The 288358-nt window shown below is 36.6% G+C and overlaps 3 protein-coding genes and 1 long non-coding RNA gene across 16 annotated transcripts; 2 read left to right on the forward strand and 2 right to left on the reverse strand.

Moving 5' to 3' along the window:
• Positions 1-1659: 1659 nt before the first annotated feature.
• acsl1a (acyl-CoA synthetase long chain family member 1a) lies at positions 1660-26275 on the forward strand. Of its 3 annotated transcripts, none has more exons than XM_051108627.1 (21): positions 1660-1738; positions 11420-11641; positions 13668-13782; positions 13894-13958; positions 14099-14200; positions 14288-14387; positions 15180-15355; positions 15469-15501; positions 15642-15693; positions 17179-17252; positions 17800-17877; positions 18160-18294; positions 18392-18526; positions 21259-21354; positions 21448-21520; positions 21633-21721; positions 21858-21974; positions 23341-23484; positions 23599-23700; positions 23807-23878; positions 25324-26275. In XM_051108627.1, the coding sequence occupies exons 2-21, from the start codon at positions 11447-11449 to the stop codon at positions 25462-25464; spliced, it is 2094 nt and encodes a 697-aa protein (XP_050964584.1). In that variant the 5' UTR covers positions 1660-1738; positions 11420-11446; the 3' UTR covers positions 25465-26275. The 3 variants fall into 3 exon arrangements, with proteins under 3 accessions (XP_050964584.1, XP_050964575.1, XP_050964567.1); XM_051108618.1 differs by lacking the exons at positions 1660-1738; positions 17800-17877 and adding exons at positions 8227-8419; positions 17654-17731; XM_051108610.1 differs by lacking the exon at positions 1660-1738 and adding an exon at positions 8227-8419.
• A 1001-nt stretch (positions 26276-27276) lies between these two features.
• Positions 27277-34255, reverse strand: casp3a (caspase 3, apoptosis-related cysteine peptidase a). The gene is made up of 7 exons (XM_051108637.1): positions 34116-34255; positions 33313-33544; positions 32261-32403; positions 29159-29287; positions 28745-28920; positions 28499-28607; positions 27277-28392 (listed from the first exon to the last, which is right to left on the reverse strand). The coding sequence occupies exons 2-7, from the start codon at positions 33354-33356 to the stop codon at positions 28163-28165; spliced, it is 831 nt and encodes a 276-aa protein (XP_050964594.1). The 5' UTR covers positions 33357-33544; positions 34116-34255; the 3' UTR covers positions 27277-28162.
• Positions 34256-34337: 82 nt separating this feature from the next.
• Positions 34338-42633, forward strand: LOC127164620 (uncharacterized). The gene is made up of 3 exons (XR_007827684.1): positions 34338-34442; positions 42148-42268; positions 42386-42633. It is a non-coding gene; the product is annotated as an uncharacterized LOC127164620 (long non-coding RNA).
• Positions 42634-43600: 967 nt separating this feature from the next.
• On the reverse strand, positions 43601-138228 carry fat1a (FAT atypical cadherin 1a). 11 transcript variants are annotated; one of them, XR_007829067.1, is made up of 31 exons: positions 138002-138228; positions 131693-134976; positions 111970-112284; positions 95781-95842; positions 87440-87769; positions 85542-85752; positions 85106-85174; positions 84172-84311; positions 74685-74960; positions 74353-74563; positions 69695-73765; positions 68862-69058; positions 68254-68407; positions 65662-65895; positions 63069-63458; positions 61500-61714; positions 60982-61119; positions 60748-60891; positions 59176-59373; positions 57524-58346; positions 57306-57437; positions 55663-55820; positions 54426-54882; positions 54179-54332; positions 52911-53021; positions 50982-51628; positions 50727-50864; positions 49970-50012; positions 48038-48097; positions 47563-47598; positions 45201-45291 (listed from the first exon to the last, which is right to left on the reverse strand). XR_007829067.1 is itself a non-coding variant. In XM_051128002.1 (30 exons), the coding sequence occupies exons 2-30, from the start codon at positions 134949-134951 to the stop codon at positions 44618-44620; spliced, it is 14004 nt and encodes a 4667-aa protein (XP_050983959.1). In that variant the 5' UTR covers positions 134952-134976; positions 138002-138228; the 3' UTR covers positions 43601-44617. The 11 variants fall into 11 exon arrangements, 8 of the variants coding, with proteins under 8 accessions (XP_050983959.1, XP_050983262.1, XP_050983348.1 ...); XR_007829074.1 differs by lacking the exon at positions 49970-50012 and adding an exon at positions 50284-50344 and having other exon boundaries at positions 45277-45291; XM_051128002.1 differs by lacking the exon at positions 49970-50012 and having other exon boundaries at positions 43601-45291.
• Between the last annotated feature and the right edge of the window lie 150130 nt (positions 138229-288358).

Here is a 288358-nt window from a genome sequence, read left to right on the forward strand (position 1 = left end):
AGGGGCTACCTGAAAGCTGAACTCTGTCTGTAAGGATCTATCCATGTGAAAGAGAATTAGAGGAGCGCAGTCATGCATGTCACCCTGATTACAGCAGTACAGTTCGCCTTATATCCCAACCAACCTAAGACTTTTTCACAGACACACTAACCAGTCTGGGCTTTTTCGGCCAGGAGGGGATGCTTTCACTTGTGTGAAGGGTTGCTACGGCAAATCTTTTAAAGACTGATTTAAAAGTCCTGCCCATTGCCCTGCGCTACTGATTTTTTTTTTTTTTTTTTTTTTTGTCTGTTCATGAAGAGAATTTTGTCTGTTCTGAAACTTTGAAATTGGCTAATAATTAATATTGTAGATTATTTATATATATATATGCTCACGACCTTCCCAGAAATTTATTAGAATTTACAGTTAAAACAAATCTCTGAAGACTCCTGACGTAGCTGTATAGGTTTATTACTACTTAATCCAAAGCGCCATCGTGTGGAGATTTCAACAAAACGTATAGTCGATTTTTAAGCAAGCTTCTTAAAAATAAGTTTTAATTTAGGCTATAAAAATGTGTATTCATTTATTACTGTTTATTGATTGTTTGGGTCAGACGACAGTTTTAATATTCATTTGTTCATTAGTTTTATTATCTTTTTATTTTAGTCATCAACTAGGCAGTTTTGCATCTGTAAGTACCCCCTATACTACGCATACTATAACTTTTGTCATTTAGTATGTTGCGCACATGTGCTAGATTTGAAATTCCTACGTTGATGGGAAAAAATGTTGATCCTCCAGACGATGTGTTGTCATGCGAGAGTCGGTGACCCGTGGTGACCCAAGGCCAGAGACACACACAATCCTTTAGCTTCGCGCGCCACCGTGAGTCTCCTCTGCATCACTTCACACGAGACATTCAGCATTGTTCGTGCATCACAATAGAACATCCTTAATATTCAAAATCGTCCGAAATCAAATATAAATCTGCTGCTCAGTGAATAAATTTTAAAATGGCGAAACATTTTTCCTTATTTCTCGTTTTCCCCCTAATAAATATATCCTAAAAATGAAAGCGGTGATTTCATGGCGTAGCGTTGCTCACTAGAGGGAGACATATTGTCATATGAAGAAGTAAATTACTCTTGTTGAAATAAAGAAACAAAGAACTTTTAATTAGTTACTAACTTTGTTACACTTACCAGAACACTTATCATATTTCATCCTGTATCACCACAATAATCAGTCATGTTAAGTTCGTAATATGTGAAATGTGATATTTGACCATGGAAGAGTTTACTGTAAATGAAAAATGTTAATATAGCCACCAGGAATAAAGCTGATTAAAAACATAACTCAAAAAGGTTGTTATTAATATTTAGAAATATCGGTTATAGGGTCAACAGAAAAGGCGGAAATTATAAACGTAGGTACACACTAATAGATGGTAAAACGGTCTTCTTATATTTTTATAACTCATATTCATTAGTGTACCTTATGGTGTACAGAAAGAACAGAGCTCATCTTGCTTTATTAACGAACGTCGCAGTTTATTTTTTATCATCACAACAGTGCGTATGCAAATTTGCCTAAAAGAAGACCAATTAAACTCATTCTTTTAATTCACACTGGTAAAGATATGAAACGGGTGTTCTGATTGGTCGAGTGCCCGGTTTCCTATCTGAAGACAGCGCGGAGCGCCATACACGCCTCCAAATAACAGCTGTGTGGACGTTACAGTCACAGCATTCAGGTTTGTGCAATTCTACTTTAATCTTGACTGGATTAATATTACTAATACTGTAGATTGAACTGAATAAGTCTTAAAAACGTCCAAACTGTGGACATTAATAAATATATCACGGAGAAAAGCGTACAAATGCAAATTGTTGCGTCAAAGCATTTGCTCATCCTCATCATGCATGCACAGTTCAACACATAAACGCTGTGATGATGCCGCTTTTGGTGATGTTTTTATTCAGCAAGTCATTTGAGTAGTGGTAGGAATTAAGTCTGACTCATTTGGTTAAATCGGTTCTTTTGAACACGTCATTTCAGCCATAGACTGAAATGGTGTTAACCATTTTCAACGCGTAAATAAGTGCTCACGTGGCTTGTGGCATGCAATCGTTGCATCCATATTTATAAACAAAATACACGTCTGCTGTAAATAATATATAATAATAAATAACATTATGCTGCTTTGATCTGTGTGTGTTTCTCAGACGTTTTCAGTACGCTTTATTTGTGTAATTTCTAATATTAAGCTATTAAAAGTAACTTGCCGTTACAGGTCGAAACAATCGATCAGATCAGTTCACTACTGCCGTTTTTATGTCAGCTAGTAAATTGATTCGTTAGCTTGCGAACACCTTGGAACGATTCCTTCCGATTCTTGATCGAATCGCTCAGGTTGCTTTTTATGGATCGATGCATTGAAAATATCTGACTCGAAAGAAGAAATCAATCGCGAATCGGACGTCGCAAAGCAGAAAAAGAAAATAAGCGCTTTAACATTTTGCGTATTTAGCAGAGAAAAAACCGAGAATGTTAAGGCCCACACAATATATAGGTGTGTATGTGTTAACCCAGCACGCATTTCCATGCTGCTCCTCTGTCAGAGATGGCTGAAGTTCAGCAGGGGATCGTGTGAAGACAAAGAGTGGGGCGGAGATGGAGCGTGTTTGGAGACGCTTGTCGGTGCTTTGCGTGCTCTATTGTTAGTTAATTAGCTAATACAGAACGGAATCGGACATGGAGACAATGTAGCTCTTGTCCACGGCATGCTGTGGCATCCCTTCTTGTCGTGTAACCTTCCATTTGCTTGTCCATATCACTGGTCATCACAAATTAGGTGGAATCCTAAACTAGCCATTTAACTTTTATACTAACATGGGTTAACTTAAACACTTTTTTTTTCATCAGCAAACCTGCAATGCATCACATGCAAAAAGCTGTTTACTTGTTATAATAAAGGTTCACAGAGAACATCCAAATAGAGCATGGTTATGCAACAGGTTTGCAGACAAGAAGACCTCTTAACACAGTTAATTTGGCCTAATTTCGTTGATGCAGGGGCTGAAAGATGGGCTTATTTTTGGATCATAACCACGGCAGGGGAATTATATTTATGTAATTTATTAAAATTTACTTTAGAAGAAGTCACACTTCTTATATCTTCTAAAAAGCATAACAAACCATAATGTAAGAATCAGTGTCAGGTCAAGTTTTGCATGAAAAACTTCAAAGATTTTTTTTTTCCCCAGTATTGTGGTAAGAAATGGTTCTCACAGCTTGTGGTCATGTTTTGAAATGAGATGACTATATCATTCTCATCAAGTCAGTTAAACGCATTATTTGTGTGTGTGTGTGTGAAATTGATAGTACGTGAATATGTTGTGGTTGAGATTTTAAACGGTAGGGTTGTGGTATGTGAGTAGCAGACACGCTCCGGAATGTTCAGAATTTTGGCGGTCTAGAATCTCAAGGGTTGTGCTGTTTGCATTTCCTTCTGTTTTTCTCATATTCATGCAGACAGTTTGTTTGCATCTTTGGGTTTTGTGGTCACGTTAACCTTCTGTCAAGGTTAAGGTTGCATATAAATGTTTTCTTCTTGTTCCTTGTTGATAGTTTGCATATTCCACGGACCATATCAGAATCTGTTATAATTTTGCTGCTAGTATTAAAATAAAAGATGAGCAATCCACTGAGGATAGTTTCCCCTCCCCAAAATAACACTTGTTGCTGTGGTTACCAATCGAAATTTGTTCTCATCTGTTATTTAATATATTTGACATAACACGCTTACAAATAAAAGAGCCTGTCTCAATTTTCAGATCTTCCGTTTCTATTGTAAGTCTTTCTTTTCACAAAAGCCAAAACTGCCCTCTGGCCTTCTATGGAAAATGGTTTGTATTATGTACTGCTCCACTTTTAAACTTGTTATAGAAGGCTTTAGGTGTGGTTCAGTTAGAAAGAGTTCAAACGTGACCAAGCCCATTTTATCTAGCCTGGAACTGCTTTTATTTCTAGATTCTGAAAGACTAACTTCCATTAAATCAGGAGATTATTATGAAAGTCCCGAAGCATTCATAATGACATATACAGTTGTAGTCAAAAGTTTACACACACCTGGCAGAATCTGCAAAATGTTAATTTTTTTTTACCAAAATAAGAGGGATCAAACTAAATGCATGTTATTTTTTTATTTAGTACTGACCTGAATAATATATTTAATTTTAAAGATATTTCCATATAGGGCACAAGAGAAAATAATAGTTGAATTTATAAAAATAACCCCGTTCAAAAGTTTATATACACTTGATTCTTAATACTATGCTTTTATATGAATGATCCACAGTTGTTTTTTGTTTTTGTTTGTTTAGTAATCATTGTTCATGAGTCCCTTGTTTGTCCTGAACAGTTCAACTGCCTGCTGTTCTTCAGAAAAATCCTTCACGTCCCACAAATTATTTGTTTTTCTGCATATTTGCATATTTGAACCCTTTCCAACAATGACTGTGTGAATTTGAAATTTGATATTTTCAAGTGAGGGACTCATTTGCAATGATTACAAAAGGTTCAAATGCTTACTGATGCTCTGACAGCAAAAAGCTGCATAATTATGGCAAAAAAACCCATCAAGACATTTTTAACTTAGTGTTTCAAGTCTTACAGTATATTCATAATGTTACTTTCTCTAGTAGAAAAGTCGTCTCATCTGAATCAGGTGAGAAATATGCAGAGATCAAACATTGTTTACAAAAACATAGAACAGTTGTGAACAATGATGTTGGTGGATTTTGAGGTGAGAATACAGAGGATGGACTTTTTCACTGAAGGAAGCGATATTGAATTATGGACTTGTGTTCTGGCCAGAAGTGAAAGTGGACCTAATTCCTTGCGGAGGATCCATTAAAGTGATGTAATGCAAAGTTTTACCAAACTGTTCCTGGTAAAAGGAAACAAACTCAACTACATATTGGCTGAATAAATTTTCATTAGTTTTTTTCAAATTATTCCTTTAAAGAGTAACGGCATTAGTTCTATGAATAATTTTGAGTCTTCTCCTTGTAATTCTATTAATGTACGGGTTAATGATCTTAACTTGCATGTCAGCCGTTTGTCTTTTGTTTCTCTTTAATAGCATTTTTCTGTAACACCCAAACAAATCATTCTCTGTTCTCGACTGAATTGGGTCAGTGGCTCAGAGACATCATGTCATATAATTATTATTGAATTTATCCATGAACGCTATTAATATATTGTATATAGCCATGAAACTGCTAATCTCTCATACAGTCAAGTCTCTTGGATTGCATTGCTTTTCTCTGATTATCGATACATAGATTTTCACGTCAGTAGCTTAATCTATCTATAGACCAGTGTGCTTTAGCTGTCTTTCCTTCAGGGAGCCCATGAATAGTTCAACAGCTGCTATGATGCCCTGACAGACTTTGGAGAACAGGAAATCTATCTGACAAGATTTTTTTTCCTCAGTCCAAAAAATAATCTCTAAATCTGAATGGGCCGCCGCTGATGGAGTTATGAGGGTTATGCAGATGTTATTGTTATGAGATCCAATTCCTGGAATTACACTACATATTATGAGGGAATACGAAGGGCCAAATGTCTAGTTTGAATTCTCAGGAATGTAAAAAAGCAGAGGTTTGCTGTTTTGATGTAGCTTTTTGCTGTATTAATGCAGAAAAAGTCTTGACAAAACAATAAGTTTGACAAACATGCATGTCATTCCATTGTTGATGTGTTTCCACTTAAAAAATTGGGATGCTTCATGGGAAGATCTTAAAAAAAATAGCTTTTAATTTATGTTGTAGTCTATTTTTTTGACATAGTCAGAGGAAGGTGGTATGAGGGTGGACATTGTCATTCCAAGAGCATGCTATTGTACATAATTTTCATCCACATTTACCTCCATTTTGCATGAAGAGAATAATTGTAAGGTCATTTTGTTTTGTTTTTTAAACCTTTAAGAATACACTATGGACATGGACGAGCGTTTGACATTAAAAAAGTATAGAAATTGTATTATTTTTTATGAAAATAACAGATCATTACGCTAGATAAGACCCTTAGTTCTCGGCTGGGATCGTTTGAAGCCGCATTTAAACTGCATTTTGGAAGTTCAAAATTGGGGCACCATATCGGTCCATTATATGGAGAAAAATGCTGAAATGCTTTCCTCAAAAAACATTTCTTTACGACTGAAGAAAGTAAGACATGAACATCTTGGATGACAAGGGGGTACATTATATGTGAACCTTTGGAAGTGGGCTTCTCCTTAAATGGAGAGAATTTTTATATATACACACATACATATATAAATACAACAAATGTATTTGACAATATATTTGACAAAAAGTAAATTTGCAGCATTAAGTGCACAGTTGACTCTGTGAACCTGCAAGTTATTTACCTTAATTTGTGTTCAAGCTGTTACAGAACTACTTGTTTGTTTGTGTGTGTGTTTGTGCGTATATGTGTGTGTGTCATGAGTTTGGTATCCTGAGTACCATTTGTCAGAACAGCTGTTTGTTCTTGCTGCTCTCTCTCTCTCTCTTTTTCCATTAGGTTCCATTTATGTGACATAATGCTTTACAGAACTTTCTCAGCCTCCAGTATCTCTTTAATATCTCAGTTGTTTCTCTCATTCTGCATTAAGAGTAAATAGACTGCATTGGAGAACCCTTTAGAAGGGTCTTCTTCTGTGGTGGAGTTTTTCTTGAGAAAATTGGTTTCTTGGTTTGTATCTATTTGTAAGTATTCTAAAGAATTTTAGTTGAAACGTCTGAGGTCAAGGTGATATGAACTTTCATTAAGTCCTGTGAGTTATGAAAAGTTCCTCTGGCTTCTATCTCTCTCTCTCTCTCTGTCTGTCTGTCTGTCTCACTTTTACTGTCTTTCTCTCAGTGGGCTGATTGTGAGTGTAGCTCTGTCATTGGTTTATACTGTCAGCAGCCCAAGTATGGAGAGAGGTTAGCTTTCACTTCGAGGACAAGCACTGCCAGACCTGCCATGTGATCAGCATGACGTTTCCCATCTGTGAGCCAGATACACACAGCTGCTGGCACTAACATTTTACACACACACACACACACACACAGTCAATTTCAACCTCTCAGAAACAGCCTCATGTAGACATAAGCATACAGTATCTTTCAGGAATAACTCAACTCATATTTATACTAACACTGTGCAGCAGCACACAGACATTTAAACCATCAATGACACTGAAAAATGCTTTTAAAGAAAAATCAGCATGCACAGTTAAATATCCTATATAAACTGTTCAATCCACACCAGTAAATAAAAGAAAAAAATCACTAAGATCAACTATTATGATGCTGATATATTGTGTATCTTTTTCTTTTGATAATTGAATAAAAACATTATTTTTCCTACATTACAAAAGTGAGTGAAAATGCTTTATGGCAATGAAAATTTGGGGGTAAATGAGCTTAAGCATTATGAAAATAATGTTACAATGCAAAAATAAGAAAAAAATAATAAAATAAGATAATAAGATAATAAAATGTCATGGTCATGCCAGTGTTGATTTGGTATTGTTCATATCCTTTTATAGTATTCATTCATATTATGAATATTTTCATTTTAATTTTAGTTTGTTTTAAAAATAGTCATGTTTTTTTTTTTTTTTTTTAGTTTATTTTTATTTCAGTTTTAGTGATTTAGTGGTTTAATCTAATATTTATATTTCATTTTAGCTTCTTTTCAATTAATAAAAGTAGTTTTTAATAGTTTTAGTTTGTTTCAGTTAGGCAAGGTGTATAATATTTTCCTTTTTTTTTATTTAAAAAAAAAAAGCTGATATTTTCAGGCACATATGGAATGTCTTTTTTTTCGTCTTTATCTTTGTGAATTACTGTATTGTGTTTGAGTAGCAGAGTGCTTGAGCTGCCACAAATCTCTTGTTCTCGAATTACAGAGCAGATTTGCTTCACGACTATCAGCTACTGTGCTGTTCAGCAGGAATTTCACACACAAACATGGCAATGTCGGCTCTCACGTCTTTGGATTGGATTTGTGTGCTTATGTTTCTGAGATAAGAAAAGCAACAGTACGCTTTGTATTGATGTGTGGGATGCCAGAATCTCCATGTGTTTTGATGCATCTCAACAGACCCACTTCATTCACGCACACACGGTTGCATCTGCGAAAACAGACTACAGGGTTTAAATACTGGGAGAGAAAAAGAGAGAGACCCACGTGGTGGTTTTGCTGTCCGTGAGGGTCATTCTGCTATTCATAGCCAGTAGTTTCCTTCAGTGCTGCTTAGGTCAGTTTAACTATATAACAGACACGCTGGAAGCGTCCCTTATTATAATAACATATTATTACGATACAGCTTACTCACCCACACACATAGAAGAAACCCAACAACTAGAGCTGCAGGGTAAGTCCATTGTTGCTTTGATTCCCTTATAAAAGATTCATTATGTCAAAAACTGTGTGTTTTTACCTATGACACTTTAGGTGTAATATTGCCCCCAAAAGTGAGGTAAATCGGGGAAATTTAGTGTCGTCAATTGGAAAATTGATTCAGAAATGAATAACCTTTATGCAATGTTCTTATTTAGATAGCTATGTAAATGTGTGTGAACTAGACTTGGTTTAGTTGAAGGTCAGAGGCATTGGGACTTGTAGAATGGAAACTAGAGAACATTTTCACCTTGCGAAATAGTAAATTAGTGATCTGCCTTCAAATGATATTGATGTTTTGTTTTATTGGATTATTCATGTTTTGTGAAATAAATTAAGTTTTTGGTAGTCATGCTAGAGTGAGTACAATTAAAAGTTAAATTGTCCTGTGTGTTACTGTCATCTTTTATGGTAGACTAAAATACATATTTATGTAGAAACAATTTTCACTCAGAAATTGCTAGTGAGTTTCACAAACCATTACAAAGAAACGCCACGTAACTTATTGAATTAAAGTTTTGAAGTAGAAAATTTTAAATAGTATTTTCTTGTAGAATGTACTCTAGTAAAATAGTAATCTGGTCATTTTATCATCAAAAAACATTTTTTTTACAGTGCAGAGTAAGCATTTCATTCATTGATTAGACATTCATTACAGCTGATTTAAAATGTAGAAGTAATACTATGTGGTCATCATGAGATTGTAGTAAAATAATTCTACATTTGTGAATTTTGAGATTTTTCAAAGTTTCTATTGATTACTATTATGTGATGCAAAATAGAACAGTATTGCTGTATTTGTAGAAATACACAGGTTTGGAATAATTAAGGTTTTTTTTTTTTTTTTTTTTTTTTTTTTAAGGTTCATTTTTTTTATGATGTTGTTAATTTAAATATGCTCACCAAGGCTCGCCTTTTGTTTGATTGTGAATACAGTAAAAACTATAATATTGTGAAAAATTATTACAGTCTAACTGAAGTGTTTTCTGCCTGAAAATATGTAATTTTTTTGTGTGATGATAAAGCTGAATTTTCAGCATCATTACTCCATTCCTCAGTGTCACATGATCCTATAGAAATCATTTTAATATGCCTAATTTGTGCTTAAAGGAGAAGTTCACTTCCAGAATGAAAATTTCCTGATATCCCATGTCATTCAAGATTTTTAAGTCTTAAATTAAGAATTTTAATTTAAGGAAAACATTCTATGAATTTTCTCTGTATAATAAGCTACAACGCTTGACGACAGGTTAAAGGTTAAAACTGCATTCTCATTTCTGCTTCAAAGGGCTCTATATAATCCCAGATGAGGAATAAGGCCTTAGCTAGCAAAATTATCTGTCATTTACAAAAAATAAATAAAAAATGTATACACTTTTTAACCACAAATGCTCATCTTGAACTAGCTCTGTGATGCACATGCATGTCTTCACGCATTTCATAATCATTTGGAAAAGCCATGCACGTTTTTTGTCTGTGTACTTCGATTAAAAGAAGTAATGTAGGTCTAAAAACCCCATCTCATTTTCTCCTTCAATTTCAAAATCATCCAACATCGTTATTTTACCTTTTTTTTCTAAAGGGTGTTTGAACTTCCTCGCACTTTCTTTTGTAAATGCTGGGTCGGTACTTCCGCCTACATTACATGTACATGATTACGTAATGTGTGAGGTCGAGCTAGTGCAAGATTTGTGGTTAAAAAGTATATACAAGTATATACAATGTTTTCTTCAAAAACCTTTATTTCTTTTCGACTGAAGAAAGACGTGAACATCTTGAATGACATGCACTGTAAAAAATAAAAAACACAATTTGTTGAGTCAACTTAAAATAATTTGTTACCCTGCTGCCTTAAAATTTTAAATTCAGTCAACTAAAATAAGTTTAGTCAACTTAAAATGTTAAGTTATACTAAGTAACAACTTAGATATTTGTGTTTGCTAAACTTAACAGATGGGTAAGTAACCCAGCTGCCTTAAAATTTTAAGTTGATTCAACTCAAATATCTAAGTTGTCACTTAGTATAATTTAACATTTCAAGTTGAATAAACTTTTTTTTGAGTTGACTGAACATAAAATTTTAAGGCAGCCAGGTTACAAATTATTTTAAGTTGACTCAACAAATTATTTTTTTTACAGTGTGGGGGTGAGTAAATTATCAGGAAATTTTCATTCTGAAACTGAACTTCTATTAAGAAACATTTTTAGTATGTCAAAAACAGTTTTTGCTGCTTAGTGTTTTTGTGTAAACTGTGATATACCTTTCGAAAAGAGCTAAAAATAAATTGTGATATTTTACTGTGTTTTTTAATTAGATGAATGCAGCCTTGGTGTCTTCATAAGAGATTTATTTTGAAAGCCTGTAGCAATCTTCATTATTCCAAACTAGTAGTGTATATGTGAGAAGTCTGTGGATAAAACAGTGGGCCAATGTCACATAGACCTCTGAGGTGATGGCCCACAATATTATGTACAACACATTAACACAGTGCTGTTCACCGGCTTTAGCACTTCTTTTCACTCTCAGTGTGAAGACAAAGTGGTTTCAGTGATATTATCAGCAAATGCCTCACTGATACTGAGAAGCTGCCACCCTTTAGAAGAGATTTCGGTCTTTATTGTAAGAGCAGTGCAGTCAAGCTGCAGAAGTGTCTGAGGTCCTCTCTTCCTGTCTGTAATTAGTCCACTTTCATGAGGAGAGACTGTACAGCTAAGCACTGCTAGAGGCTATGGGCTGATGCAGCTGAAATATTTATTGCATTTTTTATTATAGCCCCATTTTCTGCTCATATAGAGCTGTCGCATTAAATGAAAGACGATCGTTTGGATATCATGACAGTTTTTTGGTTGGGTTGAGTTTGTGTGTTTAGTATTGTGAACTGGTACAAAACTGGAAAAAGTAACTTAGAATATAGCAGGAATATTATGTTTACTGTATCAAGAAATCTGTGTTCTCTGTGTTTTCTTGTTTCAGACTTCAGCAAGCTGAATCGGCAGAGCCATGCAGGCCCAGGATCTGATCCGGCACCTGCGGATACCTGAGTTGGACGACTTGAGGCAGTATGTGCGCACGTTACCCACCAACACCCTCATGGGCATGGGCGCATTCGCTGCCATCACCACATACTGGTTCGCCACTCGTCCCAAAGCACTTAAACCACCCTGTGACCTCGCCATGCAGTCCGTGGAGGTCCAGGTAGGTGTCAGAATGCTTCCATAAACAGCAGAGTGAAGTGGAATGTTTCAGGGTTAGAGATAAAATGTGTATAAAATGTCTGTAAAACAAAAGGATTTTTCAGGCCACATAAACAGGAAGGACACATGTGACCTGTAGTACATGCAATACAACCAATCACCGTTGAGATGAGGGCTTTTTAATACTCTTGATGTGCAACGTTTTTATTTTGAGATTGTGTACTACTGATTGTGCCGTCATTTGGCAAAGGCAGCAAAATACACAGTTGCACTTGAGGATAACTCGTTCCTTTGTTACTAACTGCCTCAAATTATGCTTTTGAATGTTTTAATGCCATAAATCATAAAACTTTGCAAAACTTTGCCAGAAAACCTTTAGGCAAGCTCATCATGGCCAAAAATTGATTTCCAGAAGATTGATTAAAAAGTAGTGCGTTCTGGTTTCCTACAGTTGCTTAGCAGCAATGGCCAAGGTCATAAGAAGTCCTGCACACCATCGTACCTTGCAAAACTTCATTAAACGCGTTTAAGTTAAAGACCTTTGAAGGCATCTATCTGATGCGACAATGATTATAATCAAACTTCCTCTATAAGCAGTTCTGCAGTGCTGAAGGTGGCACCACAGCATGTGAAAAGGTCTCAAAAAGTCTTTTGCATGCATGTATGAACTCTGTACTGAGTTACCCATCTGTGTCCTCAGGCATACATGCAGTCATGTCTTAGTGCAGAAAACAATTGGTGTGTTTTTTGGGACAGTGCATTGTGATTTTTATAATAACTATGTCTACTCCCTACCTGAAAAAAAAAGCTTTTAAAGGAAAAGTTCACTTCCAGAACAAAAAGACAATTTATATTTTTTTTAACCTCAAATGCTCATCTTGTCTAGCTCTGTGTGAACTCTTGTGTGTTTCGGTTCAGGACAGTTAGGGTGTGTCGAAAAACTCCCATCTCATTTTCTTCTCCAACTTCAAAATCGTCCTATATCGCTGCAGAAGTGACCAAGTGTTTACAAAGTGAACGCGCAAATGCCGTTTACAAAAAAAGGTAAAACAGCGATTTTTGAAGTTGGAGAAGAAAATGAAATGAGAGTTTTTCGACCTACCCTAACTGTCATGAACCGGAATACACGGACTTCACGCAAAGCTAGACAAGAAGCACGTTTGAGGTTGAAAAGTATATCAATTATAATTGTATTTTTTTTTTTTTTTTTTTTTTTTTTTTTTTTTTTTAGAAAATAACCGATCATTTTGCTAGATAAGACCCTTCTTCATCAGTTGGGATCAAATCATAAAAAACTTGACACACTTTTGAACGGTAGTGTATATGCGTTAACACTGGGGCAACTAGGTACAGTTATTTTTAGTCGTCTTTTCATCAAAATTCTGTTTTTTCCTCTACGTCAGGTTCTGTCATCACACGGTTTTTTATGTTTATATCAGTTTTAAGTGTATAAGGGTATGTACGTAGGTGCACAGACTGAAACTTTGCTTTGGATACAAATAATTACAGTGTCTTTCACCCAGACAAGTATAATTGTAGATGTATGTCCTTGATCTCTGTCTCTGTCTTTGCCTGAAAAAGTCTGTGTATTCTCACCATTTCTTGCATGTTTGCTGCTATGGTAACACACTGAAGCATGTTGGCAACAGCTATAAAGCCAGTCAGATCCACTATGCGGCGACCATCTGTAAATTCCTTTAGCATGAAGTCTTCCCTTCCTCTGCTGTTAAGGGCCGTGTTTTTTTTTCTTTTTTAATCAAAACCTAAGCCTAATTCTGCTGTAAGCATTGTTTTAGCATTAATTCTATTAATGTTTAGTTCTTGTCCTCAAATTTGATTGGCGTTACAAGATTTTCTAATGTACAGTTTAAAACACTGCAACGATTCACTTTTTGCAGCTCTGTTCATGCTTTTCCAGATTATCTCTGTAGTATGAATTAAGCAGGGGTGGATTTGCCTGGAGTAAGGAGATGTTATTTGATTGTTCAGTACAGAATATTAGAGATTTTTTTTATTTTTTTTTTCAGGGTAGTGGATATGCTCGTCGCTCTATTCTACAGGACAGTGACACGTACATGGCATACTACTACAAAGACGCTCAGACAATGTATGAGTTTTTCTTACGAGGGCTACGAGTGTCAAGTAAGTCAAGTAGTTATTTAAAAAAAATAAATTAAAAGCACCCAATAGTTCACCCAAAAGGTTTTGTCATTATGTGTGAGATCTTTACATTTTTGCGTTTTATTTTTATAGATAATGGTCCTTGTTTGGGGTCACGTAAACCAGGCAAGCCATATAAATGGCTTTCATATAAAGAGGTAAGATTGCTATAATCTGCTAAATTGATTTGAAAATTTATTTCAGAACTTTTTTCTCTGTACGTGTGTTGATCCCTGTCTCTTTCGTACTTAATAAGATATGGCTTTGCATTTGAGTAAGCTATGTTTTTTGTGTGCAGGTAGCAGACAGAGCGGAGTTTGCAGGTTCTGCATTACTCCACAGAGGTCACAGTCAAACAGGAGACAAATACATTGGCATCTTTGCACAGAACAGGCCAGAGGTAATCACATGCATTCTACATAAGATAATCTTATTTGTGCATACAGTACATTCCACAATTAATTCAACTGTGTGTACATTTATGTAGTGGACGATTTCAGAGCTGGCTTGTTACACATATTCACTGGTGGCAGTGCCGTTGTATGATACACTTGGTACAGAGGCCATCAGCTATATCATTGACAAAAGTGAGTAAACGCACAGCATCTTTTTTTCAATTCTGTGAATTTGTCTTTCTCTTATATTCATTTTTTAATACTGCAAATAAAATGAGGACTTTCAAAATAGTTAATAGCACCATTTTTGCCTTAATCCAGACAAGTGTTTTGTTCACTGAAATAGAATTAATCAGATCATTATTAATCCGACTTTCAATCATGAAAACTCTTGGAATAGTTTTAGCATGATAATTGATATGACAATATTAATGTATTTGGTTTGGTGGCCTAGATCAACTATGCAAGCTGCTATTTCATAGCAAGTATGAACTTTCTGCTGCCAATAGATACACAGATACACTGCTGTGAGAATGTATGATATGCTGCTGCTCCATGAATAGGCATATATCCCATAGCAGATCTAGACAGGTGGAGCTGGGGAGGTGGAGGATTTCAAAGGAGCTCTGATAGCGCCCAGCTTACAGCAAACACTGAACCAGGACATTTACATGTTCAGCAAGCAATCAGAGGCCAATCAAAATTCCGTACAATCATATAGTACTTGATGTGATCGCTCGCCTTTTGCACATAAAAGACCTACTGTATGAGCCTGTGCTGTGACTGAACTTGATATTCAATTGACAATTCAATTTAAAACTAAAGTTAAATTGTTTAAAATATGTCATATTTAATTACATTTAATACTATTTTTCAGATTCACATTCAGAACTATTTTTAATTTCATTTGTAGATTTTAATGAAGATGGAAGTTGTGTTGAAATTGTGAGAAATGTGTTGTGAGTAACAGAGCTTTTGTTCTAGCCACCATCTCCACTGTGATCTGTGACATCGCGGATAAGGCTCGTCTGATTCTGGACTGTGTGTCTGGCCGGAAACACAGTGTCACAACCATAGTGATCATGGAGAAATTTGACAGTGAACTGACTGTACAAGCACAACAGAAAGGCATTGAGGTCCTGAGCCTCAAGGAGCTGGAGGTTTGATTACTCACACACACACACACAAACAAATACACACTTAGACACCCTTGGCAAGCAGTGATCACATTAATCTATTTTTGCTCCACTAAATGAAGTCTTTCTTTTGGCAGGCTATTGGCAAAGCCAACTACAAGACACCCATTGTGAGTAAAACTGAGTGCTGTATTCATTTACAGACTTGTAACTTTATATGAAAATAATTAATTGTTTCATTTGACAGTTTTATTATTTGTTTTCTGCTTCATGGTCATTTAATGAATCCTTGTTTGGATTTTATTTCTAGCCACCTAAACCAGAGGACCTGGCACTGATTTGCTTCACAAGTGGAACTACAGGTAAAAGTGTTTATATGTGTGTTTACTAAGTATTTAATTATTCAATTGTGATTAATCTCAGAATTATCATTTTTTGTAACATGTTAATGGATTCCAATACTTTTGAGAATGAAAGAGAACAACTTAACCTAGCAGTCAAAACTTTTTGAACGGTAAGATTTTTAATGTTTTTTTTAAAGAATTCTCTTCTGCTCACCAAGCCTGCATTTAATTGATCCAAAACTAACCAGTTCTATTATGAAATATTTTTACTTAAAAAAAAAAAAAAAAAAAAAAAAAGCTTTCTATTTAAATATATTAAAATGTAAATTATTCCTGTGATCAAAGCTAAATTTTCAGCATCATTACTCCAGTCTTCAGTGTCACAAGATCCTTCAGAAATCATTCTAATATGCTGATTTTGCTGTTCAAGAAACATATTTATTATTAGTATTATCAATATTTAAAACACTTGAATTTTTTTTTTTAGGATTCTTTGATAAATAGAAATATCAGCACTTATCTGAAATAAAAAGCTTTTGTAACATTATATACTATAATCAGTATAATGTCAGTATAATGTGTTTTTTTTTGTGTGTGTGTGTGTGTTTTTGGGAAAGAAATTATAGATAGCAATACTTTTATTTAGCAAGGATGCTTTAAATTAATCAAAAGTGATGATAACATATTTATAATGTTACAAAAGGTTTCTATTTCAGATAAATGCTGTTCTTCTGCACTTTCTATTCATCAAATAAAGCTGAAAAAATCTACTCAGCTGTTTTCAACATAATAATAAATGTTTTTTGAGCAGAATATTAGATTGATTTCTGAAGGATCGTGTGACTGGAATAATGATGCTAAAAATGCAGCTTTGGAATCTCAGGAATAAATTACATTTTAAAGTATATTCAAATAGGAACAGTTATTTTAAATATTACAAAATGTTACTGTTTTTGCTGTGCTTTGGATCAAATAAATGCAGGCTTGGTGAGCAATAGAGACTTCTTTAAAAAACATAAAAAATCTTACTGTTCAAAAACTTTTGACTGGTAGTGTATGTGCAAATATGGTTGCATTTGTAGTATTTTATTTGTAGTTGAGAAACCGATCATTCAGACTGGTTTTATGAACTGGATCAACTGAATGTCCCAAGAAGAACTAGGGTGAATTTCAAGATTTTCAGTAAATTACTATTCTTTTACAATATTTATCTTTAGAAGAGTCAAATAGAACAACTTTTATGATGTTTTTTTTTTTTGTCATTTTGGAATTTGACAACCATCTGTTAAGATATTCCTGAAAAATTCACAGGAAAAGAAAGAAATTTATACTGGTTTGTAATTATAGATTCTAACCAATTTAACATGTAAATGTTAATTGTGTATGTCTAGTTTCTTTCCTTTTTTATTCTTTTAAACACACAATACATAAAGAACACATCATTCATGCCATATTTGTAGTGCTTCAACTCATGAATGAATGTATAATTTGTTTTCCCAACAGGAAATCCAAAAGGAGCAATGCTCACACATGGAAATGTTGTTTCGAATTGTTCTGCTTTCATTAAAGTTACAGAGGTAATCCAAGAGATTTCTCACTTTTGTATTCTTTAAAATCTATTGTTTAAAAATGTGCTTTTTCATTTGTAAGTCACTTTGGATGAAAGCTAGCTGCTAAATGAATACATGTAAATTGTAGTGGAGTCTTTCTTGGAAAACAAGCACCAGTGAGATTTAAATGACAGATCAGGTCTGTGAAGTTTTTAGGAGCATCCTTCATTCATTTCGTTTGTCAGTTAATTAAGTGAAATGCATTCTTCATGTCAAGTTCCTTCTGTATTCATCGTTTATCTTTTCCTTTGCCTCATTTCCTCATTTAATTGTCTGTTTCCTCTTCCTTCCTCCCTCATGTCCTGTGTGTTGATGTATTTGTATACGTATGTATATGTGTATGTATATGTGTATGTGTGTGTGGTTAGGGGTTGCTAAAAACTAATCCTCAAGATGTTCTCATCTCCTTCTTACCGCTAGCGCATATGTTTGAAAGGGTAGTAGAGGTACGCTGTATTTCACACCGCATGTGTGTGTGTGTGTGTGTGTGTGTGTGTGTGTGTGTGTGTTACAGGTTCACTGCATGCTTAATCAGACGGATATTCACATTTCTTACCTACCACTAGCACACATGTTTGAGAGAGTGGTCGAGGTATGTATTATGCATGCACACAGTCATTAAACAATTGTTTAATATGTTTTCTACACAGTTTGTAACAAAGTTAATTTGTGGTGCACTTAATACTGACTTCTAATTTAATTTTTGAGGGATGTTTTGGTTAAAGGTACAGTTCACCCAAAAATGAACATTTTCTGAAAATGTACTCCCCCAATATATGATATTATGATTTCTTGACTGCATCTGTGGCTACATAATATATAGAAATGTACTGCATTATATTCTTGTTGCCTAATTGTGTTGTTGCACGTGTAGGGTGTGCTTCTGGTCCACGGGGCCAGGATTGGATATTTTCAGGGTGATATTCGCCTGCTGATGGATGATTTGAAGACTCTTAAGCCTACTATATTCCCTGTAGTTCCTAGACTACTCAACCGCATGTTTGATAAGGTACTTCTGTTTTGTTATACACACACAAACTTTGCATTTAATTCTGTGATTACTTAGTGATTGTGCTCATTATAATCTCTTGTGTGTTTGCATTAAGATCTTTGGACAGGCAAACACCCCTCTGAAAAGATGGCTGCTGGATTTTGCCACCAGCAGGAAAGAGGCGGAGCTTAAAAGCGGAGTTGTGAGGAAGGATAGCATGTGGGATAAACTGATCTTCAGCAAAGTACAGGTAAGCAGACAAAACGGAATGTGTTAGAGCCCAAGGACAGAACAGTCAGATGAAAACATAGAGCATCTATAAAGACTCTGTTGCTTAGCAACACACATTCAAAAATACTCAGCATATATAACATTTATAAAGTAAAGAAAAAAAAAACAAATCAAGAGAAATCACATCTCATCTAAAATTCGCCCACACGAAGGACGATAACTGGAACTGTTTTAAAGTTTTTATAGTCATTCTGATTCTATTAGAATATGGAAGTCCACACCACAGCTATAAAAATACTGATGCAAAGGAATTATATTGTTGGAATATTCTATAATATTCTAAAAAATTTTAGATTGAACGATAGAACAAACAAACGACAGTACGATAAATTGAATGAAAGAACAAACAAATGATAGAACCACAGATTGTTAGATCGAATGATAGAACAAACAAATTGTAGATTGAACGATAGAATGAACAAATGATAGAACGAACAAACGACAGTATGATAAATTGAACGATAGAACAAACAAACGATAGAACCATAGATTGTTAGATCGAACTATAGAATGAACAAATGATAGAACAATAGATTGTTAGATTGAACAACAGAACGACTGTACGATAAATTGAACGATAGAACAAGCGATATAACTATAGATTGTTAGATCGAATGATAGAACGAACAAATTATAGATTGAACGATAGAACGAACTGATGATAGAACATTTGATTGAACGACAGAACGAACAAACGACAGTACAATAAATTGAACGATAGAACAAACAAACGATAGAACCATAGAATGACAGTACGATAAACTGAACTATAGAACAAACGATAGAACCATAGATTGTAAGATCGAATGATAGAACAAACAAATTCTAGATTGAACAATAGAACGAACAAATGATAGAACGTTTGAACGATAGAATGAATAAACGACAGTACGATAAATTGAACGATAGAACCATAGACTGATAGATCAAATGACAGCTCGAACAAATGATAAAATGATAGATTGAAAGATAGACAAGCAAACGACAGCCAATAAACTGAACGACAGATAGATAGAAAGATAGAACAATAGATAGAATTTTCAGAATTATTTTTTCTTCAGTCAAAAAGAAATTAAGTCTTTTGAGGAAAACATTCCAGGATTTGTCTTCATATAGTGGGCTTAAATGGGAGCAAAGGGGTCCAAATTGCAGTTTCAGTGCAGCTTCAAAAGGCTCTACATTGATCCCAGCCAAGGAATAAGGGTTTTACATAGGGAAACGATCTGTCATTTTCTTAAAAAAACAAAAAAACCAAAACAAATGTGCAAAAAAAGTCAAATGCCCATAACAAAGAAGGGTAAAACGATGATATCGGATGATTTTAAAGTTGGAGGAGAAAATGAGATGGAGGATTTGACCCTACTAACCACAAATGACCTTTCCACAGGATTACATAATGCGTGCAGTCATAGACATGCATCACAGAGCTAGTGCAAGATGAGCATTTGTGGTTAAAAAGTATAGAATTTTTTTATTCGTTTAGGAAATGACCAATCATTTCACTAGATAAACCTTTAATGATTGACTGGGATTGTGTAGAGCACTTTGAAGCTGCATTAAAATGGCAATTTGGACCTTCAACCCGCTGGCTTCTATTGAAGTCCTATTGGATAAAAATCCTGGAACGTTTTCCTTAAAAACCTAAATTTCTTTTCAGCTGAAGGAATAAACTGGTACATTGCTTTTCAGAATTCTTTAATCAGTAGAAAGTTCAAAACAACAGCATTTATTTGAAAAACTTTTTTTTTTTTTAATTTCACCACAATACCACAGTATTGAGCCATGTTATGACTAGATTATATAAATATTATGGAGTTTACAGAGTTCTTCTGCTTATTTGCTCAGAATTCTGTCACTTTTCTATCACTGGTTTAACTCTATAACCTTTTGTAACTAAACTATGCCTAAACATAAGACTGTATAGCCCTTCAGACAGAAGTGTGACAACCAGTGTTAGGGAAAGTTATCCATTACAAACAGTAATGCAAAAGTAATGCATTACATTATTGCGTTACTCCTAAAAAAAAAAAACTAATTGTGTTATTTAGTTACTTTTTATGGAAAGTAATGCGTTGTGTTACTTTTGCATTACTTTCTCGTCTGGGCTGGGCTTTTTTGTTTGTTTTTTATATAAAAAGTTCTATTTTTGGCAAATGTAAAAGCCCTTTCAAACCAAAAAGTGAAATGAATAAGCATCAGGCTGAAGGAAATGTAAATGCATATTTGTACTGCAGAGGGCACAGCTATACAAACCCTTTAAATGTCAGCATCAAAGACACTGGTTAATAAAATGAGACTAAATACATAAAGGATATTTGTGTTATTTCATATTTAATTATTGCAGGTTTGCATCATATTTTGAGTTTGCATTTCACTGTTTTTATTCATTTTGAGGAAAAACTGAATCTGTTTTTGTACAAGTGAGATGAGTAAATGCATATTCATATTCATATTTGCACAGCAACACACACCTCTGCACTTACTCACGATTTCTCTCAACATTGGGACAGGAGAGCTATCAGTCAACAAATAAGAAAACAAAGTAACCTTTTTTAAAAAAAAGTAACTCAAAGTACTGTTACTAGTTACTTTGAAAAGTAATCTGATTACATAACGTGCATTACCCCCAACACTGGTGACAACTATTTTCTATGTAAACAACCATCCTGACTCCTGTGACTCCCCCTACAGTCCAGTTTGGGTGGACGCGTGAGGCTAATGATCACAGGAGCCGCTCCTGTCTCTCCCACTGTGCTCACATTTCTGCGAGCAGCGCTGGGCTGCCAGGTACACACACACACCTCTGTTCTTTTGCTATCAGTATTCCAACAGCTGATTCAAAGGTTACTGTCTTTTGTTTTTGTGGTTATTATTTTGTAGTTTTATGAGGGTTATGGGCAGACAGAGTGTACTGCAGGCTGCACTATGTCACTTCCTGGAGACTGGACAGCAGGTAAAACGATATCAGTGTACACACATTAAAACATAAAAACAAACAGACACTCCTTGGATGATGTATAAACAGCCTGTGTAGTAACACAAGCTCTCCTGGTCTCTGTAACTAGGTCATGTGGGAGCACCACTGCCCTGTAACTTCGTTAAGCTTGTGGATGTGGCTGAGATGAATTATTTTGCAGCGAATGGAGAGGGAGAGGTGTGTCATGAATTAAAATATATTGAATTTTAAAAGAATATTCTAGGTTGAATACAAGTTAAGCTCTATTGACAGCATTTGTGGCGTAATGCTAATGGTGTGACTCTCAATTGACTGGTGTTTGTGTTTTCCACAGGTGTGTGTGAAAGGACCAAATGTGTTTCAAGGTTACCTGAAGGACCCAGAGCGAACTTCAGAGGCTATAGATAAAGACGGCTGGCTGCACACTGGAGATGTCGGCAAATGGCTTCCAGTAAGTTCCACATCTTCTCTCAGCACTTCTGCTCCTTATTTACACTGATTTGTATCTTTTTTTACTCTCCCAGTTCAGTTCTAATTTAATCAGTGTCCTTATTTCTGTAAACCTTCTACTTGATTCAGTGAATCAGAATAATTTTAAATGGAACTGACATCAACCCAGTTATTGACCCACTAAAAATATTTAATATTCATTTTACCCTTTACAAAATTACAGTTTTTAAAGGAAGTCTCTTATGCACACCAAAATTGTAATAATTTGGTCATAAAAGATGGTAAAAACAGCAATATTGGGAAAACTTTTTACTAATTTTACTAATGCATTATTAAAGTTGTTTGTTAACATTTCTGAATGCACTTTGAACTAACTATGAACAACTGTAATTTATTAACTAACTAAATAGTGTAATAAATTTATTGTTTATTATTCATTCATGGTAGTTAATACATTAGCCAGTGTTAACAAATGACACCTTATTGTAAAGTGTTTCCGACAACATATAATTGCAGCATGCACTTACAGGTAATAGATGCTAATATAGTTATCATTATAGTTATCTTCATGGTTATCATTCTTTGTGTGAAAGGGCCTTAACTAATGAGCAAACCTCTTATCTCTTATGCTTACCATGCATTCTAAAAAATAATGTGTTTAACAAAAAAAAAGCATGTAAATTAAATTAACAAATAAGTTATGTCAAACATAACTGCATTAAACACTGACAGGTCTTTCACTTCACAAAAAAACAAACAAACAAACAAAAAAAAAACACAAAATAACATTTCAGCATTTACTCTCCAAAGAATGCTGGGAACTAGCAATCTGCTGCCCAGTTTCCAAAGTTATTAAGAAAATTGTATTAAATTACCACAATTTAATAATATTAATTAAAACAAAATCAACTAATGCATGAGTTTAAATTACACACAATATTATGTTAATGTGATCAACATTATCTCATCAAAATAATGATTGCAACTTAAAAGGTAAATAAATACATTTTCATTTTTAACTTGCAACCATGCATTTACCCAAGTTGTGATCACAGGTCCCCTGAATTACTTTTTAGAGCTGTATTTATTTGGTCAAAAATAGAGTAAAAAGTGATATTGTCAAATATTATTGTAGTTTTGAATATTGTTTTTCATTTTAATTGTGTATTCCTGTGTTGGCAAAGCTGAATGTCACATTTCTTATTATTAGTGTTGAAAACAGTCATGCTGCTTAATACATTTTTTCAGGATTCTTGAAAGACATGGAAAGTTCAAAAGATCAGAGATCAGTTATTGTGAACCAGATATTTACACATTGGAACTCACACTGAATTTTAATTAGTGAAGTTAAATATGTATTGTTTTAGAATGGGACTCTGAAGATTATAGACAGGAAGAAACACATCTTTAAGCTGGCTCAGGGTGAATACATCGCTCCAGAGAAGATTGAGAACATCTACATCCGCAGTGACCCTGTGGCTCAGGTCTTTGTACATGGAGACAGTCTGCAGGTGAGAAACGGGACTGGATGAGTGTTGCTTCCGCAAAACAGTGAATCGGAGTGTGTGGATGTGCTTTGGTATATGCTAGAAATGAGAGTAAACCCATCCTGTGTCTTTTTGTAGGCTTGTTTAGTGGGCATTGTGGTTCCTGATCCAGACTTTCTGCCAGGATGGGCAAAGAAAAGAGGCATTGAGGGCTCCTATACTGAAATGTGCAAAAACAAGGTAAAACACTCATACAGAAAATAAGAAATTTGAACGCTTTGGATTCATAGTTGATGACAATGTTTCAGGCCTGTACCATCCCTGATTGATAATTGTGTTTAACCAGGAACTGAAAAATGCCATCCTAGAGGATATCATTCGGCTGGGGAAGGAAGCTGGACTGAAGTCCTTTGAACAGGTTAATATAACAAACACAATTGTTTAACTTCTTGATAACACAATCACATTTTTACGCGATTTATCTGTTAATTTCTTATTTTGTTTTATTTGTTATAAATACTGATCCACATGTCAACATACAGAAGGGTCTATTAACTCACAAATAACACAAAGGATATTTCTTAAAAACAAAGAAAATATTTGATATTTCAAAATGTATTTCTAAATATAGTTGATTTGTCTAATAACCTTTTAAAACAATAATTACAATTTTAAAAATGTTGTTTTGTTGCTTTTATAAATGACAATATTTACTAATATTTTACTTTTTTATATATATTTTTTAAATTAATATTTTACTAATAATAGAATTAACTGTTGACCAGGTTCTACATTTAACTCAATTTTATTAATTACAGAGAGATTAACATTATTTTAATAAATGTCTCTGTTGGACAATAAAATTAAGTTAATTTAGTTAATTTAGATTTATCAGGTCAACACTAATAATATAATAAAGTTGCAATCTAATAAAGTTTGTTAAATCTATTAAATATTGTTTTTACAATTGTATTTTAAAATGATGATGATGATTATTATTATTATTACTACTAAAATAATTAATATAATTGCTATAATTATTATATCTAAATTATTATTAAAAAATCATTTAAAAAATATTAAAATATAATACTAATTATAAGTATATTTAAGCTGTTATGTATTATTAACATACTAATAACAATTGTAAATAATTATAATTAATATATAATATAACAAGCTGTTTTTAGTAATATGATTAATTATAATAAATGTATTCATATTATTTATTATTTTTTATTATTATGTTGTTGTATTTTATATATATATATATATATATATATATATATATATATATATATATATATATATATATATATCATTATATTTAATACTATTATACTACTATTAATTTATTATTATTTGTAATATAATAGTAATATTGTTATAATTATAATTAAAAAATATATTATTGTTATTAAAATTGTATTAAAAAAATGATTGGTAACACTTTAATTAAAGCCTTCATGTATAATGCATTATAGAAGCTTATTAAAAGGTATAATGCGTTATAATTATTCATAATGTGTGTTGTAATACATTATATCTTGTCGTAATTATAACCGAATTTAAATCCCATAGTGTAAAAATGAATTGATAAGTGTTATAATGTATTGACTGTGGTTACAATTATTTATACGATTGTACAATGCATTATAAGGTGCATTACAATGTATAATTAATGCATTAAACCTACTTTTAAATCCATTACACACAAAGACTTTTAGTAAAGTGTTACCAAATTATGTATTTTTGCAGTGGGGTTCTGGGTTGGTTGAGTCTACATGGGATTCCTGGTTCAGGAAAGTTGACCCCTGTAAGAGAATAACTTTGTATTCTTTTATCTAATCTGTGTGTGTGTAGGTGAGAGACATTACCCTGCACATGGAAATGTTCTCTGTTCAGAATGGGCTCCTCACACCAACACTGAAAGCAAAGAGAGCCGAGCTGAGAAACCACTTCAGACAGCAGATTGACCAGCTTTATGCTAAAATCAAAATGTGAACAACTAGAGAAAGAGAGATTGAGAGACTACACTAACAGTGACTGAACTGAAGGAAGTGCTCCAGTTCTGTCATGTTGTTGTATCACTCACACGGTGAGTGGGGAGAGAGAAGAACCACTGTGGCTGGTTCTTTTGTCATTTCTACCACTTGGAGGTGCCACAGTCATCTCTCAAAAGAGATGAAGTATAGTCCTGCCAGCAAAGCACATACCAAACATCTCACAAGCCCTGCTATTCATCTGTGGCGACAATTCAAGAAACTGGAAATAAACCACCCCTATGCCTTAGGCCAGTGAATGCCTTGAATCTACTAACCCAGAAGACACCAACATGATCATATAAAACAAAACAACAGACTGATACAGCTGATATTCATATTCATGTGCCAAAAAGTGCTGACAGGGTTCTAATTTGTAATCCATGTGCAGATATTTTCATCAAAACTAATTTAAAACATAGTGGTTTCCAACTTCTGTAAATGGATATTTATCAGTTTACACTATTTAAATTTATGGTCACAATTGTAAGTCAGAACGCTTGTGTTTGACATATTTGAGGTATTTTCCTTATCTGAAAAAAATGATTTCCACTGAAATAACATCACATATTGGTTGATACTCAAATTCCACTAACAGCACTTTGAAATCTCGGTACATCTCAAATGTGCCTCTCTCCTGGAGATTAAAGCTTGTATATAGGTTATCTATTTATGTTTGTACATCTTTGTTGTATTCTGGTTCATGTAAATTGTGCAAACAGTTATAGCATGTGGGTGTTGAAGAGAAAAATAAACTTATGGCATTCTTTTAATAGTGTTTGGGTTCCTATCCATTAACACTGATAACTATTCCAGTGCCTGTATTTAAAAAAAATCTGAGCATGACACAATGGGAGTTTGATTGACAGGCGATCTGACCAATCATAACGGCGTATCTGCCATTTTTGTCTGACAAACAAAGTAGACCGGACCGTAGATTAACGTTGGTGAAACTGAACCTAAAAATGGTGTGTAATGTCTTTCCATGGTTTAAACCAGCTACCTTTTAATGTTCGTTCGTGTTTATTTTATTTTGTAACTAGTAAAGAGGGTGAGATAATAGATTTAGCAACAGTAATGAAAAGGGGCGGATCTTTGCGATGGGTCAATTGCAGTAACTGGGAATGATGTTAGAATGAGAGCGAACAGCAATATTAAGCATAAAATCAAGTTGAGTTTGCCATGAATCACATTAACACTACAGTTAAAAAGAAAATGTGATTGCTGTAGTACAAAGCTGTATGAAAAAGCAACTCTATTGCTCAATATTTATTTAGTGGTGCCATTTTATATAAAAATAAATAATGTGGGTAAAAAGATTCCGTCATTGCAATATACTATCACAAAGAACTACCCTATGACCTGCATAACACAAAAATGATTTTCCTATACTTGAAAGAATGTAACTAAACAGCATATGGTTGAACGAATAGATGAGAAACTCCTGTCTTGTCTTCTGTTGTTACTCAGCTGTGCCTTAGGCTATTGATACGCCTGAACAAGCCTTCTAAATACAAGTACCCATCTTGAAATTTAAGAAACTAGTTTTACTGGCTAGCTGCAGAGGCCCAAACACTTTACAGACATGGGGAGCAGAATCACTTTCGAACGTGCCTAAATATTAAAGACAGTAACAGGAACCAGCAAACACCTAGATGCAACTGTCCTCTGGAAATACATCATTTGAATAATAAAGCGTATTTTAAAAATACCTGCTCAAAACTAGTCTTAGAAAACCAACTTTCAGAATCTCAGTGAAATATGTATCATCACGCAGGGCACCGCAGAACTGTTTAATTACATACAAAGGACTAGTTTATGCACAAAGCATATATTTATAATACACATGATTGTACAATAAACATTAACAGTAAGGTTTTTTTTTTTCACATGCGTACATGATTCATGCATCACCTCAACTAAAAGAATTCTATGTGAATTTTGTTGGGTGACTGATTCTATCATGCTGTTCATAATCATCTTAAAGTGACTAATTCAAGAGCATTCCAGATTACATTTAAAGTAAGCACCATGGTAGTAATGCAGTCCATTATCACAAAAAGTGTTGTGACTTTCAGTGATTGACTTCAACTTAGATCCAAAGCTATCAAAGCATGTAGATACTTTTGTGCACTTTCACTTAACCCCAAGCATGTCTGTAAAAATGCTTTATTGCATCCTAATAGAAACAAAGTCTATTAACATCAGTTACAGGCACTTGGGATTGTTGTTCTTTGCTTTTTACCTAAAATTAGCACAATGGTTCTTTCATTTAAGATGCTCTAATGCCCAACTTTTATTCCCATTTCAACAGTCAAACTAGTGCAATAGCCTATTAAAGTCCCTGATTACTGTAATTCTAAAAATCCCAATCTGACCTGCCTCTGGTGATTGTTCATTACTAGATTTTAATTAGAAAACCAGAGGAAAAATTCTATAAAGTTGCAAGGTGAACAAAAACCTGAGTGCCTGCTTTCACATACAGTATTTTAAATGCCAATGAAAACTACAAAAACAGTCCTGAGACAGAGGAATCCCTAACTGAGCATATCCAGCTAATGCTTCTGTGAAAAAAGTCTTAAACTTAACCCTAAATCCATATCACACATCTGTGATATTTACAGAAAAGCTGGTGCAGCTCTAATAGTTCCCTTGTCCCTTTAAACAGTGAAGTACATCTCTTTGGTGAGCATTGAGACAATGCAGGGGATTTGTTTCTTGGCGTCAAAGCCGGGCTGGTTGGAGGTCGACTCAAAGTCGAGTGCCACTTTATGGTTGACCCTGGTCATGATCTGCATGAGCTCTAGCTCTTTGCCATACTTTGACATCATTTCACAAAGGGACTGAATGAACCAAGAGCCAGTCATGGTGTTTCTCCAGGAGTAATAACCTGACAGGAAAGAAACCCCATTAGGAAAAATACTCAAATTATCTGTATTAGGATTATATTAGTATATACTGATATGTGCTTTGGTTTGGTTTCTGTGTGTCTGTACCTGGTGCAGTAGAGTATGCATACAGGAAGTCTGCTTCCACAGGAATCCTCATAGAATTATCGGAGCTGTCAGTCTCCACACCAGGATCCAATTCTGTACCTCTACAAGCCTAAATACACATAGCCAGCACAAATATCAAGAGTGAAAACGATAACTCCAAGCCAGCTCATTACAAACATCAACCCAGAAAAAAACCTCACACTCATATTCATATTCATGCACACATGAGAGAAATTCTGGATGTACCTGAATGAAGAAAAGTTTAGGTTTTCCCACTAGTGATGGGCAGCGGTCTCCTCTGAACAGGCTTGTTAAGGACTTGAGCTCCACAGAAGTATCAGTACCGTAAAACACTCCCTCATCTCCATGACTGAGCATCACACACACTAATGAAGCAGAGTGGCTGTGGTCGTCACGGGCCGCTGTGACAGAATAACAAACAGTGTGAATACTTATAATTACTCTTGTTAGAAAAACACAGAGTATAATTATCAATTACCATAACATCTGGGTACAAGCAACTGACGTCTATGGGCCTATTTTATAAATACTTAATGGCCTGATCTCAACAACAGGCAATTTTGGGATTTTAAGATTTATCTATTGATATTAAGGCAAAGAGTTAAGAGACAGAATATAAGACTTTTGAATACACCATACCTGCTGTTAAAACCTGCTTAATCTGTGCAACTGTCTGATCATTGTAGACTTTCACATTGTATCCGAGCTTCCGAAACACATTCATTACGTTTCCTGCATCTACATCAGTGCCATTGCGTTGGTTCATGCCTGAAAGAAGTGAAGAACATGCAACTACATATAACTATGACAAAAAAAAAAATCACATAAAAAGGTTTGTGTGACAAATACTGCTACAGAGTTTAGTTTAGCTTTCTCACAGCAGCAGAATATGGTTGTAAATACCATATTTTGACAACCATACGGTTACGTTCACACACAGCATGGTTATTCGATAACACCGCATTCGATAACCAAACCCACACCTGTAAATTTTCAGGACTCACAAGCGCATTTTCGAACACACGCGCTGTGTGAACAGGACTGGACAACTAATTATCTGCCACGTCATACAGTGCGAGAGAGCTGTTCTGCCGCACAAACGCATCTACCGTGTGTGCATGCTTTAATTTGTGGTTTCGGTAACTTTCAGTGACGGAGAAATGAACTGTCTGTCATCTAAAAGTTTTATATCCAGTCTCCACCAGAGCCGCTCCCATCAGTTTTGTGTTCTGTGCGCGGCTCAAATGCTCCGCTTTCCACTAATATTTAAAAGCGGCTGTCAGTTAATGATGCTTTCATGGATGAAGTCACAGCTCGAGTGGACTCTTGTGTCAGATGGTGATATGGTCTGTTGCTATGGTTACTCGTAAGGAATACGGGCTTGACTCCTGTTGCACGTTCATACAGACAGTATTGGAAAAGCGACTGTAAGCTGCTGTGTGAACAGGACATTTCGAGACTCACACCTGTAAGTAAATACAGTTTTCAATCCCAAAAACTGACAGTGTGAACGTGGCCATACAGAACTGTACAGATTATACAGAGTTTAACTCCAATTAAACACCTCAACAAGCTAATCAAGGTCTTACTAGGCATACTGAATACTTCCAGATGTGTGCTGAGGCAAGTTGGAGCTAAACTTTGTAGGTCAGTGGCCCTCCAGGCCAAGATTGGACACCCCGATACAGTGCTGCTCGAAAGTTTGTGAACTCTTTAAAATTTTCTACATTTCTGCATAAATATAACCCAAAACATCATCAGATTTTCACACAAGTCCTCAAAGTTGACAAAGAGAATCCAATCAAACAAAGGAGACAAAAATATGTACTTTGTCATTTATTTGACCCCCTTTTGCAGCAATAATTGCAGGTAAATGTTTCTTGTAACTGCTGATCAGTCCTGCACAACAGCTTGTTGGAATTTTAGCCCATTCCTCAGTACAGAACTGCTTCAACTTTGTGATTTTGGTGGGTTTCCTTCTATGAACTTGCTTCAGGTCCTTCCACGACATTTCAATTGGATTAAGGTCCGGACTTTTACTTTTTTGCCGTTCCACAACATTAATTTTGCTCTTCTTTAACCATTCAGAATGACTTGTGGGGTCATTGTCTTGCTGCATGACTCACTTTGTCTGAGATATAGTTATCAGACAGATGTCCTGATATTTTCCTTTAGAATTAGCCCCTTTCACACAGTAATACCAATAAATTGCCATTAAATTACCAGATTGACCTTACCAGTAAATACAAAAATGTGCTGTTCACACAGGCAATGATGTTCTATCTTTTTACCGGTCAAGCACTATTCACACCTTGTTTCAAACTACCAGTAAATTCAGTGAAATTTTGCATTTCAGTGGCTCTGGATTGGCCCAGAGTAGGCATCTTATGTCAGCACGTTCTGCGTTCACACAGAGGGGATTACCAACCTCTCATACTGATATATGGCCGGAATGAATTTACCGGTATTTCTGAAAATGTTCTGTTTACACATGGTTTCTTAGCAGGACTTTACTGGTAATTTAAAGTCTGTATGTGTAAAAGGGGCTATCGTTCCATCAATGATGGCAAGCCATCCCGACCCAGATGCAGCAAAACAGACCTAAACCATGTTTAACAGACGGGATAAGGTTCTTTTGCTTAAATGCACTGTTGTTCCCTGTTCTTTTAAATAAAACAGGCCACCCACTGACACAACGGACACCTGTCATCTCACTGATTAAAAACACCTCTGAACAGATGGACTCTAACTTCACCTTCAAACTAATTGCTAATTCACAAGATTCACATACTTTTGCCACTCACAGATATGTAATATTAGATCACTGTCCTGAATAAATAAATGACAAAGTATATATTTTCATCTCATTTGTTTGATTGGGTTCTCTTTGCCAACTTTCAGGACTTGCATGAGAATATGATGATCTTTTTGGTTATATTTATGCAGCAATATCGAAAATACTGAAGGATTTACAAACTGTCAAGCAGCACTATGTACACTACCAGTCAAAAGTTTTTGAACAGTAAGATTTTTAATGTTTTTTAAAGAAGTGTCTTCTGCTCAGCACGCCTGGATTTATTTGATCGAAAGTAAAGCAAAAACAGTAAAATTTTAAAATATTTTTACTATCTGAAATAACTGTTGTCTATTTGAATACATTTTTTAAATATAATTTATTTCTGTGATTTCAAAGCTGAATTTTTAGCATCATTACTCCAGTCACATGATCCTTCAGAAATCATTCTAACATTCCAGTTTGCTTATTTGTGGATCAAATAAATGCACTTGGTGAGACATTTTTAACCTGGCCTGTACTTTCTTTTCCCCCACTAACACAAATATTGCATTGTCTAAAGCCTACTGACTTTGCTCACTCAGGGTATACCAAAAATGTTTTGATAATTTTTGGACTGCTTATGAATTTAAAAAACTGCTTATAAATTTCTCATACCATATTATTAACAAATATTGGATTCAATCCTCAAGATTTAACACTGGTCATTTAACAATTATAAGTAACAATCAAAATAATGATCAACCTCATCTGTGTCTGCAAATTTTTAATACTGGTACATTACTGCTAAAATGTCTATTAAAAATATTTGGCAAATAAAAAAACTTATTAGCTCACTGTTCTGTTCATAAGGTAAATGCATCTAAACAATCATCTGAGTTTGATGAGTATTCGAACAGACAGCTTTCACAAAAACAACACCTTCAACAGCACAAAACAAGTGTTACCTGTCCTGCGATCAAAGTTCTTGTTGTTGATGATAATGCAGTGGCCAATGCTGGGGTAGTTCAGGCTGTATCTGAAGGTATGTGCCTGAGACTTAGCATCAACCTGCATGGGCTGTGATCCTGATGCTCCATCCTTACCAGCACTGGACAAATAGATCACATGAAAGAATATTACACTGTATTAATATAAGAGGTTAAAGACATAGTGCAGTCAAAAATTAAAATTCTGCCATTAATCACGTACCCTAATGGCACCTAGGGTGACGTGGAGGAGAAGAACTGTCATTATTTTGGGGGGTTTCCTGCGCACAAAAAGTATTCTCGCAGCTTCATAAAATTCCGGTTGAATCACTGATGTCACATGGACTATTTTGTCAATGTTCTTGGTACTTTTCTGGGCCTTGAATGTGGTACTAGGACCCTTCCCTGGTGAAAAAAATCAGCATATGCTGGTAGGTATGTTTTGATGCTGGAATGCTGGTTAGGTAGGTTTTGATGCTGGTTTAAGCTGGTTCTTTGCTGGTTTTTGCTGGTCAAGGACCAGCATGAACCAGCTAAGGACCAGCATAAACCAGCAAAGGACCAGCTTAACCCAAGAATCAAAACCTACCTAACCAGCATCCCAGCATCAAAATATACCTACCAGCATATGCTGTTTTTTTTTTTTACCAGGGTTGCTGTCAATGGAGGGTTAGAAAGGTCTCTTATTTCATCAGAAATACCTTAATTTGTGTTCCAAAGATGAACAAAGGTCTTAGGGGTTTGGAACGACACAAGGGTGAGTAATTAATGACGGATTTTTCATTTTTGAGTAAACTATCCCTTTAACCGACATACCAATATGTGTGGGCCTGTTCTTTCTTTCCATTTGCATTCTATTTATTTAGAATTGTAATGTTTATGGAAATTCATTAACTAATAATAATAATAAAAGTTTATATATTTAAATAACATGGTAACAAAAAAAGCAAGCGTTAGTGAAATCAATACTGTTATTGAACTGTCAATCACTTCTAAAAGCTGCATAGCAACAGTCGTCAAGATCATCTTACTCTGTTGTTTCCTTGGGTCGCGCGTCCACGCAGTCTCCGTTCATCTCCAAACGTTAAATAGTCACTCTTAACGAGAAAAAAAAGGTTCTTCTTCTCCAGAAGAAGCTACTGGAGGTGTAACTGGAGATGTGTAAGGCGTTATAACGGACTCTCTGTAGAATAATCACCGCACCCGCATGTCGGGTGGATTTTCTTTGTTATTTGTTGACTCGCACGACCAGCCAATGAGAAGCTGCAAGAGAGAGGAAACATACATACACAAGTGGAAACGTCACAACCACCCTTTAACAGCTGCGCTAAAAAGCAGAAATAAGACTTGGTTGTAGTGTACTTGTATGTGTTACTATAAATAGTTAATAAACGCAAAATGCAGCGTCTACAGTTGTAAGTGAAACCAAGCAAAAACAGCTGTAGATGATTCACATAATGGCTGTGTGTCAAAACTCCGTGAGCTGTCTTTCTAGACAGCGTGTTCCAAATATTCGAGTTGACAAAGCGCCCAACAACGCTAGTTGTGGACTATGGAGGTTTTGAGACACAGCCCATATAACCAAGGTCAAGTTCCGCGTGTCCTGCAAATGCAGGATGAACATAATAACACATTTGAGCACTCTGAATGTCTATTAAATAAACTACTCGTTGCAGCGTGTCTATTTAATATTTGTAAAAATATTATAAGTATGCATCCGCATGTATGGCGTTTCTTTGTCTGCTTTTGAGTGTTCCAACGGACAACAAGTGAAGATTGACAAAACACAACAACTAAAGCCTAAATGTCTGAAAACAATAAAGTAGACGCTTACCAAAAACTTTCAAATGTCCTGATATAGGGAGCTTGTAATGCAGGCTACAGGATTCCGACGACAAAGCGGTTACTCAGCATCCAGGAAGTGTGCTTGAGGCTACACCTCTATTACTATAGGATTGTTACCATTACACTACCTCGAAGTACGCTACAATATCGCCCTCTGCTGGATAGATATCTTCTTTACATAAACATTCTGCCACATGACCAGAAGCTTAGTAAGAGGTAAGAGCCGGCTTAGTTACCCACATTTAGGCCTTGTTAGTTATGTGTCAGTTATGCGCATTGTCTTCTGTCTTCCGGTTTGTATTTTCACAGCGTGAAGGTAAGGTCGTACGAATTTATGAACGGACTGCTTGTATTAAAATCTTCCTGTTTTACTGACATTTGTTAGGACATCTGCTTTGAACATTACAATGCACATGATAACTTTTTTGTTAACTCTACAATAAGTAAATCCACGTCACCAGCTAATTACTCTTCAATAGCGACGCTACAGAGCTACTGCAAAAACAAGTTCAAAGACAAAACTAGATAAGAAAGTTTGTCAAGACAAACTTTAAGTTGGCTTGAGAAAGCCGGACCAGAAAGTTTGAAAAGTTTAAAAAGTTTGAAAAGTTTGAAAAGTTTGAAAAGTTTGAAAAGTTTGAAAAGTTAAGAAGTTTCAAAAGTTTAAATAGTTTAAGAAGTTTTAAGTTTGGATGGTTTTCAGTCTGAAATATTTAGAAGTTTTAAAGTTTGAATGTAGTCTGTCAGATAGATAGATAGATAGATAGATAGATAGATAGATAGATAGATAGATGATTCTAACATTATTACCAAGTTACTAGCATGTTGCTAGTCTGTTTCTAGCATGATTAGCAAGTTGTTAGCATGTTTTTAGCATGATTAGCAAAGTTGCTAACATGTTTCTAACATGATTAGCATGTCGCTAGCATGTTTCTAGCATGATTAGCAAAGTTGCTAACATGTTTCTAACATGATTAGCATGTTGTTAGCATGTTTCTAGCATGATTAGCATGTCGCTAGCATGTTTCTAGCATGATTAGCATGTCGCTAGCATGTTTCTAGCATGACTAGCATGTCGCTAGCATGTTTCTAGCATGATTAGCAAAGTTGCTAGCATGTTTCTAACATGATTAGCATGTCGCTAGCATGTTTCTAGCATGACTAGCATGTCGCTAGCATGTTTCTAGCATGATTAGCATGTTGCTAGCATGTTTCTAGGATGATTAGCATGTCGCTAGCATGTTTCTAGCATGATTAGCAAAGTTGCTAGCATGTTTCTAGCATGACTAGCATGTCGTTAGCATGTTTCTAGCATGATTAGCATGTTGCTAGCATGTTTCTAGCATGACTAGCATGTCGCTAGCATGTTTCTAGGATGATTAGCATGTCACTAGCATGTTTCTAGCATGATTAGCAAAGTTGCTAGCATGTTGCTAGCATGACTAGCATGTCGTTAGCATGTTTCTAGCATGATTAGCAAAGTTGCTAGCATGTTGCTAGCATGACTAGCATGTCGTTAGCATGTTTCTAGCATGATTAGCATTTCGCTAGCATGTTTCTAGCATGATTAGCATTTCGCTAGCATGTTTCTAGCATGATTAGCAAGTTTTTTAGCATGTTTCTAGCGTGATTAGCAAAGTTGCTAGCACGTTTCTAACGTGATAGTAAGGGTTAGATGATAGATAGATAGATAGATAGATAGATAGATAGATAGATAGATAGATAGATAGGGTTAGATGATAGATAGATAGATAGATAGATAGATAGATAGATAGTTAGTAAGGGTTAGAGATAGATAGATAGATAGATAGATAGATAGATAGATAGATAGTAAGGGTTAGATGATAGATAGATAGATAGATAGATAGATAGATAGATAGTAAGGGTTAGATGATAGATAGATAGATAGATAGTATTAGATGATAGATAGATAGATAGATAGATAGATAGATAGATAGATAGATAGATAGATAGGGTTAGATGATAGATAGATAGATAGATAGATAGGGTTAGATGATAGATAGATAGATAGATAGATATAGATAGATAGATAGATAGATAGATAGATGAGTTTGAATGAGTTTAAATGGATTAGAAATACAGTACATAGAAGGGAAGTTTGATTGAGGCTCAAAGGATTCTGGGGATTTTGACAGTTGAAATTTGAAAAGTGCTGGCTCATTTGAACATTCCGTCAATGTAATGTTGATAATTTTAGTCTCAGAAGAATAATAATAACTGGAAGTTTAAATAGCATATCAGTAGGTTGGCTTTCTCAAGCCAACTTAATTATAAAGATAGCTGCACACGTGTCTCTCTAATACATAAGACATAACTGTTTCAATAATATTTATATAACACCAAAGTTAATTTACATATATTGTTTTACACTTTATTTCTTTTTTTATATATATACATATACACAAGGTTTTGTTCCCTTGTTCATTTGATGGTTTTCTTAGGCATCCTGGGGTCCTTTTCCCACGTTTTTTTTTTTTTTTTTTTTTTTTTTTTTTTGCAAAGGCAGGTAAATCACATCTGCATTGTTGAAGGAACAGGCATAATGTAATGCACAGGCAAGTTTAATAAGAGTTCCTTAGACAAAGTCTATCTAAAATTTTAAAAATTAGACACTTTCATACCAAGCAACATAACTATTTGTTCATTTAAACAGCATTTAATGTCTAAAACCTTGTATAAGTTGTATGTGTTTATTTATTTAGCCACTTAGAAAAATAAGCCATTAGAAGCCTTGAAAAGAAGTTTGACCTTTTTAAAGGAGAAGTCCATGAGTACATTATTTGTAAATTGTTGTTTTGAAAGTGGACTTCTCCTTTAAGTGACTTTCTCCTAGTTACATCATTGTGCCAGTAGGTGACGGCTATTGACTGTCTTTACACATGAATCACTTGAATCACTCAACCGATTCGTTCAAAAAATGATTTATTCAGGACCAAAACAAGTTTAAACAAGTGACTCTCTTCATGAATAGTCATTGAATCATTTAGGAAGAATGCATTTTATGCTATTGTATGTTGTTCGGTGTTGCATGCTATTTTGTGTAGGCACAGCAAATATTAATGTTATTTTAATATATTTTGAAATGCAATTCCTGTGATGGCAAAGCTGAATTTTCAGTAGCCATTACTTCTTCAGTGTCACATGATCCTTCAGAAATCACTCTAAAATGCTGATTTGGTGTTTTTGGTTATAATTTGGTTATTATTGGTGCTCAATTATTAATAATTGTTCTTATTATTATGTATGTTGTAGACCGTTCTTGCTGCTTAGTATTTTTGTTTAACTTGTGATAGTTATTTTTTTTTAAAGAACAGCATTCTGACTGAAGTGTTGCTACTGCTAATGTAAAGTTTTCCTTTTTATTTTAAATCTTACTCCAAACCTTTGAATGGTAGAATGGTAGAATGTTTTTAATGTATTTTGATCAGGTAAATGCAGCCTCGGTGTGTACAAACAACTGTAATATAACTTTCATGTCATAATGGAGCTCTTAAAATCCATAGAAAATGAACTAAACTGTGAATAAGGGTCCCTAAAGATGATTGTACTACACTGTAAAAAACAAAAAACACAATTTGTTGAGTCAGCTTAAAATAAATTGTTACCCTGCTGCCTTAAAATTTTAAGTTGAATCAACTCAAATATCTAAGTGGTTACTTAGCATAACTTAACATTTCAAGTTAAATAAACTTTTTTGGAGTTGACTGAACTTAAAATTTAAGGCAGCCAGGTAACAAATTATTTTAATTTGACTGAACAAATTGTTTTTAACAGTGTACAATATCGCCCTCTGTTGGATAGAAGGCTTCTAACACAAACATTCTGCCACATGAACAGAAGCCTATGAGGTAATAGCCAGCTTAGTTACCCACTCAGGCCTTTATGTGCTAAACAACCATGCTTCTTTTTGTTTTTATTTTAAACATACTAATATGTGGTTCAGGAAACATGTGTATACTCTCATAATCGTCACTGTATATTTATAAAATGTGTTAGAAAACACTGCATCTTTTTGGTTTCATTCTAGAAATATTACAAATATTAATATGTGGTTTTGGCTTGACTGTATCCATATTTATAATACTGAAACAGGTTAGAGTTTACTATTTTGGCATAAAATATTTTTACAAAACCAAAAGTAATTCACGTGCATTTTATTGTTTTACATTTCATTTGTTCACATAAACAAGGTGTTGTTCCCTTGTGCATTTGATGGTTTTCTTAAGCATCCTGGGGTCCTTTTCCCACATGTTGTTTCTTTTGCAAAGGCAGGTAAATCACATCTGCATTGTCCTGTTGAAGGAACAGACATAATGTAATGCACAGGCAGGTTTAATAAGAGTTCCTTAGACAAACTCTAAAAACATACAAAAATATATATATATATATATTTTTTTATACATCTAAAAAGTAGAAATGAGAGATAGAAGTGACTTACAGAAGCTTCAGTACTCCATGGGCATGGCCTCTTTAGGGTGCGCCGGGAACTTGGAGAGGTTCTGGGGTTTTCTCTCATAGATTTTTTGTGCGTAGGAACCACATCTAGATTGTCCTGCTTAAAGAACAGACATGTAATGCATGGGCTGGTGTAATGAGAGATAAAATCCAAAGACAGATTTCTTCTACCGAAAAATAATACACAGGATTAAAATAGAGATGTTATATATATATATTTTTTAATGAATCTGCAAAGTAAAAATGAAAGATAGGAAGGACTTACTGAATCTCCAATGCCCCATGGCCATGGCCTCTTTAGGGTGCACTGGAAACTTGGAGAAGTTCTGGGGTCTTCTCTCATACATTTTTTGTGCGGAGGTGGCTTAACCACATCTAGATTGTCCTGCTGAAAGAACAGACATGTAATGCATGGGCTGGTGTACTGAGAGATACAATCCAAAGACAGATTTCTTCTACCGAAAAATAATACAAAGGATTAAAATAGAGATGATATATACTTTTTTTGAATGAATCTGCAAAGTAAAAATGAAAGATAGGAAGGACTTACTGAATTTCCAGTGTTCCATGACCATGGCCTCTTTAGGATGCGCCAGTAACTTGTAGAGGTTCTGGGGTCTTCTCTCATACATTTTTTGTGCGGTGGTGGCTGAACCACATTTAGATTGTCCAGCTGAAAGAACAGACATGTAATGCATGGGCTGGTGTAATGAGAGATAAAATCTAAAGACCGATTTCCTCCACCCGAAAAATAATACAAAGGATTAAAATAGAGATGATATATATATTTTTTGAACGAATCTGCAAAGTAAAAATTAAAGATAGGAAGGACTTACCGAATCTCCAGTGCTCCATGGCCATAGCCTCTTCCGAGTGAACTTGGTTGCTCCCTGTAGAGGCACATAGAGTCCAGGTGATCCCTTGAGGGACTTGGCAGGGATAGCTGCTTCCTTTGAGGATGCAGTTGCCACAGGTGCTCCCTCTTGGGATGAGGCACACACCAGTGCTTTCTCTGGGGACCTGGCAGGGACAGGTACTTCCTCAGAGGAAGTAACAGGCACTGGTGCTTCCTCTTGGGATGAGGAGGACACAGGTGCTTCCCCAGGAGATGAGGCAGGCGCTGGTTCTCCTTTCAAAGTCTTGGCAGACGGTGGTGGTCCCTTTGGGGGCCTTAGGGGCAAGGGAGTCAAGAAGACATCCCTTTTTAGGAAAAGTCTGATATTTTCAGGGACTTTCAGTTTTCCCCTAAGCCGGTGTCTGGCAGGCACATGTGCTGCCTGTGGGGACCCATCTGCCATGAGTGCTTCCTCAAGAGACGAGGTGTGCCCAGGTGCTTCCTCTTGGGACGAGGAGGCCACTGGTGCTTTTTTAAGGGACGAGATGGGCACTAGTGCTTCCACAGGGGGAGAGGCAGACACTGCCACTTCCTCTTGGGCTGAGGCAGGCACAGGAGCTTCCACACTGGACATGGCATGCACAGTTGCTTCCTCTTCGGACCTGGTGGGAACAGGTGCTTCCCCAGGGGATGAGGCAGGCACTGGTTCTCCTTTCGGAGTCTTGGCAGGCGGTGGCGGTCCCTTTGGGGGCTGGTGCCTGCAGGGAGCCGTCTCCCAGCAGTGCTTCCTCAGGGGAGGAGACAGGCACAGGTACTTCCTCTTGGCCCAAGGTGGGCACTAGTGCTGCACCAGGGAATGAACCTGGCATAGGTACTTCTTCTTGGTATGAAGTGCGCACAGGTCCTTCCTCGTGAGCCAAGGTATGCACAGGTGTTTCCTCTGGGGAACTGGTGGAAACAAGTGCTTCCCCAGGGGAAAAGGTGGACATTGGTGCCTCTACTGCAGTCTTGGCAGGCCTTGATGGTCCCTTTGGTGGCCTTAGGGGCAATGGTGTCAAGGTGACATCCCTTGTTAGATGAAGTCTCATATTTTCCGGGATTGTCACTTTTGTCCTCAGTGGGTGCCTGGCTGGCACAGGTGCTCCCTGTGGGGACCCGTCTGGCACGGGTACTTCCTCAGGGGACCTGGCAGGCACAGGCTCTCCCTGTTGGTACTTAGGAGAAACAGGTGCTTCTTGTGAGGCCTCCACTATTCCCCACCACTGGCCTGAAGTGAGGTCCGCACATTTACTGTTAATAGCTGATGAGCGCAAAAGATCTTCCACCTCCATTACTGCCCACCACCGCCCTGCGAGGAGGGCTGTGATGAGCTCATCATGCTCATCAGTTGAGCTGAAACGCATGGTTGACATGCTCAGCATGGTGGATAAGTGTCTTTGGTGGTGGTAAGACAGGTTATCCAAAAAAGGTGTATAACTGTGAAAAGCTGTTCGTTTGCAACAATTAACTGTCTGTGAAATACTGTGAAAGAAAGAGAAGAACTCCGTAAGCCCAAAGAATGGATTTTTTAGTGTTTTAAAATTAACATTATAATTTTTTTTTTTTTTTGAAATATATAGGCCATAGTGTCAATCCATCAGGGGATCAAAAGCGACTGAGAGCTTCCTCCAAAATGTATTTACAATGAGCATGACAAGAAGACTGATGAAGTTAACTCACTTGTTGTATAAAGTTGATTCATTGTAATCAATTTGCTTATTAATGCATTAATGCAGTCCTGTAGCTCAAACAGTAAATGGCGCTAACAATGCCAATGTCCTGGATTTGATTTAATTCAGTGTCACTTTGGATAAAAATTGTCTGACAAATCCATAAATATAAAATATAATGCGCATAACTTTGATGCATCTAATGTAAAAATGCATTACATTTTTAAATACATTTAATTTGTTCTTATTCGTTTGTTTACTGTCATACTTATATTTTTAAATATACAAAAGTAACGTTAAGACTAACGGCATTACAACATTTGCAAGTTCTGTTGTGAACGGAGAAATTAAAACAGGTTGATAATTATCAAGACTATTTAAAGATAACGAAGAATATAATTTTGTGTACGGGAGCATAATTAGCAGCAATGTAAAAAGTCATTCTCAACAATTATTGATTTATATAACAGCCTTCCTCAAAATTCTTAGCGGACAGCCACAAATTTGTTCAAATAGACACATTAGACAAGAACAAGAACAAGAGAGACAAGAACATCAAATTGCTTAAATAGATTTTAAAAAATATTGATTATAAAAACATAACCCAAACCCTAAGTGAAGAGCATACTCACAATCACTCGCCGATTGACTCCCAACAAAATCCAATCTCCTGTGCAGTCAAATTAAGACTCACCGAACGTTCCAAATTAATATGCGCCATAGTGACTTATAGAACTGCATCTTTTAAATTGTACCGCGATGACACATGGCCATTAAATGTGTGCCCTGGCCTGTTTCATACGATTAAACATGTAGATACATTACAAATATAGATCATGTATAAATATGCTTTTCTTTGATGATCATACCTCTCCGTTGTTTAATTTTGTACACTCTGTTGGGTCATTTTATTGGGTTATTATTATTTTTTAATACTTTTACCCATGTGCTAGGTAGTTTTTCTGTAACTAAGTTGCTGGGTCTATTTTTTTTTATCCAAGGGGTTGAGCCTGTTTCCGACGAAATAACCCAGCTGTTGCGTTACAGCCAATGGGCGTTTTTTGTGTCTTCTACTGGAGAGAGCGGTTCAGCGGCACAGTGCACTTCTTCAGCGTAATAAAGGTTTGTATACATTTTATTTCGTTTATGAAGTTTTTACTGTGCTGTAAATGATTTTACACGCTTTATTATTTTATCTGATGTTAAAATATGTTCTTAGTACTGCTTGTTTATGGGCAGGTTAAGGAGTCAGGCACTGCATCTTTCAGCTACAGTGAAACGCGAGGCCGCGGTCTGAGGCTCGTAGTTCCCCGGTGAACAGCAGCCCATCACCGGTTCAGATTTCGGCGACAAACCGGCACGAGAATTAGCACTATTTAATCGAAAAGCGATTACAGAGACTGGTTGAACACATGTAAATTAAAATTCAACTTTTAAATTTTCAATTTTTATTTCTAAACTGATTGTTAAACGAGTTTAATGGTATGTAATATTGTAAACTATGCTGTATTCACCCAGATAAATTAAACTTTTTTTGTCCATGGGTGTTCTTGCTTAACAATAAATGTTCATTTCTTGATATTGCTGTTGCCTCTATAATTCTGTGCATGAGCAATATATCAATATAATAATTTGTAAACAATAGCTGAATAAAACAACCCAGCATGTTGGGTAAAAACATGTAACCCAATCAGCTGGGTCAAAATAATCCAGCATGTGTTCTGTCCAATTTTTACCCAGTGCTGGATTGCCAAAACCCCCAAGTTGGGTTGTTTTTAACCCAGCATTTTTTAGAGTGTACTTAAGTTTATAATAAACCAACGTTTTATCAATAAACATTTGCATCTCAACATTTACATAAGGATCATAGTGGCATAAGCTACTGTTATTATTAAGCACAACAATCTCAACCAAAGGTAGTGAAGTATTTTATTTTAATTTTGCCTTTTCCCTTCTTAATGAATTTTCAGCATCAGTAATGGTGCTGAGAGGTATAAATGAAATTTTAAAATATATTATACATAAGTATGTTTTTAAAAAAAAAAAATGCAATTATTGTTTTTAATGTATTTTGATCAAATAAATGCAGTCTTGGTGAGCATAAGAAACTTCTTTCAAAAATATTAAATAGCTATCAATAACAGCCATTATTTAATTACTTTCATACTATAATGGAGCTGTTAAAATTCACAGAAAATGAAATAAAGTATGACTAGGGTCCCTAAAGATCATTCAGGCTGTTTGTTTCCCTTCTTGTTTCTGACAGTTGCTGTCATTTTCTGGCAGGAATAATTGATCTAAATTGCCATCAACACAGCATGTACTGCTCTAATCACAGATCAACACATTCAAGCATTGATCTCCCTTTATAATTTAATGTTGAACATTTTAATTATTAAGTTACTAAGTGTCTTTGTGTGTATAATGAGTAAATGAATGCATGCAAGACAAACACCCATTTTAGAGAATAATTTATTGCCAGTAGTAAAGCAGTTAAGCTAGTGGCAGTATTTAATAAAAATCATAAAACAAGACCATAGCATTGCTCACACACACGCAGACCCTGAAAAAGTCACATGTCTGTGAATAATCTCGCACTATAAATATATTGGGTCCCATTTTCATGGTCAAAAAAATAAAGATGTTCCAAAGTCACAATTTACAAACAACAAATAAAAAAAAGAAAACATAACACATCACAAAAATATGCAGACGTCCTTTCAGAAATGAACGCGTGTTGTGACGATCACACATTCACATCCTTGACATTTTTTATTTATCTTTTTTTTTTTTTTTTTAAGTTTCTCTTATGCTTTTTTTCTTTGCTTGTGAATGAACATACAGTAAGGCTGATAATGACACACCATTGACTTGGTACACTACTTTTTCCTGTCTTTCTTTTTTTTGGAAAAAAAAAAACAAAAACAAAAAAACAAAACATATCTACAAAACCTAGTAAAACCTCGAAATCAAAACTGTACATTAAAATTTACATTACAAATGAATGAGGATTTGTATAAAAAATCAGTTTGCATGGTTATATCTATACAAATACAGATATCACCTTGATGCCTAAAATTATGGTTTTCTCCCATTATCCATGACAATATATCAGTTACATTTTTTGTGTGTAAATTGTACATCTCAGCATGATCTTGTGCATGATGATCAACGTATTATTTAATGGCACAGCCAAGTCTAATGTTCTCCCAAATACTGTTAAATAATAATATTATTAATAACAGCCCACAAGAGCTACCGAGGAGAACTCGTGTTTAAGCAAGTCTTTTCAAAACCCCTCTCCAGTGAGATACAGATGAATACGATGTGTGCGTTTGGATGTTTGGCATTTACGTTAAGTGTAAGACTACATTTGTGTACCGTGTATGTCGTGTGGTTATGGTTTGAACACACAGTTAGTCTCCTGTAACAGGGTTTCATTTAGGCACTTTTGATATTCTGGATCCAGTGTCAGACTTCAGTATGCTGCTGATGTTGAGAGTCCAGCGGCGGTATGACAAGCCTCTGAAACTGCGCTCCCTCCTCCTCTCCACCGCTCTCGTAATCGCTCATCATCACTTCTGACTCCTCGCAGCAGGCGGACATGTCCGAGCAGGACGCCGTGGATGTGTACAGCGACAGCGACATGTTATCGGCGGCAGGGGGATCGAAGTCGCGGCCGTAGCCCAGCGGGAAGCCTCCGCGCCGGTATCCGCCGGTGGAGGACGAGGTGATGGTGCTGGTGGGGTTGGTCTGGGGTTCGGGGTCTGATGAGTAATGATGGTGGGGTATGAACTGGGTGAGGCTGTAGAGTTGGGGTAAGGGCGGGCGCTGCCGTACTCCAGACCCTCCGGGACTAGAGGGGGCGCTGTCGAGCTCTCGCGTAGCGGACTGTAATGTGTCGTAACGCTCCCTGTACTCCGGCACGGGCGGAGGAGGGGGCAGGTCGTCGTGCGAAGGAAAGTCGTCAGGAGGGGGAGGGAAGTCGCTTTCGATGTCGTATCCGCCGGGATAGTAGTCCGTGTCCAGCAGGGCGGGGTCACTGTAAAGGGTGGGTGGCGCCTCCACTACCTCATACTGAGGAAACTCCTGGATTCCAGGAAGTTGAACGCTCGGCATCCAGTCAGATGTGTCCCAATGATAGCCTGTCGGACAAAAATAATCATAAGTATCACAGTGACAAGCCACAATACGGGAAGAGAAAAATTGTATGATTAGAAGGTTTTACACATTGAAAAATGGCTGGGGTCAATTCAACTCCAGAGAAAATCGATTTTACTTTTAAAAGAAAATAAACCTGAAAATTACATTCATAACCTGTTTTACTTAAAGGGATAGCTCACCCAAAAACAAAAATTCTGTCATTAATTACTCCTTTTCGTCGTTCCAAACCGGTAAGACCTTCGTTCATCTTCGGAACACAACATAAGATATTTTTGATAAAATCCGAGAGCTGACCCAGCAAGGCAACTGACACATTCAAGGCCCAGAAAGGTAGTAAGGACATAGATAAAATATCGACTAACAATAATTGATAAAATAGTCCATGTGACATCAGTGGTTCAGCCTCTAAGAAAACAAAAATATCGACTTTATTCAACAAATTCTTGTCTTTCGAGACGTCAATCTTCGACCACGTCGTGGTACTCATGTGAATGTTCATCAAAGACTGAGAAATTGTTGAATAAATTGTTATTTGTGTCTTTGCACACTAAAGTATTATTGTAGCTCCATAAAATTAAGGCTGAACCACTGATGTCACATGGACTATTTTAAGGATGTCCTTACTACCTTTCTCGGCCTTGAATGTGGTAGTTTTGGTGCTTCGCTTCTATGTAGGGTCAGAAAGCTCTCGGAATTCATCAAAAATATCTTAATTTGTGTTCTGAAGATGAATCAAGGTCTTACAGGTTTGGAACGACATGGTGGTGAGTAATTAACGACAGAAGTTTTATTTTTTGGTGAACTATCCCTATAGGGCTTCTGCCATAACTTTTGTTACACTACTGTTATCTGACATTATGAAGTCATTTTTTTTTTTTTATTTAAAATAATGTGCACTTGTTTCTATATTAAATAATAATAAAAATAATAAATGTGACCCTGGACCACAAAACCAGTCTTAAGTAGCACGGGTATATTTGTAGCAATAGCCAACAATACATTGTATGGGTCAAAATGATCAATTTTTCTTTTATGCCAAAAATCATAAGGATATTAAGAAAAGATCATGTACCATGAAGATATCTTGTAAATTTCCTAATGTAAATATATCAAAACTTAATTTGCTAATTGCTAAGAACTTAATTTGGCAATGAAGTTATTTCAATATTTAGATTTTTTTTTGGACCCTCATACTCCACATTTTCAAATAGTATCTCTGCCAAATATTGTCCAACAAATCCTATCAAACAAATCGACCCTTATGACTGGTTTTGTGGTCTGGGGTCACAAATATATATATAAATAGACTAAAATGTTAATAATGTTGACTTGAATTCAACCTGAAATTCACAGAAAATCTTCCCATGCAAATTTTTTTTATTACAATTTACTCTGTGTAAATAGAAGTTGAATTGACTTCAGGACTTCATAAACCACTCAGTTAATAACATTCAGGTCATTTAAAACCAACAGCATGCAACGTCAGTATCACACCAACACAATGCAGATCATTCACCACTGCACAAATAATACTGGAGTGTACACAAAAACACACATCACACATGTACGTAAACAATAACTCTGAATATGCATATTGTTTGTAGATTTACAAAACAACCTTGACACATGACAATTAGTCAATACTTAAAATATCCATTTGTCCACATTATATTATTAGGGAGAGTGTTTTATGGTTATTATTAAGGAGTTAAGGGGAATTTTTGGGAGACACACACACACACACACACACAGGTCTGGTTTGCTATTCCTGTGGGGACTCTCCATAGGCGTAATGGTTTTTCTACTGTACAAGCCATATCACTAGATCTAAACCAACCCTACACCTAAACCTACCCCTCACAGGAAACTTTTTGCATTTTTACATTATCAAAAATAATAATAATAATAAAATAAATAAAAACTCATTCAGAACTCATTCTGTATGATTTATAAACTTGTTTCCCCATGAGTTGGTGTGTATTCAGGTTTAAGTCCCCACCAGGATAGAAAAACACACACAATTTTTTCTTGTGACAAAGAGCTGTGACAAAAATTGCACAAAATCCATTCATTTCTAAATACCAAAAAGACATGAGCTGATTCCAAGAGTTAATTTGATGCTATTTTTGTCACAGATTTTGTGGACATGCAGACTTGTGTTATATTGAAGGGCGTAACCAAGCCAAAATGAAATAAAAAAATCAAATCGAAAGGCTTCAGGCAAACTGTACAAAATTAAAATAATAAATCACCTCTTGGGTTCTTGTGTTCATGAGCCGAGAATGACTCTTTTAGATAAAAGGCAAACAGAATTGCAGAGGAAGGAGAGAAAGAGAAAATGTCAAATACTACAAGATTGAAAACCACTGTGGAAAAAAAGAGTGCAGAACAAGATGGATACAAATGTAAGAACTACGAAGGTATATGAAGATCTTCATGCCATTTGCTTGCACAGAAACATTGCATATCACAGTATGGTGGGAAAGTGAAATCTTGGTACTGCAAATTAACTGAACAATCATGTACCACTGAAAACAAATGAGGCACCTGACTGGGAAATGAGGCATTTGATAGATTTTTTGTTTTTAAGATTTAGTGATTAAGCCATTTTAAATTTCTTTGTCTTCATAATTTGGGTGAAGAAAATGGCATTTCGGATACCAAATAATCACCCACCAAACATTTAAGACACAGATACCCATCAGCATTGAAGCAGCAAAATAATACCTTCTTTCTCCACCGAGTCAACAACAGAGCTGACAAGGTGGATTACTGTCACTAGGGAGGCTTGCAAGAAGGGCAGATAAGAGAAATCTAACATTAATTTTTCAGAAGTAAACATGACAGGAAACACTGGAAGTCAAGATTGCAAGGGAGAGAGGAAACAGAGACAAAAGCGTTTCTCACAATGACATCTGACAAAACATGGTTTTGGACTGATTGACTGGCACTGTCAGAACAACAGATACTAACTGGTTTTATGGGGTTTTGGCTTTTGACAAGGGTGTGATCTGAAGGATGGGTTAATGGCAGTGGGATTCGGTTGTGTCGGTAAGGCACGTGTCTGGTGGAGGACGGTGGGAGTGACGGCAGACGTTGTGCTTATGATTACACACATTAACAGAGCGATGAAAGGAAGGATCAGGAAAATTCTCAAAGATAAAAGAGAACAAAGACATTCTCTGGCCCCAAACCAAAACCAGCAAATGGAGAAAAATGAAAGAAGCAGGGTTGACACTTCAGAGGAATATACGAAATAGGAAATATGAATAATCCATTTAATATAACGCATTAGTGTTTATCAGAGATTCAGTGGGGGAGTTGTTAGGTCAAGGTCAGGGGTTGAAAAGGTCAAATGAGGGTCAAGAGTCAATGGTTAGACGACTGTAGTCCCTTTCACATGACTCGTGTCAGGGGTGTGTTATTTTAAAAAATAAAATAAAATATAAATATTAGATCAAACACACTGAAATAAGAACTAAAACTGAAATGTAATAATAACTTAATTACAAAAGATTTTGACTAGAGAGTCTGATCCAGTGCAAATCTTTTATCTTATTTTAATTTTTGCACCAACACCGGCTTCATAATGATACATCCTGCACATAGTCCATTAACCCTTTGTTTCAAACAGTCAGTAGCAATGTTGTTTACTGACCTGAATAAGATATTTCACATAAAAGATGTTTACATATAGTCCACCAGAGAAAACAGTAGCTGAATTTATAAAAATGACCCTGTTCAAAAGTTTGCAGTGTTGTTACCTGAATGATCCACAGCTGTTTTTTTAGTGATAGTTGTTCATGAGTCCCTTGTTTGTCATGAACAGTTAAACTGCCTGTTGTTCTACAGAAAAATCCTTCAGGTCTCACAAATTCTTTGGTTTTCCAGTAATTTTGTGAATTTCGATCCTTTCCAACAATGTCTGTATGATTTTGAGATCCATATTTTCACACTGAGGACAACTGAGGGACTCATACGCTACTATTACATAAGGTTCGAATGTTCTCTGATGCACCCGAAGGAAAAAAGGCTACAGAAGAAAGTTACATGTTTCTAGAAGACAAAATGAGTTAAAGTTACCCTGATCTTCAAATTCCAAAAGTTTTCACCCCCGGCTTTTAATGCATTATTTTTCCTTCTGAAACATCAGTGAGCATTTAAACCTTCTGTAATAGTTGCATATGAGTCCCTCAAATACAGAAAAAGGCTGCAATACCAAGGAATTTGTGGGACCTGAAGGATTTTTCTGAAGAAGAGCAGGCAGTTTAATTGTTCAGGACAAATAAATAATGTCTATATGTAAACATCTTTTATATGGAATATCTTATTCAGGTCAGTACTAAATACTATTGTTTATTTAGTACTGACCTGAATAAGATATTCCATATAAATTATATATATATTCCAACATGCATGTTATATTATCCCTCTTATTGTAGTAAAATAACATTTTGCAGATGAAAGGGGGATGTAAACTTCTAAACTCAACTGTACAAGGTTGCATGGGATATGCTAAAGCTTGACAGTTTGTTCCCTGCAGTTCAATGCACTGGGGAACTTTGCCATAAGTCATGTGAAAAGGCCTTCAGATACAGTAATCAGGATCAACATGTTGTGTTGTGTGTGCTGTAGACCCATCATGTGTACTTTTCATACCCTGCTTTTACACTCTGAGCTGATGTCTTCAACCATCCATTGGCTTCATTAAGAAACAAAGAAAGGAAGGGAAAAAAAGAAGAGAACAGATCCAAAATATGAATTTCACACAGAGAACTAATATTGATACTATATAGGTCATTCTCAGATGTTGCCTTGAACTGATGAAAAACTGAGAAGTTGCTGTCTGGGATGGCGAAAGAAAAAGACGAGGGGCCTTAAAGGGAAGACAAGCTTTTTTCTTTTTATGCATTGAGAATTTCGCAGGGCCTTTAGTGATCGCTTCCTTCCACCGTGGGCGAGTGTTCACTTACGAGCAGGCCTCTATTTAAAACCTTGCTCTGTGTCTGTGGTGGGATTTGATCCAAATGGGAGCTGAAGCCCCAGTGCAGCGATAAGGAAGAGAGAGAGAAACGACATAACACATGACCCAAAATCATATCACCCTTTACACTTGGTTACATCAGTAAAAGAAAGACAGACAGGGTTAGCAGATGTTCAAAAAGAAAAAACTGTGAAAACATGATCAGCTGTATAGGGGTCTGTCAACTAAAAGAGCATGCAAGAGATCTAGATTATGTCTGGAATAAAATACTAGTACTGTTTCTACACTGTGTCACAAAGAATCGTACAGTATAATTCATTCTGATATCTGGAAAAAAGGCCTAAGAACATGTCACAGAAGTATATTCTGCAATTTACGATCTATCAGTCATCTGTGATGAGTAAAAGCAAATGCATGGTATTCCATACGTACCATTGTCATCACATGACTCGGACTGGAAGGAGCTGAGAGAGTGGACCTCAGACATGCTGCCTCTGGTGTTGTAAGGATGACATGCACTGTCCTCAACTGGTTTCTTACTTAGACACGGGTCCAAGTCCACTACTTTAGCTGTGAGGAGTGAAAAAAATGAGAAGAACAGTCAATCTCACTTTCTGAGCCCAAGAAATAGATGTCTTACAAGTCACAAGCATAGCATTTGGATTCCGGATGGGTTTCTGTACATACCATCGTAGTCGTAATCCCAGCTGGGCTTCTGTATGGAGTCGCTGTCTGACACAGAGTTGGAGGGTGGAGGAGGAGGCAGGTTGGGTGCTACACTACAAACAGCCACCGTCTTCCTGTGCCCATGCACTGAATCGGGGTTGAAGGTGCTGAATTCTGGGTGCTCGGGTATGGCTGAGCCCTCAAACGAGTTGCGGTCCAGATTGTTGCGGGAGTCACTTGGAATACTGGGAGTGTAGGAGATGGGCCGTACAGGGACCTGCGGCGGGATGTCGGAGTAGATGTTTTTGTTGAGTTTGGAGTCAAAGTATGGCCGATGGAGGAAGGCGTGCGATGCTCCTGTGCCTACGCCGAGCTTGTCGTCATCGTCGGATTTGGATTTTGAGCGCCGGCAGATGCGCTTGCGAACCACGACGAAGAGTAGGACGAGAAGGAAGATGCTGGCAACGAAGACGACGATTCCGATTACTTCCTCCAGGCCAATGTTCCAAGAGGTGGAGACGAATTCGTTGCGGATTTCAGAACGGAGTTCACAATGCCGCCCACTGTAGCCCACAGAGCAGTTACAGTTGAAGGAGCCGTATGTGTTCTGGCAGTGGCCGCCATTGCCACAAGGGTTCTTCAGACACTCATCTACATCACTGAGGCACCTAAACACACACACACACACAAACAAACATGTACTGTAAATACACATTCATATTCAACCTACAGTATCAGTTTGGAATTAATACGATTTTTTAATGTATGATTTCTGCGACTGTTTAACGCGGAACGTCATGGAATTTGGATGAATAAATCAAAAGTAAGTCACAACACTTAAATCAAAATGAGATATGCATTATTGTCTGTGAATATTAAGCCACAAAGTACTATTTAAATCAATGTTCTGCATGTGTTTGTGTGAATGAATGGTGCAGATGCACGGTTTCGTTTATTACGTACATACTGAAATGCACAAGACGCTTGTGGTGTTTTCAGCCTCTGCCGCCACAATATATGAGTACATTAAAACATAGAACTGCTCTGAGAATCACTTTTTTTTTTAAGTTTTTTTTTTGGGCTTTTGTTACTTTATTTTTCATATAGCACAGTGGAGAGATGACAAGAAAGCGGGAGCGGGACAGGCAAAGGACCTTGAAAAGGGAATCAAACTCGGGTCGCCGTGAGCACAGTTGCGCTGTATAACCACAAGGCTATCGGCGCTGACCTCTGAGAGTCACTTCATCAGAATTTTGCCATTTCATTTGAGAAAAACTATTGTCAGCATATACAAACAGAAACTTAAAGGTCTTCATGTCAATCCGTCAAAATAAAAGTTTGGTTTAACTTAAGGACACTGTGACAGAAATAAATTACTTAATGTAAAGATAGTACTACTACTACTAACACATTTATTATTAAAACTAGTGCTGGGCAAAGATTAATCCAAAATAAAAGTTTTTGTGTCCATAATATATGTATGTGTACTGTGTATATTTATTATGTATATATATATAAAGACACATACAGTATATATTTTGAATTTATATTTTGTATTTACATGTATATATTTATATTATATTCATATAATATATATTATATATAAATATATTTAATATATAAACATAACATTTTTTCTTAAATATATATATCCATTATCCCATGAAACTTCAGAAAACCACTTTAATATGCTGATTTGGTTCTCAAGAAACATTTCTTATAATTACCATATTGAAATCTTTTATAATATTATAAATGTCACTTTTAATCAATTTAATGCATCCTTGCTGAATTGAACATATTAATTTCTTTCACTTAAAAAGTCTCATCTAGCCATCATCTCAGGAGAAGTAGCATCTCATAAAGAAGCTCTTCATTATGCCCATTTAATATATTTTTGACTTAATCGATCAAGTCTCACAGGTTCATTAGATGGGTCAAAAGATATACCTGTCTCCTTGGAAACCTGGTTCACACTCACACACGGGACCATCCAGGCTATCAATGCACTTTCCGCTGTTTTTACATGGGTTATCCGTGCAGTATGGACCCAGCTGACACCTGATGGAAAATTACAAAGAGCAAAACGTCATTCAGAAACTTCACACTCGCACAACTTTAGATAAACTTTAAATAAGAAGAACTGTGTTTGGATAGTTTTTAATTGCAGCAGAAATTTCTCAAAGAGAAAATTGATTCTGTCTTACTGAATTAAATCTGATTATCAATCACATCGCCTCCCAAAGCTTCTGATTAAATTTCTAATTTAATAGGAATTACTGAGAATGCCACATGGATTTCTCAAGTATTCTTCTCTAGTTTGACTTACACCATGCATATTAATAAAGTTTAATTTATGAAAATATTGACAGAGCTTAGTTTAATTTGGCTACCCATGGAGTATACAAAGTGTCATTAAAATGGAAAAAGAACTAAATTAATGAAATATCAAACTTTAAAAATAATTACATGAAGAGGAACATGGTGTAATGCTATGTGGTCAAAGTAAAATTTAAATTTTAATTAAAAGTATTATGACCAAATCAGAGATTTAACATTCAGAAAAAGAATGAAAAGTAGACATTTACAACAGTGTCACATAATGGAGATTACTGAATATTTGTGTATTCAGACAAAATAACTGGGCACTTAAGCCATTCTTAAAAATGTATGAATGTTATTGCACAAACTATCAAACTAGATTATCAAAAAATAGTACTATCAAAAAAGATTTTGTTCTTTTTAAAAAAAGATAGCACTAGCACAAGATAAGTGTTTAAGCTATCAAACTTTAAGCCATCAAACAAGATGAAATATTAATGTTCTAAGTTAATAATAAAAAGTACCTGAACATGTTTTTTGATTAATAAAACTGAACTTAACCATTTAAACAAAGTCTAGAAAAATTTAAACATAAAAATATAATTTGGAAAAAAACAGAATTTGGGAAAAAATATATCAGATTTTATAGGGCTTTTATGCTTGACACAGCTGTGTTTATTTGATCCAAAATACAATAAAGTGGCAAAAAAATACCTGAACACCATTTAAAATACAAAAAGTTTTCAGGTCAAACTTGAAGCACATCTACAGATAATTCAATTAATTTGCACCTACGTCTACTAAAAATGACCGGGACGTCACATCATTTGATTGCAGGTACAAGTGTCGCTCAGTGTCAGAATAATTTCTGTGTTCAAATGTGCATGTGTTCTCACCGTTGGCCAGAATACTGTCCTCTGCACTGACAGTAGAAGTCTCCTCCTCGTGGGATACACGTGCCTCCATAGAGGCAGGGATTTGAGGCACAGGGGCTGATAGTGACTTCACAATGAGTGCCCATGAACGCAGCGGTGCACTTACAGAAATATCCTACAACACACAATAGAGCACAGCATATTAGTCACTCCTATTTCTGACTGAACTGCAATTACTAAAAAATGGGCTACAAAAAGTCAAACATACCACCGTTTGGCAATGATGAACATGTGCCTCCATTGGTACAGGGGTTACTGGAGCAGCCCTGCAGTGGAGGAGCCAAGCTGCATCCGGGAGCCGCCTCGACCAGCTCCTCCAAGACTGAGTGAACTCCTCGAACCTGAGATAGTGGCAGCTCCCTTCCATTAAACACTATCCCCTCCAGACAACCCCGCAGCCCATTTACCACAAGTCTTCCTGAGCCGGATGTTGGCCGTGCGTGACCCCCAAAGTACATGCTGGTGTCCAGGTTGAGGGTGCGGAGAGTTCCCGGAGCTTTGCCGGACGCGGCGTGGACCTGATCTAGGACCAGTCTAGCGTAGTTGCCATCCACCTCAAGAGAGACAGTGTGCCACTGTCCGTCGCTGACCTGGGTACTGTGCACAGACACCACTCCGGGACCACTGCCACAGTCAAACTTGTACTGGAGGCGGCCGTTTACAATCTGAAACAAACACAGATAGTTTACTCATGCTGCCCCTATATTAAAATAACAAACATCTGAGATCAATTCAAATAGTATCTCAAATTCACATTTAGCCTATTGACAGCCAAAATATTTTACATTTACATATTTTAAAAACTGATAAATAGCTATTTATTATATTGTGATATTATATTATGCTATTTAAAAATAAAATAACATATCAGCCTATGCAAACATGTCCATTAAGTTGTATTTTGTATGTATAAATATACACAACCTAGTAAGTCACCTAAATAAACAACCAAGGTCATTAAAGCGCAAGCCATGTTTTGGGTATGATATGAATGTTATTTTTTGCACATTTTTGGGCAGCACAGACATATTCTGTGTCAGCACCTTTTTGGACAGAAAACAAGCTTATAACGGCCAAAATGCGCCTATAAAAATTAATGTCTGAGTAGGCAGTTTATTAGTTATTTTTAAACAGCTAAAAAGATGAAGTACTTGAAGTGTGATACTGAATTATTTTGCTAATTACACAGATTAAACAGATGAAATGAGGAATGATGCTTCAGGGATAAGCAGAAACAGATTATTATAATGTAAGAGCAGGGATATGTCACTGCTTGCATTTCAGTCCCAGACTCCTTTGCTCTTTCTGTCAGTTGTGTGGTTTTCTCTCACCAAAGTGGAATGCGTGAGAAAGAGCTCCCCTCTTTTCTCCCAGCTCCAGAATAACTCTTTCTGTTTTCTCTTCTTTTTTTGGAAGGATTGAGGGGGTTAAGAGTACACACTCACCTCCAGTATGCTGTAGTCTGTGCCTTTGGCGTACATGACAGTAGCGTGGGTGGAGAATGTTCTCAGTCTGAGGGACAGCTTCATTTCTTCCTTATTCTCGTTCTCCATTAGCCTGTACCGTGCATATCCATTTCCGCTGAATGTCAACGACTGGCGCTCTAAAACACAGAGCAAACCAAAACAAATTATAAGTGATGTTATCATAATGTCCGCACCCAACATTATATTTCTAACACATGTCCATTTCATGACCAAAATATTAGTGCTTACAATACTGTAAAAAACACAAATTTATAATAAATAATAACACAAATAATAAATCATAATAATTAGCCTTTAACTGCCTACATAGCCTAATAAGTGCTCAAGCACACTGGCAGATATAATTGTGAATGTGTCAGGAAAAAACAGCAAGTATTAAATGTTTTAATAATTTATTGATAAACTAACGCTTTCTTTGTTTTAGCCTTAAGAGGTGAAGTCGGCGACACTGACTCGCCATCTCTGCAGTAGTGATGTGCCTGTATGCATGTTTCATACATGCATGTTTCATATATTACCCCATGATTTACTCACCCTCAAGCCATCCAGATGTATATGACTTTCTTCTTTCGGACGAATAAAATTGGAGTTTTATTAAATAAACGTTCTGTCTCTTCCAAGATTTATAATGGCAGTGGTTGGGTGTTTTAATTTAAGTCCAATAAAGTGCATCCAACCATCACAAAAAGTACTCCACACAGCTCTGTTGGGTTAATAAAGGCCTTCTGAAGCAAATCAATGCATTTGTGTAAGATAAATATCCATTTAAAACTTTATAAACCGTAATATCTAGCTTCTGCTTTTGTACATGCGTACAAGACACTGGAATTCCAGTGAATGACATAGGATGTAGGCGTAGCGTAAGCTCTGGTGAGAAGTGACAAATGTGGAAGCACAGTAGAGAGCAAAACAAAACACTGGTCAAAAATTAAAAGTATAAAATGGGGATTTGTAAAATGTCGGAAGATTTTGATATAAGCCAAGAGGAGACTGGTTTTCCCGTTCTGTAAACAAAACTTGGTTCTTGTGAGACTAGCATATTCTCACTGGAGCTCATGCTATACCTATGTCTTAAGTCATCTGCTGGAACACCACTATCTTGTGTACCAGTTAATGGAAGCTAGAGATTATAGTTTATGAAGTTTTAAATATGGATCATTTACTTACTGTACACAAATGCACAGATTCACTTCAGAAAGCCTTTATTAACCTCCTGGAGCTGTGTGGAGCACTTTTTATGATGGATGGACGCACTTTATTGGACTTCAAAAACTCAACACCCATTCACTGACATTATAAAGCTTAGCAGAGCCAGGACATTTTTTAATATAATCATCTAAATGAAAAAAGTCATATACACCTAGGATTGCTTGAGGGTGAATAAATCATGGGGTAATTTTCATTTTTGGTACTATTCCTTTAACCGTATGTAAATGATACCAAAATAACACTGATCTCTTTACATGGTTTGGTCCTCTTATTTACAAGTTTAACTCAAGCAATATGTATACTTGACTTCGCAAGTACCACCAAAAAAACAATGGAGACTTCTATAAGGTCCTTTAAAAGAGAGTGTGGGTTGCACTAATGTGTGTTCATACCTGAGCACTCTTCTTGTTTTCCCTCAGGACAGATGCATTTGAATTTGTTGTGCGTAGGGTCTTCTACACACTCCATGCCATCAGGACAGGGGCTTCCCTCACAGAGCTTACTCAGAACAAGACACTCAGTTCCTATAATCAGACATACAGTGTTATCATCACTCTAGACTGGAAGTGAAATACATCTTTAAAATATTTATCGTCTGTATAGTCATTACCTTCACAGAGACATTTCGAGGTGCGCATGTGACGTGGCGTAACAAAACTAATCCTAGCCGTGCTGTAGGCCGACACTGCTCCCGTCTCCAAAGAAACAGTCTCTTGACAGTAACTAAGAGGACAGTCCAATCCAGCACAGAGTTTCTTCACAACACGCACAATACGGACTCCAGTCATTTCTTCGATCACCCCAACTGAGGCGTTCAGCTTCCTGTACACTACCTCCTGGGGCTGGAATGGACTTCCTGACCTTTCTAGAGCTAGAAGTACTTCTAGGTCACCGGAGGCATCAGCAGCAGGTTGCAAGCTGACTAACTGCACGTCTCCGCGTCTGACACCGGCGATGTTCCGCAAAGCCCGCAAAAAGTTCCGCCAATAATCTCCGATAAACTCCTCCGGTGCTATTGCAGAGAATCGCACAGCGATGGAGTTATCGAGCGCTTGTGCTGTCGCCTGCCGTACGTGAATATTGACTCGGGCAGCTGCAGTAAAGCGACCATCTGTCACTGTAATGTTAAGGACGTATTGACCAGCGTCCAGATTCCCACGGGCTACAAGTTTCCCATCAGCAGAGGAGACAGAGAAGAGGCCAGAGTTTTCGGAGGTGGAGGAACTATCGGGTACGAGGCTGTAGGTTAGAGTGTCGTAAACATCCTGATCAGTGGCGTGGATTTTACCAAGGACCCCACCTGAATATTCGTCAGTTGCTGTGGTGATAAAAATGTCCAGGGGAAGAATAACAGGAGGGTAGATGCTCTCCTCGATCAAACGTACACTCACAAATGCTGTGGAGACCAATGGTGGCCGACCGCTGTCAGTTACCTAGGGCAAAAGAGTAAAGAGGTTTAGAATTGAGAATTCAGAATTGCATTAGTTTCATACTCAGTTGTCAAATCCACAACACTAATTTTAAACAATAGTAATAGTGATATTCACCTTAGCATGCACTGGTAGGAATTTACAGAAGGAAGAACTCATAAAAGAGTCTAATTTCAAAACACAGCTAATTGTTTTCATACCTCCTATGGTATGTCTCACTTTACAGCACAGAACAGCAGGCATTATAAATGTTGTTAACTAAAACAATAGGTTATTAAGTCTTCGAACATATGGTGCAAAATTATCAAGTCAGCTGTTTGAAGTGTAATTGACTATTAAGGGCAGAATGACTTTGGCACTTATTATCAGTCTCTCCATACAAAATGTGCAGTCACCATCAGTAGAGGGAGCAATTGAGCCTGGATTTACTCTCATAACAATGTATAGCTGGACAAGTTTGAGAATTTCATATAGCTTGAGATGGCATATTATCATATATAAATTTACTATCAAAAGTGGTCCATTTCATAGAGTGACCTACCACTGAAAAAAACAACAACAAAAAAACAGAACACCTAAAAGACTAGGAGACTAGGAATAAGACAGCTGTGATTATTTTCTTATAGGTTCACTCCTCTGCTCAGGTTTTCATAGCTGCTTCTTTATCATACTCCATTGACTATGTCTAGCCTGTGCGGGGAGCAATGAACAAGTTTCGCTTCACCTCAGGTCTATTGCTCATCTATCCCTTCAGACCTCCAGTGAACACTGAACAAGACCCCTACAGCTTTAGTGAGAGTTGGAAAATCAGAGGGAGAGATTGAGGTCTCACCTGGGCCTGTAGGAGGTAGAACTCTTGAGTCTGGCGGCTCAGAGCTGCCGCAGAGACCAGTGCACCCTGAGGAGTGATTTGGAAGGCATCGCCCTCGTTCCCACTGATGATAGAAAATGTAAAAGGAGGTCCATTGTGGGAGGCATCCCGGTCAGACACGGTCAGCTGGAGAACACTTGTACCGACCGGCTGGTTCTCCTATACAACATATGCAGAACGTGTTAAAGGTTTTATAATTTAGACCTACAACACTGACACTTTTGTTTTTAATATCTTGAGGCAAATTTGGCATGTAACACATTTGTAACTTGAATTGAGAAGCTATGATTATATTTTATATGTGCCAGCAAGCACAGGCATATCTGGTGACTAATAATGATTTTTCCTTGGAGCAATGTTTCAAAAGGCAATTGGAAACAGTATTCGAAATGCATTTAAATTCCATAATGATGAATTTCAGCATGAAACACAATATTCTGTGGGGAATAATTCAGGGAGTCATTATTTCCCATTTTCAAAGACATTTATCTATCGATATTTGTTTGCACAATAAAAAGTTGACTAGAGTATTGCTTTACAATTGAGGTCAAAAGTTTACATCCCCTTTTCAGAATCCACAAAATGTTAATTATTTTACCAAAATAAAAGGGATCATACAAAATGCATGTTATTGTTTATTTGGTACTGACCTGAATAAGATATTTCTCATAAAAGACTCAAAAGTTTACATCCCATTAGATTCTTACTACTGTGTTCTTACCTGAATGATCCACAGCTGTCTTTGTTTAGTGATTTTTTTAGTTATTAATGAGTCTCTTGTTTGCCCTGAACAGTTTAACAGTTTCTTCAGAAAAATTTGCATATGTATAAAAGTTGCATATGAGTCCCTCAGTTGTCCTCAGTGTGAAAAGATGGATCTCAAAATTATACAGTCATTGTTGAAAAGGGTTCAAATATACAAAAATACTGAAAAACCAAAGAATTTGTTGGACCTGGAGGATTTTTCTGAAGAACAGCAGGCAGTTTAACTGTTCAGGATAAACAAGGGACTCATTAACAATTATCACTAAACAAAAAAAATTATAAATTCAACTATTGTGGACTATATGTAAACATCTTTTATGTGAAATATCTTATTCAGGTCAGTACTAAATAAACAATAACACTCATTTTGTATGATCCCTCTTATTTTGGTAAAATAATTAACATTTTGCAGATTCTGAAAGGGGGATGTAAACTTTTGACCTCAACTGTATGTTGTTTTTGGTCAGTATAGTTGATTAGTAAGTTTACGTAGACTTTATAACCTTTACCTTTTTTTTTTTTTTACACTTTTTACAACAAATTTTGAATTTTTCACACTCTTTTATACATATTTCAGTATTGTTTTAGTATTATTTATATACTATTACGATATTTAATGATATATTAATTAGTTGCTTTAGCCTTAGTTTCAGTAGTTTTATGTGCTTTTGTAATTTTTTATTATTGTTTTTTTAATAGTATTTTACCTTAAACTAAAAAACTAAAGATTTAAAGATTAAGTGTTTCATTAAATCTGAGGATTCAGACCTGTATAATGATGCTGTAGTTTGCCTGAGAGAAGAGCGGTGGATTATCGTTTATGTCTGAGACATCTATGTTGACCATAGCGCTGCTGGAACGAGCCGGGCTTCCACTGTCAGAAGCCAACACAGTCAGAGTGTAACCTGAAGTCTAAAAAACAAACAAAACAAAATGTCATCATTAGGTTTCAGCAACAGACCGCCAATGCACCTGCTCCTGAGACACCTGAGTGTTTTGTACCTTCTCTCTGTCGAGCTGGCGGGCCACCTTGACCTCACCTCTCATGGGGTCGATGGTGAATGGACTGCCTTGATTGCCATCAATGATGGAGAAGCGCACCTGATTACTGGATGGACCATCTGCATCGTCGGCCATGACCTTCACACACAGAGAAACACACACCTGGTTAAGATAAAGATTACCACAGACTCAGGTATGCAGCACCCCCGCCTTCGTCCTTCTTGCCTTGTGAGTCAGTAACTATTGGCTGAGACTCTCGGGGGAAATCAGAAGGCATGCAAGTGAAACAGAGCTGGGTATCAAAGCCTCACTTTCACACTGACAATTTATATTCAGCATGATAAGACATGAACATCTCTAATAAATGACCAGAGTCAAAGCGAGACTGCAGATTAAAGATTTGTGTGAGTCGCCAAGCTTTCGTTTGACATTGGACTGTTTGTTTAGCGTGTGTGTTCTTTGCTCTGTGTTGATTTTAGAAGATGACGTAACACAGGAAGTGCTTTAGAAAGACTCACAATGAGCACGGTCTTTCCCAGTTCTGCGTCTTCGCTAATCACAGCAGAGTAAATATCTTGGTTAAAGATGGGGCTGTTGTCGTTTACATCAGTCAGGTTGATGTTCACTGTGGCCATGTCGCTGAGCGACGGCGTGCCTCCATCTGTAGCCTCCACTGTGAGATAAAACTCATGCACAGTTTCGTAGTCCAAAGGCTCGATCACAAAGACACCGCCTGGGAAGAAAAGGACAATGAGATGTCAAAATACATGAAAATCTCTATTAATAATAAATCTACAATGAGCAAACTTTAAAAATATTCAAATATTCAAAAATAATGTAAAATTTCCACGTGACTGCGCTTCACAATTTCATCTGAAAGTAGGTTCCACATCTTAGTTGCATATGTAGAAAAATCACTCGTTCAAAAGGATCATGTGACACTGAAGACTCGAGTAATTGATTTAAAATCAAATTAAAATTCAGCTTTGCATCGCATTATTTTAAAGTATATTAACATAAAAAACACTGTTTTAATTCGCAATAATATTTCACAATATTACATTTTTTTTCTGTATTTTTAATTAAATAAATGCAGCCTTGTTGAGCAGAAAACACTATAAAAACACTAAAAATCTTACTGCCGGTTAATTATCCTTGATACTGATAATGTGGTATTTTTTTCAAGATTCTTTAGTCTTTTCTGCTCATCAACACTGTCTTTATTTGGTTAAAAATACAGAAAAAAATGTAATATTGTGAAATATTATTTCAATTTAAAATAGTGGTTTTATATTTTAAAATACTTTAAAATAGAATTTATTCATGTGATGCAAAGCTGAATTTTTAGCATCATTACTTCAGTCTTCAGTGCCACATGATCCATCAGAAATCATTCAAATATGCTGATTTATTATCAATGTAGAAACAGTTGTGTTTTTTTTTTTGAATCTGTGATACTATTTTCCATTTTTCCATTTTTACCATTTGTAACAATATATACTACCATTCAAAGTTTGGGGTCAGTAATTTTTTTTTTTACATCTTTATTTGTTTGAAAGAAATTAATACTTTTATTCAGCAAAGATGTGTTAAATGAATAAACAGTAATAGTAAAAACTAATATTGTTAGAAAAGATATATATTTTGAATAAATGCTGTTCTTTTTAACTTTGTTAAAAACTCCACAGATTCCAAAAATTAAGAAACACAACTGTTACTAACACTGATAATAAATCAGCATATTAGAATGATTTCTGAAGGATCATGTGACTCTGAAGACTGGAGCAATGATACTGAAAATTCAGCTTTGCATCATAGTAATAAACTCTATTCTAAAGCATATTCAAATAGAAAACCACTATTTCAAATTGCAATATTTCACATTATTATATTTTTTTCTGTATTTTTAATCAAATAAATGCAGCCTTGATGAGCTGAAAAGTCCTTAAAAACATTAAAAATTTTACTGATCCCAAACTTTTGAACGGCAGTGTATGTAAGCATAAGAACTTAAAAGATGACTTGAAATTCAACCGCTCCCAGTTCTGCAGGGATTTCAATAGGTTCATCAAAGCTGTTGTGTTTACCTGTATGAGGGTCGACACGGAATGCTCCTCTCTCATTTCCATTGATAATTGTGTATGTAATCTCTGCGCCTGCTTCTGAGTCTCGGCTGGCTGCGTGCACCCGCAACACCTGTGTGCCCACTGGAATGTCTTCAGCGACGGTGGCAGTGTATTCACGCCGCTCAAACACTGGAGGGTTGTCGTTGATGTCCAAGATGGAAACACTGACAGTGGTGAGGGAGGAAAGACGGCGCGGGGTGCCACGGTCGGTGGCACGGGCACGGAGGGTGTAGAGCGACCGCAACTCACGGTCCAGAGGACGATCCAGACGCACAACACCTGTCTCCTCATCGATAGAGAACACACCATCAGCAGAGTCCAGGAATGAATAGAGGACCTCGGCGTTAGAACCTAAACACACACAAAGCACAATCAGATTAATATAGACATTTAAGATATTTGTAAGTGGTCAACCGATTCCTAAAAATCTTATGACCCCAAACTTCTGAACAGTAATGTAACTGCATACCAACACTGGCACTCTCAGTAATATCTCTCAATATCTCTTCACTTTGTAAACACTGGGTCGGTACTTCTGCAGCGATATAGGGTGATTTTGAAGTTGGAGGAGAAAATGAGATGGGAGTTGACGCAGAGCTAGACAAGACAAGCATTTGAGGTGAAAAAGTATATAAATTGTCAATTTTTCCGAAAGTAACCGATCGTTTCGCCTTCTTCCTCGGCTGGGATCGTTTGCTTTTAAACTGCATTTTGAAAGTTCAAACTCAGGGGCACCATTGAAGTCCACTATATGGAGAGGAATCCTGAAATATTTTCCTTAAAAAACATAATTTCTTTACGATTGAAGAAATAAAGATATGAACATCTTGGATGAAAAGGGGGTAAGTAAATGATCTGTAAATTTTTGTTCTGGATGTGAACTTCTCCTTTAAGAAAGGACAACTACTTCATAAAGACTTCCAACAAATCAATAGATTTTGCAGATTAAGAAGCTTTCAAATCAATAGCAAAGCCTCCAGCAGTTATGATGATTTGCAAGAACCTCTAGTGCGACTGTGTCTTCGTCTCATTTGCTTAAATCTAATGACTTATAAATTCATCCTACAAAAGATTCAGCTGTAAAACCTCTGGTCCTGAGCTGCATATTAAGAAGTGTAAGTGAGTGCCACTTATTATATTGGGGAAAGCACATACACACAAACAAACAAGACGAAGATAGAGTACACTAATCCCTCTAATGCATTTTTGAGTAAGCCTCATTTGTGGCTTGCTAGTACAATCCTATCTATCAAGACACACTCTCTCATTATAGCCAGTTAACACAATCTCTTGTGTTTTACAAAGTTTCAGTCAGGCCAAATTATTGTAACACAGCTGCTTCATGACAGTTCAGTATGATGTCAGTCTATTGATCACTTAAACACCTTCTCAGATCATTTCAAGTCTATGATGCAGCTTACAAGTTGTAGGCTGAAGGTTGTGGCATTGATGCTGAGGAATGAGGAAAGAATAAAAGACTGGTTGTGTTTAGGCTACACTTAAAGTAAGTGAAATAGGTCTGGAATGTACACAGAGCACACAATGTGAATGGTTGAGGATAAAGAGTACAAAACAAAGGATGATAAGAGCGGAATCCAAGCAAAAGCAACTAAGAGGAAGAGAAAGACAGAGATGTTTGTGTTCTTCTAGAATAAAGGTGTTGCCCTGATCTGAGAATGTCATATGTTTGTGTTGGTTTTCTCTCTAAAGTGCTAACACAACAGATGGACACCGACAAGCCATACTGTTGCAGTTAATTATAAAGTATATTGGAAAACACACTTACATTCAAACACAATTTATATTTTAATATATTAAGGGGTCATCGGATGCAAAACTCACTTTTACATGTTGTTTGAACATAAAAGTGTGTTGGCAGTGTGTGTACACAACCACCCTATAATGATAAAAATCCACCCAGTGGTATGTTTGTAATCTTTGTAAATCGAGGCCATTCTCTCACTTCGGGGCAGGGGAAGACAACAATGTCTCCGGTTGAGCAATCGAGGTGTTTTGTTGTTGGATGTCATAAGGAACATAGCAGTCATCATTTACTCCTGACATCTGAGCAGCTAAAGATGCAGAGGATTAACGTTACTTTCGATTTAGAAGAAAGTGCGCCCGGCAATCTACATAAATGCCTCTTTGTTCGCGCGAATCATTCGTGATCCAGCTTCACCTACAGAAGAAGTGAGTATAAGGGTTTTTTACGCATCTTTGCATATCGCCTTTCTTAATAATGTGCTACTTAGCAAGTTTTACGGTTAAATGCGACTAAAATAAACAGAACGGCTCGTCACCCCACAGTAGAGAAGGGCAGGGTCAGCAGAGCTCGTTAGCATTTAAAGGCAAATGCAACAGAACGGCTCGCTGTGAACAAACATTGTGTGACAAGGTAAAAAGGGTGTTTTTACACTACCACTGAGAAATTTTAACCGAAGTATGTTATAGACTACTCATTAAGACTCATATCAACTTGAAAAATGGGCATCAATGACCTCTTTAAATGTATAATTTATACAATAATCATTGTTCTGGATAGTGAAGATCTTACCCGTGTCCAGGTCTGTGGCGTACAGGCGAGCTACAGGTGTGTTTATCTCTGTGTTTTCGAACACAGTGAAGGTGTAGGGGTCAGAGGTGAATTGCGGAGCGTTGTCATTGACATCCTCGACTATAATTTCAACTTCTGCTTCACAGAAGCGTCCGCCTCCATCCAGAGCTCGAACCTTCATCTTGTGCACCTCCTCTTCTTCACGGTCCAACGGGAGCAGTGTTTTTAATTCACCTGATGAAACAAAAACACAATTTACACTGTGTCCTAACAAAAATGTCACAAGAGATAACAGCTCTTCCATGTAAATAATGAGTTTTTGTCCTAACCAGCTGCGACCACGGTGTCATGCTGGGTTGCCCTGCCCATTGCAAAATGTCACTGGCACAAAAACTGTCAGAGCATTTTGCATTTAAAGGTAAAATCTTTTTAACTTTTGGAATGTCACTTTCACAAAACTTTGTTTTTTCAAGCATTTCCATCAAACAGTGTTGTTCAAAACCCGTAAGACTTTCACTCATCTTTGAAATGCAAATTAAGACATTTTAAATGAAACCCAAGAGATTTTTATTTCATTTAGGGTTTACCATATTTAATGTGATCTATATATATGCATTGATCAATGTTTCTATGTATAAATAAAATCCTAGTTAAATATTTTCATTACAATGTTTATCTTTATGAACTTTCTGAAGTGTCAAAGTTTTGGTTGCATTGACTTTCAATGGCAGGAGAGAAATCGCTCAGGTTCTATTAAAAAATATCTGGCATGAAACAACACAAGAGTGAATAAATGATTACAGAATTTTGATTTTTGGGTGAACTAACCCATTAAATCATTTGCAATTTCTGTGAATTTGTGTAAACTCCAATTTGAAGGCACCCTGATGCTGCTTGCACATACATAAATAGTTCATTGCTCTCTCATTGTTCATATCTGCAAAGTTACTTTATGTATATTTATTATAGTTGTCGCTTGCTAAAACCCCCAAAATTCACTCGCCATCAATCACTTTGAACATCAGCTGGCACTGCACTAATGAACAAGACACAATCCAATTTCATTTTAAACTATCTCATCTGTCAAGTCAAGTCAAGAGGATACTCTAAAACGCCCTCACAAGAAAAGCAGTGAGAGAAAGAGACAGTCGTCTCTTTTATGAGGAAATGATCTGACCTAATAATTTCAGAAAGCGTAAGTTACGTTCCATTGGAGTGGTCACTGATTTAAAATGGCCCTTTTGTGTGCCAGCTGTTTAGTGTCGACCTTTTAGCTGGAACGCATCTCAAGGAGGAATGAATGCAGGGTGTCCAAAAGTTCTCCCTCGAGGGAAGCTAAAATCATCCTTGCGCTGAGCGGCTTAAAGAAATAGAAAAGATTAAAGAGGAGAAGGATGGTGAGAAATGAGAGAAATAGCAAGGGAGAATAAAGTGCAGTCGGCATGTGGGCTGCTGGGAGAGTGAGCTGAGAAAAGAACCAAAAGGGAAAGTCACCCTCGGCAAAGCAGCCGCCAGCTTTCAGGGGTCTGGTTGGCTCGCACGAGAGCACACTTGGCATTGCTAACTTGCAATAATGCTCCTCTTCTTTTCCACGACGGAACGAAGGGGGAAAAAGCGAAGAAAATTCTCCGTGCACACTAAACCCACACAGAAGAACAGTAGCGCTCCTTCAGTTTGCGAGCCAGCATTCCCTGCCTTCACACTCGGTTTTATCAAAGAGCCAGTGAGTAGCGCCTTTACAATAGCTTTTGTGTTGTAGCAGTGTGACGCTGTCACAAACCCACTGTTGATTTCTGCTCTCTTTCCGCCTGGAACTGATGTTTAATTCACACAGCTGAGAGACAGTTGATTTGAGTTAATAGCTGAAGTGGGGCAACACTTCAAATGTTTTATTAAAATATTTAGTGTGAATATGTTTGCGTGAATTAAACATTCTAGTAAAAAAAATCGCGAATAGAATTCCATGGTGTTCACTGTAAAACAGTAATGAAAGCCCAAGGGTGTACATCCTTCTCTGGATAAGCAATTAAATTAGAAATCATTACGGTTTTAAATGAGATGTGTGTTTGACTGCAGGCAAAAGTAAACGATGTTGAAAATGTTCTGTTTATGAGGCATATATTTGTCTGTCTGTTGAGACAATAGTCTTAGATTGTTTAGATTTTTGGGGTCTGTAAGATTTTTAAGATTTTAGAAAGAATGCTCAGCAAGGTTGCATTTATTTAAATGAGTAAAAACAGTAATATTAATACAAATAAAACAAAATAATATTTTATATTTTGTTTTATATACACTTAATATTTTGTGGAAACACCACTTATTTGAAATAGAAATCAGCTGTAACATTATAAATGTTGTTATTGTCACTTTTGATAAATTTAATGCTTCCATGCTGAATAACAGTATAAATTAATCTTATCGACTGCAAACTTCAACAGTAGTGTGTGTGTATAATATATATATTTATATTAGGGCTGTCAGTTTAACACGTCAGTTTGCATTAACTGCATTAAAATATTTTAATCACATTATTTTTCATAACTAATTAATTAACGTGACACATTTGACACATCCTGAATACCAAATGCGTACCTGTCTCAGAGTCAATGCTAAAGTGTTCGGACCCTTGGCCTAGCAGCTCGTAGGAGATCTGTGCATTGGAACGGATGTCAGCATCTGTGGCGGAGACCTGCAGGATAAGCCTACCAGCAGAGGAGTCCTCCGGGACACTTTCCATATAGAATGACTGCAAATACAGAAAGAGAGGCATGTGAAAAACATTAGTGACTTCCCAAATGGGATGACAGGGCCAAAAAGAAAAGAGAAATGAAAGTAAAGAGAAAGAGTTTGGTCGTAATTGTGAAGCCAAATTGAAAAAGGGGCTAAAAGATTTTCACCGCAGGAGTTCTATTAAATTAACATTATTCAAAAAGGAACACAATACGTAAAAGAAGCACATTAGCCCTTACAAAACCCTCTTGCAGTGCAAAATCGCTCTCTTTGTTTCTTAAATGCTGCATTTCACATAAGGACCTTTTCAAATCCCTCCTGACATTCTCTCTTTCTCTCTAAGTCTCGTCCCATTTAGCATGCACAGCGGGTAGGCTGTGCCCTCCCCTTAACTGACAGAATCAGACTACATGACATTTTGCTGCAATGCACTTCCCACACACACATATACACAAAACCAACATTCATACCTTCTCACAAATTGGGCTGTTGTCATTGGCATCCAAGACCTTGACTTCAACCACAGCCTTGGCTGTGAAGGTCCCGTCAGTGGCTGTAATGTTCAGCAAGTAATTGTCCTTCTCCTCCCTGTCGAGAGGCTTTCGCACCGAGACCTTCCACTCGCCTTGAGTATGCTCAATGCCAAACTGCCCCAAGGGGTCTCCACCTTCAGAGAGCACACATGAGAAACGTCAGTCAAACTAATGAATGTAAACACCAGTTAAAATTATTATGCATTTATGTGGTTTCCTGTTGTATGTGTAGAAGCTACAGTAATGGCTCAATTTATAACTGCTTAGTTACTGTGAGATATCTGTGCGACGGGTACATTCACGACGGGGAAAGCATTCACGAAGCTTCACTACTTGTTTGCCTGGACTTCACAATATTAACACAAAGCGTCTATGTAAATAAGTAGCAGTGTGACTTGTTATGCCAATTTCTGTCATCACTCTACAATCAGGCGAAGACGAGTGGATGTAATGAGACCGTTTTCTCTGCCAGAAAGTGCTCATCTCATCTCACGGTTGGCATCGATGTTCGCGTTAATTAATTATCACCAGAGCTGAAACATTCCCGCTTTGTTTCAAAAGCGTCATTGTGAAAATTATCATTTTTTCTGTTTATAATCTCTCGATGATCTAAGTATTCTTTACACAGAAATCCTTCAGAACGTGACAATTTGATAGCACATCGTAGGATATTTTGCTTTAGCCGTAAATGGTTTCCCACAGATAATTAATTGCTCATACTATAAATTACTCCATTATAAACTACTACTAGAAGTACAAATCAGACCCACCTGTGATAAAGTAGTTGATTTGCTTGTTACTCTCCTCGGTGTCCAGGTCTGTAGTACTAAGAATGGCAATGACTCCACCAGGTGGGTCATCTTCGCTTACTGTGCCTTTATAGATCTCTGCTGTGAACCTTGGTGGGTTGTCATTCACATCTACCACTGTGACATCCACCTTGGTACTGGACATCAGCTGGGCTTTGTCTCCACGGTCAGTGGCTAAGACTGAAACGGTGTACTTGTTTTTCTTCTCACGGTCAAGTTCCTTTAATGTGGTAATCCATCCAGTTTCACTGTTGATGGCAAACAATTCTGCAATGTCCCTTGTCTCTTGGCTGGAATCTAGATTGTAAACCACATGGCCATTAGTGCCCGAGTCCAGGTCTGTGGCCTTTACCTGTATAACAGAGGTGCCACCTGGGAGATTCTCCACAACGAAAGCTTCATAAGGGTTTGACTCAAAGAGTGGTCGATTATCATTGACATCCTTGACCTGGATATTGATGTCCGCAGCTGAGATGACTTTGTTACCATCATATTCGATTTGTGCTTGTAGGGTTAGCTGATACCATTTGGTGCTCTCGTGGTCAAGCTTCTTCTCCAGCTTCAAAGATCCTGAGGTGGGGTCAACTACAAATACCTCATCCTGGTTGCTCTCAGGAGTATTCCCTTTCACCAGGCTGTAAAAGACTGGCTGATCACTTTCGGCCTGAATGACATCTATTTCTGAACCAAGAGGAAGATCTTCATCTATGGCAAACCTGTAGTGGGACTCTATGAACTTTGGCACTGGGACTTCTGGAGCAAGAATCCTGACATAAACAGGAACAACTGAGGACTTGGTGGGATTTCCACCATCTTTTGCTCGAACAAGAAACGTGTAGAGTTGGTTCTCCAATCCAATAAGGCTTTCCTTTGTTACAATGACACCACTAAACTGGTGGATCTCAAAATTCTCCTCAACATTGTCTGCGTCCCCTTCAATAGAATAGGTGATGTCTGCATTACTACCTTCATCCATGTCGGATGCTGCAATCTTGAGTATGGTTGTTCCTCTTGGCATGTCGGAAGCAACGTTAACTCTGTAATCAGCAGCTCTGAACTGCGGGGCGTTGTCATTGATATCCGTTAAGATCACATTTACAGTGCAGAAGCCAACTTTGCCGCCACCGTCTTTAGCGATTAAAGAAATTGGAATTACTTTCTCCAATGCGTTCTCTCGGTCAAGACTCTCCAAAGTGAAGATCTCTCCATTTTCAGAGATTGAGAACTTGTCTTTTGCAATGTCATTGACTATATGATAGGTGAGTCTTCCATATGTACCTGAGTCATCATCTGTCGCTTGGGCCTCAACTACCAATGTTCCAACTGGTGAGTTCTCCAGAAGCTCAACCACATAATCCACCTGGTTGAACGTAGGATTGTGGAAGTTAGCACTGATAACATTGACCTTCACAATGGCTGAACTTCTGAAAACACCATCTGATACAGATACATTGATGTTGTAGAGACGCTCCATATGGGGTTTCCGGTGGTTTGATATTGTTATAGCCCCAGTGTTTGGATCCATGGCAAAGTTCTGCCCTTCATTTCCTGATATAATTGAGAATTCAAGTTTACCACTATCTGAATTGTCAGCATCAGAAGCCTGAACCTGGGTGACAAAGTGGCCACGAGGTGCCAATTCACTGATTGTAGCTTCATAGACATTCTGTGAGAACACTGGAGTGTTGTCGTTCAGGTCCACTACATCAATTAACACAGTGACCTCACTGGAAAGGGCAGGCACTCCACCATCAACTGCTCTAATTATCAGCTTATGTGACGGTTTTTCCTCATGGTCAAGCATCTGAGTTGTCCAGATTGTGCCCGTGTCACGATCGATGCTGAAGTAATCAGAGCTCTTGTCTTTATCTTCAAGGATCTGATAAAAAAGCACTTGGTTGTTACCAGTATCAGCATCTGTAGCTGATACTTGTAATACGGACGTCCCGATCACTGATGCTTCTGAAAGACTTGCATTGTACAGTTTAGTATGAAACACTGGTGGGTTGTCATTAACATCTTCCAAGATTATGTCCACAAAGACTTCAGCTTTTGCACCAGTTAGCGAGTCAGTGGCTCTTACGCTGAGTTTATAGGCTGGGTGGGTCTCAAAATCCAAAGGCTTTACAACCTGAATGACGCCAGTATTGAAGTTGATGGAGAACTGATTGAGAGGGTCCCCTTCTGTGATTGTGTACACTATTCTAGGGCCTTCAGAGTCATTAGCCTGAATGTGTACGACAGGCGTTAGTAATGGTATGTTCTCTGGGATTTCCAGACTGTAGAAGGCTTTCTCAAACACAGGCATTGCTTTGTTTACAACCATTATTGGCACTTCAACAGATGAAGAAAGTGCTGGTTCCCCTCCATCTCTGGCTACAACAGTGATTACAAATTCAGCGTTAAGAGAGTCTTTCTCAAGCTTCTTTGTTAGTGAGATTCCACCATCCATGCTGATCTGAACAAACTCATTCAGCTCCTGAAGATGGTAGCTGATCTCAGCATTTCTGTTGATATCTGCATCAACCGCCGTCACTTTTGTGATGATGTGACCTGCTTCTGTGTCAACCTGCACCAGTGCCTGATAGGGCAAATTGACAAACACAGGTGGGTTGTCATTGACATCCTCGATTGTCACTGTGACAAGGACATGGGCTATGTCAGATGACTTGTCTTCTCTGGTCACCTCCACCACGATATCAAATATGCCTTGCTCTTCTCGATCAAAGGGTATGCCTGTAGAGGAGAGTACTCCCGAAGTACGGCTTATTGTGAATCTCTTATCAGGGTTCAGAATGGTATAAAACAAAGGCTCATTGACTTGGTTTCCCACCGCAACTATTACAGCTAACGTCTTCTTCTCTAAGGAATTTTCTGGTACAGAGGCTTTGTATGATTCTTGGGTGAACCTGAGGCTGCTCTCCTTATTCTCTCTGACATTTATTTTCACCAAAGCTGTTTTAGAAAACCTGCCATCAGACACCCTTACTTTGAGCTCATACCTGCTTCTAAGCTGAGTGACATTTTGAATAGTGATAACCCCTGTGACCGGGTCCATTTTAAACTTCTCTCCAATATTGCCTTCGACAATAGAGTAAAATAGCCTTGAATTTGGACCTGAGTCTGCATCCGTGGCATTAACTGTGATCACTTCGACTCCTTTGTAAGTTGGCACCAAGACTGTGGTTTCATACAGATCTTGGCTAAATTGAGGCGGGCAGTCATTGACGTCCAAGATCTCAATAGTCACGTTAGCAGCCTTCTCTGCAAAATGACGGGGGACTCCCATGTCATGAACTTGTACAGTAAAGCGAAACACGGATCTTTGCTCATAATCCAATTCGCTGATGGTTCTGATTGCACCAGTACTCGAGTCAATAGCAAAGTAATTATGGGCAAATGGCTCAACAATCTGATAGACCAGTCTAGAGTTTGCATCATGGTCAATATCTAAAGCACGGATGACAAGCGGTGTGTTGTCTTTGGTGAGGACTACACTGTTGACCGGAGAAGACTCACTGATCATTCCAGTGAACTCATTTTGAATAAATACAGGTGCATTATCATTCTCATCCTTCAAGTGAATCAGTAGAGTAGTGTTACTAGCCAGACCGGCCATGTTGGTTCCCTGAATGATTAGTTTGTATGACGGAATTGTCTCGTAATCCAAAACTGAATGGGTCACAACTACTCCAGAGTTGGGGTTGATGTCAAACGCTCCATTCACATTTCCGTCTTTGATCTGATAGAACACTGATGATTGGCTGTTGGCGCTAACTAGACTCACAAAGGCTCCAAGAAGAGCCGTTTCGCTGACTTCAGCAGAAAACTCCTTCTCCGCAAATTTAGGGATGGCATTGTCAGAAATAGTGACAGTTATGTCAACAGCAGCAGTAGCACTAAGTGGTGGTGTGCCTTTGTCAGAGGCTTTCACGGTTAGCTCAAATCGGTTCTTGCTGCTACGGTCCAGCTCCTTTGCCACAGTGATAGTGCCCAGGATAGGATCAATAGCAAATGAATTGGCCACGTTTCCTAGGAAGGAATATGACAAAGATGTATCAAACATTTGCCAAAAGGTTTAAATTTCTCAGAACTCTTTAGAACTCATTAATTTAAACTTGGATGCATTGATTTAAAGTTAAAAATGACATACTGTTGTATGTATAAGTCTGTTTAGCTTTATCTTTAATGAATATTTGAGTTTGCCAAAGAAAAGAAGCATCTGTATTGTCTTAGACTAATCAGCTGCCTGAGCGTCAGTCATTCAGTATGTGATCTGAACAATGTTTGCTGTCTCATGCACACACATACAGTACATTTCAATTAGCTTCTGTAATCTCAGACATTTCAAATATGTGCATTCTCAAAAGGCCACTTGGCATCATATCTGTGCTATGCTCTGCTTTCAAAACTCTCACAGTTTGGTGGACCGCAGGACCCTTGGCTGCCATATTCAATATCTCCCACATTTTTAGCTCTAGTGGCCGCTTCTGTGGTCTGTTTCTAATTACTTGCCTTTACCGTTTTCAGGCATTTCATACATCATATTTATACAATATGTAGTTTCCAGGACAAATTGGATAAAACTCAAGAGCAATCAGATCAATCAGATGGAATACCTGACTCAATGCTATAGATGATCTCAGCATTCTGTCCTTTGTCTTTGTCAAGAGCAGAGACCTGAAGCACTGCAGAGCCAATTGCAGCAGATTCAAACACACGGCCCACATATGGCGAACCAGAGAACCAAGGTGCATTGTCATTGGTGTCCTGCACATTTACAATCACACGCACCAGGTTCCGCTTCACAGGAATGTCCTGATCTCGTACCTGCAGTGTGGAGGGTGGAGGAAGGTATATATAAAGAACAATTCTCTAGTAATTTCAACACTTTAATTGGAAGCTTATGTGAAACACATCAAGCACTAGGTAGCAGACCACATGATCTTACCATGACAGTTAGTGTATGTTGGTGCATGGTTTCATGGTCTAGTCTCTCTGCGGTGTACAACACCCCGGTTCCAGGATCTAGTCTGAACTTGCGTAGACTGAATGGGTCAGTGCTGCTGAGGAGGGTGTAGGTTAGCTTGTTCTTCTCATCCTGGTCTGTAGCTGTAATCCGTAGCACCTCCGTATCAGGTGGGGTATCTTCAGGGACATTCACTTCATACTTAGGCTTAGAGAACTGGGGACGATGATTGTTGGTGTCGATAACTTTAATAAGAACCTGTAAAAACAAACAATAAGTAAATCATTTAAAAAAAGTAAGGCCTTGTTTAATGATCTAGTTACAATGTGGCAATTTCTTTTAATGAATAATAATAGAGAAACTGAGTGAGAGACTAAAAGTGTCCTAAATGTATCAATGCTCTTAAAATGTCCATTAAAACACCCATATACAAATTCACCAAGGCATGTCAAAACTCTGGAACATAATCGTTAATTTACAAAATAGAGAGGAAGATCAGCGAGACGGTAAGGACAGGCCAGTCTAACAACCATCTAGTTGTTTAATGAGGCTGACTAGTGAGTTTATCTATATTTTGTTACGTTTTACTGCAAATGATTTCAAAAGGATGAATTAAAAGACAAAACTCCACATCTCTGTGCCTGTCAGCTAAGGTAAACTCTCACAGGTAAGCCATGTGTCTAAATTCATTCTCTTTAAAGCACCGCCGCCACAGCCATCAAAGCGGCGCTTTTGTAACAAATGAATTGCTTTCAACAATATATTTCTAGACAATTACTACTAGACTTCAAAAAACCCTGCTGTGAGCAAGGTTATGCATAAACTGTAGGTCTGTTTGTTTGTGAGGAATGCGATAGTTGAATGAAGTGTTATAGTTGTCTGAATATCTGTCAGTTACCACATTAAATATAATGCTGTGCTGTCTGATCAGTGTTAAGTTGATTTATTAGCCTAATTATATAGTGCAGATTAGTCAACTACTAGTTGTTCAGACCACACAGAGTAGTGTTTTTCTTTTTCTTTTTTTTTTTTTTTAAATGCACATCATGAAACTGAACTTCATTTATGTTTGCCGGCTCATACCTTAGGGGTTTAGAACTCTTATCACAGCTGCTTTGATATTAACCAGATCAATATTTGTAATAACTCGGGGAATAATTTAAATGCCTGGTTACTTATGACTTACATTCAACAATAAATGTTGGAAAACCAACATGAATTCAAATGAGTTGTGGCTGGTTTTGATAACACTGCATGTTGACATTTTCTTTGGTTAGAAATGATTGTATCGTGAATGCACAAGGATGTGTTTCATTAACAGTTTAAAGTCCTACAGCGAGTGAAATGCCACGGTTATTCCACTGCATACTTATGAGTGTTTTGACTTTTTAGCAATTCTCAGTACATACACTTGTTGTACATAGGCTAATGCATTAATATCATGTATGAGATGTCATTTTGAGAGACAAAAACACATACACATCAACTATTGTCATTTTTTTTTTTTTAAATCAAAGCCAACTATTTGTCTATTTGCCTTCTGGATGAACATTAGTAAGTGGACAGGAAGCTCCACAATGAATGCAACCAGAGTGGCTAGAATAGATGTGTAAAATGAGTGTGTGGTTAAATAATCTGTGTTCATACAATCGCACATACTTTTATAAGGATGGGGAACAAAGAAGGTGAGATGCATTGGATTATTAGAGTTAGAAATGCATGCCAGCCATCAGGGGGCGGTGTTTTACATAAAACAACCAACCGTGGGTCCACTGATTTAAACCAGAATCCTCACAAATGGATTGGCCACATATGCGTCCCACTAGTCACATATGTTTTCAAGTGACAGTTGGGAGTGAAAGTTGAAATATCTGAGAGAGTTCTGGTATATCACAGAGTTATAACTGAATGAATTACCTAGCAGCAACCATAAAAAACTGCAACATCTAGAAAGCCTTACGATTAATTTCAAGCATTGTATTTGTATCATATCTACAAATGTCTGAGATTCTCATATACCTTAAACTTGGGATGAGCCACTAATACAGTCATATATCAATATATATATATCGATACATTAGAACCTTATCAATATTTGATTCATGTGCACATAATCCTAAATCATAAAATAGTTCAATACATTTCTGAGAGCTCAATTACAGAAGAGCAGGTCATCTAAATAAGCATTTCTCAGCGAAGTCACACTGAGAATTACACAGTGTGTATGTGTTTTAATATATTTTAAAATGTCTTTGATAATAAAACTGAATTTTCAGCAGCCATTACTCAAGTCTTCAATGTCACCTGATCCTTCAGAAATCATTCTAATATGATGATTTGGTGCTAAAGAATAATTTCTTATTAACATCACAACTGAGAGTTTTGAAATAATTTTTTTTTAAACACCGTAGACGTCTTGACTGTCACTTTTGATTTAATGCATTCTTGTGGAATAAAAGGATTAATTTCTTTTTTAAAAAAACATACTGACCCCAAATTTAAATATATAAAATATAATTCAGAATACAATACGAAAAATGTCTTAGAATGCTGATACACTATAATCTTCTGTCATGGTTTTGAATACTTCATAAGGCATAATTGCAGTCAAATCATTATTTCTTTTTGGAACATACATTTCTCAACCATGTTTGACAAATTCATCCAAAAATAAAATTAAAAAAAACAAACCCTTAGCTGTTAGCTGCCACTTGCTCTCAGCTTAAGATTAGCCCATGTGGGTGTGAGTGTGGGCAACACTCACACTTGTCCTGACAGCATCAGTACGTCTCTTGTCCCAGAAGAACATGTTTGGTTTTATCGAATGCCAAAGGTCGGGGAAGAGAAATCTTTGCCTTTTTCTCTCTTCTCTTGCCTTCTTTCTCACACCTTACCCTGGAGATGTGCCGCCTGGGCCTGGCAGCCTGGCTTTTTTTTGTAATTCATGCCAGCACAGTCAACTGAAAGCACTGGTGTACACAGATGAAACAAGTAGCTTGTATTTGTTTATATTCTGCCTGCTTTCCATGATGCTTTAGAAGCAGCACGACAGGCTTCACGACTGTGATGTAAATGTATGGGAAAAAACTCAAAGGAGCTCCACTAATGTCTAACACACACAGAGAAAGAAGGACAGATGGAGGGATTCGAAAGGAAGTGGTGATTGAGGGAGTGATTAAAGGAAAAGATCAGAGAGTGTGAATGACAGATGAAGAAGGATGCGCGTGTGAAAGACAGAAAAGGAGAAAGATGAGGAACAGAAGTGAGGCACAATAAGTAAGAGCAAGACAGCGAGAAAAGCAGGACTGTAACAGTATATGAAAATGAGCTCAGTATGTGTGAAAGCGATATATATACACATACATCAGATGATTCCTAAGGGGGGCTATTCCAGAAGCTAGCAGCCTATTATTGAAGAGAAATTCCTGTTATAAACTCCTACCACTTAGACTATGCATGCAAACGCATTACCTCCCACACATGGACATCTGATAGACTGGGTTAAAGCATCTCAGATGCAATAATATATATATGGGCGGAAACAACAACATGGAACATACCATTGCTACTTTTAGCAAGAGGTGTAATTTTAGACTTCAGACTAAATTGCATTTTAAAATTGGTCACATTTTAGGCCTTCTGTTTCATTTTGCAGCTGTAATCCAATTTGCTTGACCGACCTTCGTGGTCAATGCCTTGTTTGTCTCAAGCAGTGTGTTACTAAATCACAAGCATGCACATACCTAGAAAACTCTCTTATGTAGTTATATGCATGCTATTTATTGGATTTAACCTCTTTATTGTGCCAGGTACAGAGGTATTATGGTGTACACAGTTATTATATTACTCTATTGTTCAAAAGTTTTGGTAAAGTCACAGTAAACACATTTATAATGTTACACAAGATTTCTATTCAACAACAACACAAAAAAAAAATGATTAGGTTTCATGTCACTTGGTGCCAAAAAAGAAAGTTCACATTCGCACAGTAATTTCCACTAGCAAATGTGAGTAGAGCCTTGAGTTATCATGTCATTTTCGTCAGAGGAAAAAAGTCAATGATGGATATTGTTCTTAAGAGTAAGAAATCACAGACAGAAATGGGCACTGTTCAGCCAGATCCCCATATTTCTTTGTATGTGACATGTCTTAGGGAAAATGACTTTGGCACAGTCGCAAACACACAGAGTTGCCACACATTCTCTCAGAAGGCCTAAAATAGGATTACACCCAGCATACATTTTCCTCCCCCTCTGCATTCTTTTCTTCCCTTCCAAAATAATCATAATCCCTCATTGCCTGTCTGAAATGTGGTGCTTTTGTTGAGATTGGGGTGAAAGAGAGATAAAAAAGTGTGGAGATAAATGGCAAAAACAATGAAAATAGAGCATGGAGAAGGTCTGGCAAGCCCATGTGGAATACACATGACTTTGATTTAAACAAAGATATGCGGCTTCACGAGGAGGAGAGAGCTAATCGCTCCAGGAGAGGGTCACTAGACATACAACGGCAAAAGCAGAGCCTGAATGCAGATTTGTGATTAAAAACGTATGTTAGTCGGCTTGCAGGGGTAAACAAATTCATACAAATAAATCAAACTAATAAATAAAACCCCTCCTCGTCAGCTGTAATCTGTTTAAGATTGTGTTTTCTTTCAAACACAACTGGCGCGTGATAAAGTTGCAGATATACTCGCTGGGTCGCACGCTTAAATTAAACAGTTGCATCCAAATGCAACAAGGTTCCAAACTCATTAGTTGGTCAATGAAAAAATCAAAGACGAAACAAGCTTCAAATGGATTATAATACCCATCCATCTTTCTCTTGCTTTGTAAGGCGAGATGAAAGCCTGCAGGCATGCACTTAATATCACCTCTTTAATGTTTTAAGGGCAAATATTTGCCTGATTTGTTCGTTTGGCCTTGTTTCTTTCCAGCACCTGTCTGGGCGTTTACAGAGGTATTTGAAGGTGTTGAGTATAAACTGACTTTTGTCATTACTAATTAGCAAGTGAACTGAAACCTCCTGTCATGGTGGTTTAATGTACCGAGAATGTCTGCAAAGGAAAAACAAACTGTCTTCCCTAGTCAAGTACAGTTGAACCAGGACTGAGACACCTGGAAAATGTTAAAACAAGCCAGAGATTCTAAAATTTAATAGGGGTTTTATTTATAATATCACTTAAAAGAATATGTCCAGGTCATATTTCATAAATAAATGTAATATAAAATATAATAAAATTATTCAAATAATGTGATATATATATAAAATTCACTTTACTCTTGTTACAAAAAATCTGAATCTTGCAAAACAAAATCTCTTATATATTATGAACTATGAAGATTAAAAAAAATAAAAAATAAAAATAAATAAATATATATTATATATTATAAATATAAATATATATTTATTCTTGTCAAAAATCTGAATTATTAAAAAAAATCTCTCACAAATATCATGAACTATGAATTAAGATTAAAAAAGAATATAATATTATATTATTATTATTATAATTATATTTAATATTTTGCACCCTATTGTTATGACAACTGTCTTTGCTCTTGTCAAAAAATCTGAATTGTGCAAAGAAAAATCTTTCTCAGAAATCGACTATGATTTATTATGTTTAAAAAAGGAACTAATATATATATACATATTTATATTTGTATTATTATAATTACATTTAATATTTTGCACATTATTTTAATGAAAATCTCTTTACTCTTGTGTCAAAAAAAATGAATCATGCAAAAAAATCCTCATGTTTATGAACTATGAATTATTAAGATTTAAAAAAGCCTAAAAACATTATAGGAATGCAAATTTAGAAATAAAAGAGTTAATTTACATATTAATAATGGCAATATATCAATCAATATGTCTAACAAATACACTATTAATTAGTTGCTTATTAGCATGAATATTACTAGCATATTGGCTATTTATCAGTACTTACAAAGCACACATTAATGCCTTATTCTGTATGTCCATATTTTAGATCCCTTATTCCTACCTAAACTTAACAACTACCTTATTGACTATTAACAAGAAGCAAATTAGGAGTTTATTAAGGCAAAGGTGGTAGTTAATTAATAGTGAGAACTGGTCCCCAAACTAAAGTGTGCGCCCAGATTTTCTTCATTTTCTTTATGCAAAATATAAATTATTATGATTATGGCATGAAATAAGAACCATATTTGTTTTGAGACTCACCCCAAAGCTATTGTCTGTTGTTGATTTTCATATAAAAATTTTAATATCAGTTTGTTACAGGGGACCAAGAGTAGATCAGCTGACAAAGCTAACATCAGACGTGATCACTGATCTAGAGCTAGTTTAACGTTTGCCAACAAAGCCTCAATCTTCATAGGTCAACAAATTTTTCTGACCCTTAAGCAGTTATGATTTTTACCACATCAACATGATAAACCCAACAAAAATGTGTGCACAAGCAGGTCCAGCCAAAGCCAGATGCAGGGCACTGAAATCTGCACTCTGTGCCCTGTGAATGTGACAACTGTAACTGATTCAACTTGAAAGCTCTTAGGGCCCAACAATGGCTTCAGATTAAGCTGGGCCGATGGAGAGCTATTTGAAGAGCTACAGTGCAAAGACTCACAGTGTCATGTCACGGCCTTTGTGTTTGGAAATTTCGTCAATAAGAGTAATAGAGAGTTGGATGGCGGGGGCTTCGGTTCAGGATATTCGTGGCGGTTAATTTTGCGTGCAGGAATGTATGTGTGCGGTGGTATCATTGGCCACAGTGGTCTGCTTGATCACAAGAGAGTTCCGACAGTGTTGCCTAAACATATCCTGGGAGGGGGGTTGGGGCCGATCACAATGGAGGCTCTGTTCGAGAGAGTGAGGGCACAAACACGGCCCTCAACCAGAGAGCCGTGCTCTTCAGTGACCTCTTTAGGACCATATGCAAAGATTTACTTACGATCCAACAGGAAATCAGCACATAAACTGTGTAGCCTGTTTGGAGATGATATAAATGATGTAGGGAAGACAAGTGGCAACGTGTTTTACACGTTATCAGGAGCGTTTCTTCTGAGGAGGCAAGGGAGGCAGTGGCTCCTCAAAATATTGGATGAGAAAAAATTGTAGTACAAAAATAAAACAATGCCAATATTAAACAATATAATACTAATGACAGCTGCAAGGGGTGTTGAAAGGGCCCCTGCACTTGCGCTCACTGCTACCCGGAGGATTAAGGTAAACAGGGAACGGTGAGCAACATGCATTTAAAGTGGTAAATATAGGAGGAATATGTCAATTATATGTGCCAAATTTCCTGCTGCCAACTGGTGGCGCTATGACTATTACTGAATATTGGCATGTAGGTGTCTTCAGGCCAGGACTTTTATCAAACATATGAAGTTTGGTGCAGATTGAACATTGCATGTTTAAATTAGTGTAAAACAAGTCATTTCATGTTGGCAGCAGGCACTATGATTCTAACATAATATTGGCATTTGAATGTGTCCAGGCCAGCAAACATGTGAAGTTTGGTGCAGATCGGACACTGTACGGCTGTGTTACAACAACTGCTTTTTCCATGGCGAAACATTGAAGTTTGTCAGGCCGCCATAGACACTCCCTTCAATGAAAACCCAAGATCTTCGCAATTTAACGTCACAAACGGCTTTAGATTACACTGACCAAATTTGGTGTTTAAACTTGCGGAGAAAATTCAAAATAACCGACTTCCTGTCGGGTTTCGGACTTCATACTGTGGGACTTTTTTTTATAAGTATTGGTGTGTTACATCTGTCTACCGAATTTCGTACATGTATGTAAAACATAGCTTGAGGGGTTTTTCCTTAAATTTTTTGTGTGGCGCTATCGAGCCATTTTGCCACACCCACTTCTGAAACCCATATCAGATGTAAATTCTCCCCACTTTTGGCTTGTGTGCAAAGTTTAATGAGTTTTCGAGCATGTTTAGGCCCTCAAAAATGGGATTCATTTTGGAGAAGAAGAAACTGAGCAATTCCAATAGGGTCCTAGCACCACCGGTGCTTAGGCCCTATAAATTATATGAATCACTCAAAACACTGTACAACAGTGACACCAGCAGTTAAAGTTACAGCGGGAGTCTGCATCTCTCTCATCACCCCTGAGCTCATTGAGTTTTAACAGACCCCCTAAAGTGTGCAGTGAGTTTGGTGGGGGGTAATTGAGAATAAATGGGGAAAAGTGACATGAGAGGAGGCAATGCCTCAATAGCGATATGATTGGATATGACCGGATGTGTTCAACTGTGATTGGTTCATGCGATAAATCTTGCCTCTTGTGTTTGTGCTTGTTCCACGTTCACGGAATGAACAATATAATGGCGTTAATGGGAAGACTAATTTAAAAAAAAACCAAAAACAAATAAACAACTCCCGTAGATATAACCACTTTGTTATGTCTAAATAAGACTCAAAACAACATGAAAACATGATCTGTGGGAGTTTTTAGTGAGTAGTCAGCTTGGTGAAATTTAAAGTAAATCTCTGTGTCTGTGACTAATATTTACCAAGCTCCAAAAATTCAAAAATAGTTAAAATTAACTAATATAAAGAAGAGCTAAACATAAGTTCACAAGTTAAATATACTGTTTAAATTGTTACAGCTAGAATTATGCCATATGCTGAGTTAAACAAATGCAAAGGTCCAAGTGAATTGACAAGTTTAAAAAACCTTGCAGAATTAACTTACGATACACATGATTGAAAGGTGTAGTTAATGTTCTCATAGGATAATATGATAAATATATAACTGAATTAGAGATAGACAGTCAGACTTTCAGAGAAAGCAAGATGAAAATGCAAGGAGCCAGACAGCTTCATCCTCACACGCTCCAGGAATGAGACAATGGAAGATTCCAGGAACCCTGGCCAAAAACTCTCCGTCCGGCAGGACGAGGAATGTCTGCCAGCATGTTGTGACGTGAGGTATTTGAAGAACATTTAGGAAACCTGCAGACATCAAAAAATGTCTACAATAGCTAACCTGAAAAACTGTCTAAAGCTTGCTAATTCAAGCTTTTTCTTAGAATATTTTATAATCTAGCACAGGTGGAGAAAGTATCTATAAATATACCTCAAAAAATCCTTGCAAAACATGTTTTTTGGATCAGGTTTAAAGACTCTGCTTTTGTGCTTTCGCTGGACTCATCTACATCCGCATCAATAGCAAGATGTTGTGCTGCTTTTTTAATCCTGAAGGCTGATATGAGCTTATTTAGGGAAGACCTTAGGGACCTACAGTGCCAGTGCAGCCAAAGAAAGAAACTCAATTTGGAAAGTTGGAAATGCTTGGGTTGCTTTTCCTTCCCTGCCACCAGTGAAATATACTTGTACAAAAAAATCCAAGCCGTTTTTTGCCTCTCGCATTGATCTTAAAAAAGAAGCCCAAGCCTCTATTGTGAGCACACAATGCTCTGCTTCCATAAACACTTCATTAGCAATTCAATTACCTGCGTGCTGACAGATCTGGTGCCATCTGTTGCGTCCACCGTCAGGTTGTAATGGGATTTCTGCTCTGCGTCCAGCGCTTGGGCCACGATCACCGTCCCACTCGCCTTCCCCACCTCAAATCGACTGTCAGAATTACCACCTGTTGAGAGGAGGTTTTCACCACAACCAAAATGGACAGGAAATTAGACGGCCATCATCACAAGTTAGGCAGTTGAAGACAGGAGCGAGAGAAAAAGAGAACTGCGCAGGTGGCAAAAGTCACAGTGTCACGTTTGTGGTTTCGCAGCAACTGTTTCACACTTTTTGTGTATGCCACAATAATAGCTGACTGACATACATTCTGCCATATTGCTGCCTTAGTGTGTGAAAACCCGCAAGACAATGCATATTATTAGAAACATGAATCAATGACAAATAAGGTCCACAATAAAAAATGAGGAAAAATATGGTAAAAATTTTGTTTTAAAAATTATTTGACTGATATAATTTTGATTTTGTTTGTTAAAATATATGTAATTAATTTCAGCAACCTAATACGCAGTTCATTAATTTATACTATACAAATGTATAAGATCTCATCAGCAGTATGTATCTTTTTCTGATTATATGACCAAACACATATATAACAATAATACAAAACACCATACATGAAAGAACGTGAGCACTGGGCCTTCAAAGTCAACAACATTAAGTGCATAGGCTGGCAAGGAAAACAAGCTACTCTTTATGCATCTCAAAGAGTCGACAGAGATAAATAATTCTGATTTAATGATTTAACTTTTTCATTGCCAGCTTATAAGCACTTGAAGAAAAAACAACACTTGGGACCTGGTGCAACCAATATGAAACACTCACAACAGTACGAGTACAAAAGCACATGACAGATCTCATAATGGCCACGCACAGTAGAATTAGGAGATCTGCGGCAGATACCTTCTGCAGTGCAGTTCAGGTCGCAAGCCATCTGAACGATGTAAAACAGCTCTTTAGCCGCCATGTCCTCTTCCAAAGCCAAGAAGAGGAACAAGGAGACAAACAGAAGGAGGAAAGCAGGAAGAGAGAAGCAGAAGAAACCAAACCATTCCAAAATAAGGAAGCAGGAAAGAGAGAGAAAGTAAAAGCTGTCAGTAAAAGATTGGTTAAAAGATAAAGGGACAGGAAGAGGATGCAAACTATTAAGTCATATTATGACAGTTCTATTGAGAAGATAAACACAAAGATAGAGGTTATTTCATGCGAAGAATCTTCCTCTACTCATTAGAAGATTTCATCATCTTAGTTTGTTACTTATTAGAATCCAAGCTTTAGAATGTAATCGTCAAACAGGTCAAACCGACACAGAACAAACTTTCAAAATCTTCCACCGTACCTGTTATTTCAAACCAGACAGGTGTATCCACTGGTTCCATAGCGATGACCCCGACCATGTGTGCCACGGGGTCGCTCTCCATGACAGAAAAGGAGTAAAATGGCTCGTCAAATGCCAGAGGGACTTCGCTCGGCTCCGGCTTGGGGATCCATTCGATGTGTAGACGGCAGGTGGACGATTTCTGGGGTCGACCATTATCCACCGCTTTAATCTGGTGGATAAATATTGAACAGAATATGTAAAATCAAATAATGCAACTGCAATGTGAATTAGAGTACATAACAGTAATGTTTAAAATATATGGAAGCCAACAGAGGCCATAAAACAGTAAGAATAATGGCTTTGCGATTCATATGTTTAGGGAAAATAATACTTTTTAATAAATAAGTCTGTTAGTCATACTAAAAAGACACGCAAGGGCCCATTAAATCTGTTTTATTTTTTTCCAAATTCTCTTTTTCCATTTTAATTTTTCTGGATTACGTTTTTTTTCCATTTTAATTTTTCTAGCCTTTCTAGAAAATATCAATAAAAAAACGAGTCTAATTAATTGAAATGATTAAACAATTTAACAGCAATTTATTGAAAGTTTAACAAAAATTACACGTTTAAAGGCCTTTGTTTTATTTTATTTATTTATTTATTTTCAAATTCTGTGATTTCCATTAAATTAAATTTTCATTTTATTAAATGAAGAGTTTATTTGCGAAAACAGATAACACTTTTTAATTTTCAAAAATGTTTTTTTCTTTGTGGATTCCAGTTAATCTCAGTCAAACTGCAGTTGGGTTATTTTGATATAAATTAAAAATAACTACAAAATATAGCTAACTAACACAATAAAACACAATAAAAAACATGATAGCATAATAAAAAACATGATTTTGGAAAATTTGAAAAAACTGATGTATCTGTTTTTGCAAATAAACTCTTCAATTTGTAATTTTTCATTAAAAGCATCTCTAATTAGTTGATTTTATTTAAAAAAATATTTATTATTATGTTATTTTTTGTTAAACCAAACTTTTATTTTGACGGGTTGCTGTAAAGAAGTCTAAGTTTCTGTTTGTATATGATATGACGATAGTTTTTTTTCAAAAGAAAAGGTAAAATCCTCATGAAGTGACTCTCAGAGCAATTCTAAAGATTCTGTTTATGTGTTTATGTACTCATATATGGAGGCAGCACAGGCTGAAATCACTATGAGCATCACGAGCGCTTCAGTGCGTAAAGAAAAACTGCGCGTCTGCACCATTCATTCACACAGAGACATGCAGAACATCCAGAATTCGTACTTAATTAGCATTTTTGTGGCTTAATCCTCACAGACACTTTAAGTGTACTGACCTACTTTTGATTTACCTATCCCAAATTTGGCAAATTCTGCAACATTCCATGTGATACAGTAAATTCCATTTTTATGACTGGATTCCATGATACTGTCTGCATTTTCCACATCGTGGAAATCATAGGGCCCACTTTAAGCTCAATCAATCTGAATACTGCTAAATGTGGGAAAGACAGAATGCTACCAGAACACCTGTCACTGCGACTTTGGAAAGCGACAGATGTTAGGTAATGAAACAATGGGAGGTCTGGCAAAAAAAAATGTCACTGGCCACATGGGTAGGCAGGAAGTTCACTTTACACTCGTAAAACTTCAATCAAAGGGACATTCCGTAAAAATGTAGTGTGTGTCAAATCTGAGAGCTCGGGTTTCTACATTCCGAATCATAATAACGGCCTCCTCAAACGCTGTAACTCAAGCTAGTAAGCAAATACACTCGCAATAAAAAGGATCCAGTTTTCATATCTTGGTATTTGCACATTTCTAATCTTTCCAAGAGTGCAAATACAAAATGACAGAATGTGTGCTACAGAAAGGTGAACGTTCTTACCGTTAAGATGTCATAATCTCCAGCAGCAGAGAACTTCTTGAAGGAAACCATGCCAGTTTTGGGCTCAATGAAGAACTTTCCCTGTTCGTCTCCATCCTCGATGCTGTAGGAAATCTCAGCGTTTGGACCTTCATCTCGATCGGATGCGATAACACGATACACGGGATCTCTCCTGAGCGCACGTTCTTTCTCTGGCTTTTCGCGCTCGGGAAGTTTGATTTTGTAGACTTTCTCCATAAATTGGGGTTTGTTGTCATTCTCATCCAGGACTTTGACGATGACACGGACCGTAGTGGACTTCACAGGAACGCCTTGATCAGATACAGTGATCTGTAACATAAGAATGCAGAATGAAAATTATTTAAAAGATTTTTTACTTCAAAATGTTGTCCAATTTTCACTCAGAAAAGTATATCCTACACCAAACAATGGTTTGATAATGGATAAACAGATTATACAGTGTATTCTTCAGACCAATTAGTTGACTAGCTGTTCAGGCAAGTCAGCATAGTTAGTTTTGAAAATATGTACTTTTGCACATCCCTTCTTTAAAGTTTGATTTGTTTAGATAGAAAGCTTTGGGGGGCTGATAAAAAAAGCCTGCAATTGAGGGGGCGGAAAGGCTCATTCATTCAGTTCTACTTTTCTTCTTTCCTTTCATGTCGAATAACCCCAAAACCCAAGAGAGCCGGTGTCATAATGAACATTTTCAATTAGAGTGACAAAACGAGCGGTACTAAGAGAGGTGCACAGGACAATAATAGAACACGCTCAAGAATATCTGACACAAGTGATTGAAAACCTTCATTATAGCGAGAGCTTCAATCAATCGCCGTTCAGAGGTAAAGAAAAATCTCCTGTTCGGAACACCGGGGCAAGTGTTCCTATCTAAGTCAATTGGCTGACAAAATTGAAGTAATTCCCTGTGCGCTTAGCTGTCAAGCAATCTTTTCAGAGACGTGCGGCAAGGCGGGAAGGGTTTCCAGGGGTGAGAACAGACTGTTATGCATTTTTCGGCATGATTGTGGGATGACGTTTTTTCCTAGATAATTTCTCTTTTATGACATCTGATGAAAAATATCGCCGTGAATGTAATAGCCAGAGAGGTTACATGGCTTTTTGATTTTTTTTTTCAAAGCTAGTCCAATTGTCTAATATGACTGTGTTGTTTGCAGACTTAGAAATTTTACTTCACACATTATTCAAAAAGACAGTAGATCGGTTTAGTTCACTTGTGTTGTAAGCACACTACAGAACCAAAAAAGAACAGATCGAAAGTTCACAAAAATGCCCACCAGTTTTACCAACGAAGCACTTTTGTCAACAATATGAACAGTAATAGGTACAGGACCTGTTCCAAACGAGCAGAGACGGCCGCATTAAGCAGACGCTGGTGGTTTGTTGAGCATATACTCATGCTCAGAACGCCGTGTCCAATCTCAGCTGGTATCCGTTAACCAGCTCATTAATTTCCTCTGGATATCTTCAGTTAATCTCGGAAAATGCCCGTTTGAGGCGGCTTAATGGTACGCTGGTGCATAAGCTGATGAATGCAAACACACACAGAGATGCAGACATACACACTATTTCTCGCTAATGAACTCAGCAGACTTGTGCAGCTTTGAATGCAATATACGAAACGACTGCAGTCTACGGCAGAAGCAGATGAATAACAGGCCAGCACAGGCACTTAAAAGCATCTGTTAGACACTCTGTAAAAGCAGTCCAGCTTTTGGTGTGAACAGCAAGTAGACTTATAATGTGTATTTGTTTTCAAAGCTGTCCAGTGCCATCCAAACTGTTGGCCAAACAGATTTAATTGAACAGGAAGACAAGGGACTCGGTCAGCTCCAACAGTCCACTCTTCTGAGCAAAGCGTGTGTTTGTATGCCTGCAATGCACTGCTTTTTTTTAAACCTCTTCCAGCAGCTGGAAAGAATTCAGACAGTTGAAATTACATTTCCAGTTCAATAAAAAAATACCATGTCTGCTTTGAACATCAATTATATAACTAGATTTTTACATTTTCTGTAGTGCCTGAGTAAAACTGTCCACAGTGTGAAAATCAAGTTTGATTGCTTAAAGTTACACCACACCTCTCCTCAACAAGACGAGTTTTAGCTTTACATCACATTTATGCATTTAGCTTTATCCAAAGTGACTTACATTGCACTGAAGGCAAATTTTCAGCTCCTTGGAAAGCGAACTCTGACTGGTGTTGCTAGCTCCATGCACTACTCTTTGAGCTAACATGATGCTATCAGTCATGTTCATAACAGGATAGGTTACAAATCCTGAGAGTTCGAGCAAAAGTAGTGTTTAATTTATTAACAAATTTTTGCTTTTGAACAAATCTTTTTGATTTCTATGCACTGACTCATTTGTTTAAAAGAATTGAATGAACTTGGTAACCAAACCAACTTTGTTTGTGAAAGATCCCTAGTGAAAAATAAATATACTAAAATGTATTTAAAACACATTTTTTTCATGCTAAGTATACTACAAGTACATTTACATATTATGTACTTAATAAAAATACCCTGCAATTGTACTCTTAGTATATTAACTGGTATATTTAAAGTCCGCTAAATTAGAACAACTAATTTTGCACTTAACGCACTTTAATTGTGCAGAAGTAGTCCAAGTATACTTTAGGTACACTTTAAATATTTTGCATTTAAAGACCGATATTATTTAAAGATCATACAATCCTCATCAATAGTGACATTAAAACATTTTTAGGCTTAATATTAAGAAAACTGCATTGTCCACAAGCAGTACTCCAAATAAAGTACAATTTTTATATCAGTAATTCTCAAGTGATATGTCAGTAAATATATTAATAGACTTGAACTATACTTAGTATAAAATAAAAGCATTTTAAATCTATTACTTTTTTACTATGGACGTTCTGCTGACCGACTGAACAACCAGAAGGAGATGTGTAGTTTATTGTTTGGAGTTATGAAAAGCAAATGGGTTGGTTGAATGATTCAATGACTCTCCACAAAGTGGTGAATCGGTGACCAAATCTAAACAAATCTTTTAGGTGGACAGATTCGAAAGTGTCAGTGGAAGAAATCACCACTAATAGGCACAAGCATCTTGAACATTAGAAAAGTGTTTTGATCTTTTAGTGCCGCCGAAGCAGTAACACATTTCACATGCCTGGAAAACAGGCAAAGCAACGCCATACAGACGCTCTTCAGACGCTCAGAGAGTATTCCCAGAAATAAATTTAATTTCTTTGCAAATCAACTTAAGTGTATCATGGGCATATTTTCCTGTTTGGTATTGGAAGTTTAAAGAGCAACAGGGCAGACTCTTTGACGTGCTGTGCATGCCTCAACATGTTCCACAGCAGCTCTCTCTCTCTGTTCTTTATTTTCTCCAATTTCCCTCCCTTCCCCCTCTAGGAGCATTTGCACCTTACACCTTCCTTCCCAGCTCTTAAGTGTGTGTGAAAGTTTGCAGGGCGCTCTCCCATATATCTCTCACACACACACATACACATACACACACAAATGCCCTCACCCTGGCCCCGTATAACTGTCTCTCCCTCCCCCCAAAGCATGTGCTGCCTCCAACTAACCTCAGCGAGCCCCCGAGCACCAGCTCATTCCCCTGTCTCCTGCGGTGCTGTGCCCAGCAGGATTGCACTGCCCCTGGGAGAGAGACAGCCAGACTCCTGGGCGGGAGGCTGGGTGAGACAAGACCCCTGGAGGGAAGATGTCAATAAAGAACTTCCTGTTGCTGGACCCCTGACTAAACGCCGGCCAAAAACCCAAATTGCCGGGGTTGTCATGACTACTACAGTGGGCCACCGGAGCCTTGCGGGAAAAGAACAAGGAGAAACAGGATCCAGAAGAATGCGTGTGAACAGTGACTGGACCGATGGTCGTTTGTTTATTAGTCTTTCCCTCAGCCGGTCTAAAGCGGCGCGGTAATCAAATTAGGCATGAGATCATAACAGTCCCAGAAGGTGTTTAAACCGAGAAGAAGATAGTTGCTTCAAACAAGTTATGAGAAACGTATCCAAAATTCACACTATGATCCTTCTGTTTTCATGGGCTACATACCCAGCCGACTAGTCAGTCTGTTGAGTTTAGTTTATTATATTTTTTTAGTGGCAATGCTGCAAGGATAAATTTCTGGCTGCTGTAATGAACAACTCAGTGTGCCTGTTGAATTTGAACCTCAAAGCGATTTTATTGGCAGATAAAGAATTTTTAATGGGTAGTCTATTCAGTGGCTGATTACAAAATCGTTTCATGCCGTCTAAACTGTTATCATGATTATTAATATTTTTTTGTTTCACAATAGTATATAAGCAAAACTAAACATTTCGTTCATAAATGTTCTTTGTGTTAATAATCTTATGTTTTATAGGCTAACCACTTAACACACTAGAATAGCATATCGCTAACCATTTTTATTAGCCTGCTAACTAAGCCTATCTACTTTAATTTAGGATGGGACTGGGTTTTGACACAAATTTCATGATTCTAATTAACAAGCTTGTGATTTGATTCGATTTCCAATTTAATATTTATTATTTTGGATATATATCAGGTACAGCACATGCCAAATTTCTTCAAGGAAAAAAAACCTCATTAACGAGTTCTTGGTCACCAAACATGTTTTTTATGAGGTAAACGTGACGTTATGTGACATTGTTTTTCCAGCTGTTAAATTGGCGACTTTGTGCAGTTAAAACACTGATTGAGCGATTATATGAGACAGGATACAGATTTCAGTAGGTTGTACTCTTTCTTTTAACATACCTTCAGATGTTCATTCATGTTTATTTTGCGCTGAAACTGATACTAATTTGGAGAAGATGATCAATTCACATGCACTCTGTGCTGCCACTTCTGTTGAACTGTGGCACTACAGCGATCAGTCACTCCACATTAAACAGCACCAAAACAGCATTTATTGTTTGAATACTGAAATAAAATTTACAGAATTTGAAATCTGAGACTGTTTCATTACAAAAGTAAGAGAGCACAAAGCTTATTGCGATTCACTGGATGGGAGTTGAGCTACAATATTTCGTTCATTAACTGAAAATAGGCTACACCAATTGATTCTCGGGATTTAAGAATTTAATATTGTTTCGTAAAAATGGGAATCAATTAAAGTTGAGAAATATTTTTTTTATGGTTTTACAACATGGTTTGGGAATTTGACTGTGAAACTTAGGTCACAACTTCAAAATGTGGTTAGAAGAGCTGGAAAAATAATTGGTACGTCATCCCCACTCTCTCTTCAGGACATTTTTGAGAGGTCTGTTAGGAAGCAGAGTCTTAAAATTATTGGTGACCCAAGCCATATTCTTCACAAGGAGTATGAGCTGATGCCCTCAGGCCGGAGATATAGGGTACCAACTTGTAGGTTGAATAGGTACAAATTTTCTCTAATTCCATTATCTATTAAATCATTAAATAATAAATGACTGGACTGTTGTGTGGGTAAAGGTAATGTGATGGGCAATATGTAATGTCGGTGTATTATTTAGGAATTGGAGTTTTTTTTTTCTCTCTTTGTATTGTGTATTGTTGTATATTAAGAACTGCTCTCAAGACAAATTTCTCCTAAGGGAGACAATAAATAGAAACTTAAAACTTACAAAAATCTATATTTTTTACCCAGTCCTACTGGTTTGTTGCAACAAATAGTTTTATCATTCATGGCACTGTTCATTTTTTTTAGCTATTTAGCTATAGCAGCTAATACATTCTTAGGAAAAAATAGGGTGAAAAATCTATGCAAATGTCAAATTATTATTCTTTTTTTGATTAGCCATTATAAGCTACCTCTTGAGGTCCTAGGCAAACCCAGCAGGTGAGCTGAACTGTTTTCAACACCAAATTTGGAAGTACTCAAGCCAAAACTATAAACATCAAGTGTAAACATCACACAGCATCCAGCAACATAACACTACTGACTGATTTCGTACATGTAAAAGAACTGGAATTTAAGTTACAATGTGCAAGGCGTATAAACCCATGGAGACTATAAATGTGGTTTAAAGTCGGGGCTGGCTACCAATTTATGCAGTTTCGCTTTTCTCTTTAAAAGTGCAATTAAAAGGGTAAAAGACAACGTCAGGTGAAAAGCATTCCTTACAGCTCCTTACACTTAAGACAGCTAATATATGGCATCCAAGTCGAATAAAACTACACGCACCACCAAACTCCAATCTCGACAGTTGGAAAGAAAAAAAAAAGTTAATTAAAAACCAGAGGAACAGATTTAACCTTGAGGGGATCTTGGCACTACTAATATTTAGCTGAATTGTTGGCATTAGCTAATTACAAGCCTACTGTCTATCGGTCAGCAGGCTTTGCTTTGAAGTCAAGAGGAGCTCTTTACATCACTGAGGCATGGAGAGAAAAAGGGAGGACAGACACTGGATGAGAGTACGCTGCAGGGTGTACCATCCTCCCTGGTTTTATTTCCTGTCCGGATCCCTCCTGTCATTTACAATACATTTCGAGTCGCAGAAATGGGCAGGTGCAAATCTGCCAAATAAAACGACATGCCACAGGCTTTAAATTGCACATCTATAATGATAATTAAAAGAGCATCTTTGAATATCAGTAAACTGCGGTTAGGTTTGGGGAAGGAAGGGAGCGGGTGGTAAAGAGTTATTGAGAATGAAAGGGAGAGAGAGAGTGATAGAAGCTTGCAGCTCAATTAAAATCCACAAGTATAAACTTTAGCTGGGCAGGGTGACGCTTCCTGTTCTGGCCTGCCTAATCCCGAGACGGTACACTGAGAGAGAACAAAGGCAAACCCCCACATGCATATACACACACACCTACCCTTCACACACACCGGATATCTAAATCCCCTCAGAAGCACTTTGGAAGGAATGGAGGGGGAAGAATGCAGTTCGCTCACGTGTGCAGTTTAGCTTGGTGGCTTGTGCTTTGGGTCTAAACAGTCAAGGCTAAATGTTTTTTACTTATCTGTTTTCCCCCTTTTTTCCTTTTCTTCCAAGGAGTTGTTTTTAAAATTAAAAGTTCAAACCAGAAAATACAAAAAAGGTTCAGATTACATTATATAACATTTAATTATGCGCTACAGTTTAAAAGTTTGGTTTAGTAAGAATTTTTGGTAGCACTTTATTTTACGGTTTCTTAACTAGTTGCTTATTAACATGCATATTACTAGAATATTAGCTATTTATTAGTACTAATTAAGCACATATAAATGCCTTATTCTACATGAGCTTATTCTACATCCCTAATCCTACCCAATACCTAAACTTAACAGCTACCTTACTAACTATTAATAATAATAAGCAGCAAATTAGGAATTTATTGAGGGAAAAGTTGAAGTTACTAGTGAATAAGTATTCCCTATTCTAAAGTGTTACCGCATTTTTAAAGAAACAATACTTTTATTCAGCAAGAATGCAATAAACTTATTTCTATTCATCAAAGATTCTTAAAAAAAACATATCACTGTTTTCACAAATACTTTCAGCAGCACAACTGTTTTCAACATTGATAATACTGAGAAATGTTTCCTGAGCACCAGTTCAGCATATTATAATGATTTCAGAAGAATCATGTGACACTACATCATGTGACACTTTAAAAAAGATGTTTTAAATTGCAGTACTACTTAACAATATTACTGTTTTAACTGTATTTTTGAGCAAACAAATGCAGCCTTGGTTGTCATAACAGGCTTCTTTTAAAAAAAACTTAAAAAAAAATTATAAGTGGTTGGTTTTGGAAGTTCAAGTGACTCCAAACTTTTGAATGGTAGCATATATTCCTATTTGTAGGTCTAAAAATGTGACCCTAGACCACAACGCCAGTCATAAGTCATACAGGTATATTTGTAGCAATAGCCAACAATACATTGTATACGTCAAAATTATCTATTTTTCTTTTATGCCGAAAAATCATTCGGATATTATTATTATTATTTTTGATTACTATAATGCATTGCTAAGAACTTAATTTGAACAACTTTAAAGGCGATTTTTTTTAATATTTAGTTTTTTTGCACCCTCAGATTCTAGATTTTCAAATAGTTGTATCTTGGCCAAATATTGCCCTATCCTAACAAACCATACTTCAATGGAAAGCTTATTTATTCAGCTTTCAGATGACTGGTTATGACTGGTTATGGTTTTGTGGTATAGGGTCACAAATATAATTTTATATAATACTTATTCATATAGCTTATCTATTTCCCAGAATATTTCTTTAGAAGAACAACAACAAAAGTGAACTTTTAGGACTTCTCTAAATATGAGTTTCTAGGATTGTCTGCCATAAGGAGTGTTGTGATTGGTGAATGTATCCAGGTTTTTTACCTCCAGAATATGTTCATCCTGTTGCTCTCTGTCCAACTTCCGAGATGTGGTGGTGACCAGACCTGCAAACACATGAACAAAATTAACAACCACATTAAAATTCAACAAAACTTTAGCCAAATAAAATCAAATTCAGTTGCAACACTTAAGACTCGGCCAAACTAAAACTTGCAATTTTCATATTAATAATAACAACAATCGTTTAGAATGTACCCAGACAAGAGCTTTTGTCAGATTTATTTAACATCTGGGTGCAATATTGTGACATACGCAACATGTTAAATGCACATACACAAATGTTAAATTCCACAGTTTCAGCTGCACAGAACTGCGAAAAGGGCATTGTGCTTGAGCCAGGACTGTTTTAAAGCTGAACAAACAGCCAGACTTTAAACACATACTCACACTGCCTGAAAACAGACAACACAAACCTCACAAACTAACTAAACACACAACGCTCGTAATAAACAACTTCAAGCACTGGAATGATGAGTGAATATCAATGCACCCATCACTGTGTTTACTTCATATGTAGGTGTGTGTTCTTCTATGGTGGGTCTAAGAAGATTTCTCTCAAGGGCTTTGCATTACAGGAAAATAAGATCTGAGCACACCGGAAATCCAATTGGAAGTGAATTCAAGTGCCGAACCCAGTGAAAAGAGTATAAACAGGCAGCCAGAGATCGAACAACAATGCAAATGAGCACACGCTTCTGTAAAGAGCGTCTCGATTGCAGATAATAAGCAGACTTGTGTTTCTCCGTCAGTATAATTGTACATTAGATGGGGCAGAGAGCGAAGCAGACTTTGCCAGGCCCGGCCACACGAGAGACGCCTGCCGACCGCACTGCGTCTGATTAGTGCAGAAAAAGGATTTCCGAAACCAGAAGCCATCAATGGCGCACATGCAGGCAGCAGAAATAGCCCGGCCGCAACACGCCTCCCGCTCCTGGTCAAAACTGTGTTAGGCTGCAAACCACCTCTCTCTCCTTTGCTCTTGCAGTCATACATGGGAATGAAAATAAACTCTCAATGCGGGCAGTCATCAAAATCTCTGCACTTTAAAATGTTATATTAAAGGCAAAGCTACATTTATAGACCCAGAGCTTGACTGGAATGGAAAAGGACATTAAATAGGGACATTTATAGGAATTTAATGTATAGGAAATACATTTTTTTCACTGTTAGGCCGAAAAGTAATAATATGTAGCTGATATTCAGAATTAATCTAAGTTAGGCAGCTCCCAGGAGTTTTGGTGTTCAGAATATACAGATATGACTCTTTTTTTCTTCTCCTCAATACGATTTCATAAGTTCACATGAATATAAATTGGATACGAGGAATGCATATTAAGCTAAAACATATCGCTCAGCTGAAATGAACCTCGTTTTCTTTTAGATATCGTTCCACGTGAGCCTACGTGTGTAACGCTGAGGTGTACGGCTGCTGGACGGCCCTAAAGAACATGCTGCTAAAAAGACGCCCGTGTTCGTACCCACAATCCATTTCTTCCCCGGCCAAAAAAACAGTGGTCTCCTGCACTGCGGGCTAAGCGTGGCCAAAGAAAATTACAGTTCAGCCATTTTTGGAAAAAGAAAAACAAGAACGCTGAAGCTGGGAAATGCAAGAGTAAATGTGAAAGAAAGAAAGAAAGAAAGAAAGAAAGAAAGAGAAACTAACGAAGGGAAAAAGAACAAACAAACTAACGAAAGAATGCACAAACAAACTGTGTATTTTCATGCTGGTTCAGACTTGTTAAAATAGTTCCAAAAGGGGGTTTTCACAGTGATTTGGAACTCTTTTTGGAACCTTTCAGTGAACAATACTTAAAAGAACCATTTTTTTCTTAGTGTGAAAAATATTTTAATAATCTAAGAACCTTTTTCCACTATAGAGTGCAATGGAAATGTTCCACGGATATTAAAGGTTCTTCATGGAGCCATCTATGCCAATAAAGAACCTTTATTTTTAATAGTGTATATGTGACCCTGGACCCTGGTTATAAGGGTTTTTTTTTTTTTTAATTGAGATTTATACATAATCTGAAAACTGAATAAATAGGACAATATTTGGCCAAGACACAACTATTTGAAAATCTGGAATCTGAGGGTGCAAAAAAATTAAAATACTGAGAAAATCGCCTTTAAAGTTGTCCAAATTAATTTCTTAGCAATGCATATTACTAAGCAAAAATTAAGTTTTGACATATTTAAATTCACAAAATATATTTATGGAACATGATCTTCGCTTAATGTCCTAATGTTTTTGGCATAAAAGAAAAATCGATAATTTTGACCCATACAATGTATTTTTGGCTATTGTGACAAATATACCTGTGCTACTTAAGGCTGGTTTTGTGGTCACATATAGTTTGTTCAGCCGACACTGCTTTTCTAGTGAAGATAGTCGACTAAGGAACACTTAAAAAGCCTGGTGGGGACACCAGGGAACTGGGATGAATCACGTCCTGTTTGCAGGAATCTCATTTCATTAGCCGTCAGATGATGTTTACCCTCATTGTTTCGGAAAAAGCAAATGAGTTTTGCCCAAAGATTTCATTATTTGATCTGTCTGCATAGTCTGAGGTACTTACAGCCCGCGCTTGTCTCGCTGAGCACAAGCGCGTGACCCCTCGGCTAAAATCGCCTCTGCTAACCGCTGAACTCCTACAGTAAACACATAGTGAAATCTCACATATAATGATAGCACCGCCACACCGCCTCTGGAGAAATGAAAAGGATAAAATCAGAAAGAACAGCAAAAAAAGAGCATCCATGTATCTGGGTAAAAGACACTGCCCTTTCCACTAAAACACTTTTGCTTGGGAGAAAAAAAAAGAAGCGCTATTTTCTCTTTCTGGCTCTCTTGAACTCTCCAGCTCTCCATTGATGGACTTTAGAAGAGGTATCGTTTAGCAGCCAGGAATGCAACACCTTGTATCTGAGACCGAGACGCCACATTCCTCATTAAGGGGCTCCAACACATGTTAAAGAGCACACACGCATATGCACCACATGAATGTACACGCAAAACACTCTTAAGGCCCACTAACAAGCACAAAACAGTCCACGCCACAGCTACATAGATAAATGAGTGCACACACAAAGACGTGCGCTACAGTGGGCAGAATCGGGCAATGTTCCCAAATGCACCCTAACCCTCCTCCCCATTCTAACACATACTGTGTGTGTGAATGGCAGCCATTTCAGAGTGGAGAGAGAGAGAGAAGGGCAACACTTGAGGTTGAGAAAGGAGTCTTTGCCTGTTTTGTGTCTCTCAGAAAAAGCCTCACATTAGCCTTACACCATTAACCTCCCGCAGAACACTCAATAGAGCTTATCAAAGAGACACTCTGCTATACTCGCACACACAAATATGTGCTCAGATAAGTCAAAAACATGCAAATGTTGAAAGATTTCAGATTATTCTATTAACAAATTTGTTTTCCACAACTAGTATGTACTAATGAGTAAATTCACATTAAATAGTGTATAAAGAACCTGTTTAAGGCCATTACACTGGCAGCGCTTTGTAGCTAAAAAGCAACCTAAAGTAATTCATTTTTAATGAGTTCACAACTGGAGATAACATAAGCAACAGTGGTATTAAAATTCTGGTCAATATGAAGAGTATTATTGTTATGGCTAATGAGAGATAATGGCCATTATTAAAGCATTTTCTTAGTAAAACTAAATAAAATAGAAATATAACATTTAAATAAAACAATAATAATGCAAATGTATTTTTTTTAATGCTAAAGTGAATTTATGCATGACAACCAGAGTTGGGTAGATTACTTACAAATTGTATTTTGTTACTGATTCCAAAATACATGACAAAAATTGTAGTTAGTAACATAATCCATTACATTACACATTTTAGGTAATACAATCAGATTACTTTTTGATTACTTTTAAACTTGTTTATCACGTTGATTTAAATAGGATAGTTATCCATTTTGATATAAAAATACAAAGAGTAAGAAAATATATTCCATTTGCTGTTATTAACAACAGTGCATTAAGTGCATTAAATATTATATTACATCAAGGTTTCAAAAACCAATATACATGCAAATGTGATACTTCATTATTACAAATATTTATTTTAAAATCTCAGGGGTACTTCAAGTAAATATATTAGGTGAAAGAGGATCAGATGACAAAAAAATTGTGTATTTTAATGTGTTTAAAAGACAAATGCCTTCCAAAGACATAGAAGTACATGGTTAAATAACCTACATATTGATAATTCAAATAAAAATCAAGTGTGTTCATTAGTAGTTGATCAGTGTTGCCAAATCCATGGTCGTCCCTATTTTTAACACTGTTGCCGTGGGTTGATTTTGATGTCCGCGGGTTGAAGCTACCCAAATAGCGTCATATTTAGCCCCTGAAATGCAATTTTACCAAGGGAACCCCAACCAAAAAAACATGTATTTTATCCCGTGAAAACCTGGCAACCCTGTAGCTGATGCAATGTTGAAACACTTCTTAAACCTGAAATGATTTTTGTAAATCAGCGGTCAAATACTGTGTCACCACCTCACTAATGACTAAGCTTTGTGTGAATGTCCACAAAATTGACAAAAAACAAAAATTTTAAGCGTAATTAGGGAGAATCAATAAATTCTAAGCATGTATTGCTATTGTATAAATAATATGTAGTCGTAATCTATAAAAAAGCAACTGTAGTCTGATTGCAAACATTTTTAAATGTAATTTAATTGAATTACAAGTACTTAATTTTTGGAATTTTTACCCAGCTCTGATGACAAAAAATTCACAGTTCGGTTCGATATGTCACAGTGGTGTCACATTCATCTAAGATGATTTTGGAAGCTTTTGGAAGAATTTGTTTCTTATTTATTTGGTTGCTGATTTTCAGTGTTTTATAATATACTTTGTGTTAGTTATTTGTTATTTTATATTAGACCTATAGCATGGTGTATTTGTATTCATTTAGTTATATAAATGTATAAATAATAATGTAATCAATTAAACATTCTATGTTCAATTGATGCTGAAATCCTAATTCGAAAGTGAAAGTAAAATGCGCACAGCCATTTACAAGCTATTTAAAAGTGAATAAAAGCCAGGAAAAGAGGGACAACTCTAACAAACTATCTCTCCATCACAACCCTACAGGAGTACATTATATTCTATACACTTTAAGCTCTATTTTCCAAATGTAACAGGATTAGTCCAACGAATTGTTCAGTTTGTAATGTGTACCGAACCGAAAGCCTCATACTGAATACTCATACCCATAATACAGTGTCTTTACTGATATACAGTATGCATTCTGTAAATCTAGAGTCTGCAGGCATTTCTCAAACTAAGGCTTCTCAAACTCATTAGTATATAGCAGACATCATCTGAATAAATCCAATCAGTCTTGTTGAGTGGCTTCAGCTCAGTCTCCACATTTAGCAACCCAAGGCCCTTGGAAATGGGGCAGCTGATGGTAGGAAATTCCTATCTGAGAGTGACTTAGATTACTAACACTGAGCTTTCAGACCTTGGTGTACTAACTCCATTTAGAGTGTGGGTCGGGAAGTGAAAGAGAGAGAGAATGAACAAGAATAAAGAGACAAATCCCTGCCAGATAATGTCTTTTTCAAAACATTCTTTTTGATTTGAGTATTCCAGAGCTCAATGCTCACTCATGCATGGGGACGACCTGGATTTACAACACTAAATCACTGCATTTCCACCTCTGTGTGAGCATGTGTGTGCAAGGTCATGTTGGCATTAAGACCACGGCATTGATTTTTTTTCTACATCATAAGGCATGGCACACTGCCACAAAACATATCTGTCCCGTCCTTTAAGGGTGAAGTGCTTTTGTGCCACTAGTGGCACCAAAACCAATTGCAAAAACAATGAATGAAGGGAACCAAGGTGATTCTAACTTCAGTGTGTGGATCCCTTTTCTGACAGTTATTTCAACCCTAAACATGCCATTGGTTGATTCAATCATTCATGTTGGGTCATTTAATCAACTGTCTCTGCATATTAAACTAGAATAGGAAAAATTACCCTAGTATTGAGGGGGAAAAAGCGTATACTAATATTCACAAGCTTCTCTGACATTGGCAAATCACGTTGTTTATTATTTGTCCATGCATGTAACATATGCAAAGATTATGAGAAGTCAAATGCTTTCATGGACTTGTGCTTGCTTGGCTGGGTTGAATATCAGGGAGATTTCTGGTGTGTGAAATCCGTAGGTTAGCAGTAAACAAGCAGGACAGGTGTGCCGTTGGATATGCTTCACAAGCCTCTAAAACCCTGGAACTTTATCCACAGGAATGAGTGAGAGGGAGGGGGAGTGATTTGTGTTTTTTTTTTTTTCCTGCACCTTGCTTTAGTTTTCCATCCTTAATAACCTTTTGTGCCTCATGCCAACTGTGGGAGCCTAAAAGACAGGAAACGACAGGAAGTCGTTGGACATAGTATCCATTTCTATTCAAGCTTTCCCTACTTTGGGCTGAACCCTTTGAAAAGCGTGCATGGTATTGTTGTATAACAACCCACATTTTTCTTCTTCTTCTTTCTCAAAAAAAAAAATAGGGGCTTGCTGAAAGTTGATAGGAAGGTGGAAAGGAGGAGAACAGAGAGGAAAGAAGGTCTTGTGAATCATTGCAGCTATATCCTCCTTTCACTCCAATTAAACAAGCAGAGCAGAGCTCAAAGGCACAGAGGTGGCTCGTAGACTTCTAATTACCTGAGCTGATTTCTATCCCAGCAGCCAGTGCTCTTGATATTGTCAGTACAGTGAGCTAAAACTACTGTTGTAAGAGGACAAAGAGAGAGCTAATGCAGATATCAGGTATTACACCAGAGATCTGAGATTTCCAGAAATGTGTGTGTTTGTGTGTGTGTGTGTGTGTGTGTGTGTGTGTGTGGTTTGTACACCAGAACAAGAGCTGTCTGCATTGTACTGAGCACAATTCTTTTTGCTTGTGCCTGCCAGCTGAAGAAATAATTCCCATACTCACACTATCAGCATCCCCAAGGTCCAAAATTAACACTTCTCATGTGCAGTGTTATTTTAGTATTATTTTTTGTGCTCTTATAGTACACATATCACATTTTAAATGAGCTTTTTTATTCTTGTTATACGTTGTTGTCATTTTTTATTAGTTTATTTAAATATTTCTATATAGCTTTAATTAACACACTAGGTTTTTCAACTCAGCCATTGTTTAAAAATGACTACATGGCTGGCTAAAAATGAACCCAAAATAGATTGTAAATTAAAAATCAGACACATTTATTAGAGACATCAGCAATAATCAAAGGTGAACATCTGTTAATAAGCAACTGAAAAATGTTTATTATTAAATTATTATTTATTCAACGTATTAATAAATGTTCATGTATTGTACATATTCAAAAATGTAAATTTCAAACCTGTTTGGGGTTAATTTAAGCAAGTAATTTTTAGGCAATAGTTCAGTAAAGTAAAACTAACCAGAAGGTCGGGTTAAACATTTAATTCAGTCAAAACAACCCAGTCACTGGGTTTATCCATATTTAATTAGTTTTAGAGTGCATTTTCATTTTATTTTTAGGAATACATTTTTCCCTTTATTATTTATTTTACTGAAAACTATTTTAATAGTTTTAGATAACAATAAAAAAATGGCCATATAGTAAATATAAATTATTTTTGTAAATATAAATAAATGAAATAAAGTTACTGAATATGAGCTTTAATCTAGTCAACAAAATTACTGACAAAAATGTTTGTCAAAAAGGTTTTGCCCACAATAGTGAATGTGAGACAAAGACAAACAAACAAAAAAAAACATTATGCATTATGACAATTTTAACACTGAAAAAATAGTGAAAAAGTTTACATATTACATATCACTAAAATGTTTCGCTGACTAAAATTATATCCCATTTTAGTCACAAAAAAAAAAAATCTAAATCTAAATCTAAAAAATAAATTAACAAAAAAACAAAAAACAAATTCACAACAAAAAGCCTGACTAAATTTGAAAACATATGACTTAAATTGAAACATACGCATGGTTTAAAATGCAAGACCTTTTTACTTTTATCTGGCATAAGTGATGTGAGTCAGTCAAATATAACTTCAATAAATATGTAAACATATTTGGTAACACTTTAGTATAGGGAATAATTTTCACTATTAACTGGTTGCTTATTAGCATGCCTATGTGTAACACATTTGCTTTTTATTAGTACTAATAAAGCACATATTCTGCATCACCATATTCTACATCCCTAATCCTACCCAATACCTAAACTTAACAATTACCTTAACTACTACTAATAAGCAGCAAATTAGTAGTTTATTGAGGCAAAAGTCATCGTTAATGATTTGTTAATACCGAGAATTGGACCTTAAAATAAAATGTGACCACATATTTATAAAAAAGGCTGTATGACTTTCTTTCTTCTGCAGAACACGAAAGATATTTTTCAAAATGTTGGAAACCAACCAACATTGGAGCCCACTGACTTCCATTGCAGGAATAAAAACATGAAGATATTTCTCAAAAGTCACAGAGGTTTGAAACAACACGAAGGTGAGTAAACAATGACAGATTTTTCATTTTTGTGTGAACTATACCTTTAAGCTGAAAACGCTGTTGTCATGAAGAATACTGATATTTGATCCCTGTCTCTTTACACATGCGCTTCCACTCTGAGAAATGAGTAGTCACGTTCACTTGTACAAATACACCCGCTCACAGAAAGCCTTTTCCTTTATCACATCATTCGAAGTCCAACTCAGCAGGGTGCTTTCGAAAAACCAGGCTGAAAGCAGCTTTCAGGCAGATAGGTTAATTTCTCTTCACCGACAGGTAGAGCGTGAAAAGGATCTCTCATACACATACGGTTGAGCAAAAAAGCATAGCGCAGTCATTGACAGAAAGCATTTCACGAGGGCAAAGGAAAAGACGGAGAGACTATCGAACCACCCACACACCTCACACGAAGCAAAGGCCTCTGGGAAAGACCTTAAAGATACGGAGAAAGTGAGAAAATGATGGTGTGAAAGAACGACGGGGCAAAGGGAATGTGTAAGCTAATGCATGAATGCTTATGCAGGAACACACACACACGTGTATGTACATACACACCACCTTTATGCAAGCTCACACCCACGCATTCACTTTAGCACTTTAACTGACCTGTGCAGAAGGGATTGAGGTCAGTATGAGCAGGTTAACCAGACTCGGGCTCTTTTGCATGACCTGACTCAAAGACGGGAACAATCCGTTCACCTGCAGCGCGTCATTATCCTTAGCTACACACGCTGAACAAATCTGAGCTCACAACGCCTCTGAATGCAGCTCTAGGACAAAACACTAATTCAACAGGGATCCTTGTTACTCTGCCAGGTATCTCCCTGGAAAATTCTAGTGCTTTTGGTTGAGTGTTACTGTGGCGCACAGGTGTCAAAGAAAATTACAGTCTTCAGATGTTACCAGCTGGAGCTTTAAGGTAGCTGAATCCTGCATATCCTTTATTGCCTGACTGTCTTTTACCTGAAGTATATATATATATATATATATATATATACTACAGGACTGGTAAACAAATATATATCTGATGGATGGATAAATAAATTGTGCACATTATGCAAATGTCCTCATATATCAAATATAGAGGTTGATGTCTGTGAATGAGTGTTTTGCAGCCTATTTCCTATAAATGCTCTTATTGTACTGGTGTAGAGGCTGTGTAGTACACATTCGACTATGTCTAGTATAGTACAATAAACTCTTTTCAAAAGATCAAGGAAAATCCTGTTTTCCATGACATGTTCCTTTCAATGAAACACAAAAGCAGCACTAAGACCTGTTTACTGTTGCCAAACGAAACAACAACACAAAAAAAACCCTCTCATCAAAGCCTTTAGTTACCTCACACACGCACAGACGACTAAACCAACCAATCAATATCATCCAAGGTGCTTTAGTGACCAAGCAGACAAAAATGTCAGCTGAGAAATAAACAATCAAACTCCAAGGCTGCAGATGTGCTCTCCATCTAGCAGCAAACCAACAAACAAGTTTATTCTGCTTCTTCCCACAGGTCCTATTTTTTGCAGGGCAGCTTTGTAGACACGCCAGCACAGGGCTCTGCTGTTTCTGAGCATGTAATTACTGAGGTTTGGTCTGCTGTATATTTAACTGCTTTATCGTCAGGCGTGACGTTTTGGGCAAGAAAATGAAAAACTAATAATAGAGGTCAGCGGTGATAACAATTAAACTCCAGATTCAACGAAGCGTATGTATAAACCTTGTTCAAATATAAACAACGCTGCTATGGTGTTATTGCAACCTGTGATAAAGGTTATGAGTTAATTGCTTGATTGCTTTGAACCGTATCGCATGAAGCGCTTTTAAGTGAAGTTATCAATTGTTGAAATGACTCTTGTAGTATATTATTGCACACAAGTACACAAAAAATGGCTGTTGGTACTCGTGTATAGATTTAGTAAGGATCTCTTATTGGAGCCCTGGTTTAGAGAATGTCTTAAAGTCTAGTGATTTATCTCTCACCTTTTTTGAGCCAGTCACTAAAATCTAACCCAAACTTTCATTTATTAGAGGCAGTAATTGAAATGTTTAATTTATTTCTAAAAAGGTAGAGTAAATGAAACATTTCATTTTCATTCTGAGGCTGTTTAGTGGCTTTTTTCTCATTTTCATTCTGAGTAAGTGAAATCTTTCATTTTCCCTAGGCGCTGAAAACTCAAACAGTAGTGCAAGTCATCATGATTAAATGGATTATACTCCTGGTTATTGTGAAATGCTTACTAAAGCAGGGAGAGCATCATCCGGTTCATTCATCACCCATGATAAGCCTGTGTAAATCTGCGCTAAAGGAAGTTCAAGAGGCCAAACCAATCAACAATGACACAGTGCTATTTCAGATCAGTCATTTTCTAATTTTTTTCAGTCTTTTTAACCACAAATGCTCATCTTGCACTAGCTTTGTGATACACGTGCTTGACTGAAGGTCACACGTGGTTAGTTTTTTGTCTGTGAACTTCGGTTCAAACAGGTAGGGTAGGGCAAAAAACACCATGTTATTTTCTCCTCCAACTTAAAAATCGCCCAACGTTGTTTTATCTTTTTGTTTTTGTAAAGAGAGTTTGACTTTCTTTGCTTGGTAAACCCTTTTTTGACTTTCTCAGTTTGTGTAAATCCACATGTGATCCAGAGTATCATTTTTTATCCACTTTAATTTCACACTTGTCTATTACAAATATGTCACTTTGTTTCATAATTACAGAGTATACGTGTTTCGTTATTTACCTCAAAAGAATAAGTGAAATGATAAAGATAAGTGAAATGTGACAACATGCCCCGTAGGTGGGGTACACTGTAATATGTGAGGGGCACGTTGTAACATGACCATATGACAGCTTAAAATGTTGTTTGATCTAATGAAAAAAACATGGAAGACAAACTAAAATATTTCGTCAATAAAATAATTTTTTTTTGGCACTTTTTTCGTTTTCTAATTTTGGAGTTTGATAATGAACACATTGCAACCATGCTTGGGACGGCCCTGATTGCGACACGCAGCTATACGGTTTAGTTCAAAGCAATGTGTGCAAATGTGGAAACACATTCAGACATTCAGAAAAATACAGAGATACACTCCCCTCCTTCCACTCAATGAACATGAGACACATAAACAAGCCATAATGCTTTACATTTTTATTAAATAATAATTTCTGAACATTAAACGTCAATTGTCAGTCTTTATTCACCTGTTTCTTGTGGTTTCTCATTAAAAGGCATAGAAATAAATAGTGTAAATTACATTGCGAATGTCATAATAGCATAATAGCGAGGGACATGTTACAACGTTCCCCATCTGCACAACTGGAATTTAAAACCAATTAGTGTCTTCTGCTAGTTCTGCTAGCATTAAAAAACATCTAAACTGATAAATAACAGATTGGAGATTAAAATAATAGCAGATTTGTCTCATTTTAAATTAAAATAAAAACAGATGAAAAATTTACTTCAGCCAGAAATGTGCTTTTACTATGCTAAAATAAATATTTATCGAGATCTCTTTAAAAGGTTTTAGAATTTTGGCGCCCATTTTTTGCTATGTAGATATGGCAACTAGTAAATACTGTAAATTTGGTTACGCTAGCATGTGTGGAAATATTTAAACCACATGTTTTACAACTAACCCTGCATTATTATGTGCTATGTAATGCGTGACATGGATGCAGAGCATTTGTGGTTAAAAAGTATATATGAAGAGTTCAGATGCAAAACCAGCTAAAAGCCATCTCGGTCAAAAATGAAATAATGATACTGAGTGAATGCTCCTGACACATATTATACGTCCATCAAATCCTTTTACTTCAAACTCACAAAATTCCAGCCTCAGCCCAATCAGAAGTGCCAGTACTTACATAGAAACCTATACAAAGTAGCCAGAAAGAAATGCTAATTTTAAAGTAATACGTCAGATGGATTTAGAGGCTTTTGCATCTGAACTCTTCAAATATATACATATATATATCAGAAAATGACTGATCATTTTGCTAGATAAGACCCTTATTCCTCGGCTGGGATTGTGTAGAGGCCTTTAAAGCTGCATTGAAACTGCAGTTTGGACCTTCAACACGCTGATTCCCATTAAAGACCACTATACAGAGAAAAATCCTGGAATGTTTTCCTCAAAAAACTTATTTTCGACTGAAGAAAGAAAGACATGAACATCTTGGATGATATCAGGGTGAGTAAATTATATTTTATTTTCAGTTAGTTGCCAAGGCAACACTTCTAATTTCAACAATTCTAATTCTCAGATATCTTATATGTATATATTATTTTATTTCAGCTTTGTTAAAATTACCAAAAAAGATTTTAGTTGTAGTAAACAACAGCAGCAGTGCCTTAAGGCTGAATTTAGTCTTTTCATTGACTGAAAAGCGCTATTTTTTCTTATTTATTTTTAGAAATCGCTTAAATGGAACATCTGTATAGAAAAGACCTACTTCATTGACCTTCATTTCCAGACATGTGCACGCTGTGCAGCTGTATGTTATCAGGATGAGACGGACCCGTCCCTGATTACTCCCAAGTTATATTATATTATGTCTGAGACTATGAGTGTTTGGGTGGGTGAGTACCCTGTGCTTTTGACAAATGATGTACCTATCTACATTTCATACCGATATGGTTGCACAAGATCAGTTGTTGTGCTTTGCACAGCCCTTCCTCTGGAGATCTGATATGCACTCTCAAGATGACAAAATATTTCAGGAACTTCTCTAAACCATTTCAGTTGATCACTACGAACAAAGTAGAAAAGTTGTGAAAACGTTTTTTTTTTTCTTAAATAGAGTCTTATCTCTTCCTCATGGTAACCCACACAAACAGGCACTTTAATAACCCACACATCCGCCACTCCTGGAATGGTTAATATTCTACTAAAAAGTCAGCCTGCCTCAATTTTCCTCTCTTTTTTTCCTTTCTTGCTTTCTTTCTTTCTTTCCCTGGAGCGAATCCAAGTGTGGAACCGTTACTGAGAGAACACAGTCTGCTGGAGGACAAACCCTTATTTGGTCTGAAAACTCTCATTGGCTACTGCTAGCAAAAATAACCGTCACATTTGTGTATGTAACTGCATGGGGAAAAAAGACCACACAAGTCAGTAGAACACTGTGAGAGCGGCTGGCCACCAACTTTCACAGACTGGCCAAAACCTTCAACTAAAAACTTCAGGGCCAGTTTCTCAGACTGATTGATTTCAGGTTCCCAAAGTCAAACAACACTTCATCCACATAAAGCTTGTGGATTTCTGAGAAATGTACCCATCACAAATGAAATCTCTTTATAATCTTCATTGTTCTTCCTAAGCAGTAATGAGATTAAATGTAGAGCAAATGTTTTTTCCAAGAAAAATATCTGGTAATATCACACACAGGAGCTTCAGAAGTGATCTCAAAATGTTTCAAATTTTGCTCTGATTTCCCAAAATTCTCTTATTATTATTTATTCTCATGAAATTCTTAATATGTAGCTCAGTACTCTTACTGTGCACTACAATTCAAAGGGTTTTTTAAAGAAATTTTATTCGGCAAGGATGCATTATTTGGCAGCAAAGACATTAGCAATGTTTGATTTCTAATAATGAATAAATAATTAATCTAATAATATGTGTTTCTTGAGCACCAAATCAGCATATTGGAATGATCGACCATAGCAATGGCTGCTGAAAATTCAGCTTTGCCAAGAAAAGAAGAAATTGTGGGAATAAAAGTTAAACTGTAATAATATTACTGTTTTTATCTGTATTTTGGTCAAATGCAACCACAAACGTTTGAACGGTAGTGTATCTTAGTAAATGGTTCGTTTTTGTCTTTTCACCTAAAAATTATAGGAGCAATAGAATTGTAGCCCATAGCTATCACCATCTTCCTCAGCTTTAAAAGTTATTTGTTCTTTGCAATAAAACATGTTCAGACAACAATGGTGAAGATATTGCAGGCGCTAGGTAATCTGACCTAACATGTTTCTGAAAAGTCCTGAACTTGAAGTGTGAATCATTTCAAGCTTTTCTACAGCTGCCGGGCCTCTGGATCTGCTGTTTGCACCTTTTTATGCCTATTCTCCTCGGTATGCCTGCAAAATCATGTTCTACTCTATGGGGGAGAAGAGGACGAGGAGGGGGAACTGTAGCTGTATAAAATATTCAGCGTGGGTCCATTTAGCAAACCCCATATGCGTACACAGTGATCCATGAAGAAAGTGAGAAAGAGAGGAAAGCGACAGAGAGAGAGACATGGTGAGAAAACAAGAACACGGAGTTGATCTGAGCGCAGGCGAATGTGCCTTCATACACTTACTCACTGAGCCTTATGCTTCAGTAGATTTACATAAAAAACAGAGGTTTGGGACTGATGGCACTCGAAGAATCTCAGAAGAGCATTAAGACGTAGCTAACCTATCTTTTACTGTTTGTATGCGTCCTGTAGATGGAAGTTGTCTCTGACACACCATTTTCATTGTACTGATATAGGTCGATGTGACATGGAAAAGGCCGTTTCGAACAGAATATGTTGTGCAAACCATGCTTGGACAGGAAATGAATCACAGATTTGTTCGTCAGCTGAATAAATAATTAACAGAATGGCTGTTAGTTGTCATATGCATTGCTGTTCATTACTGGGGTCAATAAAGTTTTAAGATGTTTTTGAAATGTTCACCAAGGCTGTATTTATTTGATAGTAAAAACAGCAATACTGTTGCATCCTTTTTCAGGATTCTTTGACAAACAGAAGGTGAAGAAACTGCATTTATTTGAACTATAAATCTTTCGCAACATTTTAAATGTATTCAGTCCCATTTTTAATCAATTTAATGTGTCCTTGCTAAATAGAAGTATTTATTTCTTTCAAAAAAGAAAATTACTTTTGAACCTGAAATTTTAGCCTGTAGGTTTTTCCTGAATTCATGCAAAATATACTCTGGTATATAATTAATTTCTCAGTGCTGTACAACATTTACAAGACAGAACATGTTTTTAGTGAAGCAGTTGACCAATATGTGTGCTGAATAATTTAAAATAGCAATTATTTATATGTCAATAAATCCTGTTGAATCACATTTGTGACACTGGACCACAAAACCAGTCATAAGGGTCAGTTTTTTTAAATTGAGATTTATACATCATCTGGAAGCTGAACAAATAAACTTTTCATTGATATATGGTTTGTTAGGATAAGACAACATTTGGCCAAGATACAACTAATTGAAAATCTGGAATCTGAGGGTGCAAAAAATCAAAATATTGAGAAAATTGCCTTTAAAATTGTCCAAATGAAGTTCTTAGCCATGCATATTACTAATCATAAATGAAGTTTTGATATATTTATGGTACAAAATTGACCAAATATCTTCATGGAACATGATCTTTACTTAATACCCTATTGATTTTTGGCATAAAAGACATACAGACAATTTTGACCCATACAATGTATTTTTGGCTATTGCTACAAATATACCCATGCGACTTATGACTGGTTTTGTGGTCCAAGGTCACATTTGATAAATCAGTTAAACTTCAAACTCACAGTCTATTCCTGTCAACCTCAGCATTTTCAAATCGACTGCTAGAAGGACTGTAAGATGAAAACAAAGCTTCTTGAAGCACTTACCAGTCTTAGGGTTGATGCTGAAGAAACCTTGGGGGTTCCCGCTAGTGATCTTATAAGACAGCTTTTCACTGGACTTGGTGTCTGGGTCAAAGGCCTCAATCTGGATGATGGAGACATCTTTGGGTGAGTTCTCCATGACGGATGGATAATAGACAGGTTCAGAGGTCTGTGGGGCATTATCGTTGACATCCTGGACTTCGATGTAGACCTCCACGAAGGAAGACAGCGGGACCACACCACGGTCAGTGGCATAGACTGTCAACCAGTAGTGAGGCACGGTCTCATGGTCCAGCAGTTCCTGTGTCCGGATCACACCTGAGGGGAACATAAAGAAAGCTTAGAACCATCTCAATGAGACACAAAAACAGGAATTTTTATTTAACTCTTTAACTTTACATCTATGAGTGTATGCGATGGAAGAATCGTAGTGCCATTTAAAAGTAAAATGAAGAAACTAATTATCAATTGTGTATCAACTGAAATAAAATAAGGTTATTTTAGGGTGTCCTTGCTACACGTTACATATATTTACCGTGGTAATAACAATACATAATGCATAGGTACATTCATATTACTCAGTACTCAGTAAATGTGTAATTACACAGTAGGCAATGTTTTAAAAAAAGTAAAAGTGATTTTTAAAAAGCATGCAGTAATTTAGTAATTATTAATGTATTTTGTTGTTACATTTGTGACCCTGGATCACAAAACCAGTCTAAAGTAGCATATTTGTAGCAACAGTCAAAAATACATTGTTATGGGTCAACATTATCAATTTTTCTTTTATGCCAAAATCATTAGGATATTAAGTCAAGATCATGTTCCATGAAGATATTTTGTAAATGTCATATCAAAACTTAATTTTTGATTAATAATATTGCTAAGAACTTCATTTGGACAGCTTTAAAAGGCGATTTTCTCAATATTTCGATTTTTTTGCACCCTCAGATTCCAGATATTCAAATAGATGTGTCTCAGCCAAATATTGTCCTATCCTAACAAACCATACATCAATGGAAAGCTTTTTTACTCAGCTTTCGGATTATATACATATATCTCAATTTTACAAAATTTACCCTTAAGACTGGTTTTGTAATCCAGGGTTACTTAAATGAAAATAAACTGTTTTAAATGGTTATTTGTCAACTATAAGTCATTTTATATGTTTCAGAACATAAAATAAAAAATGTAAAATATTTATCCTTTTTTTATCTTCTGCTGTCTTTCTGTTTTCTGCAACAAGTACCAAAATAAATGGCATTTGGTTGGTTTTCATCACAAATGAGTGCAACTCACTGTATGTTTCATTCTGAATGTTTAAAAAACCAAAAGTAGACCTTTAAATAGCATTTCGACATTTCACAGCCACAACATCCTATACCCATTATGCATTGCCTATGATAATGGCAGCCTTAGAAGCAGATAAGTGTCTTTGATAGATTTAAGTGGGAACCTAATACCTCCTATAGTTTGTCTTATTGGTCCTCTAAGTGTACAATGTCTTTATTAAACTCGCTAGCTTAGAGCGAGAGTCACCTGTGCGGCTCTCTACCTAGCAATCACAAAACATTAGAGACGTTTCACATGTGTGCTGCATTGCACTCAGCTGTGTCAACAGTCTGTCTATTCAGACGGGCAAGACTCTCTGTTTCACTGCCATAAAGGAATGAAATGGGGGAGGAAGAAGAGGTGGAGGCCGTCAGACAGCAAACAGCAGGACTGCATACAAAGAGCAGTCGAATCCATCACATATGATGGCGAGAGCAAAAGAAGCACTTGGACTGTGATCTCCATATTTGTAAGGTGTGGTGTAATTTATGCTGCAGAATGATTCATTGCGATTTATTGTATCTTACTTATATTTTATTGTATCATGCCAAATAAAGCGTAGGCTTGGTTAAGGGCAATAAAGATTTGGCTTGCCTGAAAAGACCTGTAATGTTATCAGTAGCCGAGTGATCTCATCGTTACTGAGGGCAGGCAGGTGGGGTGTGTGAATAAAGAAAGAGAGCTAGATAGACACTCCCTGGCCAAAGTTTGCTCCTGCCTGAACAGGGAGGCTCCTGTCGTTGAAAACTCGATCCGATTAAACCTGAGCCCTGAACTTTGAGATTATACCTAGCTGGTTAAGAAATCTAAAGATCCGGTGTTTATTCAGGTTGCAAACATTTAAGAATAGTCTCATTCACTCCAACTTCATTTAAGCCTACTCAGCATTCATGTTTAGTTGCAAAGTACAAGTATGCAGTGCAAGGACGTAAGCAACAAGGAAGCGGCAACGTTATCCGATTTGCTCCAGAACAATCTTTTCGCAGAGTGCGTAGTGCCAGTTCTGGTTCTTTGTCTTCTTAACTTGCTCTGCTGGGCTTTAGCAAACTCAGAAGACTAGATGTAGCCTCAAGGGTGTTACGTGAGAAAGAAGAGACTTACTCCTTTAAAAAAAGACAAGGAAAAAGTGCTGCTTTTCACAGGCTCGGGCTGTTTTATTTGACCTTCTTGGCCTTATTTTTCATTCATCATTGATCCGTAACACCTGACTTTAGCTGGATAGCTTAAGGCTCTAATATAGGAGGTGAGAGAAAGGAAACGGATAGCTCACTTCATCTTGCCCATGGCTGTCGGTGTAGGGTGGCCCATAGATCAGCACTGTTATATACTCAACATTGTAAAAGCTCTGCAGAGTTAATTCTTAAAGAAGGAACATGCATAAGAAATTAGGCAAATGGAAAAAGCAAGACTTCATTGTTTTTTTTTTTTACATTTTCAAAAGAGTTTGGGGTTTACATTTTCAAAAGAGTTCGGGGTTCAAAAGTGACAGTAAAAGCATGTATAATGTTACAAAATATTTAGATTTAAAATAAACGCTGTTCTTTTGAACTTTCTATTCAGGATAAAAAAAAACATATAACAGTTTCCACAACAATATTAAGCAGCACAACTCACTCTCTAATGATAATCTGATTCTAATGTTTACCATGTAATAAAAGTTGTCGCATATAAAGTTAATAACATACTCAAAAGTCTCTTTATTTGAAGTATTGTTTATGTTGAAGCACAAATAACGTGAGATGAGTTACATATATAATTTTAATGCTTAGGGCAGGGATTTGTTTAAATCCCTTACCACAAGTATGAGCAATAATAATTGCAAATCTTGCTTGACAACATCATAAATCATCTTTAAGGTTGTTAAACTGAACTTTGTAAAGGATTCGTTTAGCACAGAAGATTAACTAGTACACATGTACAAGTTTAAAGGGTTACTTCACCCAAAATGTAAAATTCTGTCATTAATTACTCACCCTCATGTCGTCCCAAACTTGTAAGACCTTTGTTCGTCTTCACAATTTAAGATATTTTTGATAAAATCTGAGAAAAACTAGCTTTCTAAGCCTTGAACGTGGCAGTACCGTTGCTGGGTCAGAAAGCTCTCGGATTTCATCTAAAATATCTTAATTTGCGTTCTTAAGATGAATGAAGGTCTTGCGAGTTTGGAATGACATTAGGGTGAGTAATTAATGACAGAATTTTCATTTCTGGGTGAACTTTCCCTTTGTGTACTGAACTGAGGGTGAGTGGACAAAAAGTCCAAATATCTTTTATTCGTAGCTATTTCGCTGAGAAGGATGAATAGCAAAGACAAACGAGTGTGTGTGTCTGTGAGCGGCTAGCAGGGTATGAGAATGTGTCAAATAGAGTCAGAGGAGCTTAACGATAGTTGTGGACCAGAAAGAGGTGGTAGCGGAAGAGAGAACGGGTGAAACAGAAAATGAGCTTTGTCTCTGCCAAACGACTGTCCATGCTTGAGTGCTCATTTGGATGACCGGTGGATACACACAAAAGAAAGCAGCTCCTTCAAGCTCAAAAGGGCACTGCTGAAAAAGCAGTCAAGAGGATGATGACTTCACCAACGCACAAACACACTCTCACTAAAGCCTGAATCTGATATACCGCACTAAGCTAAAATTCACTACATTTTTGTTGTATACTTTCAGCATTTCTGACACTTATTTACAGAGTGAACTGGTGATGAAGGTGAATAGTTAACAAAACTATTCACACTGGCACATCTGGTGCGAAAACTGTCATTCATATCAATTTAAATCTGACTTTTGTGTGTGTGTGAGTGAGTATAAAATTATTAGTGCTGTCAAATTGATTCCTTGCGATTAATCGCATCCAAAATAAAAGTTTGTGTTTGCATAATACGTGTGTGCACTGTGACGTATATATATTTAAGAAATATAAAATATCTAAGATAATATAACATGTACACTGTAAACCCTAATGCTGTCTTTACTTATACAATCAAGTAATGTTGACTAAACATTACTTAAAATTTTGCATTTTGGACCTATTACTTAAAAATATGAGTTCATTTAACTTATTTACTATCAAAATGCATAAACTTAAGATTTCAAGTGTTGTGAGCTCAAAATCATGATTAATCATTTGAAAAAAAAAATCATTTTAAAAAGTCATCTTGAATGTTGAATTTTCAATACAACTGAAATATTTGAGAGAACATCACATAAGCTGACTTCATAAATTAATGTTGATTTTCCTGAAAAGGTTTTTTTTTTTTTTTTCAAATACTCACCATTATAGTGAATAGTGTTACTTTTGGTTGGGCACTTGGAACTTTGTTTATATTACTATAGTTTTCTTTCTGTTGTTGCAACAATGCAGCATGAAATCAGAGTTCTTTGATTTCAAAGGTGATCTATATTCTAATTAAATCATTAGGTTTTTTAGGTAATTAGGTAATTAAATCATGAGGTTTTTTTATGCTGATTAATGATTTTACAAATTTACTGATTTTCTTTTTTATAAACACTATAAGAAGCTTTTAACTGCGTTTATATAATCTTTTAATATTTGGGGTAATGTGCATGAGTCACACACAGACTTCAACATTCAGCATGTGAATCACAACAATGGTAACAACTCAATTTTATTTATTTTTATTAACTATCAATAACCATTTTATGAGCTTTTTTATTTGTTTTTTGTTGTGCTACTACTGACATGACTTGCAGTCAAATATAAGAACATTGTTTAACAGTTTTAAGTTACATTTTCATGTTGAGTTAACTTAAATATATAAGTACACTTAAAAAAATGAATACCAAGTGAACAAAATCGTTTAAGTACATTAAATAAGTGCTAAGTTTGTTGAACTGAATGATTTAAGTACAGTCTACAAAACCGCCAAGTTAAATAAACTTAAATATGCAGGTTTTGGAAGATTCCATTACTCAATTAATTTGAGGCAACGAGTTTACTCAATCAATTTAGTCCAATTAACTTATTAGGGTTTTCAGTGTATATGTATATATAAAAATATACACATATTTATATATGATTTATATTACACATAAATATTAGTGCTGTCAAACAATTAATTGCGATTAATCGCATTCAAAATAAAACGTTTTTATTTACATAATGTGTGCATACTGTGTATATTTATTATGTATATATATATATATAAATGCACACACATACAGTATATATTTTGAAAATATTTACATTTATTTTCATGTGTATATTTATATTCATATAACTGATTTATATATAGATATTTTTAATATATAAACATAAGGGGGTTTCTTACATTTATACATTCATGTGTGTATTTATATATACATCATAAATATACACAGTACACACACATATATTATGTACACAAAAACTTATTTTGGATGCGATTAATCACGATTAACTGTTTGACAGCACTAATAAATATATATTACCTATTTTTTAAATATACACATGTATGTGTGCATTGTATGTGTGTCGATTATTCCCTTGAAATTGTAACTGCGATTATTAATTACGATTATCACGATTTACATTGGATGATGTTTTGAATAGCTTCATACCACTGTTTGAAGCAACTGCATGCCACATTTTTATATATAGTTTCTTCTTTCAATAGCTTAACTGCCCACTATCAATTGTCTTCTACAAGCCTGATTGAGTGGATTAGATCCGAATTGACATGCAAGAACATTTACCTAACAATAAACATTCCCAACAGGATTCCAATTCGTAAACACGAGTCCTTTACAATACTAACCAACCCTGACTAAGAAGAAGCTATTGTTATAAAGAAGCTTCAGGCATTCTTCAGCATTAAAGCGCAAGCTTAATTGCCAGTACACTCTTAAGCACACGAGTGCAACAAGAAGTTTATATTTACAAAAAATATTTCCCCAAAGTTAAATTCTTTATCTTCAGTAGATGTAGCCCGGTTAAGTTCAAACAAGACTTGGAATTTGGAAATTCCGAACAAACGTCTTGGCATATTCAAACACAATCCGTGCGATCTGTAATTGTAATGATTCACTCAGTGCATTAAGGTTGTTTCATAGGTATTCTGCCACACCTTTTAATCGACTGTGGTTGAGGAAGTTGTGAAACCCGCCCTGAAGCGATAGAATATGATGACAGAAATACAGCAGCTCTTTTTTTTCTGGCTGCTTTGTCTGTTCATTTCTTCACCCTGAAGCGAGACATTTCACAGCAACCTGAGTGCCTCAATGAACAATAAGAAGCGCTCGCACTGACTCAACATGGCTGACCTTGCACGTAGGTGTGTGTGCATATTTGTGTGTGCGAAGAGAGACAGAAAGGAAGCAAATTTCATTCTCAGACTGGTTCGACATCCCCAGTGACTGATTAAATCATGAGACGGCCATGACCACACCATCTCCACAATGAGTTAACAAGCATGAAGGCTTTCAGATCTTGACTTGACATGCTAAAGTTTGGTCCTGGTTGAGAGTATCAAGAGCCATAATGATGGGAATGTTAAGTGGATTGGGGAATTGCACAGCCTCCATGCAGCCTTCCCCCTTCTAATGTTTCTCAACTTTCCCAGAATGAGGGTCAGAGAGAAGGGTCTTATTGGACACATGGCTTACTAGGCAGTATGAGTTCAATGACATGCTGTGAGCTGATGGTCACATGAATGAATTCAGCTTGGGTCATTTCTGGTTCACTGTCACTTTAAATCTTGAAAACACATATCTTGAAACATACAGACGATTCAAAATTATTATTATTAGTGGAACTGTTATTATATACTGCTACACTGCAATAATCTAAATATTTATTATGTGAAAATTAGGGCTGTCAAACGATTAATCATGATTAATCGCATACAAAATAAAAGTCTGCCTAATATATATGTGTACTGTGTGTAATTATTATGTATAGATAATTACAAACACATTCATGTATACATTTAAGAAATATTTACAATTATAAGTATGTATTATGATTTTTATATAATTTAAATTACATAAATTAAAAAAAAATTACATTACATATTTCTCTTAAATATATACATAAATTTGTGTGTATTTTTATATACATAATAATTACACACAGTACACACACATATCTTACGCAAACTCAGACTTTTAACTTCACAGCCCTAATGTGTTTTTGTTTTTAAAAATTATGCCTATCCTACGACTAAATGCAATTAAAAACAATACAGTTCAAAAGTTTGGGATCTGTAAGATCTGCATTTATTTGATTAAAAATACAGTAAAAACAGTAATATTGTAAAAAAAAATAATAATAATAATTGAAAAAATAATAGTTTAATATATTTTAAAATTACAAAGTTTTCTGTATCACAGAAAGAACAGCATTTTTTGTAACCATTTAATGCATCCTTGCTACATAAAAGTGTTAATTTAATTTGAAATAAAATGCAAACTTTTGAATTTTAGTGTTATTTTAGATGTGAAATGACACTATACCGTGATTCTTTCAGAAGAATGGAGGGAACACATTCTGGTGATGTACGTAAATCCAATGTTGGACATTGTTGGTGGACAAACTAAACTACACTGTAAAAAACTTTAAAAAAAAAGTTGTTTCAACTTAAAAAGTAAGTGTTCATGCTGCCTTCAAATTTTAAGTTTACTCAACTCAAATATCCATGTATTCATGTAGTACAACTTAACATTTCATGTTGACTAAACTTAAAATTTTAAGGAAGCATGAACACTTACATTTTTAAGTTGAAACAACTTTTTTTTTTTTTTTTTTTACAGTGTAGAGAGCTTGAAAAGTGTGTTTAAAGTGAGTTTACTTTCTAATGATAAGCCCATGATAGCTGAAGAAATCTTTGCTCCTTCATTCTACATACATTCAAACACAGTTTGAGAAATTGCAAATTGTATGCGAACGAAAAGCTGGCAATTGCACCAAATTAGGAAGCCAGAAAGAGATTACCAAGGTTGTCAAATAGAGGATTATGATATGTAAAACCCTGTTTATCCCTAGTGCTCATTTTCAAGAAAGAGTCAAGTTGGCTTCAAAAAACTGTCAATATCATCATCTTTTTGGCGGAGGATGCGCCACAAGACTTCAGCTCCTGTAAGCGCAGTTGACGTTCGCAGAACTGCTGTGAATATCATCAAAGCAAAGCCTGACTAACTCTGAGCAATTCTCTGACCTTCAGAGAGTGACTCTACACAGCTTCACATATGTAGTGGAGGTGGTTGAAGCAGAGGGATAAGTTAAGGCATCTTAAAACGTGTATTCCCCTGGTCTGCACTTTTAAAAAAAAGTGGTCCGTTTCTCTTTGAACTGGCTTGGTTAATTCTGTTTGCCGGGCTCCTGCATTCCTCAACCTTCTTAGGCCTCCTGCTCACATGCTTACATAAACTTTCTCAGCGATTTTTCTCTCCACCTCCCGCTTCACTCTTTTCTCGATCTTTTTCTTTCCCGAGACTCCAGAGAAATAGTTGAGATTCCAGTGTCAGAACCGAGAGTATTATGAGGGAACCCTCGGCTAAGCTCCCATCACCCCACCTCACCCCTCCTTTCCCAACTTTAATCATATCATGCTCTTGGTTCCCAGACTTTTTTTCAGGGGCTTTGAAAGGGCTCTACCCCAATTTACTTTTACTTAATGTATGCAGGAGCACCTAGTAGGAAGAATACTTGTACTACAAATGAACTTAATAATTACTTCATAGAGCCATGAATAATAACTGGCCTCAAAAGAAGGATTTTCTTCTGTTTCAGCCATTATTTTAGATTTCTAACTGTCCTGCCAACATTTTCACTGATGTGTTAACATACAAGAGATATATATATATATATATATATATATAATAACAGATAATTAAATATATTTTACCTAGCTGAATTCTGCTGAAATTTTCCGTGGCCCCAACACCAAAAAAAAAAAAAATAAAAAAAATAAAAATAATAATAATAATAATAATATCAAGATTTATACTTATGAACTTTATAAATAGTATATTATAATATTATAAATATTAGATTAGATTATTTTCCGATATCTCTACTTTTTTTTTTCAAATTCACATACAAACTGTAATTTAATTATTATCATTATCATTTAAGTATGATTTTAAACATGATTAAATGTGATCAGTGGCCCCAACACAAAAAATATAAATAATCAAAATTTAAATGTATATATCTTTTTCAATTATATTATACAAAACATTATTATTTATTATAAATCATCAAATACACTTTTTTCACAAGTAGAACTTGCAACCAAACAAAACCTAATATTTAAGTTTACAAGCCATAAAAATGCATGTAGGCCTGCAGGCCATCCTTGACCTTGAGTCCTAAATATACAGAATATTGCATGACCTTTATAACTTTAAAAAAAGAAATAAATGCATGTTTGGGAAAAGATGCACTCTAGGCTAAAACTTCCTTGGAACACAAATCTATTTTGGGAAAATGGACTCCCACTGCCAAGGTTATCGGCCTCTAATAGCGGATTGAGGAAGCAATTAAAGAACGAGTGCTTGATGACTTTAACAAACACTGTGGCACACAAAAGCCATCTTATCTGCAGGGCATCCTGGACAAGTGATTACGGCTTGCGGAGCCTCTCGAGTCAACCCTCTATTTCCGTGTTACGCATCATTGCGTCTTCACTATATCGTCCGGGCTAACAAAGCAACTACCAACCTGACTACCACTGAAAAACAGCTTGCAACATCTGGCTGGAGGGAAAAATCATACTTAGGAGAACACAATGATTTGACCGACTTAATATAGCGCACTGTCTCGCTCTACATATCACACTAATCTAATCATCTTAAAAGCAGAGAGTGAGCAGAAATCACTTTTGCAAAACAGGCCAGTTAAGATATAAACCTATATACTGCAATATTGAGAAAAACACAAATTCTGACCAATTCTAAGCTGGTTCATAAAAAAGCAGAAAGAAAAAGAAGAGGAAATTTGCCAAAGCAACAAAGGGGAGTTTTTTTCCTGCCTGCTTTACCCTATTAATTCCAGCTGAGAGCTTCTTTTGACACTTGCCCAGACAGATCCCATTGTCCAGAAGACCTTGTGTTTTTGCAGAGGCCTGGCAGTGAGCGCGGTCTGTTTGTTTAAATATCATGTTTGTACTTTAAGCATGCTCTTTCCCCCGTGAATTGACTCCAATCTCTGAGCCCTTCCTGATAACGAGCGTCTGTCCTCAGTTATAACAACATTTTTTCGAAGCATGAAATAGCTGCCCAGTGACATAGTCGGCACTGGCATTATCGCTAGGCCGCCGCATTAGCGTCCCAGTTCATGCCGGAGAGCTTTTCTCTCCTCTTTTGGGAAGGCTGATAAGACTATGAAGTGAGAGTATGTTTCATACAGGGTGCTGCCTTGACATTTTGAAAGCCTCACTTCTTTTTTTCCTTTCACTTTTCTATTTATAAACGTGTGCTCCTTGGAGTGTTTCTGTGTGGCGAGGATCAAAGGCGTTTAAAATATTGCAGGGAGGAGTCTGGCGAGGCAGTAAAACACAGGGAATAGAAAAGTCATTTGGTTCAAACCCCAGATGTTTGACTCTTAACTAGGCTCCTAATTACACCTTTACATGTCATTACGAACGTGAATTTATACCTAACCGTTATCTAGGGGCAAAGCTTTGCAACCGACATTCCAAAACAAACACAGACACTGTGATATCAGTTTACATACATTCAAGCGTTCATAACAAATGAACCAGTCTAAATAAGGGGGTATGTTCCTACTTTGATTGTTTCAGAGGGAGTTTCCATGGGCAGTCTTATAACTAAAAATCTAAAAACGCACCTAGGCAAAAAGACACAAAAAATGGCAATACACATTATCCTTGTTGCCGTTTTTAACTGCTATTTATAAAGTTTAACACCACCACACCGCATGCAAAAAACTAAATTAAAGCTGAAATCAGAATATGGCTTAGCCCAGTTATCAAATTGCAAAGACTACAGTTCAATTAAAAAAAATATATGAACATAGCATTTCAGTGCGGCACTGTGTTCTTTTACACGTGAGCAGCTCATGATTCTGTGCTTTCAGTGTCTTACAGCAACATGGTTTGCATTAAATGTCACACCACACAAACTCATCATGCATGTGCTCTGAATTTTAGGTTGCTTATAATTCGGAAAGGCATGGAAAATGAATAACGCACTCTACCGAGACTCTAAAGGGACATGGTTAGCCGCTTGCTAGTGGTAGCCTGTTACATTACAGTACATAAAATCGCTGAAGAGTCTCGGTCACGCAACCACTAAATAGTGCCGTGAGTTCCAGTGTGAAGTGTTTGAATTCAGAGAAGAACACACATAACTTGGTTTATAGCCAGCCAGCGCTGACAAAGAGGAGAAACAGTGTGCACAACGATACAGTCAGACGGCTTTCTATTCTACAAATCACCATCATTTACCATGAATTTACTGTAGTAGCACTATGTGCACCATGGTATTGTGTCAGATATGTGGGCAATCATGTGTTTTTTTTTATATTATTAATGTAGTTGTGTATTAAGTGTATTGAAGGAGGAGTAATGGAATATATTAACAGTATTTTTTGTGATTAAGCTAAAGTGTTTATGCATTTATACTAAATGTATTTAGACTGTTTTTCATACAAATTTATAGAAACCACATTACATTTTTACCACGTTACTGAGGTGCTATATTTGTGGTTTTAACTGTGATTATCATTAACTAAATGTATGCTACTATGAATTGTTACCATCGTTATTAAAAAAAAAAAAAAAACACTTAAGCAGTCAGAATAATTAAATTTTGCCATATAAAATGAGGTTGCTACAATTTTTTACAGATATTTTGATAATGAACATAAATATACATTTGCATCCTAGCTCAAGCTACTATCAAATGTGCATTTCTAAGAGACAAAAAAATGTTATTATTATTAACATTATGTGGCAACATAAACCTGTTTCTTGATTTAAAACAATATTACTCATTAGAACATGTAGAACTAAGATTTTTAGTATTATTATTATTGATTTATTTTGTTAAGGAAAAATTACTGGAAAAGTGTAAAGAATTCAAAAACAAAATATTTGTCATGTTCTGACCATAAAGAATAGTTTAAAACCATAATTAACCATCTGGTTTTTACAACTTTCATATTGGAGGCAAAAATCTGCATTTAAACTTTACATTTTTCGTGATAATTATCGATATCAACTGATATGAAAAAGATAATCTTGATAATTTTTTGGCCATATCACCCAGCCCTACTGAGCACCACCGACAAACATCTAACTTGTAAATGTGTGGCAAGTACTGCTGGTCCGTAGTATACACAGAGTACATGTGATTGTGAATCTCGAAAGTGAAAGTGAAAAGCGAGCGCGCATTCAAAAGCGTTTTCAATGGGCCGCATATTAATAGTGGCTCTCTGATATCCGCAATTTTTATGCAGTAAAAATAATATAATTGCAAGTGAAATATATTTTTTCCTCCCATCTCGTATTTATTTCCTTTAGGGGTTCCATAGTACGCATCATTTCCTTTCCAAACACTGTATTCGGATTTGGGCTAATCCCTACAAACTAAATCATTATTAATTATTATTACACAATATAATTCTATATTAAATGGTAAAGCCATACAAACAAGTGAAGCAAATCTGGAGCTTTTCAAATCCCTATATTTAACAGAAAAAAATATACAATCAGATTTTCTCCTGATCATTAAGCTCTAACCACAAGTATGTTAATGAAACACTTAAGAACAGATCAGGTAATTAACCACTTAAGAACAGATTAAAATCAGCATTAATAATTTATCTTGGTGATTGTCAGTGTTCAGTAAAACTGCCTAACCAATCATTTGAAGTTAGAGGGTGCACTGCAGCACATGGCATATCCATCTCAAGATTTATTTTAAAATAGACTCTAGTGCTGGTTAAGATAATATGTGATAATGAACATGCACTGAGAATCGCTTAGTGGGGTGCTGCAGGGTGCTGCAGGGTGCTGCTTTGTACAACAGACTACCTCAGTGAAATCGGGCAATGTGATGATATGTCGTGCCTTTGTTTAAATGTTGGCTTGTATTGCCAAAATGCACACAAAACAATACATTTGTCTAAATGCACATATACACACTTAGTAGTTGTGCAAGTTTTTAGCGGAAAACACTGCAGTTTCGCTGACCGCTGCATGATGCAATGATTTGCTGTGCCTTTGTGGCAAGCTGTTGTGATTATCCGTCGAGCGCAAAAGCCCAACAGTGAAATAAAAAGCATTCATCTTCATTTCTCATTTCCAACCTCTGAGTAGAAAAGCCGTGGGTGTGACATTCATAGTCCCAGGATGCGCAATGCTAAAATGTCAGTTAACTTTGACGCACAGTCAGATACAGTTTGGGAGCAGATGCATCATACAGTTTGTCTCGCGTCGGTGGTTAGCGTCTCCGGTTTCGCACTCTGCTTCCACCAGCACCGTGTTTACATCTGCTGTCACTCGCCTTCGATTCTCGTTAAAAAATCTGTGACATCACATGGGAACAGTGAACGCTGCAACATCGCCCACCGTAATGAGAATTGGCATGGCAGAAAGCTGGACCATGGCATATGGAATTTAAGTATGAAATACTGGGCTTAACATCAAACCATCAATCCTGTAGCGCACACGTCTAAGACCAAAAACACTCCGCTTCTGGTTTGTTTTTGGCATAGCCGGTCTTCTTTCGCTCAACTGGCTTTTATTTAGGGAACATTAAAATAACAAGAGTTAACATCAGCACGAGTGCACAAAAATGGGACCTGATAGTTGGAGACGGCAGTCGACTTTAACGAGAGAAAGTGTGCTTTTCATTTAGCACCCTACAATCAACTCCTGATCCTGCATTCCAGAATCCGGTTGCCCCAGCAACACGGCTCAAGCAGAGACTACACGGAGTCAGCCAGTCATATACCCACTGCAAAAAAAAGTGGAAAAGGAGTAGTCACACTCCTGAGAGATGGAAAAAGATGATGAGATGTTGAGATGGGTAATAGAAGAGAATAGTCACACAATAGGCTCAATATTTTGACACAAAAAGAAAGCGAGTGCAAAAGAGTGCCAGGGTATGGTCGTTACAGGGGAGAAAAATTCACTCCCGACCCCTTTCATATAGATGACCCCCTTCTCCTTCTCCCTGCCCGGGCCAAACGAGAAGTAGCCAAACATGAGAAGACAAAGCCGCCAGCACATTCCTCTGTTATCTGGCATCAGAAAGAATCAGCCAACCTTTCTCCCCACAGGAAGGGCATATAGGGGATACGGCACAAAGAGCAACACATGCACACTCTCATACTAGTGCTTTGTACATTAAACTAATTCATTTCTTTACTAGTCTGAGGAACAACAGCCAATACCTGCTGCAAAGCAAGTTTTGAAAATCCCAACTACTCTGATAGTGTTTTAGTGATAGTGCCACATAACCACTGCTGAATCTACAATGCATACAACACGACCACCAGTAAGGTACAAGTCATCAATGAATTATGATCCGGTTCTTTTGAGGGAAATTAAAAACAGGCAGACCAGTGTAGTCGGATTACAAATCAATAAATCTTATTTGACTCTTTTTAGGGAAATCAAAAACATACGCCTCAGTGACACTTATGAGCCAGTTCTTAGAAGTGCAATTCTGTTCTCCGAATTTCTCTCCTCCAAAAGTGCTAAAAGAATTGTTAATGAACAGAGAACTTCATTTGCATTAGTAAGTATCAAGTGGACAGAGTTTTCAAAAATGCTGCATTGGCTACTACAAAAGTGCATTTTGAAATGTACTAAAAAAGATAGTGGGGTTGTATGTCTTCAAAGAGAATTCCAAAAAGGCTTGCCAGAGCATATGGACTTAAAAGAGTGAAAGATGTTAACAGTTATGTTAATAAAACGACAGAGAACATAAATTAAAATGCATTTAGAGACTGAGTTTGAAGATTTTGGCTTTGCCTAGTGAATAATCAATCTTTGAAACATCTAACCAGAAGTTGTAAATGTTATTTCTTATAAAAGCATTGCTGTATTACAAGTCAAGCTACATTTTCTGCTCATCAGTCACATGGGGAAGAGCAAAAAGTCACTGGTTTTCAATGCTGCTTCATGCACAAACAGATATTTTTGTGCAGCGAGTCAGGGGGATTAGACATGGTTGCATGCTCAGCATTATGGGGCACTCTCTGACCTAATGGTGTCTGGCTCAAGCAGGTATGTTTGTATGTTAATGTCTGAGTAGGTATGTTCAAATTTACTCAAGGTTTTTGAGGAAAGCAGGAATTTTCTCCACATAGTGGACTTCAATGGGGATCAGCGGGTTGAAGATCCAAATTGCAGTTTCAATGCCGCTTCAAAGGGCTCTACACGATCCCAGCAGAGAAATAAGGACTTTATCTAGCGAAATGATCTGTCATTTTCTAAAACAAATATTTATATACATTTTTAAGCACAAATGCTCGTCTTGCACTAGCTCTGTCTCCACGACTTAATGCATTACATAGTCATGTTGGAAAGGTCATGCGTGACACAGGCAAAAGTAGCAACCTAGTGTTTACAAGGTGAAAATACAAAGATCAAGTCAAACGTTCTTGACAAAAAAGGTAAAACAACGATGTTGAACGATTTTAAAGTTGGAGGAGAAAATTAGACACTTACCCTAAACCTAGAAAAATGAAACCACGTGTGACCTTTCCAACGTGATTACATAATGTGTGAAGTCATAAACGTGCATCGCAGAGCTAGTGCAAGATGAGCATTTGTGGTTAAAAAGTATACAAATTTTCATTGTTTTAGAAAATGACTGATCGTTTCACTAGATAAGAGCCTTATTCCTCGGCTGGGATTGTGTAGAGTGCTTCGAAGCTGCATTGAAACTCCAATATGGACCTTCAACACATTGATCCCCATTGAAGTCCACTATATGGAGAAAAATCTTGGCATGTTTTCCTCAAAAACCTTCATTTCTTTTTGACTGAAGAAAAAAACACATTGAACATCTCGGATGACATGGGGGTGAGTAAATTATCAGAACAAATTTAAGTGAACTAATCTTTAACAAAAAGTGGATTCAATTATTTGATGGTTATTTGGCATATACTTTTGGATATTAAATACCAACACTGAAACAAATTAAATGTACTTAAAATGTGATATTGATGTGTTTATCAAGATAAGTACAGAGTCATTTTCTTAAATTTAATGATCTGTGAAGTGTACTCCGCATTTCAGTGTAGGTGACCCTTGCAAATTTTCACAAGAGGTGTAAATTGCTATATCACATCTTGCGTGGTCAACTGGGCAAAGAATCTGAGGCGACTTCATTACAGAGCAAATGAATACAATAAAGCAGAAATGTACTATTCTCAGAACACAAATGAGAAAACTGCCTGGTAGACGTTCTTTAAAATGCGCTCTAGTAGGAGGAGGTATTAGGAGTAAAATGAAAGGTTAAACCTAATTGAGCATACAATGTCACTGGCCTCAGAATTTAAGAGCTACTCAAAATTTGAGCTCTTTTGCACTACCTTTAATGAGTTGCTTCTTAAAAGAAGATTTTGACTGATTCCATTAAAGATAGCAAAGCAATGTTTCTCAATTCAAAATAAATCCTAACTAGATTTTTACGGTGTTCCAGGTGGTTGCTAGGAGGTTTCGGTAGGTTGCCTGCTAGCCAAGTCTCGCTGATATTCTCACAACCACAACACACACACACACATATGATAAATTTGAGCTTATCTAACTATTATTGATAGTTGACTTCATGCTGACTTTGAAGCTGACACTTACAGTGTCCCTTGAGAAGGCTCAGCATCTGCAACCATTTTCAGGTTTGTTTTTATTTAATTTCATAAATATCAAAGCCTTGACCCGTGACTTTGCTCTTCACTTTACTTCTTCCCATTTACCACAGGAGGTTTATTAAATAAAGGCACAAGATTCTTTGCACAGCTCTGATGACATCAATCAATTTAGCGCATACCTCAATGACTTGTGCATCTGTGCTTGTGTGTGTGTGTCATCTTGACAAACACACACATGGCGGAATTTGCCTGGCTTGAGAACTAAGGTCTCACCAGAGCCTATTATAGCCCCCTGCTCTTGACATGTTTGTGAGAAGCACATATGTAAACACTGCAGGAGGTTCTACAGACCGATTTCTAGCTTCGCTATTTACTGCTGAAATGGAAAAGCAGACCAAATCACACCAAAAATCTTAAGTAACCATTCTGTTTTAAAGCACTAATTGTGTTCAAGTTTCATTGTCTCAGTAATAGATTATTTTATACTATGCTTGAGGAACTGAGGTTTTTGAGGGAAGCTTTCGCTCCGCTCAGACAAACAAAAATACATCTATGGGAAGACGGGATATAAATGACGGAAGCCTCACATTCCTGTAAGGCGGAACTACTGGAGTCAAACATGTAGGGCTGAGGCGAACAAAATGGGGGGTAGAAATGAATGACGGAAAACATTTAATTTGCACATTCCTCGCTCCCCTGTGGGGTCTACAAAAGTAAACAGCACAAACGCTTGGAAAATATATTCCAAAGCACCAAATCTGGCCCAGATGTGTCTTAGACTTTTTTTGGTGTTCATTCTTATAAAACATGACTAAAGGTACACCCATAGCCTCTAGCAACGTGACCCCTTGTTCTCGAAATACCCATTTAGAGCACAACAACAAATGGCTCTTTATTACTATTCTCTAGCCTTGGTTTAAAGATTGATTCCTTGCTTGAAATGTGATATTCATCCTACATGTAGTGACCTCAAACCTGAACACCTCCTACCCATCCCTCTTCTAATCTTTCCACTCCCATGAGAGCTGCTGTTACCTCAGGCATATTTGCTTTACTACCAGTCCTGGCTATGATCCTTAACAATGGGACTCTGAAAAAGACAATGGCATGGCTGCCAGAGCAGATAGATCAATTTGGGGGTCAGAGAGCAGGGGAGAAGGTCAGAGACTCCTGGTGACCCGCATGTCTAGTTAGGGGTGGTTCTGAGTGGACTGTCAATTGACAATACTCACAGCAATGAAACATTACGGTAAAGCCTACAATATCAATTAATGTAAAAGTAGCAGATCTGTTAAGTGACTGTTGAGCCCTGCAAAGTATTTGGTGACAAACTCATTCAAGTTTGTAACTTTCTGATTCACTCAAGACACCATTTAACTACTTTCTGTACCCAAATCAACTTGGAAAAATCTTCAAGAAAGCTTCCATCCATTGGAACTGCAGCAAAGCCCAATCTCCATAAGACTGGGCAGGCACAATGGCCAACAGATGGTCTTGTTGGGGGGACAACCCTATGCCAGCACATCCTGTCATGCTAAATTTACCACCCAAGAAAGAAAGATTTCCCAAAAGGGATTCAAAGAGGATACTGCTAATTTACTTTCTTAGGCAGACATGCCTGGCTACCTTGATATAGATTACAGTACAACTAGTAATACATTTCCACCTTGACTAACCTGGTGATTTGTTATGCATCCAGACACAAGTCCAAAACATTTTATGCATGACGTTTCACTGGTCTGTTTGTGCATTAATCATTTAGCTCAGCAGAAAAACCCATTAATCCAAGAAAAACACTTAATATTCACAGTCTTGTGAGCTTTGGATATATGAGGCTTACATTTTTCACTGGGTGGCCAATAGTTGGTCCGTGTCAAAGACCGTTGGAATTCCAGACTGCTTATTTTAAGCTTTTGGCACAGGTGCTTTGAGTGGTCAGGCCAGCTGAGAGAGGTATTAATACATTCTTTGTATAAAGATAATGAGGCCAGATGTTGACTTTTGAAATGTGTTTGCTTCAAAAAGCACCATTCCGTAACTCTCAGCGGCTCACGTTCATACACGTTAAGTATCCTATGGCCTACATAACAAAATAATCTATAAATGAGAAATAGCCGGTGCTTGCTTTGATTATTTAAAAAGTAAAATACACAGAGAAAGAATCAAGTAGAAAAGTATGTGTGCACGGAAGTAGGGGGTGGGGAGGGCGAGCAATCCTCTTAATACCACGGCAACTAGTGTGGAATGTCTACAGCAGGTCCGAGAGACAGCTGCTCCATCTGTTCCTGCCATCAATTCTCTCTCCTCCGGCAGAAAAATGAAAAGAATCAGGATGCTCTTCATCAGCTCTCTCAAAGACATCCAACTGCTACCACCAACCTGCACAAGTATCCAACTGATGCCACACAAAATTATATGAATCCCTCCTTCTGTACACCCCAAAAAACACCTCTAATACAGCTAGTCCTTTCGCATTTGCACCGTTCATATCACCGGCCACTTTCATGCATAGGAGATTTGTTTCCTGAATAATTCATGACCTGACAAAACATCCCCCGCTACCCCGCCCCGGTCATGAATGGATAAAAGGGATAGGAAGATAACTTACCAGTTTCTTCGTCGATAGTAAAGATCCCCAGACCCGACCCATCCCGAATGGAGTAACGGATTTCTCCATCTCTTCCTTTATCCTCATCCTGAGCTGTGATTTTCATCACTGAAGTCCCAATGGGCACATCCTCTTTGATAAATCCCTTATCCACAAATGATGGGAACAATGGCCTGTACAGATTCTCGTTCACGTCCACAACCTCCACCTCAATGTGACAACTTGAGGACAAAGATATCGGCTTCCCTTTGTCCTTCGCCCTAGCTGTGAGACTGTACACTTGCTTTTTCTCGTAATCCAGATTCTGCACGATTCGTACGGCGCCACTCAATTTGTCCACTTCAAATTTCCCATCCCCGTTGTCAACGAGGCTGTATCGTACCTGGCTAGATGGCCCAACATCTGGGTCATGAGCTTCCAGCCACATTATAACAGTACCGATGGGTAGATCCTCACGTACTCTCACCTGATAGTTTGGAGGAATAAATTTCGGAGGGTTGTCATTTACATCCTCCAGTGTGATTTTAAGCAACACGGTCGAGACAAGTTGAGGTTCAGCAGTGGCCTGGTCATGAGCTGCTATCTTGAGCACAAAACTGGGTTGCACCTCACGGTCTAGAGCCTTCTTCACCGTAACGATCCCTGTTTCTGTATCAATAGCAAATTGATCTGTGTCTGCCAATATGGAGTATCTGACCACGCCATTATCGCCAAGATCTTTATCTTTTGCTTCAACTTGAATGATCTCCGTGCCCACCGCAGTGCTCTCACTTATGTCCACAGAGTACGTGTCCTGTAAAAACTGTGGGCTGTTGTCATTCGCATCCAGGATCTTTACGTCAAGCAGACGTGAAGATGACTTCTGCGGTATTCCGAGGTCATAGACGGTAATGTTCAATGTATAGTGATCGGTTGTTTCTCTGTCAAGAGGTGCATACACTTTGAGCCATCCGCTGTCCATGTCAATGACGAAACGACTTTCAGCATCACCCCCGGAGATAACGTAAACCAGTTTCCCATTAAAACCGCTGTCAGAATCCGTGGCGCTAAGATGGACAATCCTGGCCCCAACAGGCAAGTCTTCCTTGACCTCAATCACACTGGGAAAAGTTTCTGCAAACTGGGGTGCAAAGCGATTCACAGAGTGAAAGTCTTGGAAGTGGTCTTCGGGTTCGCTTTGGCTGTGGATCTTGCTTCCTTGCAGAAGCTTTTCCGCCAGCATGCTGGCAACTTCAGTATCAACACATTTTACTTGGACCGTTTTACGTGCTGTAACGACAGTAATGTTCACAAACATGGGCTGAGTTTCGTGTTCTCCATCACTGGCTATGATCTGCAAATTGTGATAGGATACTTTTGCAGCCTCACCCTCACTCAAAGGCTGCTTTAAAGACAGTACGCCTGAGTTTGGATTCATTTCAAACAGATTCAACTCATTCCCAGCTTTTATTCTGTACCGCACCAACTGCAACTCATCAGCATCAATAGCAGACACGGTTGTGACCTGCTCACCAACACCATGGTCTCTTGGCAGAGTTACGTCACAATCCACATTTTCGAAAAGCGGCTTGTTGTCATTCAAGTTGTTAAGCGTGACTGTAACCTGACTTTCCACCTCACGTCGGAAAGGGGAACCCCAGTCAGACGCCCGCACTTTCAGGGTATAAATTCTTGGCATCAGTTCATAATCCAAAATCTCTGAACTGCTGATGACACCAGAGAAGTAGTCAATGACAAAGGGCTGGGGATTCACATTGGCAATGCTGTAAGTGACATATCCATTTTCCCCACTGTCTAAATCATTGGCTTTCACGGTTAGTACACTAGTACCTATGGGCATATTTTCATCAATGCTAGCTTTGTAAGATGTCTGTTTGAATTCTGGGGCATTGTTGTTCACGTCGATCACATTGATGATTACTTTTGCGAATGCTTGTTTGTCACTGGTCGTAACTTCTAATTCATACCTGCTCATGGAGTCTGCATGAAGGGGCCCAGTTGTTGTAATCAAGCCTGAATCTGCATTAATGGCAAAATGATTTTTATCCAATTTGTGTCTAAATGCATACTTAAGTTGAGGATACTTTGGCACAGCTGTCACCATTACAACAGGTGTGTGCAGTGGTGCAAATTCACTCACATTGACTCTGTAAATAGCTTGAGTGAACTTAGGAGGCCCTACTTTAAAGTGGGGGGACGTGACATGGATGACCTTTGCGGATGAAAACTGGGGTGGACTTCCTTTGTCTTTGGCTTGCAGTGTTAGGTTGTATCCATAGGGCTGACTATCCCAGTCGACCTGCTTAACTGCTTTGATTTTATATTCCTTACTGCCTGGACTTGTCCGCATGGCTTTAAACTGTTGAAGAGGGTCGCCTGCAACCACACTGAGAGATGCTATCTCACCGTTAGCACCTTGGTCATTGTCTTCGACAGTCACGACAGCATAAGTAGGGTCCTTGTCTGTGTCTGAGGGTGCTAGGGTTACAGCAGTAATGACCGGTGCATGCTCGTTGGCCTGCTCCACTCGTACCGTTAACTTAGCCATGCTGCTAAATCCACTGCTACCATACAGTTTCATGCCTCGGTCAACTGCTAAAATCTCTAATTCATACTGCTTTGTCTCAGAGTAGTCCAGCTTTCCGGTTAGTGTAACTACGCCACTTGTGGGGTGCACCGAAAACATGTCCGTCCATTCTCTGAAGCTGTAATAGTACTCTCCGTTCGTACCGATATCCGCATCCGTCGCCATCACCTTGGCTACGCTTGTGCGAATAGCTGTGTTTTCTGGTAAAGATATGCTGTAAGCGGTTGGGGAGAACAGTGGCCGAAGATCATTTGTGTCCAGTACCTGAATCCTGACTCGTGTTCGAGCCTCAGCATTTGAATTCTTTTCCATGGCTTTGACTGTGAGAATATAGTGGTCTCTAACCTCACGGTTAAGAATGGCACTGCTACCTCCTTTGGTCCTTATTCGCAAAAAACTAAAGTCTCCCAATTGATAGTCCTCAGCTTTGAACAGGTTCTCATTGTCTCCCGACACAATTTTGTACCGTATTTCCCAGGTAGGGTCTGTAATGTAGATTCCCATTTTGACAGGACTTTCCACATAGGTCTTAGCAGCAGAGTTCTCATAAATGGTAGCATTGTAAACAGACTGGGTAAACAGAGGGACGGGCGCAGTGTCGAGGCTTTGGATCCCAGTGCAGCTGCACAGGAGCAGCAGAACCACCAGCAGTGAAGTCACGTGGTTCTGCATGGTTGCAGCGCACTCCTCACTGAAACTGTTGAGGAAAAACAGAAAAGGTCAAGAGACAATGCAACTTTTGAGTCTTTCATGTGGAAATTTCAAATCTAACACTTCTTAAATTATTAAGATTAAGAAGTTATTCGTGGGTTGCTGCAGAACTTACAGACAACTTTTAAATATCTGTCTATGGCATATCATCCCTCAAAACAAATATGATTAGTGCATCAGCATCCATAGACACAGCCGCTGACTATTTGTCTATATTTCCAACTTCACCATAGACACCATGACAGCAGATAGGCTGAATGATGAATTGTTGTGAACACTGTGAGGATGGAAGTGCTTTTTGTGTATACATATCAAGTCACATTCCACTGCTTCTTGAATAAATTACACATTATTCTCACTGCCTCCTGCCATACATCTTCTTCAGCTAAGAACAAGACAATGTGTACAGAGAGAGATATATTCAATACTATGTTCATATGTAGGAAAACATTAATTAACATAACATGTTAATTAATATGAAAATCTGATCAATCACAAAACTTTTTTTGCTTTTTCATATCTACTTTGATCTGCATAATTTATCAGAACTCACTAATACACTCTAAAGAAGTGCTTATTACCTATTTATTCATATGCATTAGTGGTAGAAAAGGCATTATTATGGTAGTTCGTAGAATTCGTAATATTGTTTAGTCTATTTTCTGATATGCTGCACACGAGGAAAGTGCCATTTGCATGGCTAACCATATTAAACAAATCTCTAGAACACTTTCAGCGTTCGCATTTGCTAAAAGACGAACATATTCGGCTTGCTTGGCGACGACCGACGGACAAATTCAGAAATTCATAACACTGATACAACATTTAACACGTATTAGTGTGCAAAGCAATTTACAGAAGAGGACTTCACAGTCCGCGAGCGCGTGCTCGAGATTTCCCAACGTCTCCGCGACTATTCGTGCCCTCCAGCGTATAAAAACGAAAGAGACTCACGGCCGTTAATATGACGTTTAGTTCAGAAATGAAATAAATACGACTGAACTTTCTCAGCGACAACAAAGAACCATAAAACCTCTTTGTTCTCAACACACGAAACAACTATCTTATTTTTATTTCACAGGAACCTCAGCGTTAACTCTCCTAAATATACGGCAATTTAGCCTTTGGAAGGGACACAAAATTCCAAAGTAACAAAAGACGGGCTTCAGCTCCGTTGTTAAAGTGTATCCCCATCCCCCAGTCCGTCAGTTCCTATTCATTTCACGTCGCGACACTGATGCCTACATGCGCTGGCCAGATGTATGAACTGTTCCCATTTGAAAACAATTAGCTGACCACTCTGGACCGCTTATCTTAAATAATTCAACTGCAACTGAACACATTGAGTATTCCAACAGCTTTGCCAAGCTACGGTCAACTTCAAAGCTGCCCTATTTCCACTACGGAGAGCAGTGAAGAAGGACTCCCAACGGCAACTTTACACCGCGGAGCAGACAGAAACTTTTACGCATTTCTGAAAATAGCACAAAACTAGAACACGTCCAAGTAGTCCTCGCAAAACTGTAAGAGTTTCCAAACAGTACATACCTATTTCAGCACTAACGTCCTTTGTTTGGTGGCTTTTCATGAAGTTTGTAAGTTCCGAATCTCTGCATGGTACCGACACTCTCAGCCGCTCTCTCTGCTCACTGAACTATCAGATCCGCACACACACACAAAGCGCTCTTAGTATCTCTCCGCGCACGGCGCACGGATCTACTTCCTATTGGCATGAAGATGAAACGGCCGTCGCGCTCCCCTCACAGTGGGACGGGAGAAGTCTTTGATGTTTTATTTTATGTGCCAAACCTCTGTCTCTAATGAAGAAATATGCTGCATCACGCGTTTTTGGAACAAAGCAGAGAAATTATCTCAACGGCTGTCAGCAATTGAGACACTCGTTATGATAAAAGCCCCATGCGCAAGGTACCCACATCACCTATCACTAGGATGTCAAAGTAACACCGGTATTTCGATAGAAAAATTAAAATGATATATCAATACCTATCCTTTTCTACAGCATTATTGCCTTTTCTGACTGTGTTCTGTAAAAAAACGTCCGCAATCGAACATTTACCATTCATTAAAATGCTAACTTAATACATTAATGTTAACAAAGTTGCATATTTCTTACCTAAACATAAATATAAAAGGTCGAAATGTTACATTTATAGGTCGTCCAGTCACAGTGTAAATGCAAACGGTATAAACCAAACAACATGATGAAAGAGAAAACCATGTCATACCATGTAATAGCTTAGATTTTATAATTAATCGCCTAATGTATAGATTATATCCATTTCAGATCAAAGAAACATTTGGTTACTCTTTTCTCAAAACAAAGCAAAAATGTAATCCTAATTTTACTGTGTTCTTTATGCTGCTTCTTGTATTTTTTTCTTATTTTCTTATTTACTTGTTTCATGTCTTTATTTGTTTGAGAACTTAAGGCAATATTCGCTTAATTAATAAGTCATTTATTGCTAATACTTGCTGTTGTGTTGCAAGTCGTATCACTTCCCGGGCTGGTATTGCTATGGAGTGAAATCGTAAGAACTCCATACATTTTTTATATGTTGAACAAAAACCCAAAAATTCAAATTCAAAGCAACGTCCACCACATGGAAGCAGGGGAAAACTTGTATCGCCAGACGGAAAACCGTTTTAAAGCGTGGCCACAAGCAGGGCACATGCACTCTGTTGCTCGCGAATGATGGCGCTGTCTCACTGCTGTGCCAGAGCGCAAGCGATCCACGAGGCTGTGCGCTCTATACCTCAATCTGTGCAACTCACTTTATAATGCTTACATCCAGTTGCGTGTGCCCATTGCCTATGCATGACCATATAACATTACGCGTAATGACGTGTTAATAATCATGATATTTATTGCTGGTTAAGTAGCAGAAGTAAATGAGTAGTGGTTGTAGATGCAGTATTTGCCTTTTTTCTGTAATGCATTTTGTACTAAAAGTAGTTGCATTGTTTGAAAAGCTATTGTGAAAGAGGCTCACCAGATTCAGCGGGCAAAAGCCGCCGCTCCAAAGTTGCGTCTAAATGATCTCCAGGATGTGTTGGCAAAAAGAGTATGTGAGCATATCTTCGCATGGAGATTCAGTCAAAACTCGTAATAAATCCGTGGTGTAATAGCCGCTACATTTCCTTACACATTCGAAATCCTCGTGAGCAGGATTCCACGCGGCCACGCGTGCAGAGACTATCCACACTACTCACTCAGAGCTCTTGCGCTCAGGCAGTGGAGGAGGAGGCGCACGGATCCTCCGGGATGCCTGGCTGGCTTTCCGCCGCTGTGACGTCACCGCTCTCCCGGGGGAGTCGATCATTTGAGTCAGTGATCTCACCTCTACCTTACGCTTTGACGTTTCGCGCTGACTTTGAAGGCTGTTTATTGAATTATCAGCGTAATGGAACTTTGTAACTTCATACTTCAGCTGTCTGTGGTGATCCATTACATTGGGATCAATACAATAGAGCACCCTGCCTCTCAAATAGACTTTTTATTTAGTTTAATAGTCAAATTCTCCAGTCTGAGAGTGTGAAACATCTTGATGGTTTCTTGAAGTTAGTATATTGACCTTTGTGTTTGAATCTTTATTGCAGCTGAACTGTGGCATGTTGCTTAAATTAGAGCACCTGATGTTTATTAAGTTCAGACTCATAAAACTCCTGCCCCGGGGGACTCTGCGAATGCGATGCATCATGTTCCTTGTCTGTGCCCCCCCCCACTCCTCCTCTGACCATTTATCGAGATGCAAGTTCAGTCACCCCCACCGTTGTGCCTTCTTACACACTCATGCAGACACACTGCATCACTCTGATCCCCCCATAAAGGTTTAATTGGATTCCGGTCAGGTGACGTGAGGGAGAAGGTCGGTGCTTTTGATCCTGCCAGTGCCGAGACATTCCGTTGCTGGTCTGGAGTTTGTGGAGAGACGGCCTTAAGAGAGAACAGCCGGCATGGAGGAGGAGGTGCATCCAAGTGTGTTTGCGTGTGTGCGTGCAGGAATGAAAGCTTCACAACTGAAAGTTTCAGCACTGGCAGGGAGTAACTTTTTTACCTTGACATCTCAGGATAGTGGTTATGAAGGGTTTTTAGATATCTGTGGAGTTTATGGTCAGCTTTTGGGACAGATGTAGGCTAACTGGGTTGTGTAGAGCAATTCATATCAGTAGTAATTAAAGGGATAGTTCACCCAAAAATTTTAATTCTGTCGTTAATTACTCACCCTCATGGCGTTCCAAACCTGTAAGACCTTTGTTCATCTTCGGAACACAAATTAAGATATTTTTGATGAAATCCGAGAGCTTTCTGACCCTGCATAGACAGCAATACAACTGACACATTAAAGGCCCAGAAAGGTAGTAAGGACATTGTTAAACAGTCCATCTGAAATCAGCAGTTCAACCGTAATTTTATAAAGCTACAAGAATACTTTTTGTGGGCAAAGAAAACAAAAATAACAACTTCATTCAGCAATTTCTTCTCTCCCGTGTCAGTCTTCAACATGCATTCACAAGAGAGGGCGTTGCACCTTGTTTACAGGCAGAGGAAGATGCACGCTGTACATAAAACAGTCTTCGTAAACATGTCTGAAGATTTCGACAGTGAGGATGACTTATTTGAACCAGAATATACAGACAGTGAACTAAAAGAAATGGACGTTCTACATCAAAGCTCTTGGATTTCATCAAAAATATCTTAATTTTTGTTCCAAAGATGAACAAAGGTCTTAGGGGTTTGGAGCGACATGAGGGTAAGTAATTAACGACAGAATTTAAATTGTTGGGTGAACTATCCCTTTAATTACTACTGATATGAATTGCACTACAGAACCCAGTTAGCCTATATCTGTCCCAAAAGCTGAACGTAAAACGAAATCTAAAAACCCTTCATAACCACTATCCTGAGAGTAATTAATGAGGGAATTTTCATTTTTGGAAACAATGGTTAAAGGGATAGTCCACCCAAAAAATGAAAATTCTGTCACCTTTTTCATACCTGTATGACTTTCTTGCTTCTGATGAACACAAAACAATGTGGAACGTTTGAAGAAAGTAACCACAACTGAAATACTAGAAGGCAAAAAACCAAAAGGTTTTGGTTACTAACATTCTTCAAAAGATTTTATTTTGTGATATGCCGAAGTATGCTAGACCCTTTTTACTAGTGCCCCAGTTTAAATAATAATAATAATAATAATAAAATAAAAACAAAAAAAATCACTGTGCCTCAGTATATTTCTAATAAATCCTTGCATGTCAGTAAATATTAATATATAGCAACCTTAGAATATTTTTTCCCTGAAAATATTTCAGCAATCACGCTATGTTTCAATGCCAGATTTGTGAATGAATAATTTTTGATCCAATCCTTCAACCGAGATTTCAAAATGTGTAAAGTATAAAAGATTAAATTATGCTGACACTTTTTTGATAGGGAGCCTGTGCTTTAGTAGTGATTAAAGGCTAGAAATGCTACAGGGTTTGGACTGACATGAGGATGAGTAAATAATGACAGAATTTTCATTTTTGGTGTGACTATCCCTTTAAAGATATTGAGTATGACAAATATTTTACCAGTGTCTTCATATGAGTGTCTTTATTCCATAAACTTGTAGTCAGTATGATCACAGCCATATTTGGTCACTAAACAAACATAAAATCTACTTTATGTAATGGCATATGGCAAAGAACAAGCTTTGTCCCCACAAACATTTTAAAAGAAGCTATCATATTTATCACATTTAGAGAATGGGGCTTTTTGTGAGAAACATGACTGTCACAGCATTTCTCTAGAGAACTGCAGATTATCTCTATAAATCCTTCAAGCTAAACATCTCAGCATAATTGCCACTTACCAGTATCATACCCCATACTTAATATTTATTCACTAATACACCATTGACAATTATCATGGGTGATCTCTAGTACACTTGGTTTTATTTGCTGCATTGCAATTGTACTGGCATGGCACATTTCAGAGATTTCAAAGATTTTTTTTTTTTTTTTTTCCAGAAATAGAGAGCTCTTTCTCACTCACATTATAAGAACATTTTAGCTACTGATTGCAGTACAATATATCTTCTGTTAATATACTACTCCAGGGTGCTAGTATTCACAGTGGTACAGCATGAAATACTATCATCTTACATTTAACTGCCTACAGAGCTAGAACAGCCAATGTTCATATGAGGCATTTGTGGACCAATACCCACATGACAATCTTTGTATTTGCACATTGTTTCTGTAATTTCACATATCTGCCTACATTTTGGTATAGAAAGCATTATAATTCAATTGATTCACATTTAGTATTTTCTAAATATTCAGTTTCACTCACAAATTTTCTCACTGTCACATTACATTACTCCAATATTAGTAAAATTGGTTGAGAAGTGCAAGTTGAATAAGAAAATCAATAGACTTAAGTGAAACGTGTAAATAAACACTATGCTATGTTTGGGATAGCTTTGTTGCTTGACAAAATAACTGAATGTGTCACATCAGGCACTTGCAGTGCAGACACTTTAGTTGATTATAACTGAAGCGATCTAGCTTTGTTTTGAGCTGTTGTTGTTCTGAAAAATTTACTTGGTGAGGACATTATCCTATTCCTCAGGCCACTCACTCATGGCGTGCAGTTTCTGGTTTGAGAGCATCAGCGCCCTGTCGGTGGAGAAGGGGTAATGGTGCGAGAGGCTTTTAGAAAGTACTGCAAGAAAAGTGAAACAATAGACCGTGTCAAAATATATAAATGTTGTAGAGAGAATTACACACAGATACCAACTCAAACACAACACCAAAATGCACTGTCATGCTCACATTATGAGGACTGAATGTCTAATTGAGCACTACAGCAAACGTCGTTCAGACTATCTAGGTCAAATTATCAAGGTTTGGGATAAAGAAACAGGATATAGGAGGTATAAAACAGAGAAAAGAGATTTTTACTCTAATCTCTGTTGTTTAAGACAACTTGTAAGTGAACGCCCTGTCCGAACTGATGTAATCCCTTGTAACATCAACTCTATCAATCCTTTAGCACGAGAGTGCAGGCTTTTTTGTTTATCATAAGATCTCAGTGGTTTTCACTGCAGTGTACATTTGTTTCCACAGCTGACACACTGTAATTATGATTGTAATTATGTCATATTCAAAAATGACATGTTTTCTTGGTTGAATGTTTCAGACATATTGCAATTCGGTCTCGCTGTTTATGACAGGAACAATAACTATGATCTGAATAAGCTGGTTAGTTTTCAAAAATCAATGTCATGTATATTCCACACAGCTGCATGTAACAGCCTATCAGTTGAATTTCACTAAATGTAACATCAACTTGTCACCTTACAATTATTTACAAAAGCATGAAAGCATTTCTGATGAAAAGTGAAAACATAATTTTATACCACATGCATGCGGTCGGTTTTAAAGAAAATAAGTTATTATAATTTTAATGGTACAAGACTGTAAGCATTCTATGGTAAAAATTTGTTAAAGGGTTAGTTCACCCAAAAATGAAAATTAGACCATTGTTTACTCACCCTCCATGCATCCTAGATGTTTATGACTTCCTTCTTTCGGACGAATGCAATCGGAGTTATATTAAAAATTATCCTGGCACTTCCAAGCTCTAGCATGGCAATGGGTGGGTGTTTCTCTTCATCAGTCCAAAACAAGTTCAATAAAGTGCATCCATCCATAATAAAAAGTGCTCCACACGGCTTCAGGGGTGAATAAAGGCCTCCTGTAGCAAATCGATGCATTTTTGTAAGAAAAATATCCATATCTAAAATGTAATCACTTTAGTCATACACGGAAACAGCTCCAGGTGGATGATGTAATACGTCCGCGTTGCGCATGAGTCTCGTAAAAAAGCAACGTTTGTTTACAGGAGCAAAGGAAGCAAAGTTTCCTTACTTTAGCAAAGGAAAAACAGTCTCCTCTTGGTTTATATCATAATCCTCCTACATTTTTCTGTACAAATCCTCATTTTGAACTTCTAATTAGTGAGCGGTGCTTTGTGTACTTCTCTCCATAGCGCGCCAGTCACGTCTGTGGCATGTATGTTTCCGTGTACGACTGTTAGCCCAAGCTAGATTAAAGTGATTATTGCATTTTAAATAATGGATATTTTTCTTACAAAAACACATCGATTCGCTACAGGAGGTATTTATTCACCGTCCAGAGCTGTGTGAGGCACTTTTTATTTTGGATGGATGCACTGTATTGGACTTGTTTTGGACTGATGAAGAGAAACACCCCTTCATTGCCATGACAGAGCGTGAAAGTGCGAGGATAATTTTTAATATAACTCTGATTGTATTCGTCTGAAAGAAGGAAGTCATATACAGGATGCCTGGAGGGTGAGTAAACAATGTGCTAATTTTCATTTTTGACAGATTTTTATTTTTTGGGTGAACTATCCCTTTAAAGGGTTAAACAAACAGGGTGAGTTAATGATAACAGAATGTATTTATTTTTTTGTTAACTATCCCTTTAATCAGTTAACGGCAAATTACAAAATACAGTAGAAAAACTCAAATAGATCTAACTAGACATTTTAAATGATTTTAAAATAATGTTAAATGTACAAATTTTAGAAGTGAGAACCCGTAAGTTGACATTCCCACAAATATGCATGATACTTTACATTTGAGAACTTGTTTTGTTTAATGAATATTTATTGTATTATCTTGTGTATGTGACACTGTGTTCACCTTATATTACTATAACTTATCTTGTGGCTGCTTGGGATGAACTATCTGTCTTTTTACCACCTGAATTATTATGATATATTATACAGGTACAAAAGAGGCTTTATTACTTTGTATGGAATATTAACACATATTAGGTCATGAAATATATGGTAGAGGTCTTTTTTAAACTCAAAAATTCTGATAAAGAACCTAAAACAGTGTTCTAAAACAGCTGTAACTGTTTTCAGATACTTAAAGGCACCCAAAATTAAAAGTTCTATGATTTACTTATCCTCATTAAACAACAACGACAAAAGTAAAGTCATCAGTATTATATTTGTATGCGTGACACTGTGTTCATCTTATATTACTATAACTTATCTTGTGGGTACTTGTGATGAACTCTAATTCATTATCTTTTTTTTACCACCTCAGTTATTATGATGGTTATCAGTGTATTATACTGGTGCAATAATCACTCTATTTCTTTATATGGAATATGAACACATATTGGTTAATGAAATATACATAAAATAAAGAAGTAAGGTCTTCAGTTTCGCATACATCCTCACACTGCAGTTCTTTGCACTAAATCCTCTACAATATTAAATAAATTCAAATTTATATGTGTGTGCATCTGAACTGGTGTGCATTTTTGGGATAAGTTCTCTGAAGGGTGTCTGAGTCAGAGTCTTATTTTGAAAGGCTTGTGTTTCCCTTGTCATGCTGGTTTTACCCCTTATTTTCTCTATTCTCCACCAGCCGTATTGCCCCTCAGTCATAATCTCATGGAAATAGTGTTGGATTACACACAAAATAAGCATTTCCTACATGGATTTGCATGCTTGGATTAGTACGGTCATGTACTTGAGGCATACGTTTTCCGCACACGCACATTAAAACCATGTGGAGAATCTTTGTAAACCATTGCTGTCTTTCTGTCTGTCACTCTGAAGTTTTGCTCTAAATTATTGTTAAGTGTGTAGCAGTTGTTTTCTCTGGTGCATTCTCAAACAGCCGATTTCCTCACGTGTCCCTGCCATGGAAAGAGCTCAAAGCTTTTACAGCAAACAGGAAATGGATCAGCATCAGAGGCCAACATACCCAGTCTAAGATTTTGTGGGATTGAACTCATGATTGATCTTATCGTCCCTGTGACCTCTCTGGATTTTTGTGCATACCCATCTGAGTTGAGTTTCACCAAAGCATTTTGTACAAAGACCACATGTATGGCCTACAAACACATGGGAATCATTCAAGGTGTTTTCAAGGTCTCAGAGTCATTGTAGTAAATTTGAGCCAAGGTTACTGCTATAATAGAAATGTGGTATTAATACTCTGAATTGTATATGTAAGTAGTGCCAACCACTTTACAGAGCATGAAGTCGGCACAAACACATTTTAAAAGAACAGTTCACCCAAAAATAAAAATTCTGTCATTAATTACTCACCCTCATGTCATTCTAAACCTGTAAAACCCATAAGATCTTCGGAACACAAATTAAGATTTTTTGATGAAATCCGAGAGCTTTCTGACCCTTCATAGACAGCAATGTAGTTACCACATTCAAGGGCCAGAAATGAACATTGTTGGAAACAGTCCATGTGTTCAGTGGTTCAACCATAATTTTATGAAGCTACAAGTATATTTTTTTGTGCACAAAGAAAACAAAAATAACGACTTTACTCAACAATTTCTTCTCTTCCGTGTCAGTCGACACATGTTCACATGAGTACCACAACATACAAACAAAGTTCCTACAGGTTTGGAGCGACATAAGGGAGTAATTAATGACAGAATTTTCATTTTTGGTCGAACCAAAATGATCCCTTTAATGTTAAAAAATTTTGAGAATAAAGTCTGAATATTTCGACAATAAAGTCAAAATTACGAGAATTAATTCATAGCAATTATGGGATTAAAGTTATAATATTTTGAGAGTATATTCTAGCCTTTTGTGCAAGCAAATGGCCTGGATTGGGAGCACTGGGAGATATTCTAGTCTCAGCTTTTAAAATCTGTCAGTTTTATAGTGAAATGCAAACAATTTATCTTACAATAATGTGTTTTTCATGCCCTCTACTGTGGCGTGACAGATCGCTGTATTCGCCTTGATGTAAGTGGCATGTGAATCAGTCCGATTACAGAGAATAATTAGGCTATATTGTTTTTTTTTTCATTCCTTCTGATGTTCCTTCATGTTTATATCATGCTATAAACTTGAAATAAAGAGAAAAAACACATGTATAATTTGTACTTCATGATAGAACTGACAGAATTTGAAAGCTGTGCTGTTATATTAAATGCAACAAAGCACAAAATTATTTTACTGTATTTTACTGTGAATAAAACAGCTTGTAAATACTCACTTATATACCTCAGACTTATTTACAATATAACTTATGTTAACAAATTGGAGCCCACTTCAACCTTCAAAATGTTTTATTGTTGTTTTTAATTAAATACATGTGAGAAATGGAAGATTGGATGCTACAGATATTTTTGCAGAGTAGCTGGTGGAATTTTCACAAAGAAAACAGTATAACTTAAAATGAATGTCTCATTGTAATCGAAAAGACAATTTATTTACATAAATACAGCGATCTGTCCCGTCACATTAAAAAGCATGGAAAACACATTCTTGCAAGATACATTGTTTGTATTTCACTATGAAACTGACAGATTTTGAAAGATGAGACTTTGTTTTATATTAAAAGCACCAAAAGCACAAAGCTTATTGCTATTATTGGGTGGCTGGTGCGCTACAAATAGGCCTAATGAATGCAATTGAATTCCAAGCACATTGTCTGTATCAGGGGTGGTGAACGTTGGTCCTGGAGAGCCACAGCCCTGCAGAGTTTTGCTTTAACCCTAATCAAAAACACCTGAACAAGCTAATCAAGTTCTGAAGGGTTACTAGGTAGCTACAAGCAGGTGAGTTTTTATTTGGGTTGGAGCTGAACTCTGCAGGGCTGCGGCTCTCCAGGACTGGAGTTCGCCACCCCTGGTCTATATCATGCTAATAATCCCACATATATTCAAATAATTTCCGGTGGGCTGCTCCCAGTCTGGGCTATTTGTATGTGGAGGCTGTACTCTCAAAGTATTAAAACTTTAATTGCTACTATTTAATTCTCATAATTTTGACATTATTCTCAAAACATTTTGTCTTTATTCTTTAAACATTTTGACTTTATTCTCTAAACATTTAAACTTTTTTCTCATCATTTTGACTTAATCTGAATCACATAATCTTAGATTAAAAAAAAAAAAAAAATTAACATGGCACTAAACCGCTGCCATAATATAATGCAAATATTTTAATATATATATATATATATATATATATATATATATTAGTTTGTCTTGTTCATATACTTTGGGGCCACTTCAAAATATATTTCTATAAACATACAGAGCAAAAAGCACACACAAAATACTCACATGTGTGCACCCTTGGCCTGTGTAAGAAGATCATATATTCTATGAGATTTATCAGGCTTACAGAATGCCCTGGGGTTACATGTTTCTAATCCTCCATCTCTGAGCAGTGATACCGCCTTTTGACTGAAGTAAGCTCCATTCTCCAGAGCTAGACTAAGCACATCTACACTCAGCTGAAGCTGTGCTATTCTCTTCATGCTAATTTAGATAAAACTTAAAATGCAGTCGGAAACTTTTCAATCCAATTCATGGTAATGAGGGCTCGGCGATGTCTTATCCAGATCTCTGCAGAACAACTCCATGTCATTCACCCTATAAATGGAATTTTGCTAAAACATGTTTAAAAAACTGGTAGTTGCTACATTTCAGATATTTGCATCCCATGGAAATAGTACATACCATTCTACCCTTATGCCTCTGCTATTACCATCTCAAAAGCAGGCGGTGACCAGTGGCTTTTTTATGCTCTAGAAAGCATGGAGCGTGCTAAATTCCAGTTCTGCCAAAGTCATACGATAGCTTTCTGTGTTATTATTTCATTATTTCGCTGTAAATAGGCCCAGAAGCTCTCAAATCCCATTCACACTTGAGTGCATTCAAACCTGGCATATTAAGATCAGCCAGGAGACTTCCGACATTCAATGGCGTCTGACGTCACTGTAAAACCTGGTGCAACATGTCTTGAAGAGGCAGGTCTGAATATGCAAAAGTGCAAAAGCCACAAGATGTTGCATGGCTCCTGAAGACATGGAATATAGCGCACAAGTCGAATGGTCTATTTTTAAGATCACTTATTAATTTCTTAATACCTTAGCAAACACTAATATGATATTGAAAACATCCTAGAAATATAAGCAAATATAATTATTTTATATATGACAGCAAAACCTAATACCATATTAGTTTTTTGCTGTGGTATTTAAAATAATTGTATACCATTGTATTTATGGTACTAAACACACTCTGAAATAAATACATGTATAGCTAACTAAATAAATATTAAGAAAGCAAATGAACAGAATGTATTCTTAAACTATAAAATAGTTTAAATTAAATAAGTAAATATTTCTTAAAAAAACAGTAATAAAATAAGGAAGAAATAAACAAATGACAAATTATTTAAAAAGTGATATTATTATTTAACATTATAACTAACTATTTGACTTGATTTCTGAGTTTAAAAAGGCTCAATTTTCTTTGAAGCTGATTTGAAACATTATATATTGATTATATTATACATTTTATATAAAACTGCTGTGCATTTTCTCATTTGTACATGACCTATCCTTTTGATTCTATTCTTTACAGTTAAAACTAAACTAATATAAAACTAAATTATTGTTTTTGCTATTAAATTGAATCATCTTAACAGAAACATGGCATTACTGACTAGGTTAGCTTTACCATTGAATACATTGTTGTACTTGCCACCAGTACAAGCCAAAATAATAATAAAATAACAGAAAAAACAACAAACTCTTTTTCAGGTAGGCAAAGTCATAAAGCATAAAGTCTTGTTAGTTATTCAGCTAATGTATGTGCGATCATACAGATCAAAAGAAAGAAAAGGATGACTCAAGTTCCCTATGGAGGACCTAGAAGACGCTTTTAAGTGTTTGACATTGAGGTTCCTGTTAACATTCAGAAGAATATGCACATTGACACTACTCTCATTTGCATTCCTCTCAACTAGTTGTATTGTTGTGGCAGAATGAAAACAATCCACCATGTCCACCACTTTTACTCCCCTGTAACCAAGAGTCACCTGTAACATTTTCCTAATGTGTCTCTCTTTTGACCCCCTATACTTCAGTAAGTGTCTTTCTGTTTCTCTTCCTCTCAGAAATCTTTTCGCTAACCTTCAGGGGCAAAAACGCAGGGGCACTTAAGAGACCAAAGTCTTTATCTATTTAGACAAAATGCTTCTCAGCTATTCTAGAAGCGTCCACTGGGCCTCAAATCCTTCAACTCTGAACAGCTCCTGTCCTTCTGATACGCACACACACACCAACACACTCTCACAAGCAAACGGCACACTAGTGACTTTGACTCTGTGCCACTTTGGTGCTAGACTGCATTTGTTTTACTGGAGAATGTTCTGGAAAGTAAAAAGAGTATTTTAAAAACTGACCAGCACTTACGACTATGTCGTAAGACATAGTAAGAAATAGTTTAGTCACTGCACATTTTAAAGCCAAGTCAAAATCATTACCAGAATGACCAGGTCATTTCATTCACTAGCCCCCGGTCACCTCGCTTTTTCTGAAAGTGCCCTGGAGCAGTGTAATTTGAGTATTCCTGCTGTGGACGATTCAGAGAGCAGCAGAGATCAGCGTGAATGTGCAGCCATTAGTATGTCAGAGCACTGAGCCAATTAAGAGCCAGTCTGTTGCTAAGGCTCATCAAAAGATGTTCATCATGTGTTCATCATTAGATGTGGCACACTCTTATCTTTCATAAAATGTCTGTTCTTCAGTGTGCCAAGGTTTTGATCAGTTTTAAATTCAGCTTCTTGTAAAAAACAATTACATTTATTCAGTTAAAATGTATGAAGCTGGTTAAAATATGACTGGGTGTGGATAAAGCAACGTTCAACTATAGCTAATATGTGAGCAAACAAATTGGATTTTTATGACAATAAACATATTTACCTGATTACTGAGTATTTTAAACACATTCAGTACTACAGAGTGTTTTTATGATTTATCATCAGTCAGTCATATTGGCGGTACGAAAAGTAAACAATGCCACTGAACCAAACAAAACTTGCATATTTTGCTGGTATTGCTGGTCAAGTCATGTTTTGAGCTGTACTAATCGGTCAGACCGGGAAAAACATTTGGAGTACTATAGACTGCCAAAAAAAAAAAAAAAATCAAGGAGAAGAGGGCAAAAGAATGTCTGAGGAAAGAAGGCATTTGTGGTTGGTCAAACTGAACCAGGATTTCCAGAGCAAGAATCTTGACAACATTTGTGTTTGTTCTTATCATTTCCAATTGGGTAGGTGAAATATTAGGCTAATATCTTAATTAACACTGCTATTACATATCTTTACCACCTATTAACTTTACCCAGATAGCACATTTGCTGTGTACAAACATCTGACAGACGTCTGTAAGATTTCAGTTTTGCATACATTCTAAGTCACAAACATCTTAAAGACATCTAATAGACATCTATTTGACATCTGAGCAAACACTCTAAAAAATAAGTCTTGCAGATGTAAATGCAGACGTGTGCTATCAGGGTAGTTCGTCAAAATGTTGTGCCTTTTCCTTCCTAGTAACCCTTATGAAAATAAACCATGGTTTTACTACAAATAAAACCAAAAAACATGGTTACTAGTTAAAAGGTTGTTTACACCCATGCTGTTGGAGTATCTCCAATATGGCACATCCGGGTAACTGAACAAACTGTGATGTAAGTGCAAACCCTCTAAGCTGTTTGTTATTGTTTTTCAGTATATCTGTGATTTAACACACTTGAAAAGATAAAATACTTATTATTCTACACAACAGTTTGCTACACAGCTATCCATACACACACACACACATTTGTTTTTCTGAATTGTGGGGACTTTCCATAGACTTCTATTTATACTGACCAAATGATACTGTTTATCCCCTAACCCTAAACCTACCCCTTACAGAAAACCTGTTTACATTGTTACATTTTCAGATAAACATCATTTACTATTTTTAATATATTTTTATTTGACATTATGGGGACTGCAGGCCGCATATATATGCACCTTTTTCCTTAGTAATCGATGAGTGCCTCCCTGATGGATTTTAACGTCTGTCTGGGTGCTCTCGTGTTCTGAAATCCATGTTAAAATGGTTAAAAAAGATTGACTGAATTAATTAAACTGAAACTTTTTTCAATATAACTAAATAAAAGCCGTGGGTTAAGCCGTGATGTTCTTTACTGACACAGTAACAGCAATAAACTTAAGGAATCCTTGTAAGGATTTTGTTTTGCACACTAGCAAACCTGTCCATCCATGGAGCTGTATGCCTTGCATATAAGCATAAACGATGACAAAAGAAAACGAGCATGGCTTGAAGCATGTAACCTAAAACGTGTGAAATAATTAATTAATGTGTGCTCTTATTATTTTGTGGCTAAAATCCTGCGAACTTTCCCAATCGGGAGCAGTATGCGCCCTCATCACCTCGCGTCGTTTCATGTCTTCCCACTCAATAAACTATGACAGGTGAGTTACTGCAAAAAGACGGTCATTGCGACACTGTGAAGTGATTAAACTATGGCACCATGTGCTTTTAAAAACCATCTTCATAAGTTTAATGTTATATTATCAGCTTGGAAAATTTGTTAGACTAGGAACACCAGAGACCCGAAATGTAAAGCATCATTCCAGTGGGGCGAGACTTTTGCGTTCAGGAAAAAAGGTGGATATTTTTAAAGGGGGAAAAAATGTTAATCATGCCTCTTTACCCATGTTTTATTTCTGTAATAAGGCATTTTTCTACCATTGGTGCAACAGAGCCATTTAGTTATAATGTCAATTTGTAGGCCAACCTTGAAGACTAATTTACCATGCTCTCCCTCTGGAATATGTTTTTAAAATAGTGATTTTCAATTTATGAGTATAAGGTCTGTGCTTAACATTACTTAAAGACACTTTCACGTTTTGTTCCTCAACCTAAATTACATATAGTCATGCTTCAAAGTGAATTTTGTGCTCTAAATGAGTAAATACCTGTGAACAAACACAGCCAATGTAGGCTATGCTCATTTTTTATCTTGGTGGCAGTGTTTGTTTCCAAATCATCTCCCATTTCAGAAGATAGATTGCAATCTTTAGGACTGCAAGCAAAAACAAACCTCCAAGCAGGACTCTTTCACTCTGTATTTCTGTATCTGTCTCTGTTTTGATACACTTAAATGGTGTGTCCTCTCAGGATCTTCATGGCAGTTTGACTGACAGCTGAACAGAAAAGCTATTTGCTTGAATAAAGGACAAACACACAAAGAGCGTTAGGAGGTCTGTTATTTCTGACACTGAGCTGTGTCCGAGACACAAGGATAGCAAGGTACCAATAAGAAAAGAGTGATTGAGGACGAGTGAGTGGAGAGAAAGCGAAAGAGGGACTGAGTGAAATTAAAATATCCTACCTATCCTCTTCAGTGGCTTTAAAGTGTTTCCAGTCTCACAGTGCTGTGCCCTTGTCAAATAAGCTCAATCAATATCGCTCTATAACAACAACGTAACGTAACGCTGTCCGCTTTATGACGGACCATCGCTTACACGTTTTAAAAGGTCACTCAGACCACACAAGTCGCAAACTGACAGGTTCAAAAGGACTAGTTGATATTAAAAATGAGAATCAATAAAACTGTCATAAGGAATTTTGCAGTGTGGTATCTTCATACTCAGCTACATTGAAACGTGAGAAATAAAGCATTGAGCACTAATGGAAAGTGGTTTTAGGAAAAGTCCCTTAAGAATGACATTCCTAGTAGTCTATCTGTGAAAATTCCAGTCTAGTAACCCTGGATGGGGTGATCCATAAGTCATTACCATTGTGACATTGAATGTTGACACTTAACCTCAGGTCATTCCAAAATGACTGTCTACCATGCAAGTTCAATGTAAGATGATACTCCGTTTTTCATTTTTACATAAGGGTGAATAATTAATGACAGAATTTTCATTTTTGGATGAACTATCCCGTTAGAAGGGGATATTCACTCAGGATAGCAGATTGATAGTGCCATTTATTTGCATTAGTTTTAGTGCCTAGTAATAGAAACGTGTGTAAACGCAATTTGCTTGGTGCAGTTCCCAATCTTCCAGGCTGGTTCTTAGTGGTAAGTTGTGAAGGATGCAGAAGATTACCACAATCTATCACACTACGCTGCTCCCTTTTCTTTTAATGCCATTAAATAAAAAAAAACCCCTCCAAATCCACAAAGACCTGTTTGTATACATCGTTCTAATGCCGGAGCTTAAATGTCCCATAAGCCTGCTTTGCCTTTGCTGTGCTAAACCAATGCGAGTTCAAAGTCCCTTGCTCACATGAATTCAAAGACCTGTAGAGGACAGGAGTGAGTTCAAACATGTCTCTACAAAGCTAAATTCCTCCTAGCTCTAGTTTTACTGAGAATGTGTCCAAAACAGAGAAAGAAAACAGCAACAGCCATTGACGAGATGGAGAGATGAAAGTGATGAACGTGAAGTATTTATCACTTTAAATGGCACAGATGTGTGGGAAAGTGCGAGAGAGAGGCTTTAAACCTTTTGTAATCAAACTAGAAAGGTTTGGAAAGGCTTTTTATCTGGTTCAGCACATGTTGTGTATATAACGTCACACAAAGTGCCTGTAGATGTAACCGAATACACTCGTTTTCCCAACTTCATATTCATTCAATATTTTATATTCACTGCATATTACATGAGTGATCAAATCAGTGATTTTGGACGCATTATGTACTTGAATGAGTACATTTTTCATGATAGACATCTCACCACTGTTTTCAGTCTTCTCTTTCCAGGCTGATATCTACTCACAGATGTATGAGAGCGTCTCGTAGCATCATGCTAAGACTTACTTCACCAGAGAGATCAGATTTCATCATTTGCAACATGATTTCTAAAAAAACAGATTTGAAATCCAAATCAGATTTTTGTGGTGTGTGAACAAAGACAAAATATCTTCTGCTTGAAATATTTCCCTGGACATTTCTCAGAGCCTTTAGCATATAATGTTTCTCATATATTTTCATAAACATTAACACTGGTGCTGTTTAAACAATTAATAACGATTAATCATGATTTATCACATCCAAAATAAAAGGTTTTTTTTATATAATTGTCACACCCCTGGACTATTTGTATTGGTTTTTCCCTCATGTGCCCACATATGGTTGTTCCTGTTCCTGTTCCTGTTCCTGTCCTCGTTGAGTCATTATTAGTTTATCACCATCACCTGTTTGTGTATCATTAGCCACCCTTTATAAGTTATTGAGTTCAATGCTTTGTGTCTGGTCTTGTCAATGAATACGTGTGTTCCTGGCTCTCTTTTGGGAAGTCACCTGTGTGGATTTACCTGTGTGGATATATTAAAGACTTTACATTGCATTTCATCGTCATGTTTCACCTTCCTTCTCACATGTTGTGACAGAAGACCGGACCATAAAAAGTTAAGCAGCATCTCCACTTGCTCCGCCGCCGTTGGCCGGAGCCCTGGAGTCGTCAGCCCTTTCTCCATCATGGCTCCTTTTTCCATCGGCTCCGCCGTGGGCCATCATCATGGCTGCGGCCTGGGTCTCACCTGGCTCCTCCTGCTCCGGGTCCCTTCTGTCTCCACCCTGGCTCCTCTCCGTCTGATCCGCCCTGGAGCCTTCTGTCTCCTCCTTGGCTCCTCCCTCCGTCATCACCACCATGGACTTTGTTTGTTGCCCTCCTCCCGGGAGTCCGTCCTTTTTTTTTCTTTCTTTCGCGGGAGGGGGGAGTACGGTCACACCCCAGGACTATTTGTATTGTTTTTTCCCTTATGTGCCCATATACGGTTGTTCCTGTCCTTGTTGAGTCATTATTAGTTTATCACCATCACCTGTTTGTGTATCATTAGCTACACTTTGTAAGTTGTTTGAGTTCAATGCTTTGTGTCCGTCTCATGAAATGAATATGTGTGTTCCTGTCTCCCTAAACATAATAAATATACACAGTACACTCACATGTGTACACAAACTTTTATTTTGGATGTGATTAATCGGGATTAATCGTTGCCCAGCACGAATTAACACTCATGTCAAGTACTAAAAATCAACCAGCTCAAATAAAAAAAGAAATAGAAAATAAGAAAAGAAATAAAATAAATGAAAATATTTATGACTCATGCAACCCTAATAATTAATAAACTCTAATAAATAGTGTTAGATTCCAGTGAAATTTCACAATTTTGATACCATATTTCTTAGTCCAAGTGCAATAAGATGCGAAAGAGAACTCCATTCGGTACTCCTACGCTGTCTAAAGGACCTGATATTGTTAGAATGAAATTTCTAGAATGAACTGGCATGACTTAATTTTGAACAAAATAAAGCCAAAATGAAATTTGTTTGGAGTTCCTTAGAACTACTACTGTATAAATAAGCATGACATGATGTCACAGTGTTAAAATGCAGAGCTTGTGCAAACATGTCCACATCGCTATGATGAGATGCTTTTTAACTGCTGTTTTCTCACTGCTTTCACATATTTACATCTAAATGCAGCTCCCAGCTGTGTGGTGTGGGTGGTGTTGGGATGTTTGCTAATAGAATACTGCTTTTAGGTTTTTCAAATTTCTTTTTATCCCTAAACGAAGAATGAATTGCGATGTGACTATCTGGCAGCTGTCTATCAGAGTACCAAACTGAAAGGTAAAAAGTCACTTGAGTGTTTAAATGGACAAGAATTAAAAACATGTTCAAATTATAAACTACAGTGACAGTGCAAATCTGCCCCAAGTGACAAATCCATCAACTGTCCTCTGCGTCTTTCATGCTGACCCAGGGCCATCGAGCAGTGCTTATTGTCGAGTTTAGCAATAACTGCAGTTCTTTTTCTTTCATATCTGCCAGCTTTGCATAATATTTGCACTCCTGTGTTTTGAGAGTAAATCCTTTCTTAGGGCTGTGTGCTGTACACATTAAGATGCTCTTAGACACGCGCACAGACATAAGGAGACACGTATGCCGTCTTTTCTGTTTCTGTGACAAAATGTCTCTTTGTTTTTCTCTTCCAGGCAGCAGCAGATAACAGCGATGAATCTACTGCCTGTGCTCTTCTCTCAGGTGTAACTTTGAGCACTTCCTAAAAGAAAGGAAATGTCTACAGAGGGACATAAAAACCAGACCAAAGCAGCACAGAATGGTGTATTTATTTACAGGAGTTTCTCAGAAAGACAGAGGGAGAAAGTAGTAAATGACAGTGCCGTTGTAAATATCCCAGTAGAAGCAGAGCAGAAAGTCACTGTGTCTCAGCAGAATCTCTGCTGATGTTACTGTTTTCTAGAGGTGCGCCGTAACAAAACATGTAGATTCTGACTCGGAAATCATCAGAACTGTCACTACTCAGAGAAACTGTCAGTTGACAGGAAACAGGTTATGGGCTCTGTTCTAAAACTCAGTAAGCTGTCTACTGCCTACATATATAGCAGCTGACTAAGCCAACATTTTACTGAGATGAAACTTAGTTTGATTTGGAACACTGTACATATGAAGCCATTCCGCATACTAAAAAAAAAAAAGCACTTCTGTCTGAAAGCTGTCACTGGGGCGGTTCCTTTTTCGAAAGGTACAAATCTGTACCTTTAAGGTACTACTATGTATACTTTAGGTAGTTATATGCACCCTTTAAATAAGGTAAATAAGGTACAAATGTGTGCCTTTTGAAAGAGTACCACCCCAGTGACAGGTTTTATACATTTTTGTACCTACATGTACCTGTTCTGTGGTTGATACCAATTACATGTTCTATTCTGTATGTTAGTATATTGCTGTGCTAACAGTTTGATACTGTAGATTGTAAAAATACATCACATACAGAAGTAAAAATACTGGGAAAGATACTGTGGTACTAAATATTTACCATATGATGTATCCTGGTATTTACATATTACAAGTTATCTGGCTTGTTATTTTTTATTTAGTATTGACCTTAACAATATTTTTTACATAAAAGATGTTTACATACAGTCCACAAGAGAAAATAATAGTTGAAAAAATGACCCTGTTCAAAAGCTTACATACACTTGATTCTTAATACTGTGTTGTTACCTGAATGTGAATATCAAAAGAAGGTATGAATGCAATTAATCACAATTTTTTTTTTTATTAAGACTTGAAATGTTTGCATGGACGAAGTTTGAATATGCACATAACTTTTTTCCTTACATATTTCATTTCAGAAGACTTGGAATATAGCACACCAGCTGTAGAGACTATTTTTACAGTGTCCAATTTAGTTATTTTTTTTTGGCAGGCCCTGGTGACTGAAAGCATTCATTACGTGCAAAAGAGCATATAATGAACTTTCTCCAGAACATCTCCTTTTGTGTTCCACAGAAGAAATAAAGTCATCCGGGTTTGGAACGACATGACCGTGGGTAAAAGAATTTCCATTTTCAGCTGAACTGTTCTTTTAAAAAGAGCAGTTAAATACCAAACGTACCTTCTTTTGATTTGTGTAGGCGACAATACTTTGACTGGCATGATGTGCCTCCACTGCAGCATTGCTCTGATATTCACTTTAGCTCTGTGTGATAGTAATAGGATTCCATGACCCCAGTCTGCAGGTCAGTGGACTCGCTGCTCTCCTACTTTCCTTGTACCTGTCACTCTGACTGCTAGTGTGTGTCTGAGATCAGTATTGGGTAAAGAGCCTTTTTCCCTGGATGCCATGCCACAATATAGGATTAAGAGAAGTATCTGGATAGACTTTATTATATTATAAGTATATACTACTTCTATAAGTTACAGCAATAATGTACAAATTACTAGTGCCATTTAGGGGTGCCAGCACCAGCCAATCAGATTAAAGCTTGCCGGTTCATGCATCATGCATTGAATGGACTGTGATGGTATGTGACATCTGAGTTTCAGACTATTCTATCATTTACCTAAAATGTGTGTGCAGCATACTGAGGGCAGGAAATGATTAAGGTTGCTGTTATCTTGTCTTCAATAATTGCCACTGACCTCATGAAGACAAATGAATAAGCAAATAAATCAAGCGTACATATGAAGCTTTGTACCGCTATAGTAAATGGACCAGTCATTCCAGTCCCATCGTCTACAAACAGCTTCATTTGCTGCCATTGCCGGTCATCCATTTACAGGGCAAGGTCAATCTAGATTACTTCCCTTAAACGTTCAGGCCACTTTGTCTTCTGTGTGCGAGAGAAAGCAGGCTATTATGATCCCGTTCCAACAGAACAGATAACAATCTGAAATTAAAACTGCAGCCTTCTCAGAACTGGTCTTTTCTCCTCAGTCCAGTCCCAGAGATTACTCTTGTTTGTACTCAATTGAAATTGGCCGCCAGCACCTCCAAACAATTATTCTGTCAGAGAGATGTATGCACTTACTTTTCCTGGTATAGAACAATTATTGAGAAGTCGCAGAATAATTCTGATGTGGCCTTGTCCGATTTCATCCACACATTTACGCCTTTTAATTTCAAAGATTTATTATTTATCTACAGATTACTGTTCAATGCTTGGGGTAATTCAGCAGTATTAAACAAACAAGAGTGCTATTATACCACAGGCAATCCCAGCCATGCAGATATTCAATAGAACAGCACTTGATAATGCTTTTATACAGCAGTTCAGTAAACATGTAGTTAATATTGAGCACCTTAAGGTTTAGTTTGTACTCTGCCACGGAAAAGTTTGGGGTCAGTAAGATTTGTATACAAAGTGATATAAAAAAAAATATGCCCTATTTGCTCTGGAACAAATAATCAATTAATGAGACTAAAGACTGCCCGTTTGATTTACCCAGAACTAATTATATCTCATTTTTAACCACTATAGAGACGTCAGAGATGGTGGCGAATTCCAGAAGATTTGGTTGAAGTGACACTCGCTGTGAGAAATGCTGCAAGCGGAGTCACACAAAAGGTGAAACAGTTCCTGTGGTGATATTTGGTGAATATATCATGGGTGGAAAGACCTCTTAGCCAATCAGATCTGAAGACCAGATAGAACCAGATAGGTGTATAAAAATACACCTATAAATGATTTCCCCTAATTTATGAGTTAAACGGTCTGTGGTAAATATAACTTGATTATATTTGGACGTTTTGTAAATTAGTAACAAAAAATTATAAACACCCCAAATTATAAACACCTGGAAACAATCAAGAGATCCCATGGCTAATTACTCTTCCGGGTTTTGAAATCATGGCTGCAGCACTACATGGAAAAAAGACACAAAAGAACGCTAATAGCATATGACCATATTAAGTATTTTATAATAATAGGCCTAAATGTTATGATGCATTATACAAATTTTTATCTAATGCTCAAATTTCAGCTATTTGTATATATGCTTATTTAGTGTATATGCTGTCATAAATTAAATCTTATAAGAATTTTTTGACTTGGAGAACAGGGCATGATTATTTAACTTTTAGCGTTTTAGTTAATTTTGTTTACACACCAGGAGGGTCTGCCAATGCACCTCAGCCTCACATGAGGACGTGTTTTGGTTTAGAGTATTAGAGCACAATCTGATATCTTTTTAAAATATAGGTAATTTGTAACATAAAAAGATTGATATAGATGTTTCAATTTGTAAAGCCATGCATAGTCAAACGCTTTTATATTTTAGATGCTGATAATATGTCTGTATTATACATTTCAGCATAGAAACACATACACACAAGTGTAACATACGAATACCAATGAGATCAGGCTGTTCTTCCACCCCAGACTCAGTAAATCATTTTGACATCCTCTGACAATGGCACACTGAAAATCACTGAGCTCTTTAGCACACGCCCATTCTAGCAAAAATGTTTGCCTAAAGAGATTGCATGGCTTTAAGCTTGATTTTATGTGTCTGTTAGTAATGGGTGTAGCTGATCACACATAAGTTGTAATGGTATCATGAATGGTATCACCTCCTTAACTTTATTTTCAAATACACATTGAATACTCGCAGTTCTGCTGTGCTCACTCAGTCTAAAGAAATACCTAAGCCTCGCTAATCCACACTTGACCCGACCTTCCTCCTCAGTAAATATTTTGTATTCTAGACTCCGAGTCACTTTGTCCTCTACACAACTGAATGGGAAGTCAAGAGACACCAGATCGTTTGATCATGTTGAGAGGACAGAGAGAAAGAAAGAGAGATGCAACTGTCATGCCCTTCATTTGTTAGTCTGTGTTTAAATGTAGAAGAGGTTAAAATCCACAGTTGTGAGATTGATGTGGTAGACCACCCAGTTGGCCGTCCTCTCGTTCTTCCTTTAAAAGTCTCCTAGTGCACATACACAAACACACATACACGTGATGCATCGTCAATGAGCGTGAGTGATCTCTCTCAGGGTAAATAAGCGTGGCACTTCCGCCACCTCAGGCTGAGAGAAGACAGCACAGAGGTCAGAAGTAACTGTCATAAATTCTGTCACTGCGGGTGTGTATGTGTGTGTAGGTGATTTGATAGTCCCACAGCTGCAGGGCAGTAATCCCATAGCCAGTCTCTAAGGAACAGTTTTGCCCCCAGCTTTAAAATACCACCAGGAAAGTGTTCAATCAAACTTACTCACATTTACCCACAAGCCACTACTACTGAAAACTTTGTTTTTGGTTGCATTGTACATATTTGCACCACGCTTCTGTATTTGCAGCGTGATTCTGTACTTGGTTGTGTTGTGAGTATTTGCAGCATGTTTCTGTTTTTGCAGCACATTTCTGTATTTGGTTGTGCTGTGAGTATTTGCAGCGTGTTTCTGTTTTTGCAGCGCATTTCAGTATTTGGTTGTGTTGTGAGTATTTGCAGCGTGATTCTGTATTTGGTTGTGTTGTGAGTATTTGCAGCATGTTTCTGTTTTTGCAGCGCATTTCAGTATTTGGTTGTGTTGTGAGTATTTGCAGCGTGATTCTGTATTTGGTTGTGTTGTGATAATTTGCAGCATGATTCTGTATTTGGTTGTGTTGTGAGTATTTGCAGCGTGATTCTGTATTTGGTTGTGTTGTGACTATTTGCAGCATGTTTCTGTTTTTGCAGCGCATTTCTGTATTTGGTTGTGTTGTGAGTATTTGCAGCGTGTTTCTGTATTTGGTTGTGTTGCGATAATTTGCAACGTGATTCTGTATTTGGTTGTGTTGTGAGTATTTGCAGTGCGTTTCTGTATTTGGCTAAGTTGTGAGCATTTGCGCCACATTTCTGTATTTGGCTGTGTTGTGAGTATTTGCAGCATGTTTCTGTTTTTGCAGAGTGTTTCTGTATTTTTGTTGCAAGTATTTGCATTACATTTCTGTTTTTGGTTGTGTTGTGAGTATTTGCAGTGTGTTTCTGTATTTGGCTGTGTTGTGAGTATTTGCAGCATGTTTCTGTTTTTGCAGCGTGTTTCTGTATTTGTGTTGTGTTGTGAGTATTTGCAGCATGTTTCTGTTTTTGCTGTGTTGTGCATGCAGCATTTCTGTATTTGCAGCGTGTATTTGTGTTGTGTTGTCAGTATTTGCAGCATGTTTCTGATTTTGCAGCATGTTTCTGTATTTGTGTTGTGTTGTGAGTATTTGCCGCATGTTTCTGTTTTTGCAGCGCATTTCTGTATTTGGTTGTGTTGTGAGTATTTGCAGCGTGTTTCTATATTTGGTTGTGTTGTGAGTATTTGCAGTGTGTTTCTATATTTTGGTTGTGTTGTGAGTATCTGCAGCATGTTTCTATTTTTGCAGAACATTTCTGTATTTGGTTGTGTTTTGAGTATTTGCAGCATGTTTCTGATTTTGCAGCATGTTTCTGTATTTGTGTTGTGTTGTGAGTATTTGCAGTGTGTTTCTATATTTGGTTGTGTTGTGAGTATTTGCAGTGTGTTTCTATATTTTGGTTGTGTTGTGAGTATTTGCAGCATGTTTCTGTTTTTGCAGAGCATTTCTGTATTTGGTTGTGTTGTGTGTATTTGCAGCGTGTTTCTGCATTTGGTTGTTGCGAGTATTTACAGCACAATTCTGTATTTGGTTATGTCATGAGTACTGTATTTTCAGCGTGTTTCTGTTTTTGTAGCATGTTTTTGTATTTGGTTGTGTTGTAAATATTTGCAGCACATGTTGTCGAACTGAGGAAGATGTTTTCTTAATTTGCAGGTATCTTTTTTCTATTTGCATGTGTTAGTTTGCAGCACATTAAGCTCTCCCGGCCACCATAAACATATGAAATAGAGCTGCTCTGACATTTTGCAAAAAAAAAAAAAAAATATATATATATATATATATTTTTGCATTCACAGAAGAAAGTAAGTCATACAGTGTGGAACGAAATGAAAGTGCGTAAATTAAGAATTTCTATTTTTGGCTAAACTTTTAGTAAAGCCATTGAGTAGGATGATAACGCTGCCTGACACAGGTTAATAAAGGACAGGGAATGAGGACAGGAGAGGAGAACAGGACCTCAGTGATGTGTCAAACACCCTGAATAAAACACTTTATGGTTCTACAGAGCAAACATCACTGGAACATCATGATATATACTTCTGCGTTACTATGGTTACAAACACTTGTTTATACCAACAGATGAAATTAGGTATTGTAAAGGTACATTATTCAACCACATTTGGATAGCAGTTATCATTTATGGGTATTTTTGTATTAAACGGGGGCGCTGGTACAATGAATTACAACTTGGAAAAAGTGCTATTTCAGTTTCTATTTTAAAATCTTCATAAAAACATCACTCAAAAGCTAATCTCTCAGCACATTATTGTCAACAATATGCCAAAAATAATAAAAGAACAGTATGTTCATGCCATTTTAAACTGTCTTTTAAAAACAGCACTAATAGTAGTGCTGTGTGTACATTTAGTGTATTTTGTGTGTGTGTGTGTTTGTGGAATATGTAAGTGTATATCTTGAATTTCATGTTTAGGAGCACTAATTAGTTTCATCTGCCATCTGAGCTCTGGGTCCATATTTATCAAGCTTCTGAAAGTGCCATTTTAGTCTTAAGTGCTGGGAATTCATGAAATTTACTCCTACTTAAAGGAGAAGTCACATAATGCTCACCCCCTTGTCATCCAAGATGTTCATGTCTTTCTTTCTTCAGTCGTAAAGAAATTATGTTTTTTGAGGAAAACATTTCAGCATTTTTCTTCATATAATGGACTGATATGGTGCCCCGATTTTGAACTTCCAAAATGCAGTTTAAATGTGGCTTCAAACAATCCCAAATGCGGTAGTAAACTATCCCAGCCAAGGAAGAAGAGTCTTATCTAGTGAAACGATCGGTTATTTCCATAAAAATAATACAATTTAAATACTTTGTAATGTCAAACGCTTGTCTTACTCTGCCTGAACTGTTTTTTTTTAGTTAGGGTATGTGGAAAAACTCCCATCTCATGTTCTCCCTCAACTTTAAAATCACCCTGTATTGCTGTTTTACCTTTTTTTGTTAAGGGTGTTTGATCTTCTTTACGTTTACTTTGCAAAAACTGGGTCGGTACTTCTGCAGCGATGTACAGTAGGATGATTTTGAAATGATTTTTGTTGAGGGAGAAAATACGATTGGAGTTTTTCGACATACCCTAACTGTCTTGAGCCAGAATACACAGAGTTCAAGGAGAGCAAGGCAAGATGAGCATTTGAGAATAAAAAGTATTTAAAGTATTCTTTTTTAGAAAATAACCGATCGTTTCGCTAGATAAGACCCTTCTTCCTCGGCTGGGATCGTTTACAGTCGCATTTGGGATCGTTTGAAGCCGCATTTAAAATGCATTTTGGAAGTTCAAAATCGGGGCATCATAGCAGTCCATTACATGGAGAAAAATGCTGAAATGTTTTCCTCAAAAAACATAAGTTCTTTACAACTGAAGAAAGAAAGACATGAAGATCTTGGATGACAAGGGGATGAGTACAATATATGTGAATCTTTGTTTTGGAAGTGGACTTCTCCTTTAAGTATAAAAGCAAGTTATCAAATTTCTTAAAGCTAAGGTTCACTCTTAGTCTCCTAGTTATTTAAGACAGCTCGAGAGGTCTCTCAAGTGGTTAGGAGTTGCCAGTAGAGGCTTGTGACGGCGCTGAGGAGACAGAGACGTGCGCAAATCTTTCAGGAGAGGAGGAGTGTTTTCGAAATGTTTCATGACGAGCAGTTAATCAAACGGTTACATTTCCTCAGTAATTCATAATGGACTTCAGTCTAGAGCGAGTATTATGCTCTTTAAAAAACACTCCCGTTATAATATTGCCTACACTATTTTTTTGATGGATAATAATAATCATAATAACGATAATCATCTTGCTGTCGTCAAAGGCATTAGCAACAGGCAGTATCTCTGACTATCATCAATACATAATACTATCGTCCTAAATCGTCCACAACCCTAAATTGAAGGTTGTAATGACACTTTGTTTCCTTGCCGTAATGTATTCTCTTGAAAATTCTTTATTGTCAAACATGTGTTGAATGTAAATTCCTATGAGGAATTTAACCATTCAATGTGAATTTATCTGAGAATATTCTTAAATAAGGAAATATATTCAGTGATTGGTCCGTGTGTACTTCGTCATCCAAAATCCCATTTGTTGCACAGCAAGGTGTCGTGATTCATCTCTAAGACTGACACTTAAGATTTAGTCCTACACTTAGCTTAAATTACGACTGAGATGCTTGATAACTAACTTTTAAGCGCAGCTTTGAGCCAAGATTTTTTTTACACTTAAGTCAGTTCTTAGCAGTGTTCTTGAGAGTAATTCTTAGAGGCTTGATAAATACGGGCCCAGATTTGCTAAAGCATCACTGTGCTGAGTGCTGGGTCAGGAGTTCATTAGCCAGTGCCCCAAAGAGAAAAGAGGTAGGGGGTCAGTCAGTAGGTAGAGGGTGGTGTTGCCTGGAGATAAAGCATTTGACTTTGGTACTGCATGCTGGGAGAAGACAATTCAGCATCAAATGTCCAGGGAACAGAGACTCCTCCTCATCACACATAGCTACAACCTGCCTGAGTGCTCACAAATCCTCCCTTGGCTGATAAGATAAACATGAAAAACATGGCAGTGGACTGAAAAGTAAATTGCACTGTTGTCTTCGTGGGCTGTATGTTTAGGTTGAACTGCAGAACAGAAGAGAGGGAGAAGATTTCTTTACTGCAAACATGTAGACAAGAAAAGTTGGGCTCAGCATTCAGTAACAGATTGTTAGTCAGTGTTGCTAAGATTACATGCCAATGAGAAAATACTGTTGGACTGAATCATCAGCAGTTTCTTACATTAGGTTATGATGAGTAATCTAAAATTAAGCTACGCAAAGACATACAATGTGAGAATCAATCAGTGTTTGTACTCAAAACCTGAACACATATTTTAGCCAATAATGTGATTCAGCTATAAAATATTCTCTGTAGCTCTGCACACCAGACTTTAACTCTTTAGCATATATTGACATATCGAGTTCATGCGAACAGGGGTAATTTGACCTCACTTCCTGCCCTAGTACAAACAGTCAGTGACCGCTGGACTGACCTTACTCTCACACGGCTGACCACAGGACGACAAACAGAACCAGGGGTGAGAAGGTCAAGAGTTCATAAAGAGACCCTTGAATACATTTCGGTCAGTTTCTGTTTTTCAATGACATGATCCTGTTTCCTTTATACTGAACATCTTAAAGTAGCTTCTAAAATTCATGGATTATGAGTTAACCCAGAGTTTTTAACTTTTGTGGTACCTAAAAAATATGAAAACACGTTGAAATGTTAATTTAAACTTTTTATATGCTAATTAAGCCTTAAGGGGGTGTTTAAGCCTTAATTAGGGTGGCAGACCACCCCAAATACCCCTCAGTTAAGACTCTGTCAGTAACAATAGGAATCAGAATGTAACCATTCTGGTTCTGATTCCATAGAAAGATTCCTTAAAGATTCCATCAATGGTTCTTTTAGTAATTTTAAAAGAATGGAGATTGTTTGGAAAGCAATTTGCATTCACTTCCCCTCAGCAGCCTGTTGTGGTTCACAGCATGTGCTGCTGGGGTCATTGGTCTTCAGTGCACTGACCTCGTTTGGACACTGATATGTCATTTGTGATGATGAACAAACGAGACTAGGGCATATCTGTTTATTTTGACTTAGCTACTGTAAAGAAACATTGAAATGAATTGACGCAAATGTGTTTGTGTGTGTTGTATTTATGCCTCTGTGTGAATAGATGAAATTGAAGTTTACAAACAAACAAATCATCTATAACACATCTGGTTTGTGATAGAAAAAACACACTATTTCTTCAGTCGTAAAGAAATTATGTTTTTTTGAGGAAAACATTTCAGGATTTTTCTGCATATAATGGACTGCTATGGTGCCCCGAGTTTGAACTTTCAAAATGCAGTTTAAATGTTATTCTTTATTAAAAAAGACAATTTAAAGACTTTTTAATCTCAAACGTTCGTCTTGTCTAGCTCTCCCTGAACTATGTGTATTCTGGCTCAAGACAGTTAGGGTATGTTGAAAAACTCCAATCGTATTTTCTCCCTCAACTTCAAAAATCATTTTAAATTATCTCCAATAACACAACTTTAAAGTCTATTCTAATTGTCTCAAATAGCAAGCTCCAGAATTTGTCCTTTAAATTAATCACCCGCTAATGAAAAAGTTGCTGCCTGATCTAATGATGCATCAGTCACAAACTTACGAAAGACATTAAATAAGCATCTTTAAGGCAGTTAAAAACTGATTAGCTCTATTTATATGTGACAATGGTGAGTAACACTGGGAAATGAAGCTAGTTTATGTACACTTGCTTTCACCAAGATTAATTTACATTACTTAAAAATACCAACTTATGTCATCCCTATCAACAAACAGATGGCTGAACTAAAGGTGTAGGTTAGCTAATTACATTAAGCAAATATCTTTTTAATAAAACAACGAACTAAGGGACCACCACTATAAAATATAAGAGGATTTTATCTCTCATGAGCTTGGAAGTAGTCCTTATAGGAACTTTAGCCCCATTCTGTTCAAATATATTAGGATTTAAATGTCGTACTTTAGCCTTTCCATATGGAAAAATGTCTCATTACACCACCAAATACTTGTCAGCACTGATGTGCTCACAAATATAATTCTTGCTCTTATCTAATTATCATCAGGCTCAAAAGTCTGGTACAGTCAGGTAATGATTTGACATTTCTGGTAAATATAGTGGAGCTTTATAGAGGCCAGAGGCCTTCTGCCAGCTCTTCACCAGAGCAGTGTTCATGTTCTCTAGACTGCCAACATAAGACCATTGGATCATCTGGTATTTAAGCTGTTTTGTAAAACAATTATCCTGTCAGTCCCTTCAGAGCTCCAAAAGAAAAGCTCCATTTAGGTGACAAAGCCATGTATCTGTGGCAGAACAATGACCATTTCTTACCAAACAATGAGGTGTGTGTGTGAATGTGCGTATAAATGTGTTTTCATACTCTGAAAACCAGTGCTTCTTAGTCTCATAATCACAGCTTTGGTATAAATATAGTGAAATGCATTTAGCATTAAAAACAAACGTATTACAAATTTTGCACTACAATTACAAAATTTGGGATCAATAAGATTTTTTTTTTTTTTTTTTTTTAAGAAAGCTTCTGTGTTCATCAAGGCTGCATTAATCTTATCAAAATACAGTAAAAACAGTAATATTGTGAAATATTATTACAGTTTTAAATAACAGTTTTCTTAATATACTCTAAAATCTAATTTATTTCTGTGATGGCAAAGCTGAATTTTAATCAGCTATGACTTCAGTCTTCAGTGTCACATGATCCTTCAGAAATCATTCTAATTTGCTGACGACTTATCAGTATTGGGAATATTTGTGCTGCTTTATTGTCATTATTATTATTATTTGAACCTGTAATACTTTTTTCTGGTTTCTTTGATGAATAAAAAGGTAAAAAGGAACAGTATTCATTCAAAATAGAAATATTTTCCAATAATATACCGTTCAAAAGTTTGAGGTCAGTTTTCTGTTTTTGAAAGAAATTAATACTTTATTCAGCAAGGATATGTTATTGTTGAGATAATTTGAGATCATGCTGTAATTTTTAATATTATACAAATTGAATTGATTATATATATATATATATATATATATATATATATATATCTCAAATCATCACTAATGGTATTGATGATGATAAAAATAATACTTCTACACATTTTATTTAACATAAATTAAAACATCAATTAAATACTCACACACACACCACTTTTCAAGTTATATGTTGTACATATAGTCTCTTGCAATCATCTTTTCTTGTATAAGGCTTTCTCTCCATGCCAACAAGCTTTCCATTTCCTCTTGCTGAAAAGAAATGCAATAATGCTGCCATTCACCAAGCTTGATAAAAGAGATGGTGTTACCTGGGTGTTGGGCTGTATTTGGCTTGCGCCAAACATAGTGCTTTACTTTCAGGCCAAAGACCTTAACTTCTGTCTCTTTAGAACACAATCTTTTTATCCGAAAGTTTTTAACTTGGTCACATGGGTTCCAGCAAAACCCGGTGTGACTTAACGCTGGCTTTTTTTTCCCTAGCCATTTTCCCAGAGGCAAATCTGTGAAGTGTTATAAAGATTGTTGATGTCTAGACGGTTTCTGCCATTTCAGGCAAATTGCTCAAACTCTATTTGTGTTAAAACTGGTCTCTTGGTCACCCTTCAGACAATTCCCCTTATTGTCTCATTGCAGGGTTTGTTAGAAAGGCCAGACAGTCTCTGGGTTGTGTCATTTTCATTCCTTTTTGAGCTCCAAGTAAAACTTTTTTCCACCTTATATGGAATAATTTTTTTTAAAAAGGTACTTGTGACTTTTTATCTCACAATTCTGACTTTTCTCCTTAGAACTGTAAGAAATAAACGCACAATTGCGAGTTATAAAGTCAGAATTGTGAGATATAAACTCACCAATCTGTCTTTTTTCTTAGAACTCTATGATATAAACTTGCGATTGTTAGCTTTTTTCTCATAATTGTGAGTTTATATCTTGCAATTCTGACTTTATCACACAATTGCGAGTTAATTTGTGAGTTTATATTACACATTTCTTACTTTATAACTCACAACTGTGAGTTTATATCACACAATTCTGAGAAAAAAGTCAGAATTGCGAGTTTGTATTACACAAATCTGAGAGAAAAAGTCAGAATTGCGAGTTTATATCACACAAATCTGAGAGAAAAAGTCCGAATTGTGAAATAAAAAGTTGCAATAACCTTTTATACTTTTTATTCAGTGGTTTCATAGAAACGGGCTCCCATAGAAAGCTCTTTATTCTTCATGAGAGCATTATTGATCTGATCTATTGCTGTACTTGAGACTCAGGGTGTCATGCATATATATATTTTGTTGTTTTTATGAGGAGGCACCAGTGCTCACATTGGCTCACATTGTACCATAGGCATGATGTATGTAGTCTAGTCAGTTCATTTCCAGTTCACATAGGTGTTTTACAAGAATAACCACAGGTGTAGATCATCACATTAACCATCCACATGCTCCACTAACATGTGACAACTAAAAAGTCTTTATTTAAACTAGCATTTGTTGTAGTCAGTCAATATGTACTTCACAGAATCATTAAATAGTAGAAGAGTCATTATGCAACAGATGTAATGGCAATTTTTGTATATTTTGTCTGTACTTAAATTCTGAAGTAAATATAGGGGTGAGTGGAGCACAACTGAACACAGCACACATAAGATTTCCACCCACACTGGTATGACAAAACTTTATTTATTTACTCGTTGCTATATGAACACAGTGTTTAGAGGAAACAATGTGCCAAGGAATGTGTTCCAAGTTCATTTTTCCACAGTAAAAGTAAATTTCACACTGAAGATAAAATATTTTAGTCAATAAATAGCTTTAATATTTCAGTTCATCTAGTCATTTTTTAGTTAGATCAAACAACGTTTTCAGAAGAGGATTTTAAACAGTCATATGACCATGTTGTAACAAACCCCACATTTAACTTCCCTTCTTTCTGGGAAAACACTGAAAAGGTTAATGCTGTATTCAAGAAAACAAGACCTCATATTTGTGCCAGCATGTGTAAATTAGATGTGAAGAAAAGCAAATTACTTTTTACCCCAAGTGCATTTACACAAACTTGAGAAAAGCAAAAAGTGTTAGTTTGTGCCTCACTCTTTCCTAATGGTGTTGCTGGTATTTCAGCTGTGTAAACAGTAACACAAATCTGTGAAAAAAGACTGGAAGGTGAAGTACACTTTTAGCCAATAGTTCTAATAAAATTTTCTTTGGCTTGTCTTGGCAGTGAGTAGATGTGCCTGTGCTTGACTGACAGCTGATATAAGAACAGTTTGCTGTGGCAGAGAATATGTTTGACTGACTGTTGCTCAATGCCACTGTTATGTTAATGGATTGATGTACTGCCACTGAAGATTTTCAACCCAAGAGTTCAACCCTGGCACTGCAACCTATATATGTATATTTTATTTTTAAACACTTATTATATATATTTTCATTCAACTTTTATATGTTCTAATAAAATATGTGTTGGCATGAATCTTAAACGATATAAATAATATGAGCCCATCAACCTTGCAAAAAGGTTTCATCTGATTACATTTGTTAAATATTCACCACTGCTATTGACAAATGTATGTGACCTTTCAGATACTAGCTATGAGTTTACTATTAATTCATCCTGCATGTTTAGATATTTTGGTTTAGTTAGCTGTAATATGTGCACATTTCAACTCACTGTTGGTCAGTTTGTGTTTAGGATCATAGTAATGTTCCATTACCTATCTTGGAGACACCTTTTAAGATTTGTCAGTCCTGTTCAGAAATCCATAAGAAGTCCACTACTTGGTTTTTGGCTCCAATGCACAGATTATAAACCCTTTAAGGGCATCTAAAACTAAACACTTTCACTTCCACAAAGAACTTTTTGTTCTCTTGTTCTTTAGAAATCCATCTAGAAACCAATGCCAGACACATTATAAGGAGGTGGAGACGGACCACTCTTAGAAAAATGAACAGGAGAAATTGCATCGCTCGCTATGACAGATGTAGGAATGAAAGTCCTGCCTTTAAAGTATAAGGAGCAATTGCCTTTTTCATAGCTGTTAGCAAAGAAGCAAAAGATCTTTCCATTATAGGTCCTTTAAATGTATGTCTAACGCTGAGGTGTTTAAAGATGGCCACTGAGAGTACTTTGCCAGTACACTGACCTGAAGAGCCTGCAACATCAAAGAACTCCTTTGATCTCCAAAGAATCATATAGTCAAGTTGAGAAGTCTATCTTCCATACAAATCTGCATAAGCCATTGAGGAAGCTTTATGTTACTTTAAGTTGGCATGAAATTAAATTCCACACTATCTATTTTTTAAATTAGGGCCTTATAAAATCTGTTTTATTTTTTCCCGAATTCCATTTTTTTTTCACATTGTTTTTTCAGTTTGAATTTTTCTCAGTTTGTATTTTTTCTAGACTCTGTTTTAATGGTGAAATAAAAAAATATTATTCAAAAAGCATGTCTACTTAATTGAAATCATGAAACTTACACAATTCAACAGCAATTTATTAAATGTTTATATGTATAAAATGAAATATGTTTTATTTTCTCCTCAAATTCAGTTTTATTTTTACCAGATTCTGTGTTTTCCATTAATTTTCTGGATTAAATTTTAATGTTAAAGTTTCATTACATTTTAATAATCAAAAGCATTTCTAATTATTATTTTGTTCATTCTTTTCTATTTTTCAGAACTACTGTGTTGTGTATCTATTTACATTTTTCTGGTAAATAAATTCTGGTAAATATTCCTTAAAAAAATGTTTTATTAATAATTTTATTATTAGTAGTATTACTATCATTACATTAAGTAATATATTTCTGTTACAGTTTTTTCAAAAAAACGAACTTTTATTTTGATTGGTTGCTTTGAAGACCTTTAATAAAGCAATCACCCAAGAAGCGGTGATTTACAGTGAATTTATAACAGCTAAGGGGTGTTGTTAGGCATGATGCGAAATTCCCTTAGCTGTTATAAATTCACTGTAAACCACAGCTTTACAGGGTATATTGCTTTTACAAAACAGTTATTCCATTTCCGTAGCAAGGTTTCACAAAATAAAGCAGAGCAAATAAAGTGTAATAATATAAATTAAAACATTAGTCCTCTGCCAAACAATGTAGTTCCTCAGAGAAGGTTGTGGTTGCGAACGTAAACAAAAGTGTATGTTCGTAGAGTAATTTACAACAGCTTTGAACGGGGCTCAGCTAATCAGAATCAAGGACCGGAGCTATCTGTTTGATGATAATTTTTTGCATAAGAAACTGTAAAATGGTCATGAAGTGACTCTCAGAGCAGTTCTACATTATTATGTTTGTGTTAATGTACTCATATTTTGAGGTGGCAGAGGCTGAAACACCACAAGTGTCACACACGCTTCAGTATGTGTTTAGCAAACAAAACTACGCATCTGTGCCATTCATTCACATAGAGATAGAAAACATGCATGATTTAAATAGCATTTTTGCAACGTAATATTCAGACACTAGTCTATATCACTTTTCCATTTAGGTGTACTGACCTACTTTTGATTTATTCATCCAAAATTTGGCAAACTTCGTGACATTCCACGTTATACAGTAAATTCCATTTTTATGACTGGATTTTGTGATTCCATCTGCGTTTTCTGCATTGCGGAAATTATAGGTCCCTACTAAATGCATGTTATCGCTCTTATTGTGAATGATTTATCAATGCATTTCTATTATTTATGTTTTTTTTTTTTTAACCATGTAACTTTTAAAGGAGAAGTCCACTTCCAGAACAAAAATTTACAGATAATGTACTCACCCCCTTGTCATCCAAGATGTTCATGTCTTTCTTTCTTCAGCCATAAAGAAATTGTGTTTTTTGAAGAAAACATTTCAGGATTTTTCTCCATATAATGGACTGATATGGTGCCCCCAATTTTAAACTTCCAAAATGCAGTTTAAATGCGGGTTCAAACGATCCAAAATGCGGTTGTAAACAATCTCAACTGGAAATAATGGGTCTTATCTAGCAAAACGATTGGCTATTTTCATAAAAAAATACAATTTAAATACTTTTAAATTTCAAACGCTCATCTTGTCTTGCTCTGCCTGAACTCAAGACAGTTAGGGTATGTCGAAAAACTCCAATCGTATTTTCTCCCTCAACTTCAAGAATCATTTCACATCCAACATCAGTGAAGCGACAGACGTCTCTCTGGTGGACTTCTCCGGTGATTTCACTGTTTTACTCAAATGTACATCACAATATGGAAGAAAAGTTCTGATGCTACTTCCTTTCATTGCAGCTTCAAGAATACATGTGTGTGTTTTCTTCTTCAACTCATACTATTAGGTGAGCACAACCAGCAAATGTTTGGGTCTATATTTGTAGAACTTCATAGAACTGTAATTTTAAAGCAATTTAAAGTAATTTTTGTTCTTTCAGGGTTAGCAGGGAAGAAATCCATCTCTAAGTGAGATAATAGAGCACACAGTGAGTGAGTCCAGCTGAATGAGCAGCTGATTGGATGGTGATTGGTCATAATGCAGGTATGACTACTGGCCGCTCATAGAGTCCCAGCTAGTCCTCAGAATCTCACAGAGCTCAAACCTACAGTGACTGGTCCATTCAATATTTCCTCCCTCTTTAAACTGGACAATGGAGCATTCATTGCAGCCATTAGAAGAAATATAGAATACCATACTTTAGTTACAAATCAAATAACTATAGTCTACATGTTTTACTGAATAGTGATTTAGTTCTAAGGCAGCTAAAAAGTCTCCCTTATTTCACTCTTCTTTGCAAACAATCCTGACTAGGGTCTTTTTATTAGTTCTGTGTTTTGTGATTACTGATGTCAAAGAACTGCCTGTCTTATTTAAATGTCACAAAGCATTTTACAGTCTTGGATGCGTCACAATCTCCTGCCTGGTCATCTGTTGTGAAATATTGCACCATTATGGAACAGAGTGGATCACTGTCTTATTCAAAGACGCTATTAGAATTCTGAAGAGTTGTGTTAATGTTGTAGCTGATATGCATAAGAGATTAGAGCGTGCAGCACTAAGGGCAGACTGCTCTTTTGAACTCTTTATCCTGCTGATAAAGCCTGTTATAATCCCCCAAAGCAATCGCAGCGCCTCAACAGACCTATAAAGACACACACACGCACAAACTCGTATAACAATGCCAGTATTAATACTGTGCAAGACAAGAAAACCACATACCTAGAACTTCAACTAAAAACAATACACTTGTGCCTGCTCCGTTTTGATCTTTTTTTTTTTTTTTCTTTGACTATTAGGCACTCATACACTTACTCTCTCTCTCCTAGACATATTACTCAGAATGCTGTTACTAAAAGCCTTTAGTGGACACATTGTGCAACTATGGCACTTTTGCCCGTCTGGACTTTTAGAAAATAAACTCAACCTAAAACACTTTTCACACACATATATATTTTTTTCTTTATTGGTTCTTTGTTGTTGTTTTGTTTTTACTGAAAGTCATGAAAATTCCCATCACAGTGTTATTTCCAATGTCATTTTGGTTTATAGCATTCTGTGATGAAATTGTTGTTGGTGGAAACTATATTTTGAACATTTTTTGTTAAAATGTCTGATGCCTTTGTCTTGCTTAGTGTAATTTTATCACTGACCTTCTAAATGTGCACAATTAAATGTTTTTCCTTTTAAAAGAAATGTTCTGCTAAACTTTTACCTAAACATTTACCTAAATAATTGGTCACAGTAAATACAGTTACACCTTGCAGTATCTGCAAAATGTTATTTTGCCGAAATAGGGGGGTTATTTTTCATTTAGTACTGACCTAAATAAAATATTTCACATAAAAGATATTTACATATAGTCCACAAGAGAAAATAATAGTTGATTTTATAAAAATGACCCTGTTCAAAAGTTTGATTCTTAATACTGTTGTTGTTACCTGAATGATCCACATCTGTGTGTGTTTTTTTTTTTAAGTAATAGTGCCTGCTATTCTTCATAAAAATGCTTTGGGTCCCACAAATTCTTTGGGTTTTCAATGTTTTTGTGTATTTGAACCCTTTCCAGCAATGGCTGTATGATTTTGAGATCCATCTTTTCACACTCAGGACAACTGAGGGACTCGTATGCAACTATTACAAAAGGGTCAAATGCTCACTGATGCTTCAGAAGGAAAAACTATGCATTAAAAGCCTTGGGGGTGAAAACTTTTTGTATTTAAAGATAGGGTCAATTTAACTTATTTTGTCTTCTGGGAAACATGTAAGTATCTTCTGTAGCTGCCGAAGGGCAGTACTAAATGAAAAAAAAAAAAGATATTTAGGCAAAATAAGAAAAATACACATTCTGTTCAAAAGTTTTCACCCCCTGGGTTTTTCCTTCTGGCGCATTCAGAGTCCCTTAGTTGTACTCAGTGTGAAAAGATGGATCTCAAAATCAGACAGTCATTGTTGGAAAGGGTTCAAATACACAAAAATGCTGAAAAATCAAAGCACTTTTGGAAAATTTAAGAAGTAATTTCTTGATCTTGATCCTTTTGAACAGTTGTTTATCTATTCCACATCGATGCAACGCTTTATACTGTTTTCCAAACATTTTTTAAACTTCCTGTATTAGTAGAAATGACACATTTTGACACTGAGATTGCACTAAAATATCCTATATCGGTTGTGTTCATCTCAAAGAACAGCAAATTCATCTCTGCCAATATAAATCCGAAATATGACACCACTAAGTGCTCCAGTGTGACGCACAGGCCGCCTTCAACACTTGCCACCAATCGGTGCATCCATCAGTCACTCTCTCAATCAATCCATCTATCACCGTCCAGCCACTCCCCCACACATCATTTAGAGTTCATTTTGCCATTTATCACTTTATCTGCAGCTTGTGGTGTTTCATCTCTCCTTCATTTTAGTCCTCCACCAGCCTCAATCTGTCACTAGAAAGACACGAGGCCCATTCTCTCACTATACTGTACTGCTTAATGAGCTCTATATGATTTCTTACATCATACACATATATATTGGGTGAATTTTTGTAATAATTTAAAAATGTCGTAGTGTTTGCTTATGTAAAATCTATCGCTATAGTTTTTGTTGGTGGTTGCACTGTAGTGCAAGTGTGTTCTGATTGGTTTTTGTTGTGTTGCAGTGCAGTTTCTAGGGTGTTCTGAGTGTTTGCTTAACAGTTCAAGTCAAAAGAGCCCATCATCAAGTCTCTAAGATATTCTGCTTCTTATTAGATTCAATGTAAGCTCATTAGTAATAACAGGTGTGTAAATAAACTGTAGTTCTAGTACATGCTTTTTTTTTTTAAAGGGTTAGTTTACCCAAAAATGAAAATTCTGTTATTAATTACTCACCCTCATATCGTTCCAAACCCGTAAGACCTTTGTTCATCTTCGGAACGCAAATTAAAATATTTTTGATGAAATCCGAAAGCTTCTGACCCTGCATAGACAGCAACACAACTGACACGTTCAAGTCCCAGAAAGGTAGTAAAGACATCGTTAAAATAGTCCATGTAACATCAGTGGTTCATCATTAATTTTAGGAAGCTATGAGAATACTACATCTCTACACTGAAAAAAAAAATACACACATCACCTTTATATTTTCACAGTAATTATCCATCCACCCAGCAAGCAGGTTCATAATGAGTAAACCAGAAGTGCAAGTGCGTAAGACTGCGAATGTATCTGACAGAAAAGGAGGTGTGCGTACTTCTGTGATGTCCTGCAGTGTGAAGTTTTTTTTTTCCTCCTGTGAGTTACAGCTTAAAGACCACCTTTGCTGCTTGAGGATTAAAAAAAATATTGAAATTTCTCTTCCTTCTCTCCCTGTGTCTTTCTGTATAAATTTCATTCCATCCTCTTCAAACGGCTGTGGACAGCTCTAATGAGGCTTTTCTCTCTTGTGCTGTCTCTCTCTCTCACACACAGCTGTCACATTAACATGCCTTTCGCCCTCCTAAACATTACATCAAACAAATGACATGAAAGACCTCTCAGTGGACTGAAATTGCCTGACAACAAGTTTTAGTAAGGGGCAGACAATGAGAGAGCCCTTATAAAATATTATTTTCTATAACTGGCCATTTATATCTTTAGTGTCAAAACATGACACATCTATCACCTTGTTTTTCATAGGGGAAAGATATGCTTTAATCTTCAAGTGCTGTTTTCATGGTATGCATTTTGAAGCTGTTATTTTCGTACCTGGATAATTCGACAAGCTGAAGAGAGAACACTCTCTGACAGATTAAAAACCCTCCAAAACGTCTCAGACGGCAGCGCTTTATCTCCGATGCTGGATTGAAATAAAATAGATTCAACCCAAGGGGAATGGAATACAGTAGAACAAAATATCCATGTACGGTCGTGAAAATATGTTCCCAAAAACCTTTCGAGCCCTGAAAATCTGAAAACTACAAATCATTGTCCAAAGCTTTATCTTTTTCCAGCACACTTTCCTTTAAAACAGATTCTTTCCATAAACCATATGCTTCACTAAACCCATAGACATTCCACAGTCTTTTTATCTTTTATATCCATACTATTTTGTGGAGCAGAGAAATCTTCATTTATAATATCTATGATGCGTGTATGTGGGTTTTTTTAAGACCATGGAAAGACTATTCAAAGAAAAGGTGTTTTGTGTTAGTGATTTGAATTTCATTATTCTATTATACATTTCTCAGGCAGTTTTGCATATGTGTGTAAGCGAAAGATGTGTATAAATTATCTTGCCTTTACCACATGTTGCCTCATATTACATTTTCTTTATCTTCCATTCTTTTCATTTTTGGCTTGATTCACATCTGTTCTTTGTCTATATGTTGCAGTGTGTTTGAGTGTATGGACTTTGTTCACTGCAAAAACTGTGATTTTAATAGAGGTCTCCTGGCTACTGCCTGGGACTTGGCATTCATTTCTAAAGCTTATTGTCTAGCCAAATATTACTGGGAGAAAGAAAAGAAATGTCTGTAACATTTTACAATAAGGTGTTATTTGTTAACATTAGATAATGTATTAACTAACATCAGCGAACAATAAATTTATTACATTTATTAATCTTTGTCAATGTTAGTTCATTGTTTGTTCATGTTAATGCTTTAACTAATGTTAAAAAACATAATTTGTGCATTAGTAAATTGAAATGGAAACTGAAATTTAGATTAACCAAGATTAATAAATGCTGCAGAAGTATTGTTTATTTTTAGTTCATGTTGACTAATGTTAACTAATGAATGTAAAGTGTTACCGAAATGAAAAACTCTAATCAGTTTTGGCATTTATGGCGATTACATCCCTGATTAAATGATTGTAAACTGTAACCTCACAATGAACAAGGTCAGAAATCAATATAATGTGTTGTGGAGTCAATGATTACCTGTGCTGGCATTATTGTAATGCATTTGCAGATTATCTGTACTAGTGTGATAGCAATGTAAATAGCAATGTATTGGCGTAACTTTCTTTATCATCTAAAATAAATTTGTTGATTAAGGCCATTGTTGAATTTTTAAAGGAATAGTTAAAGAACTAGTGAAAATGTGCTCACCCTCAGGTTTCATCAGAACTGATTTGAAGAAATGTTACTTTACATCACTTGCTCACCAATGGATCCTCTGCTGTGAATGGGTGCCGTCAAAATGAGAATCAATACAGCTGATATTAACATCACATTACTCCACACGTAATGTGGGTAACTCACAAAGCTGCATATTTACAATAAAAAATCCATCATTAAAGGAGAAGTTCAATTCTACAACAAAAATGTACAAATAATTTACTCACCCTCTTGTCATCCATGATGTTCATGTCTTTCTTTCTTCAGTCATAAAGAAATTATTTTTCTTGAGGAAAACATTTCAGGATTTTTCTCTATATAGTGGACTTCAATGGTGATCCTGAGTTTGAACTTCCAAAATGCAGTTTAAATGCAGCTTAAAAGGGCTCTAAAAATATGCATTATTTATGGACAATATGGACTTCTGTGGTGCCCGTGAGTTTGAACTTCCAAAATGCTTTTTAAATGCAGCTTCAAAGAGCTCTACACAATCCCAGCCAAGAAGGCTCTTATCTAGCGAAACGATCGGTTATTTTCTAAAAAAAATTAGAGTTTATATACTTTTTCAGCCTACTTTTTAAATGCTTGTCTTGTCTAGCTCTGCGATGTGTATGCGTACTCTGTGTAATCCGGGTCAATACAGTTAGGGTATGTAAAAAAACTCCCATCTCATTTTCTCCTCCAACTTCAAAATCATCCTACATCGCTGCATAAGTACCAACCCAGTGTTTACAAAGTGAAAGTGCAAAGAATGCCAAACATCCTTTAAAAAAAGGCAAAACAGTGATGTAGGATGATTTTGAAGCTGGAGAAGAAAATTAGATTTTTCGACATACCGTAACTGTATTGACCCGGATTACACAGAGTATGCATGCGCATTACAGAGCTAGACAAGACGAGCATTTAAGGTTAGAAAGTATAATAATTGTAATTTTTTATTTAGAAAATAACTAACCGTTTCGCTAGATAAGACCCTTCTTCCTCGGCTGGGATTGTGTAGAGCTCTTTGAAGCTGCATTTAAAAAGCATTTTGGAAGTTCAAACTCAGGGGCACCATAGAAGTCCACTATATGGAAAAAAATCCTAAATTGTTTTCCTCAAGAAACAATTTTCTTATGACTAAAGAAAGAAAGACATGAACATCTTGAATGACAAGAGGGTAAGTAAATTATCTGTGAATATTTGTTCAGAAGTGAACTTCTCCTTTAGGGCCTGGTTTCACACACAGGGCTTAGACTAAACCACGATTAGGCCATTGTTCAATTAGGATATTTAAGTATTTTTTATAACTGTGCCTTAGAAAAACAAAAAAACAAAACAACAACAAAAACATTACTGGTGTGCATCTTGAGACAAAACAAAGGCACTGATACATTTTAAGATCAGTCAGTGTTAAGTTTCTGTCAGCTGAAGCAGCTCAGACTTACATTTTAGTGTTGGAGTATAGGCTTAAGCCTTGTCTGTGAATCTAGGGGTAAGACATTTTTAACTTTAAACCATTGTTTCCTGCCTCTATCCATAAAACTACTGTCTTCACTGCTCAGTAAAAAGGTCACCTTGTCTGAATCAAGAGATAAATCTGCACAGATAAAGCAGTGTTTACAAGTTTTAAATAAATATGTTGGTGAATTTTGATATGAAAGGACAATGGGAATGGACTTTTAAATAAAGGAAGTGATATTATGGGTTTTTACTGGTATTTTGACCAAAAGCAAAAGTTTAAATTTTATTATTAAAAAATGTGATTTATAATGTATACAACTTTTGGCTTTAAGTCTTTGAGCTGTAAGTAAAACACACACACACACACACAAAAAAAAAAAAAAAAAAAAAAAAAATGTATATATATAAGCTGTTATTCCGTTTACTATATTTAAAAACAATTTTTCCATTCTATTGAACTCCATTGGTATGATGGAACATGTGACCATAGTTGTTTTTGGGAAATGCACCCCTGATTGGAAGACATCCCTCCAGGATTCTGACTAGTGAAATACTGGAAGTTTCAGTAAAATAATTAAAAAATAAGGTTAAAGGAACAAAAGAGCACCTGGAAATTTAGTTTGGGGCTCACACTGCACATAGTCTTACTCAATAAATATATATACATAAAAATACAATATTTAATAATAGTGATAATAGTATTATTGCACTTATTTTACATAATATTTCCATTTTCTTTTTTTTTCTTTTTATATGAATTTTCATCATTTTCAAACCTAAAATTAGCAAGCTTTTATTTTGATGAGCTGATAGAAAGTATGCACTGCTGATTTTAACGCTGACTGAGTAAAGCAGCATAATTTTGTACAATATTTTTTTTCTTTTTTTTTTTTTTTACAGTAAAATTCTAAATTAAGTATTTTATTTTAAGAAAATTACTGTTAATTCTTGTTCACTTCTAACATTTTTACAGTGGTTAAATGGAGATCTGCTGTTACAACTCTTAAACTACAAACCAGCTCAAGTGCATCAACCTATGCTCCAAAAAAATCAATTCTTATTCAACATACGGCTTAAAAAACGCATTCTCAGTCAGGTCTCGAGAGAAAGAAAGAGAGAGATGAGGTGAAAGGAGAGATATTCATGTTATTTTACTGGCCTAGGAGAGAGCATCATTGTAAAGTCAAATGAAAGAGGCGGAAGCACTTGCATAGAGAGCTCTGGAGATGAAATTCCCGAAACCCCTATTTATTTTGAATCAGTTGATTAGGCTCAGAGTGTAATGCGCAATAATGATTAATTTCAGAACAGAGGGCTGCTCTATTATCTACTTTCATGAGCCTACTGTTTTGAGGAAGATGTTATTGTAATATATTTGAGGCCATCTGGACGCATAAAAATCTTATTAGCATAAAATATAGTGTTTACGATTAATAACAGCTGACTATGACTTTACAACAAAATGCATTTTCATCACAAATATGCAGTTACAAACTCTGTAATACTCTGTATTTAGCTTTCTGTTTAACACAGAACAAATATGGCCTGGTACTGTTAGGAAGTTATGTTTTCATCTTCTTCTTTTTTGAAGAAACACAGGTGCTTAACCTCCAGATTTGACATGTTTGCAGCCCTGTTATCAACATTTGAAACATAACAGTTTAAAAACTTCAGAAGGAAACATTATGATGCATTAAGATTTTTTTTTTTTTTTTTGAGAAAAATGAAAGATAAGGGTAAATTTAACTTATTTTGTCTTCTGGGAAACATGTAAGTGTCTTCTGTAGCTTCTGAAGGGCAGTACTAAATGAAAAAAAAAAAAAGATATTTAGGCAAAATAACAAAAATGTACACATCTTCATTCTGTTCAAAAGTTTACACCCATGGATCTTAATGGATCATGTTTCCGTCTGGGGCTTCAGTAAGTGTTTGAACCTTCTGTAATAGTTGCATATGAGTCCCTCAGTTATCTTTAGTGTGAAAAGATGGATCTCAAAACCATACAGTCATTGTGATAAAGGGTTCAAATACACAAAAATGCTGAAAAACCAAAGAATTTGTGGGACCTGAAGGATTTTTCTGAAGAAAGAACACTTATGGGACTTATGAACAACTATCACTAAACAAAACAAAACAAAACAAAAAAACACAGCTGTGGATCATTCAGGAATCAAGTGTATGTAAACTTTTGAACGGGGTCATTTTTATAAATTCAACTATTATTTTCATTTTGTAAATGTCTTTTATGTGAAATATCTTCAGATCATATATTCAGATCAGTACTAAATAAAAAATAACATGCATTTTGTATGATCCCTCTTATTTTGGTAAAATAATCAACATTTTGCAGAGGTAAAGGCATATGTAAACTTTTGAGTCTGTTTACTTCAAATGGCCTTCAAAACCTCAGCTAGGTTAAGTACCCCAAATCTTCATCCGTAAACAAAATACAAAATTGGAATTTTTGTAAGAGTAAACCAGAGGTTGGCAAGTCAACTGTAAACACAACATTTGGCCATTGTAATGTGATAGAAGGTTACAAACGTTCACACAATAAGACATGCCATAAAACAGTACATGAAATTATTACATTCATAAACAGCGCTAATCTAATCACTAACAAATAACCATTTATTTCCTCTCTTCTAGAGTAAATATGTACATGTTTGATCAGGCCGGTCCCAAGCGGCACCACTGGGTTTGTTCTGCCCTTTTAAATGATAGAAAAAGCAATGCAAAATTTCACAACAGCCTGGGAAAACGAGGTAAAACACTGCTGCTTTTGTTGTCCGTGAGCAAAACTGATAAAGAATCAACAGATAATGAAGCACTGTTATCTTATCAAAGAGAATATACATATTATTTATTAGCTTTGAAACTGTGTGGTCTTAAAGGTATTGATTACATAGTTAAATGTTTTAGAAGGAGCTTTAAAGTACTGCTGTATATTATTTCTTGTCTAAGTGCTGTTTCATTAACAAAGAGTATTGAATCATAGATATTAGTTGCATTATTTGAGTATGCAGAGATGAGATAAAGAGTGAATAATAAATGGAAAAAGCTATATCAGGTTTCAAATGAAGAGCTATAGAGAGTTAATGAGCAATGTGCTCTATGTAAAAGGGCCAATTTACTGTCTGATGTGTCTGATATAATATTATCTCTTTTCATTATCACGGCTCTTGGTTGAGATGTAATGCATCATCTAAATGGCTTTTGTCTTGAAAGTTTTGTTCTGGAGGAACAAAAGGGACATGATTTCCTTTTCAAGTTTTCTTTGGCACTGCTGCTTTCAGTTTATGGCACCTTTTGAAAAAAAGTATGTGATTTACCCTGAGTGACCTTGGATTTTTTTATGGCTGATGAATAAGTGTAAATGCATATTCTAATTCACTGAATGCATTTAGATTTCAATAAGACAAAACACGAATACCACATACCCTTAATACAATATAAAACCTGGCAGAATATTAAGTAGAAATTAGCTTTAAACTAGCTGGCTGCTTAACACATAAGTTCTTGGTTAAAATAAGCTGCACAAAAATTACCAGAAGTAAAGCTCCAGCTGTAGAAATCTGGTCTGCCAACATACCTTCTGATTGAATTTAGTCTGTGGTCCAAACACACTAGTGCTTTTATTAGAATTAGTGCAGAATCTGGCAGAGCAGAATGTAAAATTTAGTTTTGCCAAATAGGAAAGAACCTAATTGTATTTGGGCGGTCCACGAATGCTGGGATAAGCAGTTGTGGCGCCATATAAATAGACAGATTTATCCAGTTGTGGCGCAGTCTGGTGCCAGTAGGGATGAAGAGTGCATCTCTGAGTGGCCATAGTGGTCACTGTAGCTTAGTCTACAGTGCAAGAAGACGAAGTCACTGCACGAAGGCTTAAATCATTGTAATATGGTCATTTTGAATTTGAGAAACATTTAATTATCGCAAATAAAACAGTTGTGCTGTCTAATAGCTTTGTGGTTTATTTGAAAGTCTTTACTGTCTAATTCAATTCATCCTTGCAGTATAAAAGTATATAGGAAATTCAGTCAAAAGTATAAAGGCAGTGCTCTGATATACAGCATTAAATTTACATAAAATATAACGTGATGAGATTTTGCCGTTAGATAAAACATTTTGCTCCAGAACAAATAATAAATTAATCATACCAAAGACTGCCCGTTGGATATACTCAAAACAAATTATATCTCATGTTTGAGAGACATACGGTTCCGATATCACTAGAATATTGCACTACTCTCAGCCTATCAGATTCAAGGACCAGAAATAACTGTTGTGTGTGTATACAGTTGAGGTCAAAAGTTTACATACACCTTGTAGAATCTGCAAAATGTTAATTACATTACTAAAATAAGTGGCACCATATAAAATGCATGTTATTTTTTATTTAGCACTGACCTGAATAAGGTATTTCACATAAAAGACATCTACATATAGTCCACAAGAGAAAATAATATTACCCTGCTCAAAAGTTTACATACAGTACAGTTGATTCTTAATACTGTGTTGTTACCTAAATGATCCACAGCTTTGTTTTTATGTATTAATTTATTTATTTTAGTAATAATTGTTCCTTGTTTGTCCTAAAGAGTTAAACTGCCCCATATTCATCAGAAAAAATCCATCAGGTCGCACAGATTCTTTGTTTCTGTTTTTTTTTTTCACAATTTTGTGTATTTGAACCCTTTTAATACACAAAATGACTTTATGATTTTGAGATCTTTTCATACTGAGGACAACTGAGGGACTCTTATGCAACTATTACAGAAGGTTCAAATCAGCACTTATGCTCCAGAAGGAAACACAATGCATTAAAACCTGGGAGGTGCTTTTTTAAAGATCAGGGTAAATTTAACTTTTGTCTTCTGGGAAACATGTAAGTATCTGTAGCTTCTGAAGGGCAGTAGTAAATGAAAAAAATAAGATATTTAGGCAAAATAAGAAAAATGTACACATCTTCATTCTGTTCAAAAGTTTACACCCCTGGCTCTTAATGCATTGTTTTTCTATCTGGTGCATTAGTGAGCATTTGAAACGTCTGTAATCGTTGTATATGAGTCCCTTAGTTGTTCTCAGTGTGACAAGATGAATCTCAAACTCATACTAACATTGTTGGAAAGGGTGCATAACAAAAATGCATAAAAACCAAAGAATTTGTGGGACCTGAAGGATTTTTTTCTGAAGAACAGCAGGCAGTCTAACTGTTTAGGACAAACAAGGAACTTATAAACAACTATCTTATGAAAAAAAAACAAAAAAACAGCTGTGGATCAACACAGTATTAAGAATCAAGCATATATAAACTTCTAAACAGTTCATTTTTTATAAATTCAACTATTATTTTCTCTTGTGGACTATATGTAAATGCCTTTTATGTGAAATATCTTATTCAGGTCTGTAATAAATAAAAAATAAGATGCATTTTGCACAATCCCTCTTATTTTGGTAAAATAATTAACATTTTGCAGATTCTGCAAGGTGTATGTAAACTTTCGACTTCTACTGTTGCTATACTAACCATGTCGTATTCAGTTCAATTCAGTTTCATTTTAATTATACCTCTGTAGATTCAAGTCACAATCCTGTTTGCTATCTTAATGCAGTTTTACTTCAAGTTCAGGAACTGAATTGGAATTTAAAACACATTCTCCAGTGACTTCTGAATGGTGCATGATCCATAAAGACTTGGAGGGTCAAATTTGTCAGACACTTTAAGTATGAATCGAAATAGAGGAAGACTTATTTTTTTGCTCCTCTCTGATGGGCTTTTTCAGGCCTTTGCTTCAGGTAGGTGGAAGCTGGTGTGCTGGTGAACCTTGGGTTAAACTGTTGTGAAGTACCTGGCAAGCTTTCAAAGATGACCTTCACACACACACACACACACACACACACACACACACACATCAAAGGCGGCGAGGATGATAAGAGTTTGACTGGTGTGTGTGATATAGAGTGCCCAAAGCTTGGGGCTTCTCTTTTTACCCCTCCTCATGCCCTCCTTCCTACTCTCATGCAAACGTTTGAACCTCCACAAATCTCAATGGCAGTGTCACAATAATCAGAAAGATTCTAATGCAGGAACTCCATCAGTTCCTGACCCACATCAAAGGGAGCAGAATGACCTCAAGAACGCTTAGTGAAATGTACAAATTCATAACCATACAGCAGAAATTCCTCTGTCGCTTAAGTGGGCAAGTGCACAAAGCACAGTGAGATGAGGGCCCATTTCAAATGTGGCCCTTAGGGTAGAGGGTTGTGTATCGAGGCAAAAACGTTTAATAAATATATAAATGCCTCATTCATTCATTAAGCCATTTATTTCTCAGGAAACATAAAATGGTTTCTTTATAACAATAGCTAATCAGTATTGAAGAGTCTGCCTGACGCAGTTTTGGGCTTCCACATAAAGTTCAAAACTTCCAGTCAACTTAAGCTGAAAAAAATGAAAGTTTAAATGAAAAACTGACAATGCTAAATTACTTAAATTAATTAAACCATCTCTGTGTTCTATTTTCTGCTCATTCATCTTGGGTAAAATGCAATAATAGTTTCCTGTAATGGATTTCATAAGTCAATTATATGCTATAGTTGAGGGAGAAAAATCAGGAGGAATAATTAAAGTTGATGATACATTTAAAAGACAGAAAAGGGTGGTGGATGGAGACACATGGGGTGAATAGCAGCCATCCTGACATGAAGAAAGCAAATGTTTCCAGGAGCGCGCGCACACGCTGTGAGAAAGTAAAAGCAATTAAGAGATAACATACAGACAGAAAATGAGTGTGTGCCAAACGCATGTCTGTGGAACACCAACACATTACGCTGAAGGCCGGAGGGGAAGAAAGTGGGAAAGAGAGAGAGATTCAGAATAGCATGTTGAGGAAAAAAGATGACTCATTTCTCTAATTAACGTGGAAATTCTGCAGGAAAACTGGGGGATTGTGGGATTGTATATGTTTTATCTTAGGTAGCTAATAGGCATGCTGTACATCTGGTGGTGTAAATGTATATTGCCTCTAAGCAAGCATTTGCAAAGTTCACATCCATTTCACCAAGCCAAATTTTTTTTTTTTTTTCAGATGACTATGTTTGTTTGCTTTCCTGTCTTCATTTAAAGTAATAAATGCAAATTGTCTTTAAATTACATTGCTTTTTCTTGCAAAGAAGGCTATGTCACAAGATTAACTCAGCAATTGAAATGCAGACAGACACATTGCTCCATCATTTTTAATAGCTGTATATTGTATTCTGTGCCATCACAACATAAGGAACTGTGGGTAACATAATGCATGATGTCATTCTGAATGGCTGTCAGATCTCTTGTGAATAGTGTCATGTCTAGATTATTACTTTCGAGAGAAAGACAATGAAATGCACTTCTCATTATCTATGGGCTTTTCTTACTAAAGAGCTGCCCTTTAATGTGCGATCAAACCCATCATCATATGAATCCATTTTCAAATGAAACAAAGGTTGAAAAAAGAAAAAAATGTGATATGGTCATGCATATCAGCATATCTTGTAGTAAAATAATGGGCTCCATTAAAAGAGCATTTTCATTTGCTCTGAACTAAAGGGATAAAATTTAATTAGTGACCTATATTAGTCAAGGAAGGGCGGCCTGTAATGGTGGTGATTCATGTACGAGACTTCATTAAAACATTAAAATGTCATATGCTCTATTACTCAAACATAGGGGAAATTAATACAGAGATCAGTTTTCAACGTGCTTATTTCAAATGTTTGACCAAATTAGATATTTGTAAAAGATACAGATATATTTATAGGCAGATAGCACTTCACTATGTATCTGTCTATCTATCTATCTATCTATCTAAATTACTGAACATAAGTGTTATATCTAAAAATGTCACAGAGATAGATAGATAGATAGATATGAGCCTCTTTCACACAGGGATTCCGGAAAATACATGGATAACGTGTCCTGTGGTTTGTCCCAGAATCTTTGATTTTGGTTCATTTGGGATGCTCTAAAACATTTAATGTGAAAAAAAAAACACTTAATGTGGCTTAATGGATGAAGACAGTGATATTAAAAGACCATATTTGGGTATACAGTTTATTAAAAATGTATACTAAGTACAGAATATGAAAGCAACACACTAAATTGCACGTTAGCCTTTTCCTCTCATAGAAAGTTAGAAAGAAAACGCTTAAAGGAGTCCACTTGACAGATAATGTTCTCATCCCTTGTCATCCAAGATGTTCATGAACTTCCAAAATGCAGTTTCTAACTCTGCCTGGACTGTTTTTTTGGGTTCATGACAGTTTGGGTATGTCAAAAAATTCCTATCTCATGTTCTCCCTCAACTTTAAAATCATCTTATAACGCTGTTTTACCTTTTTTGTTGAGGGTGTTTGATCGTCTTTGCATGTTGCAAAGACTGGGTCGGAACCTCTGCAGTGATGTAGGATGATTTTAAAATGATTTTTGAAGTTGAGGGAGAAAATACGGTTGGAGATTTTTGACATACCCTAACTGTCTTGCACCAGAATACTCAGAGTTAAGGGAGAGCAAGATAAGATGAGCCTTTTTAAAGTATTTAAATTTTTCTTTTTTTTTAATGAAAATAACCGATCATTTCACTAGACCCTTCCTCCTCGGCTGGGATTGTTTACAACCGTATTTGGGATTGTTTAAAGCCGCATTTAAACTTTGGAAGTTCAAATTTAGCAGTTCTAAATTCGGATTTGCATCACGCCAAACTATTTTGGGTGCAATGCACAGTTTGTCCTGTGAGTGGCAGTAATTAAAAAAAGTAAAACATCACCAGCTATTCAAATCTGGCAGCTGTGTGCATTATAAACAATCATACATGATTCTGTTGTGCTTGACCAATCAGAGGTGTTCAGATGAGTCATTCCTGAAACGGTGGTGTTTTGTTCTGCTCTCAGAAACAACAAAGTTCATATGATGTAAGTAATATTCTTTTCACAATGTTAAACTTTTTCAGTGATTTTAATTGGAGCCTTTGAGATTACTTAAAATCTGACTAGACTGAAGTCAGTGAAAATGTTCTTTGCTCTCTCTGTACAATGAAAGTGTTATAATTAGTGATGGGAATAACGGCATTATAAATAAATGGCATTATTTTTTTAGTAACGAGTAATCAAACAAATTACTGTTTCCCCTGTTACAACGCTGTTACCGTTACTGAGAATAAAATGTGGCGTTACTATAATTTATTATAATTTTATCTTTCAGCTCATCTGAATGGATGCGCAGCGTACCTGTCATTGATGAACCATAAACTCTAAAGTGAAGGCACACGACTAGCCGTTGCTTTGTCTCACACACACGCAAAGAAAGATACAGAGCGAGAGAGTCTAATATACCTTGCAGAATTTACGTGCACCATGTACATAATATTCTTTGCTGTATTTTTCTGTTCTTTTGGAAATCTTTGAGTTCTTTTAGAACAGCCGGTTTCTCCGGTAATAGACAGAACTAATGCGCAAGTGGCAATCTCACTGGCTGGCGCTCACCTATTATCATCCCTCTTCTGATTTCAGCAAATAAGTTCGAGCGAACACAGACAACGTGATTAATATTCATGAACCCAGCAGCTCATTCATTCTTAGTGCATTTTATATTGTTATTAGTACTAGAATTCATAGTAGTTTTGTTATCTTATCAGTATCATTTTTAGTTTTAGTTGTTTTGTAGAAACACTAAATTACAAACAATATCTTACGCACACCATCGTAAGTTCACTCAACATGACAAATATGCATCCATACATGGTTATTCTAATTACTAAGGCTCTAATTGCTAAAGTTTAAAGCTAAAGTATCATAATGTCATATTATAATGCTTGACTGACTGATGCTAAATGCTAAAACCTGTGCCATCAAGCTTTATGTTACCCTGGATCACAAAACCAATCTTAAGTAGCATGGGTATATTTGTAGCAATAGCCTACATTGTATGGGTCAAAATTATAGATTTTTCTTTTATGCCAAAATTCATTAGAATATCAAGTAAAGATCATGTTCCATAAAGATATTTTGATATATGTATATTTAATAGTGTATCAGATATTTAATTTTAAAATCTAATTCACTGAATTTAAATTGTATTCATTTAACATATTTAACATTGGGGGCATTTAAGTTATTTGACATATTTGAACATTAAAAAACAAACAAACAAACAAAAACACAATAGTTACTTTCCCTGGTTATTAGTTACTTTTATAAGGATGTAACTCAGTTACTAACTTGGTTATTATTTGTGTGAAGTAACTAGTAACTCTAACTAATTGCTTTTTTTAAAAGTGACATTCCCAACACTGGTTTTAATTCGTATTTATAATAATTTAAACGTGATGAAACATTCATTTGAGTTTAAACTGTTATAGCTAACTTTTATAAATTGCAGTGATACATGACATGGTGAAAAGTGACTGAATGAATAATACTCAAAGTAGGTCAAGATTAATTTTAAAAGTGTGCCCTCTAAAAACATAAGTGGCCCCTGCCTGGCCCCTCCAGTTACTGTGGTCTAAAACTGCCAATGGGCACGATAACGTGCGTCATCACTACGACACAGCCTTTTACAGCATTGGTTCTGACTTTTATTCACACAGCGCTCTTTCCAGGGCTTATCCGACAATGTTACTAGTTTCCCAACCCGGGATCAATCCAAGAATGTGTTTGCGTTCACACAGAAGGCACTCTGGCAATTTTCCAGAATCAATGTGCAGTGTGAAAGGGGCTATGTACACATACATCACTGAGACGTTTGACGTCTGCATTTACATCTGCAAGATGTTTTTTTTTTTTGAGTTTACTCATCTGCAATAGGTCTATCTAGAAAATGTTTTTAAGACATGATTTAGAATGTATGTAAAACTGACATCTTAAAGACGTCTATGAGTTTGTACACAGCAGATGCTTTCAATATGAAGAATCCGTGTGCTATCCAGATAGATAGATAGCACTTTAATCTTCATTATATTATTCATTCATGTATAACTCTGTAAGGCAAAATTAGATTTCGAGTAAGACCCACACAGAGTATGGAATTGACTGTCCCCTTTCTTTCTCTTTGTACTTTCTTTTGTTCCCCCTTCTTTTCATTATGATGAGTGGATGCTGGAGGTATTTGAGATTGTGCTGTACCTAGGAGAGGAGCAGCTGATTAATACCCAAGAGTGTGGATTGTTCCGGGGACGCTGTGTGTGAAGAGGGCCAGAGATGATCCTTCACTGTGGCGAGGAACATCCCGGGACGCCTCTTATTATGAAGGGCTTTCCAAGAGCTCTTCTGATCACATTTCAGCAGCTACACAAATCACATACAGCACAGGAAATAACACAGCCAGCAGGCATGAAATAAATACATGCTTCAGTGAGAATATGAACTGAATTAAATTCTGGAGATTTGTTCAACACTGATGATGTGCGAAATCCACTTGTATAATTTACTTACTAGCCCACATGCCTATTAAAATGTCTTGGTCAGATGCAATGCAGCCCTTTCTTTCAGCTGCTGTATGTATAATTCCCTTGATGTTTCAGACATGATGATACTTTATAGAAAGTGTTGGACAGTTTGCAGTGATTAATGAATCCACTAGCCTTTTGATTCATAGTATTTGCTTTATAAACTGCAAAGAGTACTACAGTTAACATTTCACATATAATATGGCAAAATTTAGGTCAGTATTCAGTTTTTCAGTTATTCAGTTTTTAAATTTTTTTTTTGCTTTATCTTAGAATATGGCTTAACATTCTAATATGCAGATTTTGTGCAAAACAATGTATTTTAAAACATTAAAGGGGTCATTGGATGCAGAGTTCACTTTTTAATGTAGTTTGAACATTAATATGTGTTGGCAGCGTATGTACACATCTACCCTATAATGATAGAAATCCATGCAGTGTGGTGTCACACCGACAAAGGCCACTCCCACGTTAGTTGATTGACATGAGTGTCTTACCTCAGATCAGCTGTCACAGTCCAACCTCCATTGTTTCGATGCTGGAGCAGGGATGTAAGTTAGACAACAATTACTCCAATTGAGCAGCTGAGGTGTTGTTGTTTCTGGGTATAAATAATGACTATAGCTGGTCGTCATTTACTTCCGACATCTGAGCCGCTGAAGATGCAGTGGATTACGTTTGTTTGTTAAGGGAATGCGCCTCCCGATCTACATAAATGTGTCTATGTTCGTGCAAATCATTCGTGATCCAGCTTCACCTACAGCAGACGTGAGTATAAGGGTTTTTTTATAAATCTCTGCAACCACCTTTCCTAATAACGTGCTAGTTAGCAAGTTTTGGCTAAAGTAAACAGGCTCGTCACTCCACAGCGAGAAGAGAGGGGCGGGGCGAGCAGAGCAGCTCATTTGCATTTAAAGCAGCCTCAACCAGAACAGGGTGATTTTTGCAGAGCTGATTTTGGCAAGGTAAAAAGGGTGTTGTTTTACACAGCCATTGAGAATTTTTAACCAAAGTATATTATAGACTTTTCATTAAGACCCTGTCCAGACAACCAAGAAAAAGGACTGTTTGGGACAAATGATTCACTCCAAAGAATCAGACATTTTAGATAGGTGTCCCATTTAGGGCTATTTTGTGAAGCCCTCATGTGATGCAAGTTCCTCAGCAGACTACTACCCAACGGCCTATGCAGTATTGCGTCACCAAAGTTAGTTACTCTTCAACACTGCAATGCTTTTTTCTGTATTCTAAACCACAGGGGACTTCAATAAATAGCTTTTTTTTGAGCTTTCATGTCCCGAGTGACCTCAACACTCACTTTGAGTCCCTTCTCATAAAGCTGTAGTATCTGTTTGGCAGGGCTAAATTTGTAACATCTACTGTAAACACACATGAAAGATTCCCAGTTATCTGAAGGCCACCCATGGAACATGCTGTATTTATCTAACATGGGCAACTAGGCTTTTTTCAAACCATCCAAATCATTTTTAGCAGCTTTTCTCAGGTTGAAAGCGAAGCAGCTTTCATTTATCCTTTCTCTTTCTCTCTTTTGTCAGGCCGCTTCCTTCCCTCCTTTTATCTCTGGGATGTTTGCAGGTGTGTGGGTAAAGCTCGGCTGCTGTACACAAGAGCCGTGTGAACCTACAGAGCAGTGTACACATGGGGTTTGTGTGATTCACGTTGTGTTACCTCTGAGATCTGAAGCCTGTGTTGTGTGACTGGATATGGGACAGATTTTATCTGAGACCAGAGATCAGTCTGTGGAATATGAGTGAATGCTGTAAGCGCTGAGGTTTGTTTTACTCCACTATACATTAAGGGACACTTAAAAATTCTGTCAATTTACTCACCCTCATTTCTGTGCTCCAAATATGTATTTTTTTTCTCAACCAAGCACCAAGTTTTGCAGAACGTCTGAGTTACATCTTACAGTTCAGAACCTAAAAAGAATCAAAATCACCATGCAAGTATAAAGTATAGGGGTCATTCTATAATTGTGGGTACATCTCATGTCCGTTAAGTATATATAAACCCCCGATGCTTAATTTTCTAATACGTGATTATATTATTTCCAATCACACTACTATATGTTGAAAAAGCCATATCTTTTGTTCAAAAATTATGTTCATATCACATACAACCCTGGTATTCAGCTGGGCAGTTTTATAAAGTTGCTCATTCTACTCTGCATTAAAGCATTAAAATGACCTCAAATATAAATTAATTTCATAGTTTTCAAAATTAATTTTTAGTTTTTGAAAAACCATTGAAAAACTAGCAAAAACCAAATGTTTTGTAGACTTTCTGGTTGTCAAACATGTTTATTGTGAACATCATAACCTACACCAGAGGTATTTTGTTGTGTGAACTTTATGACCTTGATATCACTTGGTTAAAACTAATTTAAAGAGTGGCTCAGAAATGTGAAGTATACTCTTAAAAATAAAGCTTCTTTACTGGCATTAATGGCTTCATGAAGAACCTTTAACATCTTTCCATTCAACAAAAGTGAAAAAGTTCTAGCATAATATGTTTGCAGATGTACTTTGGGTTGATATTTTGTAATTCATGCACAGAAATTCAGATATTAAGTGTAAAATGTGCCCAAATACTTTTTGTAGTGTTATTTTTGGGTGAGTTATCCCTTTAAACTACAGTGGACTGTGAATTATTGGCAATAAAATGGAAGGGATTTTGTTGAAGGTAGTGTCAGTGAGTAAGAAAGACGACGTTTAATGTGTCACAACCCGAGTCATGTCATCACTGTGACCTCATTGGTTCAGTAAGCTCTCGAAATTGAAAAAAATCTCAGCTGGTAAAGGCTCTAAGCTCCTTACAGAGAGTGGCAGAACATACAGTATCACCTCCATCATTCACTCTCCTTCACACACACACACTCAAGAACAATCGCCAGTTATATCTCTTTAAAATATCAATTGTTTCTCCTAGACAGAAATTAGATTAAATGGAGGTCCATTGGAGATTTTTTTACTTGGGTCTCCTGCTTATCAGATTTTCTCCTGAGAAAAGGGCCCCCGGTAATCTTACAGTATCCACTGTGACCCTAACTATTTCATAAACTGTGCTTAAATTTGACAAGATACCAAACTCTGCAATCATTTTTTTGTTATTAGCTCAGACTGTTATCATCCGAATTTTCCAAGACCAAATTATATGGGTTGAACTATCTACACTAAAGGAGTAATTCATAATAAATAGTTCATATAAATGGGTTTCTATAATTTCAGTGTCCTCTGAAGTCATAGCTTTCTGTGGATTGAACAATATAAAAATGAGATATGGTGCCGTTAGACATATTGTTTCAGGTTTGATTGACGTCTAACTTAGCTTGATCATACAAAGCTGTCATATGACATCAGAATACGTAATGCACAAGTTATACAAGCTGCATTTATACTGGAGTTTTGAAGCTTGACAGATGTGGTCACTAAGGACTGCTATGTAAAGTAGCTACAAAGAGATTCTTCAAAATCTTTTTTGCTGCTCCACTTAAAAAATAACAGCAATATGAGTTTGGATTAGCATAAAGTAAATTATGACAGTATTTTAATTTTTGGTTCAAATGTTCCTTTAATGTCAACAACATGTGTTTGTCTGATGCAACAAAATGTAGATCTGTTGCAAAGTCGATGCACAATGTAAAAGTAGTTGTAAAATCTTGTTTGAAATTGTTTGAAAGAGATAGATATTGATTGAGTCTTCCATTCTTTTTATAGCTGTTTTGCAAGCTGGTTTTAGATGAATTTTGCTTACTTATTTGACCAGCCAGCTAAAACCACACTGTAAAGCCTATCAAATATTTTAACTAACACTTTTGACTATAATTGATGTACAACCTTTTGTTGGTTTTAGTTAAATCTGATTTGTGTGCTATGCCTTTGTTACTCAGAAAACCATTCGTTTTGTTATGCTAATGTAACTATTGCTAAATGGATGATTGAAGCACCTAAGCTAATTTACAGGAGTAGTATTTACTTGGTTAAGGCAATCGGTTTGCATGGTTAAAACAAGTAAATCCAAATTGCAGTAAATGTTTTTTTAATTAGCTTAACTTAAACGAGCTGTTTAGAATATACTCCTAGTATATTTAACTTGAAATGAATTTGTTGTTAAAAATAAGTATTTTTTACTAGGTAAGGTTGCTTAAGGCAACCATTTTGCATGTTTTTTTTTTTTTTTTTTTTTTTTTTTTTTTATATTGCGGTCAACTAGATTTTACAGTGCAGCTAAACACTGGCTTAACCAGAAGCTAAAACCATCTACTTCCAGCTTAAACCAGCTAAGACCAGCTAAACACCAGCTTGGCCAGGCTGGGAGACCACCTAAAACCAGCTATTTCATCTTAAAACCAGCTTGGTCAGAGTAGGAGATGAGCTAAAACCAGCTACTTCCAGCTTAAACCAGCTAAGACCAGCTAAGCACCAGCTTGGCCAGACTGGGAGACCAGCTAAAACCAGTTACTTCCAGCTTAAACCAGCTTAAACCAGCTAAGGCCAGCTAAATACCAGCTTGTCCAGGCAGAGAGACATGCTTGACCAGCTTAGCCAGGCTAGGAGACCAGCTAAACACCAGCTTGGCCAGGCTGGGAGAGAAACTAAAACCAGCTACTTCCAGCTTAAACCCGCTAACACCAGCTAAACACCAGCGTGGCCAGACTGGGAGTCCAGCTAAAACCAGCTTAAACCCGCTAACACCAGCTAAACACCAGCTTGGCCAGGCTGAGAGAGAAGCTAAAACCAGCTACTTCCAGCTTAAACCCGCTAACACCAGCTAAACACCAGCGTGGCCAGACTGGGAGTCCAGCTAAAACCAGCTTAAACCAGCTAAGACCAGCTAAACACCAGCTTGGCCAGGCTGAGAGACCAGCTAAAACCAGCTATTTCATCTTAAAACCAGCTTGGTCAGGGTAGGAGATGAGCTAAAACCAGCTACTTCCAGCTTAAACCAGCTAAGACCAGCTAAGCACCAGCTTGTCCAGGCAGAGAGACATGCTTGACCAGCTTAGCCAGGCTAGGAGACCAGCTAAACACCAGCTTGGCCAGGTTGGGAGAGAAGCTAGAATCAGCTACTTCCAACTTAAACCAGTTAAAACCAGCTAAACACCAGCGTGGCCAGACTGGGAGTCCAGCTAAAACCAGCTTAAACCAGCTAAGACCAGCTAAACACCAGCTCGGCCAGGCTGGGAGAGAAGCTAAAACCAGCTACTTCCAGCTTAAACCCGCTAACACCAGCGTGGCCAGACTGGGAGACCAGCTAAAACCAGCTATTTCAGTTTAGCACCAGCTTGATCAGGTTGGGAGACGAGCTAAAACCAGCTACTTACAGCTTAAACCAGCTAAGACCAGCTAAACACCTACTTGGTCAGGCTTGGAGACCAGCTAAAACCAGCTGCTTCCAGCTAAGACCAACTAAACACCAACTTTGCCAGGCTGGGAGACGAGTTAAAACCAGCTACTTCAAGCTAAAACCAGTTAATCACCAGCTTGGCCGGGCTGTGAGACCAGCTAAAACCAGCTACTTCCAACTTAACACCAGCTTGGCCAAGTTGGGAGATGAGATAAAAACCAGCTACTTCCAGCTTAAACCGGCTAAGACCAGCTAAACACCAGCTCGGCCAGGCTGGGAGACCAGCTAAAACCAGCTTAAACCAGCTAAGACCAGACAAGCAGGAGTATAGCTATACAGTTGCTATACAGGGTATTATGGGTGGTTGATAGCCTGTTGCTAGGTGGTCACTATATAGTTGTTAGGGGGGTTTGGTTGGTTGCTAAAGTATGAAGAGCTATGAATTTTCTTCAGCTATGAAAGTGTAACCTCATAGGAACTAAAATGGCCCTTAGGCATTCATATGTAGTAGATATAATTGTGTCATCCTCCATTTCGCTTCATATGCATCATTGTGAAAACAGACTCCATAATGCTCTGAAATCATGCATTAAAAAACAACTGCATTCAATTTTGTGAGTATCTTCTCAGTCTTTAATATCCTGTAAGAAGGCTATGCGTATGTTTTACATCTTAAGTGAACACAGACAATAAACAACGTAGTCCGTGCCTAAAGTCTCACCGGCACCACGCAGGAATTTTATTACACTGAGATTGGATGGAATTGAATGGAAAGAAGGAGCTGAGCTGCAGGAGCCGAACCAAATCGAGATGAGAAAATAGCGATGGCTGAAATCGGGGCCCTGCAGTTTGAAAAAGCCATTACACGGATATTACAAAAAGAAGAGGCTGCAATAAAACAAGGAGTGTGCAGTCTAATCCTGCTATAACAGGACATCCATCTTACGGCATTTAAAATTCAGCTCCCGCGCCCGCCGCCGTAAACGCGGGGAAATACAGTTGTGTCCGTGTCTACTTCGGGACATTAGGTGTCTATGAGGTGCCGCTTATTCCCGACACTAAATAAGTCTGTTGGCAAATATAGATAAGGGGAAGTGTAATCACAATGACACATCACGTTCTTATCAGCCCCCTCCATGGAGTTTAAATTAAATTCAGTTTCCTGATACAATGACACTGTTTCCTTGAGGCCTGACTGAGCATATAAGGAGATCAGATAGCTGGGAACGGAAAGGGAATGTTCGTTCCATACGGAGCGGACAAGATAGTTTCTCTTCTCCCGTGCTTTATTTTCTCTTCCTGCCCTCATTCTTTTCGCCATTCGTGTTATTTGCTATTCGCACTCATCTGCCTCATTTGCATAGTAATGATTAGAATGTATGCATGCAAAGCAGCATATTTAAATGGATTAATAGCCAGCCATTTATTCATGAGATTCCTGGGAGTGTCTGAAACAGGAAGATCTTTTCTGATCTTTCCCCTGCTGTGCCTTCGACCACACTCCAGCTGTAGGAATGAAACCGTTGGGCCGTGTTGCCTTTACTTTTCTGATTTATTTGCGGCTTAGGTGCATGTTGATTTATTGCCGGCCTCACAGATTCCCATTTGTCTCTTTTGTCCTAGCTAGCCCATCATCCATCGCTCCATCCCCCTCTCTCGTTCAATTTATCTGTCCTTTCGCATTACCTTTCACCATTGGCCCGTACTATAAATTTCCAGCAGTGTCGCCTCTCATTGAAACTCATCACAGGATGATGAAGACAGCCCCTTAGCTAATGATGACGGTCTATGCTGTTTTGAAGAACATACCTGTGGAGATAAGAGACCGTAGCCATCGTACTCACTTTGAGCCGTTATTATTCCGTTATTATATTCCAGGACATGAGCGAGCTGGAGGGAATCGTATCTAGTAGTCCCTTCACCTTTTTCCCCCCTCAGAGAGTTAATTACCTGAATGAGAGAATTTCTCACTGCAGGTGGCTTTGTAAAAGACAGCCACTCACTTGAGGATGTGAAGAAGACTTTAAAAACTTCCTAGCTTGATAGCTGTAGAGAATCTTCACAGCTGATAAGACAGCATGCTATTACTTTTGGACTGTTTAGATGTCTTGAGACACGCTTCCTGAAGGATTCTCCAGTCATCACTGTTTCCTCAGAAGAACTGTAGATATTTAATCAACTGTGTGAGTGTGTATTAAAAGAAAAGCTGACCCAAATATGAAATTTCTGTCATCATTTACTCAACTTGTATGACTTTCTTTGTATTCCTTTTTATTTAGAATAATGCACTGGTCAAACTTTTCCATGCAATTACAGTGAATGAGGACCAGAGCTTTCAAACTTCAAAAAGGATACAAAGGCACAGTGGAAGTGCAATTAAAGTGGTCCAAACAACGTTGCATTATATTTCAGTCTTCTGAAGTCGTCTTATGCGAGGAACAGGCTGGAATGAAAGGCATTATTCAAAACATTGTTTGTTTGAGTGTTCTAACATGTCCCCTTCTGGCTCAGCAAATAAGTGAGTTGTTTGAATGAACTAAAACTACACTAAACAAAGACTAAATTAAAGCTTTGTTGCTGTTGTTTTATATTTGTTGTTTTGATAGTTCACCCAAAAATGAAAATTCTGTCATTAATTACTTACCCCCATGTCGTTTCAAACCCTTAAAATCTTCATTCACCTACGGAACACAAATTACAGTAAGATATTTTTAATGAAATTCAAGAGCTTTCTGACCCTGCACAGTCAGCAATGTAACTACCACGTTCAAGGCCCAGATAGGTAGTAAGGACATTGTTAAAATAGTCCATGTGATATTAGTGGTTCAACCGTAATGTTATGAAGCTACGAGAATATTTTTTGTGGGCAAAGAAAACAAAAATAACAACTTCATTTAACTATTTCTTCTCTTCCGTGTCAGTCTTCGCCACACGTTCAAAAGAGTACCACGACGCATACATGTGGTGCTGTGGATGCAGGAGCTGAGATTTTGATGTAGAACCTGCGTTTTGTTTTTCATTTTTGTCAGTTTGCACCACCACTGAGGGTGAGCTATCGCTGAATCAGAGGACAGTTTTGATTTATATGAGGATATGCCTTGTCTTCTCCTGCCATTATCTTCTGTCAGTCCCGTTACGACCACAGAGGTCGTATTTGAACTGTCTGTCTATGTTGAACTGTCTGTCTATTTGGATATATCTGTCTGCCCAGAATTATATGCCAGCATGATAATAAAAACAGAGGTCGTTCTCCTGTTGCGGGGGCTCACGGTGCTAGAAGTGGCCTTGTGGTGTGTATGGGCAGTGCACACTATTCTAAGCATCCTAAAGATCACCGTGGATCCAACGGCATCGTGGCTGAAGGATCTCTTGTCGCCGAGTCCTGGACTCCGCCTCGGCCCGTCGACCCAGCGGCTGCACCATGGCTCCGAGCTCCCTCCTCTCCACCATGGCCCATCAGTCTACCAGTTTTGCCAGGCTCCCTCGTCGCTCCAGCTCTGCCTTTGTCAGTCGTTGACCATCCGCCGCCTCGGGACTCCTCCGGCTGTGCCTCGCCCCTCAATCCCTCCAGCTCTGTCAGGCTCCTCCTTCCCTCTGGCTCCACCTTGGTCCTCTGTCGCTCCGGCTCCACCGCGGCCTTCTGGTTCCCCGCCTCCGCCTCGGTCGCCGGAGCCATCTGCTCCACCACGGCCCTTCGGATCCTCTGCATCACCCTGGCTCATCGGCTCTCCGTCTACGGAGCTGCTACGCCGCTGATGGTCAGCCCTTCCTCCATCATGGCTCCTTCTTCTGTTGGCTCCACCGTGGTTCACCATCATAGGTGGGGCCCGGGTCCTGCCTGGCTCCTTCTGCTCCAAGTCCCTCCTGTGTTCTCCTTGGCTCCTCCCTCTGCCGTCTCCACCTTGGACTCTGTTCTTTGTCCTCCTCCCGGGTATCTGTCCTCCACCTGAACCTCTTTGTGTTCTTTGTGTGTTTTTGTAGACCACATCATGTGACAGTTCTACATCAGAATTCTGCTCCTGTGTCAACAACACCACATGCATGCATCGTGGTACTCTTGTGAACGTGCGACGAAGACTGACACGGAAGAGAAGAAACTGATGTGTTCTCGAAGCTTCATCAAGTTAAGATTGAACCACTGATGTCACATGGACTATTTTAACAATGTCCTTACTACCTTTCTAGGCCTTGAACGTGGTAGTTGTGTTGCTGTCTATGCAGAGCCAGAAAGCTCTCAGATTTCATCAAAATATCTTAATTTGTGTTCTAAAGATAAATGAAGGTCTTACGCGTTTGGAATGAAATGAGGGTGAGTAATTAATGACAGAATTTTCATTTAAGGTTAATGCGTAGTTTATACAGAACCTATTTGTATTAGTGTAAGTTTATTGCTGAACTCATTAAGAATTATTTGTTTGTTTTGTTTAGATTTAGTTTATAAACCACTATGAGAACCGTAAAAGCACATTATTATAGAAAAGATACGGTTCTTTGGTCAAATATAGGACATGACTGCCGGCTGGTCACATGATTTGAAAATGGTGGTGCACATCCTACTCCGACCTCACTTTCTGTGTTTTATTCCATTTTATTCCATTCCGTTTTATTCCTGTGTTTTATTATTATTATTATTATTATTATTATTTGGTCCTTTATAGTGAAGAAAAAACCTGCAATGACTGAGTGCATCTTTAATTTTGTTTTTTGTTACATCCAAACAGTTAATAATTTATAATGTGTTGGCTGATGTGTTTTTCTTCATGTGTGCTGTGTTTTGATTATTTCAGACCTTCACTGCTCTCTGCAAGACCTAAGAATGTCTGAAAACAGCTGTAGAACCCAGTGCGCATTGATAAGAGTACACAGAACTCACATTCTGAATGCCTGAGGCTACAATTATGATTTCTCTTATGCCTGCTCCACATTGCAATTAAAACATAGATTTTACTGAGCAACATGAGTTCTGATAAGCTGTCTTCCCTTAATGATGTGAATTGTCGGCTCCGTCCGCATCTGAAAATACCGATAACACCCTCTCGTTTTACCTGACCTTGGAGCAGCATCTTCCATCCTGACATAACATCTGTCATTTCACAAGAAGCCACAAAACTGGGTTCAGAACAGCAGCTATAAGACATGACTATCAACGTGGTTTGTTTATTACCCCTCCAGGGATTAGTTTCCAGGTTATCATCGTCTTCAGACCATAATAATAACTCTGATCTATCATCCAAATAGGCTCTGTTGGGCTTTTAAAGGTTATGGTTTTGTAATCCTCTTCCGTTGTGAAATAACCCATACAAAAGGTGTTTGACACTCAGCGGGGTGAATTTTTATCAGATTTTGGGACAGAACATTGGTCGTTGAAAGGAGCATAAGGCGTTAATGATGCCATTATGATCATCATCATCCTTTTCATCTCCTGCTGAGGTCAGAAAGGAGACAATATGTTGGGCTGAGAGAGAGAGATGGAGCAGGACGAGTAAAGATATCAAGGCCGCTGCAAATGTGATGAGCTCTGAAGAGCTCTGATTTCATTCCCTGTTTTTAGTTTTTGGTGCGGAGACAAAATGCACCGCGGCATGATCTTACGAAGCGCCCCACTTCACACAAAAGCGAACGCGGCGTAACCAAATCAAAGAGCTTTTACAGAACATTTTAACTCTCTTCTGAAAACCACAATTTGACATCATTTAAAATCCTTTTGTACTGTAGCAGCAGGTTTCGGGTCAGAAGCAAATAAACCTTTATTGATTTAATTCACTCCATTTTTATGCTGCAGAACTTAATTTGAAGAAATAATGCTTTTTTTTTTTTTTTTTTTTTTTTTTAATTGATGCTGCTTTCATCAGATGTGCCAGAACTGCTGATCCCCGAGAGCGGAATCAGTGAACGTGAAGAGATCTCTTCAGGACAAATGCACTCCAACTTATCAAAAGTAAAAGCTAAACCCTCCAAGTGGAAAGCTGGGAGCTTATGTTTGTCAGTTGCTCCTCAGTTGTGCGATTTGCAAGCGGCTCTCGGTATGTAGATCTTTCTGTAGCGCTCATAATTTAAAGTGTATGAGTCAGCTGCGGCTTGAAAAAGACGTTAATCCGGCAGGGTTTTGAGCATCTTAGAGGAAGGCTGAAAGATCTGCTTCACATAATCTATAAATGGGCTTCTAAACGTAAATTTTGGAAGATGTTTACGTAATCGCTAATCGCAGTGCTAAATATGTAAACTTTTGTTTATTTCCATATTCTTTTAATAGGTTTTGAACTTGTGAGTGCAGCAAACATGTATGTTCCTTACATGTTTTAATCTGTTTTTGCCCTCATTTTAACTTCAGAGATAAAGAAGGAAAAATATGAACAAATCTCACTCAGAACATCATGATGAAGAGAACTGCCTTCCCAGATTGCATTTGGAGCACCTTTGTTATGAATTTTTCAATGTGAAAGTCATTTGTATTATAACAAAATGTCAAGACGTATCAGCCTGATGTATTGTTCTAATTTTGGCACTGTTTAAAAATAAATATATAATACACATATATATTGAAAGTCAAAAATATTTTTGTATATTATAGGTGATAAATCAGACTAAATTAGGTTAAACAATAATAATAATAATAATAATAATAATAATAATAATAACAACAACAACAACAATAATGATAATACTACTACTAATAATAATAGATTTTATAGTTAGTATATAATACTTTTTTTTTTTTTTTTTTTTTTTAATTTATGCCATTTATTTTATTTTGGGCAATTTTTTTTTGTATATTCACATTAAAAAATAATAAACCATACAGACATAATATTACAATAATATTATTTCTATTTCAGATAAATGCTTTTCTTTTTAACATCTATTCATAGATAAATCGATCTTTCTACATTAGGTTAAACATGAATAATAATAACAACAACAACAACAACAACAACAACAACAATAATAATAATAATATTAATAATAATAATAATAGATTTTATGTTTTGAATCTAATTATATTATATTTAGATATTTTTAAGAACAGATCTTTTTGTATATTAAAACAAAATAAACAGTAAAGATTTAATATTACAAATTATTTGTTTTTCAAATAATTGCTTTTCTTTTTAATCATCTATTCATAGACAAATTAATGTTACTACATTAAACATTAATAATAATAATAATAATAATAATAATAATAATAGATTTTATTTTTAGTATGTAATACAATGATTTTTTTTATTTAGCAATTTATGCAATTTATTTTAATTTGGGCATTTTTTTATATTCATATTAAAAATAATAAACCATAAAGACGTAATATTACAAATGATTTCTATTTCATATAAATGCTTTTCTTTTTAATCATCTATTCATAGATAAATCAATCTTTCTACATTAGGTTAATACAAATATATAATAATAATAATAATAATAATAATAATAGATTTTATGTTTTGAATCTAATTATATTATATTTAGATATTTTAAGAACCTATATTTTTGTATATTAAAACAAAATAAACAGTAAATATTTAATGTTACATTTTTTTTTTTTTTTTTTATGCAATTTATTTTAATTTGGGAATTTTTTTATATTCACATTAAAAATAATAAACCATACATTCATATAAATGCTTTTCTTTTTAAATCATCTGTTCATAGATAAATCAACATTACTACATTAGGGTAAATGCAATTTATTGAAATTTGTTATTGAAATATGTTTAAGAACCTATATTTTCTTAATGTAATTCAGCATTTTTTTGTATATTCCATCGCTATCTTACGACCAATTCGTACATATTTTACGAGGTTACTAATTCGTACGACCTCACTCAGTGGCGGGTAGGTTTAGGGACGGGGTTAGGTGTAGGTCATTCGTACAAATTCATACGTATTGTGCAAATACGTACACTTCCACTAACATCGTATGGACATACAAATGAGATTGTACGAATTCATATGAATTAGCCACCTCGTAAAATATGTTCGAATTGCCGTGAGATCAGGCTGCATCTTCACATTTAAAAAATAAGACACAGTAAAGGCATATAAAATTACAAATTATTATTTCAAATAAATGTGTTTCTTTTTTCGCCATCTACTCATAGATAAATCGGTCTTACTACATTAGGTTAAACATTAATAAGAATTTGTATCTAATGCAATAACATTCAGATATTTTTAAATGTCCAAAAATGTCTAAATTCCTCACGTTAAATGTGGCATGAAATGTTCATAAGCATTCTAATCATAATCCAAACACTTTTTAAATGTGTGTTTTATCATTTGAGCAGTCAGGCGCTGTGGATGAGCGGATTGTCTGAATTTTTAACAGGGGTTATAACTCACGCTCACTTCTCATTTTTGGAACAAATGTGGATGAGTTGGCAATTACTGTCTAAAAAATCATATTCTGACAACTCCTGAGACTAGGTACAGGGCCTTGGAAGGCTTTTGCCAAGGACCTGTCACATTAATTTTCCAAGCCCCTGATCAGTTAGCTAACTTTAAATTAGATTCAAATGCCTAACATTCCTAATGCTTGGAGAAAACCCTTTGTGAAGTCAAAAGTGCATTGAGAATGCAAAGGCATATCCCAGAGCAACCGAGCAAATCCAGACATTTTAAGAGAATTTTAAAGCAAATAGGACACACGTGTGATTCCAAAGAATGTGCCGGTATGTCACATGGGCTTGTCAAACAAAAAGACAGAGCTGAAGAAGACCTAGAATCCTACGCAGGGACTTGTGGGAGTTTTTTCATTTACAATTTCATGAAATATCTGAATGCGGCAATTCAATAGAATCACACTTTCCAATGGTAGGATATGAGTGCAAGAGGGCGGATTAGGAAAGTCTTTCTTCCGTTTCTCTAAAGAACCAACCTCAGTGAGGGAACACATTAGATTTCCCTGTTGATATTCCCTGGGTACCTGCTACATCAGAAGTCTCTTTTAGACTCTTGCTCTAAATGTTTTAATCATAGTCCAGCAAGCTAGGACATACTTATCGCTTAGATCTACAGGAGACATAACCTTATCTCAGATTCATAAGTCATGAGTGTCCTGATATGGTCAGATTTAGTTTTGTCATCTGAGTCGTGGCTCAGCGAGTAGTCTTGACTTAAGCATAAGCCCGAGTTAGGCCTGATCAGTGCAAATGAATGGGTATCACTTAACATTTTATTAAGAAAGATCTCCTCAATAAATCTTTTAATTCTTAACATCATTCATGTACATTCCAATATGAATAAATATGAAAATATTTAGCTGTCAATTATATAATCTTGCCTATACATTCATATTTCAGTACAAAAAAGTATGTGCGTGTTTGTAATATATAATAATATTACACTACCAGTCAAAAGTTTTTGAACAGCAAGATTTTTGATGTTTTTTTTTTTTTTTTAAAGAAGTCTCTTCTGCTCACCCAGCCCGCATTTATTTGATCCAAAATACAGCAAAAGCAGTCATATTTTGTGAAATATTTTTACTATTTAAAATAACTGCTTTCTATTTTAATATATTTTAAACTGTAATTTATTCCTGTTATCAAAACTACATTTTCAACATCATTACTCAATCTTAAGCGTCACACGATCCTTCAGAAATCATTCTAATATGCAGATTTGCTGTTCAGGAAACATTTATTATTATTGTTATTATTATTATTATTATTATTATTATTATTATCAACATTTAAAACAGTTGAGTAAATTTTTTCAGGATTCTTTGACGAATAGAAAGATCCAAAGATCATAATTTATCCGAAATAAAAAGCTTTTGTAACATTATAGACTATACCATTCAAAAGCTTGGAGTTTATTTAGCAAGGATGCTTTAAATTGATCAAAAGTGATGATAAAAACATTTATAATGTTACAAAAGATTTCTATTTGAGAAATGCTGTGTTTCAAACCTGAAAAATTCTACTCAGCTGTTTTCAATATAATACTATAAATAATAATAATAATAATAATAATAATAATAATAAATGTTTTTTTAGCAGAAAATCAGAATATCAGAATGACAATACCATGCGACTGGAGTAATGATGCTAAAAATTCAGCATTGAAATTACAGGATTCAATTACATTTTAAGATATATTCAAATAGAAAACTGTTATTTTAAATAGTAAAAATATTTCAAAATTGTATTGTTTTTTTTGCTGTGCTTTGGATCAAATAAATGTGGGTTTGGTGAGCAGAAGAGATTCTTTAAAAAACATAAAAAATCCTATTTTTTAAAAACATTTGACTGGTAGTGTATGAATACTTATGCAATGTAATTATTTCAGTGTTTTATTTTTAATACATTTGCAAAGTTTTACAAACCTGGTTTGTGCTTTGTCACTATGGTTTATGGAGTATAGATTGGTGTGAAAAAAGTGATTTAAAGTAGGTTAACATAAGGCAGCAACATAAAATGTGAAAAAAAACGAAAGGATATGAATACTTTGCAAGGCACTGTATAATATTTTACAATATAACTGCTTTTTGCTGTATTTTGGAAAAAATAAATGACCTTGGTAAGCATATAACTTGGTGACAGCTTATAACAAACAAATAAACCTTAATCAGTTTCTGTATTCTATATTTCACAGCTTTCTGACAGGAAGTTGTCGCTTTCAGCCTTAATCTGTTTAATCCTTCAGACGGTGTGCAGTTTTCCACGTTCCTCTTTGAGCATCTCTAACCTCTCTTTTTAGGACAGACTGTTTGCCGACAGTTTGAGCAAGGTGAGTAGCGAGAAACAGGCTTAATATCTTTTCTGGAAAGTTTTAACGAAATACTTCTCACCTATATACAGTTTCTGGAAAGTTTGAATGTGTTTATCTGTCACCCACTCGCTCGTTTTCTTTCTCTCTTACACATATACACAAAGTGAACTTCACTGCATTAAAATCCTGCATCAGAGATTAACAGGCAGCTGGGTGAGAGAGAAAACACACTCCCACTCACATCTCAAACTTGCTCACCGCTGCCACACCGACCGCTGAGGAACAAATTACCTCGTGTGTTTGTGTGCTGAGTGCTGATGTTGATGTTAGCGTTAGTGCACAAGTAGCTTCTGCTGATCAAATACATTCAATGTAGTGAAAACGAGCTGACGTTTTTTTCTCGAAAAAGACATGACAAAACAGAAGAATAATATTAATTCTTTACTTCTAGTGATGATAAATCTAAGCTTTAAGTGGTTATCACATGTGGTCTGGATACACTGGTGAGGGCATTCTGATCTGCATGTTACATCTTACTGCTTAACTTGTTCTAAATCATCAATTTCGAAATTTTGAAACCTCAAAAGTTGCTTTTTAAGCTTTTCTGTGTAATTAAAGGAATAGTTTAACTAATAGTTTTAAACCCAAAAATGAAAATTTGCTGAAAGTTTACTCAGCCCAGACCATCCAAGATGTAGATGAGTTTGTTTCTTCATCAGAACAGATTTGGAGAAATTTAGCATTATATCACTTGCTCGCCAGTGGATCCTTTGCAGTGAATGGGTGCCATCAGAATGAGAGTCCAAACTGCTGATAGAAACATCGCAATAATTCACAAGCAATCCCCACAACTCCAATCCATTAATAAATGTCCTGTGAAGTCAAATACTAAGGCATTTTAACTTTCAACTGTCACTTTCAACTGGCAGAAATGTTTATTTGTGACTAAAATGCAAATCTATCTATCGATCTAGAATCTAGCAAATATCTGGACAAAAACAACAAAAGCAAGTTGATTACTTTGTGTACTAACAAAATGCTTGACAGTGGATATAAATGCATCACAATAGAATTCTGTCATTTTACTAAACACCAGTTGTCATATCATGTGCCATGTTTGACATTTTAGATATTTTTGCAAAAAAAAAATACCCAACTTCATCAAAGATTTAATAATGAGCATTTATACACCAAAAAAGAAATTGTTGAATTGTTCTTTTTACTTTACATTTCCCCTCATACTGTAGTTCTTTAATAAATATACAAATTGATAAAAAAAAAGAAAAGAAAAAAATGACCATTTAAAAATAAGTAAAGAAAAACTGAACTTGAGGACATCATATTATGCACAAGATACATTAGCAACAAATAATTTATTCAGAGAGAGTGACAGAGAGGCAGAGGAATAAGATGAAAGAGACAAAAAAAGAACGTCTTAAGCAACAAAGAGGATTTTAAATTCACATCGCTGCTGTTCACTTCATAGCAGAGTGAAGGACACCTCCTTCTGACGAATGTTTCTGTCACATCTGCAAATGTGATAATTAACGAGTGATATTTGAAATTTTATCTGAAGCGTAATGGGTTTAAAATTGTTCCTGTGGCTCTTATTAGCAATATTACTGTTAAAAACTTACGACTGTTGCTACACAGCCTAAATTTGAAAGCAGCTCTGTTATGCAGTGCATTTTAATGCCCCCATGATATATGTCCTCTTAGATAAAATATTAGCTGTAATTTATAATTTTTTTTCTTCAGTTTAGTTTTAATAATTTTAGCACTTTTCATCTATTATTTATATTTCATTTTATTTCACATTTATTTAAAATAACAAAAATAGTTGACAAGATGATAGTTGACAAGCATATTTCTGAAATTCTGGTATACCTTTTTTCGAAAGCTCAAAAGATAAACAGGTATGACCCAGCTCAGCTGGAATTTGCACTGTAGTGATACACTCAGAAATTCAAAAGTGTCAGAATCACACTATTCGCTCCCCATTGTTCATGTGAGTTCCTCATTTCTGAGTTCTGAGTCTTATTTTCAAAGGTTTCCAGCTGAGTCGAGTCTTGGCTTGTTCAGTTAGTTGAGCAGCTCTTGCTTGGGGTTGTAAAATCAGAGAAAGGTCTTTCTTTTTGATTTCCTGAAGGAAAGAGCAAAAAACAGTGCTGAGAAGGATATCTTTTTCTTTCTGTCGGTCTCGGGAGAGAGAAAGGATGATGGATGTATAGAGGGGGAATGAATATGGTGTTGTGGTCGTCCATCTTGCTAAATGTGACACACTGACACAATGGGGTATAACTCAGGGTTCAAAACGCAGCAAGACTCTCTCATAGGCACTGTGGGGCTAAATCACACACACACACACACACACACACACACACACTCATGCACGACAATCATAACCTGCAGTCATTTTAAGGGATTAAAGGAGGAAGAAGGATCGAAATTACATCAGTGGAAGAGACTGCTACTGGTTTGCTTAGTGTTCACAGTTGGAAACATGATGAACAAACTGCAAACATGTTCATGCAGAAATTTAATAATAATTTATCAAATTCCCAAAATTTCAATTTAGCATATGTACACAGAAATCACAACTGATAACCTTGGAAAGAGTAATGCTAAAAAACCCCCACTCAAATCAAATGCTTAAAAAAAAAAAAAAAAAAAAAAAAAAAATGCAGACCATATTGTAGATCAAACATATATTTTTGTTAGTTTCTGGGATCACTTAAAGGTCAGTACATTTTTATAATAATAATAATAATAATAATAATAATTGTTATAATTATTTAATCATTTAAAAATGGCATAACTGACCCTAAAGTAACCCCACAAAATAGCAAAAATGATATGCATATATGTTTGCATTTAAATAAATGGATTTAATTTGGGTGATTTTGGGTATTACCAGCTATGCAAACAGCAGGGACATGCTTTATTCAGAATGATTCATATTAATCAACATTAGCATAATAGATAATAACAAAATAACAAGATAATAACAAATGAAGAGTTCAGATGCAAAAGCCTCTAAATTCATCTGACCTATTTCTTTAAAATTAGCATTTCTCTCTGGCTACTTTGTATAGGTTTCTATGTAAGTACTGCCACTTCTGATTGGGCTGAGGCTGGAATTTAGTGAGTTTAAAGTAAAAGTATTTTATGGACGTATGCTATGTGTCAGGAGCATTCACTCAGTATCATTATCTCATTTTTGACCGAGATGGCTTTTAGCTGGTTTTGCATCTGAACTCTTCAAATGTAAAAGTGTCTAAAGTGTGTACCAATAGGGGAAGTGTACTTGAATATGCATGGGACTACTTGAAAATCTAGCCATTGACTGTGACTTGTGAAAAGAAACTTGAATTCTGAAGGAACCATTTTACAGTTTACTCTCTTTAACAAAATACACACAGCAAACATCTAAAATGTCATTTAGACTAGTCAGAATTTCCCATTAAATGCTAGAAGGGAGATTTTTTTGGATGTGCCTTTTAATCTTTTTTTTACACTGTTTGGGCTTAGCCATAAAACAGGGTTTGTGAAAATATCCTAGAATGAGACAAGAACATGTCAGCATGCCACATTAGAGCATAGGGTGAACGTACTATCGTTGGTTTTGTAAACAGCTGCTTATTTTCTAAAGAGGAATCACTGTGAAACTACAGTTTACACACACAACCATTCACAAGTTGGTGGTAAGGTTGTTCTAATGTTTTTGTAAACATTTATTTTACTAAAAGCATAAATATTAATATAATTTAAAAGGGACATATCAGGAAAATCTAACCTTTTCTGGGTTTAAGTGCTATAATTGGGTCCCCTGTGCATCTACCATCCCAGAAAATGTGAAAAAAGACAACCCAATAACTTTGTTTTGTTAAGCCTTTCTCTGCAAACGTGAAAAAATACGAGCGGCTCAGATTTCGGTCACTCTATGACGGAGAAAGTGGATCTTCTTATAATATAACCACCCATTAATCTGTACGTTTCCACACACAATGCCGCCATTCTGATTTCGCAAGCGACAATGGTATACCTGCCATCGCAAAAGTCTGAGCAAAGCATGCTAACTGTTCTGTTGTTAGCTGAACAGACAAGCATAAAACACTATTTAGAGTCCCAGCCTCAGAAGAGACAAGAGAGCAGTGGATTTATTTATTTATTTACTGTATATTACACTGCTGACTCACAGATCTCATATAAACATGCAATTTCTTTCCCAGCTGTTTACCTTCACAGACATAACTGACTGTTTTTGTAACTCATGTATGTTTTTAACATAAACCTGTGTGTATTTAACAGTTTAAGCGCAATAAGACATGAAAGGATTTCATTTAGTACTCACATGCCATGTTATAGTCGCTTTCTGTGTGCATGGTCAGAGGTTTAAACTAATATGGCTTTAAAATGCATGATTTCAGCATGATAGACATGATAATCAAAACCAAACAGATGTTTTTTTAGCAGAGTCTCTGAGGTTCAGGATGTAAAGGCACAGCCCTATTCTAGAAAAGGGGCGGGGAGAAGCAGCTCATTTGCATTTAAAGAGACATGCACGAAAACAACATGCTTCTGTTTTCACTCAAAATAGGCATTTTCAAAATGAAACTTCTTTTTTTAAATAAATAAATTTCTTACATTACATCGCTTTTGTTCAACTGCATTCTTGCTGGAAAAAAAAAATCTATTTTAATGTAAAATCAAACTAATTATACTATCCCAAAACATTTCTGCAGATTTAGAATATATGTTTAAATTATGAATCAGCTTTCCAACCAAGGACATACCCAAAATGGGGCAATTTAGTTAATTTCAGGGGATAAATTTGTCTCTTAACTAATGTGCCTTAAAAAGTCAAAGCACAGGAACTGAGAAAAATAGCTTCAAAGTTTTGATCCATTTGATAATTTTTAACATCTTCTCAGAATCTGAACATAGTCGAACCAAACCTGTCTGTCCTAGAACGTGTCATGTTCTAAGAAACCGAGAGTTACAAGAGACAACTACTGTGTAATGTATAGTAATCATTCAGTATCATGGCATTTTCATCAGATAACCAACTGTACCAACATTTTTTTGTTATAGGCCTGAATAATGCCTTCTTTCATGCAAAAGACTGTAATGCTGGATTGAGGGAAAACTCGAGGTAGTTCTCTGTCTCTCCTTCTCTCAGTACTGGCTTCTTCCTTTCCTTTTGACTGCACACCTGTGGTTAAGATTATAGCAGACTTATCTGTGCTGTCTCAAAGCTTTGGGAGTCTGTCTGCTTATCCATTTCGCCGTCTCTCTCTCCTCTCCTCTTCTTCTCACTGACCGAATGCCTACTACTGTTCTGTTTTTCTCCATTCCCTTCTCAGTGTGACCAGTGTGATGGTGAAACCAGGTTGTGTTCTTCCACACAAATGTGCTTCGCTGTGCTTCTGTCAGCTTCTTTTCAGCTGTTCTGTTTGCCATTCTGCTTTTCTCACTTCATTCTTTTCTGCCTTTCTCCAGATGGGCCAGATTGTTGCATAGACTGCAACGCAGTGGGATGGTTATTACTAGCTGGGTATAAAAGTGTAAATGTGTGTGTGAGTGTGTGTGCCTGGTATTCCTAACATTATGAGGACCAAATGTCCCCACAAGTATAATAATACCAGTAAATTTGACCTTGTGGGGACATTTTAAGTCCCCATGAGGAAACAAACTTATAAATTACACAGAATGAAGTGGCTTGAAAATCTAAAATAGCAGAACGTTTCCTGTATGGGGTAAGTTTAGGTGTAGGGTTTTGGTAAGGGAATAGAAAATACAGTTTGTACAGTATAAAACCATTACGTCTATGGAATGTCCCTGTAGTAAAATGTAAACCAGTGTGTGTGTGTGTGTCTGCACGCATACATTTATGTATGGCTGACATGAACGTAAAAGGGTGAGTATGTTTAATAAACTTGAATTTCACAGTTGTTTTAACTGACAATTTAGATATTTGAGTTACGTTAACAAGTACAATCCAGGGAAGTTATTCTAGCTATGATATTGCCACAATATGTACATGTGGCTAATTGCTAATGGCTAACTTGATATTTTTGCAGCAATTAAGTAAAATATCTGGGTGATACAACCATTCTGATATAATAGTGAAGAAAAAAAAAGTTAAAATAATACATTGAAAGTATAAACAAAACCTTAACTAGTTTGACAATTATTATTATTATTCCTCAGAAAAAAAAAACATAACAAAACTGCTTCATTGCTTGTTAGTATTTGAAAAACTTTTATTCATACTTTTTCTCCAAATAAAAACCCTTGAAAAGACCCCAGCAGACATTCATGACTGTGAGTCAAGGTCAAAATATGAGATAATACGACATTTTTATAGCAAGGCAAGGAGAGTTCAGGTTGTGAAATATCATGTGGTGTGATTCTTCAATAACGTATTTTTATTTTTGAACTGGTAATTCATGATACTTATAAAAAAACTCTTTTCCATAGAAAAATATATTTTAAAAATTCTTTAAAATAGTGACTAATAGGGCAGGCAGACTACCCTTTTCATGTAGGGATGCTTTCAGTTGATATTTACACCACATGCTATTTTTAGTGTTATTAGATTGATTTTTTCTTAAAAATGATGTGATTTTCTAAACCATATGAAACCGTTTCTGAGTACATTTCTAAGAACTTGAATGAGACCCTTTTTAGTAGTAGTCGGAATCTGAAACCCATTAAATCTTGAGTGGTAATATCAAACCCATATGTATATGCCTCAGTGAGTTTAGTCAAATTCATTTGTGTGTTGTGTTTTCAAGAGGCTGGGGACAAAATGAAGTGGACAGAGTAGGAGATAGATCTATTCTCCAAACATCAAAACAGATTGATGTCTTCCAGAGTACAAAAGCTTTCAGTCTGCATTAAAAACATGCCCTTTCAAAAAAAAAAAAAAAAAAAGCAATCCTCATCATGTCCGCTGGACACATCAGTTTGAAATGAGTGATACAGTTGTTTTCCTGTGTTAGTTAGAGAGTTGTTTTGATCGCCTTCAGTGTGCATTTCAGATGGTAATGACAGCCTCCGCTTATGAATTCTACACCTGCCTGCCTGATAACAGCCTGTGTGGTTTTGCTTTCCAATCTCCATTTTCAAAAATATACCTATTATAATGGCAAATGAGGGGATTTACTCTCCTCCGACACAAGCGGCATTCTGATTGGGAAACGTGAATCCCTGTCAGCGTGCTATCTTATCTTTTAAGCCTAACGACACACACTTTTCTCTCGCCTCATTCTCATTTCAAATCACTCCAGTAACATATTCATGAATTCATAATGAAAGAGAAGATAGACAACTTCAACTGTTTTAATCAGGAATTTATTAATTTATGTTTGCATGACAAGAAACATAGGTCTGGGAAGACGGTGGGCAAGCCATGCATTTGAATGGCGTTTTTGCAATCTTGTATTTTCTCTAACAATTGTTTTTGCATACAGATACAGCAGTTTGAATCAAAGCAGCACATACCTTTACAAAGGAGTCAAAAATGTGTCCACCTTTGAAGGGGTCATCAGATGGCCATGTTCCACAAGTTGATATGATTCTTTGGGGTCTTAATGAAAAGTCTATAACATACTTTGGTTAAAAGTACTCAATGGTAGTGTAAAACAACACTCTTTCTTACCTTGTAAAAATCACCTCTGTTCACAGCAAGCCGTTTAGGTGCATGTCTCTTTAAATGCTAATGAGCTCTGCTCCTCCCACCCCTCTCTTCCGTGGGATGACGGGCCGATCTCTGAGGCTGTAAACTTTAGCCACATTTAGCCGAGACTTGCTAACTAGCACATTATTCGGAAAAGCGATTTGCAAAATTTCATAAAAAAAGCCCTCATACTCATGTCTTCTGTAGGTGAAACTGAATCATGAATGATTCAAGTGAACATAGACGCATTTAGGTAGATCGTGGGTGCATTCTATTCTAAAACAAAAGTAATCCACTGTGTCTTTAACGGCTCAGATGTCAGGAGTAAATGATGACTGTTATGTTCATTATTACATCCAACAACTGAACACCTCAATTGCTTAGGAGACATTTCTGTCTACACCTGCACCGGTGTCAAAACAATGGCGGTCAGACTGTTCACAGCTCACTCAGGGAGGGACTAAGGTAAAACACCAATGTCAATCAACTGTCTTGGGAGGGGCCTGTACAGAACTGCGCCATTCTGCCAAGAGTCTCAGAACAGCTTGATATGAGAAAGTGATTATTATTACTGGGGATTTTCAAAAAAAGCACAGTAGATTTTTATCATTATAGGGTGGATGTGTACACATACTGCCAACACACATTTATATTCAAATAACATGTAAAAGTGAATTTTGCATCCAATGACCTCTTTTAAAAAGGATGTATATTCCTGCATTATACTATAAATATCACTACATTAAAGTAAATTAAATTCTTGTCCTTTATTTTGCAACTATTTCAAGAATCATATTTTAATGCTGAAAGAGACACCCATAAAACACATGGGCTGTAATGGACTGTGCATTTAGAAGCATGTATTCACAGCTCACTGCTCCCTGGGTGACCTCTATTTACAGCAAGAACTGAGCAGCACATGGACGGACTCTCTCTCTCTCTTTCTCTCTCACACACACACACACACACACACACACTCATTAACTCAGTCCCGCTCTAATTAGGCAAGGACCTGTTTTCTAGCAGGCTGGCCTTTTCTGATCTGGGCCTGTCAAAATGAAAGTTGCACAGCTACAATTTACTATATATGCCTGTAATGCACTTTGTAATAAACCAAAAGGTGCCGCAGATGCAGTTCACAGAGCAGTATATATAGCTACCACCTACCAAGGACTGACTTTTGGTCAGATTATTCGGTGTCAGAATGAGAAAAGCTGCCGATTTTTTTTGGAGTTTGATAAAGGACAAATTTTGATGCCACAGCACCTTGAAACAAAACTTGTGGGTTGTTAATATCCCACTGTAGTGTGTATGTATTAAAAGTGGTGCATGGATTGACAAACAACGAACCGTCGTCTGCAGCTCATTGATGCCAGAGGGGAGCAGAGACTATTGCACATTTTTCACAGCAACTGCAAGGCCACATTTCGACCACAAATCATCAGAAGCTACAACAGAGGTGACCAAAGCAATGCGTCACAGAACACAGTTCATTGCAGTCTTCTGCATATGGGCCTGAATAGCCGACCACCCAGCCTGGTCCCGAACTGCACGTCATTGTTAACAACACATGAAATGGGCCCAAGATCATTGAGATTGGACTGTGGATGATTGGAAGAAAGTACCCTGGTCTGGCAAATCAACATTCCTGGTGTATCACGTCACTGGCCGAGAGCAGATATGCTGATTACCAACAGAGGCTCTGGCACCTGGATGCACTTTTGGGCGGACACAGGCCGGTTATGCTGTGGGCGATGTTTTCTTGGTAAACTTTAGGTCCTATTATCCCAATGGCACAATTCCTGACAGCTGTCAGGTATCTGAACATTGCTGGACCAAGTGCACCCATTCATGGAAACTGTGTTCCATGCCTGTGATGGCCATTGCCAGCAGAATAATGTGCCAATCCACACTGCCAGAATTGTCAAGGAGTGGTTCAAATAACATGATGGTGAATTTCTGTTAATGCCTTGCTCTCCAAATTGACCCAGACATTTGTGTTTCGACTTGGAAAAGCGTGTTCTGGCTACATCACCACCACCCCTCAATGTACAGAAACTGCGATTGACATTATGGTACCAGATACTTCAGGAGACATATCACCTCCTTGAAATAATTCCTTGCCACGTGGCTGCTGTTTCGTGGACTAAAGGAGCTCCTAAAGGTTAGATACTGTAAGTGGTCATAACGTAATGGCTCATTAGTATAAATGTGTGTACATATATACATAAATATGTATATATATATATATATATATATATATATATATATAGATATATAGATATATATATATACATATATTAGTCAACCGTTGAAGTGGATCAATCAAAACCTTTCATCGAAGTTGTCCTAAAACCAAAACAATACTGTTCTTGTCTTAGGACAAGTTTGATAAACTTTTTTGATCCACTTCAAATGTTGAGTACTGTATATATGTATGTATCTAACTTACTCAGAATGTCAACTAACATTTGTCCATGCACCATTTTATATGGAATACGCCCACCATTGTGCTGTCAATTAGTATTGACCAATTTAGGGTAGACGTCATAGTTAGGTCACTTACAACTGTGCATGCATTGTGGTGGCAGAAAAACACTGGTAACAAGTGGAGGGAAATGGGTAAAATCCATGGAATAAGAGGAAAAATGTATTGTTGTGCCTTTGGATGTCAAAATCGGAATGCAAATCAATTTTATAGAATACTGTCATCAAAGGCACCATTCAAAGCTAAATGCAGACGTTTAAATGGACAGACTAATGGTTTGTCAATTCTGAGGGGGGGAAAAAAGCCAGAAGTGTGGGATATAAACTTGTGATTCTGAGCTGAGGGGAAAAGACAGAATGAAGTTAATTATTCTTATCAGAATTGTGAGAATAAAGTCAGAATTTTGAAATATAAACTCAAATTTACCTTATTTTATTATTATTATTTTATTCCAATGGCTTCCATGGACTGCTATCTGAAAACATCATAATTTTTTTGGAAACACCAAATTGGTATATTATTGAGGTTGGGAATAGAGAAATGTATTGTTTAATTAAAATTTAATCAGTACTAAACAGCTTTCTTCAACTTACATATGCAGTTAAGAATCAGCAAGAAAAGTAAAAATTTAACTCTTATTGAAAAAGAATGGCTTTTATATGACCTTTTTTGTTTTGTTACTTTGGCCCAATGGGCTACAAGTAAAGCAGCGATTTGTCAGTGCGTTGCGCCATATAGCCCTGCCCACCTTTAAATTTAATTGGACAAAATCTTTGTGAATATTAAACATCAATCATGGACGGAAAGATGCTGATTGCACAACTTGGAAACCATCGGAAATGATAAAGTTTCCAAGACAAAGCGTGGAGTTTGGAAGGTTTATTATTGATAATACAAGGTATGTGGTATCAGAGTCGCTGTGGTTGTTGCATTTTGTTGCGTTCAGTGTGGACAGATTAAGACTGTTGTCGCGTTGCTTTGGGTGGACACGGTGTAAAACTACTCCTCTAAACCTGTAAATCTCATAATCGACCTGTCATTTAGTTTCCACTAGAGACATAAGACCCCGAGTCCATCAATTCTGTTTATGAGCTAATGGGGCTCTAATTTAACATAATGTCCAAACAGTAATCAACGCCTATTGCTGTCATTAATCACAGAAATCAAACCTGCATTGCATGTGGAGAGTAACAGTATGGTTTGAGTGAGCCTGCACTGTGAAAAAAAAAAGACAGATTGTCATGGAATTATGTGACAGGCCTTACCAGCAGCTCCATGTATCATCAAACAGTTAATTTAACACATGCAGATCACATTTTAGAATGCTGCACGGAAATTTCAGTGAAAAGGTACAAACTGGTAGCAATATGTATATTACCCTTTTGTTGAAAGTGTCCCTGTTTGAGTGTTTGTGGGTTTATACACTTATTTTGCTTCACAGTTATGAAAAATAAATAGTATAATTGGGTCAGTGCCCTTTTTTTTATCTCAAAATGGGTGTGTGACTGCTCTTTATTTTAAATAAATGTGTGCCAGACATCCTAGTGTCCATCGACATTTCAATATGTCTCCACTTATTCAAAATGTATTGATTTAATTCAACATCATTTCATCAGCTGTCTCTTTTGCCCTCAATTTCTCTGCACATCTATGATATCGCTTTGCAGACACAGACAACCTCATAGCCATGCGGGGGATTTTTCTGAGAGAGTTAAAATTGGTCTCATTTAGCGATATATAGCTTCACGCCAGGATCAATGGCATCATTTGATTGACCAATTCAACCTGTCCCATTTTGCTGTTTCCTCTTTTTTTTGTCCCCTCTTGCCAGGTCTTCTACAAGCCCTTTGTGTTGAAAATGAAAGAAATCCCCAACCTTTCTGTGGTGTCATGATGATCATATCTTACAAAAGCTCAGCTAGATGGCACATTGTGTACTATGAATCATAACAACTACACCATTATCCCTTAAAGTAAAATGAAAAAAGGGCATTTGTCAATTCTTCCAATCTTTCTCAGACACAGCAAAATATGGTTTGGGTGAGGAAAGGTACTTTATCTGGTAGAGCAGACATGGGCCAAATAGGTCAGTGTAGTGTAGAGATCATGTGGACGCCTGTTCCTGGTGTCCTGGTTTCTAAAACCAATTATTCCTTTAGCATCATGTCTATTCAACCCGACAGGCAAATGCCACCTTAGAATATTAAGTAGATTTTGAATGCAATGTTGCACAGTGAAAAGTGGCTGTTGGAACATCCCAAATGTACGCTAAACAAATAATGTCCAAATGTAATTCAAAAGAAAGAAGTCATGCACTTTTGTGTATTCATAATTAACTAAAACCTTTCAACTGTACCAACAAAAATGAACACAAAGAAAATGCATAACTAATGGGAGTTGATGTAAATTCTCCTAGTTGGATTAACATTGTTCACTTCAGATTCATCAGAAAAGATTATCTCGCCCACAATATTGTGTTGGTTTTAATGAAAGTCTTTTTTTTTTTTTTTTTTTTTTTTTTTGCCTTGTCGAGCTGTTACTGATGGTGTATCTTTGACTTATTAGAGAGGATTCAGATGAACTGAGGTATTATATAAAGGACCAGTTACAGTTGAATCATATGGTACCTCATGTGCGTCATCAATGTCAATGTAGGAGGGCTGCAATGTAGGAGAATTGATCCAGGTTCTTAAAGGGATAGTTCACCCAAAAATAAAAATTCTGTCATTAATTACTAATCCTCATGTCGTTCCAAACCCATAAAATCTTTTTTTATTTTCATTCATACTCTCATGAACGTGTGTCGACTGACACAGAAGCGTAATTGTTGAATACATTTTTTTTTTTTTCTTTGTGCAAACGTATACATGTAGCTTTAAAAGATTAAGGTTGAACCACATGTCACATGGACTATTTTAATAATGACCTTACTACCTTTCTGGGCCTTGAATGTGGTAGTTGCATTCCTGTCTAAGCAGGGTTAGAAAGCTCTCGGATTTCATAAAAAATATCTTAATTTGTGTTCCGAAGATGAACGAAGGTCTTACGATTTTGGAATGACATGAGTGCGAGTCCAGTCGGATCTTGTGAGATCTCATGACGATAGCCTCGCACAACATTTTGCTGTGTTTACATCAATGCTGCACGATTAATCCTTAAAATATCAAGATCTCGATTCAAACACCCACGCAATCTTATTCCTGAATGACAGCGATTTATTAAAAAAAGTATGTCAATGAATCATTCATCCAGGAGATTTCCCTTCATAAGTCTTAATGAAGTGAGACACTGACTCTTCCTTCACTGAATGTTTTTTTTTTTTTTTAAAGACTTTTTTAAAAGTCTTTTTTAAAAGACTTGTCAGAACCACTAGTAAATTACATTATTTTGTTTAGTTTTCTTTTTTTTCTCTGGTCTCCAGTTTATTAAAAACAATGGATTCTCAATTTTTCCAGAATCGTGAAGCTCTTGTTTAAATGTTGTTTATTACTGCATATAATTCATTAAAATGGAAGTTTCATAAAGTTTCATAAAGTTCAAAATGCGAACTTTATGAAAATAAACTTCCATTTTAATGACCTACCATTTTTTTTACATTTTGTCTTTTTCAGTTGAATAAAAGACTATTTTCCCTATTTATTTCATCATTGAGAATTTCTTAAGAAAAGTTTAAAAATCTCGTCTCGTCTCGTGAACCCAGTCTCGTCTCGTGGGATAAGTGTCTCGTCACACCCCTAATTAATGGCTATCAGAGAATAACTTCTACATTGTTTGGAACTAGATAAAATTGAGTAAAAAACAAGTATAAAATTACAAAAAATGTAAAAATAGTTTTGTAAATTTGTAAATAGTCTAAGGTTTTCTTTTTTTCAGTTTTACATCTGGCCTTCAGCATATATATATATATTGTGGTATAAACAATATACTGTAGCAAAATCTCTGCTGGTAAACATGCAGTATGTCGTACTTCCCAGCCCTACTCTACTTCAATTTTCCCTCCCTCTCTTCTGTTTTTTGTCTTTCTTTAAAATAGAACTATTAAGCCAGTCTTTTAGGACAAAAAATGCTATGGACCCAACAATCCTCTTTATTAAAACAAAGTCTGCTGTCTACATGCTGTCAACATTGGCTAATACCTCAGCCTAATAGGGTATTGGTTTCTCTGCCTAACCAATGGATTTGTCAGTTTATGTGCACCTCATTATTCCAGATTAGCCTTAGGTCATCCTTAAACCAATGAAGCAGAGTTCATTTTGGTCTGCTCAGTTTACCTGTTCTCCATACAACGGTATCAGCAGTCATAAACAGCATTCACTCTGATCCAGGACCAGCCTCCTTCTCCTACATTCAAACCTTAATCGTTTTAAGCGTATCAGCAAAGTGGAGCAACTTAACCCCGCTGAGCACCAGGGTGGTCTGGCTCAGTTTAGGGTCAAACAACAAGGCTTTGGGATGTAATCAGGGCTGATCTGGGATAGAAGGTTGATCCACCTGTTTATTGTCTTTAGCACTGACTTCCTATGGTGATCTGTATGTAGACACAGAAACATAATATTTTGCATAGAAAAAGGTGAAAAGTTTACTTATCCTGTGTTGTTGAATAAAGTCCTCATTTTTGTTTTCTTTGTGCATAAAAAGTATTCTCTTAGCTTTGTAAAATTACAGTTGAACCACTGATGTTACATGGACCATTTTAACAATGTCCTTACTATTTTTTTTTTTGTGCCTTGACTGTGGCACAGATGAGGAGAAAGGGCTAATGTCCAACTGTTCTAATGTCCATTCCTTGCTCAAATGACTGACCTGCTTAATGTGAACAGATACTTTCAGGCCCAGATCAGCCAGACTTGATCTAATTGAGTGTGTCTGTCCTCTATAAGTATGTTTGGATGGATAAGAGAGTGGATGTTTGTGTGTAAGGGAGAAGGGCTGCAAACATTCTGTACATATGTACAGTATTCAATAAGAGGAATTTTCTTCTAGAATATGAAATAACCTCTCTAGTCGAGCCTCTTCAAGACCTAATCAATCAAATGTTGGTAATGATGCAGACTAAACAAACTTGCAAATCAGGAAGGGAAAAGTGCTGCTTAAGATTCTGCTTAAATTAATTGCAGTAATGTGTCAATTAATAAGGATAAATTTGTTCTTATCATTATTTTTAATGAGGTTAAGATATTTAATTAACCTGAGTAACCGTGAAGACACTGAGCTCCATTTTTTTTTAATCAAATAAAGAAAAACACTCTAGGAAGCACAGAACAATAGCTTGCTGAATGTTTTACATAGACTTTCCCTGCAGGTATTAATCTGTTGATCTGATGACTTCATTTAAAGGGCAATAACAATATTACATTCTAAGATTTTAAATACTTTGGGGATTATATTATGTTAAATACAAGTTAATCTCTAGTGTCCGCGTCATGCTGCGAGATACCACAGAAAATATAGTTGCTGTGTTGAAAATTGTCAATGGATGTCTGTGAGTCAAGAGTACAATGGCAAGAGCTTAAATTTTAGTGTCTAAATATAAATTAATATGTTGTAATACTAATCGCATGTTGTTGTTTTTAACACACTATTATGTATAGATTTTATTGCTTCACCATCTTCTTTCTTTCTGGTCCTCGAATCTGATTGGCTGAGAGAAGTGCGATATTCTAGCGAAATCGGGACTTCAACCATTTGTATTACTCTGCTTGCGGTATTTCCCACAGCGAGTGTCATGATCCACTATAATTTTAGAAATAATGTTTTTTTGTCACAGAATGTAGTTTTAAGAGTATTTGAATGTACTTGTTTAGACTTCAAATATTTTTTGTTTTATTTTAACGTCTATTTAAAAAAAAAAAGTGAGCTCCAGGGCGACAGCAGGCGTTCATTGCTCATGAACCCACTGAGAGCAGCCTTACCTTGGACAGATATTTTGGAATTTGCTGCTGGCTCTGAGGTCTCTGTTATGGTTAAACATGAGAGAAAATTCACTTTGTGTAAATCTAACAGGCAGTATTAGACTTTGGTCTAATTAATCTACTATTTGTTCCAGAGCAAACATTGGTTGAGGAGGAAAATCTCATCACATTATATTTTATGTAAATTTAATGCTGTATATTGGAGTGCTGCCTTTGTACTTTTGACTAAATTGCCTAACAACTTTTATGATGTCTGTTGTTGTTTATTGAATATTATTAAATAAATATTTTATATAAATAATAGTAGTATTTAATAATTGTATTTAGTATTGGAAAACGGTGTGTGTGTGTTCGTGATGGTGATTAGTTACATTATTTCGCCATTAGATGGCGACAAGAGACCAGTGAACAGTTTTTACCAGTGTGTCTGCAATAAAGACTTTTATATTGAAAGAAACTGAAAGAGTTGTGAACAAAGAAGTTATTTTTACTTTCAGTAACATCTTGTAAGATGCAGTCAACAATTGCACTGAGGAGCGCTGTTGTTGGAAATCACTCTTAACAGATGAAAGGATAGTATGACAAAGATACCGCTTTCCTCAGTGGACTTTCATGCTAATGTTTTATTATGAATATGAGATTGAGCTGAATAATGCTGTATCAGATGCAGGTAATCACACTTGCTCAGACCATCTCTCTCTCTTAACACTCTACATAATACAGTGAGCATTTAATACAGTAATACAGTAAGTTTTCAAAGAAGCAACTCAACGTTCCTTCGTTAATAGTTCTAAAGTGATGTTTTCGATTTAGTAATGGAGGCTCGGGCTCAGCTGTTAAACTGTAAACTTGAGATTTGAATATGTGGCAGAAGGAAGTATATATAGTTAGCAGAAAAAAGGGGTTTTAAAGACACTCCGTTTTGTTTCTTTTGCATTTACACACTCATGCCATCGAACTGTTGTATAAACGCAATATCACTCTCGCAGCCACGCGATATGGCTGTATATCAGCACGGCTGTGATTTGTCTGTAGTTAACCTTATGGTTAACCTTAACAAGACAAAACCTTTTTTTCAAAAATGTATCATTTTTACCTCTGAATTGAATTTTCAAGATGTAAGACTAGTTTTATTAAGAGGAGTTGATTGTGCTTGATTTGACAGATTTTTTTTTAATCAATATAACCTTAATGATTAATATGTTAAGATGATTAAAATTATAATCATATTACAGAGACAGACCGAGAAACGGGGTGTAATGGAATATCTCTTGTTCACAGTCACTGAAAAAATGGCTGAAGATTCTTTGTGTGATGGAGCAAAAGCAGAAGTGTTTCTTTCCCTTTCGTTCATCAAACTGAAAAACCTGCAAGTGTGAGGTGTGGCTTGAAAGACCAGTTAAAGATCAAAACTTGTGACCAATATGTTATAGGTTCAAGTCCAGGGGGACTGTCACCTTTAAAAAATGTGCAGATGATGTGGCCAAGATCAGACACTGTCTTGCTTACCTTTGCTGAATGCCACATGTGATAAACAAGTTTCGTTCCCCTTTACCAGGTGTCTGTAAAAACGTAATCAAACTGAAAGACCTAAAGATGTTTAATAGTGTTTGTATAATTCCATGACGATCAGTCATACCTTACCACAGTGGTCAGCACAGCAAATGTGTCTATGTTTGGAGATTTGTTTCGGTAAATATGCCTGATCTTGCATCGTGAGTTGTTTTTCTACTTATTGACCACACAACTACAACAAGCTGACGCAACATCAATCTTTAGTGGTTCTTTTTTGCTGACCATGTGAAAAGCTTTCAGTACTGTGGAGGAGGACAGGAGAGAAAAAGCAAGGAAAAAAAGCATTTAGAACTTTTTCATCGATCTGTGTAGGACTGTAAGAGAACAGAGGCGCCACTGAAGCCCACACATCTGGAATGAAGGACTGTGCTTAGATTCTGATGGAACGTCACAACCTAAGAGTTTTTGTGCGTGTGTGTGTTTAAATGCATTCATGCGTGACTCATAACTGACAATGGTTTTTTCTTGGTTCAAGTGGTGGGATCACACAAATGACACCTATTCAGAGCTACTTCAGAGAAAGGAACACGAAAAACGAACAGTGAGGGCTTTTTAGTTCTGTGTAGACAATCTTGCCATTTACTGAGAGCCAAAATTTTTTTGATCTTCAAAAGAATGGTTCAGATTTTTTTGCAGTGATGCGTTATTTCAGATTCATCCAGAGCATATCTCTTCAGTGCGTTTTTGAAATTGTTTGTTCATTGATATTAACAAGGAAGCGATGTCTGAGTGCATGTATATCTTTTGTGTCTTTATACGTTTATACACAGCGTACAGGTTTTGCATTGCTACTTAATAGCGCTAAGGGAATTTGCATATATTTGCACCGCTTTCTTTCTGGTAGCCTTCTCAGCTAACTGTCATCAGCTAAATGAACAAGCCCCGATCTGTGACCCCTGCCCTCGCCCTGTGTGTGTAACAGGATTATGCCATTTGTTTCTCCAATGGTACTCTTAAGCCCAAGGGGTGCGTCAGTGGAGTGTTTCTCCTGCCATCTGGCATCCAATCAGAAAGAGAGCAGCTGGATCAAAGACGAGCCACCCATCAGCTTAAAAGCCCCCTTAATGGGCCCCAGAATGCTCTATGACACCCAGAAGCATCTGAAGTTAGGACTTGATGCGATATGCAAGGGGTGTTGATTGATTTTCGGATTAGACTGCATGTGAAATAATTGTAGAAATTATCAGTTATTATTAGGGGCCAAACACCGAAGTTATGGCAGCCCATAGATCCACTTGAGAACCAGTTATGAAATTTGCCACACTGATAGAGGACAGTCTCAGTATTAACCATAACAGATTTGGAGTCTCAAACTCTCTAGTGCCACCAATAGGCCAAATTTGCAATTATATGTAACTTGTGAATCGTAAGGTGTGGAAGCATAATTCTTTTTCTTCTCTGATTCCTTGGCTCATCCCGAGTCAAATGCATATCAAAATTTAAAATTCTATGGGTTAAGATTTTTTTTTTTTTTGGCAATTTAGAATTTTACTATTTTTTTCTAGAATGTTTATCCAATTTTCACCAAAACTGGCTCAGATCATCTTCAGACAATGTTGGCAAAAATGTATTAAGTTTTTGATATACCAAAACATTTTCGTAAAGCGTGTTAACGAATTTGGTGAAATCCGATGTCAGCCATTGTGAGCATAGACCATTTCGAATTTTGTAGTAAAATGATGTATTTTCAAATGATTTAACGTATTGCTGTGAATCTTATAGAACTGCAAACTTTCTAGCGCCACCAACAGGCCAAATTTGCACTCATGTTTCTGCTAATAACTTCTGAACCATAAGGTCTAAAAGCAAAATTCAAATGCATATCAAAATTTAAATTTCTACATTTCAAGATTTTTCACAGTTTCGAATTTTGTGAAAATAATCTACTTTTTTGAACTCATCCTAGACTGTTTGTCCAAGTTTTTCAAGTGTTATACCAAGCATGACCTAAGGGCATGTGAGTAGTTCCCCCCTTCAGTCGTTTCACTACGACGTTACATATGGGAACTCGCTTGAGAGTCCAATCATCTCCAAGCCTTATTCAAAAGGCCAATGAACATTCATGAACATTGGCGAGTGGTATTTGCATGCCGAGCCACTCCCCGTACATACGGATATATAAGATGGCAGCTGCAACCACTCATTCAGACTTTTGCTTTTGGAGCCTCGTCTTCCTGAGCCGTGAAAGAAAAAAAAAAAAAAAAAAAAAAAAAGAGTTCCAGAGTTTCCACTCTCTCTGCTGACGTGCTGCCAAACAACTAAAAGAGCTAGCTTCTGAAGAGCGTTTGGCAGCCGTCAGCAAAATCCTGTGGCCTGCCGTTTTCACGGCATCAACGCCTCCCGCACTCCAGCGAGCGCCCCGTCTGAGTGCACAGTTGTGCCGCGGTTCCTCCCTGGGCGGACCAGGATTTCAAAAGAGTGAATTTCTCACGGCTGTCGAGGGCATCATCCCAGTATGTCTCTCCGCCGCGCGCTTCCAGGTGCGGTAGTTTCCTCGCTTCTGTGGACGGACATGATCGCTGTCTCACATAGATTTTACCAGGTGTCTGTAAAAACGTAATCAAACTGAAAGACCTAAAGATGTTTAATAGTGTTTGTATAATTCCATGACGATCAGTCATACCTTACCACAGTGGTCAGCACAGCAAATGTGTCTATGTTTGGAGATTTGTTTCGGTAAATATGCCTGATCTTGCATCGTGAGTTGTTTTTCTACTTATTGACCACACAACTACAACAAGCTGACGCAACATCAATCTTTAGTGGTTCTTTTTTGCTGACCATGTGAAAAGCTTTCAGTACTGTGGAGGAGGACAGGAGAGAAAAAGCAAGGAAAAAAAGCATTTAGAACTTTTTCATCGATCTGTGTAGGACTGTAAGAGAACAGAGGCGCCACTGAAGCCCACACATCTGGAATGAAGGACTGTGCTTAGATTCTGATGGAACGTCACAACCTAAGAGTTTTTGTGCGTGTGTGTGTTTAAATGCATTCATGCGTGACTCATAACTGACAATGGTTTTTTCTTGGTTCAAGTGGTGGGATCACACAAATGACACCTATTCAGAGCTACTTCAGAGAAAGGAACACGAAAAACGAACAGTGAGGGCTTTTTAGTTCTGTGTAGACAATCTTGCCATTTACTGAGAGCCAAAATTTTTTTGATCTTCAAAAGAATGGTTCAGATTTTTTTGCAGTGATGCGTTATTTCAGATTCATCCAGAGCATATCTCTTCAGTGCGTTTTTGAAATTGTTTGTTCATTGATATTAACAAGGAAGCGATGTCTGAGTGCATGTATATCTTTTGTGTCTTTATACGTTTATACACAGCGTACAGGTTTTGCATTGCTACTTAATAGCGCTAAGGGAATTTGCATATATTTGCACCGCTTTCTTTCTGGTAGCCTTCTCAGCTAACTGTCATCAGCTAAATGAACAAGCCCCGATCTGTGACCCCTGCCCTCGCCCTGTGTGTGTAACAGGATTATGCCATTTGTTTCTCCAATGGTACTCTTAAGCCCAAGGGGTGCGTCAGTGGAGTGTTTCTCCTGCCATCTGGCATCCAATCAGAAAGAGAGCAGCTGGATCAAAGACGAGCCACCCATCAGCTTAAAAGCCCCCTTAACGGGCCCCAGAATGCTCTATGACACCCAGAAGCATCTGAAGTTAGGACTTGATGCGATATGCAAGGGGTGTTGATTGATTTTCGGATTAGACTGCATGTGAAATAATTGTAGAAATTATCAGTTATTATTAGGGGCCAAACACCGAAGTTATGGCAGCCCATAGATCCACTTGAGAACCAGTTATGAAATTTGCCACACTGATAGAGGACAGTCTCAGTATTAACCATAACAGATTTGGAGTCTCAAACTCTCTAGTGCCACCAATAGGCCAAATTTGCAATTATATGTAACTTGTGAATCGTAAGGTGTGGAAGCATAATTCTTTTTCTTCTCTGATTCCTTGGCTCATCCCGAGTCAAATGCATATCAAAATGTAAAATTCTATGGGTTAAGATTTTTTTTTTTTTTGGCAATTTAGAATTTTACTATTTTTTTCTAGAATGTTTATCCAATTTTCACCAAAACTGGCTCAGATCATCTTCAGACAATGTTGGCAAAAATGTATTAAGTTTTTGATATACCAAAACATTTTCGTAAAGCGTGTTAACGAATTTGGTGAAATCCGATGTCAGCCATTGTGAGCATAGACCATTTCGAATTTTGTAGTAAAATGATGTATTTTCAAATGATTTAACGTATTGCTGTGAATCTTATAGAACTGCAAACTTTCTAGCGCCACCAACAGGCCAAATTTGCACTCATGTTTCTGCTAATAACTTCTGAACCATAAGGTCTAAAAGCAAAATTCAAATGCATATCAAAATTTAAATTTCTACATTTCAAGATTTTTCACAGTTTCGAATTTTGTGAAAATAATCTACTTTTTTGAACTCATCCTAGACTGTTTGTCCAAGTTTTTCAAGTGTTATACCAAGCATGACCTAAGGGCATGTGAGTAGTTCCCCTTCAGTCGTTTCACTACGACGTTACATATGGGAACTCGCTTGAGAGTCCAATCATCTCCAAGCCTTATTCAAAAGGCCAATGAACATTCATGAACATTGGCGAGTGGTATTTGCATGCCGAGCCACTCCCCCGTACATACGGATATATAAGATGGCAGCGTGCAACCACTCATTCAGACTTTTGCTTTTGGAGCCTCGTCTTCCTGAGCCGTGAAAGAAAAAAAAAAAAAAAAAAAAAAAAGAGTTCCAGAGTTTCCATTCTCTCTGCTGACGTGCTGCCAAACAACTAAAAGAGCTAGCTTCTGAAGAGCGTTTGGCAGCCGTCAGCAAAATCCTGTGGCCTGCCGTTTTCACGGCATCAACGCCTCCCGCACTCCAGCGAGCGCCCCGTCTGAGTGCACAGTTGTGCCGCGGTTCCTCCCTGGGCGGACCAGGATTTCAAAAGAGTGAATTTCTCACGGCTGTCGAGGGCATCATCCCAGTATGTCTCTCCGGCCGCGCGCTTCCAGGTGCGGTAGTTTCCTCGCTTCTGTGGACGGACATGATCGCTGTCTCACGTGCCTGGGCCGAGAGCACGCTGAGGCAACGTTCACGGATGGTACATGCGTTCATTGCGAGTGTATGTCCATGGCGTATGTCCGAACTTATCACGCCGCTGGACAGGCTGCCACCGCCTTGCACGCCATGGCCACCTTAAAGGTGTACCAGGCCAAGGTGTTGAAACACCTGCACGAGAAAGGTACTGACCAGGGTGCAATGGAGGAACTCCGCGCCGCCACCGACTTCGCCCTCCGGGCTACGAAGGTGACGGCGCGTTCCCTTGGTGAGGTGATGTCCACCATAGTGGTCCAGGAGCGACACCTATGGCTGACCTTGGCCCAGATGGCAGACGTCGACAAATCACGGTTTCTCGACGCTCCTATCTCCCAGGGCGGCCTATTCGGCGACACCGTCGAGGACTTCGCCCAGCAGTTCTTGGCGGTTCAAAAACAGACGGAGGCGATTAAACACATCTTGCCCCTCCGTGACATTCCATCCACGTCCGCGGGGCCCCCACCTCTGCCTGCTCGTCGCCGAGGGCGCCCCCCCCCGCGGCCGCAAAGAAACAACCAGCTCCGTCCCCTGCTGAGGTGCACGACGCCAGATTGGCAGCCCGACGTCGAGCTGCCCGCGGGAGAGGGGCGCCGCTCGCGTCTCAGGGACCGGTCACCCGCAAAAGATCTGCGAAGCGTCCCTGACGCGGGCAACCCGGAGGTGGAGAGAATCGCTCTTTGGGGGACGACAACATCAACGTCCCCACTTCCGGTGGAGGGCTGGGAGCTGCTGTGTGCTCAGACGCTGCCGTCAGCCTACGGGTCGGCGGTACCCACAAGGTCACAGAAAGAGCCAATTTTCTCACCTCCGGGGTTCAGGCCCTGAGTTCCCTTTTTGAGCAGCGCCCAAGAAGTGTCTCCTCAGACTCGGACTCGGAGCCTGATGTCGCCAGCACGGGAACCAGGGAAGAAGGTAAGCACTGCTCAGTGCAGTCTGACTTTTCTCCAGGACGTTCTTCCTTCTGGGATCAGTCCCCTTCCCCTCCCCCCCCCAGGCTGCCCCACTGCGGTCACGTTGGTCAACGTCCCTTTGATACCCCTGGCGACCAGGCTGGGAGCCTGGCTTCAGCTTCCCAGCCCCTCGCGGTGGTTGATTCGGACGGTACATCTCGGCTATGCGATTCAGTTCGCCAGGCGTCCGCCCAGGTACAGAGGCGTCCTTTCCACTTCTGTCCATTCGGACACACATGCCGCTGTGCTTCGTGCGGAGGTTGCAGTCCTACTGGCGAAGGACGCAATCGAGCCTGTCCCTCCAGCCGAGATGAAGTCAGGGTTTTACAGTCCTTACTTCATCGTGCCCAAAAAGAGCGGTGGGTTAAGACCCATCCTGGATCTTCGAGCTCTGAATCGGTCCCTTCTCAGGCTGCCGTTCAAGATGCTCACGACGAAGCGCATGCTAACATGCATTCGTCCCCAGGATTGGTTTGCAGCCATCGACCTGAAGGACGCGTACTTTCACGTCTCGATCCTGCCTCGACACAGACCCTTCCTACGGTTTGCTTTCGAGGGTCGAGCGTATCAGTACAAAGTGCTTCCATTTGGCCTCTCCCTCTCTCCCCGTGTCTTTACGAAAGTCGCGGAGGCTGCCCTGTCCCCTCTTTGGCAGACGGGCATTCGCATCCTCAACTATCTCGACGACTGGCTTCTCATAGCTCACTCACGAGATCTGTTGTGCGAACAGAGGGACTTGGTGCTCCGGCACCTCAGCCATCTGGGCCTTCAGGTCAACCGAGAGAAGAGCAAACTCTCCCCAGTGCAGAGGATCTCTTTTCTTGGCGTGGAGCTGGACTCGGTCAGTATGACAGCCCGCCTCACCAACGAGCGCGCGCAGTCAGTGCTGAAGTGTCTGGAGTCATTCAGACACAAAACAGCGGTCCCTCTCAAAACATTTCAGAGGCTCCTGGGGCATATGGCAGCTGCAGCCGCAGTGACACCGCTCGGCCTGCTTCATATGAGACCGCTTCAGCGCTGGTTACACGATCGAGTCCCGAGATGGGCATGGCACCGTGGCACACTCCGGATTGGCGTTTCCCAGCAATGTCGCCGTCTGTTCAGCCCGTGGTCAGACCCGGCCTTCCTTCAGGCCGGAGTCCCCCTGGGACAAGTCTCCAGGCATCTTGTGGTATACACGGCGACTGTAGCCTACATCAACCGTCAGGGTGGTCTACGCTTCCGTCGCATGTCACAACTCGCCCGCCATCTGCTCCTATGGAGTCAAACGTGGCTGAAATCGCTACGTGCCGTTCACATTCCAGGAGAACTCAACCGTGCAGCCGACCAGCTCTCACGGCAGTCCACCCATCCTGGAGAATGGCGACTCCACCCCGAGACAGTCCAGCTGATTTGGAGCCATTTCGGGGAGGCCCAGATAGATCTGTTTGCTTCCCCCGAATCCTCCCACTGCCAGCTGTTTTACTCCCTCAACGAGGCTCCCAACAGCCTCGGCAGGGACGCACTGGCACACAGCTGGCCTCCGGGGCCCAAGTACGCCTTTCCCCCAGTGAGCCTCCTTGCACAGACACTGTGCAAGATCAGGGAGGACGAGGAGCAGGTTCTGCTGGTTGCGCCATACTGGCCCACCCGGACCTGGTTTCCAGAACTCATTTCCCTTGCGGCAGCCCCTCCCTGGAAAATCCCCTTGAGGAGAGACGTTCTTTCTCAGGGGATGGGCACAATTTGGCACCCGCGCCCCGACCTGTGGAACCTGCATGTCTGGCTCCTGGACGGGACGCGTCAGACCTCTCCGGCCTTCCACAGGCCGTGATAGAAACTATCACTCAGTCCAGAGCCCCCTCTACAAGGCAGGCTTATGCGCTGAGATGGGGTCTGTTCGTCGACTGGTGTTCCTCTCGCGGGGAGGACCCACAGAGATGTATGATTGCAGTAGTGCTTTCCTTCCTGCAAGAGAAGTTGGAGCGCAGGCTGTCCCCTTCAACTCTCAAAGTGTACGTTGCTGCCATTGCAGCATACCACGATGCAGTGGATGGAACATCCCTACGTAAGCACCAACTCATCGTGAGGTTCCTGAGGGGTGCGAGAAGGGTTAATACCCCCAGACCGCACCCCATACCCTGTTGGGACCTCTCCGTCGCTCTCCAGGGCCTGCGGGAGGCCCCATTTGAGCCACTTGCGTCGGTTGAGCTAAAATATCTGTCACTTAAGACAGCGCTCCTGACCGCACTGGCCTCCATCAAGAGGGTAGGGGACCTACAAGCCTTCTCTGTCAACGAAGCGTGCCTGGAATTCGGGCCCGGCGATTCTCACGTCATCCTGAGACCCCGGCCCGGTTATGTGCCCAAGGTTCCCACCACGCCTTTCCGCGATCAGGTGGTGAACCTGCAAGCTCTGCCCCTGGAGGAGGCAGACCCAGCCTCTGCGCTGCTGTGTCCAGTTCGCGCTCTGCGTATATACGTGGACCGCACTCGCCACTTCAGACGCACCGAGCAGCTCTTCGTCTGCTTTGGAGGTCAGCAGAAAGGGAATGCTGTCTCCAAACAGAGGTTGGCCCATTGGGTGGTAGATGCCATCTCCCTGTCGTACCAAAACCAGGGAGAGCCATGCCCCTTAGGTGTTCATGCCCACTCCACACGGAGTGTTGCCTCATCCTATGCGTTGGCTCATGGCGCCTCACTAGCAGATATCTGTAGAGCTGCGGGTTGGGCGACACCTAATACCTTCGCCAGGTTCTACAACCTTCGCGTAGAGGCCGTATCCTCCCGTGTCTTAACATAGACATCACAGGCGAGCGGGAGTCCGGCTGGTGTCGGCTTGCTGCGCCATTCCTAATGGATCCGTGCGCTATTTCCCTCAGTTGTTCCCTCCGGCGAACCTGGGTCCTCCATGCCCCGCAGTCAGGCCTAGTGCGGAGTAGTGCTTGTCTGTGCTCCGGTTGGGTCTCCTTCGCCCAGCAGGTTGTGGCAACATGTTTCAGTATTTTTCCACGGTCAGCCAGAAGGCTGATGTTTCCCTCATATATCCCTAAAATCTATGGATATATTGAATTTCTTGTGTTCCACATGTAGAGATTTCATGTGCTCCGCCCCCCCAACTCCTGCTTCAGTACAACTGGCATCCCTGTGGGGCCCCCTATTGGCCCCCAGGGCGTTGGGAAGGTTACGCTCATATCCGTCTGCTGACACGTCCGCCTGTCGGCACGCGGTGTGTTGCGTAACGCGATGTCTGGTTCGTGGCCTGTTCCATGGGTCTGTTCCCATATGTAACGTCGTAGTGAAACGACTGAAGGGGAACGTCTAGGTTACGTACGTAACCCTCATTCCCTGAAGGAGGGAACGGAGACGTTACATCCCCTGCCACGACCTGACGTCGCGCTGACGCCGGGCTGCAGCTCAGCTCCTCAGCAAAAGCCTGAATGAGTGGTTGCACGCCGCCATCTTATATACCCGTATGTACGGGGGAGTGGCTCGGCATGCAAATACCACTCGCCAATGTTTATGAATGTTCATTGGCCTTTTGAATAAGGCTTGGAGATGATTGGACTCTCAAGCGAGTTCCCATATGTAACGTCTCCGTTCCCTCCTTCAGGGAACGAGGGTTACGTACGTAACCTAGACGTTTTGGAATGGCGCCACCTACTATTAAAAAAATATATAAATATATATGTTTTTGTTTGTAATTTTTAAGCAATTAGTGCAAAAATCTTACAAGTGATCTTGTTATATTTGGAGTGGCATACCAAATCAAACAATACCCAACTTTCCTATGTCAGCTGTTTTGAGTGTTGACCATTTCGAAATTTGTAGTAAAATGCTGTAATTTTCAAAAGCTTTAGCATTCACCAGAATTGGTTCCGATCATTTTCAGAGTATTCTGGCAAAAAGTTATCAAAAGTGTTTTTGATATACCAAACAGTTTTCATTAAGTTTCAAAAACTAATTTGATGAAGTTTGTGCAAAAATTGACATGAGGTTATATCTTTGCAATGCTTTAGCGCACTGAACAAAACATGGTATGCGTTTTAACAAGCATGAGTAGTTTTGAAAAGTTGAGTAGTTTTTAAGCATTAATAATGATCATAAGAAATGTTTCTTGGATCATATTAGAATGACTTCTTGAAGGATCATGTGACACTGGAGACTGGAGTATTGGCTGCTGAAAATCCTGTAATAAATTCTATTTTAAAATGTATTAAAACCGAAAACAGTATTTTACTGTACTCTACATCAAATAAATACAGTCTTAGTGAGTATATGAAATTCAAAGTTAAACTTCAACTTTAAAAACCTCGAAGTTTTTTACTTACTGACTCCAAACTTGTCAGTATGTATAACATAGCATAGAAACACTTGTGATGTGAAACATCTGCTGGTATACTGTATATCACAGCTCTGCATCCATTGAATACTGTTCTATTATTGATTTCATGTCAAGGACTATATCTTCTAGTAGAAGGATGACATTTTCTATGTTTTAATGCTGTAGTACCCATACTTTAGTTGCGTTATTTTGAATATATAGTCATGGCTAAAAGGGTTTGTAAAAAATAATAGCCTTTAACTGTGGCTTTTCACAGTATAGCAACTATTATCATATTTGCATAGTGTCTCTTTCTGTAATTCAATTTGTGAAGGAAAAAAAACGAGAATAGGTTCAAATTCATATTGAAATTGTAATAACCCATATTTGGCTATCATGAAGCACGGATTACCAGCATAACACCGACGCTTCAAACCCTGGAATGGATTAACAGTATTAGCACAGCCTGAAACTGAAGCCATTTGTAAAATCAGTCTGTCAGTCATAGACTACGAAAACAGAAACATGAGGTCTGAAATGAGTTTACAGTGTCAGTAAATTCCCCTTACCCACATTTGAAAGCAAACTTTGTTTTCGTGAAATAAATCCAGAGATCGCTATATTCCAGACTTTCCTTGAGATGGTTTGCATGAGCAAGATTAGCTTAGTAAGCTGCAAGAGTATATAGGACAAAATGCAAATGACATCATCAACTTCTAGTTTTAAGAATGTGGCTAACCCTTCCATGGAAAGTTTATATTGGACAGGAGTATTGATGGCTTGAATCTTGGCCCGCGGTTTGACTCTGTTGTGGATATTGAATAGTGCAGCCTCGGTGGCAGTTTCACTTGGCATCACACTTTAAAAAGGATCTTTAACATGTAATTATAACCTTGAAGGCCTTTGTGCCAATACTAACTCGCCTATCACTAATTACACTTACTGACAGTGATGTAAGTACCTAATTACTGCTATATAACGGTCTGTGCCACATCTTCTTCTAGACCTAGTCCATCTTTTTCTCTCTGACCTGGTATTCAGATCAGTCTCAGGTGATTTTACACAAAATCATTTTACCAAACCAACCCAGGCTCATTGGAGAAACGTGCCTGTGGTGACATTTCTGTAAAAATGTATTATGTCACTTCTTGCACATTTCATGACATTTTCAAAGGGAAATATTTAATGCCTGGCACATTTAGATTTATCCAAATAGATCCAAAACAAATGAAAGTGAATCTGACAGCATTTTGTGTTGATTCTTGTACGTATCCATGCTGCAGTTCAGAAATGAAATATCTGGTAAATGGAACTCAAAGGTTTATGGCCTTTTCATGCTTGAAAACAACGTACCATGAACACTTAATCCTTCCCTAAACCTAACAAAAGAAAACTTGAAGTAAAATTGCATTTACTGAAGCAACCATGCTGTTTTAGCTTGCTTCTAAAAGTTATTGTGACTTCGGGATCGCAAGCGCATTGCAAGTTTACCATGTCAGAAAAGCCATTCATATGAAAGTAATGCAGTGTCAAAATGCATTCATTTACAAATCATACACTGTAGTAAAACACAGAAACACGCAAAAATAAGTATTAATTGGTAATCTGTCCTGTAATCGTAATTTATGTGAAAAGGAATAAAATTAGTTGGTGTTTTACTGCACCTAGTGGTCATTTAATTAGGAAACTACACTGAGTTGTATGTATAGGTGTGTTCTCTGAGTTTTGCTTGTTTTGGACTCCATTTACATCAGTTTAGCACTGCCCACTTGTTTTTTGGATCACTTGAAATGGATCTTAAAATCACTGGCACACACAAGCACACATAGTAGCAGATACAATCTATTCTCAAATAGTATTTGCATAATGTTCAAACTTTTTTTGTGTTGAGATATTGTATTTAGGTCAGACTCCACAGAGACATCTAGTCATCTGAATGTAGGATTAGTGGCTGAAAGAATCAGTGAGCCAAGAGACACGCATATATATGCACCACAGGGAAATCCCAGCTTTCATATAGTAATATTAATAGCATTTGTCTTTAAAGGAACCGGAAATAAGTTGTAAAAACAATAGTGTGTAAGACTTATACAGTGCACTGTATAGCATGTGTAAAACTGGTCTTTAATTACGCTATTTAAGTCTGTTATTTAAGATAAATAATCTTTGAAATGCATGAAGTAACAAGCTAAACATAGCTTGGGTGCATTACACTGCTTTTTTTTTCAAGCGTAAGAAGGTTTGGGTGGAAATATAGGCTGAAGTGCTGTTCAGTCAGATTATAATAATATGCCACTTGTTGTTGTTGATATGTAATGAAGAAAGTGGCAGTCAAAACAAACCACACTTGTTCCTCTCTCTTTAGGTGGATGCACTTTGGAGAGCATGATTGCACATGTTGAGTGTAAACACTTTCTTGTATATTTATGTCATTTTATTTTTTCGAAATACAAGGACCACTGTCAAAACTGAATGTGAAAAATTATTTGAACTGATTTCAGCCACATTGGCAGAAAAATGTGCAAACATTATTACTAGTGCCCTGCTTTTAGTAACACTTTTGAAAATGCTTAAAATGTTATCGATCATTTTTCAAAACAATAATTGTTTTTTGTATTCCTCTTCTTTTTATGAAGTATGTTTTACAGAAAAGCCTGTAACCTGAGCTTTCTTTTAAATTAAAATAGCTGAATTTGTCATTCTTGTCTTAAATACTAAAAAATTGATTTGTTAAAATCTTTTTAAATGTAAGGAAATAAAAATGAATATGACTAAGCAAATACTGAGACTGTAATCACAAATGTGATATAAATAATTTATGAAGAGTTGAAATAGCCATTACGTATTAGTCTGTTTATGACGTCACAGCTTGTTTTCTTTAGTGTTTTCTGGGGCTTTTACCCACAGTTCCACCATTTGTAAAACAGAATTTTTTTTTTTTTATTTTTGTGGTGGTGACATTTTAATACAACGCATATTTGTGTATTTTTGTTTCGAGCAGCACTTAGAGGGGCAACAACTCAACATGAGTCATACTGACTGAGAGCTGTCACAGCACTGCTGCATTGACACACATCAAGGGAGACTGGGAAATGTGCAGTTTTCTTCTGTTGCTGACAGAATCAATGGCACAAACATTCTGTGATACAGAGGCTGCAAGACATTACATTTCCAATAAGACTGACATCAAAAATCTCAGCACAAAATTAAGGTAATTAGTGCTTATGTGGATCTTTTCCAATTACCATTACGCCTATTGAAAGAGTGAGATACGCTAAGAGTGAGCTAGACTGGTTTTTGGATAAGCAGCACATCTAGGAAGAGCTAGTATTTTAGATTTAGACATGACTGAGAAGGCAGAATGAATAATCTAACAAAGAGTAACTTCTGTATTTAGCAACAGTGGAAACTTAAAATTATGATTTTTTTTCCATGCCGCTGCAACAGATCTTGTCAGTCTCTTGGCTCAGTGCAGACACCTTTGTATGCTACATAAGGAACACTTTGATTACATCACATATGTCTGAACAGACTGTCTGCAAATGAAATGAATGACAGTTTTTTTAGTAGACAAAGAGCTTTTATTGCTCACACAATGGAAATGAAGTGAAAGTGTTGACACTACACACCACAGACATTCAAAAGCCAAATAATATAGATTTTGTTTTCATGCTGAGGTTTTGTTTGACATAAAGTACCAAAATCGTTAGACTGCAGTCTCACATTTGAGTGACAGATATTCACACTGCTTTATATGAGACACGTACAGTTCAGTATTCTCTTTGTATTATAATACTTGCATGTTACTTTCTGCGTACTTTCTATGACTGTCTATGGTTGGTTTAAATTATACCAAAGTCATGATTAATGGTCCTCGACATGGCTTGGCTTTTGTATATGGCCTCTTGAAATTTTTTTTTTATTACCAGTTTCTATAACTACCGTTCTGTTTGGTCTCAAAGAATAATTTACAAGTATAAGGTGACTAGAGTTATGTAAGTGTTGTTACGGTAGTTTTTGACCTTTACATTGTGTATGCATGACTGGCTCTGCAGTAATGTAACTGATGTACTTAAAAATGCCTCTTGGACTGTGTGGAATTTTTTTTTTTTTGTTTCCAAGAAATTAATACTTATATTCAGCAAGTGCACATTAAACTGAAATTTAAACTGAAATCCAAATTTACATTAAATGCATTTCTAACATTACAAAAGACTTCAGTTTCAAATATTGTTCTTTTGAACTTTATTAAAGAACCACAGTTCACACACACACACACACACACACAAACACAAAAAAAAAATAATAATAATAAAATAAAATAAATAAATAAACCAAAAATAAAAAAATACAAATAAATACATGAAAACTGGACAAAAAAATAAGCCTTGTCATCATAGGAATAAATTACATTTCAAAATGTCTTGAAACAGAAGACCCAAATTAACCCAAATAAAAAAATAAAAAAAAGTCACGCACACACGTGCATGCACACACATACACACACATGTCTGGTTTATTATACACACACACATTTGTTTTTGTGAATTTTGGGGACTTTCCATAGACTTCTGTAGATTTTATACTGACCAAATGATATCCCCTAACCCAACCCTAACCCTAAACCTACCCCTTACAGAAAACATGTTTGCACTGTTACACTTTCAGATAAACATCATTTACGATTTTTAGTTAATGGTCCCCACCATGTCATAAAGTTTCAGGTTTTACTATCCTTGTGGGGACATTTGGTCCCCACAATGCAGCAAGAATAAGTACACACATACACACACACATACACACACACACACATGTTATGTTTCCATGTTTTATGGGACATTCCATAGGCATGATGATTTTTATACTGTACAGGAGACTGTGCACACTTTTGCTTTCTGAAGAAAAAAAAAAAATCATTCTGCATGATTTATAAGCCTGTTTCCTCATGGGGACCTAAAAAATGTCCCCACAAGGTCAAAATTTACTGGTATTACTATCCTTGTGGGGACATTTGGTCCCCATAATGTGATAAATATCAGGTACACACAGACAGACAGACAGACCCACAAACATGTATAAAGAACAAATCTAATAAACTCATGTCAAAGAAAAAATGTCTTCTGATAATAGGTAGAAAATTGTTCAGTAAACCTTTTAAAGAGTTCTGAATGATGGGTTCATAGTGTTTGGATTCAATTAAATTAAGTCTATCCCTAGACACACAAATCTTTCACACTGTCATTTTCACTATTATACCTGTTTCATTTACCTAAGAATTATTTATATTCCGGTGTAATGAAGCTAGAGAGTCTCTACTCTTCAGAAAGAATTTGGAAATAAAACATTCATAGCCCAACACCCACAGAATGAACCTTAGACTATCCTGACTCTGAATATGTGTTCTCTTTGAATATTTATATTTCACTTGTCTTATATTTAACTTGTCTTTGATTTGTCCCTTGATAAAACAGGTCCAAAACATAACTGATAATAAGAATAAATAAATTACTTGTCATGGGATTTAAGCATGAATTCTTATAACTGATTTGGTGGTAAAAAAAAAAATCCTTTCTATAATTAATTGCATACATTTTTTATTACATTATTTATCACAGTAATTTAACGTTTCAGATTGACCTTGGTGCATACAGTGTAAAATAAAATCAGCATGAGAGACAAGATTGTGTCAGTCTCTTCCATTAGACTTTTATCACTATACGTGTATTTAACTGACAAAATATGATTAAAATGAAAAATGTGCTCATTTTCCCAGCTTTGATCCCATCGTCCATTTCAAAGCATCTGTTTGGCTCAAAACATATTGCCAGACTGGATTTCCTCCAAGACCTCACATGCGCACACACACTGCATTGGATCTGGTTTGAATCTAGGCAGCACTCACATTCTGCTGGAATGGTCTGTGTGTGTGTGTCATTCTAAGGATAACTGAGATCTAACTGTAGCACCATCACAGCGGTCTGATTCTAATGGGTTGTCAGGGAGACACCAAAAGAGCCATTCTGCGGAACTAATGGCAGATGGTGAAGTTTGATAATATCTGATATTGTGTTGTTGGAGTGTGTTCATGTCTCTATGAAATCTAATAGCACTACTGGGCATCTTAATACAAGACAAAATTGAAACAGCTAGGCTGTGTGTCTCTCATGCATTTTGTGCCATCACACGGTTCAAATCCAGGTGTTTTGTGGAAAAAAAAAGTGAAATCAAAGGCCATCTTTAAAATGGCAGCAGTTTGACATTGACGTTTTGACGTTCAGGTAGGATAGTTACTAAGGTACTTTGTATAAACTCCCACACAAGATTTTATAAATAAATTTAAACATTAAGCAGCTTTTGGCAAACAAAACTACTAGTCTTATGGATAAGACTACGTATATGATATGTATGTTTTGTTGGCGGACAGAACAGTTTAGTTTTGACATGCCACTTTACTCACATCCGGTGTGTAACATTGGGTGTATGGTTGCCAAGCAACTTGGTCTATTATTATAGAAATAAACTGATGTGCACTCACAGGTGTGCTATTGTATAGCAGCTTCAAATGTGACTCATCCAGTCAGAATGTATTACTGTTTTGAGTCTTTTGTTTTTAACTCAGGTAATGCTGCAGCTGCAGCAGTACCAGAAGTATTATTGTCTTAGGCCTATTTATTTTTTGAATAATGTTAACTTATTTTGGTTTAAATTTGCACATGAAATAACTGATATGTGATATTACCATGCTTTTAAAATGACTTTTTGTAACTGGTCTTTTAAGCTTGACAGCCAAAGTGCCACAATTTAAATCCACTTTCGAGAAACTTGGTCACTCTGTATTCTGAAAAGAAAAAGAAAAAAAAGTGTCATTACAAACCCATAAGACCTTTGTTCATTTTAGGAACACAAATTGAGATATTTTTTGATGAAATCTGAGTGCTTTCTGTCCATGTATAGACAGAAACACAACTGAGATGTTTTATGGCCCAAAAAGGCAGTAAAGACATTGTTAAAATAGTCCATGGGACATCAGTGGTTCAGCCTTAATTTTATGAAGCTACCAGAATAATTTGTGCACAATGAAAACAAAAATAAAGACACAGAAAAAGTGTCCTCATAGCTTCATAACATTATGGTTGAACCACTGAATGGACTGTTTTAATGATGTCCTTACTACCTTTCTGGGCCTTGAACATGTCAGTTGCATCACTGTCTATGCAGGCTCTGACATTTCATTAAAAATATCTCAATTTTTGTTCCGATGATGAACGAAGGTCTTATCACTTTGGAACGACATGAGGGTGAGTAATTAATGACAGAATTTTCATTTTTGGGTGAACTATCCCTTTAATAGAGATAATAATATAGAGTATTGATTAACTAAAACAAAGACTCAAGCTTAGTTTTTTTTCAGTTTATATTTTATAGCCGTTTTTCGAAACACTGATTGATCAATTACATTAGTCATTCCTTTTATTGAATTATTATTCTGTTTTTTTCAACATGCCGTCTGATATTCATTCATGTTATTTTGTGCTGCAGAAAAGAGGAAAAGGTAACTGAATCACATGCTGCTTGAACTGAGGCAAATGTGGTGATCTCATGTCACATTAAAGAGCAGAAAAACACATTTATTTGTTTGTATTTTGTGATAAAATTGACAGAATTTAAAGGCTGAGATTTTGTGTTATATTAAAGGGGTCATTGAATGCAAAGTTCACTTTTGCATGTTGTTTGAACATAAATGTGTGTTGGCAGTGTGTGTACACATCCACCCTATAATGATAAAAATCACATAGTGGTTTTTATTTAATCTGTAAACATTTTTATTTTTTTTTTTTCAAATCAAGCCATTCTCGCACGATAGTTGATTGACACGACCGTCTTACCTTAGACCCGCCTTAAACGAGCAGTAACAGTCTGATCACTATTGTTTCGAAGCCGGAACAAGGACGAGTGGCTCCTAAACAATTGAGGTGTTGTGTTGTTGGATGCAATAATGAACATAGTAGTTGTCATTTACCCCTGACATCTGAGCCAGTGAAGATGCAGTGGATTATGTTTGTTTGTGAGAAAATGCGCCTCCCGATCTAAACAAATGTGTCTGTTCACGTGACTTGTTCATGATCCAGCTTCACTTACAGCAGAAGTGAGTATAAGGGTTTTTTTTTAATTAATCTTTGCAATCGTCTTTCCTAATAACGTGCTAGTAAGCAAGTTTCCTGGCTAAACGTGGCTAAAGTAAACAGGCTTGTCATTCCACAGAGAGAAGAGAGGGGCGGGGCAAGCAGAGCTCATTAACATTTAAAGCAACATCGACCAGAACGAGATTTTTGCAAGGCTGATTTTGGCAAGGTAAAAAAGGTGTTTTTACTCTACTATTGAGAAATCTTAACCAAAGCATGTTATAGACTTTTCATTAAGACCCTAAAAAAATCATATCAACTTGTGGAAAATGGACATCGGATGCCCCTTTGAAAGTAAGAAAGCACAAAGCTTATTGCGATTATTGGGTGGCTGGCGTGCTACAAATAACAAATGAAAATGTTAAATATTATTTCCAAACGTACCATCAATAAAACATATTGTGACTAGTCACGCACACTAGTAACTAGTTTTTGTATATGGGCCCCAGGTTGACCTGCTACACCACTGGATACCATTATTGTCAGATATAATTGTCGACATGTACTATTAAAAAGTAATATTCTGGTTTTCCACATTCATATCAGGCTGTACTTATGGCTATTACCTACATACCTTAGGACACCGTTTGACTGAACATACCACAGTCTTTTTGTGTGAAAATACTGTACGTTTCTCTAATTGAACAGCTGCAGTCCCAGGGCAAGAACTCACACACATTCATCATTTTTGTGAGGCTACGCATTTCGGGTCGTGCCCTGGTCTGATTGTAATGATTGATTAATACATTAATCAGATATTAAAATGAGCTCTGTGCAGCATCATCTTTAGCACTGTGGCCAGATAATGTCATCACCACATCCACTGAGCATAACTAATGAGAACATCTCTGAGTGTGTGATGGATTGCTCACATTTCTGTCATCTGATTTGGTCTGTACTCGGTCCAACAGTAACACAGAAAAAACAGACCAAGGCTTACACAACATGTCTGTTCCAAAACCTAGCGAGCTGCCTACGGCTGCAACATTTTAAAGGTGTATTTCACCCAAAAAGAAAAAAAATCTGTCATTATATGGTAAGACATTTCATGTCTTACCAAACCCCTATGACTTTTTTTTTTTCTTATGTGAAACACAAAAGGTTTTTTGAAGAATATTCTACCCACTCTTTTTAATAAAATAAAAGTGGAGGAGGACTGAGGCTGTCAAGCTCCAACATGACAAAAAAGCACCATAAAAGTATCACAGAAGTCATCCATATGACTCACAGGCTGTATTCAAAGACTTCAGAAACCAGGGATAGTTTTTTTTAAGTAACAGACTCAAAGAAATTGAGTTCATTATTCACTGAATATCAATTCATTCTATCTAATGCATTTTAATTGTTTTAAAGTGAGCAGTTCAACATTGCATATGTTCAGTTTATATGTTTGCATAACTTTTAGTCAACAGACTTTGTCACACAAAATAATTAAGGAAGTTTTACTTAAAGAAATCCAAATTGGTGGACAAAAGAAATAACGATATAAATAAATGCCAGAAAATATCTGTGCAAGCTATTATTTTTATGTACTTTGTGTGTTTCTGAAAGTATAATGAGCGCGTTAGCGTCAACATGCTGACATCATATCAGTTGTGAGTACAGTATAACGTGCAAAGCATTATTAGTGTGCTGCGCAGAGTTGCTTACTTTTGTAGAGCGTTCCAAAGCATTGACTTATGAAGTTGAATGATGGTTAGAATATTGCCTTAGAAGTCAGCTGTCTATGTAGGCAGCAGTCAGAGAGACAGCTCATTAGGTTTTGGAACAGAGCTAATGTGTATGCCATCTGCCACAAGTGTGTGTGCATATGCTGTATCTGTTGTTTATGTGTAAGTTTGTATCTATACATGGACAGCTTTAGCTTAATCCTGCCCCTCAAATGTGATCAACTCGAAGACATCTAATATAGCATCTCAGGACATTATAAACAGCTCTTTTTTTTCTCCTGAAAATATGGTTGCGGTGCTGACTCATACACAGGCCGTTCTTCTGTTCATGGCAATCTGTCCACTGGATTCTCAAGCAACTGCGTTCACACAAAAACAACACATATTCTGTTAACAATTACTCATCTAAGGCCTCTTCATAACATTATTATGAGTAAAGGACTGCATAATTATTCAGAGGAGTCTTCAGAAGATATCACAATGTTAAACAAAAGACGCTTGCGGATTTGTCATCGCATACCCCTAGGAATGATTAACAAAAAAAAAAAAAAAAGACTTTACAGTTTGAAAAATCACACGTTAGAACTTTGAGGAAAGTTTTCAAGTTTTCAGTTAATTAAATCTTTTTGTTTATGCCTGTGGTCTTTGGTGGTGGTGAACTTGGTTCCTCATTTGACTTGGAAGCTGGAGTCAGATAACAACAAATCTGTCATAGTAAATCTGCCATTTCGGTTTGTGTGAGGGATTTAATAAACACACACATTAACACTCACAGTTCATGAATCACCAGGAGTTTGTCTCTGTAGCAGATTTATCTCTCCCAAACACAAACGGCATATTAGTGAGTCAGCTGCTCTGTTTATGTCGGCCCCTTTCACAGTTTTGCAACTTTAAGAACCATAGTCACAGTTTTCTTTATTTTCATACTGTATGTATCTGTACACTACCATTAAAAAATTTGATCCATCCATCCATCCATACATCCAGCCATGAATAACAGCGTGCCATGTTAAAAATGTTTATAAAATCTAAGACTTCGAGATTAAACTTGGAAATGTTTCGAAATCATGTAAATTAAAGTTATAATATTTTATGAGTATAGCCTATATTACGCGTGCAATCGGCCCGGATTGAGAGCACAGAGAGAAGTTGGAATTATTTAAATATTTTTGCATCCGAGTGGCTGAATCATCTTACTGGGATAAGGAAGAGTCTATTTTAAGGACTCGCGGAAAACAGCTTAATATCAAGAACATGACCAACTTTTTATTCAGCTCATACACCCAATCGAAATTACTTTGGGGGGGTGCCAGCTCTCTTATTTAACCCTATTTTAATACACTACAGACATATGTGGGATTATTAGCAGAAATCATATCACGTGTCATACTTGTCGGCAGGGTTGGGGGTAACGCATTACAAGTAACGCGAGTTACGTTATAATAATATTACTTTTTTCAAGTAACGCATTACTTTTAAATTTCTAAGACAATATCTTGAGTTACATTTTTAAATAAGTAACACCAGTTACTTTTTCCCTCATTTATTGATTGACAAGTCTCCTGTCAGGAAATTGGGAGTAAACATGATGTTACTGTATTCTAGACTAAATGTGAGCATGCATTAATTCATCTCACTCACAAAAAACAGATTCAGTGTTCCTCAAAATGAACAAAAACAGTGAAATGCAAACTCAGAATATGACGCAACCCTAATTAAATATGTTAAATAAAACAAATATCCTTTATGTATTTAATCCCAGTTTATCAACCAGTGCCTTTGCTGCTGACCTTTGATGATGCAATTCAACCACACTAATAAGCAAAAATTACTTTAGATAAACTAACATTTGTGCTTCATTTTTTTTTATAGCCGAAGAGTGATCTCCCTGCATAAATGTACTTTTCTTTCAGCCTGAGGTGAATTCATTTCACTTTTGGTGTAAAAGGGCTTTTACAGTTTTGTTTTTACAGAAATGTTTTATATTAAAAACAAAGAAGCAAGCCCCGCCCAGATTTAAAAAGTAACGCAAAAGTAATGTAAGCATTACTTTCCATAAAAAGTAACTAAGTACCGTAATTGGTTACTTTTCCAGGGAGTAACGTAAAATTGTAATGCATTACTTTTAAAAGTAACTTTCCCGAACACTGCTCGTCGGGACAGTATGCTTGGAAATAATATTTAATGTCTTCGGTTGCATTCATTATTTGTAATTTAAAACAAAGTCTCAGCTTTCAAAATCAGTTTTATAGCGAAATACAAACAATGTGTCTTACAGTAATGGGTTTTTTAAGTTCTTTAATGTGGCATGATGGGTCGCTGTATTTATGTGAATTAATTTCCTTGTTTTCTTTTTGAAAATTCCAGCACCTACTCTGCAAAAATGTCTGTGGCATTCAACCATTCATTTCTCACATGTATGTAATTATAAACAACAAAACGTTCAAAAGGTTAAGGTGGGCTCGTTACATATATACTGTTGTCTTTTATAATGGTATATAATGTTAAGTGACTATTCACAAGCTGTTTTACTCATGGTATAATACAGTAAATGATTAGACATAATATTTAATGTCTTCCATTTGATTATTTGTAGCGTGCCAGCCACCCAGTAATCATAATTTTGTGCTTTTGTTGCTTTTAATATAACACAGCTCAGCTTTCAAATTCTGGCAATTTTATCACAAAATACAAATTATAAATGTGTTTATTTCAAGTTTTTTTTTTTTTTTTTTATTTTTAAGATTTATTTTTGGTCTTTTTGCCTATATTATTATTATTATTGTTATTATTATTATTATTATAGGACAGATCATAGCGGACAGGAAGTGAAGTGGGAGAGAGAGAAGGGGCGGAATGCAACACCGTTGCATGTCGGTGCGCTGCCCACAAGGCTATCGGTGCTGACGTGTTTATTTCAAGTTTATAGCAAGATATAAAAGTGAAGGAACATCAAAAGGCATCATAAAACAAAAAGAAAAAAACTGTATAGCCTAATATAATGCAACGAATGTCTCATTATTGTAATCAGAAAGATGATTGACTTACATGCTTAAACTAAAGCAAATACAGCGATCTGTCATGCCAGATTAAAGAGCGTGGAAAACATTATTTTAAGACTTATTATTTTTATTTTGCTATAAAACAGACAGATTTTGAAAGCTGACACTTTGGAATTTCCTCTGGTTCTCCCAGTGGAGCCATTTGCATGCGCAATAGGCTAGAATATACTCTCAAAATATTATAACTTTAGTCTTGTAAATGCTACAAATTCATTCTCGTAATTTTGACTTTATTCTCAAAACATTTTGACTTTATTCTTTTTTTTTTTTTTTGTCTTCATTCTATAATTTTTTTTAACTTATTCTCACAGTATTTCAACACTATTTTGATCTATCTATCTATCTATCTATCTATCTATCTATCTATCTATCTATCTATCTATCTATCTATCTATCTTTAATTTTTTACTTTTGATCAAATAAATGTAACTATGGTGAGTTTAATATAGCCTTCTTTAAAAAAAAAAAAAAAACATAAAAATAACTAAACTTGTAAAAGGTATTATTTTAACTTTTAATAAACGTTTTTAAGTTTTAGTAAATTTTATGAAAATGTAAAAGTTCATATTTGTGTGTTATATGTGAACTTGGACTACAAAACATATCATAAGGGTTAATAAACACATTCAGATTTATACATCATCTGAAAGCTGAATAAATAAGCTTTCCATTTATGTTTGTTAGGATAGGACAATATTTGGCCGCAATAAAACTATTTGAAAATCTGAGGGTGCAAAAAAATCTAAATATTGAGAAAATTGCCTTTAAAGTTGTTCAAATTAAGTTCTTAGCAATGCATGGTCCTATTTAAAAATTAAGCTTAGATATAATTACAGTAGGAAAATTACAAAATATCTTCATGGAATGTGATCTTCACTTAATATCCTAATGATTTTTGGCATAAAAGAAAAAGTCATTTTGACCTATACAATGTATTTTTGGCTATTTCTACAAATATACTCTTGCTACTTAAGACTGGTTTTGTGGTCCAGGGTCACATATTACAATGGTCAGCAATTTACAAGTGATGAGGATGTATGAAGAAGTACCCCTTAAAGTATTCAGAGGGAAAAAAAAAAATCCCTTTTTTAGTTGTTAATGACTAGAAAAGCTAATGAAGTTTGCTAAAAATGTGTGTTATTCCTGGTTGTAAGTTGCACCTGTGGCTTTACATCTGAGGAATGCCAACATCTGGAAAGGTTGAAGTTTATTTTTAACAAGCGCCCTGATCAAGCAAGCTTATAAACTAAACTTCAACTGTTTTTGTTTTTAGAACCCACCAATAAAATTATAAGTGGACCTCAAGGGAAAAAGAGTTATTTAAACATTTATGATGTGACCTTTTTTAACAGTTGTGTCTTGGTTTTCGTTCTAATTTGTTAGGGATACAACAAAAGATTTTCTGTGTTTTGGCCTCGTTTTGCAAATCATAGTCAAATCAATGAGCATTAGAGTGGGCTCAGAGCAGCAGGCCAAAGCCATGTGTGTCTCTTCCAACCCAGATCAGGAGCGAGGTCTGAATAAATGAACAAAATATTGCATACATTTCTTTTTTCTTGGCTAATACTTGAATGTTCACGGCAGGAGATAACTGCTACTCTGATCCAAAACTTAGCAAGCTGCCCACCAGTAGGCAGTAAAATTATGCTTCCTTTTAAGTTTCTTTGCTTTGCCAAAAATCAAAGGAATTATTGCATGTATTTTTAAAAGAAATTCCATAATGTGTTGTGATGAGTACCATGAAAAAAATGAATGCAAGATTATAGACAGAGCCAGGAGAAAAATCAATTTCATTCTGCACTAAAAACTGCTAGTAGGAAATCATTACATTTTAATTTAAATGGTGATATTTCAACCAATATGTCTACTTACTGTAGAGTATCCACAGTTTTATTCTAGTAGTGTCTTGTTTAGAGCATGTTAATGGAGTTGCTGCTCATGAAGAAGTTGCCTATGTAGACAGTGAGGTGGCTTGGCAAAGCCGTATTTATCTCTACTATAAGATAAAAACATGTTGGAAGTTTTTACACCTTGATGTCAAAAAGCATGAAGTGATGCATTAAATATGTATCAAAAGGTACCATGTGATTCAGACATGTGACTTGGCAACACCTTTATTTTTTTAGAAATGTTCACACATATAAATACCATTGCACATAAATAGTTAATCATTCAGGTTTCACCATGGTACCATTTCACTTTTTTTTTCTCCCCCATTCCTATCTCCGTCTCTTTACAGAGTTTAAATGAACCACCATCAAATGTCACTTTACATGCTGAGATGGGACGTATCATCCAGCAGATCCCAAGACTTAGACTTATCTTCTCCATTTGCCACCAAACCCGCTCGCTGTGGCAGTCAGACGTCTTATTCACTGTGGGAAGGCCGTGCTTCAGAAATTGGACAAAAGCGATCAATAGCTCACTGACAGTCCTCCTCTGTTGGCCCAATTTGGATCTGAGACCCCCAACCCACACATCCCCTCGACAGTTTCCCTGCTACACCATACAGTATGACACACGCTGACAAGCTAACAGCATGAAACTGAGTGACAGTCGACACTCTGCCCGCTGCCCAGCTCAAACTGAAGGCCGTGGAATGAAGATCAGTGTAGGATAAGAGTGGAGGGATCTACGACTGAAATTTCACAAGCTAGCTAAGCCCATTAATTAAAGAGCAAATAACAATTGATCAGAGTAATAGAGGGCTTTAGTGCAGTGCTTACTGAATTACTTTTAAATCAAAGATATTGTGTCTCATTTTTTGGTTCTCTATTCTGCAAATTGACTAATACTATTTATCGATTTGGCTTTCTTATTGGCGAACAACCTCAATGCATGCAAATAAGACTATAGGTGGATCAGTACCCATGTTAAGAAATGTAAACCAGAGAGTGAGACAAACAGGAAAACAAATCATAAAGAGTCCTGTGTTCCCGGGTGTCAAAATGTAGATTTGATCAAATAAATTTAGATAAAATAAAAATGTAATATTGACTATATGCATTTTTGCTTTACCAATAGTTCAAAATGAAATCAAAGCAATCAAGAGTTGCACTTATTCAAGCTGCAGACAATTGCTGTGTTTCCATCACCCTGTTTTTATGCACATTTTGAAGTATCCCATCAGAAACGAATGATGGAAACCGCAAAAGAGTTTGCAAAAAAAGTTTTTATGCTTGCTTGAGGTCGTTTTTGTTTCTGTACGAAAAAGAGTTTATGCGAATAATGGGAGATGGAAATGCATTTGTCAAATAAGTTCTGACATAGCGACATTAAAGGAGAAATCCACTTCCAAAACAAAGATTCACATATAATGTACTCACCCCCTTGTCATCGAAGTCTTTCTTTCTTCGGTTGTAAAAAAATTGTTTTTTGAGGAAAACATTTCAGGATTTTTCTCAATATAATGGCTATGGTGCCCCGATTTTGAACTTCGAAAATGCAGTTTAAATGCGGCTTCAAACGGTAGTAAATGAGTCCAGACAAGGAAAAGGGTCTTGTCTAGCGAAACGATCGGTTACATATGAACAACTTTACAAACTTACAAATGAATACATATGAATATTGAAATTACAGCATTAAATGTATTATTGTATTCAGTTGTCATATCAATGGCATTGTTGCATTGCATGCAATTGCATTATTAAACTGTTTACTCATTTACTTAACATGAAGATAATATTTCATTCTGTTTTGTGTGATTTATGCTGCCAACTCGTTTTGAAGAATAATTTTAAACAAGACTATCCTTTAAATCCTGAAAATGAATAACATTTTTGCAATTGTTTGCAATTTTGTTTGCCATGGGACACAAAAGGCGTTTTCCCCGACATGCTGTGACTAATAATAGAACCATAAAATACACCAAAAATGCAACATAATTTCAAAAGGATCAATTTTATTTGTGCTCTGTAATCCAAATCTTCAGAATTCATACGACTGCGAGGAACAGTCCCAAACTCAAGCCCTTATTCAGTGATCTTCATCTCTGTTGTAATCCGACCATAAGCATCAAAACCCATGCTGACGCACTCATTACAAAGTCAGAAGTTGCTGGAAAATTGAATGTTCATTAGCCCTCGCCTGCTTCGTCACAGTTTTTAACATTGTTCCTGGTAAAGTGTGTTTGAATGAGAAATGCTAAATATACATAGCTATTTTTTATGTTTTAAACACTGAAATACGTCAAAATTGTACATTTCAGCATCAATGAAAACACAAAAATGTATGTTTTGTGCTTTTAAACATACGTACTAATACCTATGTGTAAATAATTAGACCAGGCTGATGAATTAGTGTTTGAACAAATCATTTGAGTGAATGATTAAGTAGTCACTTGTTTTTGTTCCTGAGTTAAACTGTTTTTTAACAATGAATGAATGAATGAATGAATTCCCCCCAGAGAGGGGGGTATCTACTCGGATAAAACAGAAGACAAAGAAGAAAACTCAAGGCAATCAGCTAGTCGTTCCACGAGCCTTTATAGTTGTTTGCACCAGCATATACTTCTCATATGTGAAAGGACAAGTACAAAATGTAAAATAAAACACTCTGGTAATGTAACAAACAAAAAACTTTACATGTAGCGTCACATTTGTTTGCAAAACTCAATCTCCTATCATTTTTTTTACAGATTTATTACACATCAAATCATTATTTGTTTTAAACATCTTTGCACTCTGAAAGTTCCAGGCAGATTTTTTTTTTTTTTTTTTTTTTTTTGACCTCATTACATAATTTGTACACTTGTCAAAAACCTTGAACTGAATTGCATTTGAACTGCCTATTTTTGCACTTGAAGCCACTTTGTGTAGTTCCAAATGACTTGTTCTTTTTATCTTAAAAGGGAACAGCCCGAGAGCAACGCATTCATAACCCAATTACTGATCACAGTGAGATACCAGGTGCCTCCCATGACCTGAAATAAACTGCTAATTATGTTGTTATAGTCTAAGATGTATCTTGATTAAGAGCACATGAGATACCAACTCAGTTTACTCATGCTAAGGGAGGTTTTAAGTGGATCCGCTTTTACAAATTAAAATAGCACCTATACTTTTACTACTGCTCTGTCTCTTTTTCTCCTCTCCCTGGGGAAGTTTATCTTCTTTTTTTCTATTTTCTTTTTTTTTTTTTCCTTTTACTGACACTGTGATTTAACCCTCAAAATGGGTCATTTGGTTTCTAGTAGAAGGGTAAAATGACTAGACAAAATTACAAGCCACTCACTGTTAGCATCATCTACATAACACACAGCTGGATGCTGGATGTATCACAATAGGCAACATGCATAGTTAACTAAATTATATGGTACTTTTGGGTATGCGTGTGCAATTTGCCTTGTGGTTAAAACATTGTTTGCTTCAAGCATAAATGCAAATATGTGGCAGTAAACATAAGTACTAGATATACAGTACTGTGCTCATTGTGGTTGTCTGTCAGAGTAAAAAAAAAAAAAAAAAATTTGTGACTAGCAATGTGATTTTATATCTCATAATTGGGACTTATCACGCATAAATTTATCTCACAGTTATGACTTTATATCTTGCAAATGTGTCTTTTTACCTTGTAATTGTGACATTGTTTTTCACAATGTGACTTCATAATTCTTTGTTACACTTTATTTTACGTTGTCCTTGTTACTGATAAGTAACAAGTAACTGATAAGTACTGATAATAATTTAAAGTATCACATAACTACATGTACTTACTATAGGGTTAGGAATAGGGTTAGTTGTATGTAATTTTGCATAATTTACTGTTATTACTATAGTAAGTACAGTTGAGGTCAAACGTTTACATACACCTTGCAGAATCTGCAGTTTTATTACCTTTTCTTTAGTGATAGTTTTTCATGAGCATTCATGTGTATTTGAACCCTTTCCAACAGTGACTGTTCAGAAGTTTACACCCCCCAGTTCTTAATGCATCGTTTTTCCTTTAAGCATCAGTGAGCGTTTGAACCTTCTGTAATATCTGCAGTCCCTCAGTTGTCCTCAGTGTGAAAAGATGGATCTCAGAATCATACAGTCATTGCTGGAAAGGGTTCAGATACACAAAAATGCTGAAAAACCAAAGAATTTGTGGGACCTAAAGGACTTTTCTGAAGAACAGCGGGCAGTTTAACTGTTCAGGACAAACAAGGGACTCATAAACAACTATCACTAAACAAAAAAATACAGCCGTGGATCATTCAGGTAACAACACAGTATTATGTAAACTTTTGAACAGGGTCATTTTTATAAATTCTATGAAACTATTATTTCTCTTGTGGACTATATGTACACGTCTTTTATGTGAAATATCTTATTCAGTTCAGCACTAAATAAAAAATAACATGTATTTTGTGTGATCCCACTTATTTTTAAAATAATAACGTTGTGCAGATTCTGCAAGGTGTATGTAAACTTTTGACATCAACTGAATGTAAAGCATGTGAAACAGGGGCACTGTACAATACTGTAAAAAAAATAAAAAAATAAAGTAAAATAGTTACCAAATTTTCTCTCTGACAAACACACACACTTCCACAGAACTTCACACTTAATCAAAGCAAACCATGACTCTGAGGGTTTCTAAGGGTTACTTTGAATCCAGGTCAGGAATTAGAGGGATTTTCACTGTGTGTGTGTGTGTGTATCAAATTTCCAGGCCTTCCCTTCAGTCCAGAATCTCCGCACTGGCTCCAGCCGTCTGTCTGCCTGCTCTCTAAATAAAGTTGACCTCAACACACACACACACACACACACACACACACACACACACAGACAGAGGGCTCATCGGCCAATCCTGAGCACATGGTTTAAGTGTGTGTAAGAGCACAGAGCATATTTCCATTAATTTTCTTGGCTTTTTTCCCCCTCAAACTCTACCTATAATTTCCTGCAAACTCAACACTCCACACACACACACAACACTGCGTTCAACATGTAGCAGTTTCCAACAGAGCCCTATTTCCGCATATCTTCAAATGGTTCACGGCATGTTAGATCCACATTCACACTGGCATCACACTCATCACACATCAGCCCATTTCATTTCCCATGATCCCTCCTCCCAGTACAAAAGCTTAGGTTTGTTTTGATTACAGATTCATATGTGTAATTATCTAGAGGGAGTAGTGCAAACTGTGCCACTTAGTACTTACAGCAAGTTGTCCTCTAGTCAAGGATGAAGAAGATGTAAAACTATATGCCTAATTATAATTCAGGATGCTTGCTAAAAAGTGTCTGTAAGTAGAAGCAAAGAAATGTGACTGCTAAAAAAAGATCCAAACACAAATTAGCCCATGTTATGTCATAAGGTTATTTGAATCATTGTGAAATATGTAAATGATTTACATTTGAAATAAAAATATGTAAATTAGTTGCTAATACACAATTTTACTGTCATTTAAAAATATTATGTTATTATTTTTTTTTAACAAAGATAATCCAGTCAAAAAAAAAAAAAGTCATAACACTTTAGAAGAGGGAACACTTGCACACTATTAACTACGACTTTTCCCTTAATTTACTCCTAATTTGCTGCTTATTAATAGTTAGTAGGCTAGTTGTTAAGTTTAGGTATTGGGTAGGACTGGGGATGTAGAATAAGGTCATGTAGAATAAGGCATTGGTATGTGCTTAATTGTTTTTAATAAATAGCTAATATTCTAGTAATATGCATGCTAATAAGCAACTAGTTAAGAAACCGTAAAATAAAGTGTTATAAATGTTAAATATAATTTGATGTTTACTACATAAAACTATTATTTGTAAAATGTAAATTCGTCAGAGAAATAGGAACTTTAATCAAACTTTTCTGATTTCTTTTAATTTTCTGATGTTGGATTCAAAGAGAGAAAGAAAGAAATAATGAAAGAAGCATCTGGCCTTTACCATAACAACATTTTAGGTTGAACCTAAATTTACAGTAAAAATTGTTCAAGGAGAAGTCCACTTTCAAAACAAAGATTCACATATAATTTACTCAGCCCCTTGTCATCCAAGATGTTAATGTCTTTCTTTCTTCAGTCGTAAAGAATTTATGTTTTTGAGGAAAACATTTCTTTTTCTCCATATAATGGACTGATATGGTGCGCCGATTTTGAGCTTCCAAAATGCAGTTTAAATGTGGCTTCAAACGATCCCAAATGCAGTTGTAAACAATCCCAGCTAAGGAAGAAGGGTCTTATCTAGCGAAATGATAGGTTATTTTCATAAAAACAATAGAATTTATATACTTTTTAATGTCAAACGCTTGCCTTGTCTTGTCTCGTCTCTGCCTGGACAGTTTTTTCCGGTTCATGACAGTTAGGGTTTGTCGAAAAACTCCTATCTCATGTTCTCCCTCAACTTCAAAATCATCCTATCCCTGTTTTACCTTTTTTAAGGTTGTTTGATCATCTTTGCATGTTCATTTTGCAAAGATTGTGTCGGTACTTCTGCAATGATGTAGGATGATTTTGAAATTATTTTTGAAGTTGAGGAAGAAAGTATGATTGGAGGTTTTCGACATACCCTAACTGTCTTTAGCCAGAATACACAGAGTTCAGGGAGAGCAAGACCAGATGAGCGTTTGTGATTAAAAAGTATTTAAATTGTATCGTTTCGCTAGATAAGTCCCTTCTTCCTCGTCTGGGATCGTTTACAAACGCATTTGGGATCGTTTAAAGCCGCATTTAAACTGCATTTTGGAAGTTCAAAATCAGGGCACCATATCAGTCCATTATATAGAGAAAAATCCTGAAATGTTTTCCTCAGAAAACTATTTCTTTATGACTGAAGAAAGAAAGACATGAACATCTTGGATGACAATGGGGTAAGTGCATTATATGTGAATCTTTGTTTTGGAAGTGGACTTTAATATATCCACATATTGATATACAATACTAAAATCTGTTTTGTAAATCGGCTTTGTGCTTTGTGAATGATACTGCGCTATCTTGAGGCAAGTCTGTAATGCATCTAGGTATGAGAGTAAAGTACTGCTATATATGTGTATTTCTTTTAAATTGTAAGAAAGGTCAGGGCAAACGTTTATAAATGCACAGATAGAGGGATGAATAATCATGACGTGTCTCGATAGGCATGACCTGAGGACACCTTTTTCGTCTAAATACTGCTTATACATTCAGAAAATTCCCCAACCGTAAGAACAAGGAGCCAAATCAAAGACCACACTGTGATTGACCTTCCTGTGTCCAGACATAGCAGAGATGCTCGATATGAATTATGCAGATAACCATCTGTTTTAAGACAACAACGCGCACACACACACACACAGTACACTTATAATATTGACGAATGCTTTCAAACTATAGCACTGGAATGTATAGGGAAAGTTGAGTTACTGTATTTTACTCAGGATTCAAGAACATGATTCCCAAGATGAAGAAAAATCACATTATTGTAAATGAAAATATGCATGTTAGGTTTTAATTCTCAGTGTTTAATGTTTCTGCCTCACACTCTTTTGCTTCCTCTCTGTTTGTCATTCAGGATGGATGCTCTTAGAGAGTGTGTTAATGCTGTTTCAGCACAGGCTCAGGACAAAGACAGAGGTGATCGCCGGGGGGCTAAAGGCTATGGGGTGGTTAAACAAAGGGCGCTAGTTTGATCCCAGGTGGGGATGATTTATGAATTGGAAATATACTGAACGATCTCAATCAGCAGTGTGCCCTTGAGCAAGGTCATTTCCTACGGGGGTTGTCTCAGCAATTGGTGTGCATTGAATAAAAACTAACATAACTAAAGAAACAAACAAGACAATAGCTATTGCAGTGATATGTTTAAGCCACCATTAAGGAAGTTTTCAGGCATAATGCGTGAAGTATCGAAGCCCTCTTACCCTTAAAATCACTGTAATGGTTCTCAGGTGGCTTATTGCATGTAAAATAATACCTTGAGCAATATAAGACACCAATCAAAATTCATTACTCTCAAAAAAGATTTATGTATTTGAATTGCATATAAGATAACGTTCTAATGTAAACTAAGACACTTAATTTGATGCTAAAATTTTTAGTTACACCAAAGTAAGAGGTAAGATTTCTGCACTCAAAAAATTGAATAGCTTTTTGAATGTTTGCATCTAATTGAATTGATTTTATTTATCAATTGGTTTTGTTTAAATAATCATATTTTTAAATAAGCATAATTCTGTTTATTGTGAAAACAAGTACATTTCAGCTAGAAAATGGGATTTATTGATGCTGAATATATAAACCGGTTATTGTGTATTTAAAACACATTCAGTTAATTAGTGCCATTACAGAAATCGTACCCGTTTCATTTATGTAGATATTCATCACATTAAGTTTATTATGTTAGTTTGTTAAAGGTGTGCAGTCCAAATGGATGGACATTTTTATACATATGTAAAACAAATATGTAAATCTTAAATTTAGGCCTCTTTTTTTAAGTGTGTCCATTAAAATCAGAATATATAATTCAAGTGATGTGCTGTCAACATTGTTTATACAGTGGCTATTTTACAATGGCTGTAAACACAGGTCATCCAATCAGAGTTCAGTTATCTGTTTTATAAAGGACACTTACTGACACACACTCATATGTATATGAACATGTTGGAAAAATGTTATAGGAAATAACAATATGACAAAGAAAAGACTAAATTAAAAATTAACTTAACTTAAATGACTTATTCTTAAAATCATTAAAGGAATAGCTCATTTCCAGAATGAACATTTCCTGATAATTTACTCACCCCAATGTCATCCAAGATGTCCATTTTTGTCTTTCTTCAGACAAAAAGAAATTAAGTTTTTTAAGGAAAACATTCCATTTTTTGCAAACCATATTTTTGAATCAAAATACACAAACGAAGAACTGACTGCGCGTGAATTTTTCCAACATGATTACACAATGTGTGAAGACGCAATGAGCTTTTGTGGTTAAAAAGTATATCAATTATTATTATTTTTTTTTTTTTTTGAAAATGACAGAACGTCTCAACTAGATACAACCCTTATTTCTCAGCTGGGATTGTGCAAAGCCCTTTGAAGCTGCATTAAATCTGAAGTCCACCAAATGGGGAAAAATCTTGAAGTTTTCCTCAAAAACCTTAATTTCTTTTCGACTGAAGAAAGGAAGACATTAACATCTTGGATGACATGGGGGTGAGTTAATTATCAGGAAATTGTTTTTCTGAAAGTGAACTAATCTTTTAACACTGCTCATTTTATGTAAGTGTGTGTCTTTGGTGAATGTTAGAAAGTTCTGCAATTGAGGAAAATCACTCCGATGCATCCGATACCCAATCAAAACTACTAAATAATCTTCCCATTAGCTGATTGGTGTGTTCAAGAACAAAATCAAACAGACAAGACCAATCAAAGAACATTAGTAACCGAACACCACAAAGCTTGGCTATAATTTAGTGAGCCATCAAACTCTTGAAAGCAGAGCCCTCTAAATTACACAGTCAAGGAGTTTCTCTGCTAATTTCGCCTCTATAATGTGTCCATTCCTTCCTTTCAGCGTAACACAGAGTTAGTGATTGCAGCTAATGGGAAGAGAAGCAGATTAAATTTGCAGCCACACATAGCGCAGATTAATTACACTCATCAGGTTTGGTAATGAAGTCATGAATAATGTGCTTATAGTGCATTACTGTAAACTGCAGGAAAACTACTGCCCTGAGAGAGAGCTTGATTTGTGAGAGGGAAAACACTGAACCCTTATCAGGGGCTTGTGTGCTGGTCGAAATATCGAATATATTTATGGATGAGGTGAATGAGGCAAGAATGAACAATAAATAACAGAATACTGTATAAAATATACGCTGGAGTTGGGTGACAGAAAGCCAATAATGTAAAAAAATATATGTATTTTATATTTATGTTTTTATACTGTGAGTGTATGAATATATACATGCAAAAGTTACTCACAGAATATGTTTTCATGTTGTCATATCTGATTGAGGCGTAATGTGGGCTCAGCTTAGATGGTTTTTAATCAAATCTAAACAATGGAACAAGCAAGACAAAAAAAAACAGTTCTGCTAATGATGAGTGTGAGTTCAAGGGTATAAGTGAGTAGGTGGGTGTTTGAGGAATGCACATTCAGTATTACTTCACAGTTAATAAAAACACATGCTAGAGGACTCTCAAAGCAGCTAATAGCTTCCCAAAATCTAGTTGCTATTGCAATTTACAAATAATTTACTCACCCCCTTGTCTTCCAAGATGTTCATGTCTTTCTGTCTTCAGTCATAAAGAAATTATGGTTTTTGAGGAAAGCATTTCAGGATTTTTCTTCATATAATAGACTTCAATTGTGCCCCCGATTTTGAACTTCCGAAATGTAGTTTAAATGCAGCTTTAAAGGGCTCTAATGATCCCAGCTGAGGAAAAAGGGTCTTATCTAGCGAAACGATCTGTAATTTTTTTCAAAAAATAAAAATTTGTATACTTTTTAAGCCCAAAAGCTCATGTAGCACAGGTTCTGGCATGCACGTTCACGACGTACTATTGAATCATGTAGAAAGGTCACGCAGAATGTAGGTGGATCTATAGACCCAGTGTTTACAAAGCAAACGCGCAAAGACTAAAAAAGTGCTAGTAAGTCAAATGCTGTTTACAAACAAAAAGGTACAGCGTGTCGGACGATTCTGAAGTTGTAGGAGAAAATAGGAGTGTTTTGCCATACTCTACCTTTTTTAGCCGGAGTACACGGACGATGAACTTCTGAGTTGTGATGGGAAGTTCGGATCAAAATATGAGTCTGTTTTGCCTTTTTTCGAGTAATTTCGTTAATTTTAGCAAAATTTGACAGCCCCATAAGATGAGAACAACACGAAAAACCCGAAGACTCAAAACAGATGAACCTAATAGGACGTGATTCGAAGTAGTGATGGGACTTGTTCTTCATGAGTCACATTCATTTTTTACCGACTCGTTTAAGAATGACCAGTGGACAGTCTCAAGAGCCTGTGCTCAGCAAAATGAGTATACAAATTTTTATTTTTGGAAAATAATTTTTAGTTTCGCTAAATAAGACCCTTCTTCCTTGGCTGGGAGTCCTTTGAAGCTGCATTTAAACTACATTTTGGAAGTTCAAAATCGGGGGCACAGTTGAAGTCCATTATATGAAGAAAAATCCTGAAATTTCTTTACGACTAAAGACAGAAAGACATGAACATCTTGGATGACAAGGGGGTGAGTAAATTATTTGAAAATTGTTGTTTTGGAAGTGGACTTCTCCTTTAAGGTATTGAATCTGAGGAGAAAGAGTGTAAATAATTAGATTAAAACAAAACATTATGATTCTTTACTTCATGTCAAATTGTAAGAAATGACAGGCTCCAAGTCTGGTAATAGAGGTCATTTATGGTCTCCAATCTCTTGGTCATTTCTTCATGGGATCTAACCTGTAACCTTGGTTATCAACCAAGCTCCATTACTATAAGGCTACCATCATCCACCAAGTCATTTACCACAAATCTCTGCCATTTGTCCTGAGTCTAGCCACACTGAAATGAACCACATAAAGTATTGCACCATCGAACCAGCCTTATCACGTCATATCCCCAGCCAATACACCACACAACAAACAAACACACATGTGCGGTGCAGTCTAGTTCAGCACTGGAGTCTCCCTCCATTCACACAACATGAGAGACTGAAAAGTTTATAGATATAAGACAATATATTAATCCAAGCATGAATTGTTGTACTGGTATTACATTTTGTGCAGTGAGCTATGTTAACTGTTTTGGGTCTTTTGATCGACTGTGTTTCGACTATGACTTTTTCCGTGTTTAAGTGCTATAATTTTGGTAAGCCTTTCTCTACAAGCTTGTAAAAAAAAAAATGAACTGCTACCTGTGATGTAGAAAGGGGATCTTATTATAATTTTACCACCCCTTAATTTCTTTCCCAACTGTTTGCATTCACAGACATAACAGACGTTTTTTTCTAACCTGTGTGTATTTGACAGTTTAAGCGCGATAAGACATGAAAAAGCATTTAGTTTAGTACTTACATGCCATGTGACAGCTGTTTTCTGTGCATGTCCTTCAGATGTGTGCACTCAGAAAACCCTGTAACAGAAAAACATGTGATTTCAGTGCAGTAGACATGATAATGAAAATCAAACAGATGTTTTTGATAGAGTATCTGAGGTATGAGCTGTAAAGGCACAGCCCTATTCTGGAGAAGGGGGCAGGGAGCAGCAGCTCATTTGCATTTAAAGAGACATGCACAGAGAGTGTTTTTGCTTCCACTCAAAATAGGCATTTTCAAAATTATATAATAAATGATCTGTGGGATATTTTGACCTGAAACTTTACAGACACCTTCTGGGGATACCTTAGACTTATATTACATATTAAATAAAAGAGGCGTAATAGGTCTCCTCTAAAGAGTATCGGAAGATATCAGCTTTGACAAGGATAAAGCTTTATTATTTTATTTGGTCTCAGGTATTAGCATTTCACATGTTTGTATGCATTTATTTATTTATTTATTTCACCCAATAGTTATTTATGATGAGTCATTGTTGACAGTCATATAGTAATGTTGTGAAAATTTTAGCCAGATCCATAATTCTCTTTTTGGAATGGAGAAAAAGTTTTGACTTTTTATTAATTTTAAATATTTATTAGAGGAAGTTTTGAGTTCTGCATGCAAGTTACAGCATGTTTTCATTGTGAATTGCTCTTTTCTCCTAAAAGATCAAAGGGGATAATTAAATTTAATTCATCATAATATGACCCATAAGACGCATATAAAGTGGCCTTTGTGCCTGTGGCAAGTCGCACATTTATCATTGAGGTAAAATTTGCAGTAAATGCCATTAAAATCCCATTTTTTTTAAGGTAATATATGCAGTGGATCTGCTATTGCCTCATAAAATGTTATTTTTTAAGTGTATTTAATATGCAGGATATAATCGTATTAAATTTAATGGAGCTCTTTAGTTAGATACATTTAATCAGATGATGCCAAAAATGTCAATTATTCCTTTTTTTTTAAATATATTTTTTCATTTTATTTAATAATGAATAACCATATGCCGTTTAATCTGAAAATACATTTCCATTAAATATAAAGCAGACACTGAGAATACGTCAGCGGAGCAATAATTAAGCCGTTTCTTGGCCGTGTTCTTTATATAATTAAAGCACCACTAAACAAATTATCCTTTCATCTTTCTAACGAGCTGACCATTATAACCGCATTCCTCTAAAATGCTTTGGAAAACTGCTTAGAAGACTGAAAGGATATAAACACTCCCTGCTAAAATTTTGTGGAAAAAGTATGCATACTGTATAACTTTGTGTGTCTGGCGAGGGTGTTTACGGCCCTTGGCTGTGCAGATCTTACAGAGACAGTTTTGTTAAGGTAATTATTCAGATTAATGTGAAATAATTTTTGAAATAATGCTAATGAGTTTCTACCAGCCTTCGCACCAAAACTCAGAGGAGTTCTATAAAACTGATTTGTTTTGTTTACCCACATCCATAACACAATTACACTTTTGTTTATTTAACATCCTTATAGTTTAACCACTTGAAAATTTAACATTGATGTCTCACAAAATGATTAGAATTATCTTTAAATGAAGAATTATTGCATCAAAGAAGCAAGGTTTTACATTGTTAAAAGTCTTTTATACTCTAAAAGGTGTAATTAATGGAGTAAAAAAATAAAATCAAAACTTTTAATTTTTGTGTGAACTATCATTTTAAGGTTCTTTAAAGTTCCTGTAACCAGTAGTGAATTATGACTGACGGCTGTCACTTTTATTTGTTTCTTGCCTATTGGCTTAACCAGTCAAAACACCAAAACCATTGTTATGGTTTGGCATACAGATCCTTAAGCAGAAGTCAGTGTTGTGGAAAGGTAATGGCTCTGAATGGTCTCTTGGTTTCATGGGCAATCAACTGTGTAAGTATGCTGAATGCATTCGACCCTGACTGTCTCTAACCTAATTTTCAGCATCCGTAAATATATCGATCATCCAGAACACCGGTCAACGGGGGGTGAAGCTACGTGTTTGTCAACTGCATGCCAATATGCCATAACTGCAGAAGCTGCTTTCCATCAACCGAATGTATAGCTGAGCAGCTGCAGATGGCCATTTCCCAACTGCTGAATGAACTGTTTGATAATTATATAATTAATAGCTGCTGTTACTATGCAATTTTATTCAAATTTAATACCACTCATACTCTGCCATATTTTTTTTCTAAAAAGGTTTTTGCTTCCCATAATAAATAATATAATTAATATAATATAACTAATATAATATGTACTTATAAAGTAATATAACATACTTAAAAATGTGTATATATATAATAAAATATACAACTGACAGTCGTAGGTCATAATTCACTATTTAAATGCACTTTATAAGCATAATTATCATAACTGAAAGTTTAGTAACATTTGACAGTATTTTAATTTACTTTAATCAATGATCTGCCAACTGTTATGTTGTATTAAATAAGGTAACATTTATAAATATTTACAGGATAAACACATTATATTTATAGCTATTTGAATTTATCTTAGCTAATTTGTTATATAATAATTAATTATTGCACATTATCATAAATTGTTAGAATAGAATAGAATAGAATAGAATAGAATAGAATAGAATAGAATAGAATAGAATATAGAACATACATAGAACATACATTACCAGTCAAAGGTTTTTGAACAGTACGATTTTTAGTTTTTTGTTGTTGTTCTTCTGAACAAGCATGCATTTATTTGATCCAAAGTATACAGCAAACAAAAATAAAAAAAAAATAAAAAAACAAAATTTACTATTTATTTAAATACTATTTAAAATGTTTTCTATTTGAATCTATTTCAAAATGTAATTTATTCCTGTGATTTCAATTTAATCTATTTTTCAGTTTTTTGCATCATTAATTCAGTCACATGGTCCTTCAGAAATCATTCTAATACTCTGACTCGCTGTTCAACATTTATAACTAATATGTTGGAAAACAGCTGAGTGGAATTTTTGGGGGGTTTTCTGTGATGAATAGAAAGTTCAGCATTCAAGAATGTTCGACTGATAATATAATATAATATAATATAATATAATATAATATAATATAATATAATTTTAAAATTCAAAGTTATTTTTTACAGATATTACATGTAACTGCCTGTCTGAATTTTAGAATATCACAAATCCTTGGCATCCTTTTTGCATGGCACAAAAAAAAAAAAAAAAAAAAAAACAAGTGAGAGTGTTCCAAAGCTAAGTCAAGCTTTGGTGGTACATGGTATATTGAGTTTCACACTGCGTAAAGTGTTGTGTCAAGTCCTTCTCTAGCCACAATGATTTGTGCATTTTGGGTTATTTCAGTTCTGTTATGCCTGACAGACTTGTGAAACATCAGTCAAATGTGTTGATTGCTTGCTAACGAATTTTAGGTGAAAATTTGTTGAAAACACACACATACTTTTACTGTCAGCATGATGGATCTTAGAGTGTTGAAAGGCTTGTATATGACACACCTGCTAGTGGGGTAGCAAATAGTTTCATGTTATAGTAAAGGTGTTATTGTCAAATTTCACCGTTTACCTGAGGAAGTAGTGTGAAAAGTCTCGGCACCCCGACAAAGTATTACACCTGTTTCATCAGCCACAAATAAACATGGCTTGTGGAAAACTTGCATTTTTGAGGTCAAACCATGTGTAATTAACCAGTTTTCATCTTATGAGGCAGCACATGTTGGTACTGAACATATTCACAGCATCCACAAGCTCTTTGACATAAAAAATGAAAAATATAATTGATTTATTTGCTAAAAAAAAATACAGTAATATTTTAAAATATGATTGCAAAGAAAAATAACTACCAAATTTTAATATATTTTAAAATCTGTTTCATTTCTGTGAGGACAAAAAATAAATTTTCAGCAGCCATTAATTGTTTTGCTGCTTAACGTTGTACTTATACCACAAGTATACTGGTTTTAGATGTCTCAAAGCCAAATTGAGACATTAGAGTCTAATTTCATAAGAGTTTGAGAAGACATCATTAATCCAAACAGTCATTTTTACCCACAGGAGGTCAGAAAATGATTTAGAATGTGTGATATTTTAATTAATCACACCTTTCAAGGAAGGCAGAATCTCTTTCATCATAATGAGTTTCTAATGACTGGAATTTACTGGGATTCCAGTATGTGGAATTCTAGAATTTATACAATGAACAAGTTTCAGATTCACACTGTCTTTCTGCAAAATGAAGAAGTGAATGGTAAAGTGCCAGCCTCGCTTGTTGTTCTTGATCCTGTGTGACAGGCTTATGTATGGATTTATCATGTTTACATACCGTCCCAATAAAGCCCTGCAACAAATTCTCGGAATCCAGCTCCTCTGAAGCCCCAGCAAGCGGTCTGCTCAACTGGTCGAAAAGCAAGTCTGTGTGCGTTTAACTCATAAATTAGACCAGTAATGATCCTATAATGGAGTAGGCAGTAATGGAGTAAATAGCCTGAAGCTCCAACACCAGCGACCCTGCTGGGTTTTAAATGCAGTCCCTGGTCAGCGGTCATGGTGACTGATTCCAGGGAGAATCGAGGAGTCTCCTCTGAATGAATAAACACGCTGACTGATCGTCTCGTTCTTAGCCCTTGTTTACTCATTCATCAGTGTAAACCTGCAGTTGAAATCATTTCATTTCTCTTTTTTTCAGGCTGACAGAGCCAGAGGTTGTCCTCAACCTTGAGCAAAAGACTTCCTGTCTGTCTGTTATCTATAAAAGCGAAAGTTAAATTAGTCTTATGAGGCGTTTAGTATTGATTGCAGTTCAGCACACCCCTTGAGTTGCCTTGCTTATCTATTCCCATATTTTCTGATTGGCATTTAATTACTTTTCTTTGCTCTTTTGCTTTCTTGTTGCGTTCTCCCACCCTCTCTCCTTCACTCTCTGTTTGTCTTCCTCTCCATTTCATCTAAATGCCCTTCATTTGCTTATTTTGTATTTTTTGTGTCTTTTTTGTTTTTAGTTTTTGCACGTAAAAAAGCATGACTTGCTTGATGACGATGGAATGAGAAATGAGGCAATTAAAATGGGAGAAAGACAGAAACACAATGGCAAATTGGACAGATTCATTTTTTGAACAATAAAGTTTTTGTGTGTGTGTATATATATATATATATACATACATATATATATATATATATATATATATATATATACACATACATATATACATATATATATATATATATATATATATACACACAAATAACTATGCACTGCTAGCTTGTTTGCTTGTAAAAATATTTTCTATTCTGCATTTATTTGATTTAATGAATGCTGAATCCTGGGAATGCAGATTTGAGGCAGGGGGTGAGAAAAGAAGAAGAAGAAGAAAAAAAAGAGAGCAATAAAATATTGTGTTTTACAGTTTCCTCCTTTTTTTCTCCAAAGAGCCGGAGGAGAAGGTGGAACATGTAGCAGTTAAATATGATAGATTTATGTTTTAGACAAAATGTAGCCCTTGGTGCATCTGAATTATCTATGATGTGCATTAATATGAAAGTGCCTTCAGCGGTTCATATTTCTCTCTCTTTCTGTATGTTCTGCCAAGTCAAGTTTCTAGAAATGAAGATGACATGAATTCCCACCAATAAACCCATAAATAGTTAAATAGATATATAAACAATGTTATAATGTATAATAAATACAAAATAATCAATAATCAAGTTGTGTGTAGAACACTAATCTATGGTGGCTCATTTCCGCCTCTGAATTTAAAAAAAAAGGTAACTGCGACTTTTGTCTCACAATTCTGATTTTTTTTTTCTCTCGCAATAGTGTGATACTGAGTTTTCTCAGTGAGATATAAACTCGCAATTACAAGTTATAAAGTCAGAATTGTGAGATATAAACTTGCATTTCTGACGAGTTTATATCTCACTATTCTGACCTTTTTTCTGACCAAGATAAACTAGCAATTCTGAGAAATTAAGTCAGAATTGCGTGATATAAACTTGGAATTGCAAGTTATAAAGTCAGAACTGTGATTATATAAATTAACAATTCTGAGAGATGAAGTCAGAGTTGCATGATATAAACTAACAATTCTGAGAAATTAAGTCAGAATTGCGCGTTAAACTCGCAATTGCGAGATATAAAGTCAGAATTGCGAGACACTCACAATTCTGGAAAATAAAATCACAATTCTGAGAAATTAAGTCAGAATTGTGTGATATAAATTCGCAATTGCGAGTTGTAAAGTCAGAATTGTGAGAAATAGTCGTAATTCTGAGAAATAAAGTCAGAATTACAAGATATAAACTCTCTTCTAACTTTTTTCCTCAGAATTGCTAGTTTGTCTCTTGCAATTGTGACTTTATTTCTCAGAATTATGAGTTTAAATCTCGCAGTTTCGGCTTTATAATACACAATTGCGAGTTAAGTCAGAATTGTGAGATACAAATTACAATTGCAGTTACCTTTTTTTATTTTTTATTCTAAGGTGGAAACAGGCTTCTATACTTAGATCTGTTCAGATCTAATTCGTCAAACACTGACCATGTGAACTCTCATTTACAAAGAAAAGAAGTCCGATAAAGCATGATAATTTTACATAAATACGAGTTTATGCAGCTCTGTTGCCTTTAAAAAACAAATAAAAAATACTAAATATTCAAACATTCTGAAATTTGTGGGGTTTTTTTTTTTTTTTAATTTCTTGTGTTGTGACTTCCCCATAAATGTTATTTATTAATTGTTATTGGTTCGTGGGGAAAGAAAGAAAGAAAGAAAGAAAGAAAGAAAGAAAGAAAGAAAGAAATGTAAGGAAAATTAATTTTTATGAAACTTACTTTACAAAACTTTACAAAACCAACACAAATACACTGGATTGTTACCTTCATTTTTAAAGTTTTTCAGTGTCTTTATTGTGGACGCTCTTATACGGTTTGCAGTTGACCTAGATGCTTGTTTGTGAATGTATAAATTGAAAGACCTCTAATTTGCAACATAATGTTAGATTTTGTTCTCTGTTTTTCCAGTGTACATGTATTTGCAGTTAAGAGTGCATCAGTCAACTGTTCTTTTTCTCTGTCTATATGTGTATATATGTATATATATAATATCTGAGGTAAAGTTCTACAGAATACACTTCTTGTCCAATGTGTGTATGTGTGTCCTCTCACTGTCCATGATGTCTCACCTCATTACCCAGGCCCAGGGGAGGACCACATCCTTGTTAATTAAACTCAATGAAATTGAAGTGAGATGAAGGGCAGAAAGACATGACAGCTGAGAGCCCTCGGGTGTGTCCGGTGCCGAAGACAGAGGACGAGGCACATGAGTGCATGTCCCCTCTGGACACTCTGTTCTGTTTGCAATAGAGCTATGAAACCATGGCTGACTGACAGTTCAAACACAACTGACAGCTGACGGCTTTACTGACAAGGTGACACAAGTCAGAATCTATTAAAAACAGGACATTTAGCACTCTTTCCTGTCTCTGTCTCTGGAAGTTTCAGCTAGAAAATTAAATTGAATGCCCAAAGCCAAAGTTTATAATTTTTTTCTTCAATACTTTCTCCTTTTCTGTATCACTGAATGAATTCAAGACTACTGCCAGTGTCAAAAAAAAAACAAAAAAAAAAGAAAAGTGTTGTCTATTCTATTCCAGGCTGGTTTAATTTGGCTTTTGTTCCTGGTTTAGATGGCATATCAGGGGTGTAACTGCAAAACTGTCGAACATGAAGTTGAGTAAGGACATTTTCCTGATTAAGCTATAGAAGAAGTTTAGTAGTATTACATAGTATTTAATATTACAGTATTTCAGATTTTAAGCAAATGTAATTATTAAGGTATATAAAGCTTATTGCTGTTTTTGCATCTGTGATATTGTAGATTTTCACAATTGAATATTTCCATTCCATCTCTCACTTTATCTCTGTCTCTCTCTCTTTTTCTTTTAGAATTTCAATGCATGTCAGATTTAATTTCAGGAATCAGTTTATTATAAAACAAATTTAATATAAACATTCACAATCCACAGCATAAACAGTTTAAATTAAATTAAATTAATAAAAAATAATAAAATAAAATAAAATAATCTTGGCTTAGTAGTTAAATTGATTTAAAATGAATGAAATGAGACTGATATTCATAACTTGCACTTTTTTAATTTCCAGTAAATCTTGTATTTCAGGGTTGCCAGTTAGCAGCAATAGTATTTTATAAAATTAAGCGAAAAGTCAAAATAGCCTTTAAATCTGTTGCTTTTTCCAGTGTAAAAGCATAATGTTCACTTGTTACCATACCAACTCATTTCTAATGTAACAATCTACTACAGAAATAAAGAAAATCCTATATATAGAAATATTTTTAATAGGTGTTAAATTTGATTGCATGGGATATTTTAGAGTAATGAAATGTAATGTATTAGTATTATAGTGTTGCTACCATACATATATGCCTAAAGTACATCAAAAAATTATATAAATTATATAAATTGAAACAGATACCAGAAACATCATGTTTTTATGTTTTGATCAATGTAATGATCAATTTAATTGCAAATACAATTATTAGCAATAATATGATTAGTCAGACATTGAGAAAAGTGGCTGGATGATTGTGCAGTAAATCAAAACAGAAGCATCCATCAACTGAAGTGGGCACTAATAATTTATTCCTCTAGAATACACTCAATGGATATAATGGGATTGATTTAGTTTTGTCGCATTGTGACATTGTGCCACTTGCTTCCAGTATAAACACATGTCCGAGGCAGCTTAGTGTTGTCATCGCAACCAAAATACCTTTTGATTTGTGTGCTGTCTCTTTGTTAGATTGAACCAATATGGGGTCCGAAACTGGAGTTATGCCATCCTTATCTTTCATTATAAAACAGTACATATCTTCTTACGGCCAACAAAGACAACAAATCATAAAATTAGTATTTATAGGCATGAAGTAACTCAGCACGTTGCCATGTCAAAATTGTCTCTTGCATCGTTTCACTGTGTTCCTCTGCATTCTGTGGTCATAAACTCATGTGAGGAGAAGCCAAATGACTTTGTTATCTCCATTTCCCATAATCACTCTGGGCAGATTATCACTGTGGAGAATATGTTCTGATTAACTCATTTTAATACGCATGCAACAGCATGATAATGTGTTATCTGTGTGGCGTTAGGCTAATGTGTGCTAATGGCCTCCGCTGCCTATGATTTGGGAAGGCTCATTTGTCTGTCCATTCCGTAATCGGTCAGTCAGTGCTGTTTATCATATTTAGACTGAACATTTAATTGAGGGCGACCTAATTATGTTGAAACGTATACAGTGGATTTACATCCACCTTCAGTCAGGTTTTTTGGTGTATGATAACTGGGTCATATTAAAGGCCACCTACTATGCCGCTTTTTACAAGATGTAATAGAAATCCCCAGGAAGTGTATGTGAAGTTTCAGCTCAAAATACCCCACAGATAATTTATTATATCAATTTAAAAATGCCTTTTTTGAGTGGAAGCAGAAACACAGTGTTTTCGTGTCTCTTCAAAAGCAAATGAGCTGCTGTTCCCTATCACCTTTTCTAGAAATGGGCTGTGCCTTTACAGCTTGTACCTCAGATATTCTGCCAAAAAACATCTGTTAGGTTTTGATTGTGTGTCTATTGTGCTGAAATCTTGCATTTTAAAATAATGTAAATTACTTTAAAAACTTCTGATATATGGTTTTCTGAGCGCACACATCCAAAGCACGCACACAGCGGCTGTCACACAGCATGCGAGTACTAAACTTAGTTCTCTTTCATGTCTTATTGTGCTTAAACTGTCAATTTACACAAGCTTATGTTAAAAACACACATAAGTTATAAAAACACAGTTGGTTATATCTGTAAAGGTCATGGCGTTTAAAAAAACAAAATGGCAGAGCCATGGGTGGAAACATACAGATTAAAGGGCGGGAATATTATAATAAGATCCCCTTCATTCATCATTTGGGGAGCGAAATCTAAGCAGCTAATTTTCTTCGCATTTTTGCAGAGAAAGGCTTACCTTAAAACAAAGGTACAGGGTTGGTAGATGCACCGGATCCTGATTATAGCACTTAAACACAGAAAAAGTCAAATTTTCATGATACACTATACTGCCTTGACTCGCATATGAACTTAAGTGACATCCCATTCCTAATCCATAGGGTTCAATATGACGTCAGTCCACCCTTTGCAGCTATAACAGCTTCAACTCTTCTGGGAAGGCTGTCCACAAGGTTTAGGAGTGTGTTTATGGGAGTTTTTGACCATTCTTCCAGTAGCGCATTTGTGAGGTCACACACTGATGTTGGACGAGAAGGCCTGGCCCTCAGTCTCCGCTCTAATTCATCTCAAAGGTGTTCTATCGGGTTGAGGCCAGTCAAGTTCATCCACACCAGACTCATCCATGTCTTTATGGACCTTGCTTTGTGCACTGGTGCACGGTCATGTTGGAAGAGGAAGGGGCCAGCTCCAAACTGTTCCCACAAAGTTGGGAGCATGGAATTGTCAAAAAATGTCTTGGTATGCTGAAGCATTCAGAGTTCCTTTCACTGGAACTAAGGGGCCAAGTCCAGCTCCTGAAAAACAACCCCACACCATAATTCCCCCTCCACCAAACTTTACAGTTGGCACAATGCAGTCAGACAAGTACCGTTCTCCTGGCAACCGCCAAACCCAGACTCGTCCATTAGATTGCCAGATGGAGAAGCGTGATTCGTCACTCCAGAGAACGCGTCTCCACTGCTCTAGAGTCCAATGGCTTTACACCACTGCATCCGACACTTTGCATTGCACTTGGTGATGTATGGCTTGGATGCAGCTGCTCGGCCATGGAAACCCATTCCATGAAGCTCTCTGCACACTGTTCTTGAGCTAATCTGAAGGCCACGTGAAGATTGGAGGTCTGTAGAGATTGGCTCTGCAGAAGGTTGGTGACCTCTTCGCACTATGTGCCTCAGCATCCGCTGACCCCACTCCGTCAGTTTGCGTGGCCTACCACTTCACGGCTGAGTTGCTGTCGTTCCCAAATGCTTCCACGTTCTTATAATACAGCTGACAGTTGACTGTGGAATATTTAGGAGCGAGGAAATTTCACGACTGGACTTGTTGCACAGGTGGCATCTTATCACAGTTCCACGCTGGATTTCACTGAGCTCCTGAAAGCGACCCATTCTTTCACAAATGTTTGTAACAACAGTCTGCATGCCTAGGTGCTTGATTTTATACACCTGTGGCCATGGAAGTGATTGGAACACCTGATTCCGATTATTTGGATGGGTGAGTGAATACTTTTGGCAATATAGTGTATGTCACCACTAACCCTTAAATGCATACCTCGGGTCTTTAGCGTCCTGGGACGTCATTTACTACCCTCTCCCTCCTTCGTGTTTTTTTTTTTTTTTTAAGTCTGACATCAACTTTCTTAGTATTCCTCAATCTATTCGTTATAAACAATATAACAAGAAAAAATACTAAAATATAAAAGAATGTCTGTTTTCTGATTAATTTTTTGTAAAAAGTGTATAGAGTCGCTAGAGACCCGAGGTGTGTAACTGTAAGTATATTTTTCGTGCAAAAAATATGTAAAAATCTAATGACTCAATACATGCAATTCACCTTTAGTCCTCGAGATGGCACTGTTTGATAGATAATAATGGCGTGATGTTTCACTTGTAATTATCGCAGACATAAAACAAAATATCATCAGCAAAAATTGGTTTAAATGGCTTTCCTGTAGAGCAATTACTGTATGCAATAAAATATAAATGTCACTGTCATTTGATGGTGGATATGGTGAATAAGCTGCCAACAATCAAAATAATGATTTTGAAGTCATTGAAAATGATAGTTTCAAAAGGTAACAAAATATGCTTTATTTTATTCTTCTGTAATTGTTCTTAAAATATCTGAGAGATAATATCTTTTTGCTATTGCAGAAGTTAGAGATCCATCCGTGGATATATAGACCCGTGGATATATATGTAATAATGATTGGCGAAACAGTCATGCATTTAAGGGTTAAGAACGTTAGGCCCAAACTAGACACTTCACTGATCAAACAAACTGTAACTTAAACTAAAAATAACATTTAAGCCTTAAATATCGACATACTTACTTTTATAGTAATTTTACTTACTTTTATTCTTTTTCACATGGCACTTAAACTCAGCAGTACAGAGGCTTTCAAATTAATAGTGGCCGATCTTAGTGGCCGTTAAGTTTCTCAACATTAAAGGCAGCTGTTTCATGATTAAAGGGTTGTTACTTAGATCAAAAGTTTCTCAGATTGAGTTTAAGTGAGTTGCAATATGCAATAGTGGATATATGTGCTGTAAAATTCCTACTTATTCTCTTATTAACTTTATTTGCCTAAACAGCTCTGTTTGAGAGTAAAGATCCAGGCTGAATATAATATAAATGTAAGTTCTTTCTATTTCAAGACGTTGTAATTATCTTTCTCCCCAACATGTGATTTTGGGCTGCACTCCATTGCTCTGACTGCAGGGATTCATGCTAGCAGAATGCTGGCAAATGCTTTCTGAATGCTGGCAGAGTGCGAACCCGTGCCACTCAGGCTGAATTGGATAGCAGAGCTTAACACAGATTTCATTTGCGGTGTGGAAGCTAATTAGTTTGGGAGCATGAACTGAAACTCATGTGAGGCAAGTCCATAATTGAATATTAATGAGTGCAGTTGGATTTGACATTAATCAAAGCTCCCAGCCTTCTTATCTGTTTTAGGTAGAAGAGATTAATTAGTACATGTGCCATTTCCTGTACTCGTGTGCAAGGTAGCCTGTGTGTTGATAGCTGCCGCAGTATGTGGGGCAAAGTGTTTCAGGCTAGCAACCAGGTGATGATGTTAAAGATCTGTGCCTGTCTTGGAACTTGCGCAGGTATCGTGAAAGGCTGGGTATCGACATTGGTTTCCAAATTTGTTTATCTTTTTTATCAGTTCATTTGGGTATGTGTCACATTTTATTTAACCCTTTATTTTCGCACTTGCATATTTCCAAATATTAACAGAACAACACAGCATAGACAAATTTTGGACCACGAACAACACAAGTGTGACTCCCAAATAAGCAATTCCAAAGGGCCAAGAGGTTTATATAAATAAATAAATAAATAAATGTTATTTATTTATTGTTTATTTTTTGAAAAAAAAAAAAAAAATAGTACTAATATTTATGCAGTAATTATTTTATTTTTTTCCTATTAAAATTAATTTAAAAAAAAACGAAAAAACAATTTATATTACTTTTCAATTATGGCAGTATTGCATGTTAAAATAAAGACAATGCCTTTAAAATTCCATTTTTTGAAGTCAGATTTGTGCCATCTGGTGAGATTAAAAAAATAAAAACATCTGCATTTCAGTGGTTTAGCCACTAGTTTCCTAAATAGCTCTGTACAAAAGGCTTATAAAATCTCTTGTTTTTGGACATCAAGACTTATGTTTATTAAGCTGTGAATTTGGATGTGTATACATATTTAGAGATTCTCTTAACTTTTTGTAAAGGTTTAGTTATTTTTGTTATTTTTTTTTTATTTTTTTTTTTTATTTTGTTTTAAAATGTCATTTTCATTCATTGCTGTTCACTCTATATCTGCATCGTGAATGTTTTGTGGATTGTACACACAAAAAAATTGTTGTTGTTATTATTATTATTATTATTCATTATTATTATTGTTGTTGTTGTTGTTGTTATTGTTATTGTTATTGTTATTGTTATTGTTATTGTTATTGTTATTATTATTATTATTCTTTTCATATTTTTGCGTATTTCCTAATTTCCTATTAATTTCAAATGTCGGTAATTTTTGACTGGGAACAACACAAGTGTGGCTGTTTATTTACTTTATTCATTTATTTTGACAATTTAGCTTTTTTGAATCAAATCCACTATTTATTTATTTACTTACTTACTTACTTATTTGTGGTCACATAGCAACTGCCATAGAAGTCATCGTGTTTCATACCATTCTGATGAAGTAGCAATTTAAATAAATAAAAAAAGACTCAAATATTATATATATATATATATATTTTGCCTATCACAAGTTAACATAAAGTTATTGTAATAAGGCAACACAGTATAGACAGACTTTCTTCACATTTTAAACAGATTTATTTTAAAAAACCTGCTAAATCTGTTTCTTTAACAATAAAATACATTAGTTAAATTATATGTAAATGTTTTATTTTTTAAGCAAATGTTTTGTTGTATTTTATATACATTTAATTGCATTTAATTACACAGTCATCAACTGCAAGTCAAATTCTTCATGAAAAATTAATAGTTATGCATTAATAGTTAGAATGAACAATTATTTATATTAATCAATATACACTCACGGCCACTTTATTAGGCACACCTGTTCAACTGCTAGTTAACACAAATATCTAATCAGCCAATCACATGGCAGCATCTCAATGCATTTAGGTATGTAGACATGGTCAAAATAATCTGCTGAAGTTCAAGCCGAACATCAGAATAGAAATAGAGAAGAAAAGTGATTTAAGTGACTTTGACTTTGGTCTATACCCAGGTTCATTGTAAATATGTGCCTCTACTTTTTGCAAAACGCGAAAAAACGTACCTGTACATGTGAATCACTGCATTTTCCAGTTAAACACTAGAGGCTGTAAAGTTTAGACAACTTTTATACCTTTTTACAAAAAAAGCATGATTTACAGGGCCAGAGTTTCAATTAAGAAAGCCTAATCAAACTCTGTTAAACTGTGGTTTGACAAAACAGCTCAAACCCACGTATAAGGCAGTTAAAATTGCATGTGAAGTTGTTTTTTAATATCATTTCTGCATTTGGTAACATTATTGGGTAGGTTTAGGGTTGGGTTTGGTGTACTAGTCGGTATGCTGTTTCCAACACAATAGAGCATTAACCTTTTAGCAACACTCCCTGGACATTTTAATTTGGCCATGGTCATGTACTGTATTTAACCATGTGTTTTAGCACCACTCATTGGACATTTTACTTTGAAACTGCTGTGAAACATGCAGTAAGGTGCGTAATATTGGCAAAAATGTTACCACAAGATCGTATTTCCAACAAGCCTTGTGCAAGGTTGTTGATGACAGACAGGCTGATCTGTTTATTTCAGAAAATGCTGATCTACTAAGCTTTTGATGCACAACTATCTCAAGGGTGTGCAGAGGATGTTCCGAAAAAGAGAAAATATCCAGTGAGTGGCAGTACTGTGGGCGAAAATGCCTTGTTGATGCCAGAGGTCAGAGAAGAATGGCAAGATTGGTTCGAGGCAACAGCACTTAAATAACCACTCGTTACAACCGAGGTATGCAGAAGAACATCTCTGAATACACAACAACATTGAACCTTGAAGCAGATGGACTACAGCAGCCCAAGACCAACCAGGTGCCACTTCTGTCAGCTATGTTCACACTGGCTCACCAAAACTGGACAACAGAAGATTGAAAAAAGGTTGTCTGGTCTTATAAGTCTCGATTTCTGTGGTGACTTCAATGGTAGGGTCAGAATCTGATGTAAACAACATGAAAGCATGGATCCATCCTGCCTTGTATCAGTGGTTCAGACTGGTGGTGTAATGGTGTGGAGGATATTTCCTTGGCACACTTTGGGTCAAGTCGAGTATTGTTTAAACTCCACAGCGAGTATTGTTGATGATTTGAATTCTTCATGTCAATATGTACCAAAATCACTGGGGAATGTTTCCATTACCTTGTTGAATCTATGTTACCAAGAATTAAGGCAGTTCTGAAAGCAAAAGGGGGTCCAATCTGGTACTAGCAAGGTGTACCCAAAGGGATTGTTCACCCCAGAGGTCGCGTTAACCAAATATTGTCCGTCATTGACAGATTTTTTTTTTTTTTTTTTTTTTTTTTTTTTTTTTTATCAATGATGTAGTGTTCATATATTAAATATCAAAAATTTTGACTTCGATACTAAAATATCACAATACTACTACTGAACTGATCCTACAAAAAAAAACATAGAACAGGAAAAAAATTGAATAATAGATATTATTTTATTTTATCTATTAAAACAAAGCATTTCATTTATTTTTTTGAATAAATAAAAAAATTATAAAATAATAATAATCACATGCAAATGCCACTACACGGGATTATGGTGAACAACTACTGATCCTACGGGTATTGGTAAGTTAGCTTCAAGGATAAAGCCAAATCTTATTTCATGATATAGTAATTTTATTTTACAACAACATCATGACATAGTTTTTTTTTTTTTTTTTTTGTTATTGTACATTTGTTATTAATAATAATAACCTAGATGCAAGTAACAAACTAAAGGACAACTACAATAAAACAAAGACAAATGAAATAAAAAGGGCCCTATGAAATCTGTTTTATTTTTTCGCAAATTCCATTTTAAGTTTTCTAGACTCTGTTTTAATGGTTACATTAAAATATATTTATCAAAAAGCATGTCTAATTAATTTAAATCATGAAACTTGCAGAATTCAACAGCAATTTATTAAATATTTAACAAAAATCACGTTTTTAAGGCCCTATGAAAAAACGTAGATTAGATAATTAGATTTGATGAATTAATTTATCAAAGGCTTTTTATTTATTTATTTTTATTTTTTATTTTTTTTGTCAGAAATACTCTTGTGTATTTTCAATTTTCTGGTAAATAAATTCTGTTAAATATTCCTTAAATATTGTTTTAATAATATTTTATTAGTAGTAGTAGTACTATCTTTACATTAAGTAATATATTAATATATTTCTGACTGTCAAGTTAAACCAAACTTTTATTTTGACGGGTCTTCATTATATGACAAAAAGAAACGGTAAAATGCTCATGAAGTGACTCTCAGAGCAGTTCTAGAGATGGTGTTCATGTGTCCATGTACTCCTATATTGTGGTGGCAGAGGCTGAAAACACAGTGAGCGAAAACTGTGTGTCTGCGCCATTCATTAACACAGACACGCAGAAATACGGTTTATTAAAATACATTCTTAAAGTACCGGTACTAGTAAAATGCGAAATCGTACCATTTTTAAAAGCAGGGTATCGCGATACTTTTTAAGTACCGGTATATCGTGCAACACTACAATGATGGAAAAATCTGAACGCTGTCTGTCACTTTGACAGATTACACTGAGGGTGATCTATTGTAACCTCTAACTGTAATTCCCACCCCTGTCCAGTCGGTGCCGAGTGCGCTCCAGTCCGGCAGCAGAGCAGGGGATACAGAACAAAAACGAAACTGTCACGAATGTTTTGCTATGCGTTTGATTACACACAGGCGAGTACCCAGAAGCTACAACGATCTTTCACACCACATTAAAGAGCACCAAAACAGCTTTTCTTTCTTTCCTAGTTTCCTAATGAAATGGACAGAATTTGAAATCTGAGACTTTGTTTCAAATCAAAAGTAACACAAAGCTTGGATGGGAGGCGCACTATGTAGTTTCTGTTCATTCATCAACTGAAAACAGCAAAGATCAAAAGATCAATTGGGATTTACAATATTTACAATATTGGTTCATAAAAATTAGAATATATTAAAATCGCTGTAACTGCGGGGTGTGGTGTTGAACCTGAAAAGTTACGCAGTCTCATCTGTTCATCTGTTCTCTTCAAAATAAATGCATAAGCCTCGTCCTGAAGGTTCATAATTAAAAATGAAAATATTAACAAAAACAAAAGTAACTAAATGTGTTATTATAATTAAAATATGCCGGTTAAAATAAATTATGACGGAATTTTTTCGACCCTGTCCGTCAAAATGACGGACCATGTTAAAGTCTAACACAACCTCTGGTTCACCCCCAAATTTTTTGCACAAAAAAATTATTCTCGTATCTTTATAATATTACGGTTGAACCACTGATGTCACATGGACTGTTTTAATGATGTCCTTACTACCTTTCTGGGCTTTGATCGTAGCAGTTGCATTGCTGTCTATGCAGATTCAGGAAGCTCTCCGATTTTATCAAATAATTTGTGTTTGAAGGTCTTAGTTAACAAAGGTCTAACGACATGAGGATGAGTAGTTAATCACAGAAATTTTTGGGTGAACTATCCCTTTAATAAAGTGGCCAGTGAGTATATAAATTATTGTATCGAAAGCTATCTGTTTTTGATGATGTGATTTTAAGAATCACTGGATTGTTCAAATTGCAATCTGTTTGTATCCAGCTCTAGTGGTACATTCAGTGTATGTTGGTTTATGTGTGTAAGGTTATAAATTATTAGTTAGAGGTTTGTGAACACATTATATGCCCGGGAACACATGCCAGTTGTGTGCATGTGAATGTGAGACTCACTGAGATAATAAAAGGAAGTATTGTCACTGAGCAGCCAACATCCTACACAGACAGATTTCAAACCCCAGTGTTCCTGTAGCATGGCCTCCTGTCGGCTTTGGAGCTGGGATGAGAGAGTGACAGCATAGATGGTAAAAGTGTGGGAGTGAGGGGGAAACAAAGAAATATCAGAGGTAAGAAGAATGAAATAATACAAACCTTTAACAAAATGTGCAGTCTGTGTAAGAGAAAGAAGAAAGAAGGAGAGGAGGCAAAAAAAAGTAAGAATTCAGGTATATTGCATGAAAGATTCAGGGAGAAATAGATGAAATATTTGAATAGGCACGTTTGCCTAAGGAACAAGAGAGAAAAGAGAAAGGCAGAAAGAGCTCACATGACTGAGACAAGGAAAGGAACTAATCAAGTGTGGATGTGTGAAGAGGTGAGAAGTAGTAACAAAATGAAAAACACATTAAGTAAATGCAGGTAGAGACTAAAATGGAAAAAAAAAAAACACCAAAAAGAAGAGAAGGTGAGACAGGACTACACAGATAATATAAATTGGGAAATGTGGATTTTTTTTTTTCTTTCACTTGTGAAAATAAATCAGTGGAAAAATAAATGCAAGATGGTTGCTTATAACTAAACATTAAATACTAAAGAGTATTAATAAAAATAATGTAATATTTTACTCTATATTTCTTTGTGGCTTGTATTTTTATTTTAATTTTTTATCCTTATCAGTATCAGTTTGCACATTAAACTCTTAAAACAGCAAGAAAACAGCAAAATCCTGTTTTTCATTCAATGTTTCTTATGAAAGTCAGATATATTACATGAAACAAAAAACGCACCTGATGAAATATTTGTAGGAGGTAGTTGTCCTTAGAAATGTGTGACAGAAGTAAAGCAGAAAGGCAGAGTGCTGTAGGAGAGCAGCAGAACAGATGAATTATATATTAACACTCGCTGCTCTTTTTGCCGTGGAGTGACTTCTGCTCTGAATGTGTGGATGTTTTGAGTGCATTTATACACACCGTGTCTGCTATTCCTGTTCTGTCATTAATTAATAAATGTTACTGTTTTCATGTAACTCAGAAGGGATATAACCTTACACATCGACATCATTCTCAAGTGGTTCTTATAATCTGTTATCCCTAAATCAACATCCTTCCCTAAATCACTTCATTATCAGCTCCAGATTTTAATTAGGGCCTTTAACTCTGTACACAGCGCTCACTCGTGTGAGTCAATTGGACAATTAATTAGTCAAATAAGTCTCGCGGCCTTTTGAATCATTTTAATCATTGGCTGTTTGATAGCTTCCTCACTTCACGTTTTAATATTTTTGCATCTCCTTATGAAATGATTCAGCATTGTTTATCAATCGATTCTAACTAAATTTTAGTTTGATTAAGGTTTGTCCATTAAAACCTGTCTCTGAAATCTATAGAAGCTTGTTTCCACCAGGAAAAAATATGAAGTGTTTTTTTTTTTATCGTAAAATTATGAGAAACATTTTGCAATTATGAAAAAAGTAAGAATTTTGAGCTAAAACCCAAATACTTTTTATTCTAAAGCATATTCTGTCCTGAAATTCCAAATTTTTCCCCTCAGAATTCTGAGTTTACATCTGAATTTTATTTTTTATTTTATTTTATTTTATTTTATTTTATTTTATTTTATTTTATTTTATTTTATTTTATTTTATTTTATTTTATTTTATTTTATTTTCCAGGAAACAGGCTTTCATGGAAATCAGATCATACATCCTGAAAGCAACAACAACAACAACAACAAAAATAATAATAATAATAATAATAATAATAATAATTACTTTTTAAATATAGCATCCTATTTTTTTTTTTTTTTTTTTTTTTTTCTTACAATTTTAACTTTTTTCCCTCAGAATTCTGAGTTTACATATGAACTGCGAATTGCCAAATAAAAAAAAAAAAAAATCAAAAAAAAAAAAATCAAAATTACTTTTTATTTTATTTTATTTTATTTTACTTTATTAATTTATTTTATTTTCCAGGAAACAGGCTTTCATGGAAATCAGATCATACATCCTGAAAGCAACAAAAAAATGTGTTACTTTTTGAATACAGCATCCTGCTTTTATTTTTGTCTTGCAATTCTAACTTTATTCCATCAGAATTCTGAGTTTACATATGAATTGCGAAATAAAAAGTCACAATTAGATTTTTATTTTATTTTAGTTTAGTTTTATTCTAGGAAACAGACTTTCATAGAAATCAGATCATGCATCCTGGAAGTAACAAACAATGCATTACTTTTTAATTTTTTAGCCATAAAAAATTAAATATTACATTTTAAATAAAAACTTTTTGAGAAGACATTTCAGGTGACCAGCATTTGTTTTGAATGCTGCTATTCTGGTGTGCCTACCAGGTTTCATAACTAGATTAACCAGCAAGACTTAACTAGCATCATCAGAAATGTCATGCTGGTCGAATTGGTCTACCATCAGCATTTAGTAATCCAACCCTGCTGAAATCATCAAAATTCAGTCTGAAAAACTACTGTTTTTTTTTTTTTTTTGTGCTTGTCACTGCTTTATGCCTGAAAGACATATTTCACTGAGTGTGTAGCCTTCACCATTATTTTATTGTTTCATAAAGGCATATATTGCAAAAGACTGCTTTGATAAATAGGTTTACCGAGCATCTCCTTATTTTCTGCTGAGTTCAGTGTGCTGTGTGTGGCAAATATATGCTGCCACACAGTGTAAATAGTGTAACCTGCTAAAATGGGTGTCAAATAAATATGCAGACCTAACATGTAATGCAATGTGTTAAGAGTAACATTCCCCAGCTGTCCTGTACCTCAGAATAAACCTTGTTTATTCCCTTTGGGAATAACGTGTAGTATTACTCAGGAATCGACAAGAACCTCTTGCAAGGCGGGCAAGAATTAATACTAAACTACAAATGCTAACTCATTAAGTATAGAGCCAACAGTAATCAATATGTAAGATAATCTTAGAACCTGCACCTGCATGCAAGAGGAAAACAGGTGCAATTATATGTCTTCTAGGCATATTGACAAACCAGTAAAGCCACAATGTTGTACAGCTGTACTGGCAGCAGTCCTCAGATTGTCATGAATCAAAACGGCTGTCGTCTTTAATGCCTGGCCTGATGATATTTGTGGTTTTAAATGAACTATAAGAATGAAGAATGATTGAGTAAGAAATTCATATTGACATTTTTGCTGCCCGTGTGTTAGTGTCAGCTTGTATTTCTTGAGAACTGAGACAGTAAACACAGATCAGCTGATTGTGTGTGTGTGTCCTGCTGCGAGCTCCAAGGTTCAGCAGTGATTTGGCTTCATGTTTCACAACAGAGAACAAAGACAGGTGGAGAACAGCAGGACTCCAATAATACACCCCATGAACACCACTACAACTCACCCACTCACACAGACACTCATACATACACACACATGAGCACACAGAGACGATCTTGCATATTGCAAGCAATCACTGCTATAATTTGGGAAAAGCATTTGGGGTTTTCATTGCCTGAGTAGTTTCCATTTAAACATAAACACATTCTCAGCAGTTAATGGAGAGAAAAATAAGTCCATTTAGTTTCTTTTCTGCCATTGTTCCACTTCCAGTGCATACATACAGTGAAGATCAAAATTAAAAATATCTGAACAATAACCATTGTAGCACAAAATATTACAACTAGAATTAAAGTTCCAAGCAGCGTTGAAAGGTCCCTCGCACCTCTAGGAAAACAGAGAATGTGCGTAATATGCATTTAAAGTGGCAAATATAGGAGGAATATGTCAAAGCCAATTATATGTGCCAAACTTCCTGTTGCCAGCTGGTGGTGCTATGATTATAACTGAATATTGGCATGAATATGTCTTCAGGTCAGAACTTCTATCAAACATATGAAGTTTGGTGCAGATTGAGCATTGTATGTTTGACTTAATGTAGAGCATGACATATCCTGTCACCAACAGGTGGCGCTATGGTTATACCTGAATATTGGCCTTTAGGTGTCTTCAGGCCAGGGCTCTTACTAAACGTGTGAAGTTTAGTGCAGATTGGACATTGCATGTTTAAGTTAGTGTAAAACAAGTCATTTCCTGTTGCCAGCAAGTGGCGCTCTTTTAACAGAATATATAACGGAATATTAGATGTGTTTAGGCCAGGACTCTTATTGAATGTGTGAAGTTCGTGGCAGACATTGTACAGCTGAGTTACAACAACTTTTTCCATGGTGAAACATTGAACTTTGTCAGGGAATCACAGGCACGCCCTTCAACGAAAACTCAAGATCTTCGCAATTTAACATTGCAAAGGCCTTTAGAGTAGACTGACCAAACATAACGCTGATGTCATTAAATCTCTGCGAGGAGTTTGTTAAAGCATGGAACATGCCACTTCCTGTTGCCAGCAGGTGGCGCTATGACTATAACTGAATATGGGCATGTCTGCCACGGACATGCCCTTCAACGAAAACTCAAGGTCTTCACAGTTTGTCACAAAGGGCTTTAGATTACACAGACCAAATCTGGTGTTGATCTGAATCAATCTCTAGGAGGAGTTTGTTTAAATACAACACTTGAAAATGGCAAAAACATGTAGATGTATGGTTTTATAGGAAATTTTATAGTTGGCACACCCATTTCTGAAACCCATATCAGATGTAACTTTTTCATGACTGTGTGCAAAGTTTCATGAGTTTTCGAGCATGTTTAGGCCTTCAAAAATGCGATTCATTTTGGAGAAGAAGACGAAGAAACTGAGCAACTGAGCATCTGTACGCTGTCCCTATTTTTGGAGGGGTACAGCTGTCTGAAATAAGTAAAAAAGTGTACAGTAGATGCCCTTGCTTTGAATGACTTCAGCACATCTGTGGCCGCTGGACATCGCTAGCTTCTCACAATGTGCTTGTGTGATCTTGGTCCACTCTTCTTCCATAGTTCAGATAATTGTGGTGAGTTTCTTAGCCATAACTTTGTCGCCAAGGATTTTCCAGAGATTTTCAGTTGGGTTTAGATCAGGACTCTGGCCTGGCAATGTCATTATTTCAGTGCTCTTATAGTTTCAAGGAAATGCTTTACCTGTTTTGCAGTGTGACAGGCGCATTGTCTTGCATGAAAATTGCAGGCTGATTGGGACATTCTTGCCCAAACCATGACCCTTTCACTTGTTCAGTGTCTTTCCTCAGTTTGACGCCGAACAAAATGTTTCCCTTCAGACCCAAATAAATTAAACTTGCTCTCATCACTAAAGTGAACTTTTGTACCAGTTCTCCTCTCTTCACATAACTTGCTCCTCAGCAAATGTGAGCCTAGAGTTTTGATTTTCTCTGCTGATGAGAGGTTTGCACTGTAAAGTGTGCTTTCAGTTGGATTTTTCTTGAACACATCGAGACAGATCCTTACCCTGTTCAACACTGAACTGGCAAGCACTTCCAGCTGCAGTGTTGAACCTATTCCCCAACCTCTGTATTATCCTGTCTTCTTGTGCATTTGTCTTATGTGGACGACCAGCCTTTTTGGGGTACTTGAATGAACTAGTGTCAATGCAAACCTGCAATAATCAAGAAATCAGATTTGGAATGACAAACTTCTCTTGCAATGACGGAAAGCGTAATCCCTTTAGCCTTCATTTGGACCTCCTGCCGCAGGGTTTCAGTCACCTTGGAGCAGCCCACCATCCCGCAGTCTTAGTGAAAATTGGACAAATGCAACCAGTTAAATAGGGTTTGTTATAAACTAAAGGAAATTAGCACCAGGTGCTTGCAGGCTTGAGATGAAATGTATGACCTGTTGTGTGATGTACATAAAGAGACATTGAGGTACTTGTGAAAATAATATTATTATAATATTATTATTTTTTTGCATAATTTCCAGTGGAGATTTAACTTTTAAATTATGCAAAAAAAAAAAAAAAAAAAAAAAAAAAAAAAAAAAAATCCTAGCTATGAATTTGCCAAGAAAAAGTAGTCTAACATTTTATTCCACTGCCATTTTCCACTTGTACTTTTTAAGTGCATGTAATTGAAGAAACACCCATATACTTTATATAAAACAACATGACTAATTGTTAAAGTGAAGTCCATTACTTGTAGCCTGTGGAGAATAAATACTGAAGTTATATAAAGAAAACAACACAAGTGGCAACTCATAAACATTCTACTTCCTAGAGAGGAGCTATGATTCATAATATGATCCAGGGCATTTGTGATTAATCTGAATAGAGCTTTAGTGAAAACACAAACCCCAGATATGAAACCATTTAGAACTTAATTTACTGTAACTTTTGGTATTTTCTCCACTGCCCTTGGAGCAGAAATAGTTTTTGTACAAGCTCTTAAAAGATCTTGCCGCATGCACAGGCATAATATGAAGTTTCTCATCTTAGTTATTGATGTATACAGAATGCAATTTCATGATGATTTTACTTTCATGTGCACAAGCTGTTGATCAAAAGTGTTATATGAATATACTCCCTCATAAATATTACAGTGTAATCAAGAGTGTGCTGAAACTGTTATTTTAGTTTTGAAACATACAAACACATATGCTTCATGCCGCTATACAAAAAAATATCATTCTGATTTTAATGAAAACACACACTGAAATGGGTGTGTGCATTTAGCTATTTGTTATAGATTTTAACCTTCATTTCTTCTTTAAATTTAATAACTCCTCAGTTTTCCTTTTTAGAGAGAAAAACAGTTGCAGTGTATTAATGCTTGAATAAAAAGTGCTGTTTAAATCATTTTATATCTTCCGGTTTTACTCATTTGTACTTCACTTTCTATAACATGGCTAGAGCCACTATCGCTATAATTTTGTGGAGTGGTGCACTTGTCTAATCAAGCACTGACTGTAATTAACTTGGATGGCTCTTAACTTTCCGAGTGTTCCTGTGCAGCAGAGTGTCTGCATTTTACATTTATAGTTTAGAGATATTCATTAGAAGACACTTGTGTTAGAATGACTTTAAGTCCACGCATAAAGTAGTGCACAAATCAGTCTGAGGTCATTTGTAATTTTGAGTTTCAGTGTTTGGAGTTTGAAGTTTAGAATTGGTGAGTTATTTTTTTCTGTTTTAATGTAATGTAATTTTAATGTAATGTAATGTAATTTTTTGTCACATGATCAAGCTGGTTTGCTGCTCAAGAAACATTTACTCTTATCAAAGTTAAAAACCATGTTTTTGTAACAATGTAAAAGTATTCTTAAAGTAGTCACTTTTGATCAATTTGACATTCTACCATAGAAAAAAGTACAAACCAGTACAACATCTCACAATTCTGACTTTTTCCTCACAGTTCTTCACATTCAGAGTTTTATAAAACTCTGGACCACAAAACCAGTCTTAAAGAAGAAGCCCACTTCCAGAACAACAATTCACAAATAATTTACTCACCCCCCTTGTCATCCAAGATATTCATGTCTCTCTGTCTTCAGTCGTGAAGAAATTATGTTTTTTGAGGAAAGCATTTCAGGATTTTTCTCCATATAATGGACTTCATTGGTGCCCCGATTTTGAACTTCCAAAATTTGGAAGTTTGAATGCAGCTTCAAAGGGCTCTAAACGGTCCCAGCCGAGGAAGAAGGGTCACGTACTATTGAATCAGGTCAAAGGTCATGTGGTACGTAGGCGGAACTACAGACCC

This window comes from Labeo rohita, chromosome 1 (assembly GCF_022985175.1).
Source record: "Labeo rohita strain BAU-BD-2019 chromosome 1, IGBB_LRoh.1.0, whole genome shotgun sequence".
Lineage (NCBI taxonomy): Eukaryota > Metazoa > Chordata > Actinopteri > Cypriniformes > Cyprinidae > Labeo > Labeo rohita.

Coding starts and splice junctions, on each gene's coding strand:
- acsl1a (XM_051108627.1), top strand. CDS start 11,447: ATGCAGGCCCAGGATCTGATCCGGCACCTGCGGATACCTGAGTTGGAC. Junction 21,722..21,857: donor CAGCGAATGGAGAGGGAGAG/GTGTGTCATGAA, acceptor TGTTTTCCACAG/GTGTGTGTGAAAGGACCAAA. Junction 23,879..25,323: donor GACTGAAGTCCTTTGAACAG/GTTAATATAACA, acceptor GTGTGTGTGTAG/GTGAGAGACATTACCCTGCA.
- casp3a (XM_051108637.1), bottom strand. CDS start 33,356: ATGAACGGAGACTGCGTGGACGCGCGACCCAAGGAAACAACAGA. Junction 32,404..33,312: donor CGACCCAAGGAAACAACAGA/GTAAGATGATCT, acceptor CTATTTGTCCAG/TGCTGGTAAGGATGGAGCAT. Junction 29,288..32,260: donor GAACTTTGATCGCAGGACAG/GTAACACTTGTT, acceptor CACTTCTTTCAG/GCATGAACCAACGCAATGGC.
- fat1a (XM_051128002.1), bottom strand. CDS start 134,951: ATGCAGAACCACGTGACTTCACTGCTGGTGGTTCTGCTGCTCCTGTGC. Junction 68,408..68,861: donor ACAGCCCAATTTGTGAGAAG/GTATGAATGTTG, acceptor CTGTATTTGCAG/TCATTCTATATGGAAAGTGT. Junction 45,292..47,562: donor TGAACACAAGAACCCAAGAG/GTGATTTATTAT, acceptor TTTGTCCGACAG/GCTATCATTGGGACACATCT.